This window comes from Pseudophryne corroboree (genome assembly GCF_028390025.1).
Source record: "Pseudophryne corroboree isolate aPseCor3 chromosome 3 unlocalized genomic scaffold, aPseCor3.hap2 SUPER_3_unloc_32, whole genome shotgun sequence".
Lineage (NCBI taxonomy): Eukaryota > Metazoa > Chordata > Amphibia > Anura > Myobatrachidae > Pseudophryne > Pseudophryne corroboree.
This window is the reverse complement of record NW_026967522.1, coordinates 908,554-1,196,911: the sequence shown is the minus strand read 5'-3', so window position 1 is coordinate 1,196,911 and position 288,358 is coordinate 908,554. Positions and strand designations below refer to the sequence as shown.

The 288,358-nt window shown below is 47.4% G+C and overlaps 1 pseudogene; it reads left to right on the top strand.

The window, feature by feature from the left end:
* Window positions 1-129,945: 129,945 nt before the first annotated feature.
* On the top strand, window positions 129,946-282,702 carry LOC134984040 (zinc finger protein 850-like; annotated as a pseudogene).
* Window positions 282,703-288,358: the final 5,656 nt, after the last annotated feature.

The window sequence follows — 288,358 nt, the reverse complement described above, 5'->3', positions numbered from 1 at the left end:
TGCCTACAGTAAGTCAGTAAGGAGGCAGAAGCTGCTTCTGATACATGGACCCTGGTCATGTAGGGCTGGGAGTCAGTAAGATTGTGTAATAGGGGCCTACAGTAAGTCAGTAAGGAGGCGGAAGCTGCTTCTGGTACATGGACCCTGGTCATGTAGGGCTGGGAGAGTCAGTAAGATTATGTAATAGGGGCCTACAGTAAGTCAGTAAGAAGGCAGAAGCTGCTTCTGGTACATGGATCCTGGTCATGTAGGGCTGGGAGAGTCAGTAAGATTATGTAATAGGGGCCTACAGTAAGTCAGTAAGGAGGCAGAAGCTGCTTCTGGTACATGGACCCTGGTCATGTAGGGCTGGGAGAGTCAGTAAGATTGTGTAATAGGGCCTACAGTAAGTCAGTAAGGAGGCAGAAGCTGCTTCTGGTACATGGACCCTGGTCATGTAGGGCTGGGAGAGTCAGTAAGATTATGTAATAGAGGCCTACAGTAAGTCAGTAAGGAGGCAGAAGCTGCTTCTGGTACATGGACCCTGGTCATGTAGGGCTGGGAGAGTCAGTAAGATTATGTAATAGGGGCCTACAGTAAGTCAGTAAGGAGACAGAAGCTGCTTCTGGTACATGGACCCTGGTCATGTAGGGCTGGGAGAGTCAGTAAGATTCTGTAATAGGGGCCTACAGTAAGTCAGTAAGGAGGCAGAAGCTGCTTCTGGTACATGGACCCTGGTCATTTAGGGCTGGAAGAGTCAGTAAGATTATGTAATAGGGGCCTACAGTAAGTCAGTAAGGAGGCAGAAGCTGCTTCTGGTACATGGACCCTGGTCATGTAGGGCTGGGAGAGTCAGTAAGATTCTGTAATAGGGGCCTACAGTAAGTCAGTAAGGAGGCAGAAGCTGCTTCTGGTACATGGATCCTGGTCATGTAGGGCTGAGAGAGTCAGTAAGATTATGTAATAGGGGCCTACAGTAAGTCAGTAAGGAGGCAGAAGCTGCTTCTGGTACATGGACCCTGGTCATGTAGGGCTGGGAGAGTCAGTAAGATTATGTAATAGGTTCCTACAGTAAGTCAGTAAGGAGGCAGAAGCTGCTTCTGGTACATGGACCCTGGTCATGTAGGGCTGGGAGAGTCAGTAAGATTCTGTAATAGGACCCTACAGTAAGTCAGTAAGGAGGTAGAAGCTGCTTCTGGTACATGGACCCTGGTCATGTAGGACTGGGAGAGTCAGTAAGATTATGTAATAGGATGCCTACAGTAAGTCAGTAAGGAGGCAGAAGCTGCTTCTGATACATGGACCCTGGTCATGTAGGGCTGGGAGTCAGTAAGATTGTGTAATAGGGGCCTACAGTAAGTCAGTAAGGAGGCGGAAGCTGCTTCTGGTACATGGACCCTGGTCATGTAGGGCTGGGAGAGTCAGTAAGATTATGTAATAGGGGCCTACAGTAAGTCAGTAAGAAGGCAGAAGCTGCTTCTGGTACATGGATCCTGGTCATGTAGGGCTGGGAGAGTCAGTAAGATTATGTAATAGGGGCCTACAGTAAGTCAGTAAGGAGGCAGAAGCTGCTTCTGGTACATGGACCCTGGTCATGTAGTGCTGGGAGAGTCAGTAAGATTATGTAATAGGGGCCTACAGTAAGTCAGTAAGGAGGCAGAAGCTGCTTCTGGTACATGGACCCTGGTCATGTAGGGCTGGGAGAGTCAGTAAGATTATGTAATAGGGGCCTACAGTAAGGAGGCAGAAGCTGCTTCTGGTACATGGACCCTGGTCATGTAGGGCTGGGAGAGTCAGTAAGATTATGTAATAGGGGCCTACAGTAAGTCAGTAAGGAGGCAGAAGCTGCTTCTGATACATGGGCCCTGGTCATGTAGGGCTGGGAGAGTCAGTAAGATTCTGTAATAGGGGCCTACAGTAAGTCAGTAAGGAGGCAGAAGCTGCTTCTAGTACATGGACTCTGGTCATGTAGGGCTGGGAGAGTCAGTAAGATTCTGTAATAGGGGCCTACAGTAAGTCAGTAAGGAGGCAGAAGCTACTTCTGGTACATGGGCCCTGGTCATGTAGGGCTGGGAGAGTCAGTAAGATTCTGTAATAGGGGCCTACAGTAAGTCAGTAAGGAGGCAGAAGCTGCTTCTAGTACATGGACCCTGGTCATGTAGGGCTGGGAGAGTCAGTAAGATTCTGTAATAGGGGCCTACAGTAAGTCAGTAAGGAGGCAGAAGCTGCTTCTGGTACATGGGCCCTGGTCATGTAGGGCTGGGAGAGTCAGTAAGATTCTGTAATAGGGGCCTACAGTAAGTCAGTAAGGAGGCAGAAGCTGCTTCTGGTACATGGACCCTGGTCATGTAGGGCTGGGAGAGTCAGTAAGATTATGTAATAGGGGCCTACAGTAAGGAGGCAGAAGCTGCTTCTGGTACATAGACCCTGGTCATGTAGGGCTGGGAGAGTCAGTAAGATTATGTAATAGGGGCCTACAGTAAGTCAGTAAGGAGGCAGAAGCTGCTTCTGGTACATGGACCCTGGTCATGTAGGGCTGGGAGAGTCAGTAAGATTATGTAATAGGGGCCTACAGTAAGTCAGTAAGGAGGCAGAAGCTGCTTCTGGTACATGGACCCTGGTCATGTAGGGCTGGGAGAGTCAGTAAGATTATGTAATAGGGGCCTACAGTAAGTCAGTAAGGAGGCAGAAGCTGCTTCTGGTACATGGACCCTGGTCATGTAGGGCTGGGAGAGTCAGTAAGATTCTGTAATAGGGGCCTACAGTAAGTCAGTAAGGAGGCAGAAGCTGCTTCTGGTACATAGACCCTGGTCATGTAGGGCTGGGAGAGTCAGTAAGATTATGTAATAGGATGCCTACAGTAAGTCAGTAAGGAGGCAGAAGCTGCTTCTGGTCCATGGACCCTGGTCATTTAGGGCTGGAAGAGTCAGTAAGATTATGTAATAGGGGCCTACAGTAAGTCAGTAAGGAGGCAGAAGCTGCTTCTGGTACATGGACCCTGGTCATGTAGGGCTGGGAGAGTCAGTAAGATTCTGTAATAGGGGCCTACAGTAAGTCAGTAAGGAGGCAGAAGCTGCTTCTGGTACATGGATCCTGGTCATGTAGGGCTGAGAGAGTCAGTAAGATTATGTAATAGGGGCCTACAGTAAGTCAGTAAGGAGGCAGAAGCTGCTTCTGGTACATGGACCCTGGTCATGTAGGGCTGGGAGAGTCAGTAAGATTGTGTAATAGGTGCCTACAGTAAGTCAGTAAGGAGGCAGAAGCTGCTTCTGGTACATGTACCCTGGTCATGTAGGGCTGGGAGAGTCAGTAAGATTCTGTAATAGGACCCTACAGTAAGTCAGTAAGGAGGTAGAAGCTGCTTCTGGTACATGGACCCTGGTCATGTAGGACTGGGAGAGTCAGTAAGATTATGTAATAGGATGCCTACAGTAAGTCAGTAAGGAGGCAGAAGCTGCTTCTGATACATGGACCCTGGTCATGTAGGGCTGGGAGTCAGTAAGATTGTGTAATAGGGGCCTACAGTAAGTCAGTAAGGAGGCGGAAGCTGCTTCTGGTACATGGACCCTGGTCATGTAGGGCTGGGAGAGTCAGTAAGATTATGTAATAGGGGCCTACAGTAAGTCAGTAAGAAGGCAGAAGCTGCTTCTGGTACATGGATCCTGGTCATGTAGGGCTGGGAGAGTCAGTAAGATTATGTAATAGGGGCCTACAGTAAGTCAGTAAGGAGGCAGAAGCTGCTTCTGGTACATGGACCCTGGTCATGTAGGGCTGGGAGAGTCAGTAAGATTGTGTAATAGGGCCTACAGTAAGTCAGTAAGGAGGCAGAAGCTGCTTCTGGTACATGGACCCTGGTCATGTAGGGCTGGGAGAGTCAGTAAGATTATGTAATAGAGGCCTACAGTAAGTCAGTAAGGAGGCAGAAGCTGCTTCTGGTACATGGACCCTGGTCATGTAGGGCTGGGAGAGTCAGTAAGATTATGTAATAGGGGCCTACAGTAAGTCAGTAAGGAGACAGAAGCTGCTTCTGGTACATGGACCCTGGTCATGTAGGGCTGGGAGAGTCAGTAAGATTCTGTAATAGGGGCCTACAGTAAGTCAGTAAGGAGGCAGAAGCTGCTTCTGGTACATGGACCCTGGTCATTTAGGGCTGGAAGAGTCAGTAAGATTATGTAATAGGGGCCTACAGTAAGTCAGTAAGGAGGCAGAAGCTGCTTCTGGTACATGGACCCTGGTCATGTAGGGCTGGGAGAGTCAGTAAGATTCTGTAATAGGGGCCTACAGTAAGTCAGTAAGGAGGCAGAAGCTGCTTCTGGTACATGGATCCTGGTCATGTAGGGCTGAGAGAGTCAGTAAGATTATGTAATAGGGGCCTACAGTAAGTCAGTAAGGAGGCAGAAGCTGCTTCTGGTACATGGACCCTGGTCATGTAGGGCTGGGAGAGTCAGTAAGATTATGTAATAGGTTCCTACAGTAAGTCAGTAAGGAGGCAGAAGCTGCTTCTGGTACATGGACCCTGGTCATGTAGGGCTGGGAGAGTCAGTAAGATTCTGTAATAGGACCCTACAGTAAGTCAGTAAGGAGGTAGAAGCTGCTTCTGGTACATGGACCCTGGTCATGTAGGACTGGGAGAGTCAGTAAGATTATGTAATAGGATGCCTACAGTAAGTCAGTAAGGAGGCAGAAGCTGCTTCTGATACATGGACCCTGGTCATGTAGGGCTGGGAGTCAGTAAGATTGTGTAATAGGGGCCTACAGTAAGTCAGTAAGGAGGCGGAAGCTGCTTCTGGTACATGGACCCTGGTCATGTAGGGCTGGGAGAGTCAGTAAGATTATGTAATAGGGGCCTACAGTAAGTCAGTAAGAAGGCAGAAGCTGCTTCTGGTACATGGATCCTGGTCATGTAGGGCTGGGAGAGTCAGTAAGATTATGTAATAGGGGCCTACAGTAAGTCAGTAAGGAGGCAGAAGCTGCTTCTGGTACATGGACCCTGGTCATGTAGTGCTGGGAGAGTCAGTAAGATTATGTAATAGGGGCCTACAGTAAGTCAGTAAGGAGGCAGAAGCTGCTTCTGGTACATGGACCCTGGTCATGTAGGGCTGGGAGAGTCAGTAAGATTATGTAATAGGGGCCTACAGTAAGGAGGCAGAAGCTGCTTCTGGTACATGGACCCTGGTCATGTAGGGCTGGGAGAGTCAGTAAGATTATGTAATAGGGGCCTACAGTAAGTCAGTAAGGAGGCAGAAGCTGCTTCTGATACATGGGCCCTGGTCATGTAGGGCTGGGAGAGTCAGTAAGATTCTGTAATAGGGGCCTACAGTAAGTCAGTAAGGAGGCAGAAGCTGCTTCTAGTACATGGACTCTGGTCATGTAGGGCTGGGAGAGTCAGTAAGATTCTGTAATAGGGGCCTACAGTAAGTCAGTAAGGAGGCAGAAGCTACTTCTGGTACATGGGCCCTGGTCATGTAGGGCTGGGAGAGTCAGTAAGATTCTGTAATAGGGGCCTACAGTAAGTCAGTAAGGAGGCAGAAGCTGCTTCTAGTACATGGACCCTGGTCATGTAGGGCTGGGAGAGTCAGTAAGATTCTGTAATAGGGGCCTACAGTAAGTCAGTAAGGAGGCAGAAGCTGCTTCTGGTACATGGGCCCTGGTCATGTAGGGCTGGGAGAGTCAGTAAGATTCTGTAATAGGGGCCTACAGTAAGTCAGTAAGGAGGCAGAAGCTGCTTCTGGTACATGGACCCTGGTCATGTAGGGCTGGGAGAGTCAGTAAGATTATGTAATAGGGGCCTACAGTAAGGAGGCAGAAGCTGCTTCTGGTACATAGACCCTGGTCATGTAGGGCTGGGAGAGTCAGTAAGATTATGTAATAGGGGCCTACAGTAAGTCAGTAAGGAGGCAGAAGCTGCTTCTGGTACATGGATCCTGGTCATGTAGGGCTGAGAGAGTCAGTAAGATTATGTAATAGGGGCCTACAGTAAGTCAGTAAGGAGGCAGAAGCTGCTTCTGGTACATGGACCCTGGTCATGTAGGGCTGGGAGAGTCAGTAAGATTATGTAATAGGTTCCTACAGTAAGTCAGTAAGGAGGCAGAAGCTGCTTCTGGTACATGGACCCTGGTCATGTAGGGCTGGGAGAGTCAGTAAGATTCTGTAATAGGATCCTACAGTAAGTCAGTAAGGAGGTAGAAGCTGCTTCTGGTACATGGACCCTGGTCATGTAGGACTGGGAGAGTCAGTAAGATTATGTAATAGGATGCCTACAGTAAGTCAGTAAGGAGGCAGAAGCTGCTTCTGATACATGGACCCTGGTCATGTAGGGCTGGGAGTCAGTAAGATTGTGTAATAGGGGCCTACAGTAAGTCAGTAAGGAGGCGGAAGCTGCTTCTGGTACATGGACCCTGGTCATGTAGGGCTGGGAGAGTCAGTAAGATTATGTAATAGGGGCCTACAGTAAGTCAGTAAGAAGGCAGAAGCTGCTTCTGGTACATGGATCCTGGTCATGTAGGGCTGGGAGAGTCAGTAAGATTATGTAATAGGGGCCTACAGTAAGTCAGTAAGGAGGCAGAAGCTGCTTCTGGTACATGGACCCTGGTCATGTAGTGCTGGGAGAGTCAGTAAGATTATGTAATAGGGGCCTACAGTAAGTCAGTAAGGAGGCAGAAGCTGCTTCTGGTACATGGACCCTGGTCATGTAGGGCTGGGAGAGTCAGTAAGATTATGTAATAGGGGCCTACAGTAAGGAGGCAGAAGCTGCTTCTGGTACATGGACCCTGGTCATGTAGGGCTGGGAGAGTCAGTAAGATTATGTAATAGGGGCCTACAGTAAGTCAGTAAGGAGGCAGAAGCTGCTTCTGATACATGGGCCCTGGTCATGTAGGGCTGGGAGAGTCAGTAAGATTCTGTAATAGGGGCCTACAGTAAGTCAGTAAGGAGGCAGAAGCTGCTTCTAGTACATGGACTCTGGTCATGTAGGGCTGGGAGAGTCAGTAAGATTCTGTAATAGGGGCCTACAGTAAGTCAGTAAGGAGGCAGAAGCTACTTCTGGTACATGGGCCCTGGTCATGTAGGGCTGGGAGAGTCAGTAAGATTCTGTAATAGGGGCCTACAGTAAGTCAGTAAGGAGGCAGAAGCTGCTTCTAGTACATGGACCCTGGTCATGTAGGGCTGGGAGAGTCAGTAAGATTCTGTAATAGGGGCCTACAGTAAGTCAGTAAGGAGGCAGAAGCTGCTTCTGGTACATGGGCCCTGGTCATGTAGGGCTGGGAGAGTCAGTAAGATTCTGTAATAGGGGCCTACAGTAAGTCAGTAAGGAGGCAGAAGCTGCTTCTGGTACATGGACCCTGGTCATGTAGGGCTGGGAGAGTCAGTAAGATTATGTAATAGGGGCCTACAGTAAGGAGGCAGAAGCTGCTTCTGGTACATAGACCCTGGTCATGTAGGGCTGGGAGAGTCAGTAAGATTATGTAATAGGGGCCTACAGTAAGTCAGTAAGGAGGCAGAAGCTGCTTCTAGTACATGGACCCTGGTCATGTAGGGCTGGGAAAGTCAGTAAGATTCTGTAATAGGGGCCTACAGTAAGTCAGTAAGGAGGCAGAAGCTGCTTCTGGTACATGGACCCTGGTCATGTAGGGCTGGGAGAGTCAGTAAGATTATGTAATAGGGGCCTACAGTAAGTCCGTAAGGAGGCAGAAGCTGCTTCTGGTACATGGACCGTGGTCATGTAGGGCTGGGAGAGTCAGTAAGATTATGTAATAGCGGCCTACAGTAAGTCAGTAAGGAGGCAGAAGCTGCTTCTGGTACATGGATCCTGGTCATGTAGGGCTGGGAGAGTCAGTAAGATTATGTAATAGGGGCCTACAGTAAGTCAGTAAGGAGGCAGAAGCTGCTTCTGGTACATGGACCCTGGTCATGTAGGGCTGGGAGAGTCAGTAAGATTATGTAATAGGGGCCTACAGTAAGTCAGTAAGGAGGCAGAAGCTGCTTCTGATACATGGACCCTGGTCATGTAGGGCTGGGAGAGTCAGTAAGATTATGTAATAGGGGCCTACAGTAAGTCAGTAAGGAGGCAGAAGCTGCTTCTGGTACATGGGCCCTGGTCATGTAGGGCTGGGAGAGTCAGTAAGATTATGTAATAGGGGCCTACAGTAAGTCAGTAAGGAGGCAGAAGCTGCTTCTGGTACATGGACCCTGGTCATGTAGGGCTGGGAGAGTCAGTAAGATTATGTAATAGGGGCCTACAGTAAGTCAGTAAGGAGGCAGAAGCTGCTTCTGGTACATGGACCCTGGTCATGTAGGGCTGGGAGAGTCAGTAAGATTATGTAATAGGGGCCTACAGTAAGACAGTAAGGAGGCAGAAGCTGCTTCTGGTACATGGACCCTGGTCATGTAGGGCTGGGAGAGTCAGTAAGATTATGTAATAGGGGCCTACAGTAAGGAGGCAGAAGCTGCTTCTGGTACATGGACCCTGGTCATGTAGGGCTGGGAGAGTCAGTAAGATTATGTAATAGGGGCCTACAGTAAGTCAGTAAGGAGGCAGAAGCTGCTTCTGATACATGGGCCCTGGTCATGTAGGGCTGGGAGAGTCAGTAAGATTCTGTAATAGGGGCCTACAGTAAGTCAGTAAGGAGGCAGAAGCTGCTTCTAGTACATGGACTCTGGTCATGTAGGGCTGGGAGAGTCAGTAAGATTCTGTAATAGGGGCCTACAGTAAGTCAGTAAGGAGGCAGAAGCTACTTCTGGTACATGGGCCCTGGTCATGTAGGGCTGGGAGAGTCAGTAAGATTCTGTAATAGGGGCCTACAGTAAGTCAGTAAGGAGGCAGAAGCTGCTTCTAGTACATGGACCCTGGTCATGTAGGGCTGGGAGAGTCAGTAAGATTCTGTAATAGGGGCCTACAGTAAGTCAGTAAGGAGGCAGAAGCTGCTTCTGGTACATGGGCCCTGGTCATGTAGGGCTGGGAGAGTCAGTAAGATTCTGTAATAGGGGCCTACAGTAAGTCAGTAAGGAGGCAGAAGCTGCTTCTGGTACATGGACCCTGGTCATGTAGGGCTGGGAGAGTCAGTAAGATTATGTAATAGGGGCCTACAGTAAGGAGGCAGAAGCTGCTTCTGGTACATAGACCCTGGTCATGTAGGGCTGGGAGAGTCAGTAAGATTATGTAATAGGGGCCTACAGTAAGTCAGTAAGGAGGCAGAAGCTGCTTCTAGTACATGGACCCTGGTCATGTAGGGCTGGGAAAGTCAGTAAGATTCTGTAATAGGGGCCTACAGTAAGTCAGTAAGGAGGCAGAAGCTGCTTCTGGTACATGGACCCTGGTCATGTAGGGCTGGGAGAGTCAGTAAGATTATGTAATAGGGGCCTACAGTAAGTCCGTAAGGAGGCAGAAGCTGCTTCTGGTACATGGACCGTGGTCATGTAGGGCTGGGAGAGTCAGTAAGATTATGTAATAGCGGCCTACAGTAAGTCAGTAAGGAGGCAGAAGCTGCTTCTGGTACATGGATCCTGGTCATGTAGGGCTGGGAGAGTCAGTAAGATTATGTAATAGGGGCCTACAGTAAGTCAGTAAGGAGGCAGAAGCTGCTTCTGGTACATGGACCCTGGTCATGTAGGGCTGGGAGAGTCAGTAAGATTATGTAATAGGGGCCTACAGTAAGTCAGTAAGGAGGCAGAAGCTGCTTCTGATACATGGACCCTGGTCATGTAGGGCTGGGAGAGTCAGTAAGATTATGTAATAGGGGCCTACAGTAAGTCAGTAAGGAGGCAGAAGCTGCTTCTGGTACATGGGCCCTGGTCATGTAGGGCTGGGAGAGTCAGTAAGATTATGTAATAGGGGCCTACAGTAAGTCAGTAAGGAGGCAGAAGCTGCTTCTGGTACATGGACCCTGGTCATGTAGGGCTGGGAGAGTCAGTAAGATTATGTAATAGGGGCCTACAGTAAGTCAGTAAGGAGGCAGAAGCTGCTTCTGGTACATGGACCCTGGTCATGTAGGGCTGGGAGAGTCAGTAAGATTATGTAATAGGGGCCTACAGTAAGACAGTAAGGAGGCAGAAGCTGCTTCTGGTACATGGACCCTGGTCATGTAGGGCTGGGAGAGTCAGTAAGATTATGTAATAGGGGCCTACAGTAAGTCAGTAAGGAGGCAGAAGCTGCTTCTGGTACATGGACCCTGGTCATGTAGGGCTGGGAGAGTCAGTAAGATTATGTAATAGGGGCCTACAGTAAGTCAGTAAGGAGGCAGAAGCTGCTTCTGGTACATGGACCCTGGTCATGTAGGGCTGGGAGAGTCAGTAAGATTGTGAAATAGGGGCCTACAGTAAGTCAGTAAGGAGGCAGAAGCTGCTTCTGGTACATGGACCCTAGTCATGTAGGGCTGGGAGAGTCAGTAAGATTCTGTAATAGGGGCCTACAGTAAGTCAGTAAGGAGGCAGAAGCTGCTTCTGGTACATGGACCCTGGTCATGTAGGGCTGGGAGAGTCAGTAAGATTATGTAATAGGGGCCTACAGTAAGTCAGTAAGGAGGCAGAAGCTGCTTCTGGTACATGGACCCTGGTCATGTAGGGCTGGGAGTCAGTAAGATTATGTAATAGGGGCCTACAGTAAGGAGGCAGAAGCTGCTTCTGGTACATGGACCCTGGTCATGTAGTGCTGGGAGAGTCAGTAAGATTATGTAATAGGGGCCTACAGTAAGTCAGTAAGGAGGCAGAAGCTGCTTCTGGTACATGGACCCTGGTCATGTAGGGCTGGGAGAGTCAGTAAGATTCTGTAATAGGGCGCTACAGTAAGTCAGTAAGGAGGCAGAAGCTGCTTCTGGTACATGGACCCTGGTCATGTAGGGCTGGGAGAGTCAGTAAGATTATGTAATAGGGGCCTACAGTAAGTCAGTAAGGAGGCAGAAGCTGCTTCTGGTACATGGACCCTGGTCATGTAGTGCTGGGAGAGTCAGTAAGATTATGTAATAGGGGCATACAGTAAGTCAGTAAGGAGGCAGAAGCTGCTTCTGGTACATGGACCCTGGTCATGTAGGGCTGGGAGAGTCAGTAAGATTATGTAATAGGGGACTACAGTAAGTCAGTAAGGAGGCAGAAGCTGCTTCTGGTACATGGACCCTGGTCATGTAGGGCTGGGAGAGTCAGTAAGATTGTGTAATAGGGGCCTACAGTAAGTCAGTAAGGAGGCAGAAGCTGCTTCTGGTACATGGACCCTGGTCATGTAGGGCTGGGAGAGTCAGTAAGATTGTGTAATAGGGGCCTACAGTAAGTCAGTAAGGAGGCAGAAGCTGCTTCTGGTACATGGACCCTGGTCATGTAGGGCTGGGAGAGTCAGTAAGATTGTGTAACAGGGGCCTACAGTAAGTCAGTAAGGAGGCAGAAGCTGCTTCTGGTACATGGACCCTGGTCATGTAGGGCTGGGAGAGTCAGTAAGACTGTGTAATAGGGGACTACAGTAAGTCAGTAAGGAGGCAGAAGCTGCTTCTGGTACATGGACCCTGGTCATGTAGGGCTGGGAGAGTCAGTAAGATTGTGTAATAGGTGCCTACAGTAAGTCAGTAAGGAGGCAGAAGCTGCTTCTGGTACATGGACCCTGGTCATGTAGTGCTGGGAGAGTCAGTAAGATTATGTAATAGGGGACTACAGTAAGTCAGTAAGGAGGCAGAAGCTGCTTCTGGTACATGGACCCTGGTCATGTAGGGCTGGGAGAGTCAGTAAGATTCTGTAATAGGGGCCTACAGTAAGTCAGTAAGGAGGCAGAAGCTGCTTCTGGTACATGGACCCTGGTCATGTAGGGCTGGGAGAGTCAGTAAGATTCTGTAATAGGGGCCTACAGTAAGTCAGTAAAGAGGCAGAAGCTGCTTCTGGTACATGGACCCTGGTCATGTAGGGCTGGGAGAGTCAGTAAGATTCTTTAATAGGGGCCTACAGTAAGTCAGTAAGGAGGCAGAAGCTGCTTCTGGTACATGGACCCTGGTCATGTAGGGCTGGGAGAGTCAGTAAGATTCTGTAATAGGGGCCTACAGTAAGTCAGTAAGGAGGCAGAAGCTGCTTCTGGTACATGGACCCTGGTCATGTAGGGCTGGGAGAGTCAGTAAGATTATGTAATAGGTGCCTACAGTAAGTCAGTAAGGAGGCAGAAGCTGCTTCTGATACATGGACCCTGGTCATGTAGGGCTGGGAGTCAGTAAGATTGTGTAATAGGGGCCTACAGTAAGTCAGTAAGTAGGCGGAAGCTGCTTCTGGTACATGGACCCTGGTCATGTAGGGCTGGGAGAGTCAGTAAGATTATGTAATAGGGGACTACAGTAAGTCAGTAAGGAGGCAGAAGCTGCTTCTGGTACATAGACCCTGGTCATGTAGGGCTGGGAGAGTCAGTAAGATTATGTAATAGGGGCCTACAGTAAGTCAGTAAGGAGGCAGAAGCTGCTTCTGGTACATGGACCCTGGTCATGTAGGGCTGGGAGAGTCAGTAAGATTATGTAATAGGGGCCTACAGTAAGTCAGTAAGGAGGCAGAAGCTGCTTCTGGTACATGGACCCTGGTCATGTAGGGCTGGGAGAGTCAGTAAGATTATGTAATAGGGGCTTACAGTAAGTCAGTAAGGAGGCAGAAGCTGCTTCTGGTACATGGACCCTGGTCATGTAGGGCTGGGAGTCAGTAAGATTATGTAATAGGGGCCTACAGTAAGTCAGTAAGGAGGCAGAAGCTGCTTCTGGTACATGGACCCTGGTCATGTAGTGCTGGGAGAGTCAGTAAGATTATGTAATAGGGGCCTACAGTAAGTCAGTAAGGAGGCAGAAGCTGCTTCTGGTACATGGACCCTGGTCATGTAGGGCTGGGAGAGTCAGTAAGATTCTGTAATAGGGCGCTACAGTAAGTCAGTAAGGAGGCAGAAGCTGCTTCTGGTACATGGACCCTGGTCATGTAGTGCTGGGAGAGTCAGTAAGATTATGTAATAGGGGCCTACAGTAAGTCAGTAAGGAGGCAGAAGCTGCTTCTGGTACATGGACCCTGGTCATGTAGTGCTGGGAGAGTCAGTAAGATTATGTAATAGGGGCATACAGTAAGTCAGTAAGGAGGCAGAAGCTGCTTCTGGTACATAGACCCTGGTCATGTAGGGCTGGGAGAGTCAGTAAGATTATGTAATAGGGGACTACAGTAAGTCAGTAAGGAGGCAGAAGCTGCTTCTGGTACATGGACCCTGGTCATGTAGGGCTGGGAGAGTCAGTAAGATTGTGTAATAGGGGCCTACAGTAAGTCAGTAAGGAGGCAGAAGCTGCTTCTGGTACATGGACCCTGGTCATGTAGGGCTGGGAGAGTCAGTAAGATTGTGTAATAGGGGCCTACAGTAAGTCAGTAAGGAGGCGGAAGCTGCTTCTGGTACATGGACCCTGGTCATGTAGGGCTGGGAGAGTCAGTAAGATTATGTAATAGGGGCCTACAGTAAGTCAGTAAGGAGGCAGAAGCTGCTTCTGGTACATGGACCCTGGTCATGTAGGGCTGGGAGAGTCAGTAAGATTATGTAATAGAGGCTTACAGTAAGTCAGTAAGGAGGCAGAAGCTGCTTTTGGTACATGGACCTTGGTCATGTAGGGCTGGGAGAGTCAGTAAGATTATGTAATAGGGGCCTACAGTAAGTCAGTAAGGAGGCAGAAGCTGCTTCTGGTACATGGACCCTGGTCATGTAGGGCTGGGAGAGTCAGTAAGATTATGTAATAGGGGCCTACAGTAAGTCAGTAAGGAGGCAGAAGCTGCTTCTGGTACATGGACCCTGGTCATGTAGGGCTGGGAGAGTCAGTAAGATTATGTAATAGGGGCCTACAGTAAGTCAGTAAGGAGGCAGAAGCTGCTTCTGGTACATGGACCCTGGTCATGTAGGGCTGGGAGAGTCAGTAAGATTATGTAATAGGGGCTTACAGTAAGTCAGTAAGGAGGCAGAAGCTGCTTCTGGTACATGGACCCTGGTCATGTAGGGCTGGGAGTCAGTAAGATTATGTAATAGGGGCCTACAGTAAGTCAGTAAGGAGGCAGAAGCTGCTTCTGGTACATGGACCCTGGTCATGTAGGGCTGGGAGAGTCAGTAAGATTCTGTAATAGGGCGCTACAGTAAGTCAGTAAGGAGGCAGAAGCTGCTTCTGGTACATGGACCCTGGTCATGTAGTGCTGGGAGAGTCAGTAAGATTATGTAATAGGGGCCTACAGTAAGTCAGTAAGGAGGCAGAAGCTGCTTCTGGTACATGGACCCTGGTCATGTAGTGCTGGGAGAGTCAGTAAGATTATGTAATAGGGGCATACAGTAAGTCAGTAAGGAGGCAGAAGCTGCTTCTGGTACATGGACCCTGGTCATGTAGGGCTGGGAGAGTCAGTAAGATTATGTAATAGGGGACTACAGTAAGTCAGTAAGGAGGCAGAAGCTGCTTCTGGTACATGGACCCTGGTCATGTAGGGCTGGGAGAGTCAGTAAGATTGTGTAATAGGGGCCTACAGTAAGTCAGTAAGGAGGCAGAAGCTGCTTCTGGTACATGGACCCTGGTCATGTAGGGCTGGGAGAGTCAGTAAGATTGTGTAATAGGGGCCTACAGTAAGTCAGTAAGGAGGCGGAAGCTGCTTCTGGTACATGGACCCTGGTCATGTAGGGCTGGGAGAGTCAGTAAGATTATGTAATAGGGGACTACAGTAAGTCAGTAAGGAGGCAGAAGCTGCTTCTGGTACATAGACCCTGGTCATGTAGGGCTGGGAGAGTCAGTAAGTTTATGTAATAGGGGCCTACAGTAAGTCAGTAAGGAGGCAGAAGCTGCTTCTGGTACATGGACCCTGGTCATGTAGGGCTGGGAGAGTCAGTAAGATTATGTAATAGGGGCCTACAGTAAGTCAGTAAGGAGGCAGAAGCTGCTTCTGGTACATGGACCCTGGTCATGTAGGGCTGGGAGAGTCAGTAAGATTATGTAATAGAGGCTTACAGTAAGTCAGTAAGGAGGCAGAAGCTGCTTTTGGTACATGGACCCTGGTCATGTAGGGCTGGGAGAGTCAGTAAGATTATGTAATAGGGGCCTACAGTAAGTCAGTAAGAAGGCAGAAGCTGCTTCTGGTACATGGACCCTGGTCATGTAGGGCTGGGAGAGTCAGTAAGATTATGTAATAGGGGACTACAGTAAGTCAGTAAGGAGGCAGAAGCTGCTTCTGGTACATGGACCCTGGTCATGTAGGGCTGGGAGAGTCAGTAAGATTATGTAATAGGGGCCTACAGTAAGTCAGTAAGGAGGCAGAAGCTGCTTCTGGTACATGGACCCTGGTCATGTAGGGCTGGGAGAGTCAGTAAGATTATGTAATAGAGGCTTACAGTAAGTCAGTAAGGAGGCAGAAGCTGCTTTTGGTACATGGACCCTGGTCATGTAGGGCTGGGAGAGTCAGTAAGATTATGTAATAGGGGCCTACAGTAAGTCAGTAAGAAGGCAGAAGCTGCTTCTGGTACATGGACCCTGGTCATGTAGGGCTGGGAGAGTCAGTAAGATTCTGTAATAGGGGCCTACAGTAAGTCAGTAAGGAGGCAGAAGCTGCTTCTGGTACATGGACCCTGGTCATGTAGGGCTGGGAGAGTCAGTAAGATTCTGTAATAGGGGACTACAGTAAGTCAGTAAGGAGGCAGAAGCTGCTTCTGGTACATGGATCCTGGTCATGTAGGGCTGGGAGAGTCAGTAAGATTATGTAATAGGGGCCTACAGTAAGTCAGTAAGGAGGCAGATGCTGCTAATTAGCAATCCTTTTTCTAGCGTGCTGGGGGCCGCCCATCGCAGGGCGAGGCAGCCCAGTATGCTGACCGGCGCCTCCCCCTTGATGAAGCAGAAATTGCGATCGCTCCACAATTTCTGCTTCATCTTAGAAACTAGTGAAGCATCCTGCCAGCTTAGCTGCACCCGCAGGATCCCCACCGCGTTCTTCTAGATTGCGATGGCTGCGTGTGATGTCATGCAGCCACAGTGAACATGACCGTTTGTCCGCCTCCCTTTCTCGCAACACCGCACTTGTAACGCTCCATCTTCTCACTGGAAATGGAGCTTTACCCCCCACCCCGTGACAGCCTCTACCTGATTAACAAGAAGCAATCACATTTCCTACAGCCCCCTGTAGAGAATGCAGGTGCATACGCAGGACGGGCGCTGCGCATGCGTCCGCAAGTTTTTCTCAATAATTCCGTTTGGATCACACACTGTAGTCCAACCTGAATTAGGCCCAGAGTCACCATCTTACAGGGAGCCGGTGAAGGGAGCAGAGAATGGGTGTTCTGTGGCAGGAACGGGCTGGTTAGGCAACAGCCTGGCTGCTGCATTCTGTACAAGCTATAAGCGGTGTAATTCTTTTGCTGGGAGACCCAGGTAGAGGACATTGCAGTAGTCTATGTGTGATGATACAAGTGCATGTATGACTGTAGGTAGATTTTCTGAGGGAATAAAGTGCTGGAGTCTGACTATGTTCCTCAGATGAGGATCTGAGTGTGGCTGATACCTGATGTCTAAGTGTCACTCCACCATCCAGGACACCAAGATTCTGCACAGGATCAGCATTATGTAAACCTGAACCCCCAAGCGTAAGTCTGGTTGGTAACAAAGCTGAGCTGTAGCCCTGTCCTTTGTTGGTGAGCTTCTATCATAAAGACCTGTTTCACCAGGACTGAGTCACAGCCAACTGGCATCACCCACACCTGGAGCTCAGCTAGACATTTAGGATTGGTACTGGGTTCTCAGTACCCAGAACAAAAGACAGACCATCTGCATAGCAGTGGTAGATGAGGGCATGACAGCCGATTATTTCACCCAGTGGTTGCATGTATATTGCAAAAAGCACAGGACATAGGATAAGAACCTTGAAGAACAACGCATGGCAATAATAAGTATACTCCAGAAGATTAAAATGGCTTCTCACCTGTGTGATTTCTCTGGTGTGTAACAAGATGTGATTTCTGTCTAAAACATTTCCCACACTCAGAACATGGAAATGGCTTCTCACCTGTGTGACTTCTGTGATGTATAACAAGATATGAGTTCTGTGTAAAACATTTCCCACACTCAGAGCAAGAATATGGCTTCTCACCTGTGTGACTTCTCTGATGTTTAACAAGATCTGATTTCAGGGCAAAACATTTCCCACACTCAGAACATGGAAATGGCCTCTCACCTGTGTGACTTAGCTGATGTCTAACAAGTTGTGATTTCCGGTCAAAACATTTCCCACACTCAGAGCAAGAAAATGGCTTCTCACCTGTGTGACTTCTCTGATGTATAACAAGATGTAATTTGTCTGCAAAACATTTCCCACACTCAGAACATGGAAATGGCTTCTCACCTGTGTGACTTCTGTGATGTATAACAAGATATGAGTTCTGTGTAAAACATTTCCCACACTCAGAGCAAGAATATGGCTTCTCACCTGTGTGACTTCTCTGATGTTTAACAAGATCTGATTTCAGGGCAAAACATTTCCCACACTCAGAACATGGAAATGGCCTCTCACCTGTGTGACTTAGCTGATGTCTAACAAGTTGTGATTTCTGGGCAAAACATTTCCCACACTCAGAGCAAGAAAATGGCTTCTCACCTGTGTGACTTCTCTGATGTCTAACAAGATGTAATTTGTCTGCAAAACATTTCCCACACTCAGGACATGGAAATGGCTTCTCACCTGTGTGACTTCGCTGATGATCAACAAGATGTGATTTCTGTGAAAAACATTTCTCACACTCAGAGCAAGAAAATGGCTTCTCACCTGTGTGACTTCTCTGATGTCTAACAAGCTCTGGTTTGTCTGCAAAACATTTCCCACACTCAGAACATGGAAATGGCTTCTCACCTGTGTGACTTCTCTGATGTCTAACAAGCTCTGGTTTGCCTGCAAAACATTTCCCACACTCAGAACATGGAAATGGCTTCTCCCCTGTGTGACTTCTCTGATGTATAACAAGATGTGATTTCCGGGCAAAACATTTCCCACACTCAGAACATGGAAATGGCTTCTCACCTGTGTGACTTTGCTGATGTGTAACAAGACTTGATCTCCAAGTAAAACATTTTCCACAGTCAGAACATGGAAATGGCCTCTCACCTGTGTGAATTCTCTGATGTCTAACAAGTTGTGATTTCCGGCCAAAACATTTCCCACACTCAGAACATGGAAATGGCTTCTCACCTGTGTGACTTTGCTGATGTGTAACAAGACATGATTTCCAAGTAAAACATTTTCCACAGTCAGAACATGGAAATGTTCTCTCACCTGTGTGACTTCTCTGATGTCTAACAAGAGCTGATTTGTATGTAAAACATTTTCCACACTCAGAACATGGAAATTGCCTCTCAGCTGCCTTAGCTGGCTGATGGGTAATAAGCTTTGTGTTCTGTGTAAAACATTTGGCATCTATAGAACAGGGAAACACTGTATCTACTGTCAGAGCTGTAACAAATGCTCCAATATCAGAGTGATCAGGAGAACATTTCCCAGGATCAGGGGGATCAGCTGATAGAGCTGGATGTATAATTGGGGTAATGGGATTATTTCCTGGAGAATCCTGTCTACTGTCATTATCTTTTATGTCACAATCCGGGGATAACATTAGATGTCCTTCTGAGATATTCCTGCTTGTGTGTCCATCTGCTGGAAATAAAATACATTATGGAAATACAAAAATGAGAACACACAATAACAAATGTAATATTATAATAAGACTTAGATATCTCTCTCTCTTGTACTTGTAACTAACCATGAAGTATAAATGGAGATGTAGTCACTCGCCAAGTCCTATGTCAGCACCAATGTAAAACAATGGATGGGGAATATATCGTATGAATTGGAGATTCTAGCTGAACAATAACATCAGTCATATGAGCTGATGGATCAGAGAAATGTCTCCTAACGTTACTCCTGGAAGCATTGGTAAGGTAGCATTCCTTTATGTGTGTGCGCATACACTGGTAAGCCTGTACAAGTGTTACTCGCCCTTATATAAGGTATATTGCTACAGCAGAGTACGTGTGGAACAAGGTACCTTACATGCAATACACCATATAATACCCTGTAATCATCATCATCTTCCAGGTTATAATCCACTTTTACACCCCCCATCATCAGTGTCTTACCTCTATTCTCTCAATAGTAATAAGGATGATGTGTGTACAGTAAGTATGATATAGAGAATTACATATCAGGATCTATACAGCTGCCGCCATACTTCTGCTTCTCATACGTGTGCTACTGGCAGCAGTGAACATCTGAGTGAGAGTGCAGGGAAGACAGCAGAGTCTGATGAGAAAGAGATTGGATCTGCCTTTGCAGGGATGTACCACACCTGTCACCCCTGTTAGTATATAAAATAATAAATAAGAGGGGCCTGAGTCCATCCAGACATGCTTTCTGGAGCTTTTATTACTACGTGGCTTCTTATCTACCCTACCTGATAGCTGTCGGCCACCACTGGAACCGAGAAACAATCTATTAAGTCCCCCACTTCTCCTGCCCTAAAGCCGCTCACTCCGGGCACCGTTCACTGCCGCAGCCTAGTGACGCAGCTGAAGCCACGGGCTGTATTCTGGAGCTAAGTGTGCCCAGTCTTTCCTGCACACTCCGGATAGCTGACTTGGAGGCACTTTTGCCTCAGGTGGGAGCACTGGCTCTTCCGCTACTGTTGGGGGCAGAACAGGCTGCGCACAGTCACCGGAGCCCGGCAGTGATATTGGGAAGTGAGGTGATGATCAAGCACTCTTGCTCCGTTGCCCTTTCTCCGAATTCCACTAGCCGATCTGCTAAGGTATCCGTGTCGCCCCACCTGGGACGTTGGACCTCCGGCCCTGCTAGGTATGAAACATGGCTGCTGCTAATAGAGAGGCTGGGGCTTGTGGGTCTCACCGGTTCTGTACAAAGGTCCACTGGTAGGCCACCCTCTTCAATGCCAACGCCCTTAGTACTCTACCTCCGCCCAGCGGGACTCCTCCAAGCTCACGAGTGCCGCCCTCATGATGCTTCTGGACACATTGAAAGGGATATCCACACCCTTCTCCTGATACACGATCTCCAGATCGTCCTTTGACATTCCACTGAAGACCGCCATCTTGTGCGTTCTCCTGCACTGCAGTTACTCCTCTCCTAACTCGGCTTCTCCAATCAGGTGACCGAAAAGCCACCTAGGATTATCCCACCGCTATGCCAGCAATTTCTGTGACTGGATGGTTCTGTACGAAAGCCCTCACCCTGCCTTGCGTCCTGCTCCAGTCACAGAATGGATGTTTAGGTCACACGGGATCTGGCCAATTAGGGGATTCCCAATTACCATTAGTAACCGCCTATTACTGACTCCACCCACTGCGTAATGGGCAGGTACTACACTGCCACCACCAGACTCCTTGTCGCTATGGAGTCTGGAACCATGGTACTGCTCTGTATGTGTCTACACGCTATCTTACCACACCTGTGTGGTGTCGACGAATCACCACTAGTCGCTGGACTTGGCCTCTGCACAGTAGCTGGCGGGAGGCGAAGCTTGGAGACGCTGAGTGCACCCTGGACAGCCGGAAAACGGAACTATGTTTGGCATAGCACTGCAGATCACAAGATGAAGCGGTCATCTTGAGGCAGATGTTTATTCACCCAGTCTTAAAAAACACTGTTCCCTATTGCTAGTGGCAACAGCAATACAGCAAGATGTTTACAGCAGAGTGAAAATAGTATAATACCTCTGGAGGCTAACAGGCCTCCTCTTTTTATCTTACGCCAATACACATACCACAGGGGGCAAGTCCACCGTGCTGTTCTCAACCAATCATTGTTTACCCATGTGATGTGCATGCCTTGGCCACATGCACAGCTATCATTGTCCTCTACGGACGGTGGGGAGTAGTCGCTCTCCTTTGACCGTCCCATCCTGGAGGGTTGGTATCCACCCTGGTGACGCTCAGTCTAGGCTGGGGGAAGTTTTCCCATCTAAACTACTTCCAGGAATCTGCCCGGGTACCCAGCTCACCATCTCCAGTCTAAAATTGGGCTCCAGAGATGGGCAGCCTAGATCCCAGGTCAGGCTTTCCTGCCCACCAAAGGTGATCCCTAAGGAGCTCCAGAAAACCACTCAGCTTGTTTTAAAGCTGAGCTGCTCCTCTCTCTCCTCATGATACTTCCATGTGGGAGGCTAGAGAGGAAGGCATTCCATTTTGGGGGGAAAGTACTGGGGGAATCCACCAGCCTACACCAGGCATGTCCAAATTGCGGCCCTCCAGCTGTTGTGAAACTACATATCCCAGCATGCCCTGACAGTTTTGCTGTCAGAGAATGCTAAAGCTGTGTCAGGGCATGCTGGGATGTGTAGTTTCTCAACAGCTGGAGGGCAGCAGTTTGGACATGCCTGGCCTACACAGTAATGGATTCCCCCCTCCTGGGACACACAAACAAGTGCATTCCACCTTAAATACAATTCAAATACACTATACACATTGGCCCTCATTCCGAGTTGTTCATTCGCTAGCTGTTTTTAGCAGCCGTGCAAACGCTAAGCCGCCACTCTCTGGGAGTTTATGTTAGCTTAGCAGAAGTGCGTTCGAAAGGAACGCAGCACGGCTACAATATTTTTTTGTGCAGTCTTAGCTTGCGATCACTTCAGACTGTTCAGTTCCTGTTTTGATGTCACAAACACGCCCTGCGTTCGGCCAGCTACACCTGCATTTTTCCTGGCATGCCTGCGTTTTTTTGAACACTCCCCGAAAACGGTCAGTTGACACCCAGTAATGCCCTCTTCCTGTCACTCTGCGGCCAGCAGTGCGACTGAAAAGCGTCGCTATACCTTGTGTGAAACTACATCAATCGTTTTAAAAGAACGCCGTGCGTGTGCATTGCGCCGCATACGCATGCGCAGAAGTGCCGTTTTTTTTGCCTGATCGCTGCGCAACGAACGAAAGCTGCTTGCAAACAACTCGGAATGACCCACATTGTTGCTTAATAAATAAATAAATATATATATATATATATATATATACACACATACATATATACACATATATATATATATATATATATACACACATACATACACACACACACACATATACACAGTGTTTGCAAATACGCACTGTAGCGCGTATTTTACCCAGATCGGAGGACGGGGACTCACTTTTCAAAAACGTGTGGATCCCCGAGGACGCGCTCCGCTGCAGCCAATTCCTGGCTCTCAATTAACTGCACTTCCTGCCTGTAAAGAGGAGGTGGAGCCTTACCACTACCAGTCTTCTGGCGGTGCCTCCCCCTCCTGGTCACATGCAGCCGCGGATTCACATGGGGGCCGGGCAGAGAATGAAGACGGCTCTACGGCTGCTCTACGCTGTGCTGCGGGCGGGAGGTGAGCGCCGGTGACAGCGTAAGTGCTGTGGGGTAGGGTAAGTAGCCTAGGAGCGGGTGGCTGAACTTGGGTGGTGGCTTTCCTTGCATGCCTTGTGTGTCTTCTGGGAGTGTCATGGGCTTGTAGCCCGACCTCAGTGGTTGTTTCAGGCGTCCACTACAGTAAGTTTCCCTGATATTCCCAGCGCCATTCACAAATAAGCTAAGGATCTATGAGACTATAACATGAATCAATTGTGCAGGCACTGCTGCTACCTGTGGTGCACCCGCTACTTCTTCAGTCAAAAGCATTTATACAAGTGATCTGAGCCCGGGCAACATCATATAAGGCTAGAAATGAGAAGACACACCGGCATCCCAATCGCAGCACTGCCGACACCTAACCCTCCCACTCACAGCCTAACCCTAACCTCCCCCCAGCCCTGCCGACACCTAACCCCCTTACCCACTGCCTAACCCTTACCTCCCCCCAGCAGTGCCTAACCCTAACCTCCCTTACCCACAGCCTAACCATAACCTCCCCCCAGCAGTGCCTAAACCTAACCCCCTTACCCACAGCCTAACCCTAACCTCCCCCCAGCAGTGCCTAAACCTAACGCCCCTTACCCACAGCCTAAACCTAACCTACCCCCAGCAGTGCCTAAACCTAACGCCCCCTAACCCACAGCCTAACCCTAACCTCTCCCCAGCACTGCCTAAACCTAACCCCCTTACCCACAGCCTAAATCTAACCCGCCCCCCCTAGAGACTAACCCTATCCCCCCTCTCTGCAGCCTAACCCTAACCTCCGCCCAGGAGTGCCTAAACCTAACCCCCTTACCCACAGCCTAACCCTAACCTCCACCCAGCAGTGCCAAAACCTAACCCCCTTACCCACAGCCTAACCCTAACCTCCCCCCAGCAGTGCCTAAACCTAACCCTCCCACTCACAGCCTAACCCTAACCTCCCCCCAGCAGTGCCTAAACCTAACCCCCCTTACCCACAGCCTAACCCTAACCTCCCCCCAGCAGTGCCTAAACCTAACTCCCCTTACCCACAGCCTAACTCTAACCTCCCCCCAGCAGTGCCTAAACCTAACCCCCCTTACCCACAGCCTAACCCTAACCTCCCCCCAGCAGTGCCTAAACCTAACTCCCCTTACCCACAGCCTAACTCTAACCTCCCCCCAGCAGTGCCTAAACCTAACCCCCCTTACCCACAGCCTAACCCTAACCTCCCCCCAGCAGTGCCTAAACCTAACGCCCCTTACCCACAGCCTAAACCTAACCTCCCCCCAGCACTGCAGACACCTAACCCTCCCACTCACAGTCTAACCATAACCTCCCCCCAGCACTGCCTAAACCTAACCCCCCTTACCCACAACCTAACCCTAACCTCCCCCCAGCAGTGCCTAAACCTAACCCCCCTTGCCCAGAGCCTAACCCTAACCTCCCCCCAGCAGTGCCTAACCCTATCCCCCCTTACCCACAGCCTAACCCTAACCTCCCCCCAGCAGTGCCTAAACCTAACCCCCTTACCCACAGCCTAACCCTAACCTCCCCCCAGCAGTGCCTAACCCCAACCTCCTCCCAGCAGTGCCTAAACCTAATCCCCCTTACCCACAGCCTAACCCTACCCTCCCCCCCCCAAGCAGTGCCTAACACTATCCCCCCTTACCAACAGCCTAAACCTAACCTCCCCCCAGCAGTGCCTAACCCTATCCCCCCTTGCCCACAGCCTAACCCTAACCTCCCCCCAGCAGTGCCTAACCCCCCTTACCCACAGCCTAAAACTAACCCCCCTTACCCCCAGCCTAACCCTAACCTGCCCCCAGCAGTGCCTAAACCTAACCCCCTTTTCCCACAGCCTAACCCTAACCTCCCCACAGCAGTGCCTAAACCTAACCCCCGCCTTACCCAAAATCTAACCCTAACCTTCCCCCAGCAGTGCCTAACCCCCCTTACCCACAGTCTAACCTCCCCCAAGCAGTGCATAACCCTATCCCCCCTTACCCACAGCCTAACCCTAACCTCCCCCCAGCAGTGCCTAACCCTATCCCCCCTTACCCACAGCTTAACCCTAACCTCCCCCAAGCAGTGCCTAACCCGCCTTACCCACAGCCTAAACCTAACCCCCCTTACCCACAGCCTAACCCTAACCTCCCCCCAGCAGTGCCTAAACCTAATCCCCCTTACCCACAGCCTAACCCTAACCTCCCCCCAGCAGTGCCTAAACCTAACCCCCCTTACCCACAGCCTAACCCTAACCTCCCCCCAGCAGTGCCTAACCCTAACCTCCCTTACCCACAACCTAACCCTAACCTCCCCCCAGCAGTGCCTAAACCTAACCCTCCTTACCCACAGCCTAACCCTAACCACCCTTACCCACAGCCTAAACCTAACCCCCCTTACCCACAGCCTAACCCTAACCCCCCTTACCCACAGCCCAACCCTAGCCCCCCTTACCCACAGCCCAACCCTAGCCCCCCTTACCCACAGCCTAACCCTAACCCCCCTTACCCACAGCCTAACCCTAACCCCCCTTACCCACAGCCTAACCCTAACCACCCTTACCCACAGCCTTTTCAGGACACTATAGTGTGTATAATAGCGTCTCTCCCCCTTATTTACACCCCTGTACCAGTTTCCTGTGTATCCTGAGTGTCTGGAGGGGCTGTATGTCCTTGCTGCTGTAGCTGTAAGCAGAGGAAGGCGCCAAAACGCCACTGGTCTCGCTCTAAGGAAGCTCCGCCCCCTGTAATGGCGGCAGAGCTATACATTTATACTGGCAAATGTCTCCTAACAGGTGTAAAACGTAACATGAATCCCTGTTTCCACCACCGCTGCCAGTGTACACAGGGGGCTATAGCGGATCCCTCCGTAGAGCATCCACATGCCGCACCTGTGATCGCGCTGCAGCAAGAGCCGGGGGACCCCCCTAGCGGGTCCCCCGGTTTGTACTCACCACTCTTCTCACCTCCCGGCATTGTTAGGGGGTGTGCGACGTGCTGCGATTGCATTTGCTAATGCACAATGCCCTGCGGTACCAACAACCTCTCAGTACGGTGGTCCTGCAGCGGGGAAGCGGCTCTGACGCCTGAAGAGACCGGTAACCGCCCCCACTCCCCCAACTCCCTCAGTATACTGTTATACTGTTGCCCAAACAGTATACCGACAATAACAACGTTTAAAATAAACGGAGGAAAAATTCTCTGGAGCTCCAGAGTGGCATCCTCTCCTGAGGGCACACTGTTCTAAACTGGCTGCAGGAGGGGGCATAGAGGGGAGGAAGAAAGCACACCCAGTGGAAGAAATCTAAAGTACACCGGCTCCTTTGGACCCCATCTATACCCCATCGTACAAAGTCCCCAATATCCCTTGTGGATGTTAGAGAAAATAGGATTTTAATACCTACCGGTAAATCCTTTTCTCTTAGTCCGTAGAGGATGCTGGGGTCATCATAGAACCATGGGGTATAGACGGGATCCGCAGGAGACATGGGCACTTCAAGACTTTGAAAGGGTGTTAACTGGCTCCTCCCTCTATGCCGCTCCTCCAGACTCCAGTTATAGAAACTGTGCCCAGGAAGACGGACATTTCGAGGAAAGGAATTATTGTTAAACTAAGGTGAGATTCTTACCAGCTCACACCTCAAGTATGCCGCAGAACGTGGCATTCAACAGAACACAAGCCAACGGCATGAACAATTGCAGCAACATGCTGACAATAACGTAACACAACATTTGTGTAACCACAACTAATAACTGCAGATAAGGTACGCACTGGGACGGGCGCGCAGCATCCTCTACGGACTAAGAGAAAAGGATTTACCGGTAGGTATTAAAATCCTATTTTCTCATACGTCCTAGAGGATGCTGGGGTCATCATAGAACCACGGGGTTATACCAAAGCTCTAGAACGGGCGGGAGTGCGCGGATGACTCTGCAGCACCGACTGACCAAACTTAAGGTCTCCATTGGCCGAGGTGTCAAACTGTAGAACTTTGCTAATGTGTTTGACCCCAACCAAGTAGCTGCTCGGGAAAGTTGCAATGCCGAGACCCCCCGGGCAGCCGCCCAGGATGAGCCCACCTTTCTAGTAGAATGGGCCTTCACAGATTCCAGCGTGCAATGATCTGCTTGGAAGCAGGACACCCAATCTTGCTGGGAGCATACAGGACAAACAGAGCCTCTGTTTTCCTAATCTGAGCCGTTCTGGAGACATAAATCTTCAAAGCTCTAACCACATCCAGAGATTTTGACTCAGCGAAGGCGTCAGTAGCCACAGGCACCACAATAGGTTGTTTCATGTGGAAAGAGGAAACCACCTTCGGTAGAAATTGTTGAGGTGTCCTCAATTCAGCTCTATCTTCATGGAAGATCAAATAAGGGCTCTTGTGAGACAAGGCCGCTAACTCAGACACCCGCCTTGCAGATGCCAAGGCCAACAGCGATGACCACTTTCCAGGTGAGGAATTTCAACTCCATCGTCCGTAAAGGTTCAAACCAATGTGATTGAAGGAACTGCAACACCACATTAAGATCCCATGGTGCAACTGGAGGCACAAATGAAGGTTGGATGTGCAACACGCCTTTCACGAAAGTCTGAACTTCTGGAAGGGAGGCCAATTGTTTCTGAAAGAAAACCGATAAGGTCGAAATCTGTACCTTAATTGAGCCCAATTTTAGGCCCGCATCCACACCTGCTTGTAGAAAATGGAGAAAACGTCCTAGCCGAAACTCTTCCGTAGGAGCCCCCTTGGATTCACACCAAGAAACATATTTTTTCCAAATACGGTGGTAATGTTTAGACGTTACCCCTTTTCTGGCCTGAATAATTGTGGGAATGACTTCACTGGGAATACACTTACGGTCTATGATTTTGCGCACAACCGCCATGCCGTCAAACGTAGCTGTGGAAAGTCCTGATACACGCACAGCCCCTGTTGTAACAGGTCCTCGCGCAGAGGAAGAGGCCAGGGATCTCCTATGAGTAATTCCTGAAGATCTGGATATCAAGCCCTCCTTGGCCAATCTAGGACAATGAGGATCGCCCGGATCTGTTCTTCTTCTTATGATCTTTAGAACCTTTGGAATGAGAGGAAGTGGAGGTAATACATACACCGACTGAAACACCCATGGTGTCACCAGTGCATCCACTGCAATTGCTTGAGGGTCCCTTGACCTGAAACAATATCTCTGAAGCTTCTTGTTGAGACAAGATGCCCTCATGTCTACTTGAGGAACTCCCCAACGACTTGTCACCTCTGTGAAGACTTCCTGGTGGAGGCCCAACTCTCCTGGATGGAGATCGTGTCTGCTGAGGAAGTCTGCTTCCCAGTTGTCCACTGCTGGAATGAAGATCGCTGACAGAGGGCTTGTATGCTTTTCCGCCCAGCGGAAAATCCTTGTGGCTTCTGCCAATGCCGCTCTGATTTTCGTTCCGCCCTGATGGTTTATGTACGCTACTGCTGTTACATTGTCCGACTGGATCAGTACAGGCAGATCTCGAAGATGTTCCGCTTGCAGAAGGCCGTTGTAAATGGCCCTTAACTCCAGAACATTTATGTGGAAACAAGTTTCCTGACTTGACCATCTTCCTTGGAAGTTTTCTCCCATTGTGACTGCCCCCCCCAGCCTCGGAGGATTGCATCCGTGGTCAGCAGGATCCAGTCCTGTATCCCGAACCTGCGCCCCTCTATGAGGTGAGAGCTGTGCAGCCATCACAGGATTGATACCCTGGTCTTGGAAGACAGGATTATCCTCCGGTGTATGTGTAGGTGGGACCCGGAACACTTGTCCAACAGGTCCCACTGGAACACTCTGGCATGGAACCTGCCAAACTGAATGGCCTCGTAGGCCACAACCATCTTCCCCAGCCACCAAATGCATTGATGGATTGACACTCTTGCTGGTTTCAGAATTTGTTTGCCCAGACTCTGAAGTTCCAGAGCCTTGTCCACTGAAGAAAGACTCTCTGTAGTTCTGTGTCCAATATCATTCCCAAAAACGACAACCGCATCGTCTGAATCAACTGCGATTTTGGCAAGTTTAGGGGCCAACCATGTTGCTGAAGAACCGTTAGGGAGAGTGCAACGTTTTGCACCAACTGGTTCCTGGATCTCGCCTTTATCAGGAGATTGTCCAAGTATGGGTCCTTGCTTGCGAAGGAGAACCATCATCTCCGCCATCACTTTGGTGAAAATCCTCAGAGCCGTGGACAGACCAAACTGCAACGTTTGAAATTGGTAATGACAATCCTGAATTGCAAACCTCAGGTAAGCCTGATGCGGAGGATAAATGGGAACATGTAAGTAGGCCGGAACCATGATTTCCTGATTAAGGTGGAAAGAGGACACCACCTTCAGTAAATACCCGGGACGTGTTCTAAGAACCGCCCGATCACGGTGAAAAATCAGATAAGGTAACCTACAAGACAAGGCACCCAAATCCGACACCTGTCTAGCAGAGACAATAGCCAGCAGAAACAATACCTTAAGGGAAAGCCACTTAAGGTCTGCAGATTCAAGAGGCTCAAACAGAGACCCTTGCAACGCCTCCAGAACCACCGACAGGTCCCAAAGAGCCACAGGCGGGACATAAGGAGGTTGAATCCGCAACACACCCTGAGTGAACGCATGCACATCAGGTAAGGTCGCAATTTTTCTCTGGAAACCGACAAGGCAGAAATATGAACATTGATGGAGGCCAGACGAAGGCCCAAGTCCAGGTCCTGTTGTAGAGGGGCCAAAAGTTTGGCCGTACTAAACTTGTAAGCATCATAATTGTTAGATGCACACCTAGCAAAGTAAAAATTCCAGACCTTATGGTAAATCCGAGCAGAGGTCGGTTTCCGGGCCTTCAACATGGTTTGAATGACCGCCTCAGAAAATCCTTTGGCCTTCAAGACGGAAGCTTCAAGAGCCACGCCGTCAAAGCCAATCGGGCTAAATCCTAATATACACAGGGGCCCTGAACGAGGAAATCTGGACACTGCGGAAGTAGAAGGGGATTCTCTATCGAGAGACCCTGAAGGTCTGAGAACCAATGCCATCTGGGCCACGCTGGAGCGATCAGAAGCAGGATTCCTCCTTCTTTCTTGAACTTCCTTATTACTCTGGGCAGGAGTGACACCGGAGGGAACATGTATGGCAGCCGAAAGTTCCATGGAATTGCCAGTGCGTCCACGAACGCTGCTTGAGGATCCCTTGTCCTTGCTCTGAAGACCAGAACCTTGTGATTGTGTCCAGATGCCATCAGGTCCACATCTGGAAGGCCCCACTTGTCCACAAGGAGTTGAAACACTTCTGGATGGAGGCTCCACTCTCTGGCATGTACGTCCTGACGAATGAGAAAGTCCGCTTCCCAGTTTAGGACCCCCGGAATGAACACTGCCAATATGGCTGACAGATGACGTTCCACCCACTAAACAATCCGTGATACTTCCCTCAATGCCATGTGGCTTTGAGTGCCGCCTTGATGATTGATGTACGCCACCGTGGTGGCGTTGTCCAACTGTACTTGAACAGGTCTGTTCTGTATTAAATGAGGGCCAAGTTCAATGAGTTGAACACCGCCCGCAATTCCAGAATGTTTATCAGGAGGAGAGACGACTCCTTGATCCACAAACCCTGAAGGGAGTGTTGTTCCAACACAGCACCCCAACCTCTCAGACTGGCATCCGTCGTCAGAAGGACCCAGCTGAAGATCCAGAAGGGACGAACCCTGCTAAATCGTTGGTCCTGAAGCAACCAGCTCAGTGACAGATGGACCTCCGGAGACAAGGAGATCATTTGAGACCTGATCCGGTGAGGCAAGCCGTCCCACTTGGTAAGAATTAGCTTCTGCAGAGGGCAGGAATGGAATTGAGCATACTCCACCATGTTGAAAGCAGACACCATGAGACCTAGCACTTGCATTGCCGAATGTATCGACACTTGCGGACAAGATAGGAGGCATCGAATCCTGTTCTGAAGCTTCAGGACTTTCTTCTGAGACAAAAACAACTGCTGGTTGTGAGTGTCCAACAACGCCCACAGGCAGGAGCAGATTGGGAACAAAAAGCATCCCTGGAAAAAATAAGAATTTACTCACCGGTAATTCTATTTCTCGTAGTTGAAAGGATATGACCTTATATTCTTAACCCTCGATGTGATGGCCTCTTAGACGTCTGGAGTGTGAACTTTTAGCCACAAGGTACATGCACACACAAGCAGTAGAAATTCACACTGTTTTATTATGAGGTTAACAAAAGTATATAAGGCAATGCATATGGGTGTAACTGACAAGTGTAAAAGGGCTCATTGGCTTAGGGGTAGGTTCCTGGGTGGGGTACGTAGGGGTGGTTAATACTTGACATAACATAATTGGATATAGCAGTTGCTAGGCAGATGTTATATACGTTGCATCAGACGGAACTTAACAAAGGATCTTTTAGTAACACACAGAAGTAGAAAAAGCAGGTTTCATCTAGTATAGAGCTGACCTTGGATGCCAGACCCACACAAGCCTGGTATCTGTATGAGAGACAAAGGCATCTAACACAGGGCAGCACGCATCCATTGCAAACACATAAGAGTTCATAAAGCATGTTTTAACCCTTCACTAGGGAAATAGAAATATTCACTTTTACACTGTAACCACCATAACAAAACTGATCATATAAAAAGTAATATGTACAAAGACAGAAGAGGTAACCCTTCAATCCCCTCTTAGAATCATGATTATTATATGACATGATTCTTGAGTGAGGCTCCTTTCTTGTTTCTCCAGTTCTTGAGATATTGGACATAATCGTCGGGTCCCTCACTATCAGAGGAGGTGACAGGACTGGTGGTTATATCATAATACATCAGGGCCTTATCAATGCCTTTGGAGGTAAGTTTCTTTCCACAGGGAATTATACAATAAACTATAATGCCTAAAAGAATTAAAGTTATGAGTATAAATATGCTTATTTGCACAAGAGCCTGTTTCCAATTTTCAAACCACCCAAAATATTGGCTCCATGGGTTATCAATACCTGAATTTTTCTTAAGTTCTATGGATAAGGTTTCTAACTTGTTTATGGCTAAAGTAACCTTACCATTGGGACCAGTGTTGTCAGGAATATATGTACAACAGCCTTCCACCTTACTAATGTAAACACATGTACCGCCTTTTTCTGCTAGGATCATGTCAAGGGCCATTCTATTTTGGAATGTCATTTGGGAAGTGGCTTCTAGCTGTTCAGCTATACCTTTAAGAGCATCTTTGGTATCATTAACAAATCTTTGTTGATTATAATATATATAATTAATCCAGGCTACGTTTTTATTTACAGTTCAATGTATACGTGGGGGTCAAAGCTACCTCCTGGGAGTGCTCTTTTCTTTCGATTAGCAGGAGTATTAGAGGGAGGAGTGGGGTCATCGGTGATCATTAAAAAGGCTGAAAAAAAAAACAATTTTCCTGTTCTAGGGGTATATTAAGGGGCACTGTACCTAGGTGGGGCCTAGATTTGCCACAGACATAACAGTTGCTTTTATTGTGCTTGTTAGCACTATACTTCATCCATTCCAACCAAAATTAATGTCAGAGAAACCAGTTTCAATAGCTAGGGTGTCTTCAAAGGTAGGGTTAGTAATAGCCACCATATCTTTAGAAGTGGCAATATGGGGCTTTTAAAGGTTTGTTTTGGGGATATTTGCTATATCTATTTTTTTGCAAATGATGGGCCATATTTCCAATCTGCTCCTGTATTCCACCCCACAGCTTCCCAGGAATTACAATTAGATCCATAATATCTAATGTCATAGTACCATTCGTCAGTAACACAAATATATACTGTCTCAGACATTCCTGATTTCCTCCTTTTCTGCTGTATGAAATGTTTGTTGTCAGCAAGTCTAGGGAACATGAAATAATCAAGGATGTATGTGGCTACGTGTGTATTGGAGGAATTGTACCACAAGGTGGGGACCCCATCTGTTTGTGTGATGTCGACTTCACATATTGTGAGGTGAATGAGGGCCAGTAGGGCTATCGAGATAGTCCCCAGGATAAAGATAGGGGACAGGTTCCTCATCTTCTTCTGTTCTTCTTTCTTCGCTAGGTGGGAGGTCAGGGCTGTCTGCCCCGGTTCGTACCTCATTGGAATCACTTGCTTCCCTCTCTAGGTCTGGTCTAGGAACCTTTTTTTTACTCGGGATGCATGGATCCAGGTAGGACTTTCCTCTGTCAGGACTGCTGTCCGGGTAACTGCTACGACCTCTGTCTCTGGACCATAGGTGAAGTCTCCGGGGCTCTTGTTCCTGGGGAGCACCTTCACCACGACTCTGTCTCCGACTTTAAAGGGGTGTGTAGGTTCCTGTGGATTCAAAAGGGTTTTTACAAACAACCTCATGTTCAATTTCATTCAGTTTTGTTATCAGGGACCTGACATACTCTTCCCTTATAAGTTCTAGATCTCCTTCCTGTATTACTAGTGGTTTCTTAGCCCAGGGTGTAGGAAAAGGGTCTACCCATTAGTATTTCAAAGGGTGAGTATCCTAGAGTTTTCTGTGGGGTATTCAAGATGCTGGTGTTTAGCTTTATTAGGGTTGTTCCTGAGGCAAGTGATGCATCTGCTAGCATACTGGTCCACAAGTGATTTGGCATTAGTAACATAAAAATCATTGGTTAGTAGGAGGAGTGTTGTGGCTTCACCATGGTGACCAACACCACGGCACTGGGCAACGAGCAAAGGGGCACTGGACTGGGGTATACAGGGTTTCCCCTCTTTGCAGATTAATCCTGATTTAGGATTTTTTCTGCAGAATTGGGTAAGTCCAGTCAGAGAGATCAGTATTAGTCGCAGCAGCTTGAAGTTGAGTGAGCAGATGGACGTTGTCAAGGGAGGGACATGCTCTAGTGAGTGCAATGAGTTCTGCAGCTTGCGCGGACTGATAAGGTATTGGTAGGGTTTCCAACACAGTATCAGGGAGGGTGACAATGGCATAGCCAGCCTGGTATGTATTGTCATTGGGCCTACTACAGGAGCCGTTAACAAAAACAATGTCTGCGCCTGGTATGGGAACGGGAGACATGTCAAGTCTGGGAGAAGTTTCAGCTTCAATGGAAGCAGCACAGTCATGTAGGTCGGGTGGTTCATCCTCGGGACCTTTCAAGCCTAAAAGGGCATTGAGAATGGGTGCAGGGCCAGAAGAACTAGCAGTGTATTTAATGGTAAGGGTAGGGTTACTCAAAAGGAGTACTTCATATCCACTAAGGCGTTGTGCTGACATGTGCTGTGTGTGTAAGCCTTTAAGTATTGCCAGGACATCATGTGTGGTGTGGAGTACTGTGATGTGGCCTAAAGTGAGGTTAGTGGCCATTTCTGCAACCATTGCACAGGCTGCCAAAGCCCTGAGGCAGGCAGGCATACCTTGCACAGACACTGGCATGACTTTGAAAAAAAAAAAAAAATGCCACGGGGCGCAACTTCCCTCCATGAAACTGTGTGAGCACCCCCGCCATGGTTTTACAATTGTCCCTTGCATATAGATGGAAAGGTAGCACATAACTGGGGAGGCCAAGTGCCGGACTTTTTTTATCAACATACATTTTAAACTTTCATATGCAGTTAACATTTCTTGTGACCATTGTACAGTTTTAGGTTTGTCCTTCAGTGTGGCTTGTCTCAAAATGTTATCATAATAAGAGCAATCAGATATCCACTGTCTGCAGTAATTTACCATACCCAGGAAGGACAGTAGTTCCCTCTGGGTAGTTGGGGTGACCAGGCCCAATACAGACTGTATGCGTTGTGGACTGACTTTCCTCTCTCCCTGAGTGAGCACAAAACCTAAGTAATCAACATGCTTTTTACACCATTGCATTTTTATTTTGGACACCTTGTGTCCACATTCACAAAGCCAGTTTAGTAATGAAACATCATCCTCTCGGCAGGCCTCCTCAGTTTTACTACAGAGCAGCAGATCATCTGCATACTGTAGCAGGACTGAACCATGGTGAGGTTGCCAGGGCCCCAATGTGGCCTGGAGACAACAGGTGCGTCAATAATCTGCACCAGGTAAGTTGTTTACCCTCAAAAGAAAAGGCAAAAGTAATTGTGTCTGTGAATCTACAGGTATGCTGAAAAAAAAGGCATTCTTCAAATCAATTACAGAGAACGCAGCATCTGCAGGGATTGCAGAAATGAGTGAGTTTACATCTAGAACAATTGGTGCAATTGGGACAATTAGCTGATTGATTGCTCTGAGATTCTGTACAAATCTTATACTACCATCAGCTTTGGCAACAGGGTTCACAGGAGTACAGTATGGTGATACAATATGTCTGAGATACCCTGTTGTAAGAATTGCTGTATCATGGGGCGGAGACCTTCTATCTTTTCTGGTGAGAGGGGATACTGCATAGGTCAGAACACAAAACACTGGTTGTTGCACCGCTGTCCACTAAAAAGGGAATTTTACTTCCATTTATAATAAGTGGCAGCAGAGGTGAATCTTTACTATGACGGGAGAGTTGAATAAAGGCTGGGATACCCTCCTCCGGGCCCCGTCAGTGCGCGGGGTCTTTGGAATGTTCCCTGACTGCGGGGTGCGTCTGGAGTTCTGATAGTTATGAGTGAGTGGGGAAGTGAGTAAGCTTTCTGAGTTAAGCAAAGGTAAGCCAGCGTCATCTGTCCAGCAGTCCTTAAACCTTTTCCAAAACGCAGTAACAGACTATGAAGGTTTCTGTTTACAAGCTACAGCGACAGGCAAAAAAAGACTTCCTTCATATGTGTATAGCTGCGTCCTTTGCAAGCTTTGCGCAAATAAGATATACAGCCATCGAGGGTAATAGTGGGCTTGGGACAGTGTTTTACTATTATCTAAACTCTGGGTTACTGATGCGTTAGGGATAGAGCTAGTGGACGCACCCTCCAGCAGTGAAGCCGGAGGCGATCCCATTTAGTGTGAAAGGGTTACTGCTGCCAAGAGATTTGTGTCTCTGAGCGCAGGATACATTGGAATGCAAAGGGGGGAGGCGAGAGGGATTTTCAAAGATTTACAGTTCTCTGCAGTTTCGCTTCTGTGCTAAACTGACATTTTTTCTTAAATCTCCATATAGAAAGGGTAATTACTGCCTTCCCGTAGGAATGGGTCCTGTCCTGCTTTCTCTGTCCATCCCGCTAAATTATCCACCCATGGGTTAACTAAATAATACTCTGAGGTAGAGTTGCGGGCGACATACATCTTGCATGTCTCACCAGGGAGGGGCGGGGGATATGCAGTTTTTTACTCTGACTAGAGCCCATTGTCAGACAGTAATATAAATCAACAGTACAACTTTTAAAAGAAAATTATCTAAAATATACAACACTCTACTTATACATGCATCAGCTTAACCAGTTAATTAGTCATTGACAATATCACAATATTATCTGTATAATGAGAACATGAAATCTTTTGACGGGTACGCTTACCTTCGTACAAGATGTCAGAAAAATACAGCGTTTTAGACAGGAAGCAAGAAAAGTGTTTGAGTAAAGATATCTGGCAGACGAAAACTTACCAGCCGTCTGGACCAAATATAAGAACTTATCTCACTACAAACATACAAAAATATATAGGCGATCAAATCGGGGTATTCTCTACGTTACGTATAGACCCCAGGTCTATATTTTTAAGTATCCCAGATACTGACGTCTTTGGAGAATTGCGCTTGGACGCCTGGTCCTTTCTCAGACGTATCTTTAAGTCCCAGACATTAAAGATTCTATGGTATCCCTGATACCTGTTTTATGCTTTTACATAAAACTTCGTAATATTAAGTCCCGGACTTAAATATTACCTTGTCACGTGTTCCCGGAACACTGACACGGATTCAGCTTCAGTGTATGACCGCAATCCTGTATGGCAAAGACAGACAATAAATTCTCTATCCTTACCATTCAGGGACGATCACTGAATTCCGGACATAGCCCCCAGCTGAAAGGATATGACCTTATATTCTTAACCCTCGATGTGATGGCCTCTTAGACGTCTGGAGTGTGAACTTTTAGCCACAAGGTACATGCACACACAAGCAGTAGAAATTCACACTGTTTTATTATGAGGTTAACAAAAGTATATAAGGCAATGCATATGGGTGTAACTGACAAGTGTAAAAGGGCTCATTGGCTTAGGGGTAGGTTCCTGGGTGGGGTACGTAGGGGTGGTTAATACTTGACATAACATAATTGGATATAGCAGTTGCTAGGCAGATGTTATATACGTTGCATCAGACGGAACTTAACAAAGGATCTTTTAGTAACACACAGAAGTAGAAAAAGCAGGTTTCATCTAGTACAGAGCTGACCTTGGATGCCAGACCCACACAAGCCTGGTATCTGTATGAGAGACAAAGGCATCTAACACAGGGCAGCACGCATCCATTGCAAACACATAAGAGTTCATAAAGCATGTTTTAACCCTTCACTAGGGAAATAGAAATATTCACTTTTACACTGTAACCACCATAACAAAACTGATCATATAAAAAGTAATATGTACAAAGACAGAAGAGGTAACCCTTCAGTAGTCCGTAGTGGATGCTGGGAACTCCGTAAGGACCATGGGGAATAGCGGCTCAGCAGGAGACTGGGCACAGATAAGAAAGCTTTAGGACTACCTGGTGTGCACTGGCTCCTCCCCCTATGACCCTCCTCCAGACCTCAGTTAAGATACTGTGCCCGGAAGAGCTGACACGATTAAGGAAGGATTTTGAATCCCGGGTAAGACTCATACCGGCTACACCAATCACACCGTACAACTTGTGATATTAAACCCAGTTAACAGTATGATAACAGAGGAGCCTCTGAACAGATGGCTCTCAACAATAACCCGATTAGTTAACAATAACTATGTACAAGTATTGCAGCAATCCGCACTTGGGATGGGCGCCCAGCATCCACTACGGACTACGACAAATAGAATTACCAGTGAGTAAATTCTTATTTTCTCTGACGTCCTAGTGGATGCTGGGAACTCCGTAAGGACCATGGGGATTATACCAAAGCTCCCAAACGGGCGGGAGAGTGCGGATGACTCTGCAGCACCGAATGAGCAAACTCAAGGTCCTCCTCAGCCAGGGCATCAAATTTGTAAAATTTTGCAAAAGTATTAGACCCTGACCAAGTAGCCGCTCGGCAAAGTTGTAAAGCAGAGACCCCTCGGGTAGCCGCCCAAGATGAGCCCACCTTCCTTGTGGAATGGGCTTTCACTGATTTAGGATGCGGCAGTCCCGCCGTAGAATGCGCAAACTGAATTGTGCTACAAATCCAGCGAGCAATCGTCTGCTTAGAAGCAGGAGCACCCAGCTTGTTGGGTGCGTACAGGATAAATAGCGAGTCAGTTTTCCTGACTCTAGCCGTCCTTTTCAGGGCCCTGACAACGTCCAGTAACTTGGCATCCTCCAAGTCCCTAGTAGCCGCAGGCACCACAATAGGTTGGTTCAAGTGAAAAGCTGATACCACCTTCGGGAGAAACTGGGGACGAGTCCTCAATTCTGCCCTATCCATATGGAAGATCAGATAAGGGCTTTTACAAGACAAAGCCGCCAATTCTGACACACGCCTGGCCGAAGCCAGTGCCAACAACATGACCACTTTCCACGTGAGATATTTCAGATCCACGGTTTTCAGTGGCTCAAACCAATGTGATTTCAGGAACCCCAAGACCACATTGAGATCCCAAGGTGCCACTGGGGGCACAAAAGGGGGCTGAATATGCAGCACTCCCTTGACAAATGTCTGAACTTCAGGCAATGAAGCCAGTTCTTTCTGGAAGAAAATCGACAGAGCCGAAATCTGGACCTTAATGGACCCCAATTTGAGGCCCATAGTCACTCCTGCTTGCAGGAAATGCAGAAATCGACCCAGTTAAAATTCCTCCGTTGGGGCCTTCCTGGCCTCACACCACGCAACATATTTTCGCAAAATGCGGTGATAATGTTGTGTGGTTACATCCTTCCTGGCCTTGATCAGGGTAGGGATGACTTCCTCCGGAATACCTTTTTCCTTCAGGATCCGGTGTTCAACCGCCATGCCGTCAAACGCAGCCGCTGTAAGTCTTGGAACAGGCAGGGTCCCTGTTGGAGAAGGTCCCGCCTTAGCGGTAGAGGCCATGGGTCCTCTGTGAGCATCTCTTGAAGTTCCGGGTACCAAGCTCTTCTTGGCCAATCCGGGACCACGAGTATCGTTCTTACTCCTCTCCTTCTTAGAATTCTCAGCATCTTGGGAATTAGAGGCAGAGGAGGGAACACATAAACTGACTGGTACACCCACGGTGTCACTAGAGCGTCCACTGCTATCGCCTGCGGGTCCCTTGACCTGGCGCAATATCTTTTTTGTTTTATTGTTGAAGCGGGACGCCATCATGTCCACCTTTGGCCGTTCCCAATGGTTTACAATCATTTGGAAGACTTCTGGATGAAGTCCCCATGGAGGTCGTGCCTGCTGAGGAAGTCTGCTTCCCAGTTGTCTACGCCCGGGATGAACACTGCTGTCAGTGCTAACACGTGATTCTCTGCCCATCGGAGAATCCTTGTGGCTTTTGCCATTGCCCCCATGCTTCTTGTGCCGCCCTGTCTGTTTACATGGGCGACCGCCGTGATGTTGTCTGATTGTATCAGTACCGGCTGGTTTTGAAGCAGAGGTCTTGCCTGGCTTAGGGCATTGTAGATGGCCCTTAATTCCAGAATATTTATGTGAAGAGAAATCTCCTGATTTGACCACAGTCCCTGGAAATTTCTTCCCTGTGTGACTGCCCCCAGCCTCGAAGGCTGGCATCCGTGGTTAACAGGACACAGTCCTGTATCCCGAATCTGCAGCCCTCTAGGAGATGAGCACTCTGCAGCCACCACAGGAGCGACACCCTGGTCCTTGGTGACAGGGTTATCCTCTGATGCATCTGAAGATGCGATCCGGACCACTTGTCCAACAGGTCCCACTGGAAGGTTCTTGCGTGGAATCTGCCGAATGGAATTGCCTCGTATGAGGCTACCATCTTTCCCAGGACTCTCGTGCATTGATGCACTGACACCTGTCCTGGTTTTAGGAGGCTTCTTACTAGAGACGACAACTCTTTTGCTTTCTCCTCCGGAAGAAACACTCTTTTCTGGTCTGTATCCAGAATTATCCCCAGGAACAGAAGGCGTGTCGTAGGAACCAGCTGTGACTTTGGGATATTGAAAATCCAGCCGTGCTGTTGTAGCACTTCCTGAAATAGTGCTACCCCCACCAACAACTGCTCCTTGGACCTCGCCTTTATCAGGAGATCGTCCAAGTACGGGATAATTAAAACCCCCTTCTTTCGAAGGAGTATCATCATTTCGGCCATTACCTTGGTAAAGACCCTCTGTGCCATGGATAACCCAAACGGCAGCGTCTGGAACTGGTAGTGACAGTCCTGTACCACAAACCTGAGGTACTCCTGGTGAGGAGGGTAAATTGGGACATGCAGGTAAGCATCCTTGATGTCCAGTGATACCATGTAATCCCCTTCCTCCAGGCTTGAGATAACCGCCCTGAGCGATTCCATCTTGAACTTGAACCTCTTTATATATGTGTTCAAGGATTTAAAATTTAAAATGGGTCTCACCGAACCGTCCGGTTTCGGTACCACAAACATTGTGGAATAGTAACCCCTTCCTTGTTGAAGGAGGGGCACCTTGATAATCACCTTTTGTGAATACAGTTTGTGTATAGCCTCTAACACTGCCTCCTTGTCGGTAAGGCAGATTTTAGGAAACGGCGGGGGGGAGGCGTCTCGAATTCCAGTCTGTACCCCTGAGATACTACCTGAAAGATCCAGGGATCCACTTGTGAGCGAGCCCACTGTGTGCTGAAATTCTTGAGACGGGCCCCCACCGTACCTGGGTCCGCCTGCGAAGCCCCAGCGTCATGCTGTGGACTTGGCGGAAACGGGGGAGGACTTCTGCTCCTGGGAGCTGGCTGTCTGCTGCAGCTTTTTTCCTTTACCTCTGCCTTTTGGCAGAAAGGACGCGCCTCTCGCTCGCTTGCCCTTATGGGGCCGAAAGGACTGTACTTGATAGTACGGTGCTTTCTTTTGTTGGGGGGCAGCTGTCGCCGTGGAAACGAGGTCCGACAGACCTTCCCTAAATAACTCCTCCCCTTTATAAGGCAAAACTTCCATGTGCCTTTACGAGTCGGCATCACCTGACCACTGCCGAGTCCATAACCCTCGCCTGGCGGAAATGAACATTGCACTTACTCTTGATGCCAGCCGGCAAATATCCCTCTGTGCATCATACATGTATAAAAGCGCATCTTTTATATGCTCTAGAGTCAGTAATATAGTGTCCCTATACAGGGTATCAATATTCTCTGTCAGGGAATCTGACCACGCAGCCGCAGCACTATACATCCATGCTGAGGCAATAGCTGGTCGCAGTATAACACCTGTATGTGTGTATATATACTTTAGGATAGCCTCCTGCTTTCTATCAGCAGGTTCCTTTAGGGCGGCCGTATCCGGAGACGGTAGTGCCACCTTCTTTGACAAACGAGTGAGCGCTTTATCCACCCTAGGAGGTGTTTCCCAACGTGCCCTATCCTCTGGCGGGAAAGGGTACGCTAACAATAACCGTTTAGAAATTACCAATTTCTTATCTGGGGAAGCCCACGCTTATTCACATACGTCATTTAATTCCTCAGATGCAGGAAAAACTACGGGTAGTTTTTTCTCACCAAACATAATACCCTTTTTAGTGGTACCTGGGGTAATGTCAGTAATGTGTAAAACATTTTTCATTGCCTCAATCATGTAACGGGTGGCCCTATTGGAAGTTCCATTAGTCTCCTCGTCGTCGACACTGGAGTCGGTATAAGTGTCGACGTCTGTATCTGCCATCTGAGGTAGCGGGCGTTTTAGAGCCCCTGATGGCCTTTGAGACGCCTGGACAGGCACAAGCTGAGTAGCCGGCTGTCCCATGTCGTCAAACCTTTTGTGTAAGGAGTTGACACTTTCACGTAATTCCTTCCATAAGTCCATCCACTCAGGTGTCGATCCCGCAGGGGGTGACATCACATTTACAGGCATTTGCTCCGCCTCCACGTAAGCCTCCTCATCATACATGTCGACACAGCCGTACCGACACACAGCACACACACAGGGAATGCTCTGACAGAGGACAGGACCCCACAAAGCCCTTTGGAGAGTCAGAGGGAGAGTATGCCAGCACACACCAGAGCGCTATATATACTGGGATATCACTATACAGAGTGTTTTCCCTTATAGCTGCTTTTATATCATACACTGCGCCTAAATTGAGTGCCCCCCCCTCTCTTTTTTACCCTTTCTGTAGTGCAGGACTGCAGGGGAGAGCCAGGGAGCGATCCTTCCAGCAGAGCTGTGAGGGAAAATGGCTCCGGTGTGCTGAGGGAGATAGTTCCGCCCCTTTTTCGGCTGACTTTTTCCCGCTTTTTCTGGAAATCTGGCAGGGGTTAATTTACACCTATATAGCCCTTTGGACTATATATGGTGTATATTTGCCAGCCAAGGTGTCTTATTGCTGCTCAGGGCGCCCCCCCCCCCAAGCGCCCTGCACCCATCAGTGACCGGAGTGTGAGGTGTGCATGAGGAGCAATGGCGCACAGCTGCAGTGCTGTGCGCTACCTTGTTGAAGACTGAGAGTCTTCTGCCGCCGATTTTCTGGACCACTTCTTGCTTCTGGCTCTGTAAGGGGGACGGCGGCGCGGCTCCGGGAACGGACATCGAGGTCGGGCCCTGCGTTCGATCCCTCTGGAGCTAATGGTGTCCAGTAGCCTAAGAAGCCCAAGCTAGCTGCAAGCAGGTAGGTTCGCTTCTTCTCCCCTTGGTCCCTCGCTGCAGTGAGCCTGTTGCCAGCAGGTCTCACTGAAAATAAAAAAACCTATTTAAAACTTTCTTTCTAGCAGGCTCAGTAGAGCCTCCTAGTGTGCATCCAGTTCGGCCGGGCACAAAGATCTAACTGAGGTCTGGAGGAGGGTCATAGGGGAGGAGCCAGTGCACACCAGGTAGTCCTAAAGCTTTCTTATTTGTGCCCAGTCTCCCGCGGAGCCGCTATTCCCCATAGTCCTTACGGAGTTCCCAGCATCCATTAGGACGTCAGAGAAATATGTACTAGTGGCCCCACATGGGCAGCACCAGAGGTGTAAGGTCTAGCCATGGGCCATGGCAGCAGCTCCCTCCCCCCAAGACTTTCCAGATAGTGGGCATGTCCAGCATCAAGGGGGAAGTTAAAAATAAATAAAATTACATATTATGAGCACATTATATGGTACACCTTCAGAATTTAGGAAACTATATAATTCTTTAGGTAGATATATTTTCTTGCTTATTACACCAACCGTATCCCAATCACTATTCACTCAATCTTATATGTCAGCCAAGCAGGCAGACAGAGCATACACTAGATCATCTGCAATCACAGGCTAAGTGGCAAAGTCATTTTCATATATGCTAATTATTCTGTATTTTATTCGTTATGCCTATAAATAGGACCGCATGTCCTCAAACAAAACAGGCCCCACAGGTGCGTCGGCCTACCGGGAGTCTTCCCTGCAAGCCCTATGGCCAATCCGCCTCTGCCCATAGGTGCACCATGCTCCAAGCAGGGACCAGGGAAGATTTCTTCCAGTTGATGAGCCACCCGTGGGCTTGCAGAAACTGGATAGTCAGATCCAGATGGCGTAGGAGAGTTTCTGGGGAATTTGCCAGTATCAACAAGTCGTCCAGGTACGGTAGGATCCTGACCCCTTGACGGCGGAGCACAGCCGTCATGACCACCATAACCTTGGTGAAGACTTGCGGAGCCGTGGTCAAACCAAAGGGTAACGCCCAAAATTGGTAATGGAGGTTGCCAACCGCAAACCTCAGGTATTGCTGATGCGACATTGCAATGGGAATATGCAGGTAAGCATCCTGTATGTCCAGGGAGACCATACAATCCCCAGGTTCCAATGCCAGAACAATAGAGCGAAGAGTTTCCATACGAAACTTGGAGACCTTCACAAATTTGTTCAAGGACTTGAGGTTGAGAATGGGCCGGGAAGACCCATTCGGTTTCGGGACTAGGAACAGCGGTGAATAGTACCCCTTGCCTCTCTGAGCCAGAGGTACCTGTACTACCACTCTTGTGTCCAGTAGGGACTGTACCACCGAATGAAGAGTTTTTGCCTTTACCTGATCCGAAGGGATGTCTGTCAGGCAAAATCTATGAGGGGGGTGATTTTTGAAGGATACGGTGTAACCTCAAGTGACGACTTCCCGTACCCATGCATCGGAAATGGTCTTCAACCATTCCTGGGTATACCCTAGAATTCGCCCCCCCCCCCACCCTGGGATCCCCCATGCGGCAGGCTTTTTAGTTTTGGAAGCAGGCTGATGGGTAGCCCAGGCCTGTTTGGGCTTATTTGGTTTGGCAGTGCGTACCTGTTTCGAGTACGCCTGACCCTTTGCTTACCCTGAAGGACAAAAGGGAGTACTCTTAGCCTTCGGCACCGAAGGGGCAGTACTAGGTAAACACGTTGTTTTAGCAGAAGCTAAGTCAGCCACTATCTTATTGAGGTCTTCTCCAAAAAGAATGTCTCCCATAAACAGGAGTACCTCCAGGGTTTTCTTAGAAGACAGATCCACAGACAAGGACTGCAACCATAGAATCCGGCGAGCCAGTATGGACGTAGTAGAAACCTTGGCCGCCAGAATACCTGTATACGAAGCCGCTTCCTTAATGTAATGACACGCTGTGACAATATACGACAAGCATTGTCTAGCATGATCAGAAGCGTTGGACGGCAACTCCGCCTCCAGCTCCTGAGCCCACGCGTCCACAGCTTCTGCAGCCCATGTCGCGGCAATTGTGGGCCTATGTGCAGCACCTCTTAGAGTGTAAATTGCCTTTAAACAACACTCCACACGCTTATCCGTCGGCTCTCTCAGGGACGTGACAATAGTTACGGGCAGAGCTGAGGATACCACCAGCTGCGCCACCTGCAAATCCACTGGCGGGTGTGATTCCCAATTTTTACTTAGCTCCGCAGCGAGGGGGTAGCGAGCCAGCATCTTCTTGTGAGGCGTGAATTTCTTTAAAAATCTATTTCCTAGGGCTACAGCCCCCGTGTTGTATGCCTGCTTACTGCATGGCACCAACTACAAAACTGAGCTTCTGTGCACAAAGGTGGGGTTATAGAGGAGGCGGCGCTATGCATTCTGGGAAGAAGGTCAACGCTTTGAGCCTGTTGGTGCATCGGATCAAGCGCCTACTCTACATCCCAATGTCATTCCCTGTGGAGCCCAGTGTACCCAGCAGCAGAAATACATATTCCACATTAGTCTGTACTGACAGAGGAGGGTGTAGGATAAGAGATTGCTGTAGTGACTGAGGAAGGAGAATATGTGACTTCTGTAATAAGTGTTTATTACTCACCTGTGTTGATATCTGTAGGGATTTCCTCCTCCTTACACTGCTGATCACCTCTCACATACGTCTCTTCTTCTCCCTCTGTATCTTCTGCCTTTATATCAGTCACATACGTCTCTTCTTCTCCCTCTATATCTTCTGCCTTTATATCAGTCACATACGTCTCTTCTTCTCCCTCAATATCTTCTGCCTTCATATCAGTCACATACGTCTCTTCTTCTCCCTCTATATCTTCTGCCTTTATAGCAGTCACATACGTCTCTTCTTCTCCCTCTATATCTTCTGTTTTAATATCAGTCACATACGTCTCTTCTTCTCCCTCTATATTTTCTGCCTTTATATCAGTCACATACGTCTCTTCTTCTCCCAATGTATCTTCTGCCTTTATATCAGTCACATATGTCTCTTCTTCTCCCTCTATATCTTCTGCCTTTATATCAGTCACATACATCTCTTCTTCTCCCTCTATATCTTCTGCCTTCATATCAGTCACATACGTCTCTTCTTCTCCCTCTATATCTTCTGCCTTTATATCAGTCACATACGTCTCTTCTTCTCCCTCTGTATCTTCTGTTTTAATATTAGACAGACGTTCTACCTACAAATAAAAAAACAAAACCTATAATGACATTTGCATACAGTCAGGTTAAACTGAGGTGAAACAATATAATATCAGTGCATAAGACACACAGCTCCTCTACAGATCATATAGTGATGGTCACTTTGGTATATTGGATGAGACCCTAAATACCGCCTACCTGATCCTCCTGTGGGATCCTGTGATTCTCCTCTGTACAATCCTGGTAATACAGGGGACGGGGACATCTCTCTGGGGTATCTCTGTTACTGGGCCCATCTATAGGAGACACACAGTGACTGAGTACAGTGTATATATGTGATTATCAGGTGATGTGTGTATATAGGGGGCCCCATACCTGCTCTCCCCTGTACAATACATGACAGTCTCCTCTTACCCAGTGATGTGAGGGGCCGGTGATTCTCCATCATCATGTCCTTGTACAGACCCCTGTGTTCCTCTATATATTCCCCCTCCTGCATGGAGACATAGACAGTGACATCCTGACACCTTATATGAACCTGACACACACAATGATACAGTCATCACCCAGACACCCCCCCCCCCCCCGGTGTTACTGTATAATGTCCCATTCCCAGCAGTCACCTCTCCAGTCATCACCCAAACACGTCCCCCGGTGTTACTGTATAATGTCCCATTCCCAGCAGTCACCTCTCCAGTCACCACCCAGACACGTCCCCTGGTGTTACTGTATAATGCCCCATTCCCAGCAGTCACCTCTCCAGTCATCACCCAGACACATCCCCTGGTGTTACTGTATAATGCCCCATTCCCAGCAGTCACCTCTCCAGTCATCACCCAGACACATCCCCTGGTGTTACTGTATAATGCCCCATTCCCAGCAGTCACCTCTCCAGTCATCACCCAGACACATCCCCTGGTGTTACTGTATAATGCCCCATTCCCAGCAGTCACCTATCCAGTCATCACCCAGACACGTCCCCTGGTGTTACTGTATAATGTCCCATTCCCAGCAGTCACCTCTCCAGTCATCACCGAGACACGTCCCCCGGTGTTACTGTATAATGTCCCATTCCCAGCAGTCACCTCTCCAGTCACCACCCAGACACATCCCCTGGTGTTACTGTATAATGCCCCATTCCCAGCATTCATCTCTCCAGTCATCACCCAGACACATCCCCTGGTGTTACTGTATAATGTCCCATTCCCAGCAGTCACCTCTCCAGTCATCACCCAGACACGTCCCCCGGTGTTACTGTATAATGCCCCATTCCCAGCATTCATCTCTCCAGTCATCACCCAGACACATCCCCTGGTGTTACTGTATAATGTTCCATTCCCAGCAGTCACCTCTCCTTTCAGCAGCTGAATGATCTTGTTGGTGAGTTCCAGGATCTTCTGGTCACTGTGTCTCTCATGTATTAGTGAGTGAGGTGGAGGCACTGTGATGGGGCTGTGGGTCCTGCTTAGTCCGCCTGACACAAGAGGATGGCTGCTGGGTGTCTCACACTCACCAGATATCTTCTTCAAAACTGTGTAACCCTGCAAAATGGGGAGACATCAATATCGCTGCAAATACTCCCAGATCCCCTCACTTCCCCAGTCACGTCCCTGTATTATTACTAGAGATATAAGTTATGTCACTGTGATGCTCACAGATCCCCTCACCTCCCCAGTGATATCTCTGTATTATAACTATAGATATAAGTGATGTCATAGTGACACTCCCAGATCCCTTCACCTCCCCAGTCATGTACCTGTACTACAACTATAGATATAAGTGACATCACTGTGATGGTCCCAGATCCCATCACCTACCCAGTCATATTCCTGTATTATTACTATAGATATAAGTAATGTAAATGTGACGCTCCCAGATCCCCTCACCTCCCCAGTCATGTCTCTGTATTATTACTATAGAGAGAAGTGGTCACTATGATGCTCCCAGATTCCCTCACCTCCCCAGTCATGTTCCTGTATTATTATTACAACTCCCAGGAGTCTGATATACATTTGCTTCATACTGCTCCAATTATCATCTGTTACACATGCCAGGGATATTACGGTCTCTGCTTTAATACATCCTATATTTTGAGCAATATTTCCAATCCCCACAGTATCCCTTATCCAAAATGCTTGGGACCAGAGGTATTTTGGATATTGGATTATTCCGTATTTTGGAATAATTGCATACTATAATGAGATATCATGGTGATGGGACCCAAGTCTAAGCACAGAATGCATTTATGTTACATATACACCTTATACACACAGCCGGAAGGTAATTTTTGCTAATATTTTTTTAGAACTTTGTGCATTGAACAAAGTTTGTGTACATTGAGCCATCAAAAAGCAAAGGTTTCACTATCTCACTCTCACTCAAAAAAGTCTGTATTTCAGAATATTTGGATATGGGATACTCAACCTGTAGTAATAATAATAACGACACTAAAGGCTGCACCCCAGTATAAAAATAACAGATGTATTTAAAAGCAGGACACCACAGACCATTCCTCCAGTATTGTAGGACATCACCATCACTCCCAATGTATAATAATAATACCAGGACACCACAAGCTGCTGTCCCTGTATAATAATAACCGTACACAAAAACCTGCTCCCCCTGTATAACCCTAATAACAGCACACCCTATTCTGCTCTCCCTTTATATTAATAATAAAATTACACAATAGGCTGCTCCCCCAGAAAAAATATAATAGGACACTACAAGTCGCTCCCTGAAGGGTTAAACATGCTATATGAATTGTTATGTGTTTGAATAGACACGTATGCACTCTCTACAAGATGCCTTTGTCTGTTCATATAATATAAGGCTTGTGTGTGTCTTATCTTCAAGGACAATTACATACCAGATCAAAACTGTTACTTCTGTGTGTTACTAAAATATCCTGCATGTAATGTCGTATGCTACTTCTTTTTATCCAATCATATGCTTGCACATATTGTATACACCCATGTTTCTTTTCTATATAGTACGCTGTAATTTATTAAATAAACAGTGTGAATTTTTACTGCTTGTGTTGTGCATGTACCTTGTGGCTAAAAGTTCATACTCCAGACGTCTAAGAGGCCATCACATCGAGGGTTAAAGAATATAAGGGCAAATCCTTTCAGCTGGGGGCTATGTCCGGAATTCAGTGATCGTCCCTGAATGGTAAAGATAGAGAATTTATTGTCTGTCTTTGCTATGCGGGATTGCGGTCATACACTGAAGCTGAATCCGTGTCAGTGTTCCGGGAACACGTGACAAGGTAATATTTAAGTCCGGGACTTAATATTACGAAGTTTTATGTAAAAGCATAAAACAGGTATCAGGGATACCATAGAATCTTTAATGTCTGGGACTTAAAGATACGTCTGAGAAAGGACCCGGGGTCCAAGCGCAATTCTCCAAAGACGTCAGTATCTGGGATACTTAAAAATAGACCTGGGGTCTATACGTAACGTAGATTATACCTCGATTTGATCGTCTATATATATTCTTGTATGTTTGTAGTGAGATAAGTTCTTATATTTGGTCCAGACGGCTGGTAAGTTTTCGTCTGCCAGATATCTTTACTCAAACACTTTTCTTGCTTCCTGTCTAAAACGCTGTATTTTTCTGACATCTTGTACGAATGGTAAGTATCGTACCCGTCAAAAGATTTCATGTTCTCACTGTACAGATAATATTGTGATATTGTCAATGACTAATTAACTGGTTAGCTGATGCATGTATAGTAGAGTTGTAAATTTTAGATATTTTCCTTTAAAGTTGTACTGTTGATTTATATTACTGTCTGACAATGGGCTCTAGTCAGAGTAAAAAAAACTACATATCCCCCGCCCCTCCCTGGTGAGACATGCAAGATGTATGTCGCCCGCAACTCTACCTCAGAGTATTACTTAGTTAACCCATGGGTGGATAATTTAGCGGGATGGATAGAGAAAGCAGGACAGGACCCATTCCTACGGGAAGGCAGTAATTACCCTTTCTATATGGAGATTTAAGAAAAAATGTCAGTTTCCAACAGCACAGAAGCGAGGCAGTGAGAAACTGTATCCCTCTCGCCTCCCCCCTTGCATTCCAATGTATCCTGCGCTCAGAGACACAAATCTCTTGGCAGCAGTAACCCTTTCACACTAAATGGGATCGCCTCCAACTCCACTGCTGGAGGGTGCGTCCACTAGCTCTATCCCTAGCACCAATAACCCAGAGTTTAGATAATAGTAAAACACTGTCCCAAGCCCACTATTACCCTCGATGGCTGTATATCTTATTTGCGCAAAGCTTGCAAAGGACGCAGCTATACACATATGAAGGAGGTCTTTAAAACCCGTGCTCCTTTGCCTGTGCTTTTTTGCCTGTCGCTGTGGCTTGTAAACAGAAACCTTCATAGTCTGTTACTGCGTTTTGGAAAAGGTTTAAGGACTGCTGGACAGATGACGCTGGCTTACCTTTGCTTAACTCAGAAAGCTTACTCACTTCCCCACTCACTCATAACTATCGGAACTCCAGACGCTTTGACAGACAGAACCAACCCCGCAGTCAGGGAAGATTCCAAAGACCCCGCGCACTGACGGGGCCCGGAGGAGGGTATCCCAGCCTTTATTCAACTCACCCGTCATAGTAAAGATTCACCTCTGCTGCCACTTATTATAAATGGAAGTAAAATTTCCTTTTTAGTGGACAGCGGTGCAACAACCAGTGTTTTGTGTTCTGACCTATGCAGTATCCCCTCTCACCAGAAAAGATAGAAGGTCTCCGCCCCATGATACAGCAATTCTTACAACAGGGTATTCTCAGACATATTGTATCACCATACTGTACTCCTGTGAACCCTGTTGCCAAAGCTGATGGCAGTATAAGATTTGTACAGGATCTCAGAGCGATCAATCAGTTAATTGTCCCAATTGCACCAATTGTCCCAGATGTAAACTCACTCATTTCTGCAATCCCTGCAGATGCTGCGTTCTTCTCTGTAATTGATTTGAAGAATGCCTTTTTTTCAGCATACCTGTAGATTCACAGACACAATTACTTTTTGCCTTTTCTTTTGAGGGTAAACAACTTACCTGGTGCAGATTATTGACGCACCTGTTGTCTCCAGGCCACATTGAGGCCCTGGCAACCTCACCATGGTTCAGTCCTGCTACAGTATGCAGATGATCTGCTGCTCTGTAGTAAAACTGAGGAGGCCTGCCGAGAGAATGGTGTTTCATTACTAAACTGGCTTTGTGAATGTGGACACAAGGTGTCCAAAATAAAAATGCAATGGTGTAAAAAGCATGTTGATTACTTAGGTTTTGTGCTCACTCAGGGAGAGAGGAAAATCAGTCCACAACGCATACAGTCTGTATTGGGCCTGGTCACCCCAACTACCCAGAAGGAACTACTGTCCTTCCTGGGTATGGTAAATTACTGCAGACAGTGGATATCTGATTGCTCTTATTATGATAACATTTTGAGACAAGCCACACTGAAGGACAAACCTAAAACTGTACAATGGTCACAAGAAATGTTAACTGCATATGAAAGTTTAAAATGTATGTTGATAAAAAGTCCGGCACTTGGCCTCCCCAATTATGTACTACCTTTCCATCTATATGCAAGGGACAATTGTAAAACCATGGCGGGGGTGCTCACACAGTTTCATGGAGGGAAGTTGCGCCCCGTGGCATTTTTTTCCCAAAGTCATGCCAGTGTCTGTGCAAGGTATGCCTGCCTGCCTCAGGGCTTTGGCAGCCTGTGCAATGGTTGCAGAAATGGCCACTACCCTCACTTTGGGCCACATCACAGTACTCCACACCACACATGATGTCCTGGCAATACTTAAAAGCTTGCACACACAGCACATGTCAGCACAACGCCTTAGTGGATATGAAGTACTCCTTTTGAGTAACCCTACCCTTACCATTAAGTACACTGCTAGTTCTTCTGGCCCTGCACCCATTCTCAATGCCCTTTTAGGCTTGAAAGGTCCCGAGGATGAACCACCCGACCTACATGACTGTGCTGCTTCCATTGAAGCTGAAACTTCTCCCAGACTTGACATGTCTCCCGTTCCCATACCAGGCGCAGACATAGTTTTTGTTGACGGCTCCTGTAGTGGGCCCAATGACAATACATACCAGGCTGGCTATGCCATTGTCACCCTCCCTGATACTGTGTTGGAAACCCTACCAATACCTTATCAGTCCGCGCAAGCTGCAGAACTCATTGCACTCACTAGAGCATGTCCCTCCCTTGACAACGTCCATCTGCTCACTCAACTTCAAGCTGCTGCGACTAATACTGATCTCTCCGACTGGACTTACCCAATTCTGCAGAAAAATCCTAAATCAGGATTAATCTGCAAAGAGGGGAAACCCTGTATACCCCAGTCCAGTGCCCCTTTGCTCGTTGCCCAGTGCCGTGGTGTTGGTCACCGTGGTGAAGCCACAACACTCCTCCTACTAACCAATGATTTTTATGTTACTAATGCCAAATCACTTGTGGACCAGTATGTTAGCAGATGCATCACTTGCCTCAGGAACAACCCTAATAAAGCTAAACACCAGCATCTTGAATACCCCACAGAAAACTCTAGGATACTCACCCTTTGAAATACTAATGGGCAGGCCTTTTCCTACACCCTGGGCTAAGAAACCACTAGTAATACAGGAAGGAGATCTAGAACTCATCAGAGAAGAGTATGTCAGGTCCCTGATAACAAAACTGAATGAAATTGAACATGAGGTTGTTTGTAAAAACCCTTTTGAATCCACAGGAACCTACACACCCCTTTAAAGTCGGAGACAGAGTCGTGGTGAAGGTGCTCCCCAGGAACAAGAGCCCAGGAGACTTCACCTATGGTCCAGAGACAGAGGTCGTAGCAGTTACCCGAACAGCAGTCCTGACAGAGGAAAGTCCTACCTGGATCCATGCATCCCGAGTAAAAAAGGTTCCTAGACCAGACCTAGAGAGGGAAGCAAGTGATTCCAGTGAGGTACGAACCGGGGCAGACAGCCCTGACCTCCCACCTAGTGAAGAAAGAAGAACAGAAGAAGATGAGGAACCTGTCCCCTATCTCTATCCTGGGGACTATCTCGATAGCCCTACTGGCCCTCATTCACCTCACAATATGTGAAGTCGACATCACACAAACAGATGGGGTCCCCACCTTGTGGTACAATTCCTCCAATACACACGTAGCCACATACATCCTTGATTATTTTATGTTCCCCAAAATTGCTGATGACAAATATTATATACAACAAAGGAGGAAATCAGGAATGTCTGAGACAGTATATATTTGTGTTACTGACGAATGGTACTATGACATTAGATATTATGGATCTAATTGTAATTCCTGGGAAGCTGTGGGGTGGAATACAGGAGCAGATTGGAAATATGGCCCATCATTTGCAAAAAATAGATATAGCAAATATCCCCAAAACAAACCTTTAAAGCCCCATATTGCCACTTCTAAAGATATGGTGGCTATTACTAACCCTACCTTTGAAGACACCCTAGCTATTGAAACTGGTTTCTCTGACATTAATTTTTGGTTGGAATGGATGAAGTATAGTGCTAACAAACACAATAAAAGCAACTGTTATGTCTGTGGCAAATCTAGGCCCCACCTAGGTACAGTGCCCCTTAATATACCCCTAGAACAGGAAAATTGTTTTTTCAGCCTTTTTAATGACACCAAAACAAATGACAGTCAGTGCGAAATGTGGAAAAGGGAATATCCCATATTGTCAAAAAAATCCCAACCCAGGAAGCACCATAACCATATATCCTGGAAACTATACCTGTTATACATCTAACACCACCACAGGGAGAAATTTAAAAACCTTCCCACCAGGGTATTGTGCAAATAAGCATATTCATACTTGTAACTTTAATTCTTGTAGGCATTATAGTTTATTGTGTAATTCCCTGTGGAAAGAAACTTACCTCCAAAGGCATTGATAAGGCCCTGATGTACTATGATATAACCACCAGTCCTGTCACCTCCTCTGATAGTAAGGGACCCGACGATTATGTCCAATATCTCAAGAACTGGAGGAACAAGAAAGGAGCCTCACTTAAGAATCATGTCATATAACAATCATGATTCTAAGAGGGGATTGAAGGGTTAAACATGCTATATGAATTGTTATGTGTTTGAATAGACACGTACGCACTCTCTACAAGATGCCTTTGTCTGTTCATATAATATAAGGCTTGTGTGTGTCTTATCTTCAAGGACAATTACATACCAGATCAAAACTGTTACTTCTGTGTGTTACTAAAATATCCTGCATGTAATGTCGTATGCTACTTCTTTTTATCCAATCATATGCTTGCACATATTGTATACACCCATGTTTCTTTTCTATATAGTACGCTGTAATTTATTAAATAAACAGTGTGAATTTTTACTGCTTGTGTTGTGCATGTACCTTGTGGCTAAAAGTTCATACTCCAGACGTCTAAGAGGCCATCACATCGAGGGTTAAAGAATATAAGGGCAAATCCTTTCACTCCCCCTGTATAATAATAACAGGACACCACATGCCGCTCCCCTGTATAATAATAATAACAGGACACCACAGGCTGCTCCTCCTGTATAATAATAATAATAATAATAATAATAATAACAGGACACCACAGGCTGCTCCTCCTGTATAGTAATAATAACAGGACACCAAAGGCTGCTCCTCCTGTATAATAATAATAATAACAACAGGTCACCACAGGCTGCTCCTCCTGTATAATAATAATAATAATAATAATAACAGATCACCACAGGCTACTCTCCCGTATAATAATAATAACAGGACACCACAGGCTGCTCCCCCTGTATAGTAAGGCGCCATTACCTGATCTCCACGGACACTGGGAGGCAGCAGCTGTCGATGAAAACTCACTTCCTGTATGTGGAACGCACAGTCCGGAAGTAAGGTGGAACGCACAGTCCGGAAGTAGGTCATGATTGGCAAAGGCTGCTTTCTGGTTATTGGCCCTTCCCCTCTACACCACGCCCGCACCTCCGCCCCAGTAATATTTGAACCATAGATGTCCTCAGGGCAGGAGGCCGGCGGCCATTTTCTTGTAGACCAGTCCGGCTGCAGCAATAGGTTCCCAGGCCGAGTAGTGACGTCAGGAGCGGCGGCCATTTTCCCCTGGTCTGAGCTCCGCCTTCCTTCTATCATTCCCACAAGGCAGCAGGAGCAGAGAGCAGCCATTGCTGTGTCTGGCAGCAGGTAATGATATTATTATTATTATTCTATAGGCTGAGCAGCTCTGGTGTCAGGTTCTGTACTACAGGGGGAGCAGCCTCTGGTGCCTTGTTATAGTGCAGCTGGAGCAGCCTCTGGTGCTGCACTATCCCTGTACAGGTGACTGACACTCTAGCGTCCTATTACCGTAATACAGGTGGAGCAGACCCCGCCGTTACCGTAATACAGGTGGCGCAGACCCCGCCGTTACCGTAATACAGGTGGCGCAGACCCCGCCGTTACCGTAATACAGGTGGTGCAGACCCCGGCGTTACCGTAATAAAGGTGGCGCAGACCCTGCCGTTACCGTAATAAAGGTGGCGCAGCCCCTGCCGTTACCGTAATACAGGTGGTGCAGACCCCGGCTTTACCGTAATAAAGGTGGCGCAGCCCCTGCCGTTACCGTAATACAGGTGGTGCAGACCCCGGCGTTACCGTAATAAAGGTGGTGCAGACCCCGGCTTTACCGTAATAAAGGTGGCGCAGCCCCTGCCGTTACCGTAATAAAGGTGGCGCAGCCCCTGCCGTTACCGTAATACAGGTGGCGCAGACCCCGCCGTTACCGTAATACAGTGGCGCAGACCCCGCCGTTACCGTAATACAGGCGGCGCAGACCCCGCCGTTACCTTAATACAGGTGACGCAGACCCAGACGTTACCGTAATACAGGTGGCGCAGACCCCGCCGTTACCGTATTACAGTGGCGCAGACCCTGCCGTTACCGTAATACAGGTGGTGCAGACCCCGGCGTTACCGTAATAAAAGCGGCTTAGACCCCGGAGTTAAAGACCCCGGCGTTACCGTAATACAGGTGGTGCAGACCCCGGCGTTACCGTAATACAGGTGGTGCAGACCCCGGCGTTACCGTAATACAAGCGGAGCAGACCCCGGAGTTAAAGACCCCGGCGTTACCGTAATACAGGTGGCGCAGACCCCAGCTTTACCGTAATACAGGTGGCGCAGGCCCCGCCGTTACCGTAATACAGGTGGCGCAGAGCCCGCCGTTACCGTAATACAGGTGACACAGACCCCGCCGTTACCGTAATACAGGTGGCGCAGACCACGCCGTTGCCGTACTACGGGTGGAGCAGACCCTGCCGTTACCGTAATACGGGTGGCGCAGACCCCACCGTTACTGTATTTCCATAAATGGAACATTACAGGTGTTGTGTGTTGTGTCCTTTGGCATTGTACTATACAGGGGGAGCGACCTGTGTTGTATTAATATTCAGGGGAGCAGCATGTGTTGTCATAATATACAGGGGTAGCGGCCTGTACTGTCATAATATACAGGTGGAGGGTCCTGTGGTGTCTTATTATTATTATTATATAGGGTGAGCGGCATGTATTGGCTTTCTATATTAGCATCCTGTGCTGTCCTAGTATACAGGGGGAGCGGCCTGTGTTGTCATAATATACAGGGATAGCATCCTGTGCTGTCATAGTATACAGCGGGAGCGGCCTGTGTTGTCATAATATACAGGGGTAGCATCCTGTGCTGTCATCGTATACAGGGGGAGCGGCCTGTATTGTCATAATATACAGGGGTAGCATCCTGTGCTGTCATAGTATACAGGAGGAGCGGCCTGTGTTGTCATCCTGTGCTGTCATAGTATACAGGGGGAGCGGCCTGTATTGTCATAATATACAGGGATAGCATCCTGTGCCGTCATTGTATACAGGGGAGCGGCCTGTTCTGTCATAGTATACAGGGGCAGTGGCCTGTGTTGTCATAATATACAGGGATAGCATCCTGTGCTGTCATACTATACAGGGGGAGCGGCCTGTGTTTCATAATATACAGGGGTAGCATCCTGTGCTGTCATCGTATACAGGGGGAGCGGCCTGTATTGTCATAATATACAGGGGTAGCATCCTGTGCTGTCATAGTATACAGGGGGAGCGGCCTGTATTGTCATAATATACAGGGATAGCATCCTGTGCCGTCATTGTATACAGGGGAGCGGCCTGTTCTGTCATAGTATACAGGGGCAGTGGCCTGTGTTGTCATAATATACAGGGATAGCATCCTGTGCTGTCATACTATACAGGGGGAGCGGCCTGTGTTGTCATAATATACAGGGGTAGCATCCTGTGCTGTCATCGTATACAGGGGGAGCGGCCTGTATTGTCATAATATACAGGGGTAGCATCCTGTGCTGTCATAGTATACAGGAGGAGCGGCCTGTGTTGTCATCCTGTGCTGTCATAGTATACAGGGGGAGCGGCCTGTATTGTCATAATATACAGGGATAGCATCCTGTGCCGTCATTGTATACAGGGGAGCGGCCTGTTCTGTCATAGTATACAGGGGCAGTGGGCTGTGTTGTCATAATATACAGGGATAGCATCCTGTGCTGTCATACTATACAGGGGGAGCGGCCTGTGTTGTCATAATATACAGGGGTAGCATCCTGTGCTGTCATCGTATACAGGGGGAGCGGCCTGTATTGTCATAATATACAGGGGGAGCATCCTGTGCTGTCATAGTATACAGGAGGAGCGGCCTGTGTTGTCATCCTGTGCTGTCATATTATACAGGGGGAGTGGCCTGTGTTGCTATAATTTACAGGGGTAGCATCCTGTGCTGTCATGGTATACATGGGGAGCAGCCTGTGTTTTCATTATATACAGGGGTAGCATCCTGTGCTGTCATAGTATACAGGGGGAGCGACCTGTGTTGCTTAAATATACAGGGGTAGCAGCCTGTGTTGTCATAGTATACAGGAGGAGCGGCCTGTGTTTTCATAATATACAAGAGTAGCATAATGTGCTGTCATAGTATACAGGGGGAGCGGCCTGTATTGTCATAATATACAGGGGTATCATTCTGTGCCGTCATTGAATACAGATGGAGCGGCCTGTGCTGTCATAGTATACAGGGGGAGGGGCCTGTGGTGTCTTGTTACTATTATTATATAGGGAGAGCAGCATGTATTGGCTTTCTATACAGAAAGAGTGGCCTGTGCTGTCATTGTATACAGGGGTAGCATCCTGTGCTGTCATAGTATACAGGGGGAGCGACCTGTGTTGCTAAAATACACAGGGGTAGCAGTCTGTGTTGTCATAGTATACAGGAGGAGCGGCCTGTGTTTTCATAATATACAAGGGTAGCATAATGTGCTGTCATAGTATACAGGGGGAGCGGTCTGTATTAACATAATATACAGGGGTAGCATCATGTGCTGTCATATTATACAGGTGGAGCGGCCTGTGTTGTCATAATATACAGGGGTAGCATCCTGTGCCGTCATTGTATACAGGGGTAGTAGCATAATATACAGGGGCAGCGTCCTGTACTGTCATAGTATACAGGAGGAGCGACCTGTGTTGTCATAATATGCAGGCGGAGGGGCCTGTGGTGTCTTGTTACTATTATTATATAGGGAAAGCAGCATGTATTGGCTTTCTATACAGAAGGAGCGGCCTGTATTGTCATAATATATAGGGGTAGCATCCTGTGCCGTCATTGTATACAGGGGGAGCGGCCTGTGTTGTCATAGTATACAAGGGGAGCAGCCTGTGATGTCTTGTTACTATTATATAGGGTGAGCAGCATGTATTGGCTTTCTATACAGAAGGAGTGGCCTGTGCTTTCATAGTGTACAGGGGGAGCGGCCTGTGCTGTCATAGTATACAGGAGGAGCGACCTGTGTTGTCATAATATACAGGGGTAGCATCCTGTGCTGTCATAGTATACAGGGGGAGGGTCCTGTGGTGTCTTATTATTATTATTATATAGGGTGAGCGGCATGTGTTTGCTTTCTATATTAGCATCCTGTGCTGTCCTAGTATACAGGGGGAGCGGCCTGTGTTGTCATAATATACAGGGATAGCATCCTGTGCTGTCATAGTATACAGCGGGAGTGGCCTGTGTTGTCATAATATACAGGGGTAGCATCCTGTGCTGTCATCGTATACAGGGGGAGCGGCCTGTATTGTCATAATATACAGGGGTAGCATCCTGTGCTGTCATAGTATACAGGAGGAGCGGCCTGTGTTGTCATCCTGTGCTGTCATAGTATACAGGGGGAGCGGCCTGTATTGTCATAATATACAGGGATAGCATCCTGTGCCGTCATTGTATACAGGGGAGCGGCCTGTTCTGTCATAGTATACAGGGGCAGTGGGCTGTGTTGTCATAATATACAGGGATAGCATCCTGTGCTGTCATACTATACAGGGGGAGCGGCCTGTGTTGTCATAATATACAGGGGTAGCATCCTGTGCTGTCATCGTATACAGGGGGAGCGGCCTGTATTGTCATAATATACAGGGGGAGCATCCTGTGCTGTCATAATATACAGGGGGAGCATCCTGTGCTGTCATAGTATACAGGAGGAGCGGCCTGTGTTGTCATCCTGTGCTGTCATATTATACAGGGGGAGTGGCCTGTGTTGCTATAATTTACAGGGGTAGCATCCTGTGCTGTCATGGTATACAGGGGGAGCGGCCTGTGTTTTCATTATATACAGGGGTAGCATCCTGTGCTGTCATAGTATACAGAGGGAGCGACCTGTGTTGCTTAAATATACAGGGGCAGCAGCCTGTGTTGTCATAGTATACAGGAGGAGCGGCCTGTGTTTTCATAATATACAAGAGTAGCATAATGTGCTTTCATAGTATACAGGGGGAGCGGCCTGTATTGTCATAATATACAGGGGTATCATTCTGTGCCGTCATTGAATACAGATGGAGCGGCCTGTGCTGTCATAGTATACAGGGGGAGGGGCCTGTGGTGTCTTGTTACTATTATTATATAGGGAGAGCAGCATGTATTGGCTTTCTATACAGAAGGAGTGGCCTGTGCTGTCATTGTATACAGGGGTAGCATCCTGTGCTGTCATTGTATACAGGGGTAGCATCCTGTGTTGTCATTGTATACAGGGGTAGCATCCTGTGTTGTCATAGTATACAGGGGGAGTGGCCTGTGTTGTCATAATATACAGGGGTAGCATCCTGTGCTGTCATCGTATACAGGGGGAGCGGCCTGTATTGTCATAATATACAGGGGTAGCATCCTGTGCTGTCATAGTATACAGGAGGAGCGGCCTGTGTTGTCATCCTGTGCTGTCATAGTATACAGGGGGAGCGGCCTGTATTGTCATAATATACAGGGATAGCATCCTGTGCCGTCATTGTATACAGGGGAGCGGCCTGTTCTGTCATAGTATACAGGGGCAGTGGGCTGTGTTGTCATAATATACAGGGATAGCATCCTGTGCTGTCATACTATACAGGGGGAGCGGCCTGTGTTGTCATAATATACAGGGGTAGCATCCTGTGCTGTCATCGTATACAGGGGGAGCGGCCTGTATTGTCATAATATACAGGGGGAGCATCCTGTGCTGTCATAATATACAGGGGGAGCATCCTGTGCTGTCATAGTATACAGGAGGAGCGGCCTGTGTTGTCATCCTGTGCTGTCATATTATACAGGGGGAGTGGCCTGTGTTGCTATAATTTACAGGGGTAGCATCCTGTGCTGTCATGGTATACAGGGGGAGCGGCCTGTGTTTTCATTATATACAGGGGTAGCATCCTGTGCTGTCATAGTATACAGAGGGAGCGACCTGTGTTGCTTAAATATACAGGGGCAGCAGCCTGTGTTGTCATAGTATACAGGAGGAGCGGCCTGTGTTTTCATAATATACAAGAGTAGCATAATGTGCTTTCATAGTATACAGGGGGAGCGGCCTGTATTGTCATAATATACAGGGGTATCATTCTGTGCCGTCATTGAATACAGATGGAGCGGCCTGTGCTGTCATAGTATACAGGGGGAGGGGCCTGTGGTGTCTTGTTACTATTATTATATATGGAGAGCAGCATGTATTGGCTTTCTATACAGAAGGAGTGGCCTGTGCTGTCATTGTATACAGGGGTAGCATCCTGTGCTGTCATTGTATACAGGGGTAGCATCCTGTGTTGTCATTGTATACAGGGGTAGCATCCTGTGTTGTCATAGTATACAGGGGGAGCGGCCTGTGCTGTCATAATATACAGGGGTAGCAGTCTGTGTTGTCATAGTATACAGGAGGAGCGGCCTGTGTTTTCATAATATACAGGGATAGCATCCTGTGCTGTCATAGTATACAGGGGGAGCGGCCTGTGCTGTCATAATATACAGGGGTAGCATCCTGTGCTGTCATAGTATACAGGGGGAGCGACCTGTGTTGTCATAATATACAGGGATAGCATCCTGTGCTGTCATAGTATACAGGGGGAGCGGCCTGTGCTGTCATAATATACAGGGGTAGCAGTCTGTGTTGTCATAGTATACAGGAGGAGCGGCCTGTGTTTTCATAATATACAAGGGTAGCCTAATGTTCTGTCATAGTATACAGGGGGAGCGGTCTGTATTAACATAATATACAGGGGTAGTATCATGTGCTGTCATAGTATACAGGGGGAGTGGCCTGTGTTTACATAATATACAGGGGTAGCATCATCTGCTGTCATATTATACAGGTGGAGCGGCCTGTTTTGTCATAATATACAGGGGTAGCATCCTGTGTCGTCATTGTATACAGGGGTAGTAGCATAATATACAGGGGCAGCGTCCTGTACTGTCATAGTATACAGAAGGAGCGACCTATGTTGTCATAATATGCAGGCGGAGGGGCCTGTGGTGTCTTGTTACTATTATTATATAGGGAAAGCAGCATGTATTGGCTTTCTATACAGAAGGAGCGGACTGTATTGTCATAATATACAGGGGTAGCATCCTGTGCCGTCATTGTATACAGGGGGAGCGGCCTGTGCTGTCATAGTATACAAGGGGAGCAGCCTGTGATGTCTTGTTACTATTATATAGGGTGAGCAGCATGTATTGGCTTTCTATACAGAAGTGGCCTGTGCTGTCATAGTATAGAGGGGAGCATCCTGTGCTGTCATAGTATACAGGGGGAGCGGCCTGTGTTGTCATAGTATACAGGAGGAGCGGCCTGTGTTGCTGTAATATACAGGGGTAGCATCCTGTGCTTTCATAGTTTACAGGGGGAGCGGCCTGTGTTTTCATAATATACAGGGGTAGCATCCTGTGCTGTCATAGTATACAGGGGGAGCGGCCTGTATTGTCATAATATAGAGGGATATCATCCTGTGCCATCATTGGATACAGGGGGAGCAGCCTGTGCTGTCATAGTATACAGGGGGAGGGGCCTGTGGTTTCTTGTTCCTATTATTATATAGGGTGAGCAGCATGTATTGGCTTTCTATACAGAAGAAGTGGTCTGTGCTGTCATAGTATACAGGGGTTGCATCCTGTGCTGTCATAGTATACAGAGGGAGCAGTCTGTGTTGTCATAATATACAGGGGTAGCATCCTGTGCTGTCATAGTATACAGTGGGAGCGGTCTGTGTTGTCATAATATACAGGTCTAGCATCCTGTGTCGTCATTGTATACAGGGGTAGTGGCATAAGTATAGTTTTTTCACTGGTATGCTACTCTGGGCTTTCTGGCTTATGCTGGTGTTTTGGGGTGCCACACCCTGCACCTAGATATAGCGCTAGGGACCCCAAATATACAGAGACGCCTTGATGCGGCTTTGGGGCTTATTCACACATTTGCGCAAATATGTGTAACGAAGATCTCTGAATTCTATTATCATGTGGGATTTATATCTGTTTACGGTTATCATTCAGGGTTCTGGGGGAAACCAATTGCCTTTCTTTCTTGCTCAGAAATACCCCTCCCTTTCGAGCACCTGAATGATATCACTAAGCTAATTGAGCATCTACCAATATATATGTTTGTAGTGGCATAATATACAGGGGTATCGTCCTGTACTGTCATAGTATACAGGAGGAGCGACCTGTGTTGCCATAATATACAGGCGGAGGGGCCTGTGGTTTCTTGTTCCTATTATTATATAGGGTGAGCGGCATGTATTTTATTTCTATACAGAAGGAGTGGCGTGTGTTGTCATAATATACAGGGGTAGCATCCTGTGCTGTCATAGTATACAAGGGGAGCGGCCTGTGTTGCTATAATATACAGGGGTAGCATCCTGTGCTGTCATAGTATACAGTGGGAGCGGCCTGTGTTGTCATAATATACAGGTCTAGCATCCTGTGTCGTCATTGTATACAGGGGTAGTGGCATAAGTATAGTTTTTTCACTGGTATGCTACTCTGGGCTTTCTGGCTTATGCTGGTGTTTTGGGATGCCACACCCTGCACCTAGATATAGCGCTAGGGACCCCAAATATACAGAGACGCCTTGATGCGGCTTTGGGGCTTATTCACACATTTGCGCAAATATGTGTAACGAAGATCTCTGAATTCTATTATCATGTGGGATTTATATCTGGTTACGGTTATCATTCAGGGTTCTGGGGGAAACCTATTGCCTTTCTTTCTTGCTCAGAAATACCCCTCCCTTTCGAGCACCTGAATGATATCACTAAGCTAATTGAGCATCTACCAATATATATGTTTGTAGTGGCATAATATACAGGGGTATCGTCCGGTACTGTCATAGTATACAGGAGGAGCGACCTGTGTTGCCATAATATACAGGCGGAGGGGCCTGTGGTTTCTTGTTCCTATTATTATATAGGGTGAGCGGCATGTATTGTCTTTCTATACAGAAGGAGTGGCGTGTGTTGTCATAATATACAGGGGTAGCATCCTGTGCTTTCATAGTGTACAGGGGGAGCGGCCTGTGTTTTCATAATATACAGGGGTAGCATCCTGTGCTGTCATAGTATACAGGGGGAGCGGCCTGTATTGTCATAATATAGAGGGATATCATCCTGTGCCATCATTGGATACAGGGGGAGCAGCCTGTGCTGTCATAGTATACAGGTGGAGGGTCCTGTGGTGTCTTATTATTATTATATAGGGTGAGCGGCATGTATTGGCTTTCTATATTAGCATCCTGTGCTGTCCTAGTATACAGGGGGAGCGGCCTGTGTTGTCATAATATACAGGGATAGCATCCTGTGCTGTCATAGTATACAGCGGGAGTGGCCTGTGTTGTCATAATATACAGGGGTAGCATCCTGTGCTGTCATCGTATACAGGGGGAGCGGCCTGTATTGTCATAATATACAGGGGTAGCATCCTGTGCTGTCATAGTATACAGGAGGAGCGGCCTGTGTTGTCATCCTGTGCTGTCATAGTATACAGGGGGAGCGGCCTGTATTGTCATAATATACAGGGATAGCATCCTGTGCCGTCATTGTATACAGGGGAGCGGCCTGTTCTGTCATAGTATACAGGGGCAGTGGGCTGTGTTGTCATAATATACAGGGATAGCATCCTGTGCTGTCATACTATACAGGGGGAGCGGCCTGTGTTGTCATAATATACAGGGGTAGCATCCTGTGCTGTCATCGTATACAGGGGGAGCGGCCTGTATTGTCATAATATACAGGGGGAGCATCCTGTGCTGTCATAATATACAGGGGGAGCATCCTGTGCTGTCATAGTATACAGGAGGAGCGGCCTGTGTTGTCATCCTGTGCTGTCATATTATACAGGGGGAGTGGCCTGTGTTGCTATAATTTACAGGGGTAGCATCCTGTGCTGTCATGGTATACAGGGGGAGCGGCCTGTGTTTTCATTATATACAGGGGTAGCATCCTGTGCTGTCATAGTATACAGAGGGAGCGACCTGTGTTGCTTAAATATACAGGGGTAGCAGCCTGTGTTGTCATAGTATACAGGAGGAGCGGCCTGTGTTTTCATAATATACAAGAGTAGCATAATGTGTTTTCATAGTATACAGGGGGAGCGGCCTGTATTGTCATAATATACAGGGGTATCATTCTGTGCCGTCATTGAATACAGATGGAGCGGCCTGTGCTGTCATAGTATACAGGGGGAGGGGCCTGTGGTGTCTTGTTACTATTATTATATAGGGAGAGCAGCATGTATTGGCTTTCTATACAGAAGGAGTGGCCTGTGCTGTCATTGTATACAGGGGTAGCATCCTGTGCTGTCATAGTATACAGGGGGAGCGACCTGTGTTGTCATAATATACAGGGATAGCATCCTCTGCTGTCATAGTATACAGGGGGAGCGGCCTGTGCTGTCATAATATACAGGGGTAGCAGTCTGTGTTGTCATAGTATACAGGAGGAGCGGCCTGTGTTGTCATAATATACAGGGGTAGCAACCTGTGCTGTCATAGTATACAGGGGGAGCGGCCTGTGCTGTCATAATATACAGGGGTAGCAGTCTGTGTTGTCATAGTATACAGGAGGAGCGGCCTGTGTTTTCATAATATACAAGGGTAGCCTAATGTGCTGTCATAGTATACAGGGGGAGCGGTCTGTATTAACATAATATACAGGGGTAGCATCATGTGCTGTCATAGTATACAGGGGGAGTGGCCTGTGTTTACATAATATACAGGGGTAGCATCATCTGCTGTCATATTATACAGGTGGAGCGGCCTGTTTTGTCATAATATACAGGGGTAGCATCCTGTGTCGTCATTGTATACAGGGGTAGTAGCATAATATACAGGGGCAGCGTCCTGTACTGTCATAGTATACAGGAGGAGCGACCTGTGTTGTCATAATATGCAGGCGGAGGGGCCTGTGGTGTCTTGTTACTATTATTATATAGGGAAAGCAGCATGTATTGGCTTTCTATACAGAAGGAGCGGCCTGTATTGTCATAATATACAGGGGTAGCATCCTGTGCCGTCATTGTATACAGGGGGAGCGGCCTGTGTTGTCATAGCATACAAGGGGAACAGCCTGTGATGTCTTGTTACTATTATATAGGGTGAGCAGCATGTATTGGCTTTCTATACAGAAGGAGTGGCCTGTGCTGTCATAGTATACAAGGGGAGCAGCCTGTGATGTCTTGTTACTATTATATAGGGTGAGCAGCATGTATTGGCTTTCTATACAGAAGTGGCCTGTGCTGTCATAGTATAGAGGGGTAGCATCCTGTGCTTTCATAGTATACAGGAGGAGCGGCCTGTGTTTCTGTAATATACAGGGGTAGCATCCTGTGCTTTCATAGTTTACAGGGGGAGCGGCCTGTGTTTTCATAATATACAGGGGTAGCATCCTGTGCTGTCATAGTATACAGGGGGAGCGGCCTGTATTGTCATAATATAGAGGGATATCATCCTGTGCCATCATTGGATACAGGGGGAGCAGCCTGTGCTGCCATAGTATACAGGGGTAGCATCCTGTGCTGTCATAGTATACAGGGGGAGGGGCCTGTGGCGTCTTGTTACTATTATTATATAGGGTGAGTGAAGGGTTAAACATGCTATATGAATTGTTATGTGTTTGAATAGACACGTACGCACTCTCTACAAGATGCCTTTGTCTGTTCATATAATATAAGGCTTGTGTGTGTCTTATCTTCAAGGACAATTACATACTAGATCAAAACTGTTACTTCTGTGTGTTACTAAAATATCCTGCATGTAATGTCGTATGCTACTTCTATTTATCCAATCATATGCTTGCACATATTGTATACACCCATGTTTCTCTTCTATATAGTACGCTGTAATTTATTAAATAAACAGAGTGATTCTTAACTACATGGTGTCGTGTATTATCTGTAACGTTAAGGATTGCTCTCACTGACGTCAGTGGCCATCACATCGAGGTAATCAAAGAGAGGTAGGGATCCTTTCAGCTGGGGGCTCTATGTCCGGAATTCAGTGATCGTCCCTGAATGGTAAGAATAGAGAATTTATTGTCTGTCTTTGCCATACAGGATTGCGGTCATACACTGAAGCTGAATCCGTGTCAGTGTTCCGGGAACACGTGACAAGGTAATATTTAAGTCCGGGACTTAATATTACGAAGTTTTATGTAAAAACATAAAACAGGTATCAGGGATACCATAGAATCTTTAATGTCTGGGACTTAAAGATACGTCTGAGAAAGGACCAGGAGTCCAAGCGCAATTCTCCAAAGACGTTAGTATCTGGGATACTTAAAAAAATATATAGACCTGGGGTCTATACATAACGTAGATTATACCTCGATCTGATCGTCTATATATATATTCTTGTATGTTTGTAGTGAGATAAGTTCTTATATTTGGTCCAGACGGCTGGTAAGTTTTCGTCTGCCAGATATCTTTACTCAAAACTCTTTTCTTGCTTCCTGTTTAAAACGCTGTATTTTTCTGACATCTTGTACGAATGGTAAGCGTACCCGTCAAAAGATTTCATGTTCTCATTATACAGATAATATTGTGATATTGTCAATGACTAATTAACTGGTGTTAGCTAATGCATGCATAGAAAGTTTTTGTAAATTGCATAGAAAGTATTTTTGTTGTGATATTGCATAGACAGTTGTTGTAAGTTGTTGTAGAAATTGCGTAGAAAGCTGGTGTAGATTGTATTCTTTACTATGGGAGGGGGTCAGAGTAAGACAGTCATTTACCCCCCACCTTTACCAGGAGAAACATGTAAGGAATATGTTGCCCGTAACTCCACCACAGATTATTATTTAGTTAACCCTTGGGTGGATAACTTAGCAGGGTGGACAGGGAAAGTTGGCAGCCCCAGCCCATTCCCCCGTGATGGTATTAATTATCCATTTTATATGGACATGATCAAAGGGCTTTGTCTGGGAGACAAGGAAGCCTGGCCGTGGTATGATCATGACCCACAATGGGACATGACATATATGCGCGCTGGAGGAGAGCAATGGCTCACGATAGCACCTCATTGGTATGACAAAAATATCAAGCAGAAACAGCGTAGAATAAAATCTGTAACTTCCCGACTACACAAAGCTGAGGAATTTAGAAGCAACAAGTTTCTGAAAAACTCTTCTCCTCCGCCCTACAGTCCCCTATACCCCTCCTTAAAAGATATAGATCTTTTAGCTGCAGTTGCTTTGTCACGAATGCCGATGCAAAGGGGAGGGGGAGGAGGGGAAGGGGAAGGAGAAGGAGGCTCAGTTGCTTTGTCACGAATGCCGATGCAAAGGGGAGGGGGAGGAGGGGAAGGGGAAGGAGAAGGAGGCTCAGGAGGAATAGCCCCCCCTGACAGTACCCTCCACATAGACGTAACCACCCCCGCCCCTAGTGCCCCTACTCCTAACAGACAAACCGCCTCCCGCCGCAACGCTGACTTAACTATTGCTACTGACAACCCTCTCACCCCCTCCACAACGCGATCCGGCACTGGTTTCCTCGGTGTCGCCACCCACCTGCCCTTCATGACAGTAGGGGATCAGTTGTTAAAGAAACCCATTGAAATAGAGGATTTAGACAGAATTGTTAAGAACTGTCCCAAACCCACTGTTGCACCTGACGGCTGCATAGCTTACTTGAAAAAGGCTTGCACAGGACGCAGCTATACTCAAGAAGATATGAAGCTGATCATAGATGGGGTTATAGACCATTACAACGGGTGGGATTGGAAAAAGATTCCCACCATAAACACTCCTACCACCCTTAACGATGCCGTTCGCTACCCTCTCAATACTGGGGACGGTGTAACGGAGATGTGGAAGGAAATTGAGACCCATATGAAAGAGATTTTTAAAACCCGGGCTTCTCTTCCCATTGCCGTAGCATGTAAACAAAAGCCCACTGAAACTGTCACTGAGTTCTGGAAGAGGTTTAAAAAGTGTTGGTCTGAAGATGCAGGTCTCACTCTTGTAGATACAGACCATTTACTAATTTCTACCTTTGTAAATAACTTGTTGCCATCTGTTATGGTCCCAGTTAAGCAAGGTGTTTCTTCCTGGACCTCTGATAATATTAAGGAATTTGAAAAGCACTTATATGAAAAGGAAGCTGCAGGATGCTTTGATGTTAAAAAACCCTTGCAGAATGCCCCAACTCATAATTACCAAAATCAGAGAGGTCGGGGAGATAGACGCCAGCAGCACTCCACTGGCCCACCCCGTAATCCAGCCCGATATCAAAACCCACAAGCCAGGCCACCCCACCCCCCTGACTCTGCCAGCAGGAAACAAACCTCCTGCTTCAACTGTGGAAGGGACGATCACTGGGCAAGGGATTGCCCTTGTCCCTCACAAAACCACCGACAGCCCCAAGCTCCGGCTCCCTCCCGGGATCATCCCCGACAGTCACACAACAACCCCTTTCAGGATCATGTCCGATTCCGAGTTGACTGGCAGGACCCCTCCCACTGACGGGGCCCGGAGGAGGGTATCCCAGCCTTTGCCCAGCTCACCAGACACTGGAAGGACCCACCGCTACTAACCTTGATTATAGGAAAGAGAGCAATCCCTTTCCTGGTAGATAGCGGGGCAACTACTAGTGTTTTGTGTGTCGACCTGTACGACGGTCACTTGGAAAAGACTGCTCCTTCAATGGGAATCAATGGGATACCCACAGATGCTTACCTGACAGATGCCCTTAGTGTCAGAACCACGGGAGGCACATATATGGGTAAACACAATTTCACTGTAATACCTGAATGTCCAATTAATCTTCTGGGAAGAGATCTTCTTAGCAGGCTCGAAATCTCCATTCTCCCTTCACCCACTGGCAGTGGCCTGGAGGTTGAGTCCCCACACCTACCGGTGTGGGAAGCAACAGACATTACACCTGATTTTGACAAAGTAAACCCTGCTCTATGGTCGGAGGGTCCCTATGACACTGGCCTCATTCCTTGCACACCATATAGAGCAACCCTGAAACCTGACACACAACCTGTCTATCAAAAGCAATACCCCTTGTCACAAGAGAAGGTTGAAGGTCTTAGACCAATGATACAACAGTTTCTCCAACAAGGCATTCTCAGACACGTAATTTCACCTTACTGCACACCAGTCAACCCAGTTGCTAAGTCAGATGGCAGTGTAAGGTTTGTACAAGACCTTAGGGCAATTAACCAACTCATTGTGCCTATAGCACCCATTGTACCTGACATTAACTCACTCATTTCAGCTATCCCTGCAGATGCTGCATTTTTTTCGGTAATTGATTTAAAAAATGCATTTTTTAGCATTCCAGTGGATGCACAGACACAGTTACTTTTTGCATTTTCTTTTGAGGGCAAGCAACTCACCTGGTGTCGTTTACCCCAGGGCTTCATTGACGCACCTGTTGTGTATAGCATTGTACTCCAGGCCACATTGGGGCCCTGGCACCCTCACCATGGTTCAGTCCTGCTACAGTATGCAGATGATCTGCTGCTCTGTAGTCAAACTGAGGAGGCCTGCCGGGAGGATGGTATATCACTGTTAAACTGGCTCTGTGAATGTGGACACAAGGTGTCCAAAACAAAAATGCAATGGTGTAAGAAGCATGTGGATTACTTAGGTTTTGTGCTCACTCAGGGGGAAAGGAAAGTCAGTCCACAGCGCATTCAGTCTGTATTGGGCCTGGTCACCCCAACTACCCAGAAGGAACTGCTGTCTTTTCTGGGTATGGTAAATTACTGCAGACAGTGGATATCTGATTGTTCCTATTATGATAACATTTTGAGACAAGCCACACTGAAAGACAAACCTAATATTGTACAATGGTCACAAGAAATGTTAACTGCATATGAAAGCTTAAAGTGTATGTTAATGAAAAGTCCGGCACTTGGCCTCCCCAACTATGTACTACCTTTTCATTTGTTTGCAAGGGACAATTGTAAAACCATGGCGGGGGTGCTCACACAGTTTCATGGAGGAAAGTTGCGCCCAGTGGCATTTTTTTCCAAAGTAATGCCTGTCACAGTGCAAGGTATGCCTGCTTGCCTCAGGGCACTTGCAGCCTGTGCAATGGTAACTGAAATGGCCACCACACTCACCCTAGGCCACACAACAATACTTCACACCACTCATGATGTTCTAACGATTTTAAAAGGGTTACACACACAACACATGTCAGCTCAGCGCCTCAGTGGATATGAGGTTCTCCTTTTGAACAACCCCTCACTCACCATTAAGTATGCCACCAACTCTTCAGGTCCTGCACCCATTCTCAACGCTCTACTGGGGCTCAAAGGTCCTGAAGACCACCCTCCTGAACCCCATGACTGCTCAGCTTCCATTGAGTCAGAAACATCCCCCAGACTGGACATGTCCCCTGTCCCTGTCCCCGACGCGGATGTCATTTTTGTAGATGGTTCCTGTAGCAGACCCAATGACACCACGTACCAAGCGGGTTATGCTATTGTCACTCTCCCTGACATTATTCTGGAAGCACAGCCCATTCCTTACCAGTCAGCACAGGCTGCAGAGCTCATTGCTCTCACAAGGGCTTGTCACCTTTACCAGAATAAACCAGTCACCATCTACACTGACTCCAAATACGCGTACGGCGTCGTGCATGACCATGGGGTCATTTGGCGACGCCGTGGTTTCCTTGGAGCTGATGGAAAAGGCATATCACATGCCCAACTCATCTCTGACCTTCTGCATGCCATAACCCTGCCCTCTGACATTGCAATCCTCCATTGCAGGGCACACACGGGGGGGAAGGATGCAGTCTCCCTTGGAAATGCTCTTGCTGACTCTGCTGCCAAACATGCGGCCTCACAGCCCATCACTCAGGCCCACATGTCCATCATGACCCCCCCAGCTCTCGACAACCACTACCTGATCACCCAGTTGCAGGCCTCAGCCTCCAATGCCGACCTAGCTGACTGGACTTACCCAGTTTTGCAGAAGAATCCTAAAACAGGATTAATCTGCAAAGAGGGGAAACCTTGTATACCCCAGTCCAGTGCACCCTTGTTTATTGCCCACTACCATGGCATAGGACACCACAGTAAGGCAACAACTACCTTACTCTTACGTAATGATTTCTATGTCACGGATGCCAAGTCATTAGTAGATCAGTATGTCAGTAGATGCATCACTTGTCTGCGAAACAACCCCAACAACCCTGACAAGGCAAAACATCAGCATCTTGAATACCCCACCACACCCTTTACACACCTGCAAATTGACTTCACCCATATCCCAGGTACTGGTAAACAGGAGTATGCCCTGGTCATTGTAGACATGTTCTCTCGATGGCCAGAGGTATTCCCCACTAAATCTGAGGATGCAAAGACAGTTGCTAGGATCCTAACTCAGGAAATCATCCCCAGATGGGGGTGCCCATTGCAAATCAATAGTGATAAAGGCTCCGCCTTTACAGCAAAAATTACACAGGCCTTGGTAAAGGCCCTGCAGGTGGAATGGAAGTTCCACATCCCGTATCACCCGCAGAGTTCAGGGGTCGTAGAACGCATGAATAGGACCCTCAAAGACAAGCTTAGGAAGGCCACAGGGGGTACCTTCCATAAATGGAAGAAGGTCCTTCCTATTATTCTAGCAGAGATCAGAATGACCCCACAAAAGACTCTGGGTTACTCCCCATTTGAAATACTAATGGGTAGGCCTTTTCCTACACCCTGGGCTAAGAAACCACTAGTAATACAGGAAGGAGATCTAGAACTCATCAGAGAAGAGTATGTCAGGTCCCTGATAACAAAACTGAATGAAATTGAACATGAGGTTGTTTGTAAAAACCCTTTGAATCCACAGGAACCTACACACCCCTTTAAAGTCGGAGACAGAGTCGTGGTGAAGGTGCTCCCCAGGAACAAGAGCCCAGGAGACTTCACCTATGGTCCAGAGACAGAGGTCGTAGCAGTTACCCGAACAGCAGTCCTGACAGAGGAAAGTCCTACCTGGATCCATGCATCCCGAGTAAAAAAGGTTCCTAGACCAGACCTAGAGAGGGAAGCAAGTGATTCCAGTGAGGTACGAACCGGGGCAGACAGCCCTGACCTCCCACCTAGCGAAGAAAGAAGAACAGAAGAAGATGAGGAACCTGTCCCCTATCTTTATCCTGGGGACTATCTCGATAGCCCTACTGGCCCTCATTCACCTCACAATATGTGAAGTCGACATCACACAAACAGATGGGGTCCCCACCTTGTGGTACAATTCCTCCAATACACACGTAGCCACATACATCCTTGATTATTTCATGTTCCCTAAACTTGCTGACAACAAACATTTCATACAGCAGGAAAGGAAATCAGGAATGTCTGAGACAGTATATATTTGTGTTACTGACGAATGGTACTATGACATTAGATATTATGGATCTAATTGTAATTCCTGGGAAGCTGTGGGGTGGAATACAGGAACAGATTGGGGATATCGCCCATCAGCTGCCAGAAACAGATATGGTCAACATCTGAACCTACTTCAAAGATTGTCTATTCATAAAATGGAAGAGGGCCCAGACTCATATCGGTTCAGGCTAAACATAGTGCATCCCAGCAACCGGGATAATGCAACTTATGTAGTTGGTATATGGTGGCAAGCAGGATACTATAGTGCAAGACAAAGGTTTTATTTATGGGATATGTACAAAAACCCAAAATATCAGCCCAAAATTGACCCCCAAAATAAACCCTTAAAACCCCATATTTCCACTTTTAAGGATATGGTTGCCATTAATGACCCTACTTTTAAAGACACTTTAGCCATTGAAACTGGTTTCTCTGACATTAATTTCTGGTTAGAATGGATGAAGTATAGTGCTAGCAAACATAATAAAAGTAACTGTTATGTCTGTGGCAAATCTAGGCCCCACCTAGGTACAGTGCCCCTTAATATACCCCTAGAACAGGAAAATTGTTTTTTCAGCCTTTTTAATGACACCAAAACAAATGACAGTCAGTGCGAAATGTGGAAAAGGGAATATCCCATATTGTCAAAAAATCCCAACCCAGGAAGCACCATAACCATATATCCTGGAAACTATACCTGTTATACATCTAACATCACCCCAGGGAGAAATTTAAAAACCTTCCCACCAGGGTATTGTGCAAATAAAAGAACAACTGTTTTAGTCAACCAAACTAGATCACTAGGCGACATTTATTATATATGTGGGGATATGAAGCTTAGAACTAAATTAGACACACCATGGTATGGTGAGTGTGCCCTGGCCAAAGTCATAATGCCACTCCTAATGATCACCGATGACCCCAATCCTCCCTCTAATACTCCTGCTAATCGAAAGAAAAGAGCACTCCCAGGAGGTAGCTTTGACCCCCACGTGTACATTGATGCTATAGGGGTCCCAAGAGGTGTTCCAAATGAGTTCAAAGCTAGAGATGAGGTGGCTGCGGGTTTTGAGTCATTGTTCCCTATAGTAACTGTAAATAAAAACGTAGCCTGGATTAATTATATATATTATAATCAACAAAGATTTGTTAATGATACCAAAGATGCTCTTAAAGGTATAGCTGAACAGCTAGAAGCCACTTCCCAAATGACATTTCAAAATAGAATGGCCCTTGACATGATTCTAGCAGAAAAAGGCGGTACATGTGTTTACATTAGTAAGGTGGAAGGCTGTTGTACATATATTCCTGACAACACTGGTCCCAATGGTAAGGTTACTTTAGCCATAAACAAGTTAGAAACCTTATCCATAGAACTCAAGAAAAATTCAGGTATTGATAACCCATGGAGCCAATATTTTGGGTGGTTTGAAAATTGGAAACAGGCTCTTGTGCAAATAAGCATATTCATACTTGTAACTTTAATTCTTTTAGGCATTATAGTTTATTGTGTAATTCCCTGTGGAAAGAAACTTACCTCCAAAGGCATTGATAAGGCCCTGATGTACTATGATATAACCCCCAGTCCTGTCACCTCCTCTGATAGTAAGGGACCCGACGATTATGCCCAATATCTCAAGAACTGGAGGAACAAGAAAGGAGCCTCACTTGAGAATCATGTCATATAACAATCATGATTCTAAGAGGGGATTGAAGGGTTAAACATGCTATATGAATTGTTATGTGTTTGAATAGACACGTACGCACTCTCTACAAGATGCCTTTGTCTGTTCATATAATATAAGGCTTGTGTGTGTCTTATCTTCAAGGACAATTACATACTAGATCAAAACTGTTACTTCTGTGTGTTACTAAAATATCCTGCATGTAATGTCGTATGCTACTTCTATTTATCCAATCATATGCTTGCACATATTGTATACACCCATGTTTCTCTTCTATATAGTACGCTGTAATTTATTAAATAAACAGAGTGATTCTTAACTACATGGTGTCGTGTATTATCTGTAACGTTAAGGATTGCTCTCACTGACGTCAGTGGCCATCACATCGAGGTAATCAAAGAGAGGTAGGGATCCTTTCAGTGAGCAGCATGTATTGGCTTTCTATACAGAAGAAGTGGTCTGTGCTGTCATAGTATACAGGGGTTGCATCCTGTGCTGTCATAGTATACAGAGGGAGCAGTCTGTGTTGTCATAATATACAGGGGTAGCATCCTGTGCTGTCAAAGTATACAGTGGGAGCGGCCTGTGTTGTCATAATATACAGGTCTAGCATCCTGTGTCGTCATTGTATACAGGGGTAGTGGCATAACTATAGTTTTTTCATTGGTATGCTACACTGGGCTTTCTGGCTTATGCTGGTGTTTTGGGGTGCCACACCCTGCACCTAGATATAGCGCTAGGGACCCCAAATATACAGAGACGCCTTGATGCGGCTTTGGGGCTTATTCACACATTTGCGCAAATATGTGTAACGAAGATCTCTGAATTCTATTATCATGTGGGATTTATATCTGTTTACGGTTATCATTCAGGGTTCTGGGGGAAACCAATTGCCTTTCTTTCTTGCTCAGAAATACCCCTCCCTTTCGAGCACCTGAATGATATCACTAAGCTAATTGAGCATCTACCAATATATATGTTTGTAGTGGCATAATATACAGGGGTATCGTCCGGTACTGTCATAGTATACAGGAGGAGCGACCTGTGTTGCCATAATATACAGGCGGAGGGGCCTGTGGTTTCTTGTTCCTATTATTATATAGGGTGAGCGGCATGTATTTTCTTTCTATACAGAAGGAGTGGCGTTTGTTGTCATAATATACAGGGGTTGCATCCTGTGCTGTCATAGTATACAGGGGGAGCAGTCTGTGTTGCTATAATATACAGGGGTAGCATCCTGTGCTGTCATAGTATACAGTGGGAGCGGCCTGTGTTGTCATAATATACAGGTCTAGCATCCTGTGTCGTCATTGTATACAGGGGTAGTGGCATAAGTATAGTTTTTTCACTGGTATGCTACTCTGGGCTTTCTGGCTTATGCTGGTGTTTTGGGGTGCCACACCCTGCACCTAGATATAGCGCTAGGGACCCCAAATATACAGAGACGCCTTGATGCGGCTTTGGGGCTTATTCACACATTTGCGCAAATATGTGTAACGAAGATCTCTGAATTCTATTATCATGTGGGATTTATATCTGGTTACGGTTATCATTCAGGGTTCTGGGGGAAACCAATTGCCTTTCTTTCTTGCTCAGAAATACCCCTCCCTTTCGAGCACCTGAATGATATCACTAAGCTAATTGAGCATCTACCAATATATATGTTTGTAGTGGCATAATATACAGGGGTATCGTCCGGTACTGTCATAGTATACAGGAGGAGCGACCTGTGTTGCCATAATATACAGGCGGAGGGGCCTGTGGTTTCTTGTTCCTATTATTATATAGGGTGAGCGGCATGTTTTGTCTTTCTGTACAGAAGGAGTGGCGTGTGTTGTCATAATATACAGGGGTAGCATCCTGTGCTTTCATAGTGTACAGGGGGAGCGGCCTGTGTTTTCATAATATACAGGGGTAGCATCCTGTGCTGTCATAGTATACAGGGGGAGCGGCCTGTATTGTCATAATATAGAGGGATATCATCCTGTGCCATCATTGGATACAGGGGGAGCAGCCTGTGCTGTCATAGTATACAGGGGGAGGGTCCTGTGGTGTCTTATTATTATTATTATTATATAGGGTGAGCGGCATGTGTTTGCTTTCTATATTAGCATCCTGTGCTGTCCTAGTATACAGGGGGAGCGGCCTGTGTTGTCATAATATACAGGGATAGCATCCTGTGCTGTCATAGTATACAGCGGGAGTGGCCTGTGTTGTCATAATATACAGGGGTAGCATCCTGTGCTGTCATCGTATACAGGGGGAGCGGCCTGTATTGTCATAATATACAGGGGTAGCATCCTGTGCTGTCATAGTATACAGGAGGAGCGGCCTGTGTTGTCATCCTGTGCTGTCATAGTATACAGGGGGAGCGGCCTGTATTGTCATAATATACAGGGATAGCATCCTGTGCCGTCATTGTATACAGGGGAGCGGCCTGTTCTGTCATAGTATACAGGGGCAGTGGGCTGTGTTGTCATAATATACAGGGATAGCATCCTGTGCTGTCATACTATACAGGGGGAGCGGCCTGTGTTGTCATAATATACAGGGGTAGCATCCTGTGCTGTCATCGTATACAGGGGGAGCGGCCTGTATTGTCATAATATACAGGGGGAGCATCCTGTGCTGTCATAATATACAGGGGGAGCATCCTGTGCTGTCATAGTATACAGGAGGAGCGGCCTGTGTTGTCATCCTGTGCTGTCATATTATACAGGGGGAGTGGCCTGTGTTGCTATAATTTACAGGGGTAGCATCCTGTGCTGTCATGGTATACAGGGGGAGCGGCCTGTGTTTTCATTATATACAGGGGTAGCATCCTGTGCTGTCATAGTATACAGAGGGAGCGACCTGTGTTGCTTAAATATACAGGGGTAGCAGCCTGTGTTGTCATAGTATACAGGAGGAGCGGCCTGTGTTTTCATAATATACAAGAGTAGCATAATGTGCTTTCATAGTATACAGGGGGAGCGGCCTGTATTGTCATAATATACAGGGGTATCATTCTGTGCCGTCATTGAATACAGATGGAGCGGCCTGTGCTGTCATAGTATACAGGGGGAGGGGCCTGTGGTGTCTTGTTACTATTATTATATAGGGAGAGCAGCATGTATTGGCTTTCTATACAGAAGGAGTGGCCTGTGCTGTCATTGTATACAGGGGTAGCATCCTGTGCTGTCATAGTATACAGGTGGAGCGGCCTGTTTTGTCATAATATACAGGGGTAGCATCCTGTGTCGTCATTGTATACAGGGGTAGTAGCATAATATACAGGGGCAGCGTCCTGTACTGTCATAGTATACAGAAGGAGCGACCTATGTTGTCATAATATGCAGGCGGAGGGGCCTGTGGTGTCTTGTTACTATTATTATATAGGGAAAGCAGCATGTATTGGCTTTCTATACAGAAGGAGCGGACTGTATTGTCATAATATACAGGGGTAGCATCCTGTGCCGTCATTGTATACAGGGGGAGCGGCCTGTGCTGTCATAGTATACAAGGGGAGCAGCCTGTGATGTCTTGTTACTATTATATAGGGTGAGCAGCATGTATTGGCTTTCTATACAGAAGTGGCCTGTGCTGTCATAGTATAGAGGGGAGCATCCTGTGCTGTCATAGTATACAGGGGGAGCGGCCTGTGTTGTCATAGTATACAGGAGGAGCGGCCTGTGTTGCTGTAATATACAGGGGTAGCATCCTGTGCTTTCATAGTTTACAGGGGGAGCGGCCTGTGTTTTCATAATATACAGGGGTAGCATCCTGTGCTGTCATAGTATACAGGGGGAGCGGCCTGTATTGTCATAATATAGAGGGATATCATCCTGTGCCATCATTGGATACAGGGGGAGCAGCCTGTGCTGTCATAGTATACAGGGGGAGGGGCCTGTGGCGTCTTGTTACTATTATTATATAGGGTGAGCAGCATGTATTGGCTTTCTATACAGAAGAAGTGGTCTGTGCTGTCATAGTATACAGGGGTTGCATCCTGTGCTGTCATAGTATACAGAGGGAGCAGTCTGTGTTGTCATAATATACAGGGGTAGCATCCTGTGCTGTCATAGTATACAGTGGGAGCGGTCTGTGTTGTCATAATATACAGGTCTAGCATCCTGTGTCGTCATTGTATACAGGGGTAGTGGCATAAGTATAGTTTTTTCACTGGTATGCTACTCTGGGCTTTCTGGCTTATGCTGGTGTTTTGGGGTGCCACACCCTGCACCTAGATATAGCGCTAGGGACCCCAAATATACAGAGACGCCTTGATGCGGCTTTGGGGCTTATTCACACATTTGCGCAAATATGTGTAACGAAGATCTCTGAATTCTATTATCATGTGGGATTTATATCTGTTTACGGTTATCATTCAGGGTTCTGGGGGAAACCAATTGCCTTTCTTTCTTGCTCAGAAATACCCCTCCCTTTCGAGCACCTGAATGATATCACTAAGCTAATTGAGCATCTACCAATATATATGTTTGTAGTGGCATAATATACAGGGGTATCGTCCTGTACTGTCATAGTATACAGGAGGAGCGACCTGTGTTGCCATAATATACAGGCGGAGGGGCCTGTGGTTTCTTGTTCCTATTATTATATAGGGTGAGCGGCATGTATTTTATTTCTATACAGAAGGAGTGGCGTGTGTTGTCATAATATACAGGGGTAGCATCCTGTGCTGTCATAGTATACAAGGGGAGCGGCCTGTGTTGCTATAATATACAGGGGTAGCATCCTGTGCTGTCATAGTATACAGTGGGAGCGGCCTGTGTTGTCATAATATACAGGTCTAGCATCCTGTGTCGTCATTGTATACAGGGGTAGTGGCATAAGTATAGTTTTTTCACTGGTATGCTACTCTGGGCTTTCTGGCTTATGCTGGTGTTTTGGGATGCCACACCCTGCACCTAGATATAGCGCTAGGGACCCCAAATATACAGAGACGCCTTGATGCGGCTTTGGGGCTTATTCACACATTTGCGCAAATATGTGTAACGAAGATCTCTGAATTCTATTATCATGTGGGATTTATATCTGGTTACGGTTATCATTCAGGGTTCTGGGGGAAACCTATTGCCTTTCTTTCTTGCTCAGAAATACCCCTCCCTTTCGAGCACCTGAATGATATCACTAAGCTAATTGAGCATCTACCAATATATATGTTTGTAGTGGCATAATATACAGGGGTATCGTCCGGTACTGTCATAGTATACAGGAGGAGCGACCTGTGTTGCCATAATATACAGGCGGAGGGGCCTGTGGTTTCTTGTTCCTATTATTATATAGGGTGAGCGGCATGTATTGTCTTTCTATACAGAAGGAGTGGCGTGTGTTGTCATAATATACAGGGGTAGCATCCTGTGCTTTCATAGTGTACAGGGGGAGCGGCCTGTGTTTTCATAATATACAGGGGTAGCATCCTGTGCTGTCATAGTATACAGGGGGAGCGGCCTGTATTGTCATAATATAGAGGGATATCATCCTGTGCCATCATTGGATACAGGGGGAGCAGCCTGTGCTGTCATAGTATACAGGTGGAGGGTCCTGTGGTGTCTTATTATTATTATATAGGGTGAGCGGCATGTATTGGCTTTCTATATTAGCATCCTGTGCTGTCCTAGTATACAGGGGGAGCGGCCTGTGTTGTCATAATATACAGGGATAGCATCCTGTGCTGTCATAGTATACAGCGGGAGTGGCCTGTGTTGTCATAATATACAGGGGTAGCATCCTGTGCTGTCATCGTATACAGGGGGAGCGGCCTGTATTGTCATAATATACAGGGGTAGCATCCTGTGCTGTCATAGTATACAGGAGGAGCGGCCTGTGTTGTCATCCTGTGCTGTCATAGTATACAGGGGGAGCGGCCTGTATTGTCATAATATACAGGGATAGCATCCTGTGCCGTCATTGTATACAGGGGAGCGGCCTGTTCTGTCATAGTATACAGGGGCAGTGGGCTGTGTTGTCATAATATACAGGGATAGCATCCTGTGCTGTCATACTATACAGGGGGAGCGGCCTGTGTTGTCATAATATACAGGGGTAGCATCCTGTGCTGTCATCGTATACAGGGGGAGCGGCCTGTATTGTCATAATATACAGGGGGAGCATCCTGTGCTGTCATAATATACAGGGGGAGCATCCTGTGCTGTCATAGTATACAGGAGGAGCGGCCTGTGTTGTCATCCTGTGCTGTCATATTATACAGGGGGAGTGGCCTGTGTTGCTATAATTTACAGGGGTAGCATCCTGTGCTGTCATGGTATACAGGGGGAGCGGCCTGTGTTTTCATTATATACAGGGGTAGCATCCTGTGCTGTCATAGTATACAGAGGGAGCGACCTGTGTTGCTTAAATATACACGGGTAGCAGCCTGTGTTGTCATAGTATACAGGAGGAGCGGCCTGTGTTTTCATAATATACAAGAGTAGCATAATGTGTTTTCATAGTATACAGGGGGAGCGGCCTGTATTGTCATAATATACAGGGGTATCATTCTGTGCCGTCATTGAATACAGATGGAGCGGCCTGTGCTGTCATAGTATACAGGGGGAGGGGCCTGTGGTGTCTTGTTACTATTATTATATAGGGAGAGCAGCATGTATTGGCTTTCTATACAGAAGGAGTGGCCTGTGCTGTCATTGTATACAGGGGTAGCATCCTGTGCTGTCATAGTATACAGGGGGAGCGACCTGTGTTGTCATAATATACAGGGATAGCATCCTCTGCTGTCATAGTATACAGGGGGAGCGGCCTGTGCTGTCATAATATACAGGGGTAGCAGTCTGTGTTGTCATAGTATACAGGAGGAGCGGCCTGTGTTGTCATAATATACAGGGGTAGCAACCTGTGCTGTCATAGTATACAGGGGGAGCGGCCTGTGCTGTCATAATATACAGGGGTAGCAGTCTGTGTTGTCATAGTATACAGGAGGAGCGGCCTGTGTTTTCATAATATACAAGGGTAGCCTAATGTGCTGTCATAGTATACAGGGGGAGCGGTCTGTATTAACATAATATACAGGGGTAGCATCATGTGCTGTCATAGTATACAGGGGGAGTGGCCTGTGTTTACATAATATACAGGGGTAGCATCATCTGCTGTCATATTATACAGGTGGAGCGGCCTGTTTTGTCATAATATACAGGGGTAGCATCCTGTGTCGTCATTGTATACAGGGGTAGTAGCATAATATACAGGGGCAGCGTCCTGTACTGTCATAGTATACAGGAGGAGCGACCTGTGTTGTCATAATATGCAGGCGGAGGGGCCTGTGGTGTCTTGTTACTATTATTATATAGGGAAAGCAGCATGTATTGGCTTTCTATACAGAAGGAGCGGCCTGTATTGTCATAATATACAGGGGTAGCATCCTGTGCCGTCATTGTATACAGGGGGAGCGGCCTGTGTTGTCATAGCATACAAGGGGAACAGCCTGTGATGTCTTGTTACTATTATATAGGGTGAGCAGCATGTATTGGCTTTCTATACAGAAGGAGTGGCCTGTGCTGTCATAGTATACAAGGGGAGCAGCCTGTGATGTCTTGTTACTATTATATAGGGTGAGCAGCATGTATTGGCTTTCTATACAGAAGTGGCCTGTGCTGTCATAGTATAGAGGGGTAGCATCCTGTGCTTTCATAGTATACAGGAGGAGCGGCCTGTGTTTCTGTAATATACAGGGGTAGCATCCTGTGCTTTCATAGTTTACAGGGGGAGCGGCCTGTGTTTTCATAATATACAGGGGTAGCATCCTGTGCTGTCATAGTATACAGGGGGAGCGGCCTGTATTGTCATAATATAGAGGGATATCATCCTGTGCCATCATTGGATACAGGGGGAGCAGCCTGTGCTGCCATAGTATACAGGGGTAGCATCCTGTGCTGTCATAGTATACAGGGGGAGGGGCCTGTGGCGTCTTGTTACTATTATTATATAGGGTGAGCAGCATGTATTGGCTTTCTATACAGAAGAAGTGGTCTGTGCTGTCATAGTATACAGGGGTTGCATCCTGTGCTGTCATAGTATACAGAGGGAGCAGTCTGTGTTGTCATAATATACAGGGGTAGCATCCTGTGCTGTCAAAGTATACAGTGGGAGCGGCCTGTGTTGTCATAATATACAGGTCTAGCATCCTGTGTCGTCATTGTATACAGGGGTAGTGGCATAAGTATAGTTTTTTCACTGGTATGCTACTCTGGGCTTTCTGGCTTATGCTGGTGTTTTGGGGTGCCACACCCTGCACCTAGATATAGCGCTAGGGACCCCAAATATACAGAGACGCCTTGATGCGGCTTTGGGGCTTATTCACACATTTGCGCAAATATGTGTAACGAAGATCTCTGAATTCTATTATCATGTGGGATTTATATCTGGTTACGGTTATCATTCAGGGTTCTGGGGGAAAACAATTGCCTTTCTTTCTTGCTCAGAAATACCCCTCCCTTTCGAGCACCTGAATGATATCACTAAGCTAATTGAGCATCTACCAATATATATGTTTGTAGTGGCATAATATACAGGGGTATCGTCCGGTACTGTCATAGTATACAGGAGGAGCGACCTGTGTTGCCATAATATACAGGCGGAGGGGCCTGTGGTTTCTTGTTCCTATTATTATATAGGGTGAGCGGCATGTATTTTCTTTCTATACAGAAGGAGTGGCGTTTGTTGTCATAATATACAGGGGTTGCATCCTGTGCTGTCATAGTATACAGGGGGAGCAGTCTGTGTTGCTATAATATACAGGGGTAGCATCCTGTGCTGTCATAGTATACAGTGGGAGCGGCCTGTGTTGTCATAATATACAGGTCTAGCATCCTGTGTCGTCATTGTATACAGGGGTAGTGGCATAAGTATAGTTTTTTCACTGGTATGCTACTCTGGGCTTTCTGGCTTATGCTGGTGTTTTGGGGTGCCACACCCTGCACCTAGATATAGCGCTAGGGACCCCAAATATACAGAGACGCCTTGATGCGGCTTTGGGGCTTATTCACACATTTGCGCAAATATGTGTAACGAAGATCTCTGAATTCTATTATCATGTGGGATTTATATCTGGTTACGGTTATCATTCAGGGTTCTGGGGGAAACCAATTGCCTTTCTTTCTTGCTCAGAAATACCCCTCCCTTTCGAGCACCTGAATGATATCACTAAGCTAATTGAGCATCTACCAATATATATGTTTGTAGTGGCATAATATACAGGGGTATCGTCCGGTACTGTCATAGTATACAGGAGGAGCGACCTGTGTTGCCATAATATACAGGCGGAGGGGCCTGTGGTTTCTTGTTCCTATTATTATATAGGGTGAGCGGCATGTATTGTCTTTCTGTACAGAAGGAGTGGCGTGTGTTGTCATAATATACAGGGGTAGCATCCTGTGCTTTCATAGTGTACAGGGGGAGCGGCCTGTGTTTTCATAATATACAGGGGTAGCATCCTGTGCTGTCATAGTATACAGGGGGAGCGGCCTGTATTGTCATAATATAGAGGGATATCATCCTGTGCCATCATTGGATACAGGGGGAGCAGCCTGTGCTGTCATAGTATACAGGGGGAGGGTCCTGTGGTGTCTTATTATTATTATTATTATATAGGGTGAGCGGCATGTGTTTGCTTTCTATATTAGCATCCTGTGCTGTCCTAGTATACAGGGGGAGCGGCCTGTGTTGTCATAATATACAGGGATAGCATCCTGTGCTGTCATAGTATACAGCGGGAGTGGCCTGTGTTGTCATAATATACAGGGGTAGCATCCTGTGCTGTCATCGTATACAGGGGGAGCGGCCTGTATTGTCATAATATACAGGGGTAGCATCCTGTGCTGTCATAGTATACAGGAGGAGCGGCCTGTGTTGTCATCCTGTGCTGTCATAGTATACAGGGGGAGCGGCCTGTATTGTCATAATATACAGGGATAGCATCCTGTGCCGTCATTGTATACAGGGGAGCGGCCTGTTCTGTCATAGTATACAGGGGCAGTGGGCTGTGTTGTCATAATATACAGGGATAGCATCCTGTGCTGTCATACTATACAGGGGGAGCGGCCTGTGTTGTCATAATATACAGGGGTAGCATCCTGTGCTGTCATCGTATACAGGGGGAGCGGCCTGTATTGTCATAATATACAGGGGGAGCATCCTGTGCTGTCATAATATACAGGGGGAGCATCCTGTGCTGTCATAGTATACAGGAGGAGCGGCCTGTGTTGTCATCCTGTGCTGTCATATTATACAGGGGGAGTGGCCTGTGTTGCTATAATTTACAGGGGTAGCATCCTGTGCTGTCATGGTATACAGGGGGAGCGGCCTGTGTTTTCATTATATACAGGGGTAGCATCCTGTGCTGTCATAGTATACAGAGGGAGCGACCTGTGTTGCTTAAATATACAGGGGTAGCAGCCTGTGTTGTCATAGTATACAGGAGGAGCGGCCTGTGTTTTCATAATATACAAGAGTAGCATAATGTGCTTTCATAGTATACAGGGGGAGCGGCCTGTATTGTCATAATATACAGGGGTATCATTCTGTGCCGTCATTGAATACAGATGGAGCGGCCTGTGCTGTCATAGTATACAGGGGGAGGGGCCTGTGGTGTCTTGTTACTATTATTATATAGGGAGAGCAGCATGTATTGGCTTTCTATACAGAAGGAGTGGCCTGTGCTGTCATTGTATACAGGGGTAGCATCCTGTGCTGTCATAGTATACAGGGGGAGCGACCTGTGTTGTCATAATATACAGGGATAGCATCCTGTGCTGTCATAATATACAGGGGGAGCGGCCTGTGCTGTCATAATATACAGGGGTAGCAGTCTGTGTTGTCATAGTATACAGGAGGAGCGGCCTGTGTTGTCATAATATACAGGGGTAGCAACCTGTGCTGTCATAGTATACAGGGGGAGCGGCCTGTGCTGTCATAATATACAGGGGTAGCAGTCTGTGTTGTCATAGTATACAGGAGGAGCGGCCTGTGTTGTCATAATATACAGGGGTAGCAACCTGTGCTGTCATAGTATACAGGGGGAGCGGTCTGTATTAACATAATATACAGGGGTAGCATCCTGTGTTGTCATAGTATACAGGGGGAGCGGCCTGTGTTGTCATAATATACAGGGGTAGCATCCTGTGCTGTCATAGTATACAGGAGGAGTGGCCTGTGTTGCTGTAATATACAGGGGTAGCATCCTGTGCTGTCATAGTATACAGGGGGAGCGGCCTGTGTTGTCATAATATACAGGGGTAGCATCCTGTGCTGTCATAGTATACAGGGGGAGCGGCCTGTGTTGTCATAGTATACAGAGGGAGCAGCCTGTGTTGTCATAATATACAGGAGGAGCGTCCTGTGCTGTCATAGTATACAGGGGGAGCGGCCTGTGTTGTCATAGTATACAGAGGGAGCAGCCTGTGTTGTCATAATATACAGGGGGAGTGGCCTGTGCTGTCATAGTATACAGGGGGAGCGGCCTGTGTTGTCATAATATACAGGCGTAGCTTCCTGTGCTGTCATAGTATACAGGGGGAGCGGCCTGTGCTGTCATAATATACAGGGGTAGCATCCTGTGCTGTCATAGTATACAGGGGTAGCAATCTGTGCTGTCATAGTATACAGGGGGAGTGGCCTGTGTTGTCATAATATACAGGGGTAGCGGCCTGTGCTGTCATAGTATACAGGGGGAGCGGCCTGTGCTGTCATAATATACAGGGGTAGCATCCTGTGCTGTCATAGTATACAGAAGGAGTGGCCTGTATTGTCATAGTATACAGGGGTAGCATCCTGTGCTGTCATAGTATACAGGGGGAGCGGCCTGTGTTGTCATAATATAGAGGGGTAGCATCCTGTGCTGTCATAGTATACAGGGGGAGCGGCCTGTGTTGTCATAATATAGAGGGGTAGCATCCTGTGCTGTCATAGTATACAGGGGGAGCGGCCTGTGTTGTCATAATATACAGGGGTAGCATCCTGTGCTGTCATAGTATACAGGAGGAGTGGCCTGTGTTGTCATAATATACAGGGTTAGCATCCTGTGATGTCATAGAATACAGGAGGAGCAGCCTATGTTGTCATAATATACAGGGGTAGCATCCTGTGCTGTCATAGTATACAGGGGGAGCGGCCTGTGTTGTCATAATATACAGGGGTAGCATCCTGTGCTGTCATAGTATACAGGGGGAGCGGCCTGTGTTGTCATTATATACAGGGGCAGCATCCTGTGTTGTCATAATATACAGGGATAGCATCCTGTGCTGTCATAGTATACAGGGGGAGCGGCCTGTGTTGTCATAATATACAGGGGTAGCATCCTGTGCTGTCATAGTATACAGGGGGAGCGGCCTGTGTTGTCATAATATACAGGGGTAGCATCCTGTGCTGTCATAGTATACAGGAGGAGTGGCATAATATACAGGGGTAGCATCCTGTGCTGTCATAGTATACAGGAGGAGTGGCATAATATACAGGGGTAGCATCCTGTGCTTTCATAGTATACAGGAGGAGCGGCCTGTGTTGCTGTAATATACAGGGGTAGCATCATGTGCTGTCATAGTATACAGGGGTAGCGGCCTGTGCTGTCATAATATACAGGGGGAGCATCCTGTGCTGTCATAGTATACAGGGGTAGCATCCTGTGCTGTCATAGTATACAGGAGGAGTGGCCTGTGTTGCTGTAATATACAGGGGTAGCATCCTGTGCTTTCATAGTGTACAGGGGGAGCGGCCTGTGTTTTCATAATATAGAGGGATATCATCCTGTGCCATCATTGGATACAGGGGGAGCAGCCTGTGCTGTCATAGTATACAGGGGGAGCAGCCTGTGGTGTCATAATATACAGGGGGAGGGGCCTGTGGTGTCTTGTTACTATTATTATATAGGGTGAGCAGCATGTATTGGCTTTCTATACAGAAGAAGTGGTCTGTGCTGTCATAGTATACAGGGGTTGCATCCTGTGCTGTCATAGTATACAGGGGGAGCAGTCTGTGTTGTCATAATATACATGGGTAGCATCCTGTGCTGTCAAAGTATACAGTGGGAGCGGCCTGTGTTGTCATAATATACAGGTCTAGCATCCTGTGTCGTCATTGTATACAGGGTTAGTGGCATAACTATAGTTTTTTCACTGGTGTGCTACGCTGGGCTTTCTGGTTTATGCTGGTGTTTTGGGGTGCCACACCCTGCACCTAGATATAGCGCTAGGGACCCCAAATATACAGAGACGCCTTGATGCGGCTTTGGGGCTTATTCACACATTTGCGCAAATATGTGTAACGAAGATCTCTGAATTCTATTATCATGTGGGATTTAGATCTGGTTACGGTTATCATTCAGGGTACTGGGGGAAACCAATTGCCTTTCTTTCTTGCTCAGAAATACCCCTCCCTTTCGAGCACCTGAATGATATCACTAAGCTAATTGAGCATCTACCAGTATATAGGGGAGCGGCCTGTGTTGTCATAATATACAGAAGGAGCGACCTGTGTTGTCATAATATACAGGGATAGCATCCTGTACTGTGATAGTATACAGGGGGAGCGGCCTGTGTTGCTATAATATACAGGGGTAGCATCCTGTGCTGTCATAGTATATAGGGGAGCGGCCTGTGTTGTCATAATATACAGAGGGAGCGGCCTGTGTTGTCATAATATACAGGGATAGCATCCTGTACTGTCATAGTATACAGGGGGAGCGGCCTGTGTTGTCATAATATACAGGGGGAGTGGCCTGTGTTGTCATAATATACAGGGATAGCATCCTGTACTGCCATAGTATACAGGGGGAGCGGCCTGTGTTGTCATAATATACAGGGGTAGCATCCTGTGCTGTCATAGTATACAGGAGGAGCGGCCTGTGTTGTCATAATATACAGGGCTAGCATCCTGTGCTGTCATAGTATACAGGGGAGCGGCCTGTGTTGTCATAGTATACAGAGGGAGCAGCCTGTGTTGTCATAATATACAGGGATAGCATCCTGTACTGTCATAGTATACAGGGGGAGCGGCCTGTGTTGTCATAATATACAGGCGTAGCTTCCTGTGCTGTCATAGTATACAGGGGGAGTGGACTGTATTGTCATAATATACAGGGCTAGCTTCCTGTGTTGTCATAGTATACAGGGGCAGCGGCCTGTGTTGTATTTATTTTAATATTTATTTATTAGCAGTTTCTTATATAGCGCAGCATATTCCGTTGCGCTTTACAATTAAAACAACAGTAATAGAACAAAACAGGGTAAAAACAGACAGACATAGAGGTAGGAAGGCCCTGCTCGCATGCTTACAATCTATGGGGAAATAGGCATTAGTACACAAGGATAGATGCTACCTGTTGCATAATGGTCCACCAGCTTGCCAGTTTCTTAATGGGTTGTATGATATGATCACCCAGCGATGAGATGAGGTATAGATTGAGAACAGCAGAGGACTTGCGGTACTCCAGCTGATAGAGGTAGAGAAGAAGAAGTAGAATCAGAGAAGTGACCACTGAAAGAGCGATTAGATAGTTAGGATGAGAACCAGGAGAGGGCCGTGTCCTGAAGACCTAGAGATTGTAGTATTTGTATGAGAAGAGAGTGGTCAGCAGTGTCATAAGCAGCAGAGAGATCTAGAAGAATGAGTAGTGTGTAATGGGCTTTAGATCTAGCAGATCTTTGGTCAGTGCAGTGTCTGTGGAGTGTGTGGCATGAAAGCCTGACTGAAGTGGGTTTAATAAGTTGTGGGAGTTAAGAAAGTGTGTAAGGCGAGTGTAGGCAAGTTTCTCAAGTAGCTTGGAGGGACCTGGTAGCTGAGAAATGGGACGGTAGTTAGAGAGTGTGTTTGGGTCAGAGTTGTGTTTTTTTAGAATGGGAGTAATCACTGCATGCTTAAACAGAGAAGGAAAGATACCAGTAGAGAGAGAGATTACAGATTTTAGTTAAGGTTGGGATAAGCACAGGAGACAAAGTTTTACTGACCTGTGAGGGTATAGGATCAAGAGGAGAATGTTGATACTTCATCTTCACTTGTGGGATCAAATGAAGAGAAAGTGCCAGAGGGTTCAGGTAGGGAATTGAGCAGGTCACTGGCTGAGGAAGAGCATACCATTGCATCTCAGATTTTATCACTCTTATCCTTGAAGTAGGAGGCAAGTTCTTGTGCACTGATAGTAGCTAGTGGGGGAGGTGAGGGAGGGTAAAGAAGTGATTTATATGTATTAGAAAGTCGCTTGGGGTTGGTGACATGAGAAGAGATGAAAGATTGGACATATGTTTGGCAGTGTCCAGAACCTGATGATAGGAGTGGTAGGTGGTTTTATATGTGAGGAAGTCACTTGGATTCTGAGATTTATGCCACTGACGTTCTACTTTACGTGACAGTTTTTGTAGGTGTCTTGATGATTTAGAGTGCCATGGTTGGCATCTAAGCCTACGTGGAGTGTGATGGGAAGCTGGAGCTACTTCATCAAGGGCACTCTCTAGGGTCTTGTGCAGGTGGGATACAGCAGTGTCAGGTGTGGTAAATGTAGAGATTGGTGAGCGCAGTTGTTGCAGAGAAGTGGAAAGTTGTTGATAATTTGTATTGTTAGTATTTCTGCGGGTTAGAGGAGGCTTGCTAGGTTTTAGTGTCATAGAATTTAGAGTAATAGAAGAGATTGTGAAGGTGATCAGGATGTGATCAGAGAGAGGGTTAATGAATTCAGAAACTGAGCAGAGCCTGGTGAACGCAAGATCAATGCAGTGGCCCTTCTGGTGTGTAGTGATGTCAGACCATTGGGTGAGGCCAAGAGAGGAGGTTAGAGAGAGGAGTTTGGAGGCATGAACAGTTTGTGGAGTGTCAAGAGCTATATTGATATCGACCCATAATGATGGTGGAGATGTCAGAGGATAAGATGTGTGGGAGCCAGGCAGAAAAATCTTCTAGAAATTGTTGTTTGGGTTGCCCAGGAGGGCGATAGATAGCTGCAACACGCAGAGAGAAGGGAGTGAAAATCCTGATAGAGTGAACTTCAAATGATTTGAATGCGAGTGATGGAACCTGAGGTAGAACAGTGTATGTGAAAAGTTGGGACAGTAAGATTCCAACCCCACCACCTTTACTATTACCAGGCCTGGGGGTGTGTGTGTGAAGTGGAAACCACCGTGTGACAGTGCTGCATGGGAAGCCGTGTCTGATTGCGTGAGCCCGGTTTCTGTTATAGCCAGCAGATTAAAGTTGTGAGATATGAAGAGGTCATGGATGGATGTTAATTTGTTACAAACAGAGCGTGTATTCCATAAGCCACATTTTAGTGACTTGGAGGGGGATGGGAGACACGTGTTTATAAGGTTAGATGGAGTTCAATGTTGTTTTGAGATAGCTGTGTGTGAGAGGGACAGGTGGTTGGGGCCTGGATTTGGTGATATGGCACCAGCTAATAAAAGCAGAAGAGTGAGATAAATATTGGTGGATGTTTGCGAGTGTTTATTCTGGTGGCCAATTGTGGTTGTCAAAGTACTTGCAGAGAAGTAAGTATAAAGCTCATGAGTGGTTAGAAGAGGGGAGTGGAGAATAGAAGCTGTAATGTGCACAGAGGGGTGAGTTTTAGGGTGAGTGTAGAATGTGTTACATTTGGTGAGAATTCCATGAATTGAAATAAGAAACAGTAGTTTGATGAACATGCTGTGGTCGTTTGTGAGATAATTTTGGGTTAAGTGTTGTAGGAATAAGTTGTTTAAGTAAGTTACCTTTCCTTGATGGTGCTCAATGTTTGTTCAACTGTTTTTTTAACTATTCGTATAACACACTTCTTAATTCCACACTTATTAAATTCCACGCAAGCTACCCCCAGCAAGCTGACCCCTTGACATTATACAGTAACACCAGGGGATGTGTCTGGGTGATGACTGGAGAGGTGACTGCTGGGAATGGGACATTATACAGTAACACCAGGGAACGTGTCTGGGTGATGACTGGAGAGGTGACTGCTGGAAATGGGGCATTATACAGTAACAACAGGGGGCGTGTCTGGGTGATGACTGGAGATGTGGCTGCTGGGAATGGGACATTATACAGTAACACCAGGGGATGTGTCTGTGTGATGACTGGAGAGGTGACTGCTGGGAATGGGACGTTATACATTAACACCGGGGATGTGTCTGGGTGGTGACTGGAGAGGTGACTGCTGGGAATGGGACATTATACAGTAACACCAGGGGATGTGTCTGGGTGATGACTGGAGAGGTGACTGCTGGGAATGGGGCATTATACAGTAAAACCAGGGGACGTGTCTGGGTGATGACTGGAGAGGTGACTGCTGGGAATGGGACATTATACAGTAACACCAGGGGATGTGTCTGGGTGATGACAGGAGAGGTGACTGCTGGGAAAGGGACATTATACAGAAACACCAGGGGATGTGTCCGGGTGATGACTGTGGAAGTGACTGCTGGGAATAGGGCATTATACAGTAAAACCAGGGGATGTGTCTGAGTGATGACTGGAGAGGTGACTGCTGGAATGGGGCATTATACAGTAACACCGGGGGATGTGTCTGGGTGATGACTGGAGAGGTGACTGCTGGGAATGGGACATTATACAGTAACACCAGGGGATGTGTCCGGGTGATGACTGGAGAGGTGACTGCTGGGAATGGGGCATTATACAGTAACACCGGGGGATGTGTCTGGGTGATGACTGGAGAGGTGACTGCTGGAAATGGGGCATTATACAGTAACACCAGGGGACGTGTCTGGGTGATGACTGGAGAGGTGACTGCTGGGAATGGGACATTATACAGTAACACCAGGGGATGTGTCTGGGTGATGACTATATTACTGTTTGTGTCAGGTTCCTATAAGGTGTCAAGATGTCACTGTCTATGTCTCCATGCAGAAGGGGGAGTATATAGAGGAACACAGGGGTCTGTACAAGGACGTGATGATGGAGAATCACCGGCTCCTCACATCACTGGGTAAGAGGAGACTGTCATGTATTGTACAGGGGAGAGCAGGTATAGGGGCCCCCTATATACACACATTATCTGATAATCACATATATACACTGTACTCAGTCACTATGTGTCTCCTACAGATGGGCCCAGTAACAGAGATACCCCAGAGAGATGTCCCCGTCCTCTGTATTCCCAGGATTGTACAGAGGAGAATCACAGGACCGCACAGGAGGATCAGGTAGGTGTGATTTAGGGTCTCCCCAATATACCAAAGTGACTGTCACTATATGATCTGTAGACGAGCTGTGTGTCCTATAGACTGATATTATACTGTTTTACCTCAGTTTAATCTAACACTATGCAAATGCCATTGTATTATTTTTTGGGTTATTTAGGAAGAACGTCTGTCTGATATAAAGTCAGAACATATAGAGGGAGAAGAAGAGACGTATGTGACTGATATGAAGGGAGAAGATATAGAGGGAGAAGAAGAGACGCATGTGACTGATATAAAGGCAGAAGATACAGAGGGAGAAGAAGAGACGTATGTGACTGATATAAAGGCAGAAGATACAGAGGGAGAAGAAGAGACGTATGTGACTGATATAAAGGCAGAAGATATAGAGGGAGAAGAAGAGACGTATGTTACTGATATAAAGGCAGAAGATATAGAGCGAGAAGAAGAGACATATGTGACTGATATAAAGGCAGAAGATATAGAGGGAGAAGAAGAGACGTATGTGACTGATATAAAGGCAGAAGATATAGAGGGAGAAGAAGAGACGTATGTGACTGATATAAAGGCAGAAGATACAGAGGGAGAAGAAGAGATGTATGTGACTGATATAAAGGCAGAAGATATAGAGGGAGAAGAAGAGACGTATGTGAGGGGTGATCAGCAGTGTAAGGAGGAGGAGATCCCTACAGATATCAGCACAGGTGAGTAATAAACACTTATTACAGAAGTCACATATTCTCATTGCTCAGTCACTACAGCAATCTCTTATCCTACACCCTCCTCCGCCATCAGCCCTGTTCTCAGTTGGGTGTTTCTAACACAAGGCTATCCATGACAAATATCCCATGTAGAGAGTTATTACACACAATAGTATAATGTTATTAAAAATATCAAGCAGAAGTTTATTATTAGTGATTTATATATAAATGTGTATATATGTATGTATATAATATAATTAGTAATGTTTTTTGTGGAGTGCCTAATTTATATGCATTTTGTTAGATGATGCAGGTAGGAAATATTTCCTGCTATACAGTAGACCTGAGCTCACCAAATACAATTCGTATAAGATTCAGAAATAAAATGAAATTTGAATCTAGAACTTCAAGTAAAACAGATTAAAAGCTTATCACAAGTACATATCTGTATAATCAGAAGACAAGCGTTTTGCACGTGTTGTCACCCTTGCATGGGCGGGCTTGTTCTTATCCACTCCAATTCACTCTAAATCCAAATTGCGTGTCTTCCAACGCGTTTCGTCAATAGTGACTTCTTCAGGGAGTTTTGTGTTAAAGGCTTTATCCTCAAATATCAGTTGTGTAGACCTGAAATAATTGTGTAACCTTCAGACGGTAATTGTGGACTTGTTCATGATGAACACATTCCTAATTACTTGTGAATAATAGTTCCTGCTCTGTGCAGTTCTGAGGTTATGACTTTAGGGAATGTAATGGTCAGATCCAATATTGCTCAATCTAAGGTCTCCCAGTAGCCTTACTACATACATAAATGTGTCTTGCACTCACTATATTAACTAACAATAATAAACAGTGGAGTTTTAGTTCATGTATTGCTCAGTGCATTTAAGCCTGCAGCCCCCGACAAGGGACCCCACTATACTGCAGGTCCTACTCTATTGCCCAAAATAATTACCATAAAAACAGCTATCACATTAGTGTTAAACTTTAGGTTTGCTCGCAGCGGTGGAACAGTGGCCAAAAGGCTTGAATTGTTTTTTAGAGCACCAGTCTGATGTGCCACCACATCTCACGTGGCCCTCCAATTCACCAGATCTGGGGCTGTGGGACTGCTTGGCTGGGTCCGGCATTGTACTGTTGGAGCAGTTCCTGATGCGTTTGGAACGATTGGTGGTTGCTAGGGGCCCTAAATGCCTGTGGTCCCGATTTGTCATGATCTACTTTCACCCACTGTTCCGCCGCTGAGATTCTTGGTGTCCATGCTTCTTCCACTGTAGATGGATACTACTCACTGTCTACAAAGGATCACCAACAAACAAATGCCGGTCTCGGGCAAAACCAATGGCTCCCTTTTGCCAGTCGCATCACGTGCAGGACCCATGGTTCCATCTGAAAAAGAAACAACATCTCAACAAATTTGCATTGTATCAATACCTCAGACATTCACAATGATCACCCAGTAACTTTAGTGTCACCATCTACACGCATGTGCACGTCAGTTTTAGTTTGGTGCGGCAGGAGCCAGACCATGGTCAGAGGGCTGCTGTTTTTTAGCAGCCATAAGTTTTCTTATTTTTCATACGTCCTAGAGGATGCTGGGGTCACTTCAGAACCATGGGGCATAGACAGATCCGCAGGAAACGTGGGCACTTTAAGGCTTTTCCAGAGTGTGAACTGGCTCCTCCCTCTATGTCCTCCTCCAGACCTCAGTTTAGAATCTGTGCCCAGGCAGACTGGACGCACTCCAGGGGAGCTCTACTGAGTTTCTCTGAAAATATTTATGTTAGGTTTTTTATTTACAGGGAGCACTGCTGGCAACAGCCTCCCTGCTTCGTGGGACCTAAAGGAGGAAGTAGGAACCAACTTCAGTGAGTTTCATGGCTCTGCTTCTAAGCTGACAGGACACCATTAGCTCCTGAGGGGTACTGAACGCTAGCTGCGGCTATGTGCTCACTCCCACAGCCTGCCGTCACCCCCCTTACAGCGCCAGAAGTCAGAAGACAGAGTGTAAGAGGAAAAGACTCTTCAACATCGGGATGGTTAGAAAGGTACCGCGCAGCGGGGGGGGGGGGGGGGGACACGCTGCGCGCCATGCTCCCACACACACAGGCACTGCAGGGTGCGGGGGGGCGCCCTGGGCAGCATGAACCCTGGCAGATTAGGGGCATTAGTTGCTGCGGCACAGTCCTACCCCCGCCAGTATAAACATGAGTCTCTCTAAGTCTGAGTGAAAGCGCGCCATTACAGGGGCGGGGCTTCTTCCTCAGACAGACAGCACACTGCTCAGCGCCATTTTCTTTCCCTCCAAGCTGGTCCTCCTCCACTGCTGTAACAAGTATCAGGGTGCAAAACAGGAGGAACGCAGTGAAATTTGGTGCTATGTACATTGTGTAATTATAAAAGCGCAGCAGCTCTGTTGGCATTTTGTGTTTCACAGACAATTTATTACTGGCGCTGAGTTGTGAGCTGGCAATTCCTTCTGTATCCTTCTGACAGATTTTACTGTGGGTCTGTCCCCTATAAGCCCCGGAGTGTCTGTGGTGTGGTGTACACGTGTGTGGCATGTCTGAGGCAGGGAGCTCTTCCCCTGAGGAAGCCATTTTGGGGACACGGTTGTAATGTGGTGGCGCTACCGGCACACCACGAGCCTGAATGGGTGAAAGAATTACGTGATAGTGTGAGTCATATCAGTAAGAGATTGGATAAGTCTGAGTCTCATGCAGAAACCTGGAGAAAGTCTGTGGAAGATGTGATTTGCAAAACTCTGTTTTCATCCACAGGGGATCCCTCTGGGTCCCATAAGAGGTCATTTGCTCAGGTTATACAGACTGACACCAACACGGACGCTGATTCCTGTGTCGACACTGGTGATTCCAGGGCAATAGATCCAAAATTAGCTAAAAACATTCAGTACATGATTGTGGCTATAAAGAAGGTGTTAGAGGTTACAGAGATCCCTTCTTTACCTCAGCAGAAGGTTTACCTCTATAAAGAAAAGAAAACTAATGTAACGTTTCCTCCTTCTCATGAACTGAACACTCTCTTTGAGGGTGTCTGGGCAAACCCTGAAAAGAAATTTCAGATCCCCAAAAGAATTCAGGCTACTTATCCTTTCCCGGTAGAGGACAGGACAAAGTGGGAGTCACCCCCCGTTTTAGACAGGGCCCTGTCACGGTTAACAAAAAAGGTGATTTTCCCTGCACCTGGGACGGCTGCTCTCAAGGAGCCGGCAGAACGCAAGTTGCAGACTACATTGAAATCTATTTATGTGGCCAATGGGACACTACTCATGGCCTACCATTGCCTGTGTGTGGGTGAGTAGTGCTATTGAAAAGTGGTCAGATAACTTGTCTTCTGAAATTGACACAATAGATAGAGACGAGGTTCTCCTTACGTTGGGTCATATAAAAGACCCAGCATACATGTGTGAAGCTATGAGAGATATTGGGCTCTTGGGATCAAGAGCATCTACCATGGCATTATCGGCACGGAGGGCATTGTGGATTCGCCAGTGGAATGCTGACGCAGATTCCAAAAGAAATATGGAGTCTCTCCCGTATAAAGGGGAGGCCTTGTTTGGTGATGGGCTAGATGCTTTAGTTTCTGCGGCTACCGCAGGTAAATCAACTTTTTTGCCTTATGCTCCTACGCCGGCAAAGAAACCTCATCACTTTCAGATGCAGTGCTTTCGGCCCAATAGATACAAAAAGGCTAAAGGTTCCCCTTTCTTGGCATGTAGAGGAAGGGGACGAGGAAAAAGGTCCTCAGCGTCCCCAGGATCACAGGAGCAGAAATCACCTGCTTCTGCCAAGTCTACAACATGATGCTGGGGCTCCCTTGCGGGAGTCTGCCCGGATGGGGGCACGTCTGCAGCTTTTTAGTCAGTTCTGGGTTCATTCTGGCCTAGACCCGTGAGTCTTACAAATTGTGTCCCACGGGTACAAATTGGACTTTCAAGACGTTCCCCTGCACCACTTTTTCAAATCGGCCTTACCAGTTTCTCTCCCCGACAGGGAGCTGGTAACTGTAGCAATACAAAAATTGTGTCAGGATCAAGTCATTGTCCTGGTTCCCCTCTCACAACAGGGAGAAGGTTTTTATTCAAGCCTCTTCGTAGTTCCGAAGCCGGAACGGCTCGGTCAGACCGATCCTGAACCTAAAATCTCTGAATCTATACCTGAAACGGTTCAAATTCAAGATAGAATCTCCGACAGCAGTGATCTCCAGTCTGGAGGAAGGGGATTTTATGGTATCAGTGGACATAAAAGATGCCTACTTACATGTTCACATTTATCCTCCGCATCAAGCTTATCTGAGTTCGCGGTACAGGATTGTCATTACCAATTTCAGACATTGCCGTTTGGACTCTCCACGGCACTGAGGGTCTTCACCAAGGTGATGGCAGAGATGATGGTCCTCCTTCATCAGAAAGGAGTCCATATAATTCCTTACCTGGACGATCTCCTAATAAAAGCGAGGTACAGGGAATGGTCGGTGCAGAACATTGCACTCTCCCCGACAGTGCTTCAACAACACGATTGGATCATAAACATTCCAAAATCACAATTGGAACCTACAACAAAGTTATCCTTTCTGGGAATTATTCTGGACACAGAAATACAGAGGGTATTTCTTCCAGTGGAAAAGGCTCTGGAAATCCAGAAAATGGTCAAATTCTGAAACCGATAAGAGTGTCAATTCATCAATGCATTTGGTTGTTGGGAAAGATGGTAGCGGCCTTCGAGACCTTGCAGTTTGACCGATTCCATACCGGGGTATTCCAGTGGGCTATATTGGACAAGTGGTCCGGATCCCATCTACACATGCACCAGAGGATAATCCTGCCATCAAAAGCCAGAATTTCGCTCCTGTGGTGGCTACACAGTGCTCACCTACTGCAGGGTCGCAGGTTCGAGATTCAGGACTGGTTCCTGGTAACCACGGATGCAAGTCTGCAAGGCTGTGGGGCAGTCACACGGAGTAAGCTTCCAAGGAAGATGGTCAAGTCAGAAAACTTATCTTCACATAAACGTTCTGGAGTTGAGAGCCATTTACAACGGCCTTCTACAAGCAAAGCATCTTCTTCAAGATCTACCCGTACAGATCCAGTCCGACAATGTAACAGCAGTGGCGTACATAAACAGTCAGGGCAGAATAAAAAGCATAGCGGCGATGGCAGAGGCGACAAGAATCCTCCTCTGGGCGGAAAAACATGCAAGCGCTCTCTGCAATTTTCATTCCGGGAGTGGACAACTGGGAAGCAGACTACCTCAGCAGACATGATCTCCATCCAGGAGAATGGGGCCTCCACCCACACGTCTTCGCAGAGGTGGCAGATCTTTGGTGAGTCCCTCAAGTAAACATGATGGCATCTCGTCTCATCAAGAGGCTTCAGAGATATTATTCCAGGTCGAGAGACCCTCAAGCAATAGCAGTGGATGCACTGGTGACACAGTGGGTGTTTCAGTCGGTGTATGTCTTCCCTCCACTTCCACTGATTCCAGTGATCCTCATTGTCCCAGACTTGCCAAGGAGGGCTTGGTATCCAGATCTTCAAGATTTACTCATAGAAGATCCTCAACCTCTTCCTCTTCGCGAGGACCTGCTGCAGCAGGGGTCGTGCATGTATCAAGACTTATCGCGGCAACGTTTGACGGCATGGCTGTTGAACGCCAGATCCTAGCCCGAAAGGGTATTCCAGAAGAAGTCATTCCCACTTTAATTTGGGCCAGGAAAGGAGTAACATCTAAACATTACCACCATATTTGGAGAAAATATGTATCTTGGTGTGAATCCAAGAAGGCTCCAACGGAAGAGTTTCACTTGGGACGTTTTTCTCCATTTTCTACAGGCGGGTGTGGATGCATGTCTGAAATTGGGCTCCATTAAGGTCCACATTTCGGCCTTATCAATTTTCTTTCAGAAACAGTTGGCCTCCCTTCCAGAAGTTCAGATGTTCGTGAAAGGGGTTTTGCCCATCCAGCTTCCATTTGCACCGTGGGATCTTAACATGGTGTTACAGTTCCTTCAATCACATTGGTTTGAACCTCTACAGGAGATAGATAAAATTTCTCACTTGGAAAGTGGTCATACTGTTGGCCGTAGCATCCGCAAGGCGGGTGCCTGAGTTAGCGGCCTTGTCTCACAAGAGCCCTTACTTGATCTTCCATGAAGATGGGGCGGAGTTAAGAACTCAGCAGCAATTTCTTCCGAAGGTGGTTTCCTCTTTCCATATAAACCAGCCTATTGTGGTGCTAGTGGCTACTGACACCTTCTCTGCATCAAAGTCCCTAGATGTGGTCAGGGCTTTGAAAATTTATGTCGCAAGGACTGCTCAAATTTGGAAAACAGAGGCTCTGTTTGTCCTGTATGCTCCCAACAAGATTGGGTATCCTGCTTCTAAGCAGACCATTGCGCGCTGGATCAGAGGTACGATTCATTCCACGACAGGATTGCCGTTACCGAGTTCGGTGAATGCCCATTCTACTAGAAAGGTGGGCACTTCCTGGGCAGCTGCCCGGGGTGTCTCAGCGTTGCAACTTTGCAGAGCGGCTACTTGGTTGGGGGGCAAACACGGATGCCAAGTTTTACAGGTTTGATACCTTGGCCGATGATGACCTCAAGTTTGGTCAATCAGTGTTGCAGGGTCATCCGCACTTTCCCGCCCGTTCTGGAGCTTTGTTATAACCCCTTGGTTCTGAAGTGACCCTAGCATCCTCTACGGACTAGGAGAAAAGGATTTACCAGTAGGTATTAAAAAAATTACTATTTTTTTGGAGTGATCTTTCTAAAAAGCATCTTATACGCACCTTAGAGTCGCTCCAACAACTCCCCGCTGGGAGACAACGCTTACCCACATGTACAATGAGGCAGGCACAGGTTCTGGTGAACCTTCTTGGGCTACTTTGCACAGACATTATCCAATGTAGCTGAGCAGTTTATACCAGCTCCTATACCAGTGATAGGTTTCCCTATTAACCCTTACATGCAACATTCATTCTGATGTTTATACACCTATGGAATTGTCAGCCTCTCAAAAAAGCAGCCTGAAAGGTTGGTGGTAAGTAAATCACATAGACATGATACAACATCTTCACAGTCTACACATGATTTAGATGAGGATTCGTTGAAGAGGGTGAGGACTCATTGCACTGCCGATGATCTCAGCTCAGTCGACATACCTGAGCTAATTAGTGCTAAGTCATTCTTTCCTTAGAAGAGGCAGCAAAGCCTGTGTTAAAAACAAAGTCAACTGTGTTTAAACATCCCAAAACAACTGATGGAAATTTTTTGTTTATGCCCAGTAGAAAGTTAGAATTCCAAGAAATGGAATTCCAGTTATCCTTGTCCAGCTGGGGACTGTTTAAAAAAAAAAAGGGAGGTGGCTCCCAAAGTAGATTCGCAAGTCTTAGATTGGTGCAAAAATCTACATTACTTTTATTTTCAACATCAATAAATGATGTCACGGGGGGTGTGGCCTGACTGGAAAGGCAGCAGGAAGCAGGATAAAAGAGCTCCTGCTTATATAGATCCTTTCTGCCTTTTACAGCTGTCCTACGGGCTCTTTCAGGCCCTTTCTTGCCCCTCTGTATGTTTTGTAGGTTGCGGAGCCAGGGAGCCATTCATTTGGCTTTTGCAGGTTGTGGCGTACTCCCAGATCCGAAGCCGCGGACTGAAGTTGTGCAGTGATCCCACCACGGACCAGACTTCAGCGAGGTAGCGCTGCTACTCACCAAGGGCTGTGCCCCCTGTCCACTCTTGTGCCTAGCCATGCTGTTGGAGTCGTGTGGAGAGGCTGACTGGGGATAAGCGATGACCGCGGCTGGAGACACAGAGCGGAGCTGCTCTCCCGGCATTTGATGCAGTGCATACTACAGGGATTGGTGGCCTCAGCAGGGATACATCAGGTTAGTCAGCTCACCTGCCCGCAGCCTGCCTTCTCCTACTGTCCGGCCTTTGAAGCCATGAGTCGTGGCAGCAGGAAATACATGGAGCGCTTGCCTGTCATCACTCCAGCAGTGTCCTGGCATCTCCCCTCTCCTCCTAACCCATGGTGCTACGGGGGAATCTGGTGGAGCTGTGAATTATAGAGGACATACACGTGGGGTTCCTACGCAGCCAGATACGTTAACCTGTGCCACTGCATCCTGGTACCTCTCCTCTCCTGCCTTATTACTGACCTTTGTTCACCCACCATAGCCGGCCAGTTTCTTCTGATCTGGGCTTCCTTGCCAGAAGTGCCATCTTGAAAACTGGCAATATAGCCACATGCCCTCCTGAAACCAGCCGCTTCCCTGGGAGCTACAGACACTGCTAGCCGATGATCAGTGCCCTTCACTACAGCCTCAGTGATTTACGGCAGGGACTTCTGCCGCTGCGGCCCTACCTGGGCAGTAAGTGGTCGCCTGAACTGCTTTAATTTTTATTATTGCCTGGCCTTCACTCCTGCTCTGTCGACTCCCTCTGGTGGCAGACTGTGCTGACTACATCCTCCATACTGTTTGACTGCTGCTGGGGGTTTTTTCCCTCCTGCTCCCCTCAATCCCCGTAAGATCCAGTTAGAGCTTTCGGGGCATCAGTATAGTTACGGCGTAACAGTCCTTGTGTCCAGGACAGTAGCAGGCTCCAGTTGCTGGCTCCTATAAATTACTTTACCGCCCAAGGATGGCATCTTCTTGCTATTACCCATAAACAACTGACCTCACAATGTTTCTGTAACCGATGACCACTGGGGGTCTATGCTCACTGATACCTCCCTATTTCCACAGTTCCTTGTAATCTCTCCCACCTCTTGAGGTTCCTGCTGCTAAATCCGTTCTTCGTCAGTTCACTAAGATTTGGAGTCAAATTCATAAGGCGCTACTTAAGACTTCCCAGAAATAAAAGACCTACGCTGATCGGAAACATAGGGCTGTTCCTAGTCTCAAAGTGGGAGATCGTGTTTGGATTGCCACCAGAAACCTCAGACTCAAAGTTCCTACAAAAAGTTTGCTCCAAGATTCATCGGTCCGTATCCTATTAAGAGTGTTCAGGGGCGGATTGGGAACAAAAAGCGGCCCTGGAAAAATTTGTACTATTGGCCCCACATGGGCAGCACCAGAGGTGTAAGTTCTAGCCATGGGCCATGGCAGCAGCAACCTCCCCCCAAGACTTTCCAGATAGTGGGCATGTCCAGCATCAAAGGGGAAGTTAAAAGGAAATAAAATTAAATATTATGAGCACATTATATGATACACCTTTAGAATTTAGGAAACTATTTAATTCTTTAGAAAGATATATTTTCTTGCTTATTACACCAACCGCGTATCCCAATCACTATTCACTCAATCTTATATGTCAGCCAAGCAGGCAGACAGAGCATACACTAGGTCATCTGCAATCACAGGCTAAGTGGCAAAGAAATTTTCATATAAGCAAATTATTTAGCATCTTATTCATTATGTCTATAAAAAGGACCACATGTCCTCAAACAAAACAGGCCCCACGGGTGCGTCAGCCCACCGGGAATCTTCCCTGTGGACCCTATGGCCAATCCGCCTCTGAGAGTGTTGAATCCTGTTTCTTACAAGGTGAAACTGCCTCCCTATTTGAAAATTCCCAATGCCTTTCACATTTCTCTGCTAAAGCCTCTTGTACTAAATCATTTTCGGGCATCTTTCCCTTAACCTCCCAAGGTTCAAGCTGCTCAAAATGAGGAATTTGAGGTTCATAAGTTTCTTGACTTCCGCAAGAGGTATGGTCATCTCCAGTGTCTCATAGAGTGGAGAGGATATGGTCCGGAGGAAAGATCTTGGGTGGCTGCAGAGGATGTTCATGCTCCAAGACTAGGTTGTGCCTTTCATGCCAAGAATCCCACTAAGCAGCATGGGTGTTCGGAGACCACCCTAAAAAGGGGGGTACTGTCAGCATCTGGAGTCTTACCTCCGGCTCTGGTCCCTGCGGCCTTCCTCTTAGCTGGCTGGTGTCGCTGCGATGGATAGGAACTACAGCAGCAAGGTCCTCCGGTGTGGCTGCCGGGTGTCTGGTGTCCAGGGTCCGGGTCCTGGGGAGCAGAGCATAGCAGCCGAAGGTGTCTGTTTCCAAGTGTCCTGTTGCTGGAGTGCAGCGTCTGGGAGGCTGAGGCCAGAGGTAGTGGCTGTGTGCTGTTTCCACATGTGTCCTCTGTGCAGGAATCCACCATGTTGGAGACCAATCCAAGACAATAGGTATCCCAGTTCGCGTCCAGCCAGTCCGGTACAGGCTTCCCTTATAAAAAGGGGTTGATGCTTAGCTATGTTGCCAGTACTTCAAGTAACTTGCTGCTGTAAGGTGCCCTGCGCTCCCAGGTTAACCCCTGGTATCCTGGTTCTGTTGTGTCCGCCTGGTGGTCAGTTCTGTTATTGCAGTCCTTTGCTCCAAGTCCACCTGCTCTTGTGGTTTAACCACTGGCCCTCTATCTGGTAGAGGGTCTCCATTTGCTGATGGTGCTCACAGCGATCCTCTCTTCAGCATTGTTTAAAAATCACAAGTCATCTCTTCATTCAGTATTCTTCAGCATCGTTTACAAATCACAAGTTACTTCTTCATTCAGTGTTCTTCAGCATCGTTTACAAGTCACTAACCTTTCGTCTTTCAGAATTCACTCAGACTTCTCTCCGAGTCATTGTGTATGATTGAGGTCTCAAAACTGACTTCCTCTTTCTTCAGTGTATCATTCTCGGTCATTGTCCTCATTGCCTACCCCTCTACGTCCTCGGGCCTAAGTGTTCAATCCATGAGTAAGTACTACATTCTGCCACCTTGTTTCCTTCCTTTGCCGATAGCTGCTCCCTCAGTCAATTATCAGTCGTCAGATCCCCAACTCAAGCCAAGTATGACATGGAAGAAGGGGAATTCCTGGTTTCTCTGGATATTAAGGATGCGTATCTTCACAACCCAATATGGCCACCTCTTCAGGCTTACCTCAGGTTTGCACTGCAGGACAGTCACTACCAGGTCCAGGCCTTGCCTTTCGGTCTCTCAATGGCACTGACGGTGTTATCAGGGGTGATGGCAGAGATGTTGCTACAACTCCGCAAGCAGGAAGTGAACATCGTTCTATACTTGGACGATCTCCTCATAATGGCTATATTCAGGGCACCGTTGATGAAAAAGATCAGCCTTCCAACACGACTACTTACGGATCATGGGTGGATTCTAAATCTGCAGAAATCCCACCTAGAACCTACGCAGAGGCTTCAGTTCCTGGTAATGATACTGGACACAGTGCCTCAGAAGGTGTTCCTATGGACAAGGCAAAGATAATTCAGACAATGGTACGTTCCATTTTGAAGCTGAACAAAATCTCAGTACATCTTTGCATACGCTTACTGGGAAAGATTATGGCCTCCTACGATGCAATTCGGTACAGAAGATTTCATGCATAACCATTCCAGCTGGATCTGCTGAACAAATGGTCTGGGTCACATCTGCACATGCGCCAGATGATATGCCTTTCACCAAACGCCAGGATTTCCCTCTTATTGTGGTTGCTGATCTTCCTCCTGGAGGATCGACCCTTCGGAATTCAGGATTGGATTCTGTTGACGTCGGATGCAAACCTCCATGGTTGGGGTTCAGTGACCCTAGGGGCTCAGTTCCAATGAAGGTGGTCTGATCAAGAGGCTTCCCTTCCGATAAATGTTTTGGAACTCAGGGCGATTTACAATGCTCTTCTGCTGACCTCTTTATATCCTTCAGTATCAGGTCATACAGGTATGGTCGGAAAATGCACCAACTTTGGCGTACATAAACCAACAAGGAGGTCCAAACAGCAGAGCTGCAATGAGGGAGGTGTCACAGATACTCCTCTGGGTGGAGTGGAATCCCAAGGCAAATTCTGCCATATTAATTCCGGGAGTAGACAATTGCTGAGCAGACTTCCTCAGTAGACACTATCTGCACCTGGGGGGAATGGGGCCTCTACCCGCAAGTGTTTTAGCAGATATTTAATCGGTGGGGCTACCCGTAAATCGACCAGTTGGTTTCTCAGCTTACTAAGAAGCTTCTTCGTTACTGTTCTGGGACGAGGGATCCACAGGCCGCAGCAGTGGACGCTCTGGCGACACCGTGGATTTACCGGTTGGTGTACTTGTTTCCTCCAGTTCCTCTAATTCCAAGAGTTCTCAAAGGACTTAAAGGGACAGGGTTCAGACAATTCTGTTTGCCCCAGACTGGCCCCGCAGGGCCTGGTATGTATACATTCTAGCCTTATTACTCGTAGGCCCCTGGCCTCTGCCAATTCAGGATGATCGTCTTACGCAAGAGCCGTTCGTCTATCCAGACTTACCACGGCTATGTTTGATGCAATGGAAGTATATTGTGAGGATTTTTTCCAGGAAAGAGATTCCCGGCAAGGTTATCTCTACTATGCTCCAAGCCGGCCAGATGGTCGCATCGAAACAGTACCATCGCATATGGAAGAAATGTGTCTCTTGGTGTGAGGGTCATCAGTATTCTGCTGTGGATTTTCACCTGAGACATTTCTTGCACTTCCTTTAGGCTGTTGTGGATGTGGGCCTACATTTAGGCTCCATAAAAGTTCAAATCTCAGCCTTGTCTTTTTTTTCCAGGAAACAATTGGCTGTTCTCCCAGTGGTCCAGATGTGCTTGACAGGTGTCCTTCATATTCGACCACCCTTTGTGCCTCCCACAGCGCTGTGAGTTCTCAATTTGATTCTGGCCTTTCTCCAGTCGGTTTGATTGAACCTTTCCACAAGGTGGACATGGAGTATTTAACATTGCAGGCTATCATGTTGTTTGCTTTGGCCTCAGTGAGGCTTGTTTTGGAATTAGGGGCCTTATCCTGTAAGAGTCCTTCTCTGGTGTTTCATGAGGATAGAGTGGTGCTTAAAACTCGCTAGACATTCTTGCCTAAGGTGGTGTCGGCATTTCATATCAATTGGCCGATGGTGGTTCTGGTTGTCACTGGGATGTCTGTTACACCAATGCCCTTAGACATGGTTCGGGCTTTGGAGATATATGTCAGCTCTTCTCAGAAAATCAGACTCGCTTTTTGTTCTCTATGATGCTTCAAAGATTGGTTGTCCTGCTTCAAAGCAGTCTATTGTGTGTTGGATCAGGCTTACGATCCAACAGGCTCACTTTTCGGTGGCTTTGCCGCTGCCGAGGTCTGTTCAGGCCCACTCCACACCGTCAGTGGTTCTTCCTAGGTGGCTGCCCAGGGTGTCTCGGCTTTGCAGTTATGCTGGGCAGCTACTTGGTTGGGTTCGAACATGCTGTAAAGTTTTAAAGGTTTAATACCTTTGCTATTGAGCACCTTCAGTTTGGTCAATCAATTTTGATGGGGTCTCAGCACTCTCCCACTCGGGTTTGGAGTTTTGGAACTTCCCCATGGTACTAAGACCAACCCAGTATCCCCTTGGACATTAGTGAAAATAGGATTTTAATACCTACCGGTAAACCCTTTTTCTCATAGTCCATAGGGGATACTGGGCGCCCGCCTCTGTGCTTTCATATTTTCCAGCAAGAGTTGTTCTTGTGTGTTGTAGGTTGGGTCTGGTTTTGCTGTCCCTATTTTCAAGTTGTGGTTAGTGTTGCTATCCTCTTGTTATGTTGTGTGCTGGTTCGTTCTCACCACTTTCTTGTCTCTCTTCCTCCTTTCAAAGTATGTCCGTCTCCTCGGGTTTTGCTAGACTGAGTCTACAGGAGGGGCATAGTTGGGAGGAGCCAGCACACTCTGAAGTTTTAAAGTGCCAGGCTCCAGTGGATCCCATCTATACCCCATGGTACTAAGACCATCCCAGTATTCCCTACGGACTACGAGAAAAGGATTTAATGTTAGGTATTAAAATCCTATTTTTTCAGAATAGCAGGGCCATCCTCGGGTGAAGGTATCACTGCAAAGGCGCTGTCTCCAGGCAAATGCTGCAATTTAGGGTTGTGACCCCGGTCCAGCCGTCAGGACACTTATTTATATTAAACCTTATTGAAGGCAGAAGGCAAAGCATACAATGGCTGGGCACCAGGATCCAAAATCTCACAGCCATCTCACTTCCCAATATCACTGCCGGGCTCCGGTGACTGTGGGCATCCTGTTCTGTCCTCAGCAGTAGCGGAAGCTGCGCACCCATGTTATCTGGAGAGTAAGTGCTCCCACCTTAGCCAAAAGCGCCTCCAAGTCAGGTGTCTGGAGCGTGCAGGAAAGACTGGGCGCACATAGCCCCAGAATACAGCCCGTGGCTTCATAGGCGTCACCAGGCTGCGGCAGTGAATGGTGCCCGGAGGGAGTGGCTTTAGGGCAGTAGGAGTGGGGGACTTAATAGATTGGTTCTTGGTCCCAGCAGTGGCTGAGAGCTATCAGGTAGGGTAGATAAGAAGCCACTTAGTGAGGAGATCTCCAGAAAGCAGGTCTGGATGGACTACGCTCCTCTTATTTATTATTTTATATACTAACAGAGGTGACAGGTGTGGTACATCCCTGAAATGGCAGATCCAATCTCTTTCTCATCAGACTCTGCTGTCTTCCCTGCACTCTCACTCAGATGTTCACTGCTGCCAGTAGCACACGTATGAGAAGCAGAAGTATGGCGGCAGCTGTATAGATTCTGATATGTAAATCTCTATATCATACTTACCGTACACACATCATCCTTATTACTATTGAGAATATAGAGGTAAGACACTGATGATGGGGATGTAAAAATAGGATTTTAATGACCTACCGGTAAATCCTTTTCTCGTAGTCTGTAGAGGATGCTGGGGTCCATTTAGTACCATGGGGTATAGACGGGTGCTTTAGGAGCCACTGTCACTTTAAGAGTTTAATAGTGTGGGCTGGTTTCCGTCTATGCCCCTCCTACCAGACTCAGTCTAGAAACTGTGCCCAAGGAAACGGACATACTTTGAGAGAAGGAAATACACAGATAGTGGTGAGATTCACACCAGCTCACACATAACAAAAAGGAAAGCCAAACTAACCAACTTGGAACAATTCAGCAACGGCTGAACCAACAATACTGAACCAAGTAACAATGCAGTAATACAAAGCACAGGGCCGGCGCTCAGCATCCGCTATGGACTACAAGAAAAGGATTTACCAGTGGGTAATTAAAATCCTATTTTCTCTTAAGTCCTAGAGGATGCTGGGGTCCATTTAGTACAATGGGGATGTACAAAAGCTCCCAGTACAGGATGGAGAGTGCTGAGGTAATTGCAGAACTGATTGACCAAACTTGAGATCCTCAGAGGCCAAAGTATAGGACTTGTAAAACTTAGCAAACGTGTTCAACCCTGACCAAGTAGCTGCTCGGCAAAGCTGAATAGCCGAGACACCCCAGGCAGCTGCCCAGGAAGAATCCACTTTACGGGTAGAGTGGGCCTGAACAGATTTTGGAATTGCCAATCCCGCCGTGGAATAAACATGCTGGATAGTGAGCCTGATCCAGCGTGAAATTGTCTGCTTAGAAGCAGGACACCCAATCTTGTTGGGTTCATAAAGTACAAATAGTGCGTCCGACTTCCTGTGACGAGTAGTTCTCTTCACATAGATTTTCAAAGCTGCACAACATCCAAGGACTTTGAGGTAATTGAGGTGTCAGCAGCCACTGGCACCATAATAGGTTGGTTGATGTGAAAAGTTGACACAACCTTAGGGAGAAATTGCTGACACGTTCTGAACTCAGCTCTATCCTCATGGAAAATCAAGTAGGGGCTCTTGTGTGACAATGCCCCCAATTCTGACACACGTCTGTCAGAAGCCAAGGCCAACAACGTGACCGCCTTCCAAGTAAGAAACTTTACATCCACCTCCTGTAAATGTTCGAACCAATCTGATTGCAGGAACTGCAGCAGCACATTAAGATCCCAAGGTGCCATAGGAGGCACAAAGGGTGGTTGGATGTGCAGAACCCCTCTCAAGAAAGTCTGAACCTCAGGGATAGCAGCCAATTGTTCCTGGGAGAAAATAGACAAGGCCGAAATCTGGACCCAAGCTCAAGCATAGGCCAACATCCACACCTGCTTGCAGAAAGAGGAGAAAATGTCCCAGTTGAAACTCCACCGTAGAAAACTTCTTGGATTCACACCAAGACACATACTTTTTCCAAATCCGATGGTAATGCTTAGACGTTACTCCCTTCCTAGCTTGGATCAGAGTAGGAATAACCATTTTCGGAATGCCCTTCTGAGCTAAGATTTGGTGTTCAACCTCCATGCCATCAAACGTAGCCGTGGTAAGTCTTGATAGGCAAACGGCCCCTGTAGTAGAAGGTCCTCGCGAAGAGGAGAGGCCTCGGATCCTCCAGCAGTAATGCCAGAAGAGCCGCGTATGAAGCCCGCCTTGGCCTGTCCAGAGCAATGAGGATCGCCGGAACTCTTGATCTTTTTATTAGTTTGAGAATCCTTGGGATCAGTGGAAGTGGAAGGAACACATACACTGACTGGAACACCCACAGAGTCACCAAGGCGTCCACCACCACTGCCTGTGGGTCTCGTGAACTGGAACAGTACCTCCGAAGCTTCTTGTTGATAGGAGAGGCCATCATGTCTATCTGAGGTACACCCCATCGGCGTGTTACCTCTGAATACCTCTGGGTATTCTTCTGGGTGCAGAGGAAGTTGTTAGGCGCCGGGGTCCGCTCGTCGGTGCGGCCCGGCGCCTAGCAACCAGGGACGCCGTGCGCGTACAGCCGCCGGCTCCCTGGCAACGCTAGACGCCGGGCGCACGGAGCCGCTCTGACCCTAGCAACGGGGACGCCACGTTCGGGCCGCGTTCCCCGTTGCTGGGTCTGTTCTAATTGTATTATGGTGTGCTGGCCGTGCAGCATGCAAGCTGCACGGCATTAATTGTGATGACCCAGTCTGGCTCCTGATTGGGGAGCTCACACTTATAAGCACCCTTTGGACTTCTCACAGACGCCGGTGATAGCTTCCTGTTTGCCTGTGTCAGTTGCAGAGAGTTTCCAGTCCTGCTCAATCCGGTTGTTCCTGTCCTCAGTGGTCCTGTACTCGGATATTTGTCATCTATTCCTGGAGTCTGACCGAGCACCTTTAACATCCTGTGGTGTTCGTGAGTCGCGGCGCAGCCGTGTGTTGCGGCTTGTCCGCTTACTGTTTATTATTTAGTATATTTGTGTTCTGGAGCTTTTGCGGAGGATTCCGCTCCCACAGATCCACTCTGGTATCCAGCGGTGCTGGGTAGGAGTAACGGATCAGTGGATCTTTGGTTGTCCTTTTCCCTGGCGGCTAGTCCGCACATACCTTGGTTTAAGTTAGTTAGCTTGTAACCCCTGGCCTGGTTGCTTAGTCAGAGGGCCCCTTGTTATCACCCTGTCTCGGATTTCCCTTTGTCTCCCATTAAGACCTGAGGGGGCATCGGGGTTGGGCAGACATAATCCGCCCTTCGAACGCGGCTGCCATGGGCTCAAGCAACCATAGTCTCGCAGGGGATTTCTGATAACACGGGCGAGACAACGGAGTTAGGGCGCCAGGGGTTACTAGGCTCTCCTGCTCCCACAACCAGCAAATCTTCCCAGTACTCTGACCTCTGCCATTAGATCTCCTCTGGTCTGGAGTACGGGAATCATAACATTATCACCGGCCAGACAAAAAAAAAATTAAAATTAACAGGAGTTAATTTTTTTTTCACTTATTCAGTTGGGAGATTTTGTCGGCCTCATGAATCCCACCGGTGTTGGGCCAAATCCTGGCCAGCTTCTAGTTAGTCAGATTCAAGAACTTACTCAGATGGCTCAGGATCTGTCCCTCCGGGTGAGGTCACAGGAAGATCTGTTACGGACTTCCCCGAGGGTCATCCCTGAACCAAAAATGCATCTGCCTGACCGTTTTTCTGGGGATAGAAAACAGTTTTTTAATTTTAAAGAGTCTTGTAAACTTTATTTTCGTTTAAGACCAGTCTCCTCAGGTACGGAGGCTCAGCGGGTTGGAATTATTATTTCTCTGCTTCAGGGGGATCCTCAGACCTGGGCTTTTGGTTTAAAGACAGACGATCCGGCCTTATTGTCTGTAGACGCCTTTTTAAAATCTTTAGGGCTATTGTATGACGACCCTGATAGAGAGGCGTCCGCTGAGAGTCAGTTGCGTGCTCTCAGACAGGGTAGGAATCCCGCAGAGATTTATTGTACGGAGTTTCGCCGTTGGTCGAACGACTGTGGATGGAATGACCCAGCCCTGCGCAGTCAGTTTCGCCTCGGCTTATCTGAATCTATAAAAGACAGTCTCCTTCAGTATCCCGCTCCTGAGACTCTCGATAAACTCATGGAGCTCTCTATTAAGATAGATCGTCGGCTCAGAGAGCGGAGGGCTGAAAAAGGAGCGTCTGTCGGGTCTACTCCTTGTGTTTTTTCCATTCCTGTGGACATGGAGGAGCCTATGCAGATAGGTCTCTCCAAATTGTCTCCTGAAGAAAGAACCAGGAGGCAAAATTCTGGTCTTTGTTTATACTGTGGAGGTAAGGGACATTTTGCCCGTAGTTGTCCGAACAAGTCGGGAAACTTCCCGACCAAGTGAGTTGTGAGGGGGTTCACTTTGGTCTGCAGCTTATCTCCTCAAATAATTCACTGTTAGTTCCTGCTAAAGTTTCCTTTGGCAGCCTCTGTTCCTCGGTCTCTGCTTTTGTGGACAGTGGAGCTGCAGGGAACTTTATGGATTTAACATGGGCCAAGGCCTTAGGTATTCCTCAGTTAACCTTGGGTAGGTGTGTCACCATGCATGGTTTAGATGGGAGTCCCTTGTCCAATGGGGTTATTTCTCTCTGTACACCTCCTGTTTTACTTTCGGTAGGAGCTCTGCATTCTGAAAAGATTGAGTTTTTCCTTACCCATTGTCCAGCAGTTCCTGTGGTTCTGGGTCACCCTTGGCTGGCCTTTCATAATCCCATCATTGATTGGCAGTCGGGGGAGATCTTACAATGGGGTACCATCTGTAATAAAGAATGTATTACGCTTCCTATCCGAGTAGCTGCCGCCGTTCCCGCACCCATTCCTGTGGAATACCAGGATTTTGTTGATGTATTTTCCAAGGGCAATGCGGATATTCTGCCTCCCCATAGGCCTTATGATTGTGCCATTGAGCTAATTCCTGGTGCCACGTTGCCTAAAGGAAGGTTATATGCATTGTCTGGTCCTGAAACTGTGGCCATGAATGAGTATGTGAAAGAAAGCCTTGGGAAAGGATTTATCAGGCCATCCAAATCCCCTTTAAGTGCAGGTTTCTTCTTCGTAGAGAAGAAGGATGGTTCTCTCAGACCCTGCATTGACTTTAGAGCTTTGAATAAAATCTCAGTAAAGAATACTTACCCTCTGCTGCTGATCTCTGTCCTCTTTGATCAGCTACGTTCGGCTGTGATTTTTTCTAAGATTGACCTGAGAGGAGCATATAACCTCATCAGAATCAAGTCAGGGGATGAGTGGAAAACGGCATTCAGTACTCAGTCAGGCCACTATGAGTATCTGGTTATGCCATTTGGCCTGTCTAACGCTCCGGCAGTTTTCCAGGATCTCATTAACGATGTGCTCCGTGAATTTCTTGGAAGGTTCGTTGTAGTCTACTTAGACAATATTTTGATATATTCTGACTCTGTAGAACAACATGTTACCCAGGTGCGTCAGGTTCTAAAAAAATTACGTGAAAATCACCTATATGCCAAGCTGGAGAAGTGTGAATTTCATGTCACGGAGGTATCCTTTTTAGGGTACATTATTTCCCCTCGGGGATTCTGTATGGAACCAAAGAAGCTCCAAGCCATCCTTAGTTGGGCGCAACCCACCAACTTAAAAGCAATTCAGCGCTTTTTAGGGTTTGCGAACTACTATAGAAGATTTATTCACTCTTTCTCTGACCTAGTTGCTCCCATTGTGGCACTAACTAAGAAGGGAGCAGATCCTACCAATTGGTCACGTGAAGCTGAGTTATCTTTTCAGGCCTTGAAACAAGCCTTTGTCTCAGCCCCTGTCCTCAGACATCCCAACCCAGAATTGCCTTTCATTGTTGAGGTTGATGCCTCGGAGGTTGGAGTAGGGGCTATCCTATCTCAGAAGGATCCGGATTCCCTTGAATTACATCCTTGTGCCTTTATGTCCAGGAAATTCTCATCTGCAGAATCCAACTACGATGTTGGTAACCGGGAATTGCTGGCTATTAAATGGGCTTTCGAGGAGTGGAGGCATTGGCTTGAAGGAGCGATTCATACCATTTCAGTTTTGACTGATCACAAAAATCTTCAATACATTGAATCAGCTAAACGACTGAATGCCCGGCAGGCTCGTTGGGCTTTATTTTTTACTCGTTTCAAATTCATTATCACCTTCAGGCCAGGTTCCAAGAATACTAAGGCAGATGCCCTGTCACGCAGTTTTCTTCCAGTTCAAGACAACAGTCCTGTTACTCCCATACTTCCGTCTTCAGCCATTCGGGCAGGCCTCACACAGGATGTATTTACCCAGTTAAAGCTGCTTCAACATCAAGCTCCTGGAAATACTCCTGCTGGTCGTCTTTTTGTCCCTGAGTTTTTGAGAGCAACTGTTTTGACGGAGTTTCATGATAGCAAAGTTGCCGGGCATCCGGGAATCGCTAAGACTTTGGAATTAGTCTCCCGCTCAGTATGGTGACCTGGTCTTTCCAAAGACATTAAAGAGTTTGTTTTTTCGTGTCAGGTCTGTGCACAGCATAAAGTTCCCCGTTCTTTGCCCATCGGTCAACTTATGCCCTTGAATGTTCCTCTTAGGCCATGGTCGCATATCTCCATGGATTTTGTGGTGGACCTCCCTCTGTCAGCCGGATGCCGAGTCATATGGGTGGTAGTGGACCGTTTTAGCAAAATGGCCCATTTCATTGCTCTTCCCCGATTGCCATCTGCCCAGGGATTGGCAGTCTTGTTCCTCCGCCATGTTTTCAGACTCCATGGCTTACCCACTGATATTGTTTCTGATCGGGGTCCACAATTCATTGCACAATTTTGGAAGTCTTTTTGTGCTTTATTAAAGATGAAATTATCTTTAACGTCCGGCTATCATCCCCAATCCAATGGGCAGACTGAGCGAGTTAATCAATCTCTAAAACAATATTTGCGTTTGTACTCGGCCAAACTCCAAAATGACTGGTCTGAGTTTCTTCCATTGGCGGAGTTTGCTTATAATAATGCCTGTCATTCTTCCACCAATGTGTCTCCATTTTTTGCAGTTTTTGGTTTTCATCCCAGAGCTAATTCATTTTTTCAACATTCCTCTGTCTCCTCACTGGCCCTGACCTCTCATCTTAAACTTATTTGGAGAAAAGTGCACCTGGCTCTCAGAAAAGCGGCATTCCAGGAAAAAAGATTTTCTGACAGGCTCCGGCGGCCGTGCACTTTTAAAGTAGGAGATAGGGTGTGGTTGTCGACTCGCAACATTAAACTTCGACAAACCTCAGCCAGATTGGATCCTAAATTTATTGGACCATTTCACATTATCAAAAAAGTCAATCCAGTGGCTTTCCGGTTACGTTTACCAAAAACTTTACGGATCGGAAATACCTTCCATTGCTCATTGCTGAAACCATATGTTTCGTCCAGTAGATTTCCTCGTAAAATATCTCAGGGGAGATCACCTATAAATGTACAGGGTCAGCAGGAGTTCTTGGTGGAGAAGGTTCTCGATTCCAAGTTGTCCCGGGGTCGGCTTTATTTTTTGGTACATTGGAGAGGTTATGGGCCAGAGGAAAGGTCTTGGGTCCTGGATGAGGATCTTCATGCCCCGAGGCTCAAAAGGGCATTTTTTCGAGAATTTCCTCAGAAACCTGGCTTTAGGGGTTACTTGACCCCTCCTCAAGGGGGGGGTACTGTTAGGCGCCGGGGTCCGCTCGTCGGTGCGGCCCGGCGCCTAGCAACCAGGGACGCCGTGCGCGTACAGCCGCCGGCTCCCTGGCAACGCTAGACGCCGGGCGCACGGAGCCGCTCTGACCCTAGCAACGGGGACGCCACGTTCGGGCCGCGTTCCCCGTTGCTGGGTCTGTTTTAATTGTATTATGGTGTGCTGGCCGTGCAGCATGCAAGCTGCACGGCATTAATTGTGATGACCCAGTCTGGCTCCTGATTGGGGAGCTCACACTTATAAGCACCCTTTGGACTTCTCACAGACGCCGGTGATAGCTTCCTGTTTGCCTGTGTCAGTTGCAGAGAGTTTCCAGTCCTGCTTAATCCGGTTGTTCCTGTCCTCAGTGGTCCTGTACTCGGATATTTGTCATCTATTCCTGGAGTCTGACCGAGCACCTTTAACATCCTGTGGTGTTCGTGAGTCGCGGCGCAGCCGTGTGTTGCGGCTTGTCCGCTTACTGTTTATTATTTAGTATATTTGTGTTCTGGAGCTTTTGCGGAGGATTCCGCTCCCACAGATCCACTCTGGTATCCAGCGGTGCTGGGTAGGAGTAACGGATCAGTGGATCTTTGGTTGTCCTTTTCCCTGGCGGCTAGTCCGCACATACCTTGGTTTAAGTTAGTTAGCTTGTAACCCCTGGCCTGGTTGCTTAGTCAGAGGGCCCCTTGTTATCACCCTGTCTCGGATTTCCCTTTGTCTCCCATTAAGACCTGAGGGGGCATCGGGGTTGGGCAGACATAATCCGCCCTTCGAACGCGGCTGCCATGGGCTCAAGCAACCATAGTCTCGCAGGGGATTTCTGATAACACGGGCGAGACAACGGAGTTAGGGCGCCAGGGGTTACTAGGCTCTCCTGCTCCCACAACCAGCAAATCTTCCCAGTACTCTGACCTCTGCCATTAGATCTCCTCTGGTCTGGAGTACGGGAATCATAACAGAAGTCCGCTTCCCAGTTGTCCACTCCCGGAATGAAGATCGCCGATAGCGCCAGCGCGTGTCTTTCTGCCCAGAGGAGGATTCTTGTTACCTGTGACATTGCAGCCCTGCTCTTCGTTCCACCCTGCCTGTTTATGTAGGACACCGCTGTGACATTGTCTGACTAAACCTGAATGGCTCGATCTTGCAGAAGATGAGCGCTTGTAGAAGGCCATTGAATATGGTCCTTAGTGCCAAAATGTTTATTGGAAGGACCGATTCCTGTCTTGACCACTTTCCTTGGAAGTTTTCTCCCTGGGTGACTACTCCCCAACCTTTGAGACTTGCATCTGTGGTTAGAAGAATCCAATTCTGAATCCCGAACCTGCGGCCCTGGAGCACGTGAGAAGTTTGCAGCCACCACAGTTGTTAAATTCTTGCTTTCAGCTGCAGGCATATCCGCTGGTGCATGTGAAGATGCGATCCCGACCACTTGTCCAGGAGATCCAGCTGGAAGAAACGTACATGGAATCTGCCATATTGTAGAGCCTCGTAGAAGGCTACCATCTTCCCCAGAAGGTGAATGCACTGATGAACAGAAACAGAGCCGTCTTAACAGCAGTGTAGACCCCGGGGCACAGCAATGCACTGGGGCCCCTACCCATCCTCCAGCAGTAGGGGTGGGGGTGCTGTCAGCGGCAGCTTTGATGTCCAGCGGGCGATAGGGGGTGTTCTATCTTTTGCTCAGCATGTAGGACCTGGAGAAATTATTTCTGCTAATTACTCCTTTACTGCACAGATGGGGCAGGAATGAGAACACTAAACTGTAGAAGGGGAAATTGGGCAAAGTGAAGGGGCCCTGGTACATGACTTTCAGGTTGGTAGGGAATGTTTAATACGTAGGGGAGGGGTCGATAGTGGAGTGGGCTTAATATTCATAATTTTCTGGTGGGAGGGCAGCTTGCTTGATTGCAGATATCTCCATTTCCTGGAAATAGATTTCTTAACTTTTACGGGTGCAAAAAACTAGAGAGTCCCACCTTTCAAGAGGTAATGGGAACTTGGGGATCAAAGTTCAGGAGCCAGAGCAATCCACCAACAAAAATATAAAACTGCATACCAGGCGTGTGGAGCTGGAGCAGAGACAAGCTGCTTGAAAGCTGATATCCCTCAGAAAAACTCTAAGTCAGACAGAACCCGAGATATCTGGCTGGGAAGGACAATTAACAGGCTTGGATGGGGACCACTGTTTTGAAGTCGGATATCTCCGGTACCCCAGGGCCGATTTTCAAAAATCTGGTACCCCTGGAAAGAGGGGACCCTCAGCTATCAGCCTAGGGCCCTTTTACTCCTGGGGTCCTTGGGCAAGAGCTATTGAGACCATACGAAAAGATGGCCCTGAACAGATACCCGGGGATGTTTCAAGACAACCTTGACCATTGATTGGATCACCAACGCTTTCTCAACCGGTAGAAACACCCTCTGCACTTCCGTGTCGAGTATCATCCCCAGGAAGGGCAGTCTCCTTGTCGGTTCAAAATGTGACTTTGTAAGGTTCAGGATCCACCCATGATCCCAGATTAGTTGAGTTCAAAGCGCAATACCCTGCAACAGCTTCTCCTTAGAAGATGCCTCTATCAGCAGATAATCCAGATATGGAATTATGTTCACTCCCTGTTTGCGAAGGAGGAGCATGATCTCTGCCATGACCTTGGTGAACACCCTCGGTGCTGTGGAGAGGCCAAATGGCAATGTCTGGAACTGATAGTGACAGTCCTGTAGTGCAAACCGTAGATAGGCCTGGTGAGGCGGCCAGAGCAAAATGTGAAGGTACGCATCCTTGATATCCAGGGATACTAGGATTTCCCCCTCCTCCAGACCTGAGATCACCGCTCTCAGAGGCTCCATCTTGAATGGGAAAACCCTCAAGTTAGGGGTTCAACGACTTCAGGTTTAATATAGGCCTTACTGAACCATCCGGTTTTGGTACCACAAACAGGTTTGAGTAATAACCCTTGGTTTTTGGGTGAGGTGGAACTGGAACAATAACATTTGTTTGTACCAGTTTTTGAATGGCTTCCTGTAGGATAGCACTTTTTGTCAGCGAAGCTGGTAAGCCTGATTTAAAGAATCTGTGAGGTGAGAGTTCCTGAAACTCCAGTCTGTACCCCTGGGTAACAATATCCGTCACCCAGGGGTCTAGGCATGATGACGCCCAGACGTGACTGAAATCTTTTAGTCTTGTTCCCACCTGCCTGATCTCCAGGCTGAGAGGTACACAGTCATTCTGAGTATTTGAAGGAAGCAGAACCTGGTTTCTGTTCCTGGGAACCTGTTGGTGAGGTTTTTTAGATCTTCCCCAACCTCCTCTAAAGAAGGTGGGAGGGGGTTTGGATTTTTTAAATTTTGTGGTCCAAAAGGACTGCAGTGTAGGTGTAGGATAAGATTTCCTAGCTGGGACTGCTGCGGAGTGAAGAAATGTCGAATTACCCGCAGTTGCCGTGGAAATCCATGCATCCCCAAATAGTGCCTGACCTGTGAATGGCAGGTTCTCCACACTTTTCCTCTGCGTGCAGAGACAGCCATGGAAGTAGCAGGCCAGTGTCCTTCATGGCCTCCACCATGAAACCTGCAGAATCCTGTATGTGACGTAAAGATAATTAAATGTCATTCCTATCCATAGTATCTCAGTCCTCTAGTAAGGTGCCTGACCACTTTACTATGGCTTCAGAAATCCATGCACAAGCAATAGTGGGCCTTAAAGTCACGCCTGTAGCAGTGTATAGTGATTTGAGCGTAGTTTCAATCTTGCGATCAGCCAGCTTCTTTAAGGCAGTTGAACCAGGGACAGGTAAAACCACCTTTTTAGACAGCCTAGGTACAGAAGCGTCTACTATAGGTGGGTTTTCCCACTTCTTTCTATCCTCTTCAGGGAAAGGGAAAGCAATGATAATTCTTTTAGGGATCTTGAATATTTTCTCTGGGTTTTCCCAGGATTTTTCAAACAAGGAGTTTAACTTTTTAGAAGCAGGGAAGGTAAGCGAGGATTTCTTATTTACTGTAACATAAGATTCCTCTACTTGTTCCGGAACCTTCTCAGAAATATGCAAAACATCCCTAATGGCTTCAATCATTAGCTGCGCCCCTTTAGCAATGGATGCATCCCCCCTGCATATCCCCATCACCTTCCCCTGTATCAGAGTCGGTACCAGTGTTATCTGGGCAAGTGTACGTTTTTTGGGGGTATGTAGGTGGGGTTTTAGATGAAGTAGTGGGAGCTGAATACTTCAAACCCACCACAGATTGTCTCAAAAACTGCGTCTCTTTCTCAGTATGTGACATCCTTGTTGAAATCTGGGATATCATTCCCCTTAAAGAATCCACCCATGGGGGTTCGGATTCAGAAGGCTGAGACAGCACATTGCAGTCCTGAGTACATGGAATAGACTCCTCAGGAGAAGATACACACTCTGCAGCACAGGACACAGAGTCCTTAGACATAGTAATGTGGATATACACACTTACACACACACAGGAAAATGTCAGACACAGTTTCCCCCAGAGTACCTTCAGAGAGTCACAGAGTATAAGGAGCAGCCACACAGCGCCCCTGTAGACAGTTATTATGATAAAAGCCCGGCGCTGACTGACCTTAATAGGGAGGGCAGCGCTCCCTGTCAGTGTCCTAGTTCCTATGATCTGCAGGGAGAAAATGGCGCTGGTGAGTGCTGGATCCGCTCTGAGAGGAAGCCCCGCCCCCTGTAATGGCGCGCGGCTTCCTGCACTAATTGTTTATACTGGCCTGAGGATTTTAATGCTAACAGGAGCACCCTCAGGAGCTCAGTGTCCTGTCAGTGGAGTAGAGAACCATTAACTCTTCAAGACGTTGGTTCCTTCCCCCTCCCTAAGTCCCACGAAGCAGGGAGTCTGTTGCCAGCAGCCTTCCTGTAACCTAACTATCTCTAGAAAATAAAAAACTAAGAAAACTCCTAGGAATTCCCCTAGCTGTGACCGGCTCCTCCAGTCACATTTTCTAAACTAAGTCTGGTAGGAGGGGCATGGAGGGAGGGGCCAGCCCACACTATTAAACTCCTAAAGTGCCAGTGGCTCCCAAAGGGCCCATCTATACCCCATGGTACTAAATGTACCCCAGCATTCTCTAGGACGTAAGAGAAAGTAGATTATAACCTAGCAGATGATGATGATTACAGGGTATTATATGGTGTATTGCATGTAAAGTACCTTGTTCCACACCTACTCTGCTGTAGCAATATACCTTATATAAGGGTGAGTAACACATGTACAGGCTTACCAGCGTATGAGCACACACATAAAGGAATGCTACCTTACCAATGCTTCCAGGAGTAACGTTAGGAGACATTTCTCTGATCCATCAGCTCATATGACTGATGTTATTGTTCATCTAGAATCTCCAATTCATACGATATGTTCCCCATCCATTGTTCTACATTGGTGCTGACATAGGACTTGGCGAGTGACTACATCTCCATTTATACTTCATGGTTAGTTACCAGTACAAGAGAGAGATATATCTAAGTCTTATTATAATTTCTCTATAGTCCTAGTGGATGCTGGGGACTCCGTAAGGACCATGGGGAATAGACGGGCTCCGCAGGAGACAAGGGCACTTTAAGAAAGCTTTGGATTCTGGGTGTGCACTGGCTCCTCCCTCTATGTCCCTCCTCCAGACCTCAGTTAGAATCTGCGCCCGGCCAGAGCTGGGTGCTTTTAGTGGGCTCTCCTGAGCTTGCTAATAAGAAAGTATTTTAGTTAGGTTTTTTATTTTCAGAGAGCTTCTGCTGGCAACAGACTCTCTGCTACGTGGGACTGAGGGGAGAGAAGCAAACCTACTAACTGTGGCTAGGTTGCGCTTCTTAGGCTACTGGACACCATTAGCTCCAGAGGGATGGAACACAAGAACCTAACCTTGGTCATCCGTTCCCGGAGTCGAGCAGCCGTCCCCCTCGCAGAGCCAGAAGACAGAAGCCGGTGGGTTGAAGCAAGAAGACATCAAAATCGGCAACAGAAGACTCCTGTCTCCACTGAGGTAGCGCACAGCACTGCAGCTGGGCGCCATTGCGCCCACACTAACCCACACACTCCGGTCACTGTAGGGTGCAGGGCGCAGGGGGAGGGCGCCCTGGGCAGCAATTGAGTACCTACTGGCAAAAGCAGCATATATACAGCTGGGCCACTGTAATATGCATGAGCCCCTGCCATTAATTTTACACAAAATCGCGGGATAGAAGCCCGCCGCTGAGGGGGCGGGCCTTCTTCCTCAGGACTCACCAGCGCCATTTTCTCTCCACAGCTCCGCTGAGAGGAAGCTCCCCAGGCTCTCCCCTGCAGACTCACGGTAGAAAAGAGAGGGGGGGCACATAAATTTAGCGCTTTAATCATATATACAGCAGCTACTGGGTACACAATAAGTTACTGTGTGATTCCTGGGTCATATAGCGCTGGGGTGTGGGCTGGCATACTCTCTCTCTCTGTCTCTCCAAAAGGCCTTGTGGGGGAACTGTCTTCAAATAGAGCATCCCCTGTGTGTGTGGTGTGTCGGTACGCATGTGTCGACATGTTTGACGAGGAGGGCTATGTGGAGGCAGAGCAAGTGCAGATGAATGACGTGTCTCCGCCGACGGTGCCGACACCTGATTGGATGGATATGTGGAAGGTGTTAAATGATAATGTAATCTCCTTGCATAAAAGGTTGGATAAAGCTGATGCTTTGGGACAGTCAGGGTCTCAGCCCATGTCTGATCCTACAGCTCAGAGGCTGTCAGGGTCTCATAAGCGCACACTATCCCAGTTGGTTGACACAGATATCGACACGGATTCTGACTCCAGTGTCGATGACGATGATGCAAAATTGCAGCCTAAAATGGCTAAAGCCATCCGCTACATGATTATAGCAATGAAGGATGTATTACACATATCAGAGGAAAACCCTGTCCCTGACAAGAGGGTTTATATGTATGGGGAGAAAAAGCAAGAAGTGACTTTCCCCCTTCACATGAGTTAAATGAGTTATATGAAAAAGCGTGGGATTCCCACGATAGGAAAGTGCTGATTTCCAAAAGGTTACTTATGGCGTACCCTTTCCCGCCAACGGACAGGATGCGCTGGGAATCCTCCCCTAGGGTAGATAAAGCTCTGACACGCTTATCTAAGAAGGTGGCCCTGCCGTCACAGGATACGGCCGCCCTAAAGGATCCTGCGGATAGGAAGCAGGAAAGTATCCTGAAATCTGTTTATACACATTCAGGTACTCTACTGAGGCTGGCGATTGCGTCGGCCTGGATGTGTAGTGCTGTAGCAGCATGGACAGATAATCTGTCTGAGGAGCTGGATACCTTAGACAAGGATACCATTTTACTGACCCTGGGGCATATAAAAGACACTGTCCTATATATGAGGGATGCCCAGAGGGACATTTGCCTACTGAGCTCTAGAATAAATGCAATGTCAATTTCTGCCAGAAGGGTCCTGTGGACTCGGCAATGGACAGGTGATGCCGACTCCAAAAAGCACATGGAGGTTTTGCCTTACAAGGGTGAGGAATTGTTTGGGGACGGTCTCTCAAACCTGGTTTCCACAGCTACAGCTGGGACGTCAAATTTTTTGCCATATATTCCCTCACAGCCTAAGAAAGCACCGTATTACCAAATGCAGTCCTTTCAATCACAAAGAAGCAAGAAGGTCAGAGGTGCGTCCTTTCTGCCAGAGGCAGGGGTAGAGGAAAGAAGCTGCACCATACAGCTAGTTCCCAGGAGCAGAAGTCCTCCCCAGCTTCCACTAAATCCACCGCATGATGCTGGGGCTCCACAGGTGGAGCCAGGAGCGGTGGGGGCGCGTCTCCGACATTTCAGCCACCAGTGGGTTCACTCACAGGTGGATCCCTGGGCTATACAGATTGTGTTTCAGGGATACAAGCTGGAATTCGAAGTTGTGCCCCCTCACAGTTACCTCAAATCGCCCCTGCCAGCTTCCCCCATAGAAAGGGAAGTAGTGTTAGCGGCAATTCACAAGTTATATCTCCAGCAGGTGGTGGTAAAGATTCCTCTCCTTCAACAGGGAAGGGCATAGTATTCAACAATGTTTGTGGTACCGAAATCGGACAGTTCAGTCAGACCCATATTGAATTTAAAGTCCCTGAACATTTATCTGAAAAGATTCAAGTTCAAAATGGAATCGCTCAGAGTGGTCATTGCAAGCCTGGAAGAGGGGGGTTTTATGGTGTCTCTGGACATCAAGGATGCTTACTTGCATGTCCCCATTTATCCATCTCATCAGGAGTACCTCAGATTTGTGGTACAGGACTGTCATTACCAACTCCAGACGTTGCCGTTTGGGCTCTCCACGGCACCGAGAATATTTACCAAGGTAATGGCAGAAATGATGGTGATCCTGAGAAAACAAGGAGTCACAGTTATCCCATACTTAGACGATCTCCTCATAAAGGCGAGATCCAGGGAGCAGTTGCTGATCAGCGTAACACACTCTCAGGAAGTGTTGCGACAGCACGGCTGGATTCTGAATATCCCAAAGTCGCAGCTGATTCCTACGACGCGTCTGCCCTTTCTGGGCATGATTCTGGACACAGACCAGAAGAAGGTGTTTCTCCCGACGGAGAAGGCTCAGGAGCTCGTGACTCTAGTCAGAGACCTCTTAAAACCGAAACAGGTAAGTGAGTCCTAGGAAAGATGGTGGCGTCATACGAAGCCATCCCCTTCGGCAGGTTCCATGCAAGGATTTTTCAGTGGGATTTGTTGGACAAGTGGTCCGGATGTTAGGGTCTCCTGCCCTGTGCTGCCACGTCGTCATGGCAACCGGGAGGCAAGTGCTAGCGGAGTAACCTGAGCGCAGCTGATACTCCGGTTCGGGTCTTTTGCTGTGCAGTGGTTACAGGCCTTGTGCACGGCAGGGGATCCGGTGCTGGTTTTTGTGCTCACAGTCTGTGAGGTCTGAGTGGGGCGTGGACAGCACCTGCTATATAAATCCTCTTCTCAGGTTAAGCAGATGCTGCTGAATCTTTGTTGGTTAGTCAGTTCCTGAAAGTTAGCCAGTACTGTGTAACTTTGTATTTGTTTGTTGCTTACTGCAAATAGGCCTTGGGATTTGGTACTACACTCTGCCAATCCAGACCTAGCAGTAAGACTGGAGTCAGTCGTTTAACTTGCTGGGGTTCTTTTGGTACTCTGTGAACTTAGCAAGTTTGCGGCTGTATTCTCAGACTTGCCTGCCAAAATCCTTTCTCACTGTGCAAGGTGTTCAGGTGTCAGTTTAGTGGCAGTAAGCTGAACCAGTGCACTGCAAGTGAGGACTAGGATTGTGGAGACTCTCCTTGTGTCTATTATTCCATCTCTGACCAAGGAGTTTACTGCCACACCCGTTGGTAACCCTTTAGGGTTTTGCTGTTGCCCTTAGCAACAGCATTTCGGGTTCTCTACGTATTAAAACACAACATCTCGCTTCTTTCCATCTGAGCATTCATAATACTAGGGAGACACCCAGTTTCTTAGCCTCTGGGCTTCTCTGTTTACTTTGTGTTTATTTTGTTACCCTATCACCTTCTGTGTACGTAATGTCATATTCCCCAGTCTGTCAGTGAGTTCATTTGTTTTGCATCCCTCTCCGTTCAGACACCAGTACATTCCTGCAGGCACTGGTGTGCATAACACCGGATCGCATCTTCAGATGCATCGGCTGATCACCCTATCCCCCAGAGCCAGGGTGTCTCTTCTGTGGTGGCTGCAGAGTGCTCACCTTCTCGAGGGCCGCAGGTTCGACATACAGGACTGGGTCCTGGTGACCACGGATGCGAGCCTCCGAGGATGGGGGGCAGTCACTCAGGGAAGAAACTTCCAAGGGTTGTGGTCAAGTCAGGAGGCTTGTCTGTACATAAATATCCTGGAACTAAGGGCCATATACAACGCCCTGAGTCAAGCGGAACCTCTGCTTCGTAACCAACCGGTGCTGATTCAGTCAGACAACATCACCGCAGTGGCTCATGTAAACCGCCAGGGCGGCACAAGAAGCCGGGTAGCGATGGCGGAAGCCACCAGGATTCTTCGTTGGACAGAGAATTACGTGCAAGCACTGTCAGCAGTGTTCATTCTGGGAGTGGACAACTGGGAAGCAGACTTCCTCAGCAGGCACGACCTCCACCCGGGAGAATTAGGACTTCATCAAGAAGTCTTCAACCAGATTACAAATCAATAGGAACTGCCACAGGTGGACATGATGGCATCCCGTCTCAACAAAAAGCTACAAAAGTATTGCGCCAGGTCAAGAGACCCTCAGGCGATAGCTGTGGACTCACTAGTAACACTGTGGGTGTTCCAGTCGGTCTATGTGTTTCCTCCTCTTCCTCTCATACCCAAGGTGCTATGAATCGTAAGAAAAAGAGGAGTGAGAACAATTGTTCTCATTGGCCCTCATTCCGAGTTGTTCGCTCGCAAGCTGCTTATAGCAGCATTGCACACGCTAAGCCGCCGCCTACTGGGAGTGAATCTTAGCATCTTTAAATTTCGAATGAAAGATTCGCAATATTGCGAAAAGACATCTCTGTGCAGTTACGTAGAAACATAGAAACATAGAATTTGTCGGCAGATAAGAACCACTTGGCCCATCTAGTCTGCCTCTTATTTTTTTTTTTTTTTTATATTATTTTTTATCACTAACCTTATTTGATCCTTATTTCTTTGTAAGGATATACTTATGTCTATCAAATGCATGTTTAAATTGCTCTACTGTCTTAGCCTCTACCACCTCTGATGGGAGGCTATTCCACTTGTCCACTACCCTTTCTGTGAAATAATTTTTCCGCAAATTTCCCCTGAACCCCCCCCCCCTCCCCCTCCCTCCAGTCTCAGTGCATGTCCTCGTGTCCTATTGCTTCTCTTCATTTGGAGAATGTTTCCCTCCTGGACTTTGTTAAAACCCTTCATATATTTGAAAGTTTCTATCATGTCCCCCCTTTCCCTTCTCTGCTGCAAACTATACATATTGAGATTTCTTAGTCTTTCTGGGTATGTTTTGTGATGTAGGCCATGCACCATTTTAGTTGCCCTCCTTTGTACAGTTTCTAATGTATTAATATCCTTTTGAAGATATGGCCTCCAGAACTGAATACAATATTCTAGATGAGGCCGTACCAATGACCTATACAGTGGCATTATTACTTATTTTTTTCTGCTGCGGATTCCTCTCCCAATGCAGCCAAGCATCTGACTAGCCTTCCTCATTGCCTTGTTACATTGCTTACCTGCTTTTAAGTCATCTGAAATAGTGACTCCTAGATCCCTTTCCTCCTCAGTAGTCTCCAGTATAGTGCCATTAATACTGTATTTAGCTTTATGATTTTTGAGACCCAAGTGCATGATTTTGCATTTTTTGGCATTTAACTGTAATTGCCAGACTCTTGACCATTCCTCTAGTCTACCTAGATCCTCAATCATTTGTTTTACCCCACCTGGTGTGTCTACCCTGTTGCATACCTTTGTGTCATCTGCAAAAAGGCATACTTTCCCTTTAATGCCATTTGCAATGTCACCAATAAAAAGCACTGGTCCAAGTACAGATCCCTGGGGTACTCCACTGGTAACATTTCCCTCCTGTGAATGCACTCCATTTACCACAACTCTCTGTTTTCTATCCTTCAACCAAGATCTTATCCATTCAATAATCCTAATATCTAATCCCAAACTTTCAAGTTTATTTAGCAGTCTGCGATGTGGAACTGTGTCAAAAGCCTTACTAAAGTCTAGATAAGCTATATCCATGGCTCCACCTTTATCCATCACTTTAGTCACACAATCAAAAAAGTCAATAAGATTTGTTTGACATGATCTCCCCCCAGTGAATCCATGCTGTTTGGGATCCAGTAAATTGCCGGATTTGAGATAATCTACAACTCTTTCTTTTAAGAGTGTTTCCATCAATTTCCCCACTACTGATGTAAGACTCACTGGTCTGTAGTTGTTTGCCTCTTCCTTGCTTCCACTTTTGTGCAGTGGGACTACGTTTGCTCTTTTCCAGTCCCCTGGAATTTCTCCTGTAGCTAATGACTGGTTGAATAATTCTGTCAATGGTGCTACCAGCACCTCTTTAAGTTCTTTTAGTATCCTTGGATGTATCCCATCTGGCCCCATAGATTTGTCCACTTTCAGCTTTGAGAGTTCTGTTAGGACCTTCTCCTCTGTAAATGTACTTGTTTCATTTTCCTGAATATCCCTGCAACTTAACTGTGGCCCCTTCCCCTCTCTTTCAGTAGTAAATACTGAGCAAAAATAATCATTAAAATGATCTGCTATTAAATTGTCTCCTTCAACAAGACTCCCAGTGTCCGTCTTTAGTTTTATAATTCCGCCTTTTGTTTTTCTCTTTTCGCTTATATACCTAAAAAAAGTTTTGCCTCCTTTACCCACTGACTGGGCCATTTTCTCCTCAGCTTGTGCCTTTGCACATCTGATTACCTTCTTTGTCTCCTTCTGTCTAACAAGATATATCTTTTTGTCTTCATTATTTTGTGTCTGCTTATATTTCCTAAAAGCCATCTTTTTTGCTCTCACAATATTTGCTACTTCTTTTGCAAACCACACTGGCTTCCTTTTCCTTGTGTTTTTCCTAACAGTTTTGATACAAAGGTCTGTTGCCTTCAATATTGCACATTTGAATGTTTCCCACCTCTCCTGCACTGTTTCCAAGTTCCTCCACTCTGCCAAAGAATCGCTTACACATTTTCCCATCCCTACAAAATCAGCCTTCCTAAAATCCAACACCTTTGTTTTTGTATGGGTCAGTCTCTATCTCAATGCTGAAATATACTGCAGTTTCTGAGTAGCTCGAGACTTACTCTGCCAGTGCGATCAGTTCAGTCAGTGTCGTTCCTGGTTTGACGTCACAAACACACCCAGCGTTCGCCCAGACACTCCTACGTTTCTCCAGCCACTCCCGCATTTTTCCCAGAAACGGTAGCGTTTTTTCACACACACCCATAAAACGGCCAGTTTCCGCCCAGAAACACCCACTTCCTGTCAATCACACTCCGATCACCAGAACGTAGAAAAAACCTCGTACTGCCGTGAGTAAAATTCCTAACTGCATAGCAAATTTACTTGGCGCAGTCGCAGTGCGAACATTGCGCATGCGCAATAAGCAGAAAATCGCTGCGATGCGAAGAAAATTACAGAGCGAACAACTCGGAATGACCACCATTGTTCCAGATTATCCAAGAAGGACTTGGTACCCGGAACTGCAAGAAATGCTCGCAGAGGACCCATGGCCTCTGCCTCTCAGACAGGACCTGCAGCAACAGGGGCCAAGACGTACCGCAGCTGCTTTTGACGGCATGGCGGTTGAACGCAGGATCCTAGCGGAAAAAGGCATTCTGGATGAAGTTATTCCTACGCTGATAAAGGCTAGGAAGGACGTGACGGCAAAACACTATCACCGCATATGGCGAAAATATGTTGCCTGGTGTGAGGCCAGGAAGGCCCCTATAGAGGAATTCCAGCTGGGCCGGTTCCTGCACTTCCTACAGTCTGGAGTGACTATGTGCTTGAAGTTGGGCTCTATTAAGGTCCAGATTCGGCTCTATCCATTTTCTTTCAAAAGGAACTGGCTTCTCTTCCTGAGGTTCAGATGTTTGTTAAGGGAGTGCTGCATATTCAGCCCCCTTTTGTGCCACCAGTGGCACCTTGGGATCTCAACGTGGTGTTGGGTTTCCTGAAATCCCACTGGTTTGAGCCACTTAAGACCATGGAGCTGAAGTATCTCACGTGGAAAGTGGTCATGCTTATTGGCCTTAGCTTTGGCTAGGCGTGTGTCAGAATTGGCGGCTTTGTCATGTAAAAGCCCCTATCTGGTTTTCCATATGGACAGGGCAGACTTTCGGACTCGTCCGCAATTTCTGCTGAAGGTGGTGTCATATTTTCATTTGAACCAACCCATTGTGGTGCCTGCGGCTACTCGTGACTTGGAGGATTCCAAGTTGCTTGATGTAGTCAGGGCTTTGAAGATCTATGTAACCAGGACGGCTGGAGTCAGGAAAACTGACTCGCTGTTTATCCTGTATGCATCCAACAAGCTGGGTGCTCCGGCTTCAAAGCAAACCATTGCTCGCTGGATCTGTAACACGATTCAGCAGGCTCATTCTGCGGCTGGATTGCCACATCCAAAATCTGTGAAAGCCAACTCCACAAGAAAAGTGGGCTCTTCTTGGGCGGCTGCCCGAGGGGTCTCGGCATTACAGCTTTGCCCCCCAGCTACTTGGTCGGGTTAAAACACATTTGCTAAGTTCTACAAGTTTGATACCCTGGCTGAGGAGGACCTTGTGTTTGCCCATTCGGTGCTGCAGAGTCACCCACACTCTCCCGTCCGTTTGGGAGCTTTGGTAAAATCCCCATGGTCCTTACGGAGTCCCCAGCATCCACTAGGACGTTAGAGAAAATAAGATTTTACTCACCGGTAAATCTATTTTTTATAGTCCGTAGTAGACGCTGGGCGCCCGTCACAAGTGCGGACTTTCTGCAAAACGTGTATATAGTTATTGCTTAATAAAGGGTTATGTTATGTTGGCATCCATTGTTTGATGCTCTGTTGTTGTTCATACTGTTGACTGGGTAAGTTTATCACAAGTTATACGGTGTGATTGGTGTGGCTGGTATGAGTCTTACCCTGGATTCCAAAATCCTTTCCTCGTAATGTCAGCTCTTCCGGGCACAGTTTCCTTAACTGAGGTCTGGAGGAGGGGCATAGAGGGAGGAGCCAGTGCACACCAGGTAGTACTAAATCTTTCTTTAGAGTGCCCAGTCTCCTGCGGAGCCCGTCTATTCCCCATGGTCCTTACGGAGTCCCCAGCATCCACTACGGACTACGAGAAATAGATTTACCGGTGAGTAAAATCTTATTATTACATTTGTTATTGTGAGTGTTCTCAGGAGGGTGGACACAATGATAGTCTGAGACACAGTATTATAAAGCCTTCATTAAAAGTTATGTTTTATTATACACACACATTTATAATTAAGTGTCCCAGAGAGTCGTCTTCTCCTATTGTTTACAAGATTAATATTGTTACAGAAAATGTCACCATTTCCATAATGTATTTTATTTCCAGCAGATGGACACACAAGCAGGAATATCTCAGAAGGACATCTAATGTTATCCCCGGATTGTGACATAAAAGATAATGACAGTAGACAGGATTCTCCAGGAGCTAACCCCATTACCCCAATTATACATCCAGCTCTGTCAGCTGATCCCCCTGATCCTGGTGAATGTTCTCCTGATCACTCTGATATTGGTGCATCTGTTACAGCTCTGACAGTAGATACAGTGTTTCCGTGTTCTGTAGATGCCAAATGTTTTACACAGAACACAAAGCCTATTAACCCACACACAGGTAAGGTAGGTGAAAGGCCACTGATATGTCCGGAGTGTGAGAAATGTTTTACATACAAATCAGATCTTGTTATACATCAGAAAAGTCACATAGGTGAGAAGGCATTTCCATGTTCTGAGTGTGGGAAATGCTTTGCACGGAAATCATGTCTTGTTAGACATCAGAGAAGTCACACAGGTGAGAAGCCATTTCCATGTTCTGAGTGTGGGAAATGTTTTACACATAAATCAGATCTTGTTAAACATCAGAGAAGTCACACAGGTGATAAGCCATTTCCATGTTCTGAGTGTGGGAAATGTTTTACACGGAAATCAGATCTTGTTATACATCACAGAACTCACACAGGTGAGAGGCCATTTCCATGTTCTGAGTGTGGGAAATGTTTTACACGGAAATCAGATCTTGTTATACATCACAGAACTCACACAGGTGAGAAGCCATTTCCATGTTCTGAGTGTGGGATATGTTTTGCACACATATCAAATCTTGTTATACATGAGAGAAGTCACACACATGAGAAGCCATTTTCTTGCTCTGAGTGCAGGAAAAGTTTTACCTGGAAATCCCTACTTGTTATACATCAGAGAAGTCACACAGATGAGAAGCCTTTTCCATGTTCTGAGTGTGGGAAATGTTTTGCAAACAAATCAGATCTTGTTAAGCATCAGAGAAGTCACACAGGTGAGAGGCCATTTCCATGTTCTGAGTGTGGGAAATGTTTTGCACACAAATCAGATCTTGTTAGACATAACAGAAGTCACACAGGTGAGAAGCCATTTCCATGTTCTGAGTGTGGAAAATGTTTTACACAGAAATCACAACTTGTTATTCATCAGAGAATTCACACAGGTGAGAAGCCTTTTCCATGTTCTGAGTGTGGGAAATGTTTTGCACACAAAACCGTTCTTGTTAGACATAACAGAAGTCACACAGGTGAGAAGCCATTTCCATGTTCTGAGTGTGGGAAATGTTTTACACGAAAATCAGTTTGTGTTATACATCAGAGAAGTCACACAGGTGAGAGGCCATTTCTATACTCTGAGAAATAAATCAGCTCTTGTTGCACACAATAGACATAACTCAGGTGAAGAACCATTTTAATCTTCTGGAGTATACTCATCATTGCCATGCGTTGTTTTTCAAGGTTCTTATCCTATCTCCTATGCTTTTTGCAATATACATGCTACCACTGGGTATAATAATCAGATGTCATGTCCTCATCTACCACTGCTATGCAGATGACCTGTCTTTTGCTCTGGTTACTGAGAACCCAGTACCAATCCTAAATGGTTGTCTAGCTGAGCTCCAGGTGTGGGTGATGCCAGTTGGTGAAACAGGTCCTTGTGATAGAAGCTCACCAACAAAGGACAGGGCTACAGCTCAGCTTTGCCTACCAACCAGAATTACGCTTGGGGGTTCAGAATTACAAAATGCTGATCATGGGGGTGATTCCGAGTTGTTCGCTCGCTAGCTGATTGTAGCAGCATTGCACACGCTAGGCCGCCGCCCTCTGGGAGTGTATCTTCGCTTAGCAGAATTGTGAACGAAAGATTAGCAGAATAGCGAATAGAAAATTCTTAGCAGTTTCTGAGTAGCTCCAGACCTACTCCAACACTAAGATCAGCTCAGGCCGTTTAGTTCCTGTTTGACGTCACAAACATGCCCTGCGTTCAGCCAGGCACTCCCCCGTTCTCCTGACACTCCTGCGTTTTATCCTGGCATGCCTGCGTTTTTCTGCACACTTCCAGGAAACGGTCAGTTTTCGGCCAGAAACACCCACTTCCTGTCAATCACACTCCGATCACTTCAACGATGGAAATTCTTTGTTCTGCCGTGATTAAATCTACAAAGTTTGAGCTAAAATACATAGCGCACTGCGTAGCATGCGCATGCGCATTTTCGCATTAATTGCTCCGTTGCAAAAATCGGCAACGAGCGAACAACTCGGAATGACCCCACATATGCGGAATCTTGGTGTCCTGGATGGTGGAGTGACACTTAGACATCAGGTATCAGCCACAATCAGATCCTCATCTGAGGAACAGAGCCAGACTCCAGCACTTTATTCCCTCAGAAGATCTACCTACAGTCATACATGCACTTGTATCATCACACATGGACTACTGCAATGTCCTCTACCTGGGTCTCCCAGCAAAAGAATTGCACCGCTTGTAGCTTGTACAGAATGCAGCAGCCAGGCTGTTACCTAACCAGCCCATTCCTGCCACATAACACCCATTCTCTACCTCCTCCGGCTGCCTGTAAGATGGTGACTATTACATAATCTTACTGACTCTCCCAGCCCTACATGACCAGGGTCTATGGTACCAGAAGCAGCTTCTGCCTCATTACTGCCCTGCTTGTTTACTTCCATCTGCAGATAAAGGACTGTTACCAGCAGTACCAAGAATCCCCAAGCAGTGCTGAGATGTCAGAGGGGGAGACAGGGTGGTGGCACTAGTGCTGTAGCGGAGGCACTGTCTGTGGGTAATATTGTCCCCAAGCAGTGCTAAGGTGTCAGAAGGGGAGACAGGGCAGTGGCAGTAGTAGGGGGAGATAGGGCAGGTGACAGCAGGGGGGGGAGACAGGGTGGATGGTCACAGTGCAGTACCAGGGGCTGCTGGAGGCAGTAAAGAGGTGTATGGGTCCTGCACAGAACCAGTTGATAATTAGACTTAATGATTATTCTTCCTTATTTCTAATGAATCCCTTGTATGTGTTACTGTTATTTTCTGTGTCAGCCTTTATGTGTGTTCTGTGTAATAATCCTGAAAGTAGTACTGCTACCGATCTCATATCATTTGTAGTAACTTGGAAAAGATGAGATATGAGGTGCACTCTGGAAGCTTATAGGGGGTTAATCAGAGATGAACGCATCCCCTGGAAAATGGTCCTGGCCCGCCCTCATTCACCCCTCAGGGATGTGACCACAATGTGTGTCTCTGCAGCCTCTGCACGTGCAGTTTGTCACCACCAGTAAACTGCTGCGGGCCACTATTGCGGCTGGGTCTGAATGACCCCCATAGGGTTTTGGCTCTCCTGATATGAATCTGTTTTACTTAAGTGCAATACTATAATGTAACTTGAATTGTTTCTGTGCTTTAAAGGATATTTTATCCATGTTGTGCAGAGTATTTTTTAAGTTTAAAATATAGAGAAAAATCTGTTTATTAAAGATATGAAATAAAGTTTTTTTTAAAACAAAAGATTTCCGTTGAGTCTTTTTATGTGTCTGTGTATTATCTTATTTCCAGATAATTGTCGCTATGGTGACAGAAACAATTTCCTGTTAATGTGTCACTTGTATTGTTACTTTTGTGTCCAGCGGGTGGGCTCGGAAATGTTATCCTTTTCCTCGCAGCCCCAGTTGCTGGAGAAAATGAAGGAGGACCTGTTGACAAGTCACGTTCCACTTGAGTTGACAATTTTATCACCAGCAGGTCTTTCCACCTCTGCAGACTTGTGTCCGGAAAGAGAGATACAACGTAGGCTTTAAACCTAGGATCGAGCACGGTGGCCAAAATGTAGTGCTCTGATTTCAACAGATTGACCAACTTTGAATCCTGGCAAAGCGAATGAAGGGCTCCATCCACAAGTATTTCCAGGGAAAACGCTAAGTCTGAGGGACTATGCACAGGCCCAAATGATAATTGTTTTATGATCCTTCAATGTATGAACCAACGGATAGAGGGAATAATCCGAAAGTGTTAATACCAAAGATTAGCTAATCTGGTTGGAGGTGCGACATTAAGCAAATTGCAATGACTGGTTAGGGGGTTTAGAAAAAACACTAGTGGGCTTATATCTAAAGAAGTCTTAATGTGTGGCGCACTCTTTTCTTTACGTTTCATGAATAAATGAAAGCATAACTTTTATTATTTTTATTTAAGAATGATTTTTCAATAGACATGACATAAGGCAATTGATTGTCAGCCTGGAAAGACAAGAAATAAATGAAAAATATAAAATAATTTATATACCAGCACTACCTATGTATGGGTATATGTGTAGAGCAATAACTGATATTAGCAAGTGAAATATAAAAGGAATTTAAACAGGTTTTATTTATCAAATTTATGAGATCCTTTCACAACGGGATTGTGATCTAAAAAATAAAAACTGTTTTACAGCTGCGCTCTGCAGAGCGTTACTACTGCATACAACATTAGTGCTCCCTGCAGAGCGTTACTACTGCATACAATATAAGTGCTCCCTGCAGAGCGTTACTACTGCATACAGCCTAAGTGCTCCCTGCAGAGCGTTATTACTGCATACAACCTAAGTTCTCCCTGCAGAGCATTATTATTGCATACAAGCTAAGTGCTCCCTGCAGAGCATTACTACTGCATACAACCTAAGTGCTCCCTGCAGAGCGTTACTACTGCATACAACCTAAGTGCTCCATGCAGAGCATTACTACTGCTTACAACCTAAGTTCTCCCTGCAGAGCATTATTACTGCATACAAGCTAAGTGCTCCCTGCAGAGCGTTACTACTGCATAAAACCTAAGTGCTCCCTGCAGAGCGTTACTACTGCATACAACCTAAGTGCTCCCTGCAGAGCATTACTACTGCATACAACCTAAGTGCTCCCTGCAGAGCATTACTTCTGCATACAACCTAAGTGCTCCCTGCAGAGCATTACTACTGCATACAATCTAAGTGCTCCCTGCAGAGCGTTACTACTGCATACAACCTAAGTGGCCTTTTCTGGTAACCACGATGTCTTACAATGACCACTTTGTTACTACCCGTAGCGTATCACACGATAAGACAGTGTTACTACCTATAATGTATAACAGTGGGATCGTTCTCACAGGCACAAAGAAACATATATGTACAATTCAGCACATATGTAATAATATTGGGACTGAGAGGAGATGTTTTCCTATAACAAGTATATCATTGTAAAACCCTGTACCAGAGCAGAATCCCCAATCACATGTGTTACCCATTCAGTACATATATAAATTGATAACTGACCACATCACAAAGATATGCACATTGAATAAAACAATATTGTTGGTAATAAAAGATGTTCTCCTGTGACTGAGCATATCATGTGTAACCCTGTAACAGAGCACAGTTCTCTAAGGCATGCATATCCAATTCTACACATTTGTATCACTTCTGTGACAATATTGTTATTGAGAAGGGATATTCCCTGTAACAAGGTATACACTATGAAACCCTGTCACAGAGCGAGGTATACATTATATTATCCCAAGGTTAGTACATAGATAATATCCAGCTTTCTGCCTGTTTCATTCCAAAGGCCTGCTAAGTTGTCCCAACATGTATCTACACAATACTATTGCCAATCACTGAGTGACGCCTGATATAAATAAGATTTTACTCACCGGTAATTCTATTTCTCGTAGTCCGTAGTGGATGCTGGGGACTCCGTAAGGACCATGGGGAATAGATGGCTCCGCAGGAGACTGGGCACAATTAAAGAAAGATTCAGGACTATCTGGTGTGCACTGGCTCCTCCCCCTATGACCCTCCTCCAGATCCCAGTTAGATTTTTGTGCCCGGCCGAGCTGGATGCACACTAGGAGGCTCTCCTGAGCTCCTAGAAAGAAAGTATATTTTAGGTTTTTTATTTTACAGTGAGACCTGCTGGCAACAGGCTCACTGCACCGAGGGACTAAGGGGAGAAGAAGCGAACCTACCTAACTGGTGGTAGCTTGGGCTTCTTAGGCTACTGGACACCATTAGCTCCAGAGGGATCCCACACAGGACCCGACCTCGTCGTCCGGTCCCGGAGCCGCGCCGCCGTCCCCTTTAGAGCCAGAAGCAAGAAGTGTCCGGAAAATCGGCGGCTGAAGACTTCTGTCTTCTCCAAGGTAGCGCACAGCACTGCAGCTGTGCGCCATTGCTCCTCATGCACACCACACACTGCGGTCACTGATGGGTGCATGACGCTGGGGGGGGGGGGGGGGCGCCCTGAGGAGCAATACTGACACCTTGGCTGGCAAAACTGACACCATATATAGCCCTAGAGGTTATATAGGTGTAAATTACCCCTGCCAGATTTACACAAACAGCGGGAGAAAGCCCGCCGAGAAAGGGGCGGAGCCATCTTTCTCAGCACACTGGCGCCATTTTCCCTCACAGCTCCGCTGGAAGGATCGCTCCCTGGCTCTCCCCTGCAGTCCTGCACTACAGAAAGGGTAAAAAAGAGAGGGGGGGCAATACATTTAGGCGCAGTATATATAGTACAAGCAGCTATAGGGGAAAACACTCTGTATAGTGATATCCCTGTCTTATATAGCGCTCTGGTGTGTGCTGGCATACTCTCCCTCTGTCTCCCCAAAGGGCTTTGTTGGGTCCTGTCCTCTGTCAGAGCATTCCCTGTGTGTGTGCTGTGTGTCGGTACTGCTGTGTCGACATGTATGATGAGGAAAATGACGTGGAGGCGGAGCAAATGCCTTATGAATGTGATGTCACCCCCTGCGGGGTCGACACCTGTGTGGATGGACTTATGGAAGGAATTACGTGACAGTGTCAGCTCCTTACATAAAAGGTTTGACGACATAGGACAGCCGGCTACTCAGCTTGTGCCTGTCCAAGCGTCTCAAATGTCATCAGGGGATCTAAAATGCCCGCTACCTCAGATGGCAGACACAGATGTTGACACGGATACCGACTCCAGTGTCGACGACGATGAGACTAGTGTACCTTCCAATAGGTCCACCCGTTACATGATTGAGGCAATGAAAAATGTATTACACATTTCAGTAGTTTTTCCTGCATCTGAGGAATTAAATGAGGTGTGTGAGGAAGCGTGGACTTCCCCTGATAAGAAATTGATAATTCTAAACGGTTATTGGCAGCGTACCCTTTCCCGCCAGAGTATAGGTCACGTTGGGAAACACCCCCTAGGGTAGATAAAGCGCTTACACTTTTATCAAAAAAGGTGGCACTACCGTCTCCGGATAAGGCCGCCCTAAAGGAACCTGCTGATAGAAAGCAGGAGACTACCCTTAAAGCTATATATACACACACGGGCATTATATTGCGACCAGCGATTGCATCGGCATGGATGTGCAGTGCTGCTGCTGCGTGGTCAGATTCCCTGTCAGATAATATTGATACTCTGGATAGAGACAATATTTTGCTGACAATAGAGCATATAAAAGACGCTGTCTTATACATGCGTGGTGCACAGAGGGACATTTGCCGGCTGGCATCAAAAATAAGCACAATGTCCATTGCCGCCAGAAGGGGTTTATGGACTCGGCAGTGGTCAGGTGATGCCGATTCAAAAAGGCACATGGAAGTTTTGCCTTATAAGGGGGTGGAACTGTTTGGGGATGGTCTTTCAGATCTCGTTTCCACAGCTACAGCTGGGAAATCGACATTTTTGCCACAGTCTACCCCACAGCAAAAGAAAGCACCGTATTATCAAGTACAGTCCTTTCGGCCCCATAAAAACAAGAGGGCTAGAGGCGCATCCTTTCTGCCGAGAGGCAAAGGTAGAGGGAAAAAGCTGCAGCATACAGCCAGTTCCCAAGAGCAGAAGTCCTCCCCCACGTCCGGTAAGTCCACAGCATGACGCTGGGGCTTCACAGGCGGACCCGGGTACGGTGGGGGCCCGTCTCAGAAATGTCAGCGCACAGTGGGCTCTCTCACAGGTGGATCCCTGGATCCTTCAAGTAGTATCTCAGGGGTACAGGCTGGAATTCGTGACGTCTCCCCCCCGCCGTTTCCTAAAATCTGCCTTACCAGCAACTCCCTCTGCCAGGGAGGCAGTGTTGGTGGCTATCCAAAAACTGTATTCACAGCAAGTGATTGTCAAGGTACCCCTCCTTCAACAAGGAAAGGGTTACTATTCCACAATGTTTGTGGTACTGAAACCGGACGGTTCGGTGAGACCCATCTTAAATTTAAATTCCTTGAACACATATATCAAAAGATTCAAGTTCAAGATGGAATCGCTCAGGGCGGTTATTGCAAGCCTGGACGAGGGGGATTACATGGTCTCCCTGGACATCAAGGATGCCTACCTGCATGTCCCCATTTACCCTCCTCACCAGGAGTACCTCAGGTTTGTGGCACAGGACTGTCACTATCAGTTCCAGACGCTGCCGTTTGGGTTATCCACGCCACCGAGGGTCTTTACCAAGGTAATGGCCGAAATGATGATACTCCTTTGGAAGAAGGGGGTTTTAATTATCCCGTACTTGGACGATCTCCTGATAAAGGCGAGGTCCAAGGAACAGTTGTTAGTGGGGGTAGCACTTTCTCGGGAAGTGCTGCAGCAGCACGGCTGGATTCTCAATATCCCAAAGTCACAGCTGGTCCCGACGACACGTCTTCTGTTCCTGGGAATGATTCTGGACACAGACCAGAAAAAAGTGTTTCTTCCAGTGGAAAAAGCAGAGGAGTTGTCATCTCTAGTCAGAAACCTCCTAAAACCAGGACAGGTGTCGGTACATCAATGCACGCGAGTCCTGGGAAAAATGGTAGCTTCGTACGAAGCAATTCCATTCGGAAGGTTCCATGCAAGGATTTTCCAGTGGGACCTGTTGGACCAATGGTCCGGGTCGCATCTCCAGATGCAGCAGCGGATAACCCTGTCAGCAAGGACCAGGGTGTCACTACTGTGGTGGCTGCAGAGGGCTCATCTCCTAGAGGGCCGCAGATTCGGAATACAGGACTGGGTCCTGGTGACCACGGATGCCAGCCTTCGGGGCTGGGGAGCAGTCACACAGAGAAGAAATTTCCAAGGGCTGTGGTCAAATCAGGAGATTTCACTACACATAAATATCCTGGAGCTAAGAGCCATTTACAATGCCCTATGCCAAGCAGGTCCCCTGCTTCAAAACAAACCGGTTCTGAGCCAATCAGACAACATCACGGTGGTCGCCCATGTAAACAGACAGGGCGGCACAAGAAGCAGGAGGGCAATGGCAGAAGCCACAAGGATTCTCCGGTGGGCGGAAAATCACGTGCTAGCACTGTCAGCAGTGTTCATTCCGGGTGTGGACAACTGGGAAGCAGACTTCCTCAGCAGACACGACCTTCACCCGGGAGAGTGGGGGCTTCATCCAGAAGTCTTCCAATTGATTGTAAACCGTTGGGAAAGACCACAGGTGGATATGATGGCGTCCCGCCTCAACAAAAAGCTAAAAAGATATTGCGCCAGGTCAAGGGACCCTCAGGCAATAGCTGTGGACGCTCTAGTGACACCGTGGGTGTACCAGTCGGTTTACGTGTTTCCCCCTCTGCCTCCTATTCCCAAGGTGCTGAGAATAATATGAAGGGGAAGAGTGAGAACTATACTCGTGGTTCCGGATTGACCAAGAAGAACTTGGTACCCGGAACTTCAAGAGATGCTCTCAGATGACCCATGGCCTCTACCACTAAGGCGGGACCTGCTGCACCAGGGGCCCTGCCTGTTCCAAGACTTACCGCGGCTGCGTTTGACGGCATGGCGGTTGAACGCCGGATCCTGAAGGAAAAAGGTATTCCGGAGGAAGTCATTCCTACCCTGATCAAGGCCAGGAAGGATGTGACTGCAACCCACTATCACCGCATTTGGCGAAAATATGTGGCTTGGTGTGGGGCCATGAAGGCCCCAACGGAGGAATTTCTACTGGGTCGTTTCCTGCATTTCCTGCAAGCAGGGGTGACAATGGGCCTCAAATTGGGGTCCATTAAGGTCCAGATTTTGGCTCTGTCGATTTTCTTTCAAAAGGAACTGGCTTCGTTGCCTGAAGTTCAGACTTTTGTTAAGGGAGTTCTGCATATTCAACCTCCTTACGTGCCTCCAGTGGCAACTTGGGATCTCAAAGTGGTTTTGGGATTCCTGAAGTCACATTGGTTCAAGCCACTTAAAACCGTGGATTTGAAATATCTCACGTGGAAAGTGGTCATGTTGTTGGCTTCGGCCAGGCGTGTATCAGAATTGGCAGCTTTGTCGTGCAAAAGCCCTTATCTGATTTTCCATTTGGATAGGGCAGAGTTGAGGACTCATCCTCAGTTTCTCCCGAAGGTGGTATCAGCGTTTCACTTGAACCAACCTATTGTGGTGCCTGCGGCTACTAGGGACTTGGAGGATTCCAAGTTGCTGGACGTAGTCAGGGCCCTGAAAATTTATGTTTCCAGGACGGCTGGAGTCAGGAAAACTGATTCGCTGTTTATCCTGTATGCACCCAATAAGCTGGGTGCTCCTGCTTCTAAGCAGACCATTGCTCGCTGGATTTGTAACACTATTCAGCTTGCGCATTCTACGGTAGGACTACCGCAGCCAAAATCAGTAAAAGCCCACTCCACAAGGAAGGTGGGTTCATCTTGGGCGGCTGCCCGAGGGGTCTCGGCACTGCAACTTTGCCGAGCGGCTACTTGGTCAGGGTCTAACACTTTTGCAAAATTTTACAAATTTGATACCCTGGCTGAGGAGGACATTGAGTTTGCTCATTCGGTGCTACAGAGTCATCCGCACTCTCCCGCCCATTTGGGAGCTTTGGTATAATCCCCATGGTCCTTACGGAGTCCCCAGCATCCACTAGGACGTCAGAGAAAATAAGAATTTACTCACCGGTAATTCTATTTCTCGTAGTCCGTAGTGGATGCTGGGCGCCCATCCCAAGTGCGGATTGTCTGCAATACTTGTAAATAGTTATTGTTCCACAAATCGGGTTGTTATTGCGAGCCATCTGATCAGAGGCTCCGTTGTTATCATACTGTTAACCGAGGTTCATATCACGAGTTGTACTGTGTGATTGGTGTGGCTGGTCTTACCCGGGATTCAAAATCCTTCCTTATTGTGTCAGCTCTTCCGGGCACAGTATCTTAACTGAGGTCTGGAGGAGGGTCATAAGGGGAGGAGCCAGTGCACACCAGATAGTCCTGAATCTTTCTTTAATTGTGCCCAGTCTCCTGCAGAGCCGTCTATTCCCTGTGGTCCTTACGGAGTCCCCAGCATCCACTAGGACGTCAGAGAAAATATAAATCAGTCAGATAACGAGTAGTAACCAGTGACTAGTAATGACGTCTGTATGCAATGACTCCACAAATCAGGAGAACCACCTTTCTGTATCTCCAGCACCCGCTACAGAAATATAACATCTGAAGAATGAAGGAGGTTGGGGAGAGAGTAGCAGCCTGTAATAATGATAATATATGCTGTTATATAAACAGTGCTATAACCATTCTTCTGATAGAGATCCTTCCTCTGATAGATATAAAGAAGCTCTGGGGTATATAGGCTGAATCCCCCTTCTACTTTTATCCCATGTGCCGTGGGGCAGTGACTGGGAACAATGAGAGCAGGGAAAGCACCAGCACCAGAGCAGAAGGAAAGATAAAGTGCGAGCAGCTTTTGCTCTCCCCGGACAGTCGCTCCCTCCCCTGTTGCGGGTACACATTGCAGAGGAGGTGAGCGGTGTCCTGGGAATGAGAGAGCCGCTCTGAGTACCTGCCCAAAATGGTGGCTGCGGTGTCAATGCCGCTGGGGAATCTGTAGCGCTGCGGAGAGAGCGGTGTCAGTACCGCTAGGAGACATGTAACGCTGCGCTGGGAGCTGCTCGAGAGCACAGACGCCGGGTCGGGTTTAAAATCCGTGCACCCGGAGACAGTGTACGTCTGAGCTTCCGATGACGTACGTTTCATGTTTGCTTGATCACATCGGTGCCTGGGTTTTACAATGATATACTTGTTATAGGAAAACATTTCCTCTCCATACCAATATTATTACATATGTGCTGAATTGTACATATATGTTTCTTTGTGCCCCTGAGAATGATCCCACTGTTATACAATATAGGTAGTAACACGGTCTTAACGTGTGATACACTACGGGTAGTAACAAAGTGGTCATTGTAAGACATAGTGGTTACCAGAAAAGGCCACTTACGTTGTATGCCGTAGTAATGCTCTGCAGGGAGCACTAAGGTTGTATGCAGTAGTAACGCTCTGCAGGGAGCACTTAGGTTGTATGCAGTAGTAACACTCTGCAGGGAGCACTTAGGTTGTATGCAGTAGTAACGCTCTGCAGGGAGCACTTAGGTTGTATGCAGTAGTAATGCTCTGCAGGGAGAACTTAGGTTGTATGCAGTAGTAACGCTTTGCAGGGAGCACTGAGGTTGTATGCAGTAGTAACGCTCTGCAGGGAGCACTTAGGTTGCATGCAGTAGTAACGCTCTGCAGGGTGCAGCTTTAAAAGAGGTTTTTTCTGAGATCACAATCCCGTTGTGAAAGGATCTCATAAATTTGATAAATAAAACTTGTGTTTTATCCCTTTTATATTTCACTTGCTTATATCAATTATTGCTCTACCTATACATAGGTAGTGCTGTTATATAAATTATTTGATATCTTTCATTAATTCTTTGTCTTTCCTAGGCTGACAATCAATTGCCTTATGTCATGCCTATTGAAAAATCTATCTTAAATAAAAATAATAAAAGTTATGTTTTCATTTATTCATGAAACAAGAGTGTGCCACACATTAAGGCTTCTTTAGATATAAACCCTCAAACTACAATTCCCACATACTTAATGGAATTGCTCCGTCTTAGCTCCTACTTCAATTTCTCCAGCTGCTTCTGCAAAAGCCTGATGAGAGGAATGACATGAATCAAGCTGGCAGTGTCTGAACTGACTTCACGTGTGGCAAGTTTGAAGGGTTTGAGAACCTTGCAAAACACGGAAATCATTCTCCATTGCACTTGAGTCAGGTGCATTCCCTCTCCTTTGCCTATATTGTAGGTGGATGTATAGGCTTGAATGGCCTTTTGTTGCTCCTCCATCCTTGGAAGCATTTAGAGTGTTGAATTTCCCCTCGTTACTGTTATGATACCAGTACGTCTGACCAGAGGAGATCTTATGACGGAGGTCAGAGTACTGGAAGGGAATGCTGGTTACGGGAGCAGGAAAGCCTAGTAACCCCTGGCGCCCTAACTCCGTTGTCTCGCCCGTGTTATCAGAAATCCCCTGCGAGACTATGGTTGCTTGAGCCCATGGCAGCCGCGTTCGAAGGGCGGATTATGTCTGCCCAACTCCGATGCCCCCTCAGGTCTTAATGGGAGACAAAGGGAAATCCGAGACAGGGTGATAACAAGGGGCCCTCTGACTAAGCAACCAGGCCAGGGGCTACAAGCTAACTAACTTAAACCAGAAGTATGTGCGGACAAACCGCCAGGGAAAAGGACAACCAAAAATCCACGAATCCGTTACTCCTATCCAGCACCGCTGGATACCAGAGTGGATTTGTGGGAGCGGAATCCTCCGCAAAAGCTCCGAAACACAATACCACAAAATAATAAATAGTAAGCGGTCAAGCCGCAACACACGGCTACGCCGCGACTCACGAACACCACAGGATGTTAAAGGTGCTCGGTCTTGACTCCAGGAAAAGATGACAACTTCCGAGTATTGGACCACTGAGGACAGGAACGACCGGATAGACAGGACTGGAAAACTCTCTGCAACAGACACAGCAAACAGGAAGCTATTACCGGCGTCTGTGAGAAGTCCTGAGAGTGCTTTTAATTGGGAGCTCTCCAATCAGGAGCCAGACAGGGTAATAAACAATCATGCCGTGCAGCTGCATGCTGCACGGCCAGGATACCAATGAGGTGATTAATCTAGACCCAGCAACGGGGAACGCGGTCCGACAGTGGCGTCCCCGTTGCTAGGGTCTGAGCGGCTCCGTGCGCCCGGCGTCTAGCATTGCTAGGGAGCCGGCGGCTGTCCGCATGCGGCGGCCCTAGTTGCTAGGCGCCGGGCCGCACTGACGGGCGGACCCTCGGCACCTAACAGTACCCCCCCCTTGAGGAGGGGTCAAGGAACCCCTAAGGCCAGGTTTCTGAGGAAATTCTCGAAAAAATGCCTTTTTGAGCCTCGGGGCATGGAGATCCTCATCCAGGACCCAAGACCTTTCTTCTGGACCATAACCTCTCCAATGCACCAAAAAATAAAGCCGACCCCGGGACAACTTGGAATCGAGAACCTTCTCCACCAAGAACTCCTGCTGACCCTGTACATCTATTGGTGATTTCCCCTGAGAGATCTTCCGAGGAAATCTACTGGAAGAAACGTATGGTTTCAACAAGGAGCAATGGAAGGTATTTCCGATCCGGAGAGTTCTTGGTAAATGTAACCGGAAAGCAACTGGATTGATTTTTTTTATAGTAAGAAATGGTCCAATAAATTTAGGGCCCAATCTGGCTGAGGTTTGTCGAAGTTTAATGTTGCGAGTCGACAACCATACCCTATCTCCAACTTTAAAAGTGCACGGCCGCCGGAGCCTGTCAGAAATTTTTTTTTCCCGAAATGCCGCTTTTCTGAGAGCAAGGTGCACTTTTTTCCAAATGAGTCTGAGATGAGCGGTCAGGGTCAGTGAGGAGACAGAGGAATGTTGAAAAAAGGAATTAGCTCTGGGGTGAAAACCGAAAACTGTAAAAAATGGAGACACATTGGTGGAGGAATGACAGGCATTGTTGTAAGCAAACTCCGCCAACGGAAGAAACTCGGACCAGTCATTTTGGAGTTGGGCCGAGTACAAACGCAAATATTGTTTTAATGATTGATTAACTCGCTCAGTCTGCCCGTTGGATTGGGGATGGTAGCCAGACGTTAAAGACAATTTCATCTTTAAAGAGGCACAAAAAGACTTCCAAAATTGTGCAATGAATTGTGGACCCCGATCAGAAACAATATCAGTGGGTAACCCATGGAGTCTGAAAACATGGCGGAGGAACAAAACTGCCAATCCCTGGGCAGATGGCAATCGGGGAAGAGCAATGAAATGGGCCATCTTGCTAAAACGGACAACTACCACCCATATGACTCGGCATCTGGCTGACAGAGGGCGGTCCACCACAAAATCCATGGAAATATGAGACCATGGCCTGAGAGGAACATTCAAGGGCATAAGTTGACCGATAGGCAAGGAACGGGGAACTTTATGCTGTGCACAGACCTGACACGAAAAAACAAACTCCTTAATGTCTTTGGAAAGACCAGGCCACCATACTGAGCGGGAGACTAATTCCAAAGTCTTAGCGATCCCCGGATGCCCGGCAACTTTGCTATCATGAAACTCCGTCAAAACAGTTGCTCTCAAAAACTCAGGGACATAAAGAGGACCAGCAGGAGTATTTCCAGGAGCTTGATGTTGAAGCTGCTTTAACTGGGTAAATAAATCTTGTGTGAGGCCTGCCCGAATGACTGAAGACGGAAGTATGGGAGTAACAGGACTGTTATCATGAACTGGAAGAAAACTGCGTGACAGGGCATCCGCCTTGGTATTCTTGGAACCTGGCCTGAAGGTGATATTAAACTTGAAACGAGTAAAAAATAAAGCCCAACGAGCTTGCCGGGCATTCAGCCGTTTAGCTGATTCAATGTACTGAAGATTTTTGTGATCAGTCAAAACTGAAATGGTATGTGTTGCTCCCTCAAGCCAATGCCTCCACTCCTCGAAAGCCCATTTAATAGCCAGTAATTCCCGGTTACCAACATCGTAGTTGGATTCAGCAGAAGAGAATTTCCTGGACATAAAGGCACAAGGATGTATTTCTAGAGAATCCGGATCCTTCTGAGATAGGATAGCCCCTACTCCAACCTCCGAGGCATCAACCTCAACAATGAAAGGCAATTCTGGGTTGGGATGTCTGAGGACTGGGGCTGAGACAAAGGCTTGTTTCAAGGCCTGAAAAGATAACTCAGCTTCACGTGACCAGTTGGTTGGATCCGCTCCCTTCTTAGTCAGTGCCACAATGGGAGCAACTAGGTCAGAGAAAGAGTGAATAAATCTTCTATAATAATTCGCAAACCCTAAAAAGCGCTGAATTGCTTTTAAGTTGGTGGGTTGCGCCCAACTAAGGATGGCTTGGAGCTTCTTCGGTTCCATACAGAATCCCCGAGGGGAAATGTACCCTAAAAAGGATACCTCCGTGACATGAAATTCACACTACTCCAGCTTGGCATATAGGTGATTTTCACGTAATTTTTTTAGAACCTGACGCACCTGGGTAACGTGTTGTTCAATAGAGTCAGAATATATCAAGATATCGTCTAAGTAGACTACTACGAATCTTCCAAGAAAATCACGGAGCACATCGTTAATGAGATCCTGGAAAACTGCCGGAGCGTTAGACAGGCCGAATGGCATAACCAGATACTCATAGTGACCCGACTGAGTACTGAATGCCGTTTTCCACTCATCCCCTGACTTGATTCGGATGAGGTTATATGCTCCTCTCAGGTCAATCTTAGAAAAAATCACAGCCGAACGTAGCTGATCAAAGAGGACAGAAATCAGCGGCAGAGGGTAAGTATTTTTTACTGAGATTTTATTCAAGGCTCTAAAGTCAATGCAAGGTCTGAGTGATCCATCCTTCTTCTCCACAAAGAAGAAGCCTGCACTTAAAGGGGATTTAGATGGCCTGATAAATCCTTTCCCTAGGCTTTCTTTAACATACTCATTCATGGCCACAGTTTCTGGTCCGGACAATGCATATAACCTTCCCTTAGGCAAGGTGGCACCAGGAATTAGCTCAATAGCACAATCATAAGGCCGATGGGGAGGCAGAATGTCCGCATTGCCCTTGGAAAATACATCAACAAAATCCTGGTATTCCACAGGAATGGTGCGGGAATGACAGCAGCTATTCTGATGGGAAGCGTAATACATTCCTTATTACAGATGGTACCCCATTGTGAGATCTCCCCCGACTGCCAATCAATGATGGGATTATGAAAGGCCAGCCAAGGGTGACCCAGAACCACTGGAACTGCTGGGCAATGGGTAAGAAAAAATTCAATTTTTTCGGAAAGAAGAGCTCCTACCGAAAGTAGTACAGGAGGTGTACCGAGAGAAATAACCCCATTGGACAAGGGACTCCCATCTAAACCATGCATGGTGATACACCTACCCAAGGCTAACTGAGGAATACCTAAGGCCTTGGCCCACGTTAAGTCCATAAAGTTCCCTGCAGCTCCACTGTCAACAAAAGCCGACACCGAGGAACAGAGGCTGCCAAAGGAAACTTTAGCTGGGACTAACAGTGAATTATTTGAGGAGATAAGCTGCAGACCAAAGTGAACCCCCTCACAATTCACTTGGTCGAGGCGTTTCCCGACTTGTTCGGACAATTACGGGCAAAATGTCCCTTACACCCACAGTACAAACAAAGACCAGAATTTTGCCTTCTGGTTCTTTCTTCAGGAGACAGCTTGGAGAGACCTATCTGCATGGGCTCCTCTATGTCCACAGGAATGGAAAAAACACAAGGAGTAGACCCGACAGGTGCTCCTTTTTCAGCCCTCCGCTCTCTGAGACGACGATCAATCTTAATAGAAAGCTCCATGAGTTTATCAAGAGTCTCAGGAGCGGGATACTGAAGGAGACTGTCTTTTATAGACTCAGATAAGCCGAGGCGAAACTGACTGCGCAGGGCTGGGTCATTCCATCCACAGTCGTTCGACCAACGGCGAAACTCCGTACAATAAATCTCTGCGGGATTCTTACCCTGTCTGAGAGCACGCAAATGACTCTCGGCGGATGCCTCTCTATCAGGGTCATCATACAATAGCCCTAAAGACCCCAGAAAGGCGTCTACAGACAACAATGCCGGATCGTCTGTTCTTAAACCAAAAGCCCAGGTCTGGGGATCCCCCTGAAGTAAAGAAATAATAATTCCGACCCGCTGAGATTCCGTACCTGAGGAGACTGGTCTTAAACGAAAATAAAGTTTACAAGACTCTTTAAAATTAAAAAACTGCTTTCTATCCCCAGAAAAACGGTCAGGCAAATGCATTTTCGGTTCAGGAACGACCCTCGGGGAAGTCCGTAACAGATCTTCCTGTGACCTCACCCGAAGGGATAGATCCTGAACCATCTGAGTAAGTTCTTGAATCTGACTAACTAGAAGCTGGCCAGGATTTGGCCCTACACCAGTGGGATTCATGAGGCCGACAAATCTTCCAAACTGAATAAGGGAAAAAAATCAAATCCTGTTTAATTTTTTAAATTTTAGTCTGGCCGGTAATAATGTTATGATACCAGTACGTCTGACCAGAGGAGATCTTATGACGGAGGTCAGAGTACTGGAAGGGAATGCTGGTTACGGGAGAAGGAAAGCCTAGTAACCCCTGGTGCCCTAACTCCGTTGTCTCGCCCGTGTTATCAGAAATCCCCTGCGAGACTATGGTTGCTTGAGCCCATGGCAGCCGCGTTTGAAGGGCGGATTATGTCTGCCCAACTCCGATGCCCCCTCAGGTCTTAATGGGAGACAAAGGGAAATCCGAGACAGGGTGATAACAAGGGGCCCTCTGACTAAGCAACCAGGCCAGGGGCTACAAGCTAACTAACTTACACCAGAAGTATATGCGGACAAACCGCCAGGGAAAAGGACAACCAAAAATCCACGAATCCGTTACTCCTATCCAGCACCGCTGGATACCAGAGTGGATTTGTGGGAGCGGAATCCTCCGCAAAAGCTCCGAAACACAATACCACAAAATAATAAATAGTAAGCGGTCAAGCCGCAACACACGGCTACGCCGCGACTCACGAACACCACAGGATGTTAAAGGTGCTCGGTCTGGACTCCAGGAAAAGATGACAACTTCCGAGTATTGGACCACTGAGGACAGGAACGACCGGATAGACAGGACTGGAAAACTCTCTGCAACAGACACAGCAAACAGGAAGCTATTACCGGCGTCTGTGAGAAGTCCTGAGAGTGCTTTTAATTGGGAGCTCTCCAATCAGGAGCCAGACAGGGTAATAAACAATCATGCCGTGCAGCTGCATGCTGCACGGCCAGGATACCAATGAGGTGATTAATCTAGACCCAGCAACGGGGAACGCGGTCCGACAGTGGCGTCCCCGTTGCTAGGGTCTGAGCGGCTCCGTGCGCCCGGCGTCTAGCGTTGCTAGGGAGCCGGCGGCTGTCCGCATGTGGCGTCCCTAGTTGCTAGGCGCCGGGCCTCACTGACGGGCGGACCCTCGGCGCCTAACAGTTACCACCTCTTGCTTCAGGTGATGGCAGGGCAGGTTCAGGAGTGTTTGCTGGCGCTCCAGTCTTTGGCACACAGTGGCTGAATGTCGAAAGTGGCCTGCAATTTTTCGGGCCACTGACAGCATCTCCTGAACGATCCTGTCATTTTTTTAAAAATTGCCCAGATGTAATGCACGCACAATGTTGGCTGCATTGTCCGATATCACAAATCCCCAGGAGAGTCTAAGTGGGGTAAGCCATAGTACGATGATGTCCCTCGGTTTCCGTAAGAGGTTGTCAGCTGTGTGCCTCTTACGGAAACTGGTGATACACAGCGTAACTTGCCTAGGAACGAGTTGGCATTTGTGAGAAGCTGCTACTGGTGCCGCTGCTGTTGCTGCGGGAGGCGATACATGTACCCAGTGTACTGTCACAGTCATATAGTCCTTAGTCTGCCCTGTTCCACTTGTCCACATGTCCATGGTTAAGTGTACACTGGGTACATCCGCATTTTTCAGGACACTGAGGACACTTCTTAATGTCCCTGTACAGTCCGGGAATCGCTTTCCTAGTGAAGTGGAATCTAGATGGGATTTGGTACCGGGGACACAGAATTTCTATCAACTGTCTAAATCCCACTGCACTAATGGAGGATACCGGACGCACGTCTACCACCAGCATAGTTGTTATGGCCTCAGTTATCCGCTTTACAACAGGGTGATTGCTGTCATATTTCATCTTCTTCACAAAGGACTGTTGGACAGTCAATTGCTTAGTTGAAGTAGTACAAGTGGTCTTCTGACTTCCCCTCTGGGATGATGATCGACTCCAGCAGCAACAACAGCAGTGGCAGCAGCAGCAGCATTAGGCGCACCACTGAAGAATCCTCCAGAGGAATCCTGGTTTGGAGAGGACTCGTCAGTCATGCCAGTGACATGGCCTGCTGGACTACTGATGTTCCTGACTGAGGAGGACGTTGCCATTGAGGGAGTTGGTGGTGTGGCTTGCAGGAGCTTGGGTACAACAGGAAGAAGGGATTTAGGTGTCAGTGGACTGCTTACGCTCTCACCCAAAGTTTCTGAACTTGACAATGACTTCTGATGAATGTGCTGCAGGTGACGTATAAGGGAGGATGTTCCTAGGTGGTTAACGTCCTTACCCCCACTTATTACAGATTGACAAAGGCAACACACAGCTTTCTTGTATTTTGCCCAGGCATGCCAATGTGCTTTCTCATCCCATGGACAACAACTGTCTCCACTGGTGCCTTATTCAAACCAACCACATCTCCATCATAATCCTCATCATAAACTTCCTCCTCAGTGCCAGCTACACCAATATCCTGCCCATCCTGGTGTACTTCTACAGTGACATCCTCAATCTCAATATCAGCAACTGGACTGGTGGCGCTCCTCTCAGCACCTGCAGGGGGCGTGCAAATGGTGGTAGGAGCCTCCTCTTTCCATACAGTCTTGGGAAGGTCAGGCCTAGACATTGTAACCGTGGACACACTTGGACTCTCCTTGGGGATTTGCGATATCTCTGCAGGCACAGATGTTTTTTCCTGTGCTTTAACAAGCTTCATTTTATTCGAGAGGCTGGAGGGCTTCCATCCTCATGGGAAGCTGAGCCACCAGTCATGAACCTAGGCCAAGGCTTTAGCCTTCCCTTGCCCCTTCGTGTCGTGAATGGCATATTGCCAAGTTTGCCAGGACAGCAACACCCATGTATAGCTGCAGCACATGAAACACCAGTGACAGCCAGGACAGCACTCCTAACACCGCACAGGTACACCACAGTGACGGCAGCAGCACCCCTACAGAGCACACAGTAACCCCACCCAATGCCACCACCCACAGAGAGAGACAGTGGTCTGTCTCCCTCACTCTCCAAGTCTGGAAGTGAAAATGGCGGAGACGCGTGGCTATTTATATGGGATCCAAATCCCGCGAGAATCCGACAATGGGATGATGAGGTCTTGCCTCATTCTGGTTTCAGAGTCTGGCTGGAAGTCCCGAGCCAGACTCAGATCAGGACTCAGAGCGTGAAGTTCGGGGGGTTCAGTTCTCAGGGAACCGAACCCGCTCATATCTAATAATAATGTGTAATGTGCATTACAGTGAGTAATAATGTGTAATGGGCATTACAGTGTGTAATAATGTGTAATGGGCATTACAGTGTGTAATAATGTGTAATGGGCATTACGCTGTGTAATAATGTGGAATGGGCATTACAGTGTGTAATAATGTGTAATGGGCATTACGCTGTGTAATAATGTTTATTGGCCATTACGGTGTGTAATAATGTGGAATGGGCATTACGGTGTGTAATAATGTGTAATGTGCATTACGGTGTGTAATAATGTGTAATGGGCATTACGGTGTGTAATAATGTTTATTGGCCATTACGGTGTGTAATAATGTGGAATGGGCATTACGGTGTGTAATAATGTGTAATGTGCATTACGGTGTGTAATAATGTGTAATGGGCATTACGGTGTGTAATAATGTGTAATGGGCATTATAGTGTGTAATAATGTGTAATGGGCATTACAGTGTGTAATAATGTGTAATGGGCATTACAGTGTGTAATAATGTGTAATGGGCATTACGCTGTGTAATAATGTGTAATGGGTATAACACTGTGTAATAATGTGTAATGAGCATTACTGTGTGTAATAATGTGTAACGGGTATTACGGATGTGTAATAATGTGTAATGGGCCTTACGGTGTGTAATAATGCGTAATGGGCATACGATGTGTAATAATGTATAATGGGCATTAGAGTGTATAATAATGTGTAATGGGTATTACGGTGTGTAATAATGTATAATGGGCATTATGGTGTGTAATAATGTGTAATGGGCATACGGTGTGTAATAATGTGTAATGGGCATTAGAGTGTATGATAATGTGTAATGGGCATTACGTTGTGTAATACTGTATAATGGGCATTATGGTGTGTAATAATGTGTAATGGGCATACAGTGTGTAATAATGTGTAATGGGCATTACAGTGTGTAATAATGTGTAATGGGCATTATAGTGTGTAATAATGTGTAATGGGCATTATGGTGTGTAATAATGTGTAATGGGCATTACAGTGTGTAATAATGTGTAATAGGCATTACAGTGTGTAATAATGTGTAATGGGCATTACGCTGTGTAATAATGTGTAATGAGCATTACGGTGTGTAATAATGTGTAACGGGTATAACACTGTGTAATAATGTGTAATGGGCATACGGTGTGTAATAATGTGTAATGATCATTACTGTGTGTAATAATGTGTAACGGGTATTACGGATGTGTAACAATGTGTAATGGGCATTACGGTGTGTAATAATGTGTAATGGGCATACGATGGTAATAATGTGTAATGGGCATTATGGTGTATAATAATGTGTAATGGGTATTACGGTGTGTAATAATGTATAATGGGCATTATGGTGTGAAATAATGTGTAATGGGCATTATGGTGTGTAATAATGTGTAATGGGCATTACGGTGTGTAATAATGTGTAATGGGCATAACGGTGTGTAATAATGTGTAATGGGCATTACGGATGTGTAATAATGTGTAACGGGCATTATGGTGTGTAATTATGTGTAATGTGCATAATGGTGTGTAATAATGTGCATTGGGCATACAGTGTGTAATAATGTGTAATGGGCATTCCGGTGTGTAATAATGTGGAATGGGCATTATGGTGTGTAATAATGTGTAATGGGCATACAGTGTGTAATAATGTGTAATGGGCATTCCGGTGTGTAATAATGTGGAATGGGCATTATGGTGTGTAATAATGTGTAATGGGAATTACAGTGTGTATTAATGTATAATGGGCATTATGGTGTGTAATAATGTGTAATGGGCATACAGTGTGTAATAATGTGTAATGGGCATTACGTTGTGTAATAATGTATAATGGGTATTATGGTGTGTAATAATGTGTAATGGGCATACAGTGTGTAATAATGTGTAATGGGCATTACGGTGTGTAATAATGTGTAATGGGCATAACGGTGTGCAATAATGTGTAATGGGCATTACGGATGTGTAATAATGTGGAATGGGCATTAGACTGTATGATAATGTGTAATGGGCATTATGGTGTGTAATAATGTGTAATGGGAATTATAGTGTATAATAATGTATAATTGGCACTACGGTGTGTAATAATGTGTAATGGGCACTACGGTGTGTAATAATGTGTAATGGGCATAACGGTGTGTAATAATGTGTAATGGGCATTTTGGTGTGTAATAATGTGTAATGGGAATTACAGTGTGTAATAATGTATAATGGGCATTATGGTGTGTAATAATGTGTAATGGGCATACAGTGTGTAATAATGTGTAATGGGCATTCCGGTGTGTAATAATGTGGAATGGGCATTATGGTGTGTAATAATGTGTAATGGGCATACAGTGTGTAATAATGTGTAATGGGCATTCCGGTGTGTAATAATGTGGAATGGGCATTATGGTGATGTAATAAAGTTTAATGGGAATTACAGTGTGTAATAATGTATAATGGGCATTATGGTGTGTAATAATGTGTAATGGGCATACAGTGTGTAATAATGTGTAATGTGCATTACAGTGTGTAATAATGTGTAATGGGCATAACGGTGTGTAATAATGTGTAATGGGCAGTATAGTGTGTAATAATGTGTAATGGGCATTATGGTGTGTAATAATGTGTAATGGGCATTACAGTGTGTAATAATGTGTAATGGGCATTACAGTGTGTAATAATGTGTAATGGGCATTACGCTGTGTAATAATGTGTAATGGGCATTACGGTGTGTAATAATGTGTAATGGGTATAACACTGTGTAATAATGTGTAATAGGCATACGGTGTGTAATAATGTGTAATGAGCATTACTGTGTGTAATAATGTGTAACGGGTAGTACGGATGTGTAATAATGTGTAATGGGCATTACGGTGTGTAATAATGTGTAATGGGCATACGATGTGTAATAATGTGTAACGGGCATTAGAGTGTATAATAATGTGTAATGGGTATTACGGTGTGTAATAATGTATAATGGGCATTATGGTGTGTAATAATGTGTAATGGGCATTATGGTGTGTAATAATGTGTAATGGGCATTACGGTGTGTAATAATGTGTAATGGGCATTATGGTGTGTAATAATGTGTAATGGGCATACAGTGTGTAATAATGTGTAATGGGCATTCCGGTGTGTAATAATGTGTAATGGGCATTATGGTGTGTAATAATGTGTAATGGGCATACAGTGTGTAATAATGTGTAATGGGCATTCCGGTGTGTAATAATGTGGAATGGGCATTATGGTGTGTAATAATGTGTAATGGGCATTCCGGTGTGTAATAATGTGTAATGGGCATTCCGGTGTGTAATAATGTGGAATGGGCATTACAGTGTGTAATAATGTGTAATGGACATTGTGGTGTGTAATAATGTGTAATGGACATTACGGTGTGTAATAATGTGTAATGGACATTACGGTGTGTAATAATGTATAATGGGCATTATGGTGTGTAATAATGTGTAATGGGCATTACGGTGTGTAATAATGTGTAATGGGCATTACGGTGTGTAATAATGTGTAATGGGCATTACGGTGTGTAATAATGTGTAATGGGCATTATGGTGTGTAATAATGTGTAATGGGCATTACGGTGTGTAATAATGTGTAATGGGCATTACGGTGTGTAATAATTTGTAATGGGCATTACGGTGTGTAATAATGTGTAATGGGCATTACGGTGTGTAATAATGTGTAATGGGCATTCCGGATGTGTAATAATGTATAAGGGCATTATGGTGTGTAATTATGTGTAATGTGCACAACGGTGTGTAATAATGTGTAACGGTGCTGGATATGGGTCAGCTGGGAGCTCATAATTCAAGTTGCTGTTTGTGTGTTACTATACAGGTTGTATGACACAGGTGTGTACATTACACTTGTACTTTGTAGTTAAATTGTGTTGAATATTTTTCCCACAGATATGTCAGCAGAGGAAAATCACAAATTTTGGTCTGGATTCATTGAATTGTATCACGAGAATGAGTGTCTGTGGTGTGTAATAAGCGTGGACTATGCCAACAGGAATCGGGCATAAGAACAGATTATCAAATACAGTAGAGCCAGGAACAGTGAACAGCATTTTTATAGGAGCAGAATAAGTACATGGAATCACAACATTCTGGAGCTGGGACAGATGAGGGTTACAAGCCAACGCTGTGGTATTATGACCTCATGAAAATCACTTTGGAGCAAGAGACAAGGATAAGGTCACGGTGTAATCTGGATCCGGATTCTCCCACTCTTGTGGAAGAGGAGGCATTGGAGAGTCTGGATCTGTTAAGTACACACACATTTGTATTGTATTGTACACACACATTTTTACATGGAGTTCATTTTTGTTTTATATTGCAGGATATTACACCGGAGCTGGAAGTGGAGCCTTCAATGAGTGAGGTAACTGAAGTGGACGACCCAACCCCACAGCCACGACCCCCGACACAGCAGAGGTCATCCGGAAACCCACTTCTGCCCAGCTCACAACAGTTTTTTACTTTCGCCGAGGAGGTTCTTAATAGGCCCCCAGACTTTGAGCAATCGTTTGGCAATTACATCATGGCGGAAATGTGACTGATGAAGGAGGATCAAAAGAAGATCTACAAGCGTCTGGTTCTTGATGCTACCTCATGCACATGACGACTCTCTTGTTGAGGTGCGTGAGATAACACTTGGGATAAGGTTGGTTTATTATCCTCCCTGCGCTATCGCCCCTCGGTGTCTGATGCCGGTAGTCTGGCTTGTTAAAGCCTTTGTTGTGTAATGAATGACATCGGCCAATGAAATGCAATATCCTGAACCGGTTCTGGAACCTTTACTTATGATGATATGAGATGGAGCATGCATACATATACAGTGCATTAATGCAGAAATCAATATTGTATGAATCAAATATATAGGGGTATATGCAATCACGGACGAATTGCGCCTTTTTTTCGTCCATTTTAAAATTCGCCTGCACTCGACAGCCGCAGCCCTGTCGCCGGGACACTGAATTCACCATATGCAATGCAAAACGGATTCGACCCACCCCCTGGCGGATAACGGCCAATCGGCGAGTAGTGGGCGTCCCGAATTCGACTTCCCGCCGTTTGCAGCCCTTTATTAGGGCTTGTTTGCTGCGTGCTCTGCAGCCATTTTGTGAACCTGCAGAGAGGTGTGAGGAGGTGCAGAGCTAGCAATTTGGTTGTTTGCTGTGGATATCGTTTGGACACCCCAGCAGGCTTTATTCCAGGACAGTCAGGAGGATTCCTGTTACCCCGGAGGAGAGCCATTTTAGGAGCTTTTACTACATTTGTAAGTAAGTACCACATGTGGGTCTGGTGTTGCATGTATGTGTTTGTGTAGTGGGGGTTGCCATGAGGTGTACATGGGGTGTTTGGGTATGTGTGCAGGTATGTGTATAGCTCCTGCTTGTTTTGCTGAGTTTTGTGTTTTGGGGTAGTTTTTCACATTTTTTTTAACTTCTTAAAATTACTTTTTGGGTCATGCTTTTGCATTGGTGTGCCTCCAGAGTGTGCAGGAATGATTTTTGGCTAGTTTGGGCTGATTTTAGTGTGTGTCGGTATCAATGTGGTCGACATGTGGTGTCGGTTGTTTGTCAAACATGTTTTTCCCTCCTTTTTTAGCACTGGTGTACCTCCAGAGTGTGCAGGGATGCTTTTTGGCTAGTTTGGGGTGATTTTCAGCCAGTTTGTGTGTGTCAGACATATTGTGTGTCAGCCATTTTGTGTGTGTCAGCCATTTTGTGTGTGTCAGCCATGGTTAATTTCCAGTATGTGCAGGGATGCTTGAACTGGTTTTTTTTTTATTTATTTATTTTTTGTTTTTTTTGTTTTGTGTTTGGTCCTGCTTGAGAACTGGGGTCCCAGCAGCATGACATGTGATTGCATGTAATTATGTAATGTGTGTTAAATTTGTAAATATATATTTATATATTTTTTTTGTTCTTTTTAAACAGAGATGTCCAGGGACAAGCGGACCCAATCCCCCCCTTCCCCCACCCACTCAGAACTATCCCTGCGTAACAACGAGGAGTGGGAGCCGACCCAGGAGGAGGATACGACCGACCAGGCATGCAGTGACCAGCCGCGGTTGTCAAGGGCCCATGAGAAGTCTAAGAAAAATCCTAGTAGAAAGGTACTGACAACACCTGCAGACACAAATAGAATCCAACTTGACACACCCTAGTTTGCGCACTGCCATGCACACCTACAGGTATATGTGCGCAATGCCAGGAATACTGACACTCACAGGTACATACCGATCTTATTAAATGCATGTTTTTTTTTAAATCCCTAAAGGCAAGAAGCCAGCCAGAGGAGCAGTCGGAGGAGGAAGCCTCTGGTGAAGATGCAGGACAGAAAAAGCTGCGTGGACCCAGATACACTGAAGCGGAAAACTGTACCCTAGCCTAGTGGATGGCGTCGACAGGTCCTACGACATTCTGTATGGACCAAGGGCACAGACCACAGCAGCTAAAACAAAGCGAAGCATCTGGGATGCCATTGCGAGCCAAGTCACTGCAGTATCTGGAAACCGCCGGAGCACCAGAAACTACATGAAGCGGTACAGTGATTGCCGCAGACAGACCAAAAAGAAGATGGGGATTCAGCGCCGACATGAGACAGCTACAGGAGGTGGCCTGGCTCTCAATCTGAAGTGTCTACCCTGGGAGAACGTTATTAGAAGGCGCATGAACCCTGCCATGGTCGAAGGAGTTCGCGGAGGTGTGGACTCCAGCCATCCGATGGCTTTCCCGAGGAGGAAGAACCGCCCAGAAGATGGAAGAAGGCGGGAGACAAGCAGTCCAAAAGGAGGCCTGATGGTAAGAATACATTCAGATGAGCTGTACTAACGAAAAAAATTTTTGTATTTGCTAATGTGATTTTTTTTTTCAGACAGGCCTGCCCAGAGGACATCACCTGTGCGCAGGACATCGCCAGCGTGCGGACCAACACCTGTGCAGCAGGCATCGACAGAAACGCGCGGACTGTCACCTGCGCAGCAAGCATCAGGAGCACGCAGATCGTCACCTGTGCGCCACAGATCGTCATCGCGCAGTTTGTCACCTGTGCACCAGACGACATCAGCATGCAGACTATCACCTGTGCGCTAGACATCAGCGCACAGAACTTCACCTGTGCACCAGACACCGTCGGCGACCACACCACAAGATGGGCGCCAAACTACAGCTCCTGCGCACAGGCCATCACCAGATCGTCGTCTCTCCAGGAGCTCTGGGACTGTGACTGAAGAGCCACAAGACACTACCCTTGTGGACCCATCACCCGATCTGTTTGAGTCTACAGGGTTAATGGACAAGACTTTTCTTGGGCAGTTTTGTATAGTTTATTAACTTAATTTTTTTTTCTTTTGCAAACAGTGGTGCCACAGACCAGCAGCTTCGGGGATTGGTTCCTACTACAGGCCGGATCTCCTCCTACAGGAGTCGTCAGAGGATGACGAGGTGCAAGTGCAGCAGCCTGTAGTTGCTACATCCCTGTGTGAGTAAATATAGAATTGTGAGCCTTCAAACAAATGTATGATGAATGTGTATAATATTTTCTAATTTTCTTTTCAGCTGCCCAAATGCAAGTGGTGGCAGACGTCCAGGAAGGGCAGAATCCCTCAAATGTTCAGAGGGTTCACACCCTGGCGTCCGAGATTACTTCCCGCCAGGATACTTACAAAAATGTCGTTGGAAGCAGACTGGACGCCATTGAGAGGACAATGGATAAGATGTTAAACAGTCTGCTTGAAATGCAGAAGGCTCATGCCGACAGCACGGCCACAATACTACAGGCCAGAATAGACAATCATAGGGAGACGATGGACATCCTTCACATTCTGGCCCAATCTATGAACCGGCTCGTGGAGAACACATCATGCCTGGCATACAGCAATAACAACATGTCTGAGAGCCATCGACAATCCTCATCCAGCCAACAGCTCATCGCAACAACACTGCAGATGATCTATGATAAGCTCCCAGAACCAGCTCATCAACACGCTGGTGATCCACTATTTCCGCCATCACAAGCCACAAGGACGCCTCATTCCCTTCCTCCACTACCATCCCGGTATAGACAGTCACAGATGTACCAGGGATATACAGGGATGTACCCCACCCACCAGATGCCTCCACCACCGGCCGCAACATCTACAGCCGCACGGGCACAGAGGCCCAGTCAACACACTACCCAGCCTCCCAGGAAATCGACGTCCCATCAGGAGGAAGCAGAGGATCCGGACAGACTTCCACCATAAACCCGGTCGTATTGTTTTATTTACTATATATGTTTTTCATGTATCCCTTTCTTCCCCTCCCATTAGTTTTTTTTCTTCTTACTATTGTTTTATCTGTGTTGGGCTTCCCCACCCGTGACCGGGTACTACCAAGAAGCTTTGTGTAGGCATACATGCGCGGGCATGTATGCGGGCGCGTGTGGTAACGGATGAAAGCTCCTTGTGGCTACATGTGTGATGGGCCAAAGAGCTATTCTGATACCACTTTTTTACCCAAAAAATCCTTTTTGTAATGGTGTACAATAGGCTTTCACTGTTGTGTGAATTTACTATTCACTAGTGTGTGTTTTTGGCTTATTCATAGGATTGGGTGGAAAATTGAAGTGGACGGCATAAGTTCGTGTTGTGCGTACCAAGGTGAGTAGAGCCATATTTCAATGTATATATTCAAGAAACTTTGGACCGCCAGCCTTTGTGGAACCACACAGCCCAGCAATGGGTCATGCTGGGCTGTGTGGTACCACAAATGTTAGCGTGTCAAAGTGCTGACCACTGACACCACTATTCCACTTTGGACCGCCAGCCTTTGTGGAACCACACAGTCCAGCAATGGGTCATGCTGGGCTGTGTGGTTCCACAAATGTTAGTGTGTCAAAGTGCTGACCACTGACACCACTATTCCACTTTGGACCGCCAGCCTTTGTGGAACCGCACAGCCCAGCAATGGGTCATGCTGGGCTGTGTGGTTCCACAAATGTTCTTGGGAAAGAAATTAACATGACTTTAGTGTCTTTACTTAATATAGTTTTCTTTTCCCCACAGATATCTATCTACACAAGAAAAGAATGTAAAGAAGAACAAACTACTTTTTTGTTTTATTAACTTTCAATTTTTATTTAAAAAATAAAATACAATTTTTCTTCAATAAATTTTTAAAAATAGAAGTTTTCTGTGGTTTTTATTAAAATTATTTGATATGCAGTTGAATTGTACACAAGTAGGTCGCCCATGGAACATCAGGAGAAATGGCGTGTCTCTTCACATCCACGCCACTTGGGAAGGATACACCGCAAGACTCGTGGAAGAGAACAGTATGAGGTTCCAGCTATTGGTAAAGTGTCACCCTGGGACTGAAAAGAAGAGGTACAATCAACACGACACAAGCAGGTTACAGTGGGCCCAAATGCAACCCTCCGGCACTTGCGTAACTACACATCCAAACATTCCCTGACAAGCATTGGTGTATCAGGGAATGATTGGATGTGCAGTTTTGCAAATGCCGGAGGGCTGCACTTTGGGCATGCCGGGGTGACTTGGACAAAAGGGAGTTTTGGGCAATACATCTCACCTGAGGGGGGTTGTCTGCTACATGGCGGAGGGTCAGGTCCACATCACAAGTAGGTCGCCCATGGTAGGGTTGGATAAAAGGGTCCAATATTTGCGGAAACCCAACAGGAGAAAACGGGGTAACGAGTCGTCAACTGGACTAAACTTTAAAAACAGGCCTGGGAAGGTACATCAACAGGACGTAAAACTGTGAAATACATGAAAAAGATTTTTTTTTTTGAATATTACAATGTCTGTTTACACGATAATACAAATGTTATAAGTATACTCACAGGCAACAGAAAAAAAGTTTTGGATCACTGTCCGCCGGGAATCATCTCCTTGGTCCATACCCACTGGTAGAGCAGAAGAACAGTTCCCGCATCGGAAAGCACTGCAACAAAGAGTCACCGGCAAATGGTTTGCAATACATATGTTGTGTAAAATACAACATGCATTTACCATGCCGCAAACCTTTGCCGGGTGACCTCACCGCTAACCGCAAAGTTCCCACCATTGAATATAATGGAGAGGCTTTGTGATGCGCTGTCTGACAGCTCAAAAGCGCAGCAAATCAGCAGGACATTGTGCTCGCTGATTGGCTTTAGAGACCTTTCAGTGACAGCAGTCACGAAGGGGTCTCTCTGCATTCGGGGAAAGGGGTCCCATGTGTAAACATGGGTACCCTTTCAGTCTGCTGGTCCGGGTTTGTCGTGTTATTTTTTTGCCAAGTACGTGGATTTATCTCTGGACACTGGATCAGGTGAGTGTAATTTTTTTCACAGGTACCCTGGATCGACGGCGGGTCAACATAGGTAAGTATGTGTGTGTTGGCAGTTGTGTAATAAAGTTTTACTATCAAGGTGTGTGTCTCCTGTTTTTATTTGGGTATTTTTTTCCCAGTAGAACTACAGGTACCAGCAGGCCCGTTTTTCTCCCACATGCTGGTACTTGTGGTTCTCCAAGTACCAGCTTGCGGGGGATGCTTGCTGGGACTTGTAGTACTACTGGAAAAAACAATATTCTTTCCAATTTCTCAAGGCTATCAGCCTCCCATCTGCAGCCCTTGGATGGGGGGGACAGCCTCGGGCTTCACCCCTGGCCCTTGGGTGGTTGTGACGGGGGACCCTTGATTGAAGGGGTCCCCACTCCCCCAGGGTACCCCGGCCAGGGGTGACTAGTTGGATATTTAATGCCACGGCCGCAGGGCACTGTATAAAAGTGACCCCCGGCTGTGGCATTATCTGTCCAGCTAGTGGAGCCCGATGCTGGTGTTAAAAAGACGGGGGACCCCTACTCTTTTTGTCCCCGTATTTTGTGCACCAGCACCAGGCGCAGAGCCCGGTGCAGGTTTTAAAAATACGGGGGATCCCCTGTCCAATTTTCCCCCGGATTTTTAGAACCAGGACCAGCTCGAAGAGCCCGAGGCTGGTTATGCTTTGGAGGGGGGACCCCACGCCATTTTTTTTTTCATTTTACCATTCCATCTAAAAATATATAAATAAATATTATTTTAAAAAATATATAAATAATACTTGTGCCTCAAAAACAGACAAACCAAGTACCTAATCCCTTCTAATATAAATAGATATGCTATTACCAAAAAAAAAAAAACACCAAAAAAAAATGTTTTAATTTTTTTTTATTAGTTTCACCCACAAAAGTGTGGCGGATTGAAAATGACGAATTTACTGTCTAAAATCACTGTTGTCGAATTTCCAAACTTGAATTGAATATACTTTTGTCAAATTGCAGCATTTGTACTATTGCAGAAAAGTCGAATTTGACAAAAGTCAAATTTCAAAAAGTCGAATTTTGAATGTCCGTTTTTTTGATGGAAAGTACTGTATTGCATTGACGATTTTTTTTTGGGGGGGCGAAAAAGTCCCAAAATTTGACAATTTCGGGAATTCAACCGCAATTGCATATACCCCATAAAGTACCGTGGTGCAAAAATCATTCAGTTCTTGTGAAAGTTCTGTGCACTCAACATCTAATGCGGAGATGAATGAGATATCCAATGATCACTATCGGTGATAGAGACTGGCGTCCCGTATCTCTACAGTGGCTACAAGTCTGTGTAGTTTTGAGCGCTACCGTTGCGGCCATTCATCTCAGACGGTGAGACTCGGGCATTGTTCAGGATGAACACAGGGGCTCCGGGCTGAATCCGCTCTGGCTGCCGTGCCTGCATCCTTGGTTGGTCTTATTCCAGACTTCCCTGGGAGCTTGTGTCCTACACCTGGCTCGTCATTGCCTGGGGAGGGAATGTCCTGGTTCAGGCTCTGCAGAACCTTTTGCCGGACACCCCCCCCCTCACTTGCAGAGACTCACCTTTTGTTCTCCTTTGGATGCCACCCATCTGTCCTTTCCGCTTGCGATGTTCCTTGCTGTCCTGGTACCATTTTTATGCACCTGGCACCAGGGCTTCTTGGGCGTATCAGTGTCCTTAATATCTGTTCTTCTGGGTGACTTTGTGTCTGTATCCCCAACGTGTTTCAGCTTGCTGGCCTTTCTCTGGGAGTCTGTGTGAGTCATTGATCTCTGGCATAAGTGAGGTTAAGTAGCCATCTTGTGGGTGGGAGAATTTATTGTTGGTAGTTCATACTTAGATTGTGATTGGTTTTTCTAGGTGTCAATCAATGGTTCAAACTGTTTGCTACTAGATGTCACATGTTATACATAAATCCCTGGTGTTCTTGCAGTCTGGGTTGAACATTGCATGTGACTATGTAACAGAAGACTATATTATGTTCCTCCAATAAATGTGAATTGAATAAAATAGTCTCATCTTGTGCCTGTATTCTGTATAAATGTATTATTCCTATCAGAAAGGTGTTACCTGGTTGTTATAAATATATTTACTTGCATACTAGTGGGCTTAGAGAGAGTGTTTGATCCCAGGATGTAAATATATTATCTTCATATACAAATTATGGATCGTACTTCATTGTCCTGGTTGAGGCCTTTGGGTGTTCGAGTCACCATGTGGATTATCATAAGCAGTTCCTCCCTGTTGATGGTGTATATGTAGTCACCCTCTCCAGTGGCAAACGCAGGATTTGCAAGGGGGGGTTTCCAGAACTGGGCGGAGCCACTCACGGGGTTGGGGACTGAGGTGACCCAGCATATGCTGGGTCCGTAAAACTAGTGTGTCTGTGTGTGTGTATATATATATATATATATATATATATACATACATATATCTACACATATATATATATATATATATATATATATATACATACACACACACATACATATACATGGGTGGTCTTCAGTATGCCGGTGGTCGGGCTCCCGGCGACCAGCATACCGGCGCCGGGAGCCTGACCGCCGGCATACCGACACTTATTCTCCCTCGTGGGGGTCCACGACCCCCTTGGAGGGAGAATAGAATAGTGTAGCGCGTAGCGCGCCACCGTGCCCATAGCTCATTTGCGCTCGCCACACTGTCGGTAAGCCGGCGGCCGGCCTCCCGGCGCAGGTATGCTGGTCGCCGGGAGATCGTAGTGAACCCATATACACATATACATAGCATATTAAACATGCATACATATATATATATATATATCACTGACTGTGATCACCTGACTGTAAATTCCTCACATCAACTAAAAATGTCTATGTATAAGAATGTTAAATTGTTTTATTGAATTTTTAGATATTTGTACCTAGGACAAACTTTTAGGTTATAAATACCTTTCGTTTGTGTATGAATAAATTTTTTTTTATAATATTGTTATTCTGAAGGCTGATTGGCTCCCACAAAATTCTTTTCCCTATTCCATATCTATTTTTGATACCTTATCTGACAGAGGGTATTTCTTGGTGGTTTGAGACTAGTGGTACAGCGCATAAAAAAGGGTTACCTTCTGTTTTGTTATATATATATATATATACACACACACACATACAGTACACATATATACACATGTATATATATGTATATATGTATATCATGTGTGTTTATATGTATGTATGTATGTATGTATGTATGTATGTGTATATATGTATGCACATGGATATATATGTACTATAATTAAAATAAAGTAAACTTTTATTGCACTTGCAAGTGCCACCAGGAAGACAGCAGGCTGCAGAGGATGCTAGACAGTTATTAATAATACTCATGCAGGGGGTTTCTGGGTACTCGGAAACCCCCCCTGGGTGCGCTACTGCTCTCTCAACTTTTTCTTAACCTTCTTCAGCCCTGTGACCTTGAGTAGTGTGGGATCTGATTCATGATGTTCTTTGTAATGTAAGGAGGGTGGATGTTCTTCTGAACCTTTTTTTTATATTCCGTATGTGTTCATTTATTCTCATTTTGAGTGGTCGTATAGTCCTTCCTATGTATTGTTGCGGGCAGGGACACTCTAACATATATATGATGCCCTTGCTGTGGCATGGTAAGTTGTCCTGTGTGTTACATGTTGTGGAATGTGAAACAGACATTACTGTTTGCGTAGGTGTGGTGCTTCTAGCTTTTGTTGTCTTGCAGCCCATGCAGGTCCCTTAGTGGTAGAAGTCCCCTTCTTATGTGTTCCATCTATAGTAGTTTGTGTTGTTTTTGGTGGTATGTGGCTGTGTACCAGCTTTTTCTTAATGTCTGGTGCTTTCAGGAACACTACTTTTAGTTTTGGAGGTATGATATCTGCTAGTGTGTCATCTTGAAGTATCGGCCAATGTTTGTTTATGATCTTTTTAATCTGATTTGCTTGTTTTGTGTATTGTGTTATGAAAGGGATCTCTTTGTCTGTTTTCTGTTCTGGTCTCTTTTTGTATTGTAGGGTGGAGGCCTATCATTTCCCTTACCCATGGTATATGCCGTCTGTACCTTTTCTGTATTATACTGTTTCTCTCTAAATTTTAAACTTAGTTCTTGTCCTTGTGTCTCATAATCGCTGACTCGGGAGCAGTTCCTCCTGAGTCTTTTGAATTGTCCTACTGGGATACTGTTCAACCAGTTTGGGTGGTGGCAGATGGAGGTTAGCATGAAGGTATTGACGTCCACTGGTTTGTTGAACGTGTTAGTATGTATTTCGTTATCTGTGATGAATATGTAAATATGTCATTAGTACCACAGTGTTGGTTTCTTGACCTCATTGTCCCAGACTTCTGATCATTGTGATCTATGCACTTATGTTCCTTCTAAAAGCACTGTTGAGAAATCTGCACTTTATCTGCTAAAAAGGCTCTTGTTCTCGTGATAGAGTCAATGAGTCCAGACCAGAATTGGTGATTTTCTTCTATTTTTTTTATATATAGGTTTTTTGTAAAAAAAAAAAAATGTCTTGTTTAATTAATGGTTGTTAATGCAAACGTCATTTTGTGTAAGATGTTTGTAAAAATCAGAGGGTCAGCGAGACGTTATGGAGCCAAAGTATACTTTACTATTTGCTGCTAATTCCCCCAAAACAACCGTACCTCCCAAATGTAAGTAGAAGGGACTGCAGCAGGTATCTCCCATACCTTCATACATGGACGTTTCCAGGCAAGGGTCAGGCAAGTTTATTTATTTTTTTCAAATACAACAACCCTAATTCACCTACAAGTGAAAAAAACATTTGAACAGACATCATTTATTTAAAACCAACAAATAATAACACAGAAAGAGACCCCCCCCCCCAGTAATATCATACCACCATTCAAATGCGCTGTCAAAATCAGATATAGCCAAAATCACACCAGAAATCTTTTGCTTTTAAACTGCTTTATTTCATATCTTTAATACACATATTTTATCTATATTTTAAACTTAAAAAATACTTTACTCAGCACAACAGCCTATGGGGGTCATTCAGACCCAGCCGCAATAGCGGCTTGCAGCAGTTTGCTGGTGGTGACAAAATGCACATGCGCAGCGGCAGCATGGACACACATTTCGGCGGCATCCCTGAGGGAGAACGCGGGCGGGCCAGGACCATTTTCCAGGGGCTGTGTAATGTAACATCTGCATTTTTCTGATTAACCCCCTATAAGCTTCATATCTCATCTTTTCCAAGTTACTACAAATGATGAGATCGGTAGCAGCACTACTTTCAGGATTATTACACAGAACACACATAAAGGCTGACACAGCAAATAACAGTAACACATACAAGGGATTAATTAGAAATAAGGAAGCATAATCATCATTAAGTCTAATTAGCAACTGGTTCTGTGCGGTACCCATACACCTCTTTACTGTCTCCAGCAGCCCCTGGTACTGCACTGCGGCCATCCACCCTGTCTCCCACCCCACTACTGCCACCCACCCTGTCTCTCCCCACTGCTGTCACCCACCCTGTCTCCTCCCAGTACTGCCACCGCCATCTCCCCCTACTACTGCCATCCACCCTGTCTCCCCCACTACTGCCACCTGCCCTGTCTCCCCCCACTACTGCATCTCACACTGTCCCCCCAACCTCTTTCCCCCACTACTGCCACCGCCCTGTCTCCTTCCACTACTGCCACCACCCTGTCTCCCCCCACTGCCCCCAGTTGCCTCCTTCCACTACTGCCACCCACCCTGTCTCCCCGCACTACTGCCACCACCCTGTCTCCCCCCACTACTGCATCTCACACTGTCCCCCCAACCTCTTTCCCCCACTACTGCCACCGCCCTGTCTCCTTCCACTACTGCCACCACCGTCTCCCCCCACTGCCCCCAGCCGCCTCCTTCCACTACTGCCACCCACCCTGTCTCCCTGCACTACTGCCACCACCCTGTCTCTTTACACTACTGCCACCGCCCTGACTCTCCCCACTGCCACCCACCTGTCTCCCGACATCCAAGCACTAGTTGGGGATTTATGGTACTATGAACAGTCCTTAATCTGCAGATGGAAGTAACCAGAGCAGTAAGGAGGCAGAAGCTGCTTCTGGTACATGGACCCTGGTCATGTAGGGCTGGGGGAGTCAGTAAGATTCTGTAATAGGGGCCTACTGTAAGTCAGTAAGGAGGCAGAAGCTGCTTCTGGTACATGGACCCTGGTCATGTAGGGCTGGGAGAGTCAGTAAGATTCTGTAATAAGGGCCTACAGTAAGTCAGTAAGGAGGCAGAAGCTGCTTCTGGTACATGGACCCTGGTCATGTAGGGCTGGGAGAGTCAGTAAGATTATGTAATAGGGGCCTACAGTAAGTCAGTAAGGAGGCAGCTTCTGGTACATGGACCCTGGTCATGTAGGGCTGGGAGAGTCAGTAAGATTATGTAATAGGGGCCTACAGTAAGTCAGTAAGGAGGCAGAAGCTGTTTCTGGTACATGGACCCTGGTCATGTAGGGCTGGGAGAGTCAGTAAGATTATGTAATAGGGGCCTACAGTAAGTCAGTAAGGAGGCAGAAGCTGCATCTGGTACATGGACCCAGGTCATGTAGGGCTGGGAGAGTCAGTAAGATTATGTAATAGGGGCCTACAGTAAGTCAGTAAAGAGGCAGAAGCTGCTTCTGGTACATGGACCCTGGTCATGTAGGGCTGGGAGAGTCAGTAAGATTGTGTAATAGGGGCCTACAGTAAGTCAGTAAGGAGGCAGAAGCCGCTTCTGGTACATGGACCCTGGTCATGTAGGGCTGGGAGAGTCAGTAAGATTCTGTAATAGGGGCCTACAGTAAGTCAGTAAAGAGGCAGAAGCTGCTTCTGGTACATGGACCCTGGTCATGTAGGGCTGGGAGAGTCAGTAAGATTATGTAATAGGGGCCTACAGTAAGTCAGTAAGGAGGCAGAGCTGCTTCTGGTACATGGACCCTGGTCATGTAGGGCTGGGAGAGTCAGTAAGATTCTGTAATAGGGGCCTACAGTAAGTCAGTAAGGAGGCAGAAACTGCTTCTGGTACATGGACCCTGGTCACGTAGGGCTGGGAGAGTCAGTAAGATTATGTAATAGGGGCCTACAGTAAATCAGTAAGGAGGCAGAAGCTGCTTCTGGTACATGGACCCTGGTCATGTAGGGCTGGGAGAGTCAGTAAGATTGTGTAATGGGGGCCTACAGTAAGTCAGTAAGGAGGCAGAAGCTGCTTCTGGTACATGGACCCTGGTCATGTAGGGCTGGGAGAGTCAGTAAGATTATGTAATAGGGGCCTACAGTAAGGAGGCAGAAGCTGCTTCTGGTACATGGACCCTGGTCATGTAGGGCTGGGAGAGTCAGTAAGATTATGTAATAGCTGCCTACAGTAAGTCAGTAAGGAGGCAGAAGCTGCTTCTGGTACATGGACCCTGGTCATGTAGGGCTGGGAGAGTCAGTAAGATTCTGTAATAGGGGCCTACAGTAAGTCAGTAAGGAGGCAGAAGCTGCTTCTGGTACATGGACCCTGGTCATGTAGGGCTGGGAGAGTCAGTAAGATTCTGTAATAGGGGCCTACAGTAAGTCAGTAAGGAGGCAGAAGCTGCTTCTGGTAAATGGACCCTGGTCATGTAGGGCTGGGAGAGTCGGTAAGATTCTGTAATAGGGGCCTACAGTAAGTCAGTAAGAAGGCAGAAGCTGCTTCTGGTACATGGACCCTGGTCATGTAGGGCTGGGAGAGTCAGTAAGATTGCGTAATAGGGGCCTACAGTAAGTCAGTAAGGAGGCAGAAGCTGCTTCTGGTACATGGACCCTGGTCATGTAGGGCTGGGAGAGTCAGTAAGATTCTGTAATAGGGGCCTACAGTAAGTCAGTAAGGAGGCAGAAGCTGCTTCTGGTACATGGACCCTGGTCATGTAGGGCTGGGAGAGTCAGTAAGATTGTGTAATAGGGGCCTACAGTAAGTCAGTAAGGAGGCAGAAGCTGCTTCTGGTACATGGACCCTGGTCATGTAGGGCTGGGAGAGTCAGTAAGATTATGTAATAGGGGCCTACAGTAATTCAGTAAGGAGGCAGAAGCTGCTTCTGGTACATAGACCCTGGTCATGTGGGGCTGGGAGAATCAGTAAGATCATGTAATAGGTGCCTACAGTAAGGAAGCAGAAGCTGCTTCTGGTACATGGACCCTGGTCATGTAGGGCTGGGAGAGTCAGTAAGATTCTGTAATAGGGGTCTACAGTAAGTCAATAAGGAGGCAGAAGCTGCTTCTGGTACATGGACCCTGGTCATGTAGGGCTGGGAGAGTCAGTAAGATTCTGTAATAGGGGCCTACAGTAAGTCAGTAAGGAGGCAGAAGCTGCTTCTGGTACATGGACCCTGGTCATGTAGGGCTGGGAGAGTCAGTAAGATTCTGTAATAGGGGCCTACAGTAAGTCAGTAAGGAGGCAGAAGCTGCTTCTGGTACATGGACCCTGGTCATGTAGGGCTGGGAGAGTCAGTAAGATTGTGTAATAGGGGCCTACAGTAAGTCAGTAAGGAGGCAGAAGCTGCTTCTGGTACATAGACCCTGGTCATGTGGGGCTGGGAGAGTCAGTAAGATCATGTAATAGGTGCCTACAGTAAGGAAGCAGAAGCTGCTTCTGGTACATGGACCCTGGTCATGTAGGGCTGGGAGAGTCAGTAAGATTCTGTAATAGGGGCCTACAGTAAGTCAGTAAGGAGGCAGAAGCTGCTTCTGGTACATGGACCCTGGTCATGTAGGGCTGGGAGAGTCAGTAAGATTCTGTAATAGGGGCCTACAGTAAGTCAGTAAGGAGGCAGAAGCTGCTTCTGGTACATGGACCCTGGTCATGTAGGGCTGGGAGAGTCAGTAAGATTCTGTAATAGGGGCCTACAGTAAGTCAGTAAGGAGGCAGAAGCTGCTTCTGGTACATGGACCCTGGTCATGTAGGGCTGGGAGAGTCAGTAAGATTGTGTAATAGGGGCCTACAGTAAGTCAGTAAGGAGGCAGAAGCTACTTCTGGTACATAGACCCTGGTCATGTGGGGCTGGGAGAGTCAGTAAGATCATGTAATAGGTGCCTACAGTAAGGAGGCAGAAGCTGCTTCTGGTACATGGACCCTGGTCATGTAGGGCTGGGAGAGTCAGTAATATTATGTAATAGGTGCCTACAGTAAGTCAGTAAGGAGGCAGAAGCTGCTTCTGGTACATGGACCCTGGTCATGTAGGGCTGGGAGAGTCAGTAAGATTATGTAATAGGACCCTACAGTAAGTCAGTAAGGAGGCAGAAGCTGCTTCTGGTACATGGACCCTGGTCATGTAGGGCTGGGAGAGTCAGTAAGATTGTGTAATAGGGGCCTACAGTAAGTCAGTAAGGAGGCAGAAGCTGCTTCTGGTACATGGACCCTGGTCATGTAGGGCTGGGAGAGTCAGTAATATTATGTAATAGGGGCCTACAATAAGTCAGTAAGGAGGCAGAAGCTGCTTCTGGTACATGGACCCTGGTCATGTAGGGCTGGGAGAGTCAGTAAGATTCTGTAATAGGGGCCTACAGTAAGTCAGTAAGGAGGCAGAAGCTGCTTCTGGTACATGGACCCTGGTCATGTAGGGCTGGGAGAGTCAGTAAGATTATGTAATAGGGGCCTACAGTAAGTCAGTAAGGAGGCAGAAGCTGCTTCTGGTACATGGACCCTGGTCATGTAGGGCTGGGAGAGTCAGTAAGATTGTGTAATAGGGGCCTACAGTAAGTCAGTAAGGAGGCAGAAGCTGCTTCTGGTACATGGACCCTGGTCATGTAGGGCTGGGAGAGTCAGTAAGATTCTGTAATAGGGGTCTACAGTAAGTCAATAAGGAGGCAGAAGCTGCTTCTGGTACATGGACCTTGGTCATGTAGGGCTGGGAGAGTCAGTAAGATTCTGTAATAGGGGCCTACAGTAAGTCAGTAAGGAGGCAGAAGCTGCTTCTGGTACATGGACCCTGGTCATGTAGGGCTGGGAGTCAGTAAGATTCTGTAATAGGGGCCTACAGTAAGTCAGTAAGGAGGCAGAAGCTGCTTCTGGTACATGGACCCTGGTCATGTAGGGCTGGGAGAGTCAGTAAGATTATGTAATAGGGGCCTACAGTAAGTCAGTAAGGAGGCAGAAGCTAATTCTGGTACATGGACCTTGGTCATGTAGGGCTGGGAGAGTCAGTAAGATTCTGTAATAGGGGCCTACAGTAAGTCAGTAAGGAGGCAGAAGCTGCTAATTAGCAATCCTTTTTCTATCGTGCAGGGGCCGCCCATCGCAGGGCAAGGCCGCCTAACATGCTGACGCCTCCACCCTTGAAGCAGAAATTGCGATCGCTTCACAATTTCTGCTTCATCTTAGAAATTAGTGAAGCATCCTGCCAGCTTAGCTGTACCTGCACGATACCTACCGCATTCTTCTCGATTGCAATGGCTGCGTGTGATGCCACCGTGATCTCACCCCTGTTTGTCCGCCTCCCTTTCTCGCCGCACCACACTTGCAATGCTCCATCTTCTCACTGGAAATGGAGCATTGCCCTCACCCCGTGACCGCCTCTGCCTGATTAACAAGTAATCGCATTGTCTGCAGCCCCCACGTAGAGAATGCAGGTGCATGTGCAGGACGGGCGCTGCGCATGCGTCCGCAACTTTTTCTCAATAATTCCTTTTGGATCACACACTGCAATCCAACCTAAATTTGGCCCAGAGTCACCATTTTACAGGCAGCCGGTGAAGGGAGCAGAGAATGGGTGTGATGTGGCAGGAACGGGCCGGTTAGGTAACAGCCTGGCTGCTGCATTCTGTACAAGCTACAAGCGGTGCAATTCTTTTGCTGGGAGACCCAGGTAGAGGACATTGCAGTAGTCTATGCGTGATGATACAAGTGCATGTATGACTGTAGGTAGATCTTCTGAGGGAATAAAGTGCTGGAGTCTGGCTATGTTCCTCAGATGAGGATCTGATTGTGGCTGATACCTGATGTCTAAGTGTCACTCCGCCTTCCAGGACACCAATATTCCGCACATGATCAGCATTTTGTAACTTGGAACCCACAAGTGTAAGTCTGGTTGGAAACAAAGTTGAGCTGTAGCCCTGCCCTTTGTTGGTGAGCTTCTACTATATGGACCTGTTTCACCAGGACTTATTTACAGCCAACTGGCATCACCCACACCTGGAGCTCAGCTACACAATGATTTAGGATTGGTACTGGATTCTCAGTACCCGGAGCAAGAGACAGGTCATCTGCATAGCAGTGGTAGATGAGGACATGATGTCTGATTATTATACCCAGTGGTAGCATGTATATTGCAAAAATCATAGGAGATAGGATAAGAACCTTAAAGAACAACGCATGGCAATTAGTATACTCCAGAAGACTAAAATGGTTCCTCACCTGAGTGATGTCCATTGCGTGCAACAAGAGCGGATTTATTTCTCAGACCATGGAAGTGGCTTCTCACTTGTGTGACTTCGCTGATGTGTAACAAGATGTGATTTGTGGGCAAAGGTTTTCCCGCACTCAGAGCAAGAAAATGGCCTCTCACCTGTGTGACTTCTGTGATGTCTAGCAAGTTGTGATTTCTGTGCAAAACATTTCCCGCATTCAGAGCAAGAAAATGGCTTCTCACCTGTGTGACTTCTCTTATGTATAACAAGATCTGATTTGTGTGCAAAATATTTCCCACACTCGGAACATGGAAATGGCCTCTCACCTGTGTGACTTCTCTGATGTATAACAAGTTGTGATTTCCGGATAAAACATTTCCCGCATTCAGAGCAAGAAAATGGCTTCTCACCTGTGTGACTTCTGTGATGCATAACAAGATCTGATTTGCGTGCAAAACATTTCCCACACTCAGAACATGGAAATGGCTTCTCACCTGTGTGACTTCTCTGATGTGTAACAAGTTTTGATTTCTGGATGAAACATTTCTCGCACTTAGAGCAAGAAAATGGCTTCTCACCTGTGTGACTTCTATAATGTATAACAAGAACTGATTTGTGTGCAAAACATTTCCCACACTCAGGACATGGAAATGACTTCTCACCTGTGTGACTTCGCTGATGTGCAACAAGTTGTGATTTCCAGGTAAAACATTTTCCACACTCAGAACATGGAAATGGCCTCTCCCCTGTCCTACCTGTCTGATGGGTAATAAGCTTTGTGTTCTGTGTAAAACATTTGGCATCTATAAAACAGAGAAACACCGTATCTACTGTCAGAGCTGTAACAGATGCACCAATATCAGAGTGATCAGGAGAACATTTCCCAGGATCAGAGGGATTAGCTGATAGAGCTGGATGTATAATTGGGGTAATGGGGTTAGCTCCTGGAGAATCCTGTCTACTGTCATTATCTTTTATGTCACAATCCGGGGATAACATTAGATGTCCTTCTGAGATATTCCTGTGTCCATCTGCTGGAAATAAAACACATTATGGAAATGTTACATTTTCTGTAACAATATTAATCTTGTAAACAATAGGAGAAGACGACTCTCTGGGACACTTAATTGTAAATGTGTGTGTATAATAAAACATAACTTTTAATGAAGGCTTTATAATATTGTGTCTCAGACTATCATTGTGTCCACCCTCCTGAGAACACTCACAATAACAAATGTAATATTAATAGTATAAGACTTAGATGTATCTCTCTCTTGTACTGGTAACTAACCATGAAGTATAAATGGAGATGTAGTCACTCACCAAGTCCTATGTCAGCACCAATGTAAAACAATGGATGGGGAACATATCGTATGAATTGGAGATTCTAGATGAACAATAATATCAGTCATATGAGCTGATGGATCAGAGAAAGTCTCCTAACGTTACTCCTGGAAGCATTGGTAAGGTAGCATTCCTTTATGTGTGTGCTCATACGCTGGTAAGCGTGTACATGTGTTACTCACCCTTATATAAGGTATATTGCTACAGCAGAGTAGGTGTGGAACAAGGTACTTTACATGCAATACACCATATAATACACTGCAATCATCATCATCTGCTAGGTTATAATCCACTCTTACGCCCCATCATCAGTGTCTTACCTCTATTCTCTCAATAGCAATAAGGATGCTGTGTGCACGGTAAGTATGATACAGAGAAAAACATATCAGAATCTATACAGCTGCCGCCATACTTCTGCTTCTCATACGTGTGCTACTGGCAGCAGTGAACATCTGAGTGAGAGTGCAGGGAACACAGCACAGTCTGATGAGAAAGAAATTGGATCTGCCTTTGCAGGGATGTACCACATCTGTCACCCCTGTTAGTATATAAAATAATACATAAGGGGAGCGTAGTCCATCCAGACGTGCTTTCTGGAGCTCTCCTCACTAAGTGGCTTTTTATCTACCCTACATGATAACTCTCAGCCGCTGCTGGGACCAAGACCCAATCTATTAAGTCCCCCGCTCTTATTGCCCTAAAGCCACGCGCTCTGCTCACTTTGGACACTGTTCAAATTCTGGGGCTAAGTGTGCCCAGTCTTTTCTGCACCCTCCAGACACCTGACTTGGAGGCGCTTTTGTCTCAGGAGGGAGCAAATGCTCTCTCGCAACTGCTGGGGACAGAACGGGCTGCCCACAGTCACCGGAGCCTAGCGGTGATATTAGGAAGTGACATGGATGCCATTTTGGATCCTGGTGCCCGGCCATCGCATGCTTTGCCTTCAATAAGGTTTAAAATCGATATAAGCTGCTACCTGACGGCTGGACTGGGGTCACTACACTAAATTGAGGCATTTGCCTGGAGGTGAAAATACCTTCTATTTATATGGCACCACTATAATCTACTTCCTCTCAGTCTACATGCAGAGCCCAGTATCAAGTATCGTCTGAGTACAGCTCATTACACTCTGATTACAACCTCACAGTACATTATTTTGTGGATTTATCCACTGAATATATTTTGCCATTTGTGTCTCTCTGTGCTAAGTACTTCACGTCTGTGATCACGCTGACCTCTAGTGGAATTTCTCGGTCATTACTGTGTTATTTGACTTGCATTACATCATGTTTACGTGAAACTTTGGCTCGGATTACCCCGTCACCCCGACTAAGAATGTCATTTTGAACGGATTCATCTTGATGTAACCTCCTGACAGCGTACTACTGCTCCTTTTATTTACAGATCTTTGTATTTTCCTATCTCTAAGAGGTCAGTCTCTTTGTAGCCGGCTTACCATGCCTCCAAAAAAGGTTAAAAGGCACCAAATCGGCCCACCTGTCCATCTCTTTGGTACCTTGAATTCAGGTGGTCCTTCTGAGACCACTACATCATCCTCTGCTTCTTCTTGAACAACCCAGCTGTAATGGCTGAAGATGTCTTAAGACACTCTAGATCAGAGATGGGCCATTATTTCAGCTGAGGGGCCGCTTAACACTTCCAGTGAATATTCGAGGCCCATACACAAAAAGAGTCCCCTTTTTACACATTACAGTAGACAGCATGCCCTTTTTACACATTACGGCAGACCTCGCTCCCCTTTTTAAACATTACGGCAGATAGCGTGCCCTTTTTTACACAATACGGCAAACAGAAAAGAAAATAAGAATTTACTTACCGATAATTCTATTTCTCGTAGTCCGTAGTGGATGCTGGGGACTCCGTCAGGACCATGGGGATTAGCGGCTCCGCAGGAGACAGGGCACAAAAGTAAAAGCTTTAGGACTAGGTGGTGTGCACTGGCTCCTCCCCCTATGACCCTCCTCCAAGCCTCAGTTAGGATACTGTGCCCGGACGAGCGTACACAATAAGGAAGGATTCTGAATCCCGGGTAAGACTCATACCAGCCACACCAATCACACCGTACAACTTGTGATCTGAACCCAGTTAACAGCATGATAATAGAGGAGCCTCTGAAAAGATGGCTCACAACAATAATAACCTGATTTTTGTAACAATAACTATGTACAAGTATTGCAGACAATCCGCACTTGGGATGGGCGCCCAGCATCCACTACGGACTACGAGAAATAGAATTATCGGTAAGTAAATTCTTATTTTCTCTGACGTCCTAAGTGGATGCTGGGGACTCCGTCAGGACCATGGGGATTATACCAAAGCTCCCAAACGGGCGGGAGAGTGCGGATGACTCTGCAGCACCGAATGAGAGAACTCCAGGTCCTCCTCAGCCAGGGTATCAAATTTGTAGAATTTTGCAAACGTGTTTGCCCCTGACCAAGTAGCAGCTCGGCAAAGTTGTAAAGCCGAGACACCTCGGGCAGCCGCCCAAGATGAGCCCACCTTCCTTGTGGAATGGGCATTTACAGATTTTGGCTGTGGCAGGCCTGCCACAGAATGTGCAAGCTGAATTGTACTACAAATCCAACGAGCAATCGTCTGCTTAGAAGCAGGAGCACCCAGCTTGTTGGGTGCATACAGGATAAACAGCGAGTCAGATTTCCTGACTCCAGCCGTCCTGGAAACATATATTTTCAGGGCCCTGACAACGTCTAGCAACTTGGAGTCCTCCAAGTCCCTAGTAGCCGCAGGCACCACAATAGGTTGGTTCAGGTGAAACGCTGACACCACCTTAGGGAGAAACTGGGGACGAGTCCTCAGTTCTGCCCTGTCCGAATGGAAAATCAGATATGGGCTTTTGTGAGACAAAGCCGCCAATTCTGACACTCGCCTGGCCGAGGCCAGGGCCAACAACATGGTCACTTTCCATGTGAGATATTTCAAATCCACAGATTTGAGCGGTTCAAACCAATGTGATTTGAGGAATCCCAGAACTACGTTGAGATCCCACGGTGCCACTGGAGGCACAAAAGGGGGTTGTATATGCAGTACTCCCTTGACAATGTCTGGACTTCAGGAACTGAAGCCAATTTTTTCTGGAAGAAAATCGACAGGGCCGAAATTTGAACCTCAATGGACCCCAATTTGAGGCCCATAGACACTCCTGTTTGCAGGAAATGCAGGAATCGACCGAGTTGAAATTCCTCCGTGGGGGCCTTCCTGGCCTCACACCACGCAACATATTTTCGCCAAATGCGGTGATAATGTTGTGCGGTCACCTCCTTCCTGGCTTTGACCAGGGTAGGTATGACCTCTTCCGGAATGCCTTTTTCCCTTAGGATCCGGCGTTCAACCGCCATGCCGTCAAACGCAGCAGCGGTAAATCTTGGAACAGACAGGGTCCTGGCTGAAGCAAGTCCCTTCTTAGCGGCAGAGGCCCTGGGTCCTCTGTGAGCATCTCTTGAAGTTCCGGGTACCAAGTCCTTCTTGGCCAATCCGGAGCCACGAGTATAGTTCTTACTACTCTCCGTCTTATAATTCTCAGTACCTTGGGTATGAGAGGCAGAGGAGGGAACACATACACTGACTGGTACACCCACGGTGTTACCAGAGCGTCCACAGCTATTGCCTGAGGGTCCCTTGACCTGGCGCAATACCTGTCCATTTTTTTGTTGAGGCGTTACGCCATCATGTCCACCTTTGGTTTTTCCCAATCATGTGGAAGACTTCCGTGTGAAGTCCCCACTCTCCCGGGTGGAGATCGCCTGCTGAGGAAGTCTGCTTCCCAGTTGTCCACTCCCGGAATGAACACTGCTGACAGTGCTATCACATGATTTTCCGCTCAGCGAAGAATCCTTGCAGCTTCTGCCATTGCCCTCCTGCTTCTTATGCCGCCCTGTCTGTTTACGTGGGCGACTGCCGTGATGTTGTCCGACTGGATCAGCACCGGTTGACCCTGAAGCAGAGGTCTTGCTAGGCTTAGAGCATTGTAAATTGCCCTTAGCTCCAGTATATTTATGTGAAGTGAAGTCTCCAGACTTGACCACACTCCCTGGAAATGTCTTCTCTGTGTGACTGCTCCCCAGCCCCTCAGGCTGGCATCCGTGGTCACCAGGACCCAGTCCTGAATGCCGAATCTGCGGCCCTCTAATAGATGAGCACTCTGCAGCCACCACAGAAGAGACACCCTTGTCCTTGGAGACAGGGTTATCCGCTGATGCATCTGAAGATGCGATCCGGACCATTTGTCCAGCAGATCCCACTGAAAAGTTCTTGCGTGAAATCTGCCGAATGGAATCGCTTCTTAGGAAGCCACCATTTTTCCCAGGACCCTTGTGCAATGATGCACTGACACTTTTCCTGGTTTTAGGAGGTTCCTGACTAGCTCGGATAACTCCCTGGCTTTCTCCTCCAGGAGAAACACCTTTTTCTGGACTGTGCCCAGAATCATCCCTAGGAACAGCAGACGTGTCGTCGGGATCAGCTGCGATTTTGGAATATTTAGAATCCACCCGTGCTGTTGTAGCAGTACCCGAGATAGTGCTACTCTGACCTCCAACTGTTCCTTGGACTTTGCCCTTATCAGGAGATCGTCCAAGTAAGGGATAATTAAGACGCCTTTTCTTCGAAGAAGAATCATCATTTCGGCCATTACCTTGGTAAAGACCCGGGGTGCCGAGGACAATCCAAACGGCAGCGTCTAAAACTGATAATGACAGTTCTGTACCCCGAACCTGAGGTACCCTTGGTGAGAAGGGCAATTTGGGACATGAAGGTAAGCATCCTTGATGTCCAGGGACACCATATAGTGCCCCTCTTCCAGGTTCGCTATCACTGCTCTGAGTGACTCCATCTTGAATTTGAACCTTTGTATGTAAGTGTTCAAAGATTTTAGATTTAGAATAGGTCTCACCGAGCCGTCTGGCTTCGGTACCACAAATAGTGTGGAATAATACCCCTTCCCTTGTTGAAGGAGGGGTACTTTGATTATCACCTGCTGGGAATACAGCTTGTGAATTGCTTCCAATACTGCCTCCCTGTCGGAGGGAGACGTTGGTAACGCAGACTTCAGGAACCTGCGAGGGGGAGACGTCTCGAATTCCAATCTGTACCCCTGGGAAACTACCTGTAAGATCCAGGGGTCCACTTGCGAGTGAGCCCACTGCGCGCTGAAACTCTTGAGACGACCCCCCGCCGCACCTGGGTCCGCTTGTAAGGCCCCAGCGTCATGCTGAGGACTTGGCAGAAGCTGTGGAGGGCTTCTGTTCCTGGGAAGGGGCTGCCTGCTGCAGTCTTTTTCCCTTTCCTCTACCCCGGGGTAGATATGACTGGCCTTTTGCCCGCTTGCCCTTATAGGGACGAAGGGACTGAGGCTGAAAAGACGGTGTCTTTTTCTGCTGAGAGGTGACTTGGGGTAAAAAGGTGGATTTCCAGCTGTTGCCGTGGTCACCAGGTCCGATAGACCGACCCCAATTACCTCCTCCCCTTTATACGGCAATACTTCCATGTGCCGTTTGGAATCCGCATCACCTGACCACTGTCGTGTCCATAAACATTTTCTAACAGAAATGGACATCGCACTTACTCTTGATGCCAGGGTGCAAATATCCCTCTGTGCATCTCGCATATATAGAAATGCATCCTTTAAATGCTCTATAGTCAATAAAATACTGTCCCTGTCAAGGGTATCAATATTTTCAGTCAGGGAATCCGACCAAGCCACTCCAGCACTGCACATCCAGGCTGAGGTGATTGCTGGTCGCAGTATAATACCAGTATGTGTGTATATACTTTTTAGGATATTTTCCAGCTTCCTATCAGCTGGCTCCTTGAGGCGGCCGTATCTGGAGACGGTAACGCCACCTGTTTTGATAAGCGTGTGAGCTCTTATCCACCCTGGGGGGTGTTTCCCAACGCGCCCTAACTTCTGGCGGGAAAGGCTATAATGCCAATAATTTCTTAGATATTAGCAATTTTTTTATCGGGGGAAACCCACGTATCATCACACACTTCATTTAATTCATCTGATTCAGGAAAAACTACGGGTATTTTTTTCACACCCCACATAATACCTTTTGTGGTACTTGTAGTATCAGAAATATGCAAAGCCTCCTTCATTGCCGTAATCATGTAACGTGTGGCCCTACTGGAAAATATTGTTTCTTCACCGTCGACACTGGAGTCAGTGTCCGTGTCGACCGACTGAGGTAATGGGCGCTTTAGAGCCCCTGACGGTGTTTGAGACGCCTGGACAGGCACTAACTGATTTGCCGGCTGTCTCATGTCGTCAACAGTTTTTTGTAAAGTGCTGACACTATTACGTAATTCCTTAAATAAGACCATCCAGTCAGGTGTCGACTCCCTCGGGGGTGACATCACTAATACAGGCAATTACTCCGCCTCCACACCATTTTCCTCCTCATAGAGTCTATGAGGAAGCTTTAATTAGAAGCGAAACGCGTTAGAGAAGGTGCCCTGTGTGACCCAGTGGACATTACATTCAGTTCCACATTGATGTGCAACGCTGCTCGAGATTGATAAACGGGAGACGGGAGGACGCTATATGCGGCGGCTTGAAGACGGGAGCAAAACCATCCTATCAGCGCCTGCAGTGCGCAGAGCTCCGGGAGCCGGACCAACCTCTTTCTCTCTAAGCGATCCAAGGTGAGTGCACGAGAGCCAGATACAGTGGGAGACGAAGTACGCCACTCACGGACTGTGGCAGACGGGAGCTTTCTTCTACAGGTGCTTGCTGTGCACCAAGCCCCGGGTGATATACAAATTTCCTCCATGTTATCTGGATAACTTTTCCACATGTGAAAGAACCATTCATATTTATGATTAATTGGTTCGACTTACTTTTTTTTGGTATATACCTAAATAAATTTCTATGAGCACATCTAATGGGACTGTCCTATTCTAAGAACAAAAATAAGGACATTGTCAACCTATGATTATTGAATCAGCCATATGTGGTCACAGGTAGCTATATGATCCACCTCCTATGCTCAATTAGTAGGTCTAGCATTTAGCTTTTCTATGTGTATGCGCATACTAACTAACTCATGTTTTATGATTATGTCTAGTTAACCTATACATGATTGATTTTATAGACATTAAAATTATCTTATAATTATTTTATTGTGTGGATTCATGTCATGTTGCCTCTAAATTAAATAGCGCAAGGGGTTATTCAGTTTGTTTTTGGTACACCTGGTTTTAATCAGGTGAGATTGTGTTGGTCATATCCACAGGCCATTATACCCTGTTTGTGGCTATCTAGATTATATGAGTTGCGAGAGCAAGTTCAGATTTTTGTGTGGATTGGGTGTGAGTTTAGATATAGACACCCATCCGCAATTGTTGTCATTTAACCATTATTAGTAGCGCCTGACACTAGTATTAGTATTATCAGTGAGATTGGCACTTGTACAGAGTAAGATGAAAGAGATTGTTGCGTCTCACAAAGATCTGATTTCAGCAAATGACACCCTTCAGGAAGACATGGGCCAATATTTACTAAGAATTCGAGTTTGTCCGATTTTTTTTTCCCCAATCCGGGAATTCACTAAGCACCAATCTCGGCAGTGTTTGGACTATTCGTAATGGTTTGATTTACAAAGTTCCGAAATACGAATGAATAGACCATCGGTCAAACACGGCTGTTATTTCATACAATACGGGTATTCACTATTCATTCGTATCTGGGTGTTAGTCTCTGAGTGCTCAAGTGCGGGTGTATTTTTTTTCGATTCGTTAAAAAAAGCAGCAAAAAAAATAGACCTGCTTTTTCCAGTCGAGTTTATGGTTATCTATGGGAAAGGGTCTGTTTAGTGTAAAAACTGAAGAAAAAAAATTGCGTGGGGTCCCCCCTCCTAAGCATAACCAGCCTCGGGCTCTTTGAGCCAGTCCTGGTTGAAAAAATATGGGGGAAAAAATGACAGGGGTTCCCCCATATTTAATCAACCAGCACCGGGCTCTGCGCCTGGTCCTGGTTCCAATAATACGGGGGACAAAAAGCGTAGGGGTCCCCCGTATATTTAAACCAGCATCAGGCTCCACTAGCCAGGTACATAATGCCACAGCCGGGGGACACTTTTATACTGGTCCCTGCGGCCCTGGCATTACATACCCAACTAATCACCTCTGGCCCCAGTACCCTGGAGGAGTGGGAACCCCTTAAATCAAGGGGTTTCCCCCTCCAGCCACCCAAGGGCCAGGGGTGAAGCCCGAGGCTGTCCCCCCCATCCAATGGCGGCGTATGGGGGGCTGATAGTCTTTTGAAAAAATAAGAATTTACTCACCGGTAATTCTATTTCTCGTAGTCCGTAGTGGATGCTGGGGACTCCGTAAAGACCATGGGGAATAGACGGGCTCCGCAGGAGACTGGGCACTCTAAAGAAAGACTTAGGACTATCTGGTGTGCACTGGCCCCTCCCCCTATGACCCTCCTCCAAGCCTCAGTTAGGACACTGTGCCCGGAAGAGCTGACACACTTAGGAAGGATTTTGAATCCCGGGTAAGACTCATACCAGCCACACCAATCACACCATATAACTCGTGATAGGAACCTCGGTTAACAGTATGATACAATGGAGCCTCTGAATAGATGGCTCGCAACAACAACCCGAGTTGTGGTTCAATAACTATTTACAAGTATTGCAGACAATCCGCACTTGGGATGGGCACCCAGCATCCACTACGGACTACGAGAAATAGAATTACCGGTGAGTAAATTCTTATTTTCTCTGATGTCCTAGTGGATGCTGGGGACTCCGTAAGGACCATGGGGACTATACCAAAGCTCCCAAACGGGCGGGAGAGTGCGGATGACTCTGCAGCACCGAATGAGAGAACTCCAGGTCCTCCTCAGCCAGGGTATCAAATTTATAAAATTTAGCAAACGTGTTTGCCCCCGACCAAGTAGCAGCTCGGCAAAGTTGTAAAGCCGAGACCCCTCGGGCAGCCGCCCAAGATGAGCCCACCTTCCTTGTGGAATGGGCTTTAACAAATTTAGGCTGCGGTAATCCCACCGCAGAATGCGCCAGCTGAATAGTGCTACAAATCCAGCACGCGATAGTCTGCTTAGAAACAGGTGCACCCAGCTTGTTGGGTGCATAGAGAATAAACAGCGAGTCAGTTTTCCTGACTCCAGCCGTCCTGGAAACATAAATTTTCAGGGCCCTGACTACGTCCAGTAACTTGGAATCCTCCAAGTCCCTAGTAGCCGCAGGCACCACAATAGGTTGATTCAAGTGAAAAGCTGATACCACCTTCGGGAGAAACTGAGGACGAGTCTTCAACTCTGCCCTATCCATATGGAAAATCAGATAAGGGCTTTTACAGGACAAAGCCGTCAATTCTGACACACGTCTGGCCGAAGTCAGAGCCAACAGCATAACCACTTTCCACGTGAGATATTTCAAATCCACAGTCTTAAGTGGCTCAAACCAATGTGATTTCAGGAACTCCAAATCCACATTGAGATCCCAAGGTGCCACTGGGGGCACAAAAGGAGACTGAATATGCAGAACTCCCATGACAAAAGTCTGAACTCCAGGCAGTGAAGCCAGTTATTTCTGGAAGAAAATCGACAGGGCCGAGATCTGGACCTTAATGGACCCCAATTTGAGGCCCAACGTCACACCTGCTTGCAGGAAATGCAGGAATCGACCCAGTTGAAATTCCTCCGTTGGGGCCTTCTTGGCCTCACACCAAGCAACATACTTCCGCCAAATGCGGTGATAATGTTTTGCGGTGACATCCTTCCTGGCTTTGATCAGGGTAGGGATGACTTCCTCCGGAATGCCCTTTTCCTTTAGGATCCGGTGTTCAACCGCCATGCCGTCAAACGTAGCCGCGGTAAGTCTTGGAACAGACAGGGTCCCTGCTGCAGCAGGTCTTGTCTGAGCGGCAGAGGCCAAGGGTCCTCTGCAAGCATATCTTGAAGTTCCGGGTACCAAGCTCTTCTTGGCCAATCCGGAACCACGAGTATAGTTTTCACTCCTCGCCTTCTTATTATTCTCAGTACCTTGGGTATGAGAGGCAGAGGAGGAAACACATAAACCGACTGGTACACCCATGGTGTCACTAGAGTGTCCACAGCGATCGCCTGAGGGTCCCTTGACCTGGCGCAATATCTTTTTAGCTTTTTGTTGAGGCGGGACGCCATCATGTCCACCTGTGGTCTTTCCCAACGGTTTACCAGCATTTGGAAGACTTCTGGATGAAGTCCCCATTCTCCCGGGTGGAGGTCGTGCCTGCTGAGGAAGTCTGCTTCCCAGTTGTCCACTCCCGGAATGAACACTGCTGTCAGTGCTAACACATGATTCTCTGCCCATCGGAGAATCCTTGTGGCTTCTGCCATAGCCATCCTGCTTCTTGTGCCGCCCTGTCTGTTTACATGGGCGACCGCCGTGATGTTGTCTGATTGGATCAGTACCGGCTGGTTCTGAAGCAGGGGCCTGGCTTGGCTTAGGGCATTGTAAATGGCCCTTAGCTCCAGAATATTTATGTGAAGCGAAATTTCCTGATTTGACCACAGTCCTTGGAAATTTCTTCCCTGTGTGACTGCACCCCAGCCCCGAAGGCTGGCATCCGTGGTCACCAGGACCCAGTCCTGTATTCTGAATCTGCGGCCCTCTAGTAGATGAGCCCTCTGCAGCCACCACAGCAGCGGCACCCTTGTTCATGCCTACAGGGTTATCCGCTGATGCATCTGGAGATGGGACCCGGACCATTTGTCCAACTGGTCCCACTGGAAAGTCCTTGCGTGGAACCTTCCGAATGGAATTGCTTCGTATGAAGCTACCATTTTTCCCAGGACTCATGTGCATTGATGTATCGACACCTGTCCCAGTTTTAGGATGTCTCTGACTAGAGATGACAACTCATCGGCTTTTTCCACTGGAAGAAACACTCTTTTCTGGTCTGTGTCCAGAATCATTCCCAGGAACAGAAGACGTGTCGTCGGGACCAGCTGTGACTTTGGAATATTGAGAATCCAGCCGTGCTGTTGTAGCACTTCCTGAGACAGTGCTACCCCCACTACCAACTGTTCCTTGGACCCCGCCTTTATCAGGAGATTGTCCAAGCACGGGATAATTCAAACTCCCTTCTTGCGAAGGAGTATCATCATTTCGGCCATTACCTTGGTAAAGACCCTCAGTGCCGTGGATAACCCAAACGGCAGCGTCTGGAACTGATAGTGACAGTCCTGTACCACAAATCTGAGGTACTCCTGGTGAGGAGGGTAAATGGGGACATGCAGGTACGTGTCCTTGATGTCCAGGGAGACCATGTAATCCCCCTCGTCCAGGCTCGCAATAACCGCCCTGAGCGATTCCATCTTGAACGTGAACCTTTTTATATAAGTGTTCAAGGATTTTAAATTTATGATGGGTCTCACCGAACCGTCCAGTTTCGGTACCACAAACATTTTGGAATAGTAACCCTTTCCTTGCTGAAGGAGGGGTACCTTGACAATCACTTGCTGTGAATACAGTTTTTGAATAGCCACCAACACCGCCTCCCTGGCAGAGGGAGTTGCCGGTAAGGCAGATTTTGTCAGAGACGGTTTTGTTTGTGTCCCCGGAGGGGGCGCTAGTGGGTCAGTGGAGGTAGGAGGAATGAAGTGAGGAGGCAGTATTGGATTTCTGCGCATGAGCACAATGTAGTTTTATTATAACAGAAAGTCCAGATAATAATGCAGCAGAAAGTAAAACAAACGAATGCAATGGAAATGGAAATGGTAACGGCAATGGTAATGACAATGGAATAATGGGGTTGAAAACTGAAAGTCTATGGCAAAGTTTGTAATGCAAAAATGAATCCAGAATAATTAAAACGTGGAGCCAGCAGAGGTGGAATAATGGTAGCAAACCTGGTAGAAATGCAGGAGACTAGGTGTTAATGTTCACTGTGCTGGTGGAAAGCACAATCAGCTTGCAGGCTGAATCACAGGTGAGATGTTGGAATGCACCTGGACAGGGAGTCTCTACTGCTGAAGGCTGGAGCACACTGCAGGTGTTGAAGGTGTGAAGCCAGAGAGGTATTGCTGTGATGCTGGTTCTTGTAGTTCCACGGAGTAACAGGTACAGGAGAATATCCAGAACACGGAGGAACAGGAGAGTATCCAGGAGCACGGAGTATCAGGAGAATATCCAGGAACACGGAGGAACAGGATAACAGGTCCAAACACACGAGTCGCAGGAGTGACACAAAGTTCAGGACAACCTCTGCCTCACCCAGCAGCTCCTGATATACCCCCTGACCGGCAGGCATTGGCTGGAGTGAGACAAGGGGGTGCGGCCAAGCTCCGGATTGGCCGCTGCACTTACACTGGGGAATACTGTCATGGCGGCGCCCATGCCGCGGCCCGGCAGGAACGCGGCGCGCTCACACGCCCGCTGACTCCAGGGGCGCCTCCAGGCCCGAGGGTGCATCCACGAACAGGGCGACAGCAACACGCAGTGACCCCGGACGGAGTCCGCTCCGGCGGACCGACATAACAGAGGTGAGTCGATTCCTGACAGTACCCCCTCCTTTATGGGTGGGCACCGAACACCCACGTGGCTTGGAAGGATGAGACCTGTGGAAAACACGGACCAACCTGGGAGCGTGGACATCAGCAGAATTCACCCAACTCCTCTCCTCAGGACCATAGCCGGCCCAGTCGATGAGATATTGCAAACGACCATACCGGTGACGGGAGTCCAGGATCTTCTCTATCTCGAACTCTATGCCCCGCTGAGTTGGAATGCTGGGGCCAGCTGGAAGAGCTCTTTGGAAGCGATTCAGGACTAATGGTCTGAGGAGAGAGACATGGAAAGCATTAGGAATTCGTAATGAAGAGGGTAACTTGAGCTTGTAAGCCACAGGGTTAAGAACTCTTTCGATGGAGAAAGGACCGATGAAGCGTGGTGCAAACTTCATCGAAGGCACTTTAAGACGGAGATTCCGAGTGGACAGCCAGACTCTATCCCCTGGTTTCAAGCTGGGAACTGCACGTCTCTTGCGGTCGGCAAAGAACTTGTATCGGGCAGAAGCCTTTTTGAGGGAAATAAGAATCCTCCTCCAAATTGTCGAAAACTGACTGAGGACAGTAGTGGCAGCAGGAACATCGATGCTAGGAAGATCTTGAAAATCAGGAACACGTGGATGTTGCCCATAAACAGCGAAGAACGGAGTAGTTTCAGTAGCTGTGTGGTAGCGGAAATTGTGAGCGAATTCAGCCCACGGGAGCAAATCCACCCAGTCATCTTGGGAAGATGATACGTACAGTCTCAGGAAAGTTTCCAACTCCTGGTTTACCCTCTCTGTCTGCCCATTCGTCTGAGGATGATATGCTGACGAGAACTTGAGATGGACCTGCATGGCAGAACAGAGAGCTCTCCAAAACCTTGCCACAAACTGAACTCCACGGTCAGATATTATTTCAGTGGGTAGTCCATGTAAACGGAAAATCTCCCGCAGGAAGATTTGAGCCAGTTTTGGAGCAGAAGGAAGTCCTTGGAGTGGAACAAAATGAGCCATTTTGGTAAATCTGTCGACCACTACCCAGATGGTATTGAATCCTTGGGAGAAAGGAAGGTCAGAGATGAAATCCATCGACAGATGTGACCAAGGGCGGCTGGGAATGGATAATGGCTGTAACTGACCTGCTGGAGACTGACGAGGAGTCTTGTGCTGCACACATTTAGGACAAGAAGCTACAAAGTCTTTAATGTCAACTTTCATCTTCGGCCACCAGTATGTCCCGGAGAGAAATTTAAAAGTCTTTAGGACACCAGGATGCCCAGTAAATTTAGACTGATGGGCCCAAGACAGCAACTTAGAACGGAGTTCAGGAGCAACAAAAATCTTACCAGGAGGCGGAGCTGGAGAAACTTGTGATGAGGCAAACGCCACAGGATCCAGGATGGAGCGTGGTACTGGATCGGACATCTCGTCCTCGGATTCCATGGATCGAGACAGGGCATCTGCTTTGGTATTCTGAGAACCTGGGCGGAAATGGAGCTTAAAATTAAAACGGGAGAAGAACATAGCCCATCGGGACTGGCGAGGATTGAGGCACTGAGCTGCCTTCAAATAGAGCAGGTTTTTATGATCCGTATAGATGTTAAATGGAAACTTCGCCCCTTCCAGGAGATACCTCCATTCCTCAAGGGCCAGTTTAATCGCCAGAAGCTCTTGATCTCCGATGGAATAATTAACTTCAGCAGGAAGAAATTTGCGGGAAAAGAATCCACAGGGATGGATCTTCCCGTCAGCTCCTATCTGAGAGAGAACAGCTCCCACTCCTACTGTGGAGGCATCCACCTCCAACTCGAATGGCTTATTAACATCAGGTTGTAGCAAGACTGGTGCGGTCATAAAAGCCATCTTGATTTTCTGAAACGCAGCCAGGGCATCTTCTGACCAGTTGGAATGATCTGCCCCTTTTCGAGTTAAGCTGGTAATAGGAGCAATGAGTGTTGAAAAGCCTCGGATGAATTTCCTATAATAATTGGCGAAGCCCAGGAATCGTTGAATTGACTTGAGAGTATTCGGAATGGACCAATTGGCAATGGCTTCCAATTTTGCCGGGTCCATCTGAAGATCCGATCCAGAAATTATATACCCCAGGAAGGGTATGGAGGCAACTTCGAAGGTGCACTTGGACAACTTGCCGTAGAGACGATTCTCACGAAGACGTCGGAGAACTTCACGGACTTGGAGACGATGAGAGGAGAGGTCTTGAGAGAAGATGAGGATATCGTCCAGGTAAACTACGAGATATTTGTACAGAACGTCACGGAAGATTTCATTAACAAAGTGCTGGAACACTGCTGGAGCATTGCTCAACCCGAATGGCATTACCAGGTACTCGTAATGGCCATCCCGAGTATTGAAAGCCGTCTTCCATTCATCACCGCTGCGGATTCTGATGAGATTATAGGCACCGCGGAGATCTAACTTGGTGAAGATGCGGGCTCCTTTGACCCTATCAAATAACTCGGTAATAAGAGGTAACGGGTAGCTGTTCTTAATGGTAATGTCATTAAGTCCCCGGTAGTCAATACATGGACGTAGTCCTCCATCTTTCTTTTTAACAAAAAAGAAACCTGCCCCAGCAGGTGATGATGAGGGACGGATGAATCCTTTCTGTAGATTTTCTTGGATGTATTTACTCATCGCTTCGGTTTCAGGAACAGATAACGGGTAGGTGCGCCCCCTAGGTGGTTTTTTGCCAGGAACAAGGTCGATGGGGCAATCCCACTCTCTATGGGGCGGTAGAACATCAGCGGCCTTTTCGCTGAAGACGTCAGCGAAGTCTTGGTAGGCCATTGGAAGAGTAGACGGGGTCTTGATTTCAGAGGTCTTGACAGGAACAACTTGGGCTAAACAAGACTGACGGCAATGTGACACCCAAGCAGTTAGTTGTAATGTAGACCAGTCAATCTGTGGATTATGTAGCTGGAGCCAGGGCATACCTAACACAATCTCCTGAGTTGCCTGTGGAATAACTAAAAACTTTATTAACTCAGAATGTAGGAACCCAACCCCCAGTATCACTGGCCTGGTTTGTTGAGTGATATACCCCTTAGAGATACGGCTACCATCTACTGCCGTAATGTAGACGGGACATGAAAGTTCACAGACCGGCAGATGAAACTTGTCTACCGCAGCTTGAGTGATGAAATTCCCCGCTGCACCACAGTCTACCAACGCAGTTGCAGATTGGAGTCCAGCCGTCGTCTCTAAGGTCACAGGAAGAATGAGATCTTGGGTTGAAGGAGCTTGCTTGAAAGATCCCAACTTGACTCCTCCCTTACAAGTCAGGATCTGGCGTTTCCCGAACGCACTGGACAAGAACTTATTTGGTGGCCTACTGCTGCACAGTAAAGACACAGTCTCTCACGGAGTCTCCTTGACCGCTCCTCAGCAGTTAAGCGGGACCTATTAATTTGCATAGGCTCATCAGAAGGTGGAGGCTGCAACTGTACAGGAGGTACCATTCTTGGTTTGCGACACTCAGCACGAGCACGCTCATTGTTGCGTTCGCGGATGCGAGAGTCCAACTTGATACATAGGGAGATTAGCTCGGGTAATTGCTCAGGAATATCACGAGTTGCCAGTTCATCTTTTATCCTCTCCGAGAGTCCATGCCAGAAGGCTGCTACCAAGGCTTGGTTATTCCACAGGATCTCTGCGGCTAGCGTCTGGAACTGGATGACGTATTGGCCCATACTGCGAGTCCCTTGACGGAGCTGGAGAAGATCTGCGGAGGCTGATGTTGCACGACCCGGTTCATCGAAGATGTGTCTGAAGATGGAAACAAACTCGGCATAGTTGTTCATCAACGGGTCGGCACGTTCCCACAGAGGTGACACCCAGCTCAGGGCTGATCCAGAGAGCAGTGAGATGATATAAGCAACCTTGGACCTTGGCGTGGGAAAATTGTGAGGTAAAAGTTCAAACTGGACTTCACACTGGTTGAGGAATCCACGGCATAACTTCGGACTGCCATCATACCTGCTAGGCACAGGCAAGTGCAAACGAGATACAGGAGCAGATGCAGCCGGAGAATAAGAAGAACCCCCAACACTGGCATGTGCAGGGGTAACAGGAACTGGAGGTGCAGGCGCAATTAGCAGAGATTGTTGTAACGTATCAATCCGGGAGGACATCCCTTGCAGAAACTGGAATATCTGCTGCTGCACAACCTCTTGTCCATCCAAACGGGAGACCAGATTTTTTAAGGCCCCTGACCCCACACTCTGACCACCGTCCGAGTCCATCGGTCCTGAACTTACTGTCAGAGACGGTTTTGTTTGTGTCCCCGGAGGGGGCGCTAGTGGGTCAGTGGAGGTAGGAGGAATGAAGTGAGGAGGCAGTATTGGATTTCTGCGCATGAGCACAATGTAGTTTTATTATAACAGAAAGTCCAGATAATAATGCAGCAGAAAGTAAAACAAACGAATGCAATGGAAATGGAAATGGTAACGGCAATGGTAATGACAATGGAATAATGGGGTTGAAAACTGAAAGTCTATGGCAAAGTTTGTAATGCAAAAATGAATCCAGAATAATTAAAACGTGGAGCCAGCAGAGGTGGAATAATGGTAGCAAACCTGGTAGAAATGCAGGAGACTAGGTGTTAATGTTCACTGTGCTGGTGGAAAGCACAATCAGCTTGCAGGCTGAATCACAGGTGAGATGTTGGAATGCACCTGGACAGGGAGTCTCTACTGCTGAAGGCTGGAGCACACTGCAGGTGTTGAAGGTGTGAAGCCAGAGAGGTATTGCTGTGATGCTGGTTCTTGTAGTTCCACGGAGTAACAGGTACAGGAGAATATCCAGAACACGGAGGAACAGGAGAGTATCCAGGAGCACGGAGTATCAGGAGAATATCCAGGAACACGGAGGAACAGGATAACAGGTCCAAACACACGAGTCGCAGGAGTGACACAAAGTTCAGGACAACCTCTGCCTCACCCAGCAGCTCCTGATATACCCCCTGACCGGCAGGCATTGACTGGAGTGAGACAAGGGGGTGCGGCCAAGCTCCGGATTGGCCGCTGCACTTACACTGGGGAATACTGTCATGGCGGCGCCCATGCCGCGGCCCGGCAAGAACGCGGCGCGCTCACACGCCCGCTGACTCCAGGGGCGCCTCCAGGCCCGAGGGTGCATCCACGAACAGGGCGACAGCAACACGCAGTGACCCCGGACGGAGTCCGCTCCGGCGGACCGACATAACAGAGGTGAGTCGATTCCTGACAGATTTTAGGAAACGGCGGGGGGGGGGGGAGACGTCTCGAATTCCAGCCTGTACCCCTGAGATACTACTTGAAGGACCCAGGGACCCACTTGTGAGAGAGCCCACTGAGCGCTGAAATTTCTGAGACGGGCCCCCACCGTACCCGGGTCCACCTGAGCAGCCCCAGCGTCATGATGTGGACTTACCGGATGCGGGGGAGGACTTCTGCTCTTGAGCCTCTAGCCCTCTTGCTTTTCGGGGGCCGAAAGGACTGTACCTGATAATACGGTGCTTTCTTTTGCTGTGGGGTAGCCTGTGGCAAAAAGGTCGATTTCCCAGCAGTAGCTGTGGACACGAGGTCCGAAATACCCTCCCCAAATAGTTCCACCCCCTTATAGGGCAAAACTTCCATGTGCCGTTTCGAGTCGGCATCGCCAGACCATTGCCGAGTCCATAACCCCCTTCTGGCGGCAATGGACATAGCGCTTATTTTTGATGCCAGCCGGCAAATATCCCTCTGTGCATCACACATGTATAAGACGGTGTCTTTTATATGCTCTATCGTCAGCAAAATATTGTCCCTATCCATGGTATCAATATTATCCGACAGGGAATCTGACCACGCAGCAGCAGCACTGCACATCCACGCTGATGCAATCGCTGGTCGCAATATAATGCCCGTGTGTGTGTAGATAGCTTTAAGGGTAGTTTCCTGCTTTCTATCAGGTTCCTTTAGGGCGGCCGTATCCGGAGACGGTAGTGCCACCTTTTTTGATAAGCGTGTCAGCGCCTTATCTACCCTAGGGGGCGTTTCCCAACGCGACCTATCCTCTGGCGGGAAAGGGTACGCTGCCAATAACCGTTTAGAAATTATCAATTTCTTATCGGGGGAAGTCCACGCTTCCTCACACACCTCATTTAATTCCTCAGATGCAGGAAAAACTACTGGTAGCTTTTTCTCACCAAACATAATACCCTTTTTTGTGGTACCTGGGGTATTATCAGAAATGTGTAAAACATTTTTCATTGCCTCAATCATGTAACGGGTGGACCTATTGGAGGGTACACTAGTCTCATCGTCGTCGACACTGGAGTCGGTATCCGTGTCGACATCTGTGTCTGTCACCTGAGGTAGCGGGCGTTTTAAGGCCCCTAATGACATTTGAGACGCTGGAACAGGCACAAGCTGAGTAGCCGGCTGTCCTATGTCGTCAAACCTTTTGTGTAAGGAGCTGACACTGTCACGTAATTCCTTCCATAAGTCCAACCACAGATGTGTCGACCCCGCAGGGGGTGACATCACATTCACCAGCATTTGCTCCGCCTCCACATCATTTTCCTCATCATACATGTCGACACAGCAGTACCGACACACAGCAGACACACAGGGAATGCTCTGACAGAGGACAGGACCCCACAAAGCCCTTTGGGGAGACAGAGGGAGAGTATGCCAGCACACACCAGAGCGCTATATACCACAGGGATATCACCTATAGAAGTGTTTTCCCCTTATAGCTGCATATAAATCTTATACTGCGCCTAATTTGTGCCCCCCCCCCTCTCTTTTTTACCCTTTTCTGTAGTGCAGGACTGCAGGGGAGAGCCAGGGAGCGATCCTTCCAGCGGAGCTGTGAGGGAAAATGGCGCCAATGTGCTGAGGGAGATAGCTCCGCCCCTTTTTCGCGGACTTTTCTCCCGCATTTTTATGTATTCTGGCAGGGGTTAAAAAGCACCTATATAGCCTCTGGGGCTATATAAGGTGCCAGTTTGCCAGCCAAGGTGTCAGTATTGCTGCTCAGTGCACCCCCACCCCCAGCGCCCTGCACCCATCAGTGACCGCAGTGTGAGATGTGCATGAGGAGCAATGGCGCACAGCTGCAGTGCTGTGAGCTACCTTGGTGAAGACTGATGTCTTCTGCCGCCGATTTCAAGAACAACTTCTTGCTTCTGGCTCTGTAAGGGGGCCGGTGGCGCGGCTCTGGGACCGGACTCCGAGGCTGGGCCTGTGTTCGATCCCTCTGGAGCTAATGGTGTCCAGTAGCCTAAGAAGCCCAATCCACTCTGCAAGCAGGCAGGTTCGCTTCTTCTCCCCTTAGTCCCTCGATGCAGTGAGCCTGTTGCCAGCAGGTCTCACTGAAAATAAAAAAACCTAAACTAACTTTCTATCTAAGAAGCTCAGGAGAGCCCCCTAGCTTTGCATCCAGCTCGGTCGGGCACAAAGATCTAACTGAGGCTTGGAGGATGTCATAGGGGGAGGAGCCAGTGCACACCAGGTAGTCCTAAAGCTTTCTATTTGTGCCCAGTCTCCTGCGGAGCCGCTATTCCCCATGGTCCTTACGGAGTCCCCAGCATCCACTAGGACGTCAGAGAAAATAAGAATTTACTTACCGATAATTCTATTTCTCGTAGTCCGTAGTGGATGCTGGGAACTCCGTAAGGACCATGGGGAATAGCGGCTCCACAGGAGACTGGGCACAAAAAGAAAGCTTTAGGACTACTTGGTGTGCACTGGCTCCTCTCCCTATGACCCTCCTCCAAGCCTCAGTTAGGATACTGTGCCCGGACGAGCGTACACAATTAGGAAGGATTTTGTATCCCGTGTAAGACTCATACCAGCCACACCAATCACACCGTACAACTTGTGATATGAAACCCAGTTAACAGCATGATAACATAGGAGCCTCTGAATAGATGGCTCACAACAAGAACCCGATTAGTTAACAATAACTATGTACAAGTATTGCAGACAATCCGCACTTGGGATGGGCACCCAGCATCCACTACGGACTACGAGAAATAGAATTATCGGTAAGTAAATTCTTATTTTCTCTGACGTCCTAGTGGATGCTGGGAACTCCGTAAGGACCATGGGGATTATACCAAAGCTCCCAAAACGGGCGGGAGAGTGTGGATGACTCTGCAGCACCGAATGAGAGAACTCCAGGTCTTCCTCAGCCAGGGTATCAAATTCATAGAATTTTGCAACGTGTTTGCCCCTGACCAAGTAGCTGCTTGGCAAAGTTGTAAAGCCGAGACCCCTCGGGCAGCCGCCCAAGATGAGCCCACCTTCCTTGTGGACTGGGCTTTTATTGATTTAGGCTGCGGTAATCCTACCGCAGAATGCGCCAGCTGAATAGTGCTACAAATCCAGCGCGCAATAGACTGCTTAGAAGCAGGAGCACCCAGCTTGTTGGGTGCCATCAGGATAAACAGCGAGTCAGTTTTCCTGACTCCAGCCGTCCTGGAAAAATAAAATTTTCAGGGCCCTGACTACATCCAGCAACTTGGAATCCTCCAAGTCCCTAGTAGCCGCAGGCACCACAATAGGTTGGTTCAAGTGAAAACCTGAGACCACCTTTGGGAGAAACTGAGGACGAGTCCTCAACTCTGCCCTATTCATATAGAAAACCAGATAAGGGCTTTTACCTGACAAAGCCGCCAATTCTGACACACGCCTGGCCAAGGCCAAGGCCAACAGCATGACCACTTTCCATGCGAGATACTTTAGCTCCATGGTTTTAAGTGGCTCAACCAATGCGACTTTAGGAAATCCAACACCACGTTGAGATCCAAAAAGTGCCACAGGAGGCACAAAAGGAGGCTGAATATGTAGTACTCCTTTAACCAAAGTCTGAACTTCAGGCAGTGAAGCCAGTTCATTCTGGAAGAAAATCGACAGAGCCGAAATCTGGACCTTGATGGACCTCAATTTGAGGCCCAAAACGTCACCCCTGCTTGCAGGAAGTGCAGGAATCGACATAGTTGAAATTCCTCCGTCGGGGCCTTCATGGCCTCCCACAAAGCAACAAATTTTCGCCAAATGCGGCGATAATGTCTTGCGGTGACATCCTTCCTGGCTTTGATCAGGGTAGGGGTGACTTCCTTCGGAATACCCTTTTCCTTTAGGATCCGGTGTTCTACCGCCATGCCGTCAAATGCAGCCGCGGTAAGTCTTGGAACAGACAGGGTCCCTGCTGCAGGTCTTGTCTGAGCGGCAGAGGCCAAGGGTCCTCTGCCAGCATCTCTTGAAGTTCCGGGTACCAAGCTCTTCATGGCCAATCCGGAACCCCGAGTATGGTTTTCACTCCTCGCCTTCTTATTATTCTCAGTACCTTGGGTATGAGAGGTAGAGGAGGAGACACATAAACCGACTGGTACACCCACGGTGTCACTAGAGCGTCCCCAGCGATCGCCTGAGGGTCCCTTGACCCGGCGCAATATCTTTTAAAATTCTTGTTGAGGCGGGACGCCATCATGTCCACCCGTGGTCATTCCCAACGGTTTACCCGCATTTGGAAAACTTCTGGATGAAGTCCCCATTCTCCTGGGTGTAGGTCGCCCATCGGAGAATCCTTGTGGCTTCTGCCATCGCCATCCTGCTTCTTGTGCCGCCCTGTCTGTTTACATGGGCGACCGCCGTGATGTCGTCTGATTGGATCAGTACCGGCTGTTCTGAAGCAGGGGCCTTGCTTGGCTTAGGGCATTGTAAATGGCCCTTAGCTCCAGAATATTTATGTGAAGCGAAATCTTCTTGGAAATTTCTTCCCTGTGTGACTGCACCCCAGCCCCGAAGGCTGGCATCCATGGTCACCAGGACCCAGTCCTGTATTCCGAATCTGCGGCCCTCTAGTAGATGAGCCCTCTGCAGCCACCACAGCAGTGACACCCTGTTTCTTGCTGACAGGGTTATCCGCTGTTGTATCTGTACATGGGACCCGGACCATTAGTCCCACAGGTCCCACTGGAACGTCCTTGCGTGGAGTCTTCCGAATGGAATTATGCTTCGTACGAAGCTACCATTTTTCCCAGGACTCGTGTGCATTGATGTACCGACACCTGTCCTGGTTTTAGGATGTCTCTGACTAGAGATGACAACTCCTCTGCTTTTTCCACTGGAAGAAACACTTTTTTCTGGTCTGTGTTCAGAATCATTCCCAGGAACAGAAGACGTGTCGTCGGGACCAGCTGTGACTATGGAATATTGAGAATCCAGTCGTGCTGTTATAGCACTTCCCGAGAGAGTGCTACCCCCACTACCAATTGTTCTTCGGACCTCGCCTTTATCAGGAGATCGTCCAAGTACGGTATAATAAAAACTTCCTTCTTGCGGAGGAGTATCATCACTTCGGCCATTACCTAGGTAAAGACCTTCGGTGCCGTGGACAACTCCAACGGCCTCGTCTGGAACTGATAGTGACAGTCCTGTACCACATATCTGAGGTACTCCTGGTGAGGAGGGTAAATGGGGACATGCAGGTAAGCATCCTTGATGTCCAGGGAGACCCTGTAATCCCCCTCGTCCAGGCTCGTAATAACCGCCCTGAGCGATTCCATCTTGAACTTGAATCTTCCGATATAAAAGCTCAAGTATTTTAATTTTAAGATGGGTCTCACCGAACCGTTTCGGTACCACAACCACTGTGGAATAGTAACCCCTTCCTTGCTGAAGGAGGGGCACCTTGACAATCACTTGTTGTGATTATAGTGTTGAATATCCACCAACACCGTCTCCCTGGCAGAGGGAGGTGCCGGTAAGGCAGATCTTAGGAAACGGCGGGGGGAAGAACGTTTCGGACTCCAGCCTGTACCCCTGAGATACTACTTGAAGGACCCATGGATTCATGTGAGAGAGCCCACTGTCCGCTGAAATTTCTGAGACGGGCCCACACCGTACCCGGGTCCGCCTGAGCAGCCCCAGCACCATGCTGTGGACCTACCGGACGCAGGGAGGACTTCTGCTCTTGGGAACTAGCTGTGTGTTGCAGCTTTTTCCTCTACCTTTGCCTCTCGGCAGAAAGGATGAGCCTCTAGCCCTCTTGCTTTTCTGGGGCCGAAAGGACTGTACTTGATGATACAGTGCTTTCTTTTGTTGTAGGGTAGCCTGTGGCAAAAAAATCGGTTTCCCAGCAGTAGCTGTGGAAACGAGGTCTGAAAAAACCATCCCCAAACAGTTTTACCCCCTTATAGGGCAACTTCCATGTGCCGATTCGAGTCGGCATCGCCTGACCATTTCCAAGTCCATAACCCCGTCTGGCGGCAATGGACCTAGCGCTTATTTTTGATGCCAGTCGGCAAATATCCCTCTGTGCATCACGCATGTATAAGACCATGTCTTTTATATGCTCTATTTTCAGCAAAATATTGTCCCTATCCATAGTATCAATATTATCCGACAGGGAATCTGACCACGCAGCGGGAGCACTGCACATCCATGCCGAAGCAACGGCTGGTCGCAATATAATGCCCTAGTGTGTGACTATATCTTATAGGGTAACCTCCTGCTTTCTATCAGCAGGTTCCTTCAGGGCGGCCGTATCCGGAGACGGTAGTGCCACCTTTTCTGATAAGTGTGTAATCGCTGTATCTACCCTATGGGGTGTTTCCCCGCGTGACCTATCCTCTGGCGGGAAAGGGTACGCTGCCAATAACCGTTTTAGAAATTATCAATTTCTTATCGGGGGAAGACCACTCTTCCTCACACACCTCATTTAATTTCTCAGATGCAGGAAAAACTACTAATAGTTTTCTCTCACCAACATAATACCCTTTTATGTGGTACCTGGGGTATAATCATAAATGTGTAATACATTTTTCATTGCCTCAATCCTGTAACGGGTAGACCTATTTGGAGGGTACACCAGTCTCATCGACGTCGACACTGGAGTCAGTATCCGTGTCGACATCTGTGTCTGTTATCTGAGGTAGCGGGCGATTTTAGAGCCCCACATGACATCTGAGACGCTGGAACAGGCACAAGCTGAGTAGCCGGCTGTTCTGTGTCGTCTACCTTTTATGTAAGGAGTTGACACTTTCACGTAATCCTTCCATAAGTTCAACCACACCGGTGTCGACCCCGCAGGGGGTGACAACCTATTTACAGGCATTCGCTCCGCCTCCACCTCATTATCCTCCACATACCTGTCGACACAGCCGTACCGACACACAGCACACACACAGGGAATGCTCTGATAGAGGACAGGACCCCACAAAGCCCTTTGGGGAGACAGAGGGAGAGTATGCCAGCACACACCAGGGCGCTATATATCACAGGGATAGCACCTATAAAAAAGTGTTTTCCCTTATAGCTGCATATATATTGTATACTGCGCCTAAATTGTGCCCCCTCTCTCTCTTTTTAACCCTTTCTGAAGTGTAATAACTGCAGGGGAGAGCCAGGGAGCTTCCCTCCAACGGAGCTGTGAGGGAAAAATGGCGCCAGTGTGCTGAGGGAGATAGCTCCACCCCTTTTTCGTGGACTTTTCTCCCGCATTTTTATGGATTCTGGCAGGGGTTAATGTACATCCATATAGCCCTGGGGGTTATATGTGATGTATTTTTGACAGCCACGGTGTTAATATTGCTGCTCAGGGCGCCCCCCCCCCCCAGCGCCCTGCACCCTCAGTGACCGCAGTGTGAGGTGTGCATGAGGAGCATTGGCGCACAGCTGCAGTGCTGTGCGCTACCTTGATGAAGACTGATGTCTTCTGCCGCCGATTTTCCGGACCTCTTCTTGCTTCTGGCTCTGTAAGGGGGCCGGCGGCGCGGCTCTGGGACCGGACTCCGAAGCTGGGCCTGTGTTCGATCCCTCTGGAGCTAATGGTGTCCAGTAGCCTAAGAAGCCCAAGCTGGCTGCAAGCAGGCATGTTCGCTTCTTCTCCCCTTAGTCCCTCGATGCAGTGAGCCTGTTGCCAGCAGGACTCACTGAAAATAAAAAAACCTAAAACTAAACTTTCACTAAGAAGCTCAGGAGAGCCCCCTAGATTGCACCCTGCTCGGTCGGGCACAAAAATCTAACTGAGGCTTGGAGGAGGGTCATAGGGGGAGGAGCCAGTGCACACCAGGTAGTCCTAAAGCTTTCTTTTTGTGCCCAGTCTCCTGCGGAGCCGCTATTCCCCATGGTCCTTACGGAGTTCCAAGCATCCACTAGGACGTCAGAGAAAAGTGTTTATTACTCACCTGTGCTGATATCTGTAGGGATTTCCTCCTCCTTACACTGCTGATCACCCCTCACATACGTCTCTTCTTCTCCCTCTATATCTTCTGCATTTATATCAGTCACATACGTCTCTTCTTCTCCCTCTGTATCTTCTGCCTTTATATCAGTCACAAACGTCTCTTCTCCCTCTATATCTTCTGCCTTTATATCAGTCACATACGTCTCTTCTTCTCCCTCTATATCTTCTGCCTTTATATCAGTCACATACGTCTCTTCGTCTCCCTCTATATCTTCTGCCTTTATATCAGTCACATACGTCTCTTCTTCTCCCTCTATATCTTCTGCCTTCATATCAGTCACATACGTCTGGTCTTCTTCCTCTATATCTTCTACCTTTATATCATTCACATACGTCTCTTCTTCTCCCTCTATATCTTCTGCCTTTATATCAGTCACATACGTCTCTTCTTCTCCCTCTATATCTTCTGCCTTTATATCAGTCACATATGTCTCTTCTTCTCTCTCTATATCTTCTGCCTTCATATCAGTCACATATGTCTCTTCTTCTCCCTCTATATCTTCTGTTTTAATATCAGACAGACGTTCTATCTAACAACAAAACAAAACACTATAATGACATTTGCACACAGTCAGATTAAACTGAGGTGAAACAGTATAATATCAGTGTATAAGACACACACAGCTTCTCTACAGATCATATAGTGACAGTCACTTTGGTATATTGGGGAGACCCTAAATCCCACCTACCTGATCTTCCTGTGGGGTCCTGTTATTCTCCTCTGTACAATCCCGGGAATACAGAGGACGGGGACATCTCTCTGGGGTATCTCTGTTACTGGGCCCATCTGTAGGAGACACACAGTGACTGAGTACAGTGTATATATGTGATTATCAGATGTTGTGTGTATATAGGGGGCCCCCATACCTGCTCTCCCCTGTACAATACATGACAGTCTCCTCTTACCCAGTGTTGTGAGGGGCCGGTGATTCTCCATCATCACGTCCTTGTACAGACCCATGTGTTCCTCTATATACTCCCACAACTGCATGGAGACATAGACAGTGACATCCTGACACCTTATAGGAACCTGACACACACAATGATACAGTCATCACCCAGACACATTCCCTGGTGTTACTGTATAATGTCCAATACCTAGCAGTCACCTCTCCAGTCATTACCCGGACACGTCCCCTGGTGTTACTGTATAATGCCCCTTTCCCAGCAGTCACCTCTCCAGTCATCACCCAGACACATCCCCTGGTGTTACTGTATAATGTCCCATTCCCAGCAGTCACCTCTTCAGTCATCACACAGACACGTCCCCTAGTTTTACTGTATAATGTCCCATTCCCAGCAGCCACCTCTCCAGTCACCACCCAGACACATCTCCCGGTGTTACTGTATAATGCCCCATTCCCAGCAGTCACCTCCCCAGTTATGTCCCTGTTTTAATACTGAAGATAAAAGTGATGTCACTGTGACATTTCCCAGATCCCTTCACCTCCCCAGTCATGTTCCTGTATTATTACTATAGATATAAGTGATGTCACTGTGACATTTCCAGATCTCCTCACCTCCCCAGTCATGTCCCGGTATTATTACTATAGATATAAGTGATGTCACTGTGACATTCCCAGATCCCCCTCACCTCCCCAGTCATGTCCCTGTATTATTACTATAGATATAAGTGATGTCACTGTGACATTCCCAGATCCCCCTCACCTCCCCTGTCATGTCCCTGTATTATTACTAGATATAAGTGATGTCACTGTGACATTCCCAGATCCCCCTCACCTCCCCAGTCATGTCCCTGTATTATTACTATAGATATAAGTAATGTCACTGTGATGCTCCCAGATCCCTTCACCTCCCCAGTCATGTCCCTGTATCATTACTATAGATATGTGATGTCACAGTGATAGTCCCAGATCCCCTCACCTCCCCAGTTATGTCATTGTAATGATACGATCATACTGTAAATCTTGGACACTAATGTTTCAACAATAAATGTATATAAAGTATTTATAAGAAACAATAATGGTGAATTGTATCTGTTAAAAAAAAACTATTTAGTAGTATCCTTTATTTATATGGTGCCATAAGGGATCCGCAGCGCCCCTTACACAGTACATAAACAAATGAGCAAAAAAAAAACCCACTTACAGTTTGAGACAATATAGGACAAATACAAGGTATATACAGAAATCCCGGGGTTAGGTGCCATCAAAGGGAGGATGGAGTATAAGATAGTGTAAGTAAGAGAAGGCAAGGCACATGATGGAGAAGGCCCTGCTCTTGTGAGCTTACAATCTAAAAGGTGAAGGGCTAACAGACCATGGTGACATAGAAGGGGTAGACTGTGAGCGTGGACAAGAGGGTTTGGAGGACAGTTGGCTGGGGTTGGTGAAGAAGTGGGTTTTGAGAGCCCAATTGAAGTTTTGTAGAGAGGTGGAGAGTCAGATGGGGAGATGTAGAGAATTCCAGAGAAAGAGAGCAGCACGTGAGAAATCTTGTAGGTAGGAGTGGGAGGAGGTAATCAGTTGGCAGGAGAGGCCTCTGTATAAAAATTTTGGTACCTACCGGTAGATCCTTTTCTCGTAGTCCATAGAGCAGGCATTCCCAACCACGGTCCTCAAGGCACACCAACAGTGCAGGTTTTAGTGATATCCAGGCTGCAGCACAGATGGTTAAATCAAAATAACTGAGCTACTAATTAAGTCACCTGTGCTGAAGCCTGGATATCACTAAAACCTGCACTGTTGGTGTGCCTTGAGGACCGTGGTTGGGAATGCCTGCCATAGAGGATGCTGGGGTCCACATTAGTACCATGGGCTATAGACGGGTCCACCATGAGCCATTGGCACTTTAAGAGTTTGAGAGTGTGGGCTGGCTCCTCCCTCTTTGCTCATCCTACCAGACTCAGTGTAGAAACTGTTCCCAAGGAGACGACATACTTCGAGAGAAGGATATTACACAGATAGTGGTGAGCTTCATACCAGCTCACACATACAAGGCACGACAAGTCAACTAGCTTGAACTACTCAGCAACAGCTGAAACATTACTTACCAAGTAACAATGCAGTACTCAACTAAAATTAAATTGTACTGAACCAAATAACATTTGCAGGAAAACGAAGCGCTGGGCTGGCGGACTCCCAGCATCCTCTACGGACTACGAGAAAAAGATTTACGGTTAGGTACCAAAATCCTATTTTCTCTTACATCCCAGAGGATGCTGGGGTCCACATTAGTATAATGGGGATGTACCAAAAGCTCCCAGAACGGGAGGGAGAGTGCGGAGACTCCTGCAGAACTGATTGACTGAACTTCAGATCATCAGCGGCCAAAGTATCGAACTTGTAAAACTTTGCAAACATGTTCGACCCTGACCAAGTTGCTGCTCGGCAAAATTGCACTGCGGAGACACCCCGGGCAGCCGCCCAGGAACACCCCACCTTACGAATAGAGTGGGCCTTAACAGATTTTGGACATGGCAGTCCTGCCGTAGAATAAGCGTGCTGGATAGTGAACCTGATCCAGCGAGAAATCGTCTGCTTAGAAGCAGGACACCCAATCTTCTTGGGATCATATAGGACAAACAGAGAGTCCGACTTTCTGTGATGAGACGTTCTCTTCACATAAATCTTCACAGCCCTTATGACATTGAAGTAATTGAGGAGTCCGTAGCCACTGGCACCACACTAGGTTGGTTGATATGAAATGCCGACACAACCTTTGGAAGAAACTGCCAACGAGTCCGGAGCTCAGCTCGATCTTCGTGGAAGATCAAGTAAGGGCCTTTACAGGACAAAGCCCCCTTCTCGGACACACGTCTAGCAGAAGCTGAGGCCAACAAAGTGACTGCCTTCCATGTAAGAAATTTGACCTCTACCTCCTGTAGAGGTTCGAACCAATCTGACTGGAGGAGCTGCAACACCACGTTAAGGTCCCAAGGCGCCGTAGGCAGTACAAAGGGAGGTTGGATATGCAGAACTCCCTTCAAAAAGGTCTGAACCACAGGGAGGGCAGCCAATTGTTTCTGAAAGAAAATGGATAGGGCTGAAATCTGTACCTTCACAGATCCCAACCTCAGACCCATATCCACTCCTGCTTGCAGGAAGAGTAGGAAACGTCCCAGTTGAAACTCCACCGTAGGAAACTTCTTGGACTCACACCAAGAGACATATTTCTTCCAAATACAATGGTAATGTTTAGACGTTACTCCTTTCCTAGCCTGTATGAGGATAGGAATAACCTTCTTCGGAATGCCCTTCCGAGCAAGAATCAAGTGCTCAACTTCCATGCCGTCAAACGTAGCTGCGGTAAATCTTGATAGGCGAACGGCCCCTGCTGCAGCAGGTCCTCCTGAAGAGGAAGAGGCCTCGGCTCTTATTGCAGTAGATTCAGAAGGGCTGCGTACCAAGCACTTCTTGGCCAGTTTGGGGCAATGAGGATCGCTTGAACCCTTGTTCTCCTTATGAGCTTTAGGATTCTTGGGATGAGTGGGAGTGGTGGAAACACGTACACTGACTGGAACACCCACGGAGATACCAGGGCGTCCACTGCCTGTGTGTCCCTCGACCTGGAACAATAACACAGAAGCTTCTTGTTGAGACGAGAGGCCATCATGTCTATTTGGGGTAAACCCCAAAGATCTGTTATTTCCTTTGACACCTCCGGATGGAGTCCCCACTCTCCTGGATGGAGAGCGTGTCTGCTCAGGAAGTCTGCTTCCCAGTTGTCTACCCCCAGAATGAAGATGGCTGACAGCGCTAACGCATGTTTTTCTGTCCAGAGAAGTATTTTTGACACCTCTGACATTAACGCTCTGCTCTTCGTTCCGCCTTGTCGGTTTCTGTAAGCCACTGTTGTTACGTTGTCCGACTGCACTTAAATGGCGTGATTTCTTAGAAGAGGGGCCGCCTGAAGAAGACCGTTGTAGACGGCTCTGAGTTCCAGGATGTTGATGGTCGGGCCGGCTTCCAGACTTGACCACCGTCCTTGGAAGGTTACTCATTGAGTGACTGCTCCCCAGCTCCGAAGGCTCGCATCCGTGGTTAGAAGGACCTAGTCCTCAATCCCGTACCTGCGGCCCTCTGGAAGGTGAGGCAAGTGGAGCCACCATAGGAGTGAAATCCTTGCCTTTGGTGACAGACAAAATCTCTGGTGTATGTGGAGAAGAGATCCCGACCATTTGTCTAGGAGATCCAGTTGGAAGGTCTGAGCGTGGAACCTCCCGAACTGGAGAGCCTCGTAAGAGGCCACCATCTTTCCCAATGGGCAAATGCACTGATGAACCGACACCCGGGATGGCTTCAGGACCTCCCGGACCATAGTTTGTATCACCAATGCCTTTTCCTGTGGCAGAAACACCTTTTGCACTTCCATGCCCACGATCATTCACAGAAATGATAACCTCTGGGTTGGTTCCAAATGTGACTTTGGAATGGTTCAGGATCCAACCATGACTCTCGAGGAGGCATGTTGTAAGAACAATGGATTGCACCAGCTTCTCCTTGGACAATGCCTTTATCAGCAGATCGTCCAGATATGGAATGATGTTCACACCCCGTTTGCGGAGGAGAATCATAATTTCTGCCATCACCGTGGTAAACACCCTTGGTGCCGTGGGGAGGCCGAATGGCAGGGCCTGGAAGTGGAAATGACAGTCCAGCAATTATATCCAGAGATACCAGGAACTCCCCCTCTTCCAGTCCTGATATCACCGCCCTGAGAGACTCCATCTTGAACTTGAACTCCTTTAGAAAGGGGTTTAATGATTTTAAGTTCAGAATGGGCCTGACCGAACCATCCGGTTTTGGTACCATTAAAAAGGTTCAAATAGTAACCTTTGTTCTGCATGTGAGGTGGTACTGGTACAATGACCTGTGCCTCCACCAGTTTTTGGACAGCGTTCTGTAGTACAGTGCTGTCTGCCAACACAGTTGGCATACCTTATTTGAAAAAATGGGAGACTTTGAAATTCCAGCCTGTATCCCTGGGATAAAATATCTATCACCCAGGGATCCAGGCCGGACGATACCCAGACGTGACTAAAGTGTCTGAGTTTGGCTCCCACTGGCCCCATATCCAGGCCGCACGGTCCACCGTCATGCAGAGAACTTTGGCGTACCTGAAGCAGGCTTTTGCTCCTGGAAACCTGCAGCTGCAGGTTTCTTGGACTTAACTCGACCTCCCCTAAAGAAGGAATTGGACGTTCTGTTAGGCTGAAAGGACTGCGTTGCAGGTGAAGAGAAGGACTTCTACGGAGCAGGTGCTGCTGAGGGAAGAAACTGAGACTTACCCGCTGTAGCAGTGGATTTCCACGCATCTAGTGCTTCCCCAAAGAAAGCCTGACCTGTATAGGGTAGGGACTCCACACTTTTCCTGGATTCCGCGTCGGCCGACCACTGGTGCAGCCACAGTCCCGACGAGCTGAAACAGACATGGAAGATATTCCCACAGCCATGGAACCCAGCAAACGCTTCATCAGCCAGGGTATTGTAGAATTTAGCAAAAGTGTTTGACCCCGACCAAGTCGCCGCTCGGCAAAGCTGTAATGCCGAGACGCCTCGGGCAGCCGCCCAAGAAGAACCCACCTTCCTAGTGGAATGGGCCTAAACCGAATTTGGTACCGGCAATCCAGCCATAGAATGAGCCTGCTGAATCGTATTACAGATCCAGCTAGCAATAGTCTGCTTCGAAGCAGGTGCACCAATCTTATTAGCAGCATACAGGACAAACAGAGCCTCTGTTTTCCTAATTGTAGCCGTCCTGGCTACATAAATCTTTAAGGCCCTGACTACGTCCAGGGATCTGGAATCCTCCAGGTCACCTGTAGCCACAGGCACCACAATAGGTTGATTCATATGGAATGAAGAAACCACTTTAGGCAAAAATTGCGGACGTGTCCTCAATTCAGCTCGATCCACATGAAAAATCAAGTATGGGCTCTTGTGTGACAAAGCCGCCAATTCTGACACTCGCCATGCTGATGCTAAGGCCAACAACATGACCACCTTCCAGGTAAGAAATTTTAACTCAACCTTGTTAAGCGGTTCAAACCAGTGTGATTTTAGGAACTGCAACACCACGTTCAGGTCCCATGGTGCCACTGGAGGCACAAAAGGGGCTGGATGTGCAGCACTCCCTTTACAAACCTCTGGACTTCTGGAAGAGAAGCTAATTCCTTCTGAAAGAAAATCGAGAGGGCCGAAATCTGTACCTTAACAGAGCCTAATTTTAGGCCCATATCCACTCCTGTCTGTAGGAAGTGGAGAAAACGACCCAGATGAAAATCTTCCATAGGTGCATTCTTGGTCTCACACCAAGACACATACTTTCGCCAGATACGGTGATAATGTTTTCCCGTCACCTCCTTCCTAGCCTTTATTACAGTAGGGATGACCTCTCGGTAAGTCTTGAAAAACACAGGGCCCCTGTTACAACAGGTCTTCCCACAGAGGAAGAGGCCAGGGATCTCCTGTGTCTCTTGTAGATCCGAGTACCAGGCCCTTCGAGGCCAGTCTGGGACAACGAGTATCGTCTGTACTCTTCTTCGTCTTATGATCCTCAACACTTTTGTGATGAGAGGAAGAGGAGGAAACACGTAGACCGATTTGAACACCCACGGTGTTACCAGAGCATCTACTGCTACTGCCTGAGGGTCCCGAGACCAGGCACAATACCTCCGAAGCTTTTTGTTGAGGCGTGATGCTATCATGTCTATTTGAGGAGTTCCCCAAAGACGCGTTACGTCTGCAAAGACTTCTTGATAAAGTCCCCACTCTCCTGAATGGAGATCGTGTCTGCTGAGGAAGTCTGCTTCCCAGTTGTCCACTCCCGGAATGAAGACAGCCGACAGAGCACTTACGTGATTTTCCGCCCAGCAAAGAATCCTGGTGGCATCCGCCATCGCGACTCTGCTTCTTGTCCCGCCTTGGCGGTTCACATGAGCCACTGCTGTGACATTGTCTGATTGAATCAGAACCGGTAGGTTTCGAAGAACTCTCCGCTTGTCGAAGGCCGTTGTTAATGGCCCTGAGTTCCAACACATTGATGTGTAGACAGGACTCCTGGTCTGACCACAGTTCCTGAAAATGTCTTCCTTGTGTGACTGCTCCCCATCCTCGGAGGCTCGCGTCCGTGGTAACCAAGATCCAATGCTGAATTCCAAACCTGCGACCCTCCAGCAGGTGAATACTTTGCAACCACCACAGGAGAGACACCCTGGCCCCTGGGGACAGAGTTTTTTTCCGATGTAAGTGCAGATGGGACCCGGACCACTTGTCCAGAAGGTCCTATTGAAAAGTCCTTGCATGGAACCTTCCGAAGGGAATGGCCTCGTAGGCCGTCACCATTTTTCCCAGAACTCGAGTGCATTGGTGAACTGACACCCTTTTCGTTTGTAGCAGGTCTCTGACCATGTTCTGGATGTCCTGGGCTTTCTCCAGTGGGAGAAAGATCTTAATTTGTTCCGTATCCAGTATCATACCTAGGAACGTTAGCCGAGTTGTCGGAATCAACTGTGACTTCGGTAGATTTAGAATCCAACCGTGTTGCTGGAGCACTCTCAGAGAGAGCGCCACGCTGCTCAGCAATTTCTCTCTGGATCTCGCTTTTATTAGGAAATCGTCCAAGTATGTGATAATTGTGACTCCATGCTTACGCAGGACCACCATCATTTCCGCCATTATCTTGGTGAAAATCCTCGGGGCCGTTTAAAGACCAAACGGCAACATCTGAAATTGGTAATGACAATCCTGTACAGCGAATCTCAGGTATTCCTGATGGGGGGAATATATGGGGACATGAAGGTACGCATCCTTTATGTCCAGAGACACCATAAACTCCCCCTCCTCCATATTGGCTATTATCGCTCTGAGTGATTCCATTTTGAATTTGAATCTTTGTATGTACAGGTTTAGGGATTTCAGATTCAAAATAGGTCTGACCGAACCGTCCGGTTTCGGGACCACAAATAGGGTTGAGTAGTAACCTCTTCCCTGCTGGTTCAGGGGAACCCTGATTATTACTTGCTGTAGACACAGCGTTTGAATTGCAGCTAACACTACATCCCGTTCCGATGTGTAAGCTGGTAGGGCCGATTTGAAAAATCGGCGCGGGGGCACCTCCTCGAATTCCAGTTTGTAACCCTGGGAAACTATTTCCAACACCCAAGGATTCAGGCCTGAGCTGACCCAAGCCTGGCTGAAAAGTCGAAGATGTGCCCCCACCGGTGCGGACTCCTTCAGGGGAGCCCCAGCGTCATGCTGTGGGCTTTGGAGTAGCCGGGGAGGACTTTTGTTCCTGGGCACCTGCCGAAACAGATGCTCTTCTGCCTCTGCCCTTACCTCTGGTGAGGAAGGAGGATCCCCGACCTCTTCTGGACTTGTGCGACCGAAATGACTGCATCTGATAGGGTGGTACTTTCTTTTGCTGTTGGGGAATAAATGGTAAAAAGTTTGATTTACCTGCTGTAGCTGTGGAAACCAGGTCCGTCAGCCCATCCCCAAACAATACATCTCCCTTACAGGGTAGAACTTCCATATGTTTTTTGGAATCTGCATCACCCGTCCATTGGCGAGTCCATAAGGATCTTCTCGCAGAGATAGACATCGCATTGGCCCTAGAAGCCAGCAAACCAATGTCCCATTGAGCATCCCTCATAAATAAGACTGCGTCTTTAATATGGGCTAGAGTTAAGAATATAGTATCCTTATCCATCTTATCAAAATCAGCTGTCAGCTCATCTGTCCAAGCTGAAATCGCGCTACACACCCATGCCGACGCAATTGTCGGTCTAAGGACTGCTCCAGTATGAGAACAAATACAATTTAAGGTAGTCTCTTGCCTGCGATCTGCAGGGTCCCCAAGGGCAGCTGTGTCAGGAGATGGTAGCGCCACTTTCTTGGACAAGCACGTCAGGGCCTTGTCCACAGTGGGAGGTGATTCCCAACGCTCCCTGTCCTGTTTAGGGAAGGGGTATGCCATATAAATTATTTTGGGTATCTGCGGTCTCTTTTACGGAATCTCCCAAGCCTTTTCAAAGAAATCATTTAGTTCATGAGATGTGGGAAAATTAATAATCTGTTTCTTTCCCTTAAACATGTGCACCCTTGTGTCGGGGACCGAAGGTTCATCCTCAATATGCAACACATCCCTTATTGCCACAATCATACACTGAATGCTTTTTGTCACCCTAGGGTGCAATTTCACTTCATCATAGTCGACACTGGAATCAGAACCCGTGTCGGTAGTAGTGTCTAGTGTTAAGGGACGCTTTTGAGACCCCGACGGGCCCTGTGAGTCGGTCCAATCTGAGGATTGACCCCCTGATGTCCCCCCTAATTCAGCCTTATCAAGCCTCTTATGTAAGGATGCCACACTTGCATTCAACATATGCCACATGTCCATCCATTCCTGAGTCGGCACAACCGACTGGGACACACCACTCATTTGCTCCACCTCCTCCTTGGAAAAGCCTTCCGCTTCAGACATGTCGACACCACGTACCGACACCCCACACACACAGGGATTAACCTATAAGGGTACAAAACCACAAAGGAGAGACAGAGAGAGAGTTTGCCAGCACACACCCATCGCTTAATAACCATGGAAAGATATGACCAGATAGCGTTTTTATATATAAAATGACCAGATTCCCACTCACTGCGCTCAAAATGCCCCCCTCCTCTTTTTTCCAGACTGAATGTTCAGCAGGGGAGAGACCAGGGAGCCAGCGTTTTCCTCATGCAGCCTCTGTGGAGAAAATGGCGCTGGTTAGTGCTGGGGATCAAGCTCCACCCACCAGACGGCGGGCTTCGGTCCCGGTGATTTTTTTATAGAAAATGGCGGGGGATCATAGAATTACTGCCCAGCAGCCTAATCTACCTTGTCAGTGCCCAAATGTGAGGATTATTGCTGCCCAGGGCGCCCGCGCCCCTCCGCCCCCCCTGCGCCCTGCACCCTTCAGTGCTGCTCTGTGTGTGTGTGAATGGGAGCAATGGCGCGCAGCGGTACCTCATGAAGATCTGATGGCTTCTGCCGCCTATGATGTCATCTGCCTTCTCATACTCACCCGGCTTCTATCTTCCAGCATCTGTGAGGAGGACGGCGGCGCGGCTCCGGTTCGAACCCCAGGTGAGACCTGTGTTCCGACTCCATCTGGAGCTAATGGCGTCCAGTAGCCTTAGAAGCAGAGCCCAACCATTAAGCCAGCCCTGCTTCTCTCCCCTTAGTCCCACGATGCAGGGAGCCTGTTGCCAACAGGACTCCCTGAAAATAAAAAACCTAAAATATTCTTTTTCAACAGAAAACTCTGGAGAGCTCTCTGCAGTACACCCCTTCTCCTCTGGGCACAAGACCTAACTGAGGTCTGGAGGAGGGGCATAGAGGGAGGAGCCAGTGCACACCCAAAGTCAAAGTTATTTTTAGGTGCCCTATCTCCTGCGGAGCCCATCTATGCCCCATGGTCCTTACGGAGTCCCCAGCATCCTCTAGGACTTAAGAGAAATACAAAGCAACGTCATCCCTTTCCATCGTATCCAAATCCTCAAGTAAGGTAGCCGACCACTTTACTATAGCCTTTGCAATCCATGCACTAGCAATAGTGGTACGGAATATGGCCCCTGAAGCAGTGTACATTGATTTAAGCGTGGTATCAATCTTCCTATCTGCCGGCTCCTTCAAGGCGGTAGATCCCGGAACAGGTAAAACCACCTTCTTTGAGAGTCTAGACACAGATGCTTCAATAATTGGCGGCTTTTCCCATTTTTTTCCTATCCTCCTCAGGGAAAGGAAACGCCACCTGTACCCTCTTAGGGACCTGGAATTTTTTCTCAGGGTTTTCCCATGTTTTTTTAAATATAGCATTCAGCTCCTTTGATGCAGGGAAGGTTAGCGAGGCTTTTTTATTGTCAGTGAAAAAAGCCTCCTCAACCTGCCCAAGTGTGGTATCATTAACAGTCAACACATCCCTGACAGCCTCTATCAACAATTGTGGACCCCTGCAACACATCCCCATCACAGACTGTGGTGTCAGAATCGGTATCCGTGTCGTCTTGTGTGACATGCACAAGCGCACGCTTATGGGGGTGTATAGCGGGGCGTCCTGAGGTACCAGAACAGGGCCATACTGCCATAGAGCTCTGTAATACCTGGGTTGCAGATTCAGTACTTGATAGAAGGGGTCCCCACTCCCCCAGGGTACCTCGGCCAGGGGTGACTAGTTGGATATTTAATGCCACGGCCGCAGGGCACTGTATAAAAGTGACCCCCGGCTGTGGCATTATCTGTCCAGCTAGTGGAGCCCGATGCTGGTGTAAAAAATACGGGGGATCCTCTTTCCAATTTTCCCTCGCATTTTTAGAACCAAGACCGGCTCGAAGAGCCAGAGGCTGGTTATGCTTTGGAGGGGGGACCCCACTAGAGATGTGCACCGGAAATTTTTTGGGTTTTGTGTTTTGGGTTCGGTTCCGCGGCCGTGTTTTGGGTTTGAACCCGAATTCGAACCCAATTTTTTTTTGTCGGATTCGGGTGTGTTTTGGATTCGGGTGTTTTTTTTCAAAAAACCCTAAAAAACAGCTTAAATCATAGAATTTGGGGTCATTTTGATCCCATAGTATTATTAACCTCAATAACCATAATTTACACTCATTTTCAGTCTATTCTGAATACCTCACACCTCACAATATTATTTTTAGTCCTAAAATTTGCACCGAGGTCGCTGGATGACTAAGCTCAGCGACCCAAGTGGCCGACACAAACACCTGGCCCATCTAGGAGTGGCACTGCAGTGTCACGCAGGATGGCCCTTCCAAAAAACACTCCCCAAACAGCACATGACGCAAAGAAAAAAAGAGGCGCAATGAGGTAGCTGTGTGACTAAGCTCAGCGACCCAAGTGGCCGACACAAACACCTGGCCCATCTAGGAGTGGCACTGCAGTGTCACGCAGGATGGCCCTTCCAAAAAACACTCCCCAAACAGCACATGACGCAAAGAAAAAAAGAGGCGCAATGAGGTAGCTGTGTGACTAAGCTCAACGACCCAAGTGGCCGACACAAACACCTGGCCCATCTAGGAGTGGCACTGCAGTGTCACGCAGGATGGCCCTTCCAAAAAACACTCCGCAAACAGCACATGACGCAAAGAAAAAAAGAGGCGCAATGAGGTAGCTGTGTGACTAAGCTCAGCGACCCAAGTGGCCGACACAAACACCTGGCCCATCTAGGAGTGGCACTGCAGTGTCACGCAGGATGGCCCTTCCAAAAAATACTCCCCAAACAGCACATGACGCAAAGAAAAATTATAGAAAAAAGAGGTGCAAGATGGAATTGTCCTTGGGCCCTCCCACCCACCCTTATGTTGTATAAACATGACATGCACACTTTAACCAACCCATCATTTCAGTGACAGGGTCTGCCACACGACTGTGACTGAAATGACGGGTTGGTTTGGACCCCCACCAAAAAAGAAGCAATTAATCTCTCCTTGCACAAACTGGCTCTACAGAGGCAAGATGTCCACCTCATCATCATCCTCCGATTCATCACCGTGTACATCCCCCTCCTCACAGATTATCAATTCGTCCCCACTGGAATCCACCATCACAGCTCCCTGTGTACTTTCTGGAGGCAATTGCTGCTGGTGAATGTCTCTACGGAGGAATTGATTATAATTAATTTTAATGAACATCATCTTCTCCACATTTTCTGGAAGTAACCTCGTACGCCGATTGCTGACAAGGTGAGCGGCGGCACTAAACACTCTTTCGGAGTACACACTTGTGGGAGGGCAACTTAGGTAGAATAAAGCCAGTTTGTGCAAGGGCCTCCAAATTGCCTCTTTTTCCTGCCAGTATACGTACGGACTGTCTGACGTGCCTACTTGGATGCGGTCACTCATATAATCCTCCACCATTCTTTCAATGGTGAGAGAATCATATGCAGTGACAGTAGACGACATGTCAGTAATCGTTGGCAGGTCCTTCAGTCCGGACCAGATGTCAGCATCAGCAGTCGCTTCAGACTGCCCTGCATCACCGCCAGCGGGTGGGCTCGGAATTCGTAGCCTTTTCCTCGCACCCCCAGTTGCGGGAGAAAGTGAAGGAGGAGATGTTGACAGGTCGCGTTCCGCTTGACTTGACAATTTTCTCACCAGCAGTTCTTTGAACCCCTGCAGACTTGTGTCTGCCGGAAAGATAGATCCAACGTAGGTTTTAAATCTAGGATCGAGCACGGTGGCCAAAATGTAGTGCTCTGATTTCAACAGATTGACCACCCGTGAATCCTGGTTAAGCGAATGAAGGGCTCCATCCACAAGTCCCACATGCCTAGTGGAATCGCTCTGTCTTAGCTACTCCTTCAATGTCTCCAGCTTCTTTTGCAAAAGCCGGATGAGGGGAATGACCTGACTCAGGCTGGCAGTGTCTGAACTGACTTCACGTGTGGCAAGTTCAAAAGGTTGCAGAACCTTGCACAACGTTGAAATCATTCTCCACTGCGCTTGAGACAGGTGCATTCCACCTCCTATATCGTGGTCAGATGTATAGGCTTAAATGGCCTTTTGCTGCTCCTCCATCCTCTGAAGCATATAGAGGGTTGAATTCCACCTCGTTACAACTTCTTGCTTCAGATGATGGCAGGGCAGGTTCAGGCGTTTTTGGTGTTGCTCCAGTCTTCTGTACGTGGTGCCTGTACGCCGAAAGTGTCACGCAATTCTTCTGGCCACCGACAGCATCTCTTGCACGCCCCTGTCGTTTTTTAAATAAAAATATAAAAAATGTAAATAATTCTGCACCACCAAATTCAAGGTATGTGCAAAACATGGGACGTGCTGGAATTTGCCCAGATATAATGCACGCACAATATTGCTGGCGTTGTCCGATGCCACAAATCCACAGGAGAGTCCAATTGGGGTAAGCCATTCTGCGATGATCTTCCTCAGTTGCCGTAAGAGGTTTTCAGCTGTGTGCGTATTCTGGAAAGCGGTGATACAAAGCGTAGCCTGCCTAGGAAAGAGTTGGCGTTTGCGAGATGCTGCTACTGGTGCCGCCGCTGCTGTTCTTGCGGCGGGAGTCAATACATCTACCCAGTGGGCTGTCACAGTCATATAGTCCTGAGTCTGCCCTGCTCCACTTGTCCACATGTCCGTGGTTAAGTGGACATTGGGAACAACTGCATTTTTTAGGACACTGGTGAGTCTTTTTCTGAGGTCTGTGTACATTTTCGGTATCGCCTGCCTAGAGAAATGGAACCTAGATGGTATTTGGTACCGGGGACACAGTACCTCAATCAAGTCTATAGTTGGCTCTGAAGTAACTATGGATACCGGAACCACGTTTCTCACCGCCCAGGATGCCAAGGCCTCAGTTATCTGCTTTGCAGCAGGATGACTGCTGTAATATTTCATCTTCCTCGCAAAGGACTGTTGGACAGTCAATTGCTTAGTGGAAGTAGTAAAAGTGGTCTTACGACTTCCCCTCTGGGATGACCATCGACTCCCAGCAGCAACAACAGCAGCGCCAGCAGCAGTAGGCGTTACACGCAAGGATGCATCGGAGGAATCCCAGGCAGGAGAGGACTCGTCAGAATTGCCAGTGACATGACCTGCAGGACTATTGGCATTCCTGGGGAAGGAGGAAATTGACACTGAGGGAGTTGGTGGGGTGGTTTGCGTGAGCTTGGTTACAAGAGGAAGGGATTTACTGGTCAGTGGACTGCTTCCGCTGTCGCCCAAAGTTTTTGAACTTGTCACTGACTTATGATGAATGCGCTGCAGGTGACGTATAAGGGAGGATGTTCCGAGGTGGTTAATGTCCTTACCCCTACTTATTACAGCTTGACAAAGGCAACACACGGCTTGACACCTGTTGTCCGCATTTCTGTTGAAATACTTACACACCGAAGAGCTGATTTTTTTGGGTATTTTCACCAGGCATGTCAATGGCCATATTCCTCCCACGGACAACAGGTGTCTCCCCGGGTGCCTGACTTAAACAAACCACCTCACCATCAGAATCCTCCTTGTCAATTTCCTCCCCAGCGCCAGCAACACCCATATCCTCCTCATCCTGGTGTACTTCAACACTGACATCTTCAATCTGACTATCAGGAACTGGACTGCGGGTGCTCCTTCCAGCACTTGCAGGGGGCGTGCAAATGGTGGAAGGTGCATGCTCTTCATGTCCAGTGTTGGGAAGGTCAGGCATCGCAACCGACACAATTGGACTCTCCTTGTGGATTTGTGATTTCGAAGAACGCACAGTTCTTTGCTGTGCTTTTGCCAGCTTAAGTCTTTTCATTTTTCTAGCGAGAGGCTGAGTGCTTCCATCCTCATGTGAAGCTGAACCACTAGCCATGAACATAGGCCAGGGCCTCAGCCGTTCCTTGCCACTCCGTGTGGTAAATGGCATATTGGCAAGTTTACGCTTCTCCTCCGACGATTTTTGAGTCCTTTTTTTTTTACTGATCTTTTGTGTTTTGGATTTTACATGCTCTGTACTATGACATTGGGCATCGGCCTTGGCAGACGACGTTGATGGAATTTCATCGTCTCGGCCATGACTAGTGGCAGCAGCTTCAGCACGAGGTGGAAGTGGATCTTGATCTTTCCCTATTTTTGGAACCTCAACATTTTTGTTCTCCATATTTTAATAGGCACAACTAAAAGGCACCTCAGGTAAACAATGGAGATGGATGGATACTAGTATACTTATGGATGACGAGTGACTGACGACACAGAGGTAGCTTCAGCCGTGGACTACCGTACTGCGTCTGCTAGTATAGAGATGTTAATTAATGATATAAAAAAAATATATATATTACTACTGTAGGTATATAATATAATGACAGACCTGGTGGACACTGTCAGCAGACTCCTAAATTACTAGTATGAAGATAGAAAAAAAAACAACCCACCACAGGTAGGTATACAATTATGGACGAGTGACGACACAGAGGTAGGTACAGCCGTGGCCTACCGTACTGCGTCTGCTAGTATAGATAATATACTAAATATATTACTACTGTAGGTATATAATATAATGACGGACCTGGTGGACACTGTCAGCAGACTCCTAAACTACTAGTATGAAGAAGATAGAATAAAAAAAACCACCACAGGTAGGTATACAATTATGGACGAGTGACGACACAGAGGTAGGTACAGCCATGGCCTACCGTACTGCGTCTGCTAGTATAGATAATATACTAAATATATTACTACTGTAGGTATATAATATAATGACGGACCTGGTGGACACTGTCAGCAGACTCCTAAACTACTAGTATGAAGAAGATAGAAAAAAAAACCCACCACAGGTAGGTAGGTATACAATTATGGACGAGCACTGACGACACAGAGATAGCCACAGCCGTGGACTACCGTACTGCGTCAGCTAGTATAGATAATATACTAAATATATTACTACTGTAGGTATATAATATAATGACGGACCTGGTGGACACTGTCAGCAGACTCCTAAACTACTAGTATGAAGAAGATAGAAAAAAAAACCCCACCACAGGTAGGTAGGTATACAATTATGGACGAGCACTGACGACACAGAGGTAGGTACAGCCGTGGCCTACCGTACTGCGTCTGCTAGTATAGATAATATACTAAATATATTACTACTGTAGGTATATAATATAATGACGGACCTGGTGGACACTGTCAGCAGACTCCTAAACTACTAGTATGAAGAAGATAGAAAAAAAACCCCACCACAGGTAGGTAGGTATACAATTATGGACGAGCACTGACGACAGAGATAGCCACAGCCGTGGACTACCATACTGCGTCTGCTAGTATAGATAATTTACTAAATATATTACTACTGTAGGTATATAATATAATGACGGACCTGGTGGACACTGTCAGCAGACTCCTAAACTACTAGTATGAAGAAGATAAAAAAAAAAAACCCACCACAGGTAGGTAGGTATACAATTATGGACGAGCACTGACGACACAGAGGTAGATACAGCCGTGGCCTACCGTACTGCGTCTGCTAGTATAGATAATATACTAAATATATTACTACTGTAGGTATATAATATGACGGACCTGGTGGACACTGTCAGCGGACTCCTAAACTACTAGTATGAAGAAGATAGAAAAAAAAACCCCACCACAGGTAGGTAGGTATACAATTATGGACGAGCACTGACGACACAGAGATAGCCACAGCCGTGGACTACCGTACTGCGTCTGCTAATAGAGAAGATAAAGATGATAGAGATGAAAAAAATATATAACACTACTGTAGGTAAATATTTATATAATATAATGAATGACGGACCTGCTGGACACTGTCAGCAGAATGCGTTTATAGAATAAAAAAAAAAAAAAACACCACAGGAGTGTTTAACTTTTTCAGGCAGACAAAATACTGGTGGTCACTGGCAGCAAAAGTGTGCACTGTACTCCTGCTATAACTGCTCCCCAGTCTCCCCCACAATTAAGCTGTGTGAGCAGTGAGCACTCAGCACAGTCAGATATACATAGATGATATATCATGCAGCACACTGAGGCTGAGCACAGGTGTCAGGTCTCTGGGTTTGTCTGTCCCCGGCGGGGGCGCTAGTGGGTCAGTGTTGGTGCGATGTACAAAGCGGGGAGGCAATATGACAGTCCGGTGCATAAGCGCTGATGTTTATTACACAGGGATCACAGAGTAGATGGCATAGCAGTGAATGACAAACTGAACCCAGGCAATAAAGTAACAGTGATTGGTAATTGAATCCAAAACAACTGAAAAGTCTCTTGCAACAGAAATATATAGTGACTTGATGCTGAATGTGAATGAAATAAACAGAACTCCGGTAAAACTTGTAAAACACACAGTTACTGTATAACAAAGTCCTTATGGCCACACTAGGCCCAAGCAGGAGACAGTCTCTATGCAAAGAGGTGATATAACTTGCAGAGATGCACAGATGGTATGCAATTAGCAGTGCACAGGTAGTAATGAATGTAACACCTGAGGAGAGTCTCTTACTGCTTGATGAGCTGGTAACTGGCTGTGGATGAAGTCTGAAGAAAACAGGAGAGCTGTAGCAAGATGAGATGACAGGAGGTAACCACGGGGAATCGCTGGAAACAGGAACACAGGAGTCCGGAGAACAAGGCACACCGTATGTGACTCGTTGTCTGAGGCAATGTGAGTGAGCCACGGACTGGAGTTATACCCATGGCTCTGCAGTGATTGGTCACTGAACTCTGGGTTGAGACAGTGCTGGATTGCACACCCGGATCAGCTGAGTGCAGGAGTCATGGCAACGACCTCACAGGCAGGACGCCGGCACACAGCAGAATGCACATAGGACCAGACTCAGGGGTACTCAGCAGGGCGGAAGATGACGCTTGCGGTCCATACACACATGCAGCCGCAACTGGAGCCATGACCTCCGGAGGCCCGCACACCAGCGCGCTGGTAGGTGAGACGTAGCAGAGCGCCGATTCCTGACAGTAGCCCCTCCTTTATGGGTGGGCACCGAACACCCACGAGGCTTGGCAGGGAAGAGTCTGTGGAAGGCTTGGACCAACCGTGGAGCATGGACATCCGTGGCGTTAACCCAACTTCTCTCTTCAGGACCATATCCAGACCAGTCAATCAGGTATTGCAAATGACCATAACGATGTCGAGAGTCTAAGATCTTTTCCACCTCGTATTCCACGCCCCGATGAGTTTGTACTTTTGGAGCTGCTGGAAGCGTTCTCTGGAAACGATTGAGAATTAGTGGTCTGAGGAGAGAAATATGGAATGAGTTGGGAACTTTCAAAAAAGCAGGCAGTTTTAACTTATAAGCCACTGGATTAATAACACTTTCCACCGGGAATGGCCCAATAAACCGTGGAGCAAATTTCATTGATGGAACTCTGAGACAGAGATTTCGGGTAGATAACCAGACTTTGTTGCCCGGTTTTAAACTAGGAACTGCTCGTCTCTTTCGATCAGCAAACATTTTATACCGTTGAGAAACCTTTTTAAGAGATAAATGAATCTTCTTCCAAATTTGAGCGAACCGCTGAAGAGCAGAAGCAGCTGCAGGGACATCTATGACGGGTAACTCTTGGAAATCAGGTACTCTAGGATGCTGTCCATAAACTGCGAAAAAAGGAGTTGTATCTGTAGAAGTATGATAACGGAAATTATGAGCAAACTCTGCCCAGGGCAATAATTCTACCCAGTCATCCTGTGAAGAAGAGATATACAGTCTCAAATAGGTCTCAAGCTCTTGATTTACCCTCTCTGTCTGCCCATTTGTTTGAGGGTGATAGGCCGTAGAGAATTTTAGTTTTACTTGTAGCGCAGAACACAGAGCCCTCCAGAACTTGGCCACAAACTGTACACCTCGGCCAGATATAATTTCTGTTGGAAGTCCATGTAACCTAAATATTTCATGACAAAACAACTGTGCCAATTTTGGAGCAGAGGGTAACTCCATGAGTGGAATGAAATGCGCCATTTTTGAAAACCTATCGACTACTACCCAGACGGTGTCATACCCTTTGGATGGAGGGAGATCTGAAATAAAATCCATCGATAAGTGAGACCAAGGGCGCCTGGGAATGGAATTGGGTAACAATTGGCCTGCGGGAGCCTGACGAGAAACTTTATGCTGAGCACATTTGGGACATGAAGCTATAAATTCTTGAATATCTATTTTCATTCGAGGCCACCAATACGTTTGGGACAGGAACTTGAAAGTCTTGAGAACCCCAGGGTGACCATTAAATTTGGACGTATGAGCCCAGGACAGGAGATTTGAACGAAGCTCTGGAGAGACAAACATCTTGCCTGGAGGTGGAACTTGCGACACCCCTGTAGCTGCGAAAACCACAGGATTTAATACTGGTCGAGCAGCCTGTTCTGAAGATTCCTCATTTGAGCTCATAGAGCGAGACAAAGCATCTGCTTTAACGTTTTGTGAGCCGGGCCTAAACATTAACTTAAAGTCAAAACGGGAAAAGAATAGGGCCCACCTTGCTTGCCGAGGATTCAGGCACTGCGCAGCTTTCAGGTAAAGAAGGTTCTTGTGATCCGTGTAGATGGTAATAGGGAATCTCGTACCCTCCAGCAGATACCTCCATTCTTCAAGGGCCAATTTGATTGCCAACAGCTCCTGGTCACCGATGGTATAGTTAATTTCAGCGGGTGAGAACCTACGAGAGAAAAACCCACAGGGGTGAGTCTTACCATCATCGCCCACCTGGGACAGGACTGCGCCCACGCCAACCGTTGAGGCATCTACTTCCAGGATGAAGGCCTTATTGACATCCGGCTGTTGTAACACAGGAGCTGAAATAAAAGCTTGTTTTATTTTATGAAAAGCAGACAGTGCAGCGTCAGACCATTGGGAAGGATTCCCTCCTTTCCGGGTAAGGCAGGTGATTGGAGCTATTAACGTGGAGAAGCCTTTAATAAACTTTCTGTAGTAATTAGCAAAGCCTATGAAACGTTGAACTGACTTGAGAGTTGTTGGAAGAGCCCAGCTCTCTATAGCTTCCAGTTTAGCTGGGTCCATTTGAAGGTCTGTTCCGGAAATAATGTATCCCAAGAAAGATATTGAAGAAACTTCAAATGTGCATTTGGACAGCTTGCCATACAGATGATTCTGTCGAAGACGTCGAAGAACCTCTTTTACTTGTTGGCGATGAGAAACGAAATCACGAGAGAATATCAAGATGTCATCGAGGTAAACTACCACACATTTATACAGGAGATCTCTGAATACTTCGTTGACAAAGTTTTGAAACACGGCCGGGGCGTTACTCAAGCCGAAGGGCATCACTAGATATTCATAGTGGCCATCACGAGTATTGAAGGCGGTTTTCCACTCATCACCACTTCGAATCCTGATAAGATTATAAGCCCCGCGAAGATCCAGTTTCGTGAAGATGGACGCACCTCTAACTCTGTCGAACAACTCTGTGATGAGAGGTAACGGGTAGCTATTTTTAATCGTGATGTCATTTAAACCCCGATAATCGATACAGGGACGAAGTCCTCCATCTTTCTTCTTGACGAAGAAGAATCCAGCACCAGCTGGGGAAGAGGATGGACGGATGAACCCTTTCTGTAAATTTTCTTTAATGTATACACTCATTGCTTGGGTCTCTGGAACTGAAAGAGGGTATGTACGCCCTCTAGGCGGCTTGCTCCCTGGAACCAAATCAATGGGACAATCCCACTCTCGATGGGGAGGCAAGACATCCGCTGCTTTCTCACTGAAGACGTCAGTGAATTCCTGATAGACCTCCGGAAGGCCAGACTGAGACTTTACACTTGAAGACTTCATTGGAAGTACTTGAGCCAGACATGACTGATGACAAGGGGAACTCCATGCTGTTAACTGTAATGTAGACCAGTCAAATTGCGGATTGTGCAATTGAAGCCAAGGCATACCCAGTACGATCTCATAGCCAGCTTTAGGTATAACCAGGAACTCAATAAGCTTGGAATACAGGAAGCCTACTCCCAGAACCACTGGCTTGGTTTGCTGAATGATGGAACCTTCAGGAATACGGCTTCCGTCCACGGCAGAGAGATATACTGGACGACACAGTTTAGACACTGGGAGATGAAGTCTATCCACTGCAGCTTGTGTGATAAAATTCCCAGCAGCACCACAATCCACTAAGGCGGACAGAGACTGGAGTCCATCTGGCATTTCCAAAGTGACAGGTAATGTAAGGTCTTGAAAAGAAGGAGCTTTATTCAAGGTCCCTAACTTGGCGTTTCCCGACCGAGCAGGACAGGAACCAATCAGATGACCAGCAGCAGCACAATAGAGACACAGTCTTTCCTTTAATCTTCTGGACCGCTCCTCAGGTGTTAAATGAAACTTGTTTACCTGCATGGGTTCATCAGCAATAATAGGTAGAGACTGTACAGGAGGCATAGCTCGGTGCTTGCGAAGATCACCTCGAGAGCGTTCACAGGCTCGCTCGCGTAAACGTAGATCCAACTTGACGCATAGGGAAATTAGAGCTTCCAGTTGCTCTGGTAAGTCTCGGGTAGTCAACTCATCCTTTATGCGGTCAGAGAGACCATGCCAGAAGGCGGCAACCAATGCCTGGTTGTTCCACTTCACCTCTGATGCCAATGTCTGGAACTGGATAACGTACTGACCCACAGTACGTGCTCCCTGGCGGATCTGAAGGAGGTCTGAAGAAGCAGAGGTCGTACGCCCAGGTTCGTCAAAGATGCGTAGGAATGTGGCAACAAACTCTGTATAGTTGTTCAACAAAGCATCTGCTCGCTCCCACAGCGGAGAGACCCAGTTCAGGGCAGAGCCGGCTAACAGAGAAACAATATAAGCAACCTTTGTTCTAGGTGTTGGAAAGTTCTGTGGTTGCAATTCAAAATGAACCTCGCATTGATTCAAAAATCCACGACACATCTTAGCATTACCATCAAATTTACTTGGAGTAGGTAGATGGATGCAAGACATTGGAACAGGAGCAACTGGAGAGCAAGAAACTGTGGAACTAGGAACAGGAGCAGAAACTGATGAGGACACTGAAGAAACTGAAGTTGGAAATGACTGTTGCAGAGTATCTAGACGAGAAGACATTTCTTGCAGAAATTGTATAATCTGCTGCTGCGCAGCCTCTTGACCATCTAGTCGTGACACTAAGCCTTGGAGTGTCCCTGACCCCACACTCTGACCACCGTCCGGGTCCATGGGCCTCAGACAAACTGTCAGGTCTCTAGGTTTGTCTGTCCCCGGCGGGGGCACTAGTGGGTCAGTGTTGGTGCGATGTACAAAGCGGGGAGGCAATATGACAGTCCGGTGCATAAGCGCTGATGTTTATTACACAGGGATCACAGAGTGAATGGTATAGCAGTGAATGACAAACTGAACCCAGGCAATAAAGTAACAGTGATTGGTAATTGAATCCAAAACAACTGAAAAGTCTCTTGCAACAGAAATATATAGTGACTTGATGCTGAATGTGAATGAAATAAACAGAACTCCGGTAAAACTTGAAAACACACAGTTACTGTATAACAAAGTCCGTATGGCCACACTAGGCCCAAGCAGGAGACAGTCTCTATGCAAAGAGGTGATATAACTTGCAGAGATGCACAGATGGTATGCAATTAGCAGTGCACAGGTAGTAATGAATGTTACACCTGAGGAGAGTCTCTTACTGCTGGATGAGCTGGTAACTAGCTGTGGATGAAGTCTGAAGAAAACAGGAGAGCTGAAGTGAGATGAGATGACAGAAGGTAACCACGGGGAATCGCTGGAAACAGGAACACAGGAGTCCGAAGAACAAGGCACACCGTATGTGACTCGTTGTCTGAGGCAATGTGAGTGAGCCACGGACTGGGAGTTATACCCATGGCTCTGCAGTGATTGGTCACTGAACTCTGGGTGGAGACACAGTGCTGGATTGCACACCCGGATCAGCTGAGTGCAGGAGTCATGGCAACGACCTCACAGGCAGGACGCCGGCACACAGCAGAATGCACATAGGACCAGACTCAGGGGTACTCAGCAGGGCGGAAGATGACGCTTGCGGTCCATACACACATGCAGCCGCAACTGGGGCCATGACCTCCGGAGGCCCGCACACCAGCGCGCTGGTAGGTGAGACGTAGCAGAGCGCCGATTCCTGACAACAGATATGGTATGTATCGTTTTTTCAGGCAGAGAACGGATTATAATAAAACTGGTGGTCACTATCAGCAAAACTCTGCACTGTACTGAGTACTCCTAACAACTGCTCCCCAAAATTAGTAGTAAATCAAATGTCACTCGTCTCTATCTTCTAATCTAAACGGAGAGGACGCCAGCCACGTCCTCTCGCTATCAATCTCAATGCATGTGTGAAAATGGCGGCGACGCGCGGCTCCTTATATAGAATCCGAGTCTCGCAAGAATCCGACAGCGGGATGATGACGTTCGGGCGCGCTCGGGTTAACCGAGCAAGGCGGGAGGATCCGAGTCTGCTCGGACCCGTGCAAAAAAGGCTGAAGTTCGGGCGGGTTCGAATTCCGAGGAACCGAACCCGCTCATCTCTAGACCCCACGCCATTTTTTTTTCCGGGTTTTTACTGTTTTTCCCCGTTTTTTTTAAAATAGCGGCAAAATCTGACAAATCAGCCGTTTTTCGCACGCGGGACTGTCAAATCCGTTTTCCATTGAATATGGCGAATTTCGGCAACCACTTGCCGAAATTGGACCGTCGAATTGTGTCGAATTTAAAAACTGTGATAATTTGCCGCGATTTGCCGCTAATTGCATATACCCCTATGTGTGTATACCGGCCCCTACATGTGTGTATAGCGCCCCCTATGTGTCTATAGCGCCCCCCTGTGTGTGTATACCGCCCCCTATGTGTGTATACCGCCCCCCCTATGTGTGTATAACGCCCCCCTTATGTGTGTATACCACCCCTTGCATGTGTGTATAGCGCCACCCATGTGTGTATACTGCCCCGTGTGTGTATACCGCCCCCTATGTGTGTTTAGCGTCCCCTATGTGTATATACTGACCCCTATGTGTATAGTGCCCCCTATGTGTGTATACCGCCCACCCCTGTGTGTATAGCATCCCCTATGTGTGTATACCACCCCCCTATGTGTGTATACCACCCCCCTGTGTGTATACCGCCCCCTATGTGTGTATACCGCCCCACTATGTGTGTATACCACCCCCTATGTGTGTATAGCGTCCCCTATGTGTGTATACCGCCCCCCCTATGTGTGTATACTGCCCCCTGTGTGTATACCGCCCCCTATGTATGTTTAGCGTCCCCTATGTGTGTATACCACCCCCTATGTGTGTATATACTGTCCCCTATGTGTATAGCGCCCCCTATGTGTGTATACCACCCCCCTATGTGTGTATACCACCCCCCTGTGTGTATACCGCCCCACTGTGTGTATACCACCCCCTACATGTGTGTATAGCGCCCCCTACATGTGTGTATAGCGCCCCCTTTTTGTGTATACCGCACCCTACATGTGTGTATAGCGCCCCCTATGTGTCTATAGCGCCCCCCTGTGTGTGTATACCACCCCCTATGTGTGTATACCGCCCCCTATGTGTGTATACCGTCCCCCTATGTGTGTATACCACCCCCCTATGTGTGTATACCACCCCCATGTGTGTATAGCGCCCCCCTTATGTGTGTATACCACCCCCTACATGTGTGTATAGCGCCCCCATGTGTGTATACTGCACCCTGTATGTATACCGCCCCGTATGTGTGTTTAGCGTCCCCTAAGTGTGTATACCGCCCCTATGTGTGTATATACTGTCACCTATGTGTATAGCGCCCCCTATGTGTGTATACCGCCCCCCCTGTGTGTATAGCATCCCCTATGTGTGTATACCACCCCCTGTGTGTATACCGCCCCCTATGTGTGTATACAGCCCCACTATGTGTGTAAACCGCCTCCTATGTGTGTATAGCACCCACTATGTGTGTATACTGCCCCGTGTGTATAGCGCCCCCTATGTGTGTATACCGCCCCCTATGTGTGTATTGTGCTCCCTATGTGTGTGTACCGCCCCCTATGTGTGTGTACCGCCCCCCATGTGTGTATAGCGCTCCCTATGTGTCTATAGCGCCCCCCTGTGTGTGTATACCGCCCCCTATGTGTGTATACCGCCCTCTATGTGTGTATACCGTCCCCCTGTGTGTATACCGCCCCCCCCCCCTATGTGTGTATACCGCGCCCCCCTATTTGTGTATAACGCACCACTTATGAGTGTATACCACCCCCTACATGTGTGTATAGCGCCCCACATGTGTGTATACTGCCCCATGTATGTGTATACCGCCCCCTATGTGTGTTTAGCGTCCCCTATGTGTGAATACCGCCCCCTATGTGTGTATATACTGACCCCTATATGTATAGCGCACCCTATGTGTGTATACCGCCCCCCCCCCTATGTGTGTATACCACCCCGCTGTGTGTATACCACCCCACTATGTGTGTATACCGCCCCCTATGTGTGTATACCGCCCCCTATGTGTGTATACTGCCCCCTATGTATGTTTAGTGTCCCCTATGTGTGTATACCACCCCCTATGTGTGTATATGCTGTCCCCTATGTGTATAGCGCCCCCTATGTGTGTATACCACCCCCCTATGTGTGTATACCACCCCCCTGTGTGTATACCGCCCCCTATGTGTGTATACCGCCCCACTATGTGTGTATACCGCCCCCTATGTCTGTATACCGCCCCCTATGTCTGTATACCGCCCCCTATGTGTGTATACCGCCCCCTACATGTGTGTATAGCGCCCCCTTTTTGTGTATACTGCCCCCTACATGTGTCTATAGCACCCCCCTGTGTGTATAGCGCCCCCTATGTGTGTATACCGCCCCCTGTGTGTATACAGTCCCCCTATGTGTGTATACCGCCCCCCTATGTGTGTATACCACCCCCCCTATGTGTGTATAGCGCCCCCCTTATGTGTGTATACCACCCCCTACATGTGTGTATAGCGCCCCCATGTGTGTATACTGCCCCCTGTATGTATACCGCCCCGTATGTGTGTTTAGCGTCCCCTATGTGTGTATACCGCCCCTATGTGTGTATATACTGTCCCCTATGTGTATAGCGCCCCCTTTGTGTGTATACCGCCCCCCCTGTGTGTATAGCATCCCCTATGTGTGTATACCACCCCTCTGTGTGTATACCGCCCCCTATGTGTGTATACAGCCCCACTATGTGTGTAAACCGCCCCCTATGTGTGTATAGCGCCCACTATGTGTGTATACTGCCCCCTGTGTGCATAGCGCCCCCTATGTGTGTATACCGCCCCTATGTGTGTATACCGCCCCCTATGTGTGTATAGCGCTCCCTATGTGTGTGTACCGCCCCCTATGTGTGTGTACCACCCCCTATGTGTGTATAGCGCTCCCTATGTGTCTATAGCATCCCCGTGTGTGTATACCGCCCCCTATGTGTGTATACCCCCCATGTGTGTATACCGTCCCCCCATGTGTGTATAACGCCCCCCTTATGTGTGTATACCACCCCCTACATGTGTGTATAGTGCCCCCCATGTTTGTATACTGCCCCCTGTGTGTGTATACCGCGCCCTATGTGTGTTTAGCGTCCCCTATGTGTGTATACCGCCCCCTATGTGTGTATATACTGACCCCTATGTGTATAGCGCCCCCTATGTGTGTATACCGCCCCCCTATGTGTGTATAGCACCCCCCTATGTGTGTATACCACCCCCCTGTGTGTATACCGCCCCCTATGTGTGTATACCACCCCCTATGTGTGTATACCACCCCCTATGTGTGTATAGCGTCCCCTCTGTGTGTATACCGCCCCCCCATGTGTGTATACTGCCCCCTGTGTGTATACTGCCCCCTATGTATATTTAGCGTCCCCTATGTGTGTACACCACCCCCTATGTGTGTATATACTGTCCCCTATGTGTATAGCGCCCCCTATGTGTGTATACCACCCCCTATGTGTGTATACCACCCCCGTGTGTATACCGCCCCCTGTGTATGTATACCGCCCCACTATGTGTGTATACCGCCCCGTATGTGTGTATAGCACCCCCTACATGTGTGTATAGCGCCCCCTTTTTATGTATACTGCCCCCTACATGTGTGTATAGCGCCCCCTATGTGTCTATAGCGCACCCTGTGTGTGTATACCGCCCCTAATGTGTGTATACCGCCCCCTATGTGTGTATACCGTCCCCCTATGTGTGTATACCGCCCCCCTATGTGTGTATACCGCCCCCTGTGTGTGTATACAGCCCCACTATGTGTGTATACCGCCCCCTATGTGTGTATACCACCCCCTACATGTGTGTATAGCGCCCCCTTTTTGTGTATACTGCCCCCTACATGTGTGTATAGCGCCCCATATGTGTCTATAGCGCCCCCCTGTGTGTGTATACCGCCCCCTATGTGTGTATACCGCCCCCTATGTGTGTATACCGTCCCCCTATGTGTGTATACCGCCCCCCTATGTGTGTATAGCGCCCCCCTTATGTGTGTATACCACCCCCTACATGTGTGTATAGCGCCCCTATGTGTGTATACTGCCCCCTGTATGTATACCGCCCCCTATGTGTGTTTAGCGTCCCCTATGTGTGTATACCGCCCCTATGTGTGTATATACTGTCCCCTATGTGTATAGCGCCCCCTATGTGTATACCGCCCCCCCTGTGTGTATAGCATCCCCTATGTGTGTATACCACCCCTCTGTGTGTATACCGCCCCCCCCTGTGTGTATAGCATCCCCTATGTGTGTATACCACCCCTCTGTGTGTATACCGCCCCCTATGTGTGTATACAGCCCCACTATGTGTGTAAACCGCCCCCTATGTGTGTATAGCGCCCACTATGTGTGTATACTGCCCCCTGTGTGCATAGCGCCCCCTATGTGTGTATACCGCCCCTATGTGTGTATACCGCCCCCTGTGTGTATAGCGCTCCCTATGTGTGTGTAACGCCCCCTATGTGTGTGTACCACCCCCTATGTGTGTATAGCGCTCCCTATGTGTCTATAGCATCCCCCTGTGTGTGTATACCGCCCCCTATGTGTGTATACCCCCCCCATGTGTGTATACCGTCCCCCCCATGTGTGTATACCGTCCCCCCCATGTGTGTATAACGCCCCCCTTATGTGTGTATACCACCCCCTACATGTGTGTATAGTGCCCCCCATGTTTGTATACTGCCCCCTGTGTGTGTATACCGCGCCCTATGTGTGTTTAGCGTCCCCTATGTGTGTATACCGCCCCCTATGTGTGTATATACTGACCCCTATGTGTATAGCGCCCCCTATGTGTGTATACCGCCCCCCTATGTGTGTATAGCACCCCCCTATGTGTGTATACCACCCCCGTGTGTATACCGCCCCCTATGTGTGTATAGCGTCCCCTCTGTGTGTATACCGCCCCCCCATGTGTGTATACTGCCCCCTGTGTGTATACTGCCCCCTATGTATATTTAGCGTCCCCTATGTGTGTACACCACCCCCTATGTGTGTATATACTGTCCCCTATGTGTATAGCGCCCCCTATGTGTGTATACCACCCCCTATGTGTGTATACCACCCCCGTGTGTATACCGCCCCCTGTGTATGTATACCGCCCCACTATGTGTGTATACCGCCCCGTATGTGTGTATAGCACCCCCTACATGTGTGTATAGCGCCCCCTTTTTATGTATACTGCCCCCTACATGTGTGTATAGCGCCCCCTATGTGTCTATAGCGCACCCTGTGTGTGTATACCGCCCCTAATGTGTGTATACCGCCCCCTATGTGTGTATACCGTCCCCCTATGTGTGTATACCGCCCCCCTATGTGTGTATACCGCCCCCTGTGTGTGTATACAGCCCCACTATGTGTGTATACCGCCCCCTATGTGTGTATACCACCCCCTACATGTGTGTATAGCGCCCCCTTTTTGTGTATACTGCCCCCTACATGTGTGTATAGCGCCCCATATGTGTCTATAGCGCCCCCCTATGTGTGTATACCGCCCCTTATGTGTGTATACCGCCCCCTATGTGTGTATACCGTCCCCCTATTTGTGTATACCGCCCCCCTATGTGTGTATAGCGCCCCCCATATGTGTGTATACCACCCCCTACATGTGTGTATAGCGCCCCCATGTGTGTATACTGCCCCCTGTATGTATACCGCCCCCTATGTGTGTTTAGCGTCCCCTATGTGTGTATACCGCCCCTATGTGTGTATATACTGTCCCCTATGTGTATAGCGCCCCCTATGTGTATACCGCCCCCCCTGTGTGTATAGCATCCTCTATGTGTGTATACCACCCCCCTGTGTTTATACCGCCCCCCTATGTGTGTATACAGCCCCACTATGTGTGTAAACCGCCCCCTATGTGTGTATAGCGCCCCCCATATGTGTGTATACCGCCCCCCCCCTATGTGTGTATACCACCCCCTACATGTGTGCATAGCGCCCCCCCATGTGTGTATACTGCCCCCTGTGTGTGTATACCGCGCCCTATGTGTGTTTAGCGTCCCCTATGTGTGTATACCGCCCCCTATGTGTGTATACCACCCCCCTGTGTGTATAGCGCACCCTATGTGTGTATACCGCCCCCCCATGTGTGTATACCGCCCCCCTATGTGTGTATAGCACCCCCCTGTGTGTGTATAGCACCCCCCTGTGTGTATAGCACCCCCCTGTGTGTATAGCACCCCCCTGTGTGTATACCACCCCCCTGTGTGTATACCACCCCCTATGTGTATACCGCACCCTATGTGTGTATACCGCCCCACTATGTGTGTATACCGCCCCCTATGTGAGTATAGCGTCCCCTATGTGTGTATACCGCCCCCCCATGTGTGTATACTGCCCCCTGTGTGTATACCGCCCCCTATGTATGTTTAGCATCCCCTATGTGTGTATACCACCCCCTATGTGTGTATAGCGCCCCCTGTGTGTATACCACCCCCCTATGTGTGTATACTACCCCCCTGTGTGTATACCGCCCCACTATGTGTGTATACCACCCCTACATGTGTATATGGCGCCCCCTTTTTGTGTATACTGCCCCCTACATGTGTGTATACCGCCCCCCCATGTGTGTATACTGCCCCCTGTGTGTATACCGCCCCCTATGTATGTTTAGCATCCCCTATGTGTGTATACCACCCCCTATGTGTGTATATACTGTCCCCTATGTGTATAGCGCCCCGTGTGTATACCACCCCCCTATGTGTGTATACTACCCCCCTGTGTGTATACCGCCCCACTATGTGTGTATACCGCCCCCTATGTGTGTATACCACCCCTACATGTGTATATGGCGCCCCCTTTTTGTGTATACTGCCCCCTACATGTGTGTATAGCGCCCCCTACATGTGTGTATAGCGCCCCCTATGTGTCTATAGCGCCCCCCTGTGTGTGTATACCGCCCCCCCCCTATGTGTGTATACCGCCCCCCCCTGTGTGTATAACGGCCCCCTTATGTGTGTATACCACCCCCTACATGTGTATAGCGCCCCCCATGTGTGTATACTGCCCCCCTGTGTGTGTATACCGCGCCCTATGTGTGTTTAGCGTCCCCTATGTGTGTATACCGCCCCCTATGTGTGTATATACTGACCCCTATGTGTATAGCGCCCCCTATGTGTGTATACCGCCCCCTGTGTGTGTATACCGCCCCCTATGTGTGTATACCGCCCCCCTATGTGTGTATACCGCCCCCTATGTGTGTATACCACCCCCCTATGTGTGTATAGCACCCCCCCATATGTGTGTATACTACACCCTACATGTGTGTATACTGCCCCCTGTATGTATACCGCCCCCTATGTGTGTTTAGCGTCCCCTATGTGTGTATACCGCCCCTATGTGTGTATATACTGTCCCCTATGTGTATAGCGCCCCCTATGTGTGTATACCGCCCCCCCATGTGTGTATAGCATCCCCCATGTGTGTATACCACCCCCCTGTGTGTATACCGCCCCCTATGTGTGTATACAGCCCCACTATGTGTGTAAACCGCCCCCTATGTGTGTATAGCGCCCCCCCCATGTGTGTATAACGCCCCCCTTATGTGTGTATACCACCCCCTACATGTGTGTATACCGCCCCCCTATGTGTGTATACTGCCCCCTGTGTGTATACTGCCCCCTATGTATATTTAGCGTCCCCTATGTGTGTATACCACCCCCTATGTGTGTATATACTGTCCCCTATGTGTATAGCGCCCCCTATGTGTGTATACCACCCCCCTATGTGTGTATACCACCCCGCTGTGTGTGTATACCACCCCACTATGTGTGTATACCGCCCCCTATGTGTGTATACCACCCCCTACATGTGTGTATAGCGCCCCATTTTTGTGTATACTGCCCCCTACATGTGTGTATAGCGCACCCTATGTGTCTATAGCCCCCTCCTGTGTGTGTATACCACCCCCTATGTGTGTATACCGCCCCCCTATGTGTGTATACAGCCCCACTATGTGTGTATACCGCCCCCTATATGTGTATACCACCCCCTACATGTCTGTATAGCACCCCCTTTTTGTGTATACTGCCCCCTACATGTGTGTATAGCGCCCCCTATGTGTCTATAGCGCCCCCCTGTGTGTGTATACCGCCCCCTATGTGTGTATACCGCCCCCCTATGTGTGTATACCGCCCCCTATGTGTGTATACCACCCCCCTATGTGTGTATAGCACCCCCCCATATGTGTGTATACCACCCCCTACATGTGTGTATACTGCCCCCTGTATGTATACCGCCCCCTATGTGTGTTTAGCGTCCCCTATGTGTGTATACCGCCCCTATGTGTGTATATACTGTCCCCTGTGTATAGCGCCCCCTGTGTGTGTATACCGCCCCCCCCCTTGTGTGTATAGCATCCCCCATGTGTGTATACCACCCCCCTGTGTGTATACCGCCCCCTATGTGTGTATACAGCCCCACTATGTGTGTAAACCGCCCCCTATGTGTGTATAGCGCCCCCCCTATGTGTGTATAACACCCCCTACATGTGTGTATAGCGCCCCCCATGTGTGTATACTGCCCCATGTATGTGTATACCGCGCCCTATGTGTGTTTAGCGTCCCCTATGTGTGTATACCGCCCCCTATGTGTGTATATACTGACCCCTATGTGTATAGCGCCCCCTATGTGTGTATACCGCCCCCCCTATGTGTGTATACCACCCCCCTGTGTGTATACCGCCCCCTATGTGTGTATAGCGTCCCCTATGTGTGTACACTGCCCCCTGTGTGTATAGCGCCCCCTATGTGTGTATACCCCCCCCCCTATGTGTGTATACTGCCCCCTGTGTGTATAGCGCCCCCTATGTGTGTATACCACCCCCCCCTATGTGTGTATACCGCCCCCCTGTGTGTATACCGCCCCCCATGTGTGTATACCACCCCCTACATGTGTATAGCGCCCCCTTTTTGTGTATACTGCCCCCTACATGTGTGTATAGAGCCCCCTATGTGTCTATAGCGCCCCCCTGTGTGTGTATACAGCCCCACTATGTGTGTATACCGCCCCCTATGTGTATATACCTCCCCCTATGTGTAACACCCTGTATGATCAGTGTGAGCAGCGCTGTGTGTGTGTGTGTGTGTATGACACGGGTAATATACTCTCCATGCACCACACACTGCAGCACATACACCCTGCCCGGCAGGAGAGGGGGCGGCGGCCATTACCTGGAGGAGGAGGCGGCAGCAGAGGAGACCGGGGGCGGAGCTTTGTGTACAGGAAGGGGCGGGGCACTGTTTCCGGGTCACCTGCTGCATAGTGCATGGGATTATGGGTAGGGACAGCGGCAGTCAGTCAGCACCGCCCACCCTCCCGCTCATATGCCGTAGCCACCCGTCACTCATCATCCAGCCCCGCCCACTATACCCGCCATTGGTCGGCACATCCCGTCATTCATCGTGACGTCATAAGAAGGGAGTGGGGGCGGGGCAGCGAACCATGAGCGGGAGAAAGGTGACTGGGTGGACGCTGCGACCAATAGCTAGAGACAAGGGCGGGGCTGGCTGAGTGACGGGTTGCTGCAGCCTATGAGAGAGTGGGCGGGGCTGTTGGATGATCCCGTGCGATGAGTTAACGCTGACCCCGGAATATTGTCCCTGGTAACATCTCCCCCCCCCCTCTCCTGTCTCTTCCCCCTGCCCCCCATACCCCCTCTCCTGCTGTCCCCTGCTTCCCATACCCCCCCTCTCCTGCTGCCCCCTGCCTGCCTCCCATACCCCCCTCTCCTGCTGCCCCCTGCCTCCCATACCCCCTCCCCTGCTACCCCCTGCCTGCCTCCCATACCCCCTCCCCTGCTACCCCCTGCCTGCCTCCCATACCCCCTCCCCTGCTACCCCCTGCCTGCCTCCCATATGCCCCTGCCTCCCATACCCCCCTCCCCTGCTACCCCCTGCCTGCCTCTCATACCCACCTCCCCTGCTACCCCCTGCCTGCCTCCCATACCCACCTCCCCTGCCTGCCTCCCATACCCCCCTCCCCTGCTACCCCCTGCCTGCCTCCCATATGCCCCTGCCTCCCATACCCCCCTCCCCTGCTACCCCCTGCCTGCCTCCCATACCCCCCTCCCCTGTTGCCCCCTGCCTGCCTCCCATACCACCCTCCCCTGCTACCCCCTGCCTGCCTCCCATACCCCCCTCCGCTGTTGCCCCCTGCCTGCCTCCCATACCCCCCTCCCCTGCTACCCCCTGCCTGCCTCCCATACCCACCTCCCCTGCCTGCCTCCCATACCCCCCTCCCCTGTTGCCCCCTGCCTCCCATACCCCCCTCCCCTGCTACCCCCTGCCTGCCTCCCATACCCACCTCCCCTGCTACCCCCTGCCTGCCTCCCATACCCCCCTCCCCTGCTACCCCCTGCCTGCCTCCCATACCCACCTCCCCTGCCTGCCTCCCATACCCCCCTCCCCTGTTGCCCCCTGCCTCCCATACCCCCCTCCCCTGCTACCCCCTGCCTGCCTCCCATACCCACCTCCCCTGCTGCCCCCTGCCTGCCTCCCATACCCCCCTCTCCTGCTGCCCCCTGCCTCCCATACCCCCTCCCCTGCTACCCCCTGCCTGCCTCCCATACCCCCTCCCCTGCTACCCCCTACCTGCCTCCCATATGCCCCTGCCTCCCATACCCCCCTCCCCTGCTGCCCCCTGCCTGCCTCTCATACCCACCTCCCCTGCTACCCCCTGCCTGCCTCCCATACCCACCTCCCCTGCCTGCCTCCCATACCCCCCTCCCCTGCTACCCCCTGCCTGCCTCCCATATGCCCCTGCCTCCCATACCCCCCTCCGCTGTTGCCCCCTGCCTGCCTCCCATACCCCCCTCCCCTGCTACCCCCTGCCTGCCTCCCATACCCACCTCCCCTGCCTGCCTCCCATACCCCCCTCCCCTGTTGCCCCCTGCCTCCCATACCCCCCTCCCCTGCTACCCCCTGCCTGCCTCCCATACCCACCTCCCCTGCTACCCCCTGCCTGCCTCCCATACCCCCCTCCCCTGCTACCCCCTGCCTGCCTCCCATACCCACCTCCCCTGCCTGCCTCCCATACCCCCCTCCCCTGTTGCCCCCTGCCTCCCATACCCCCCTCCCCTGCTACCCCCTGCCTGCCTCCCATACCCACCTCCCCTGCTGCCCCCTGCCTGCCTCCCATACCCCCCTCTCCTGCTGCCCCCTGCCTCCCATACCCCCTCCCCTGCTACCCCCTGCCTGCCTCCCATACCCCCTCCCCTGCTACCCCCTACCTGCCTCCCATATGCCCCTGCCTCCCATACCCCCCTCCCCTGCTGCCCCCTGCCTGCCTCTCATACCCACCTCCCCTGCTACCCCCTGCCTGCCTCCCATACCCACCTCCCCTGCCTGCCTCCCATACCCCCCTCCCCTGCTACCCCCTGCCTGCCTCCCATATGCCCCTGCCTCCCATACCCCCCTCCCCTGCTACCCCCTGCCTGCCTCCCATACCCCCCTCCCCTGTTGCCCCCTGCCTGCCTCCCATACCACCCTCCCCTGCTACCCCCTGCCTGCCTCCCATACCCCCCTCCGCTGTTGCCCCCTGCCTGCCTCCCATACCCCCCTCCCCTGCTACCCCCTGCCTGCCTCCCATACCCACCTCCCCTGCCTGCCTCCCATACCCCCCTCCCCTGTTGCCCCCTGCCTCCCATACCCCCCTCCCCTGCTACCCCCTGCCTGCCTCCCATACCCACCTCCCCTGCTACCCCCTGCCTGCCTCCCATACCCCCCTCCCCTGCTACCCCCTGCCTGCCTCCCATATGCCCCTGCCTCCCATACCCCCCTCCCCTGCTGCCCCCTGCCTGCCTCCCATACCCACCTCCCCTGCTACCCCCTGCCTGCCTCCCATACCCACCTCCCCTGCTACCCCTGCCTGCCTCCCATACCCCCCTCCCCTGCTACCCCCTGCCTGCCTCCCATATGCCCCTGCCTCCCATACCCCCCTCCCCTGCTACCCCCTGCCTGCCTCCCATACCCCCCTCCCCTGTTGCCCCCTGCCTGCCTCCCATACCCCCCTCCCCTGTTGCCCCCTGCCTGCCTCCCATACCCCCCTCCCCTGCTACCCCCTGCCTGCCTCCCATACCCCCCTCCCCTGCTACCCCCTGCCTGCCTCCCATACCCACCTCCCCTGCCTGCCTCCCATACCCCCCGCCCCTGTTGCCCCCTGCCTCCCATACCCCCCTCCCCTGCTACCCCCTGCCTGCCTCCCATACCCACCTCCCCTGCTACCCCCTGCCTGCCTCCCATATGCCCCTGCCTCCCATACCCCCCTCCCCTGCCTGCCTCCCATACCCCCCTCCCCTGCTACCCCCTGCCTGCCTCCCATATGCCCCTGCCTCCCATACCCCCCTCCCCTGCTACCCCCTGCCTGCCTCCCATATGCCCCTGCCTCCCATACCCCCCTCCCCTGTTGCCCCCTGCCTGCCTCCCATACCCCCCTCCCCTGCTACCCCCTGCCTGCCTCCCATACCCCCCTCCGCTGTTGCCCCCTGCCTGCCTCCCATACCCCCCTCCCCTGCTACCCCCTGCCTGCCTCCCATACCCACCTCCCCTGCTACCCCCTGCCTGCCTCCCATACCCCCCTCCCCTGTTGCCCCCTGCCTGCCTCCCATATCCCCCTCCCCTGCTACCCCCTGCCTGCCTGCCATACCCACCTCCCCTGCTACCCCCTGCCTGCCTCCCATACCCCCCTCCCCTGCTACCCCCTGCCTGCCTCCCATATGCCCCTGCCTCCCATACCCCCTCCCCTGCCTGCCTCCCATACCCCCCTCCCCTGCTACCCCCTGCCTGCCTCCCATATGCCCCTGCCTCCCATACCCCCCTCCCCTGATACCCCCTGCCTGTCTCCCATATGCCCCTGCCTCCCATACCCCCCTCCCCTGTTGCCCCCTGCCTGCCTCCCATACCCCCCTCCCCTGCTACCCCCTGCCTGCCTCCCATACCCCCCTCCGCTGCTGCCCCACATGCCCCCCATACCCCCCTCCCCTGCTGCCCCCTGCCTCCCATATCCCCCGCCCCTGCCTCCCATACCCCCCTCCCCTGCTGCCTCCCATACCCACCTCACCTGATGCTCCGGCCTCCCATACCCCCCTTTCCTTCTGCCCCCTGCCTCCCATACCCCCCTCCCCTGCTGCCTCCTATACCCCCCTCCCCTGCCTCCCATACCCCCCTCTCCTGCTGCCCCCTGCTTCCCATACCCCCCTCCCCTGCTGCCCCCTGCTTCCCATACCCCCCTCCCCTGCTGCCCCCTGCCTCCCATACCCCCCTCCCCTGCTGCTCCCTGCCTGCCATACCCCCCTCCCCTGCTGCTCCGGCCACCCATACCCCCCTCTCCTGCTGCTCCGGCCACCCATACCCCCCTCTCCTGCTACCCCGGCCTCACATACCCCCCTTTCCTTCTGCCCCCTGCCTCCCATACCCCCTTCCCCTGCTGCTCCGGCATCCCATACCCCACTCTCCTGCTGCCCCCTGCCTGCCTCCCATGCCTCCTCTCCTGCTGCTCCCTGCCTCCCATACCCCCCTCTCCTTCTGCTCCCTGCCTCCCATACCCCCCTCCCCTGCTACCCCCTGTCTGCCTCCCATACCACCCTCTCCTGCTGCCCCCCATACCCCCCTCTCCTGCTGCCCCGCATACCCCCCTCTCCTGCTGCCTCCCATACCCCCCTCCCCTGCTGCCCCCTGCCTCCCATACTCCCCTCCCCTGCTGCCCCCTGCCTGCCTCCCATACCCCCCTCCCCTGCTGCTCCGGCCTCCCATACCGTCCTGCGCTACTGCTCCCTGTTGTCCCAGCCTCCCATACCCCCTCCCCTGCTGCCCCCAACCTGCCATTCCCCTCTCCCCTGCTGCCCCCTGCCTCCCATACCCCCCTCCTGCTCCTGCCTGCCTCCCATACTTCCCTCCCCTGCTGCTGCCCCCTGTGTCCCATACCACCCTCTCCTGCTGCCCCGGCCTCCCATATCCCCCTTTCCTGCTGCTCCCTGCCTCCCATACCCCCTTTCCTGCTGCCCCCTGCCTGCCTCCCATACCCCCCTCTCCTGCTGCCCCCTGCCTGCCTCCCATACCCCCCTCTCCTGCTGCCCCCTGCCTCCCATATCCCCCTCTCCTGCTGCCCCCTGCCTCCTATACCCCCTCTACTGCTGCTCCCTGCCTCCCATACCTCCTCCCCTGCTGCTCCCTGCCTCCTATACCCCCTCTACTGCTGCTCCCTGCCTCCCATACCCCCCTCCCCTGCTGCCCCCTGCCTGCCTCCCATACCCGCCTCCCCTGCTGCTCCAGCCTCCCATACCGCCCTGCCGCTCCCTGTTGCCCCAGCCTCCCATACTTCCCTCCCCTGCTGCTGCCCCCTGCCACCCATACCACCCTCTCCTGCTGCCCCGGCCTCTCATACCCCCCTCCCCTGCTGTTTCCTATACCCCCCTGCCCTGCTGACCCCTATACTGCCTCTTGCCTCCCATACCCCTTTCTCCTGCTGCCCCTGCCTGCCTCCCATACCCACCTCCCCTGCTGCCCCCTATACCACCTGCCCTGCTGCTTCAAGCCTGCCATACCCCCCTCCCCTGCTGCCCTCTGCCTCCCATACCACCCAATCCTGCTGCCCCGGCCTCTCATACCTCCCTCCCCTGCTGCTCCCTATACCCTGCTGCCCCCTATACCGCACTGCCCCTTGCCTCCCATACCCCTTTCTCCTGCTGCCCCTGCCTGCCTCCCATACCCTGCTGCCCCCTGACTGCCTCCCATACCCACCTCTCCTGCTGCCCCCTGCCTGCTTCCCATACCCTTATCTCCTGCTGATCCCTACCTCCCATACCCCCCGCCCCTGCTGCCCCCTATACCCCCCTGCCCTGCTGCTTCCTGCCTCCCATACCCCCCTCCCCTGCTGCCCTCTGCCTCCCATACCACCCTCTGCTGCCCCATGCCTTCCTGTTTGTCACCTTCTGGGGTAAGAGGGGCGTATCCATGTCTGTGTGTGTAATTACCAAAGATATAAGTGATGTCACTGTGACTGCTGGGAATGGGGCATTGCTCAGTAACACCAGGGGATGTGTCTGGGTGATGACAGGAGAGGTGACTGCTGGGAATGGGACATTATACAGTAACACCAGGGGATGTGTCTGGGTGATGACTGGAGAGGTGACTGCTGGGAATGGGACATTACACAGTAACACCAGGGGATGTATCTGGGTGATGACTGGAGAGGTGAATGCTGGGAATGGAACATTATACAGTAACACCAGGTGACGTGTCTGGGTGATGACTGGAGAGGTGACTGCTGGGAATGGGACATTATACAGTAACACCAGGGGACGTGTCTGGGTGATGACTGGAGAGGTGACTGCTGGGAATGGGGCATTATTCAGTAAAACCGGGGGATGTGTCTGGGTGATGACTGGAGAGGTGACTGCTGGGAATGGTACATTATACAGTAACACCAGGGGATGTGTCTGTGTGATGACTGGAGAGGTGACTGCTGGGAATGGGACATTATACAGTAACACCAGGGGATGTGTCTGGGTGATGACTGGAGAGGTGACTTCTTGGAATGGGACATTATACAGTAACACCAGGGGATGTGTCTGGGTGATGACTGGAGAGGTGAATGCTGGGAATGGGACATTATACAGTAACACCAGGGAATGTGTCTGGGTGATGACTGGAGAGGTGACTTCTTGGAATGGGACATTATACAGTAACACCAGGGGAAGTGTCTGGGGAATGACTGGAGACGTGACTGCTGGGAATTAGGCATTATACAGTAACACCAGGGGACGTGTCTGGGTGATGGCTGGAGAGGTGACTGCTGGGAATGGGGCATTATACAGTAATACCGGGGGACGTGTCTGGGTGATGACTGGAGAGGTGACTGCTGGGAATGGGACATTATACAGTAATACCGGGGGATGTGTCTGGGTGATGAATGGAGAGGTGACTGCTGGGAATGGGACATTATACAGTAACACCAGGGGATGTGTCTGGGTGATGACTGGAGAGGTGACTGCTGGGAATGGGACATTATACAGTAACACCAGGGGATGTGTCTGGGTGATGACTGGAGAGGTGACTGCTGGGAATGGGACATTTCTCTGACGTCCTAAGTGGATGCTGGGACTCCGTCAGGACCAGGGGGATTAGCGGCTCCGCAGGAGACAAGGCACAAAAGTGAAGCTTTAGGATCAGGTGGTGTGTACTGGCTCCTCCCCCTATGACCCTCCTCCAAGCCTCAGTTAGGTTTTTGTGCCCGTCCGAGAAGGGTGCAATCTAGGTGGCTCTCTTAAAGAGCTGCTTAGAAAAAGTTATTAGGTTTTTTATTTTCAGTGAGTCCTGCTGGCAACAGGCTCACTGCAACGAGGGACTTAGGGGAGAAGAAGTGAACTCACCTGCGTGCAGGATGGATTGGCTTCTTAGGCTACTGGACACCATTAGCTCCAGAGGGATCGAACACAGGCCCAGCCATGGAGTCCGGTCCCGGAGCCGCGCCGCCGACCCCGTTGCAGATGCCGAAGAGTGAAGAGGTCCAGAAACCGGCGGCAGAAGACTTCTCAGTCTTCATGAGGTAGCGCACAGCACTGCAGCTGTGCGCCATTGTTGTCAGCACACTTCACACCAGCTGGGGGGGGGGCGCCCTGGGCAGCAATGAAAATACCTTTGTTCTGGCTAAAAATACATCACATATAGCCCTTGGGGCTATATGGATGTATTTAACCCCTGCCAGGTCTCACAAACTCCGGGAGAAGAGCCCGCCGAAATAGGGGGCGGGGCCTATTCTCCTCAGCACACCGCGCCATTTTCCTGCTCAGCTCCGCTGTGAGGAAGGCTCCCAGGACTTTCCCCTGCACTGCACTACAGAAACAGGGTAAAACAGAGAGGGGGGGGCACTTTTTTGGCGATATTAATATATTTAAGCTGCTATAAGGGATACAACACTTCTGTAGGGTTGTTCCTATATATTTATAGCGCTTGGGTGTGTGCTGGCAAACTCTCCCTCTGTCTCCCCAAAGGGCTAGTGGGGTCCTGTCTTCTATCAGAGCATTCCCTGTGTGTCTGCTGTGTGTCGGTACGTGTGTGTCGACATGTATGAGGACGATGTTGGTGTGGAGGCAGAGCAATTGCCGGTAATGGTGATGTCACCCCCCAGGGAGTCGACACCGGAATGGATGGCTTTGTTTATGGAATTACGTGATAATGTCAGCACGTTACAAAAATCAGTTGACGACATGAGACGGCCGGCAAACCAGTTAGTACCTGTACAGGCGTCTCAGACACCGTCAGGGGCTGTAAAACGCCCTTTACCTCAGTCGGTCGACACAGACCCAGACACGGACACTGAATCTAGTGTCGACGGTGAAGAAACAAACGTATTTTCCAGTAGGGCCACACGTTATATGATCACGGCAATGAAGGAGGCTTTACATATCTCTGATACTGCAAGTACCACAAAAAGGGGTATTATGTGGGGTGTGAAAAAACTACCTGTAGTTTTTCCTGAATCAGAGGAATTGAATGATGTATGTTATGAAGCGTGGGTTAACCCAGATAGAAAATTGCTAATTTCAAAAAAGTTATTGGCATTATACCCTTTCCCGCCAGAGGTTAGGGCGCGCTGGGAAATACCCCCTAGGGTGGATAAGGCGCTCACACGCTTATCAAAACAAGTGGCGTTACCGTCTCCTGAAACGGCCACCCTCAAGGATCCAGCTGATAGGAGGCTGGAAACTACCCTAAAAAGTATATACACACATACTGGTGTTATACTGCGACCAGCCATCGCCTCAGCATGGATGTGCAGTGCTGGGGTGGTCTGGTCGGATTCCTTGACTGAAAATATTGATACCCTGGATAGGGACAGTATTTTATTGACTATAGAGCAATTAAAGGATGCTTTTCTTTATATGCGAGATGCTCAGAGGGATATTTGCACTCTGGCATCGAGAGTAAGTGCGATGTCCATATCTGCCAGAAGAAGTTTATGGACGCGACAGTGGTCAGGTGATGCGGATTCCAAACGGCATATGGAAGTATTGCCGTATAAAGGGGAGGAATTATTTGGGGTCGGTCTATCGGATTTGGTGGCCACGGCAACAGCCGGGAAATCCACCTTTTTACCTCAGGTCTCCTCCCAACAGAAAAAGACACCGTCTTTTCAGCCGCAGTCCTTTCGGTCCTATAAGAACAAGCGGGCAAAAGGACAGTCATATCTGCCCCGAGGCAAAGGAAAGGGTAAGAGTGCAGCAAGCAGCTCCTTCCCAGGAACAGAAGCCCTCCCCGGGTTCTGCAAAGCCCTCAGCATGACGCTGGGGCTTTACAAGCGGACTCAGGCACGGTGGGGGGTCGACTCAAGAATTTCAGCGCGCAGTGGGCTTACTCACAGGTGGACCCCTGGATCCTGCAGGTAGTATCTCAGGGTTACAGGTTGGAATTCGAGAAGTCTCCCCCTCGCCGGTTCCTAAAGTCTGCTTTGCCAACGTCTCCCTCAGACAGGGCGACGGCATTGGAAGCCATTCACAAGCTGTATTCTCAGCAGGTGATAGTCAAGGTACCCCTCCTACAACAGGGAAAGGGGTATTATTCCACACTATTTGTGGTACCGAAGCCGGACGGCTCGGTAAGACGTATTCTGAATCTGAAATCTTTGAACCTGTACATACAAAAATTCAAGTTCAAGATGGAGTCACTCAGAGCAGTGATAGCGAATCTGGAAGAAGGGGACTTTATGGTGTTCCTGGACATAAAGGATGCTTACCTGCATGTCCCAATTTGCCCTTCACATCAAGGGTACCTCGGGTTCGTGGTGCAAAACTGTCATTATCCGTTTCAGACGCTGCCGTTTGGATTGTCCACGGCACCTCGGGTCTTTACCAAGGTAATGGCCGAAATGATGATTCTTCTGCGAAGAAGAGGCGTATTAATTATCCCTTACTTGGACGATCTCCTGATAAGGGCAAGGTCCAGAGAACAGCTGGAGGACGGTGTAGCACTAACCCAAGTAGTGCTGCAACAGCATGGGTGGATTCTGAATTTTCCAAAATCTCAATTGACCCAGATGACACGTCTGCTGTTCCTGGGAATGATTCTGGACACGGTTCAGAAAAAGGTGTTTCTTCCGGAGGAGAAAGCCAGGGAGTTATCCGAACTTGTCAGGAACCTCCTAAAACCAGGAAAAGTGTCTGTGCATCAATGCACAAGAGTCCTGGGAAAGATGGTGGCTTCTTACGAAGCGATTCCATTCGGGAGATTCCACGCACGAACTTTTCAGTGGGATCTGCTGGACAAATGGTCCGGATCGCATCTGCAGATGCATCAGCGGATAACCATGTCGCCACGGACAAGGGTGTCTCTTCTGTGGTGGTTGCAGAGTGCTCATCTGTTAGAGGGGCGCAGATTCGGCATACAGGATTGGGTCCTGGTGACAACGGATGCCAGTCTGAGAGGCTGGGGAGCAGTCACACAGGGAAGAAACTTCCAGGGTGTGTCGTCAACCCTGGAGATGTCTCTTCACATAAATATACTGGAGCTAAGAGCGATTTACAATGCTCTAAGCCTGGCAAAACCCCTGCTTCAGGGTCAGCCGGTGTTGATCCAGTCGGACAACATCACGGCAGTCACCCACGTAAACAGACAGGGCGGCACAAGAAGCAGGAGGGCAATGGCAGAAGCTGCAATTATTCTTCGCTGGGCGGAAGATCATGTAATAGCACTGTCAGCAGTGTTCATTCCGGGAGTGGACAACTGGGAAGCAGACTTCCTCAGCAGACACGATCTACACCCGGGAGAGTGGGGACTTCATCCAGAAGTCTTCCACACGATTGTGAACCGTTGGGAAAAACCAAAGGTGGATATGATGGCGTCCCGCCTCAACAAAAAACTGGACAGGTATTGCGCCAGGTCAAGAGACCCTCAGGCAATAGCTGTGGACGCTCTGGTGACACCGTGGGTGTACCAGTCAGTGTATGTGTTTCCGCCTCTGCCTCTCATACCAAAGGTACTGAGAATTATACGGCAAAGGGGAGTAAGAACAATACTAGTGGCTCCGGATTGGCCAAGAAGGACTTGGTACCCGGAACTTCAGGAGATGCTCACAGAAGATCCGTGGCCTCTACCTCTAAGAAGGGATCTGCTTCAGCAGGGACCCTGTCTATTCCAAGACTTACCGCGGTTGCGTTTGACGGCATGGCGGTTGAACGCCGGATCCTAAGGGAAAAAGGCATTCCAGAGGAAGTCATTCCTACTCTAATTAAGGCCAGGAAGGAAGTGACCGCACAACATTATCACCGCATTTGGAGGAAATATGTTGCGTGGTGTGAGACCAGAAAGGCCCCGACGGAGGAATTTCAACTGGGTCGATTCCTGAATTTCCTGCAAACAGGATTGTCTATGGGCCTCAAATTGGGGTCCATTAAGGTTCAAATTTCGGCCCTGTCGATTTTCTTCCAGAAAGAATTGGCTTCAGTTCCTGAAGTCCAGACGTTTGTCAAAGGAGTACTACATATACAGCCCCCGGTGGTACCTCCAGTGGCACCGTGGGATCTCAATGTAGTTTTGGATTTTCTCAAATCCCATTGGTTTGAGCCGCTCAAATCGGTGGATTTATAATATCTTACATGGAAAGTAACCATGTTACTGGCTCTGGCTTCAGCCAGGAGAGTATCAGAATTGGCGGCTTTGTCGTACAAAAGCCCATATCTGATTTTCCATTCGGACAGGGCAGAACTGCGGACGCGTCCTCAATTTCTCCCTAAGGTGGTTTCAGCATTTCATTTGAACCAGCCTATTGTGGTGCCTGCGGCTACTAGCGATTTGGAGGACTCCAAGTTGCTAGACGTTGTCAGAGCCCTAAAAATATATATTTCAAGGACGGCTGGAGTCAGAAAATCTGACTCGCTGTTTATACTGTATGCACCCAACAAGCTGGGTGCTCCTGCTTCTAAGCAGACGATTGCTCGTTGGATTTGTAGCACTATTCAACTTGCACATTCTGTGGCAGGCCTGCCGCAGCCTAAATCTGTAAATGCCCACTCCACCAGGAAGGTGGGCTCATCTTGGGCGGCTGCCCGAGGGGTCTCGGCGTTACAACTTTGCCGAGCAGCTACGTGGTCAAGGGAGACCACGTTTGTAAAATTCTACAAATTTGATACCCTGGCTAAGGAGGACCTGCAGAGTCATCCGCACTCTCCCGCCCGTTTGGGAGCTTTGGTATAATCCCCATGGTCCTGACGGAGTCCCAGCATCCACTTAGGACGTCAGAGAAAATAAGAATTTACTCACCGGTAATTCTATTTCTCGTAGTCCGTAGTGGATGCTGGGCGCCCATCCCAAGTGCGGATTGTCTGCAATACTGGTACATAGTTATTGTTACAAAAATCGGGTTGTTATTGTTGGAAGCCGTCTTTCAGAGGCTCCTCTGTTATCATACTGTTAACTGGGTTCAGATCACAGGTTATATGGTGTGATTGGTGTGGCTGGTATGAGTCTTACCCGGGATTCAAAATCCTTCCTTATTGTGTACGCTCGTCCGGGCACAGTATCCTAACTGAGGCTTGGAGGAGGGTCATAGGGGGAGGAGCCAGTACACACCACCTGATCCTAAAGCTTTACTTTTGTGCCCTGTCTCCTGCGGAGCCGCTAATCCCCCTGGTCCTGACGGAGTCCCAGCATCCACTACGGACTACGAGAAATAGAATTACCGGTGAGTAAATTCTTATTTTTACAGTAACACCAGTGGATATGTCTGGGTGGTGACTGGAGAGCTGACTGCTGGGAATGGGAAATTATACAGTAACACCAGGGGATGTGTCTGGGTGATGACTGGAGAGGTGACTGCTGGGAATGAGACATTATACAGTAACACCAGGGGTCGTGTCTGGGTGGTGACTGGAGAGCTGACTGTTGGGAATGGGACATTACACAGTAACACCAGTGGATGTGTGTGGGTGATGACTGGAGAGGTGACTGCTGGGAATGGGACATTATACAGTAACACCAGGGGTCGTGTCTGGGTGATGACTGGAGAGGTGACTGCTGGGAATGGGGCATTATACAGTAACACCAGGGGACGTGTCTGGGTGATGACTGGAGAGGTGACTGCTGGGAATGGGGCATTATACAGTAACACCGGGGGACGTGTCTGGGTGATGACTGGAGAGGTGACTGCTGGGAATGGGGCATTATACAGTAACACCAGGGGACGTGTCCTGGTGATGACTGGAGAGGTGACTGCTGGGAATGGGGCATTATACAGTAACACCAGTGGATATGTCTGGGTGATGACTGGAGAGGTGACTGCTGGGAATGGGACATTATACAGTAACACCAGGGGACGTGTCCTGGTGATGACTGGAGAGGTGACTGCTGGGAATGGGGCATTATACAGTAACACCAGTGGATATGTCTGGGTGATGACTGGAGAGGTGACTGCTGGGAATGGGACATTATACAGTAATACCGGGGGATGTGTCTGGGTGATGACTGGAAAGGTGACTGCTGGGAATGGGACATTATACAGTAACACCAGCGGATATGTCTGGGTGATGACTGGAGAGGCGACTGCTGGGAATGGGGCATTATACAGTAATACCGGGGGATGTGTCTGGGTGATGACTGGAAAGGTGACCACTGGGAATGGGACATTATACAGTAACACCAGTGGATATGTCTGGGTGGTGACTGGAGAGGTGACTGCTGGGAATGGGACATTATACGGTAACACCAGGGGTCGTGTCTGGGTGATGACTGGAGAGGTGACTGCTGGGAATGGGACATTATACAGTAACACCAGGGGATGTGTCTGGGTGATGACTGGAGAGGTGACTGCTGGGAATAGGGCATTATACAGTAATACCGGGGGATGTGTCTGGGTGATGACTGGAGAGGTGACTGCTGGGAATGGGACATTATACAGTAATACCGGGGGATGTGTCTGGGTGATGACTGGAGAGGTGACTGCTGGGAATGGGCATTATACAGTAACACCAGGGGACGTGTCTGGGTGATGACTGGAGAGGTGACTGCTGGGAATGGGACATTATATAGTAACACCGGGGGATGTGTCTGGGTGATGACTATCACTGTGTGTGTCAGGTTCCTATAAGGTGTCAGGATGTCACTGTCTATATCTCCATGCAGGACGGGGAGTATATAGAGGAACACAGGGGTCTGTACAAGGACTTGATGATGGAGAATCACCGGCCCCTCACATCACTGGGTAAGAGGAGACTGTCATGTATTGTACAGGGGAGAGCAGGTATGGGGGCCCCTATATACACACATCACCTGATAATCACATATATACACTGTACTCAGTCACTGTGTGTCTCCTACAGATGGGCCCAGTAACAGAGATACCCCAGAGAGATGTCTCCGTCCTCTGTATTCCCAGGATTGTACAGAGGAGAATCACAGGATCCCACAGGAGGATCAGGTAGGTGGGATTTAGGGTCTCACCAATATACCAAAGTGACTGTCACTATATGATCTGTAGAGGAGCTGTGTGTCTTATACACTGATATTATACTGTTTCACCTCAGTTTAATCTGACTGTATGCAAATGTCATTATAGTGGTTTTTTTTTCTTTTTAGGTAGAACGTCTGTCTGATATAAAGGCAGAAGATATAGAGTGAGAAGAAGAGACGTATGTGACTGATATAAAGGCAGAAGATATAGCAGGAGAAGAAGAGACGTATGTGACTGATATAAAGGCAGAAGATGTAGAGGGAGAAGAAGAGACGTATGTGACTGATAGAAAGACAGAAGATATAGAGGGAGAAGAAGAGACGCATGTGACGGGTGATCAGCAATGTAAGGAGGAGGAAATCAGCACAGGTGAGTAATAACCACTTTTCTCTGACGTCCTAGTGGATGCTGGGTACTCCGTAAAGACCATGGGGAATAGACGGGCTCCGCCGGAGACTGGGCACTCTTAAAAGAAAGATTAAGTACTATATCTGGTGTGCACTGGCTCCTCCCTCTATGCCCCTCCTCCAGACCTCAGTTAGAATCTGTGCCCGGCCAGAGCTGGATGCAACCTAGGGGCTCTCCTGAGCTTCCTAGAAAAGAAAGTTTCTCTAATGTCCCAGTGGATGCTGGGGACTCCGTAAGGACCATCGGGAATAGCGGCTCCGCAGGAGACTGGGCACATCTAAAGAAAGATTTAGGACTATCTGGTGTGCACTGGCTCCTCCCCCTATGACCCTCCTCCAGACCTCAGTTAGATTTCTGTGCCCGGCCGAGCTGGATGCACACTAGGGGCTCTCCTGAGCTCCTAGAAAGAAAGTATAGTTTAGGTTTTTTATTTTACAGTGAGACCTGCTGGCAACAGGCTCACTGCAACGAGGGACTAAGGGGAGAAGAAGCGAACCTACCTAACTGGTGGTAGCTTGGGCTTCTTAGGCTACTGGGCACCATTGGCTCCAGAGGGAACGCACACAGGACCTTACCTCGTCGTCCGGTCCCGGAGCCGCGCCGTCGTCCCCCTTACAGAGCCAGAAGCAAGAAGGTGGTCCGGAAAATCGGCGGCTGAAGACTTCTGTCTTCTCCAAGGTAGCGCACAGCACTGCAGCTGTGCGCCATTGCTCCTCATGCACACCACACACTCCGGTTACTGATGGGTGCAGGGCGCTGGGGGGCTCCCTGAGCAGCAATACTGACACCTTGGCTGGCAAAACTGACACCATATATAGCCCCAGAGGCTATATAGGTGTAAATTACCCCTGCCAGAGTTACACAAACAGCGGGAGAAAGCCCGCCGAAAATGGGGCAGAGCCATCTCCCTCAGCACACTGGCGCCATTTTCCCTCACAGCTCCGCTGGAAGGATCGCTCCCTGGCTCTCCCCTGCAGTCCTGCACTACAGAAAGGGTAAAAAAGAGAGGGGGGGCCAATACATTTATTTGCAGTAATACAAGCAGCTATAAGGGAAAACACTCTGTATAGTGATATCCCTCTGTTATATAGCGCTCTGGTGTGTGCTGGCATACTCTCCCTCTGTCTCCCCAAAGGGCTTTGTGGGGTCCTGTCCTCTGTCAGAGCATTCCCTGTGTGTGTGCTGTGTGTCGGTACTGCTGTGTCGACATGTATGATGAGGAAAATGATGTGGAGGCGGAGCAAATGCCTGTAAATGTGCTGTCACCCCCTGAGGGGTCGACACCGGTGTGGCTGGACTTATGGAAGGAATTACGTGACAGTGTCAGCTCCTTACATAAAAGGTTTGACGACATAGGACAGCCGGCTACTCAGCTTGTGCCTGTCCAAGCATCTCAAATGTCATCAGGGGCTCTAAAACGCCCGCTACCTCAGATGGCAGACACAGATGTTGACACGGATACAGAGTGTCGACGACTATGAGACTAGTGTACCTTCCAATAGGACCACCCGTTACATGATTGAGGCAATGAAGAATGTATTGCACATTTCTGATAATACCCCAGGTACCACAAAAAAGGTATTATGTTTGGTGAGAAAAAACTACCTGTAGTTTTTCCTGCATCTGAGGAATTAAATGAAGTGTGTGAGGAAGCGTGGACTTCCCCCGATAAGAAATTGATAATTTCTAAACTGTTATTGGCAGCGTACCCTTTCCCGCCAGAGGATAGGTCACGTTGGGAAATACCCCCTAGGGTAGATAAAGCGCTTACACGTTTATCAAAAAAGGTGGCACTACCGTCTCCGGATACGGCCGCCCTGAAGGAACCTGCTGATAGAAAGCAGGAGGCTACCCTAAAGGCTATATATACATACACGGGCATTATATTGCGACCAGCGATTGCATCGGCATGGATGTGCAGTGCTGCAGCTACGTGGTCAGATTCCCTGTCGGATAATATTGATACTATGGATAGGGACAATATTTTGCTGACGATAGAGCATATAAAAGACGCCGTCTTATACATGCGCGATGCACAGAGGGATATTTGCCGGCTGGCATCAAAAATAAGCGCAATGTACATCGCCGCCAGAAGGGGGTTATGGACTCGGCAGTGGTCAGGTGATGCCGATTCAAAAAGACACATGGAAGTGTTGCCTTATAGAGGGGTACAGGCTGGAATTCGAGACGTCTCCCCTCCGCCGTTTCCTAAAATCTGCCTTACCAGCAACTCCCTCTGCCAGGGAGGCGGTGTTGGTGGCTATCCAAAAACTGTATTCACAGCAAGTGATTGTCAAGGTACCCCTCCTTCAACAAGGAAAGGGTTACTATTCCACAATGTTTGTGGTACCGAAACCGGACGGTTCGGTGAGACCCATCTTAAATTTAAAATCCTTGAACACATATATCAAAAGATTCAAGTTCAAGATGGAATCGCTCAGGGCGGTTATTGCAAGCCTGGACAAGGGGGATTACATGGTCTCCCTGGACATCAAGGATGCCTACCTGCATGTCCCCATTTACCCTCCTCACCAGGAGTACCTCAGGTTTGTGGTACAGGACTGTCACTATCAGTTCCAGACGCTGCCTTTTGGGTTATCCACGGCACCGAGGGTCTTTACCAAGGTAATGGCCGAAATGATGATACTCCTTCGGAAGAAGGGGGTTTTAATTATCCCGTACTTGGACGATCTCCTGATAAAGGCGAGGTCCAAGGAGCAGTTGTTAGTGGGTGTAGCACTTTCTCGGGAAGTGCTGCAGCAGCACGGCTGGATTCTCAATATCCCAAAGTCACAGCTGGTCCCGACGACACGTCTTCTGTTCCTGGGAATGATTCTGGACACAGACCAGAAAAAAGTGTTTCTTCCAGTGGAAAAAGCCGAGGAGTTGTCATCTCCAGTCAGAAACCTCCTAAAACCGGGACAGGTGTCGGTACATCAATGCACGCGAGTCCTGGGAAAAATTCGGAAGGTTCCATGCAAGAATTTTCCAGTGGGACCTGTTGGACAAATGGTCCGGGTCGCATCTCCAAATGCAGCAGCGGATAACCCTGTCAGCAAGGACCAGGGTGTCACTACTGTGGTGGCTGCAGAGGGCTCATCTCCTAGAGGGCCGCAGATTCGGAATACAGGACTGGGTCCTGGTGACCTTCGGGGCTGGGGAGCGGTCACACGAGGAAGAAATTTCCAGGGACTGTGGTCAAATCAGGAGATTTCACTTCACATAAATATTCTGGAGCTAAGAGCCATTTACAATGCCCTAAGCCAAGCAAGACCCCTGCTTCAAAGCCAGCCGGTACTGATCCAATCAGACAACATCACGGCGGTCGCCCATGTAAACAGACAGGGCGGCACAAGAAGCAGGAGGGCAATGGCAGAAGCCACAAGGATTCTCCCATGGGCGGAAAATCACGTGTTAGCACTGGCAGCAGTGTTCATTCCGGGAGTGGTGATAATGTCGATTTGATTACCTTATAATATTCACTATATATGGGTAAGAGACTAAGTACGCAATTGGCGTATGAGGTACCGTAAGGGTACGCACTTAGCGTAGCAGACGCTTAGCCGTGGTCGAGACGCACGAGCGGCACGTTCGCCACGGCTTAATGCGTAGAGTCAAGCACGCTATAGGCTGCAGACTAACGTAATGATACGCTACCAGCGTAGCGGACGCTCGAGACCACGAGGAGATCACGAGCGGCGCAGACGCTCACAAGATGACAATCAGTAAACCTTGAATGTAACACACAGAAAAGATACTCTTATGCTGTAAACCTTGTACTGAAACACTGTAGCAATATAACGCTGCTTAACCTTAATAATACCAAAGCTGTTTGAGCGATCGGGACGCTCCTATTACCCTCTGCAAATGTAATGAACACACGAAACCTTGCTAAGGTTCCAACACCTTTACTAACAAGCTTTTAGTTATATCGAAAAGAGAAACGGTTAACAAGTCATACACTACAAACTAACGTATAATTCTAACAGGATATCTAGACAGAAATATACGCAATAGTAAACAATCGCAAATACAAATACTTAGACTAAGTATGAATGACTAACATTACACGGGTAACAAAGTGGCCACAGAGAAACATACCATACGGGGAACACTCGCAGGCGCAACCGGAATCCAGTCCTCCAATTATCAGCGATAACTGTTGAAGAGAGAGTACTGGCCGGTCTGGGGACAGTGACCCTTATATACACAACATACAGTGTACTTCAAAGGGCCCTACAACCTTATTGTTCATTGGACACAGGAATGTCTCTCTGCACTATAACAAAAGGTCATAGGTGGATTTGAACAGGTGGGCTGTGACTATTTCAAACAGCCCAGGTGGGAGGGAATCTCCGGATTCCCGCCGCATGGATAATGAACTGCAAATATAGGAAATGTCCAGAAACTACTAATGGCCATAACTATACGCAGGAGCGTTTAATCTATACCTAACCAACACCGGATTGTTGCTATTAAAATACTCCTTCGGTTAGGTACCAGACACCACTGTTCAACCTTAGACAGACCCTTTGTATCACGAAAAGAGGGATTCCCATGTCCATGAGCAAGTCACTTTAACCAAACTTACAGTTATTACTAAGGGGAACATTACCTATAAAACCTGCTATATGGATTTATTAAGGAGCGTTTGAGTCGCTCGCTAGACGCACACAAACTCTACCGTAAGTGCACATACCATGCGCTCAAGCGCACGCCCGTAGAGGCGCCGTCACGCATTTGCGAGTATGTGCACGCACGCCAGTGAAAGTGCATGTGCAGCGGGCAAGCGCATGAGGTGAATATATGGCAACGTGCAGCGTGATATTTTTCTGACTTTGACAGTCCACCCTTTGGCAGTCACCAATAGCTGCCACTTCCTAAAACAGTTCAAAAGGAGAAAGATATGTCATATGTAATACATTTCTATGATTGGGTAAGGGAGAAGAGAAGAAGGTGGGAAAAAGGTATGACCTAGTGAGATAGTAGAAGCATGTGTGTATGAGTCCATGTTTGAGGGGTCATGTATCATCGTGCCGTACGTGTTTTAAATCAAGCTTTGAGGTATTGTGAAGTATACATTTGAATTCCTTCTTATCCCGTATTAAGGGTCTGTGGATGGGCTGTCAAACTTTACCGAGCTCTCTTCGGCTTTTGGTTGTAACAAAATGGGGGAGCACATTTTAGTTGATACATGAATGGGGGGGATATGTGAGTGCTGATATCTGTGCCTATATTCCCTATCGACTATGTGTGTCATTACCTGAAGGTTGTAGAAATGAAGATAAGAAGCAATTATGGTAAATGCAGTCATAAACTATGTGAGTTTAATATACATTTGCCGATTGAGGTCTTGTCTTGTGTCTTGTCTCGATGTACATGTTGACTGTAGTCTCCCGATGCTTTTGCTATAATTGCTTGAGCAAAAAGCTTTCTCAATGTTCATAGACTTACAATCTTTGAAGTGTTGGGCTATCGTAAAATTTAAAGTCACTAGGGATATTGGGGGTCTATGGCATTGTCCATCAGTGGTCTGTATAAAAGGTTGTCAAATTCCTCTTCCAAGCGGATGTCTTTGTACCTTGGAGGAAAACAAAGGAGAAACGGGTGAAAGACACGGACCGTGGAATCACATTTTCATCACAACATTGTCTCTATCGTTGGGTCATAAATCAAATTAGTCGTTGTTATTACAGTATCTTCACTTCTTAAACTCATCACTCGGGCACTACGTTTACACTTTGTTAAAACCCGAACGCATCTAAATATCAGACCGACCAATATGATGACACCCAGAATACACAAAAGAAATTTCCCTACATCCATGATAATACCTTGGGCCCATTCTCCTAAACCAGAGAACCAATTTCGTGGGTTCAGCCATGACACCAAACTGGTCAGCTCATTACCCACAGCCGCAAGGGTGAGATTGTGTTTCCTTCGGAACTCCCATTTTAATTGCAAGATGTCATCCATCTTTTGGTCTATGACCTCGACCGGGTCCTCAGTGCTGTTTGTAATATATGTGCAACACTTTATTCCATATTGAGTCGCTAGGGTAACACAATATGCGCCTGTCACAGCTGTGAGATAATTGAGAATCATCCTATGCTGAACCAGTTCTGTTTTGTAGGCTTGTAACTCTCTCCCAGTATACCTGAATGTGTCATCATACATTTCGGTGATATTGTCTGATAAATTTGCAAGCGCAGATATATATCTATAATTCAACACTCCTCTGGCGGTACGAGTGACATCTAACGCGAGTAGGACTTGAATCCCGGTGGTTTCATGGATCAGGTCAGAGGCCGGATGCTCTGTTCTTTCTATCAGGTGCCGTTTAACGATGTGCTCGTAATGAGTGTGAGTATAAGGAGCTTGGGCACCACTGTGAATATCTTTCATTTTAGTGTGGGATACAGTCATTACCTCAGGCAGTACTTTTCCAATATAACATAACCCTTCTGAGTTTGGGGCAAGCCACTTATACGCCTTCCTCCCGCATATGAAATATGCATCATCGGGGAGAACATATGGGACGGAGTGTGACATAACCATGTTACAAATTTTTCAAGTGAAATCTCCTAAACCTAATTCTCCCATCTGTTTAGTACACGTATCTGTTTGTACGACATGTGCACAGTATCCTGGTGATACTTCTCCAACTCGCATGGTTCTACTTCCTAAAGTGTACCTATACCGGAAGAATCTTCCATGGTCGGCTATCTGGCGTATAAGCTCTGTGTCTATGGGCAATCTGTCGGCTCTATGTGAGAATGTCATGGTTTGATTACTCCATGACACTTCCCAATTTCCCGGCTTTCGGGGATTGGAAATGTTAAAGCACACTAAGGACCTATCCACGTGATATTGGTGGAGCTTCAAACTAGGAGGACTAGAGATATTAAACCTCTTGTCCACCGGCCTCCCACCACTTAGCTCAAGTACCTCTCCTACCGTTAAAGGGAATGGTACTAGTCCTGATTTGCTATGGCCTTGAGGTACTTGAGAGCATACCAAACAATCTGTCTGATTTAATACTTTACCCACTAAGGAGTGATAGTCACTCAATGGATGCCGGTCCATGTGGATATTAAAACTGGACTGACATTTCTTGATGCACCCATCCTCAACTACGTTATCACAATGCCTACAGATGCAGTTTTCTTCAGCTAACAATCCTTCACAATTCCTTTTATTGTCAATGCTATCAGATCGTTTTCTGATACTCGCCTTTACTCAGTGATTATGTTGTTCTTGGAAAACTACGCCTCCATCCTGGTTATCAGAACCCATTCCAGATCCTTTCTCGACTTCCATGGTACTCTCACCGAAACAGACTGCTCTGGTCAACATCATGGTTAACAGGAAAATCCGTGTCACAGTCTCTTGGGGCAAGTCCATCTTAGAGGAGTAAAAGGAGAAAATAAGAAGGGGGAAGGGAAATATGAGGGAGGTGGAAACTGGAGAAAATAACAAATGGGAAAAAGAAATCTGGCTCGACAAGCTTCTGGTCTTATTATCCTCAACGCTCATGTGTCATCTCAATCTTCCCTGAACAGACACTCTAGTGATACAACCTCTACCGTCTGTTCTTTGTCACAGGACCTCTCTGGATCCGCAACCTTTTTACAATGAGACGTATGGACCCAAGTCTCTCTCTCGGCAACCTTCAAAGCAGTTGTGCTGGTCAATAAGACTTGATATGGTCCTTCCCATCTGTCAATAAGGCAACCTGAGCGTAGAAAATTCTGTATCATTACATAATCCCCAGGTTCAATGTCATGACAATTACTGTCCGGCAAATCAGGAATCACCAACTTTAGATTATCATTCTGATTCCTCAATTGCTTACTCATTTTAACCAAGTACTTTACGGTTACTTCATTGTTACATTTCAAATCATCCTGGGGGTTAATCATAACATGGGGTTGTCGACCAAACAGAATTTCAAAAGGAGACAGATTAAGAAAGGACTTGGGAGTGGTTCTGATGCTGTATAATACAATTGGCAAAGCTTCAGGCCACAGCAGTCCTGTTTCAGTCATTACCTTGCTCAATTTATTTTTAATAGTGCTGTTAACTCTTTCCACCTTTGCGCTCGCCTGGGGGCGATACGGAGTATGCAGCTTACTATTAATTCCCATCAACTTACACATTGTTTGAAAGACTTCACCTGTAAAGTGGGAACCCCTATCACTTTCAATTATTCTAGGGATACCGTACCTACACACAAATTCCTGCACAATTTTCTTTGCAGTAAATACAGCGGTATTTGTGGCCGCGGGAAATGCTTCGACCCAATTTGAGAACACATCAATACAGACCAAAACATACTTTAAATTTCTACAAGATGGCAATTGTATGAAATCAATTTGTATTACCTGGAAAGGGCCATCTGTTGGAGGGATATGGGATGGCTCTGTCGGTATTGCCTTTCCGATATTCTTCCTCAAGCAGGTAAAGCATGTCATCGCTCTTTTACCCGCATGGGAAGAAAATCTTGGGGCGCACCAGTAAGCTCTTACTAGCTTACACATCTCTTCTTTGCCCAGATGAGTCAGCCCGTGTGCTGCTTCCGCTAGAATTGGAAGGTATGCTCTGGGTGCCACTGGTTTACCTTGTCCATCTGTCCAGAGTCCTGAGGACTCCAGGCCATATCCTTTTGACCTCCAAACTGCCTTTTCCTGTGGGGAACACACATTTTGCATTTCACACAATTTCTGTGTGTTTACAGTATTAAATACCATCAGTTGTGTGGTGTCTGTCTGTCTGGGGGTACCGGCTGCTAATTTAGCAGCTTCGTCTGCTCGGCTGTTACCAAGTGATACCGGGTCTTGGCTATACGTGTGAGCTTTACACTTGATAACAGCCACTCTGTTGGGTTCCTGTATCGCTGTTAGAAGTCTTCTGATGTGGGTTGCATGCGCTACGGGTGTGCCAGCTGCCGTCATGAAATTTCTGAGGCGCCATAGGGCTCCGAAATCATGGACTACTCCGAAAGCGTACCTAGAATCTGTGTAAATATTGGCTGACTTGCCCTTAGCCAATTCACATGCTCTGGTTAGGGCAACCAGTTCAGCAACTTGTGCTGAGTGAGGTGGGCCTAGCGGTTCTGCTTCTATGGTACCTTGGTCATCTACGACTGCGTATCCAGTACACAAGTCTCCCGAGTCCGTCTGTCTGTGACAACTACAGTCAGTGTAGAAGGTAAAATCTACATTTTCCAGTGGGTTGTCACTGATGTCAGGCCTTGCTGTGAAATTTTGGGTCAAATATTCCATACAATCATGCATGTCATCCCCTGTATTAAATCCTCCTTCACCATCACTCTCATCCTCCACCCTTTGTGCCTTTCCAGGCACACCTGGGAGATACGTTGCAGGATTTAGTGCACTGCATCTCTTTATGGTAATGTTTACGGGGCCATCAATGCCAATTCCCATCTTGTAAACCGCGCTGATGAGACGTGTCTGGTTTGGGCAGAATTCAGCAAAGCTGACACTGCATGGGGCGTATGGATTGTGAGGTTGTGTCCTAGCACTACATCTTCGCTTTTCGTAACTAGCAATGCTATCGCTGCAACACTTCGCAAGCATGTGGGGAGGGATCGCGCTACCGTATCTAGCTGAGCACTGTAGTAAGCTACCGGCCTGCTGGCATCACCATGCTTTTGGGTTAGGACACCTGCTGCGCACCCAGCACTATCTGTTCCGTACAGCTCAAAGGGTTTCCCATAGTCTAGTTTTATACATAGGGATAAGGAAAAAGGGGAAACGTTCTGCACTAGTTTTATTGCCAAAAGAGTCCCCAAATATTCATGTCATCTATAATAGGATCCACAAGACGGGGGTGCTGCCCAAGACAATGAAAATTGAAGGCAAAAAGACGAAAGAACAGGATTGTCTTTTTTGTTGGCGCACTTGAAGAGGAAATTATTATATAGTTGAATAATTAATTAATTATAAAACTTAACTTTTATTAAATTCGTTTAAAATTTTGTTCCTGTTTAGTGAAATATAAACATATATATGTGAAAAATATTATAAAGATGATAATAAATTATACTTGCAGACTCACTGTGTATTAATTCTTTATTCTTTAAGTTGTGTGTGTTGGTTACCAAATTGTAACAGATTCTGTTACAGGAGATCTATATCATATTAAATATCCCTTGTGATACAATGTCAACTTATATTAGTCACATGGGTTAATTGGTTGAAGAGCAAGAGGACAAGGAATATTATGTTTCACCGAGACAGGTCTGCTAACTATGGTGTTATACACTTTTTCCCTACCATCACTGTTATTCAAACGGAGATTAGGATTGTGCAGTAGCCTTTTTAGCAAATAGTGGATATTATCTGTTTTTATTAGTATACAGTCCACATTATAGTTCTGCTATTAGGCCAGATCTATGGGCTCATTTGTATATGACCTGCTGACAATGATATATTCACACAGAAAGGTGAACATGCATCATGTCTATTGTGCAGGTTCTATTAGTATCTCTATGAGTCCCACAATTGATCACCAAGGTATGGAAATGTATATGGGATTACAGCATAAACACCATGTCTAATCATGCAGACCCGTGATGAATATCTTCATGTATGATAAAATATGATAGTTAGGTCCTTGTCATTTACCCATGAATTATTTCTATTTTCATATGGGCATTGATCACATCGGAATAATTAATTTTTGGGGATATAGTCAGGATTCCTCCAATTCAGGGTGATAATCATTAGTTTCAGTTATCTCAATTATCCTAATAAGAGAAGTATCACTTCATTCGAGCTATAGTGTACAGGAGTAAGTGTATGCTCTTATTGCAAATGTCTTTTATACATCACTTCAAGAAAAAAATGAAAATAAAAAATAATAAAGGAATATTTATTCAATTGGAACTTTTGTTACCCAAAAATGAATATGTACAGTACTATTCTTATATAGTTCTACTGAGCTCCTATTGATGTATAGTGACTGTAATTTCAAAGTGATTTCACACTATATTGTATCACAAATAATAATTGTGTCAGGGATGAAGTATCTCCTGTGTTACATACCACTCTGACGAAGCCTGTTTGTGAAACGTGCACGCCGGAGTTTCCGAGTTATCAGGCTCACTGTGAAAATGACATAGTCAAAATGATATAGCATAATAATGTATACAATAATGAATTAAGAATTGTGTGTGAGGGGAAATAGGACGAGTACAGGAGAAGATAGGTGGGAGTGGGGATCCTCCAATTCTAGCCGAAGGGTGACATAGCATTCAGTTATAGCAAGTAATTTACAAATGTGTAGCTGAGTTATCAGGAGCATATAGATACATCAAGTAAACAAATTAATTTGATAGTGAATTGCACAGCCGATTTAGTACCGATCAATATACCCATTCAGTCGACGATATAGCTGATTGGAGTTGGAATAGTATTTACAGGGGTATGCCGCCCTATGCGGGTGCAGTGTAATAGTGAAGATCTGTTGGGAATGGGTGTCTGATGTGGTATGTAACACAGGAGATACTTCATCCCTGACACAATTATTATATGCACCAATAGGAATCAATCACACCGTGAATAAGAATAGGCAGTATCCCGATTACCTATTGTGATTTATTGGAACATATCATATGGGACAACTATATCAATATGAATTGTATTATTGACTGAGCATAGATATCAGAGCATCAATACACTATTGAATGCAATCACTCTCAGCATAGTGACACCCTAATACATAATTGAACCAGTTGCTACAATTGATTCAATATTATATATGACCTATAAAAGTGTGTTCCTCAATGCAACTATAATGTATCAATAGGGAGTTGCTGAGAGATCCATTTGGATACAAATTATAGTAAGTAAAAACTGCTCTGATTCACGAAGGTGTGTTTCCCAGCGCAGTTACTATGTATCAGTAGGGAGCTGCTGGGAGGACTATTTGTGATACAATATAGTGTGAAATCACTTTGAAATTACAGTCACTATACATCAATAGGAGCTCAGTAGAACTATATAAGAATAGTACTGTACATATTCATTTTTGGGTAACAAAAGTTCCAATTGAATAAATATTCCTTTATTATTTTTTATTTTCATTTTTTTCTTGAAGTGATGTATAAAAGACATTTGCAATAAGAGCATACACTTACTCCTGTACACTATAGCTCGAATGAAGTGATACTTCTCTTATTAGAATAATTGAGATAACTGAAACTAATGATTATCACCCTGAATTGGAGGAATCCTGACTATATCCCCAAAAATTAATTATTCCGATGTGATCAATGCCCATATGAAAATAGAAATAATTCATGGGTAAATGACAAGGACCTAACTATCATATTTTATCATACATGAAGATATTCATCACGGGTCTGCATGATTAGACATGGTGTTTATGCTGTAATCCCATATACATTTCCATACCTTGGTGATCAATTGTGGGACTCATAGAGATACTAATAGAACCTGCACAATAGACATGATGCATGTTCACCTTTCTGTGTGAATATATCATTGTCAGCAGGTCATATACAAATGAGCCCATAGATCTGGCCTAATAGCAGAACTATAATGTGGACTGTATACTAATAAAAACAGATAATATCCACTATTTGCTAAAAAGGCTACTGCACAATCCTAATCTCCGTTTGAATAACAGTGATGGTAGGGAAAAAGTGTATAACACCATAGTTAGCAGACCTGTCTCGGTGAAACATAATATTCCTTGTCCTCTTGCTCTTCAACCAATTAACCCATGTGACTAATATAAGTTGACATTGTATCACAAGGGATATTTAATATGATATAGATCTCCTGTAACAGAATCTGTTACAATTTGGTAACCAACACACACAACTTAAAGAATAAAGAATTAATACACAGTGAGTCTGCAAGTATAATTTATTATCATCTTTATAATATTTTTCACATATATATGTTTATATTTCACTAAACAGGAACAAAATTTTAAACGAATTTAATAAAAGTTAAGTTTTATAATTAATTAATTATTCAACTATATAATAATTTCCTCTTCAAGTGCGCCAACAAAAAAGACAATCCTGTTCTTTCGTCTTTTTGCTTTCCCATAGTCTAGCATACCCAATGCCGGTGCCTGCGTTAGGCACTGTTTAAGTCTCTCAAATGCCATCTCAGATTCGTCTGTGTGCGAAATCCGATCAGGTTTATTTGATGAAACCATCTCCTGCAATGGCAAGGCCAGTATGGAAAAACCTGGGATCCAGTTACGGCAATACCCACACATTCCTAAAAACGTTCTAATCTGTTGCTGGGTTTGTGGCAGGGTCATGTCCCGAATTGCTTGAATTCTATCAGCGGTAAGTTGTGTCTCAGTCCTTGTGTCAGACAGTGTCCCAAATACTTCACCCGGGCCTGGCATAGTTGTAATTTGTCCTTGGAAACCTTGTGTCCTGTGTCTGAAAGAGGAAACAGGAGCTGTTTCGTATCTCTCAGGGATGCTTCCAGTGAATCTGAACACAGTAGTAAATCGTCCACATACTGTTTCAATATTGATCCACTCTCTGGTTGGAAAGACTGTAAACAATCATGCAAAGCCTGTGAGAAGATACTTGGACTGTCTATGAAACCTTGTGGTAATCGAGTCCATGTATATTGAACTCCTCTGTATGTAAATGCAAATAAGTATTGACTGTCAGGGTGCAGAGGTACCGAGAAGAAAGCGGAGCAGAGGTCAATCACAGTGAAAAATTTGTCAGTGGGAGGGATTTGCATTAGGATAACAGCTGGATTTGGCACTACGGGGAATTGACTCTCAACTATTTTGTTGACCCCTCTTAGATCCTGTACTAATCTGTAACCCCTCCCCCCACTCTTTTTTTAACAGGGAAGATGGGGCTATTGGCAGTGCTGGAAGTCCTTACCAGAATGCCCTGTTGTAGCAAGCGCTCTATTACAGGGTAAACTCCTAACTCCACCTCTGGCTTCAGAGGGTACTGTGGGATTTTTGGAGCTATCCTACCATCTTTTACTTGCACAACTACTGGGGCTACATTTGCCATCAATCCAGTGTCTTGTCCGTCCTTGGTCCAAAGTGACTCCGGTATCTGGGACGTCATTTCTTCTATCTTGGACGGACACCTATTTACAATAACAGTGTGTGACATTAATCTTGTTGGGGAGTCTAACATATCTTGCGCTTCCTGAGCGTGGTTTTCGGGTATGTCCAAGAACACACCTTCAGGAGTACAATATATGACGCATCCCATTTTGCACAGTAAATCTCTCCCTAAGAGATTAGTCGGAGCCGATGCAGCCAGCAGAAAAGAATGCTTGGTATGCAAAGGCCCTATCGTAATCTCTGTTGGTTTGCTTAAAGGGTATTGTCGTACTACTCCTGTTACTCCCATGGCTGGAATTGTTTTACCAGTGGTTCTCATGCCCACGGTCGAATTTATCACTGACTTGGCCGCCCCCGTATCTACAAGGAAATTTAGAGATTTACCAGCTACATCAATTGTGACCTCGGGTTCACTTCCAAGGCTCGCAATCAATTTCACTGGCTGCAGATAACAGTCACGTGCATGATGTCCCTCTTTATGACAGTAATAACAAGTTACCACATTTGACTTACCCACAGGGGTCTGAGATTTATACAGAGGTTGCCTTGTGGTCAGGGCCTGTATACTTACGGCCATTAACTTATCACTCTGCGACTCCCTGTGTCTGGTGATATTCCGATCATGATCAATAGCGGCCTCTCTCAAAGTAGCCACCGACAAACCTCGCCAACATGGTACCCTAGTCTTCAATACCTCTTTTAAACCGTCCATTAACACAGATACTGCTACTTCTCTATGATTCACATTTGTCTTAATGTCTTCTATCCCTGTATACTTAGCCATGTCCTGCAGTGCCCGATGGAAATACTCAGCAGCTGTATCTCCCTCTTTCTGTTTAATGGAGAAAATCTTGTTCCATTTGACAACAGCTGGGAAATACTCTCCTAACTGTGAATTGATTATCTTTACGTTATCTTGATTGTACGCATCCGTAAGGGGTACTTCTTCGTCTAATTTATAGTCTGCGATAAATTTCACTGCGTCGACATTGGGGGGGTAAACATGCCCTCAGCAATGTCCGCCAATCTTTGTTAGTGGGCTCTGCAGAATTACCTAGCTCTCTAATGTATCTCTGGCTTGCCACCAGATCTTTCCTAGGATCAGGGAATTCAGACATCATTGATCTTAATTATGTTCGGGAAAAGGGGCAGTGCATGGTGATGATCCTGACTGGAGTGGCTCCTGAAGTGTCAGTTTTCCCATTTGGCACTGCAATTACCCTGACAGGATTAAGTTCAATAACGTCCTTCTGAGTAGATTCTACAGCATGTGGTGTAACGGTTTCAGCATAATGTACAGTGCCGTACTTACCGGTTGATTCAACCTCACCTGTCCCTCTGCTAGGGGCTTTTGATACTACTCTTACGGGTTGGGCCGTGCCCACTGTCGTTTCTGCTATGGTGGCTGCTAGAGAGAGTGCCGATATTGTTATGGGTTCGTCCTCTTGGTCACAATCCTGGGGAAAGTTTAAAACGGGGTACAGCTTGCACAAATTAGTATTAGCATCAACAATCTTAGTTACATTATTCTTAACATCTATACATTTACTAAGTGCATGTTTATCAATCACCAGTGTGCCACTCTCTGTAACCACCTTCTCTCCAGTCATGTATGGTGGTGGGGGAGCAGTAGCTATCAGTTTTCTGATAGGGTTAGATCCAGCCGCTTGAGCCAATCCTTTCTGTATTTCACCCTCCTGTTGCCATAGCTGTAAATAGTCATAATGCCTCAACAGTCTCTTTGCAGATTTAATGAGACATATCCTTCTCCTTAGATTTTGCAACACCTCTGGGCTAAAACTGCCTACCCGTGGGAACTTTTCCCCATCGTGCACAGTCATTCTTTCCCATTCATCGCACAAAACCTCTGTGTGTGAACCGTATTTCTCACACATGATATACCTTGCCGACCCTATTGGTCGGTTTACTAAATAAACCTGGACCAGGGTTGATCGCCCCCTACCTGAACAACTGGCCCCCATCTTTGCAGGTGTTGCTTTAGCTACCTCTGACCTTCAAATCAGGGTCTTCAGCTAACCCTTACAAAAACCAAGATGTCCGGTAGGCCATCGGTAAAAGTTTATAGAGTACCTTCACTCACTCCCCCACGTCGACCAATACGCCCACACGCTGCCCTAGCGCTGGCGTACTCAACCCAGGGCCCCTGCGATCTGAACCTCTATTTACTGGAACATGTGGGGGTGATCCGCAGAGCACTTACCCATCCCAGTAACTATTGGTTGTTAGAGAATTCCCGAGTGACCAGCGAATCTCCCTTAAAATAAAAAAAATTACACAAATCACGTTAGAATGTACAAATAGCGTTTATGATCCCACTAGTGTACGCAAATGGTACTGGGTCAAGTTACTAACTAATGCACACAATTACATGCGGTACAATCGTACTGCACACAAGCAACTAATCTTATGTGCAGAACGACCAACGGAATCGAAAATTGTCGCTGCGAATTCCTTCAGCCGGAGCTTAATGGCCTATATGGGTACCGCACCAACCCTTCCTGGTGTTCTGCTTCTTGACTCTATCTATAGTGGACTTCCTAGTCTGCTGTACCTGGACCTCCTGGTATGTGCTACAGTAGACCTCCTGGTCTGCTATACTCTAATGCTCTTCTTTTTAATATGTTTAACAAGGGATGCCTCCCAAGCCACCGTGCTGTCACTCTCACGTATGTACCTCACGAGAACTCGATTTCCTGTGGTTCCACCCAAAAATGAGAAAATACTTATATATATATATATATATATATATGTATACACACAGTTTAACCTCATATACTCTTTACTGTCGTTTCTGCGCAGAAATCCATTTCATTCAGTATCGCAGTCTAGTCCAGAGGAGTTGCAACTAGAGAATGATCTATTAGATGGACACTGAGATTGATTTGCGCTATTATCGCGTTGCCTCCGTATCGCCTACTTAAAACAATACTATCGTGTGATTTGTATCATGTGGGCGTACCTAGACGCTCCGTTGCGTAATATGCGTCGGCCCTTGCATCGCGTACGCTAGTCCCACCCTTTGTTAGGGACAAGTGTACGCAAGCCAGGTATATCCACAGAAATACAACTAACGTTTATATCAATGTAAATGATCTTTAACTGTAATCATCTACCGAACACCACACAGATCTTTCCTTGTATCTTTAGGCAAAGCCGTGTGCGTGTTTTACAATTTACTCCTTAACGTATTATTTTTACTTTTAACTTACAAATATCAACCAATCTTTCTTAGCACGTTATCAATTATAAATGGCAAACAGGAGAGTGAGGCGTGAAACTACCCAATTGAAAAGAAATACAGATGTGTGCGTGCGTGCGTGCGTGTGTGCGTACGCAAAACAGAAATAAACAGTTTTAAAAGATAATAGCGTAATGTTCTTACCTTCCCGTTCCGGATTCCACCCCAGCACTCCTACAACGTAGCGTAACAGACGCTTATCTAGTCAGCACCACTGTATCCCTCACCACCAATACGGATATGAAAGGATACTGCTTTCCCGCCCTTTGCTGACAGATAAAGTCTGTTTGCACTAGTGTGGATATGTGGAGGACGGACGAGCTCCCAATTGATAATGCTGATTTTATTACCTTATAACTTTCACTATATGTAGGTAAGAGACTTAGTACGCAATTGGCGTATGGGGTACCGTAAGGGTACGCACTTAGCGTAGCAGACGCTCAGCCGTGATCGAGACGCACAAGCGGCACGCTCGCTCACAGCCTTACGCTTGGTATCGAACACGCTATAGGCGGCTGACTACCGTAATGCTACGCTACTAGCGTAGCGGACGCTGTGACCGCGAGGGGAACACGAGTGGCGCAGACGCTCACGGGATGACACTCAGTAAACCTTGTATGCAACACACTACGATTGAGTTTGTATTGTAAACCTTACTACTGAAATACTGCAGCGATATAACGCTGCTTAACCTTGTTAGTGTAAATGCTGTTTGAGCGATTGAGACGCTCTGAATACCCTCTGCAATGTAATACACACACAATACCTTGCTAGGGCTCCAAAACCTTTACTAACAGGATTTAGTTATATAAAAAGAGGAAGTACAATTGACAGTTCATACACTACAGGCTAACATCAATATCTAACAGAATAACTACACATAAATACACAAAAGCGGCACAATCGCAAACAATAACATACAATGAGAGAGAGAGAGAGAGATCGTGGCACAATTACAGTCAGAGATTAAAGGCCCATATACACTTGACGATGCACACGTCGTTAACGACTTCCCTTGAACTTCCCTTGAACGGCTGAGCAAACGACATGAGCATACACACTACCAATGACCAAAGACCATAGACCATTCATCGTTGAAGCATCTAAGCTGAACAGTTTATTAAAATAATGAGCTGGGAACAGGGCTGGTGAACATTGGCTTGGTCGTTGGTCTTTGGTCGTTCACACCATACACATTCAACGACGTCTCTGGTCGGTAACGGCCATAGTGGAAATTGAGCATACATGCTCCACAGATAAGCGAGGGTCGTTAACGTTCCGCGGGGCCGCGCATCGGTGGTCGTCGGATGCATACACACTTGACGATATAATGAGCGACGTCGTTGATGAGGGCTGAAATGAACGACATCGTTCATTTTATCGTCAAGTGTGTATGGGCCTTAAGAATGGTCACAGAGAGTACTTACACACTGGGTAATGATTCGCTGCACAGTCCTGGTTACCAGCTCTGGGTTAGTCAATGATGAAAACCGTTGTGGAGAGAAGACTGAGCTTGGCCAGGCTGGCTGATCTTATATACACTGCTTACAGTACACTACAAAGGGACCTATAATCTCATTGTTCATTGGACACAGGAATGTCTCCTCGCATTATAACAAAAGGTCATAGGTTGGTTTAAACAGGTGGGCTGTGACTATATCAAACTGCTTAGGTGGGAGGGAATCTCAGAATTCCCGCCGCATGGATAATGAACCGCAAATATAGTAAATGTCCAGAAACTACTAATAGACATAACTATTCGCAGGAGCAATTAATCTTTACCTAACCAGCACCGGATTGTTTCTAATAAAATGTTCTTTAGTTAGGTACCAGGAACCACCGCTCAGACCCTACCTGACCCTTTGTATCATGTAAAGAGGAATTCCTCTGTCCAGAGACCAGCTACAATAAACAAAGTTACAGTTATTATTAAGGGGAACATTATCTATAAAACATACTATTTGGATTTATTATTTAACAATTGAGTCACCCGCTAGACGCACACAAACTCTACCGTAAATGCACATACCACGCGCCCGAGCGCACGTCCGTGGAGGCGCCGGCACGCAACTGTGAATATGCGCACGCACGGGAGAGAATGTGTACGTGCAGCAGGCAAGCGCATGGGGTGAATATATGGCAACGTGTAGCATGATATTTTTCCGACTTCGACACACTGATTTAGCTTACATACTTTACCGTACTTAATAAAGGTTATATGTTATTTATTAGTGCGCAAACAGGACAGCACTTTCTCTTTGCTGTTTTATTATTGCAAAGCCCAAGTCACCTCTAGTAATCCCACATGAGCGTCCATGTCACCTCTAGTAATCTCATATGTGCGTCCCTGTCACCTCTAGTAATCTCATATGTGCGTCCCTGTCACCTCTAGTAATCCCACATGTGCGTCTGTGTCACCTCTAGTAATCCACATGTGCGTCTGTGTCACCTCTAGTAATCCCGCATGTGCGTCCCTGTCACCTCTAGTAATCCCACATGTGCGTCCCTGTCACCTCTAGTAATCCACATGTGCGTCTGTGTCACCTCTAGTAATCCCGCATGTGCGTCCCTGTCACCTCTAGTAATCCCACATGAGCGTCCCTGTCACCTCTAGTAATCCCACATGAACGTCCCTGTCACCTCTAGTAATCCCACATGAACGTCCATGTCACCTCTAGTAATCCCACATGTGTGTCTGTATCACCTCTAGTAATCCCACATGAGCGTCCACGTCACCTCTAGTAATCCCACATGTGCGTCTGTGTCACCTCTAGTAATCCCACATGTGCGTCTGTGTCACCTCTAGTAATCCCACATATGCGTCTGTGTCACCTCTAGTAATCCCACATGTGCGTCTGTGTCGCCTCTAGTGATCCCACATGTGCGTCTGTGTCACCTAGTAATCCCACATGTGCGTCTGTGTCACCTCTAGTAATCCCACATGTGCGTCTGTGTCACCTCTAGTAATAACACATGTGCGTCCGTGTCACCTCTAGTAAACCCACATGAGGGTCCGTGTCACCTCTAGTAATCCCACACGAGGGTCCGTGTCACCTCTAGTAATCGCACACGAGCGTCCGTGTCTCCTCTAGTAATCGCACACGAGCGTCCGTTTCACCTCTAGTAATCCCACACGAGCGTCCGTGTCACCTCTAGTAATCCCACACGAGCGTCCGTGTCACCTCTAGTAATCCCACACGAGCGTCCGTGTCACCTCTAGTAATCCCACACGAGCGTCCGTGTCACCTCTAGTAATCCCACACGAGCGTCCGTGTCTCCTCTTAGTAATCCCACATGAGCATCCATGTTGGTCAGTAAAACAATACAGTAGGAAACTGTAGGTCAGTAAAACAATACAGTAGAATTAGGAAATGATGAGTCAGTAAGACAATATAGTAAGAGACAATAGGTCTGTAAGACAATACAGATGGAAACTATAGGTCAGTAAGACAATACATTAAGAAACTAGGTCAGAAAGACAATACAGTAAGAAACTATAGGTCACTAAGACAATACAGTAGTAAACTATAGTTCAGTAAGACAATACAGTAGGAAACTATAGGACAGAAAGACAATACAGTAAGAAACTATAGGTCAGTAAGACAATGCAGAAGGAGAAAAGGTCAGTAAGACAATACAGAAGGAAATTATAGGTAAGATAATACCATAAGAAACTATAGGTCAGTAAGACAATACAGTAAGAAACTATAGTTCAGTAAGACAATACAGTAAGAAACTATAGGTCAGTAAAACAATATGGAAGGAAACTAAAGGTCAGTAAGACAACACAGTAGGATACTATAGGTCAGTAAGACAATCCAATATGTAACTATAGGTCAGTAAGACAATACAGTAGGAAACTATAGGTCAGTAAGACAACACAATAGGAAACTATAGGTCAGTAAGACAACACAATAGGAAACCTATAGGTCATTAAGACTATATTTAAGGAAACTAGGTCAGTAAGACAATTCTGTAAGAAACTAGGTCAATAAGACAATACATTAGGAAACTATAGGTGAGTAAGACAATACATTAAGAAACTATATGTCAGTATGACAATACAGAAGGAAACTAGGTCAGTAAAAGAATACGGAAGGAAACTAGGTAAGTAAGACAATACATTAAGAAACTATAGGTCAGTAAGACAATATAGTAGGAACCTGTAGGTCAATAAGTCAATACAGTCGGAAACTTGGTCAGTAAGACAATACAGTAGGAAACTAGGTCAGTAAGACAATACAGTAGGATTAGGAAACAATAGGTCAGTAAGACAATATAGTAAGAGACAATAGTTCAGTTAGACAATACAGTAATAAACTATAGGTCAGAAAGACAATACAGTAGTAAACTATAGTTCAGTAAGGCAATACAGTTGTAAACTATAGGACAAAAAGACAATACAGTAAGAAACTATAGGTCAGTAAGACAATACAGAAGGAAATTATAGGTAAGATAATACCATAAGAAACTATAGGTCAGTAAGACAATACATTAGGAAACCTATAGGTCATTAAGACTATATTTAAGGAAACTAGGTCAGTAAGACAATTCTGTAAGAAACTATAGGTCAGTAAGACAATACTGTAAGAAACTATAGGTCAGTAAGACAATACATTAGTAAACTATAGGTGAGTAAGACAATACATTAAGAAACTATAGGTCAGTATGACAATACAGAAGGAAACTAGGTCAGTAAAAGAATACGGAAGGAAACTAGGTAAGTAAGACAATACATTAAGAAACTATAGGTCAGTAAGACAATATAGTAGGAACCTGTAGGTCAATAAGTCAATACAGTCGGAAACTTGGTCAGTAAGACAATACAGTAGGAAACTAGGTCAGTAAGACAATGCAGTAGGATTAGGAAACAATAGGTCAGTAAGACAATATAGTAAGAGACAATAGTTCAGTTAGACAATACAGTAATAAACTATAGGTCAGAAAGACAATACAGTAGTAAACTATAGTTCAGTAAGGCAATACAGTTGTAAACTATAGGACAAAAAGACAATACAGTAAGAAACTATAGGTCAGTAAGACAATACAGAAGGAAATTATAGGTAAGATAATACCATAAGAAACTATAGGTCAGTAAGACAATACATTAGGAAACCTATAGGTCATTAAGACTATATTTAAGGAAACTAGGTCAGTAAGACAATTCTGTAAGAAACTATAGGTCAGTAAGACAATACTGTAAGAAACTATAGGTCAGTAAGACAATACATTAGTGAACTATAGGTGAGTAAGACAATACATTAAGAAACTATAGGTCAGTATGACAATACAGAAGGAAACTAGGTCAGTAAAAGAATACGGAAGGAAACTAGGTAAGTAAGACAATACAGTAAGAAACTATAGGTCAGTAAGACAATACAGTAGGAAACTGAAGGTCAGTAAGTCAATACAGTCGGAAACTAGGTCAGTAAGACAATACAGTAGGAAACAATAGGTCAGTAAGACAATTCAGTAAGAAGCTATAGGTCAGTAAGACACAGTAAAACTATAGGTCAGTAAGACAATATGGAAGGAAACTATAGGTCAGTAAGACAACACAGTAGGAAACTATAGGTCAGTAAGACAATACAGTAGGAAACTATAGGTCAGTAAGACAATACAGTAATAAACTATATGTCAGAAACACAATATAGTAAGAAACTATAGGTCAGTAAGACAATACAGTAAGAAACTATAGGTCAGTAAGACAATACAGTAGGAAACATTTAAAAAGGCTTTTTATACGAGTTCCTCCTAACACCGCAGAACTGCTCAGTGCGCAGACATTTGTGCGCAAAATAAAAAAACTTGCAGTAAAACCTATGGAGAATTTTCACCACTAACTTTTTGCAGCTAATTGGATAGGGAATTTTTTGCGATTAACTGAATCCCCCCCCATAAAGTGTTTATACATACAGTATGATGTTACATTGAGATTACCGCTGGAGGAAACGCTGCCACAATATTATTGAATGTGTAATTTAGCCCGTCCTCGTATGGGTGTAATATATTAATATATTCTTACTGAACAGGATTACCAGCACTGAATCAATTAACACCCAATATAATATACATGCCGATGTGTAACAACAAATACACTTGTTTTTCTCTAACGTCCTAGTGGATGCTGGGGACTCCGTAAGGACCATGGGGAATAGACGGGCTCCGCAGGAGACTGGGCACTCTAAGAAAGAATTTGGATACTGGTGTGCACTTGCTCCTCCCTCTATGTCCCTCCTCCAGACCCCAGTTAGAATCTGTGCCCGGCCGAGCTGGGTGCTTTTTAGTGAGCTCTCCTGAGCTTGCTATTAGAAAGTATTTTGGTAGGTTTTTTTATTTTCAGAGAGCTTCTGCTGGCAACAGGCTCTCTGCTACGTGGGGCTGAGGGGAGAGAAGCAGCCCTACTAACTGCGGCTAGGTTGCGCTTCTTAGGCTACTGGACACCATTAGCTCCAGAGGGATCGTACACACGATCTCACCCTTTGTCGTCCGATCCCGGAGCCGCACCGCCGTCCCCCTCGCAGAGCCAGAAACCGGAAGACGGTGTCTGAAGATAGAAGACATCGAAATCGGCGGCAGAAGACGCCAGTCTTCATTCTGAGGTAGCGCACAGCACTGCAGCTGTGCGCCATTGCGCCCACACGATCCTACACACTCCGTTCACTGTAGGGTGCAGGGCGCAGAGAGGGGGGGCGCCCTGGGCAGCAATTAAAGACCTCTTGGCAAAACAGCAGCATATATACAGTTGGGCATGAGCCCCCGCCATTATTTTGCACAGAAAAGCGGGACAGAAGCCCGCCGCTGAGGGCTCCACAGCTCCACTGAGAGGAAGCTCCCCAAGCTCTCCCCTGCAGAATCACGGTAGAAGAGGGTGGAAAGAGAGGGGGGGCACATAATTTGGGCGCAAAAACTATACATACAGCAGCTACTAGGTTAACACTAAGTTACTGTGTGATTCCTGGAACATATAGCGCTGGGGTGTGTGCTGGCATACTCTCTCTCTCTGTCTCTCCAAAGGGCCTTGTGGGGGAACTGTCTTCAAAAAGAGCATCCCCTGTGTGTGTGTGGTGTGTCGGTACGAGTGTGTCGACATGTTTGACGAGGAAGGCTATGTGGAAACAGAGCGGGAGCTGTTGAAATCGGTGTTTCCCTGCCGACGGCGCCGACACCTGATTGGATGGATATGTGGAAGGTTTTAAATGAAAATGTTAATTCCTTGCATAAAAGGCTGGATAAAGCAGAAGCCTTGGGACAGTCGGGGTCACAACCCATGCCTGATCCTGTGTCGCAGAGACCGTCAGGGTCTCAAAAGCGCCCACTATCCCAAATTGTTGACACAGATACCGACACGGACTCAGAGTCCAGTGTCGAGTGCGATGATGCAAAATTACAGCCTAAAATGGCTAAAGCCATCCGTTACATGATTATAGCAATGAAGGATGTGTTGCACATCACAGAGGAAACCCCAGTCCCTGACAAGAGGGTTCATATGTATGGGGAAAAAAAGGCAGGTGGTGACCTTTCCCCCTTCACATGAGCGAAATGAGTTATGTGAAAAGGCTTGGGAAATTTTCGTATAAGAGACTGCAGATTTCCAAGCGGTTGCTTAGGGCGTATCCTTTCCCACCAACGGACAGGTTACGCTGGGAATCCTCTCCCGGGGTGGATAAAGCTCTGACACGCTTATCCAAGTGAGTAGCCCTGCCATCACAGGATACGGCCACCCTAAAAGATGCTGCAGATAGATAACAAGAGGGTACCCTGAAGTCCATTTATACACATTCAGGTACCTTACTAAGTCCGGCAATTGCGTCGGCCTGGGTGTGTAGTGCATGGACGGATACCTTATCTGAGGATTTCGATACCTTGGACAAAGATACTATATTATTGACCCTGGGGCACATAAAAGACGCTGTCCTATATATGAGAGATGCTCAAAGAGACATTAGCATTCTAGGCTCTAGAATAAATGCAATGTCTATTTCTGCCAGAAGGATCCTGTGGACTCGGCAGTGGACAGGTGATGCCGACTTGAAACGGCACATGGAGGTTTTACCTTATAAGGGTGAGGAGTTGTTTGGGGAGGGTCTATCGGATCTGGTCTCCAGAGCCACGGCTGGAAAGTCATCTTTTTTGCCATATGTTCACTCACAACCTAAGAAAGCACCGTATTACCAAATGCAGTCCTTTCGTTCACAAAGAGGCAAGAAAATACGAGGTGCGTCCTTTCTTGCCAGAGGCAAGGGTAGAGGAAAGAAGCTGCACAACACAGTTAGTTCCCAGGAACAGAAGTCCTCTCCGGCTTCAACTAAATCCACTGCATGACGCTGGGGCTCCACAGGTGGAGCCAGGCCCGGTGGGGGCGCGTCTCCGAAATTACAGCCACAAATGGGTTAACTCCCAGGTGGATACCTGGGCAATAGAGATTGTGTCTCAGGGATACAAGCTGGAATTCGAGGAGATGCCCCCTCACTGTTACCTCAAGTCGGCCCTGCCAGCTTCCCCCTTAGAGAGGGAAATAGTATTAGCTGCAATTCAAAAATTGTATCTTCAGCAGGTGGTGGTCAATGTTCCCATCCCTCAGCAGGGCAAGGGGTATTATTCGACCATGTTTGTGGTACCGAAACCGGACGGTTCGGTCAGACCAATATTAAATTTAAAATCCCTGAACATATACCTGAAAAGGTTCAAGTTCAAGATGGAATCGCTCAGAGCGGTCATCGCAAGCCTGGAAAGGAGGGATTTTATGGTGTCTCTGGACATAAAGGATGCATACCTGCATGTCCCTATTTATCCACCTCATCAGGCGTACCTAAGATTTCTGGTACAAGATTGTCATTACCAATTTCAGACGTTGCCGTTTGGTCTCTCCATGGCACCGAGAATATTTACCAAGGTAATGGCGGAGATGATGGTAAACCTGCGAAAGCAAGGAGTCACAATTATCCCGTACTTGGACGATCTCCTCATAAAGGCGAGGTCCAGGGAGCAGTTGCTGATCAGCGTAGCGCGATCTCGGGAGGTGTTACACCAACACGGCTGGGTTCTGAATATCCCAAAGTCGCAGTTGATCCCTACGACTCGTCTGCCCTTCCTGGGCATGATTCTGGACACAGACCAGAAGAAGGTTTATCTCCCGATGGAGAAGGCTCAGGAGCTCATGACATTGGTCAGAGGCCTGTTGAAACAAAAATAGGTGTCGGTGCATCACTGCACGCGAATCCTGGGAAAGATGGTGGCATCATACGAGGCCATTCCCTTCGGCAGGTTCCATGCGAGGACCTTTCAATGGGATCTGTTGGACAAGTGGTCCGGATCGCATCTACAGATGCATCGGCTGTTCACCCTATCCCCCAGGGTAAGGGTGTCGCTCCTGTGGTGGCTGCAGAGTACTCACCTTCTAGAGGGCCGCAGATTCGGCATTCAGGACTGGGTCCTGGTGACCACGGATGCAAGCCTCTGAGGGTGGGGGGCAGTCACACAGGGAAGAAATTTCCAAGGTCTGTGGTCAAGTCAGGAGACTTGCCTCCACATCAATATCCTGGAACTAAAGGCCATATACAACGCCCTGTGTCAAGCGAAAAACCTGTTTCACGAAAAGTCGGTGCTGATTCAGTCAGACATCACCGCAGTGGCTCATGTAAACCACCAAGGCGGCACAAGGAGCAGGGTGGCGATGGCGGAAGCCGCCAGAATTCTTCGCTGGGCGGAGAATCATGTGAGAACCCTGTCGGCAGTGTTCATCCTGGGAGTGGATAACTGGGAATCAGACTTCCTCAGCAGGCACGACCTCCACCAGGGAGAGTGGGGACTTCATCAAGAAGTCTTCACACAGATTGTGAGTCGGTGGGAATTGCCACAAGTAGACATGATGGCGTCCTGCCTCAACAAAAAACTACAGAAGTATTGCGCCAGGTCAGGAGACCCTCAGGCGATAGCTGTGGATGCACTGGTGACACCGTGGGTGTTCCAGTCGGTTTATGTCTTTCCTCCTTTTCCTCTCATACCCAAGGTGCTGAGAATTATAAGAAAAAGAGGAGTGAGAACAAACTCATTGTTCCGGATTGGCCAAGAAGAACTTGGTATCCAGATCTGCAAGAGATGCTCACAGAGGAACCATGTCCTCTGCCTCTAAGGCAAGACCTGTTGCAACAGGGGCCCTGTCTGTTCCAAGACTTACCGTGGCTGCGTTTGACGGCATGGCGGTTGAACGCCGGATCCTAGCGAAAAAAGGCATTCCGGATGAGGTCATTCCTATGCTGATAAAGGCTAGGAAGGACGTAACGGCAAAACATTATCACTGTATATGGCGCAAATATGTTGCGTGGTGTGAGACTAGGAAGGCCCCCACGGAGGAATTCCAGCTGGGCCGGTTCCTTCACTTCCTACAGTCGGGAGTGTCGTTGGGCCTGAAATTGGGTTCCATTAAGGTCCAGATTTCAGCCCTGTCTATTTTCTTTCAAAAAGAACTGGCTTCGCTGCCTGAAGTTCAGACATTTGTAAAGGGAGTGCTACATATTCAGCCACCTTTTGTGCCCCCAGTGGCACCTTGGGATCTTAACGTGGAGTTAAAATTTCTGACGTGGAAGGTGGTCATGCTGTTAGCCTTGGCCTCGACGAGGCGTGTGTCCGAATTAGCGGCTTTGTCACATAAAAGCCCCTATCTGGTTTTTCATATGGATAGAGCGGAATTGAGGACTCGTCCACAATTTCTGCCAAAGGTGGTGTCATCTTTTCATATGAACCAGCCTATTATGGTGCCTGTGGCCACTCGTGACTTGGAGGACTCCGAGTTACTAGACGTGGTCAGGGCTTTGAAGATTTATGTAGCCAGAACGGCTAGGGTCAATAAAACTGAGTCGCTTTTTATCCTGTATGCATCCAACAAGCTGGGTGCTCCTGCTTCGAAGCAGAGGATTGCTCGCTGGATCTGTAACACGATTCAGCAGGCTCATTCAGCGGCTGGATTGCCGCAGCCTAAATCAGTAAAGGCCCATTCCACAAGGAAGGTGGGCTCTTCTTGGGCGGCTGCCCGAGGGGTCACGGCATTACAGCTTTGCCGAGCAGCTACTTGGTCAGGGTCAAACACTTTTGCGAAGTTCTACAAGTTTGATACCCTGGCTGAGGAGGACCTTGAGTTTGCTCATTCGGTGCTGCAGAGTCACCCGCACTCTCCCGCCCGTTTGGGAGCTTTGGTATAATCCCCAAGGTCCTTACGGAGTCCCCAGCATCCACTAGGACGTTACAGAAAATAAGATTTTACTTACCGTTAAATCTATTTCTCGTAGTCTGTAGTGGATGCTGGGCGCCCATCCCAAATGCGGACTTCTTCTGCAATACTTGTATATAGTTATTGCTTACATAAGGGTTATGTTGTAGTTGCATCAGGGTTGTTCTGATGCTCTATTGTTGTTCATACTGTTAACTGCGTAAATTTATCACAAGTGATACGGTTTGATTGGTGTGGCTGGATGAGTCTTGCCCTGGATTCCAAAATCCTTCCTTGTACTGTCAGCTCTTCCGGGCAGTTTCCTTAACTGAGGTCTGGAGGAGGGACATAGAGGGAGGAGCCAGTGTACACCAGTATCCAAATTCTTTCTTAGAGTGCACGTCTATTCCCCATGGTCCTTACGGAGTCCCCAGCATCCACTACGGACTACGAGAAATAGATTTACCTGTAAGTAAAATCTTATTTTTTTATTACTTTATTCACCTTTATACATTTACCTTTGTGTTTATATATCACTGATTTAGCTTACATACTTTACTGTACTTAATAAAGGTTATATAGTATTTATTAGTGCGCAAACAGGACAGCGCTTTCTCTTCTTTGCTGTTTTATTATTGCAAAGCCCAAGTCACCTCTAGTAATCCCACATGAGCGTCCATGTCACCTCTAGTAATCCCACATGAGTGTCCATGTCACCTCTAGTAATCCCACATGAACGTCCATGTCACCTCTATTAATCCCACATGAGCGTGTGTATCACCTCTAGTCATCCCACACAAGCGTCCGTGTCACCTCTAGTAATCCCACATGACTGTCCATGTCACCTCTAGTAATCCCACATGACTGTCCATGTCACCTCTAGTAATCCCACATGAGTGTCCATGTCACCTCTAGTAATCCCACATGAACGTCCATGTCACCTCTATTAATCCCACATGAGCGTGCGTATCACCTCTAGTCATCCCACACAAGCGTCCATGTCACCTCTAGTATTCCCACATGAGCGTCCATGTCACCTCTAGTAATCCCACATGAGCGTCCATGTCACCTCTAGTAATCCCACATGAGCATCCATGTCACCTCTAGTAATCCCACATGACTGTCCATGTCCTCTCTAGTAATCCCACATGAGCGTCCATGTCACCTCTAGTAATCCCACATGAGCGTCCATGTCACCTCTAGTAATCCCACATGAGCGTCCGTGTCACCTCTAGTAATCCCACATGAGCGTCCGTGTCACCTCTAGTAATCCCACATGAGTGTCCATGTCACCTCTAGTAATCCCACATGACTGTCCATGTCACCTCTAGTAATCCCACATGAGTGTCCATGTCACCTCTAGTAATCCCACATGAACGTCCATGTCACCTCTATTAATCCCACATGAGCGTGCGTATCACCTCTAGTCATCCCACACAAGCGTCCGTGTCACCTCTAGTAATCCCACATGACTGTCCATGTCACCTCTATTAATCCCACATGAGCGTCCATGTCACCTCTAGTAATCCCACATGAGCGTCCATGTCACCTCTAGTATTCCCACATGAGCGTCCATGTCACCTCTAGTAATCCCACATGAGCGTCCATGTCACCTCTAGTAATCCCACATGAGCATCCATGTCACCTCTAGTAATCCCACATGACTGTCCATGTCCTCTCTAGTAATCCCACATGAGCGTCCATGTCACCTCTAGTAATCCCACATGAGCGTCCATGTCACCTCTTGTAATCCCACATGAGCGTCCGTGTCACCTCTAGTAATCCCACATGAGCGTCCGTGTCACCTCTAGTAATCCCACATGAGCGTTCGTGTCACCTCTAGTAATCCCAGATGAGCGTCCATGTCACCTCTAGTATTCCCACATTAGCGTCCATGTCACCTCTAGTAATCCCACATGAGCGTCCATGTCACCTCTAGTAATCCCACATGAGCGTCCATGTCACCTCTAGTAATCCCACATGAGCATCCATGTCACCTCTAGTAATCCCACACAAGCATCCGTGTCACCTCAAATAATCCCACACAAGCGCCCGTGTCACCTCAAGTAATCCCACACAAGCGCCTGTGTCACCTCTAGTAATCCCACATGATCAAGCTCCAGTCTAAGCATCCCAACTTTTTTGTTTTTTAATGATTACAGGTAAAAAAAATGTCAGTTATAGAATTATATATTGTAACTTGTAACACCCTGGGTCTTGTCTTCTCATTTTATATTTCCATAATGTATTTTACTTCCAGCAGATGGACACACAAGCAGGAATATCTCAGAAGGACATCTAATGTTATCCCCGGATTGTGATATAAAAGATAATGACAGTAGACAGGATTCTCCAGGAAATAACACCATTACCCCAATTATACATCCAGCTCTATCAGCTGATCCCTCTGATCCTGGGAAATGTTCTCCTGATCACTCTGATATTGGTGCAGTTACAGCTCCTACAGTAGATACAGAGTTTCCCTGTTCTATAGATGCCAAATGTTTTACACAGAATACAAAGCGTATTACCCATCAGCCAGCTAAGGCAGGTGAGAGGCCATTTCCATGTTCTGAGTGTGGGAAATGTTTTACACAAAAATCAGCTCTTGTTACACATCAGAGAAGTCACACAGGTGAGAAGCCATTTTCCTGTTCTGAGTGTAGGAAATGTTTTCCACGGAAATCAGATCTTGTTACACATCAGAGAAGTCACACAGGTGAGAAGCCATATTCCTGTTCTGAGTGTGGGAAGTGTTTTGCACAGACATCAGCTTTTATTACACATCAGAGAAGTCACACAGGTGAGAAGCCATATACTTGTGCTGAGTGTAGGAAATGTTTTCCATGGAAATCAGATCTTGTTACACATCAGAGAAGTCACACAGGTGAGAAGCCGTATTCCTGTTTTGAGTGTAGGAAATGTTTTGCATATAAATCAAGTCTTGTTACACATCAGAGAAGTCACACAGGTGAGAAGCCATTTTCCTGTTCTGAGTGCGGGAAATGTTTTACATATAAATCACATCTTATTTCACATCAGAGAAGTCACACAGGTGAGAAGCCACATTCCTGTTCTGAGTGCGGGAAATGTTTTAAACAGAAATCAGCTCTTGTTACACATCAGAGAAGTCACACAGGTAAGAAGCCGTATTCCTGTTCTGAGTGTGGGAAATGTTTTGCATTGAAATCAATTCTTGTTATACATCAGAGAAGTCACAGAGGTGAGAAGCCATATTCCTGTTCTCAGTGTGGGAAATGTTTTGCATCGAAATCATATCTTGTTACACATCAGAAAAGTCACACAGGTGAGAAGCCATATTCCTGTTCTCAGTGTGGGAAATGTTTTTCATATAAACCAAATCTTGTTACTCATCAGAGGAGTCACACAGGTGAGAAGCCATTATCCTGTTCTGAGTGTGGGAAATGCTTTACATATAAATCATATCTTGTTATACATCAGAGAAGTCACACAGGTGAGAAGCCATATTCCTGTTCTGAGTGTGGGAAATGTTTTGCATTGAAATCAATTCTTGTTACACATCAGAGAAGTCACAGAGGTGAGAAGCCATATTCCTGTTCTCAGTGTGGGAAATGTTTTGCATCGAAATCATATCTTGTTACACATCAGAAAAGTCACACAGGTGAGAAGCCATATTCCTGTTTTGAGTGTGGGAAATGTTTTGCATATAAATCATATCTTGTTACACATCAGAGAAGTCACACAGGTGAGAAGCCATATTCCTGTTCTGAGTGTGGGAAATGCTTTACATATAAATCACATCTTGTTACACATCAGAGAAGTCACACAGGTGAGAAGCCATATTCCTGTTCTGAGTGTGGGAAATGTTTTGCATTGAAATCAATTCTTGTTACACATCAACGAAGTCACAGAGGTGAGAAGCCATATTCCTGTTCTCAGTGTGGGAAATGTTTTGCATCGAAATCATATCTTGTTACACATCAGAAAAGTCACACAGGTGAGAAGCCATATTCCTGTTCTGAGTGTGGGAAATGCTTTACATATAAATCACATCTTGTTACACATCAGAGAAGTCACACAGGTGAGAAGCCATATTCCTGTTCTGAGTGTGGGAAATGTTTTGCACAGACATCAGCATTTGTTACACATCAGAGAAGTCACACAGGTGAGAAGCCGTATTCCTGTTTTGAGTGTGGGAAATGTTTTACACAGAAATCAGCTCTTAGACATCAGAGAAGACACAGGTGAGAAGCCGTACTTCTGTTCTGAGTGTGGGAAATGTTTTGCATGGAAATCAGATCTTGTTAAACATCAGCAATTTCACAAGTGAGAATCCATTTTCATGCTGAGAGATAAATAAATCTGCTCTTGTTGAACATATTAGACATTACCCAAGTACGGAACCATTTAAATCTTCTGGAGTATAATTATCACTGTCGTGCAATGTTCCTCAAGGGTCAATCCTATCTCCTATGCTTTATAAAATATACATGCTACCACTGGGTGATGTAATCAGACGTCATGGCCTGGTCTACCACTGCTATGCTGATGACCTGCTTTTTGCTCCACGTACTGAGAACCTAATACCAATCCTAAATGGTACTAGAAGCAGCTTCTGCCTCCTTACTGCCCTGCTTGCTGGCTTCTACAGATGAAGGACTGTTACCAGCAGTACCAAAAATCTCCTGTAATTCATTTAAGGGTTGAACTTTTAGTTTTGCAGCCCTGACCATGGAACTCAGTGCCTTGCACAGTCCAAGAGGCCTCCACTTTAGAGACCTTTACAAGCAGACTGATGACTGTTACTCACGCTTTTCATTAATGTACCTCTATTTACTTCCTAAATAATACATCCCAAATGCTGAGGTCTTTTTTCTGCTGTTTATTTTGTATCTTGTGCTTTGTGTAATTGTGAATGTCTAATACCAGTTTCCACAATCTGTATTGCTGCACGACAATATGGCGGCCATTGGAACGTGTTTTCACTTCTAGTTTGCCTAACTTCTTGCAGACACTCATCTTGATCAGGAGTGCAGAGTGTTTTCAGATACAAGATCCTATCCATATATACCCTGTACATTATCATGTGCATTAGAGTCACCCGGGTTACATCTGCAGTGGTTTGTTGTATGTTACATCTATATGGTGCGGATACTCCCCTGTATGATTTCATAATAAAAGCTTTTGTTTGCATCTAATTATTGCATCATAGCTTTTATTTCTCTTACGTCCTAGAGGATGCTGGGGACTCCGTAAGGACCATGGGGTATAGACGTGCTCCGCAGGAGATATGGGCACTCTAAAGATCTTTTAGTATGGGTGTGCACTGGCTCCTCCCTCTATGCCCCTCCTCCAGACCTCAGTTAGATTCTGTGCCCAGAGGAGAATGGGTGCTCTACAGGGCAGCTCTACTGAGTTTCTCTGATAAAATAATTTGGTTAGGTTTTTTATTTTCATGGAGGACTGCTGGCAACAGGCTCCCTGCATCGTGGGACTGGGGAGAGAGAAGCAGACCTACTTAAATGATAGGCCCTGCTTCTTAGGCTACTGGACACCATTAGCTCCAGAGGGATCGGAACGCAGGTCTCCCCCTGCCGTTCGTCTCAGAGCCGCGCCGCTGTCCTCCTCGCAGTGCCGGAAGATAGAAGCCGGGTGAGTATAAGAAAAAAAGAAGACGTCTCTGGCGGCAGAAGACTTCTGATTTTCACCGAGGTAAGCATTGCTCCCACATGTTACACACACGGCCGGCACTGATTGGTGCAGGGCGCAGGAGGGGCGCCCTGGACAGCAATATATACTTTTTTTTGGCATATTAGACTCATAGAGGCATATATTACCTGACTACTAGCGACCACTAGGATCCCTTGCCGCACCGACCCTCCGGGGGGACCCCCACCATTTTTGTTTCTACCTCTTCCATATTTGACAAAATACAAGTAATAAATATAGGCTATGGACATTGCAACGAGACTTTAGGCACTACAGAGGTGGGACGCCACCGACCTGATTGCCTCCATTACGTTAGAGCGACAAATTTTTAATATATCCGATACATACGGATATTTCCTTATATATACAATATATATATATATATATATAGAGAGAGAGAGCAAATTCAGGCGGCACTCCTCGGATTTTCAGAGTCAAATGAAACAGCTACACCAGCTTGGTTTTCAACGTTTCAGGTGCTGTTTAATCACCTGACGAAAGGTGTGATTAAACAGCACCTGAAACGTTGAAAACCAAGCTGGTGTAGCTGTTTCATTTGACTCTGAAAATCCGAGGAGTGCCGCCTGAATTTGCTCTATTGTACCTGCTCTGTTTGGAACGTGGGAAGGCACCCAGGTATTTAAAAATATTATTTGGAGTGCCGGTCATAAAGGAACTTATATATATATATATATATATATCTTTTTTCCCCTTTTTTTCCACTCCCCTCTCCCTCCAACATCCAGTTCCTTACACCCCCCCCTCTTTTTGTTTTAAATAAAACACTTTCGTTAGCTAAAACAATTAGTCTGAGTGTTATTACAACAACATCATCCCTCTTACACAAAAAGAACTTGTCCACTTGGCGCACCTAACTCTGTATTGTATTATATCTATATCGAAGCTTGAGGCACTTCTGAAAATAGGTAGCAGCCTTAGGACAATCCAAATACTCTAGTACATGAGCACTGGATAACCTTCTTTCTAAACAATAGTTTAAAGAAGCCTGGACCTCTAGGCTTGGCAGACAATATGTGTGTCTAGGCAGTCCTTTCGTCGGGCATATAGAAAGAATAATGCCAGACAATGACTACTACTGCCCTCTTCCAGTAGGAGCAAGGCTTCAGAAATTTGCAGAAAGGTGGAAGACATTTGGGTTTTAAATAATGTATCAAACGGTTACCATATAGAGTTTTTTTTTTGAAGATTCCAAGAGGAAACGGATTTGTAGAATCAAAAATGCCAAGCCTACCTTTACAGGTGACAGTGTTGAAACAAAGTTTAGGACACCTGTCAGATTTCCAGGCTGTGGAACCAGTGCCAGTTTTTCAAAAAAAGAGAACAAAAAGCTTTTATTACTTTTAAAGAAAAGATACAGAAGGTTTCAGGACAATTCTGGACCTCAAGGAATTGAATTAGTTCATGAAAGAAAACCGTTCTGCTTTGAAACATTAAAATTGATCCCTGCAGGTTTCAGAAGAAAAGATTTCCTAGCCTCAATCAATTTAAGAGATGCTTAATTTCACGTGCCAGTCAATCAGCAAAGCCGAAAGTTTCTCAGATTCTGTGTTCAGGGCATACACTTCCAATGTACCTGCCTGCCATTTGTCCTATCAACATCACCCTAAATATATTCACAAAGGTTCTTATAAACGTTGATGGCTTATGTGAGGACACCCGACATGGATATTAGGCCATATCTGGATGACATTCTGATCTCAGGGAGATTAGATGAATTGGTACAGAAGAATTTGCATCAAGTAATATAATTCTAAGTTTTCACGGATGGATCATAAACTTAAAAAAAATAAAAGTGCACTTTGTGCCAGTTCAAAGAACACAGTTTCCTAGAATGTTCCTTATTCTGGATTGCAAGTCCTGAATCTTTTCTTGTGGAAGAAACACTCTGTGACACTGGGTGTCAAACAGAAGCCCCCAAAACATCATCCTATTGGATGGCCTTAAATTTGACTTTGGAAAATGTATAATCCATCTGAAATCCCAGTAATCTGAAGATAACAGAATAATTACTGCGCCCCCCCCTAAAAAAAAACAAATTGCCTCTGAAATGGCCGATCTTCTGTAATGACTTATTGGAAGGAGAGTGTAAAAGATTCTTTATGAAACGAGAGCCTCTAGGTCTAACCTGTAACTCCTGGTTACCAGAGCCTTTAAACATTGATCTGGGCTGGATTGCATCCAGGTATCCCTAAACCTGAGTAAAGGAGCTCCCACCAGAGACCAGGTCCCTGTTCCTATATAGTCAAGTGGATTGTAAAGTGACTTTTTCAGCAGGACAATGGCTGTTGGGAGCCCCTCACCCTCTGAAGGCACTTCTATGGAAACTTCTGGCCATACGCTGAAAGGCCTGGAATCTTCCTCTGCCTTGGGGACAACAGGAACTGAACCTGGGACTTTTTTGTTTTGATACCAGTAAATCCACAATCTTCCCACCTGTAATCTGGGAAATAGTCTATACCAATTCAGGTCCAAATAGATTTACAGATTGAATACAGACTGAACTGCTGGAACTATATTCCTCACCAACCTAGCAATCGGTGCATCCACCATACGTGGATTTTTCCAAAGGCTAGTATCTTCTTCCGAAAAAGGGCTAAAGATATTTGATCATTTTTGGAATATTCCATTTTGAATCTGGTGTTAACTGTGCTTCACCTAGAATTTCACCAAAGTGAGGGAAACCTGGAAACACAGATACCTGCTTCTTCTTCCGTTTGAAGAAAGAATTTGAACTGGCCACTGGCACACTGAATTTCTTTAAATTCAAGGTCTCCCGGATGAAATCTACCAAAAGAGACACCCCTGAATTGAGGTGAGAATCATCCTCCTAATTTGAGGAATCCTCCCATTCCCAATCCAGTTCCCCTTCTTCCTGAGGAGTTGCCAAAACTTCCTCTTCATGGAACTCAAAAGGTGATCTAACTTTAAAATATATATTTTAAAAGGTATATTAAGGTATATAAAAAATATTTTTACTTTTTGTGTATTAACCACAGTTTTTGAGTTGGCCGCTCTGTCATCTCTAATCCAGAATTTATTTATTAATAAACAAAGACACCTGACATCTTCACTGAACACTAATAATATCATAATATCAATTTAAAACTACTAAAATGGCTGTCGCCGGACTTCCTATTAAGAAAGAACTACCAAAATGGTGTCTATTGATACCTTGTACTACAAATATGGCAGCGGCGGAACTTCCTGTTACACTGGAAAACTACCAAAATGGCTGCCGCAGGACTTGCCGAACAGCTATACACAGGGAATCCTACCCACTATGCCACAGTTTGTCACTTTAAACAGTGGGAGAGTCTGCCCTGAAGTTTTCCCACACACAGATATCCTTATTTAAGAAATGTAAGTACAATGACATCACTTCCTATGTCTGAAACCGGAAGTTCATCACAACAGGAAATAGTAATCACTATGAATCTCCTCTGGGCAATAAAAGGAGCCCTTTGCCCACAGGTGAGTATCAAGCCCTGAAGAAGAGACCTGCTGTGACTCGAAATGCTTCACCTGTGGTTACTACAAAGAAGAATACCACGACTCTCCTGGGAAACCTTTCGGTTCAAGCTTTGGAGCCATGTACATGGAAAACCTGGTTACTTTGCACATTTACACCTGAGGCTCCAATACATCATCCTTTTCTCCAGCCTATGTCATAGACCTTATGCTAATGAAAGAGTTCCATTTCTGTTCTTGACTATATTATTGTCTACAATACTGTATATCCATGTTTGGTCTGAATTTTTTTAAATTACATCTGCATTTTACAATTGTATATTCTTTCCTGCTTTTATCGGTTCAGTGGATAAGCACCAAATACGTTACACTATCTCCACAATCACTGTCTGTTTCTGTGGTTCCACTAGGGGAACCTAAGTGTTACTGAAGGCTTAGCTCATAGACACAGAAGCTCCAATTCAGTTCCTCAAGCTTTGTATTGCATTTAAACCTCCTATACTATCTAACTCCCACTCTGTTAGTGCTTGCCACCTGTTTCGCTAGAGTCTAAGCACCCCAAACCTCGAAAGAACAAAAATAAATAAAACCTAACTAAAATCTAGGAACTAGCTAGTGCCTTCTCCAAGGCCGAGGTTCTGGTGGATGAGGAGGGGTTATATAGCAGGTGGGAGCCTGTTACAATCTAGTTACTGCACACAGCCCACTATGCATAACCAAGAGGTAATGGCATCCCCCCAGATGGATGATAAAGGAAAGAAAGAAACCTCTTTTGGGGGAACTCTTATTTTACTATAGATTATAAAATTTAACTTTTACTTAGTATTTATTAAAACTATCATTCATACATTTTTTTAAATCTCCCTTCCTGGGGAGGAAAACAAATCTAAAACCAAATTACAGATTAGATATCCAGGGTTAGAATAGGAACCTGGTACACATCAGTAACCGCTATGTAAGCAGCAGGTCTTGTGACACGCAAGTGGGTGACATGAATATCCCAATAAGCCCCTGTGTACAGACTATCACCATATTATAGTGACTGTGGCTGAGATACATACTACATTATATACCTGTCCTATATACTGTGTAGAAATAATAGTTTGGGGAATTAGCTTTATTTGGAAGTGAGAGAGAAGCCGGTTTCAGTGCTTTCTTTACTCCTGGGAGAGGATTGCGCACCTCTTATATCTGTATGTGCACCAACATGAACGTGCACCAACACGAATGTGACGTGGCCAGGGCTCCACAGGGGACTTTGCTGAGTAATGTGATATATGGCGCATATCTGTGTGTGACCGAGCCTCTGAATCTGTACACGAAGTGCTACAATGTAGCAGCATCAACTTTTTTCCTGGCTGAATTCCGTTGTGCATCCTTTATATGGGGAATTCAATTAGCCTGATTCGCCACCTTCCCCCATCCTGCTGAATTCACCTAAAAGTGCCCAATACCTGTGGGGCAGCGAGCACTTGTGAGTGAGATCCATGTCGCTGCAGGATTGGGCAGATTCACCGAGCCAATCTGTCCTGCATCTCAGTGGATTCTATACAAAGAAGATTATAGCTGCGCTTACAATCAGCTGGGTTATACAAAAGAGGAATTGAATATATATAAAAAAGGAGTTTTAATAAACAGACATTGTGCACAATTAAA